The sequence below is a fragment of the Tachyglossus aculeatus genome, chromosome 26 (assembly GCF_015852505.1).
Source record: "Tachyglossus aculeatus isolate mTacAcu1 chromosome 26, mTacAcu1.pri, whole genome shotgun sequence".
NCBI lineage: Eukaryota > Metazoa > Chordata > Mammalia > Monotremata > Tachyglossidae > Tachyglossus > Tachyglossus aculeatus.
The window spans coordinates 11,669,198-11,919,059 of NC_052091.1; the positions used below are offsets into that span (position 1 = coordinate 11,669,198).

The 249,862-nt window shown below is 46.9% G+C and overlaps 2 protein-coding genes and 3 non-coding genes across 6 annotated transcripts; 1 reads left to right on the forward strand and 4 right to left on the reverse strand.

The window, feature by feature from the left end:
* Positions 1–46,499: 46,499 nt before the first annotated feature.
* Positions 46,500–84,070, reverse strand: MORF4L1 (mortality factor 4 like 1). Of its 2 annotated transcripts, XM_038766947.1 has the most exons (14): positions 83,998–84,070; positions 78,819–78,865; positions 75,471–75,538; positions 71,468–71,584; positions 68,747–68,833; positions 67,394–67,474; positions 65,740–65,796; positions 58,221–58,246; positions 56,445–56,533; positions 53,516–53,617; positions 51,280–51,368; positions 49,050–49,222; positions 47,866–47,950; positions 46,500–47,259 (listed from the first exon to the last, which is right to left on the reverse strand). In XM_038766947.1, the coding sequence occupies exons 1-14, from the start codon at positions 84,035–84,037 to the stop codon at positions 47,175–47,177; spliced, it is 1,146 nt and encodes a 381-aa protein (XP_038622875.1). In that variant the 5' UTR covers positions 84,038–84,070; the 3' UTR covers positions 46,500–47,174. The 2 variants fall into 2 exon arrangements, with proteins under 2 accessions (XP_038622875.1, XP_038622876.1); XM_038766948.1 differs by lacking the exon at positions 71,468–71,584.
* A 6,675-nt stretch (positions 84,071–90,745) lies between these two features.
* TRNAK-CUU lies at positions 90,746–90,818 on the reverse strand. Its single transcript has one exon. It is a non-coding gene; the product is annotated as a tRNA-Lys (tRNA).
* Positions 90,819–110,495: 19,677 nt separating this feature from the next.
* Positions 110,496–222,740, forward strand: ADAMTS7 (ADAM metallopeptidase with thrombospondin type 1 motif 7). Its single transcript, XM_038767000.1, has 24 exons — positions 110,496–110,837; positions 124,077–124,272; positions 128,366–128,562; positions 136,211–136,294; positions 137,257–137,381; positions 141,488–141,637; positions 143,826–143,969; positions 152,872–153,016; positions 154,157–154,249; positions 155,913–156,058; positions 170,815–170,984; positions 172,894–173,027; positions 176,606–176,726; positions 178,337–178,581; positions 182,739–182,880; positions 197,424–197,550; positions 200,657–200,870; positions 202,050–202,428; positions 202,549–203,804; positions 205,944–206,096; positions 208,046–208,219; positions 210,267–210,413; positions 210,723–210,882; positions 222,182–222,740. Exons 1-24 carry the CDS (start codon positions 110,496–110,498, stop codon positions 222,343–222,345), a joined length of 5,208 nt encoding a protein of 1,735 aa, XP_038622928.1. The 3' UTR covers positions 222,346–222,740.
* LOC119946305 lies at positions 157,176–157,312 on the reverse strand. The gene has a single exon (XR_005456411.1). It is a non-coding gene; the product is annotated as a small nucleolar RNA SNORA7 (small nucleolar RNA).
* Positions 194,608–194,745, reverse strand: LOC119946278. Its single transcript, XR_005456384.1, has one exon. It is a non-coding gene; the product is annotated as a small nucleolar RNA SNORA7 (small nucleolar RNA).
* Positions 222,741–249,862: the final 27,122 nt, after the last annotated feature.

Here is a 249,862-nt window from a genome sequence, read left to right on the forward strand (position 1 = left end):
ACAACTCCATGGACACATCTCTCCCAGAATTCCCCACCTCCATCTGTAATCGTTCTGATAGTGTGTCCATAGAGCTTTCTGGGTAAAAATACAGAAGTGGTTTACCATTACTTTCTTCCGCACAGCAAACTTGAGTCTTTAATTCTCTCCCCTGCCACTGCTGCACAGGGGAGTTTTGACTTGTAGTAGATTGCCTTCCACTCGCTAGCCACTGCCCAAGCTAGGAATGGAATGGATATGCCTCTGCTTGACTCTTCCTCCCATAGCCGAAACTGGAAACTGTCCAGGTACTATCCTGCGAGGGGAGCTACTATGGCACAAGGATGATAAGAACACTGGAGAAGGAGCATAGCCTAGTGGTTAAAGTACAGGCCTGGGAATCAGAAGGACCTGGCTTCTAATCCTAGTTCCACCACTTGTCTGCTGTGTGACTAGGCAAGTCACTTCACTTCTCTTTGCCTCAGCTCCCTCATCTGTAAAATGGGGATTAAGACTGAGCCCTGTGTGGGGTATACAACAACTGTGTCCAGCCGGATAACCTTATATCTACCCTAGTGCTTAGAAGAGCGCCTGGCTCATAGTAAACTCAAAAATCTCCACTGGCTACCAATCAACCTATGCATCAGGCAAAAACTCCTCACTCTCGGCTTCAAGGCTCTCCATCACCTCGCCCCCTCCTACCTCACCTCCCTTCTTTCCTTCTACAGCCCAGCCCACAGCCTCCGCTCCTCGGCTGCTAACCTCCTCACTGTCCCTCGTTCTCGCCTGTCCCGCCATCGACCCCCCACCCACGTCCTCCCCCTGGCCTGGAATGCCCTCCCCCCGCACATCCGCCAAGAATGCACTCTCTTCCTCCCTTCAAAGCCCTACGGAGAGCTCACCTCCTCCAGGAGGCCTTCCCAGACTGAGCCCTCTCCCTCCTCTCCCCCCTCCCCCTCCCTCTCCCCCCACCTTACCTCCTTCCCCTCCCCTCAGCATCTGTATATATGTTTGTACATATTTATTACTCTATTTTACTTATACATATTTACTATTCTATTTATTTTATTTTGTTAATATGTTTTGTTGTCTGTCTCCCCCTTCTAGACTGTGAGCCCACTGTTGGGTAGGGACCGTCTCTATATGTTGCTAACATGTACTTCCCAAGCACTTAGTACAGTGCTCTGCACACAGTAAGCGCTCAATAAATACGATTGAATGAATGAATGAACTCTTAACAAATATCATTATTAAAATACCATCATTGTTCAGTGTGTCAAAGACTGTGCTACGCAGTCCATTTGATATAAGATTACTTATTATGCACTGACTATGTGTCAAGCCAAGTGCTAAGCACTGGATTAGACACAAGATAATCAGATCAGACATAAGAGCCTGTCCCACTTGGAGTCCATAGTTGAAAAAGAAGGGAAAAGAGGTATTTTAAGCCCCATTTTACAGATGAGAAAACGGAGGCACAGGAAGGTTAAGCAACATGCCCAAGGCCACATGGCAGCCAAGACAACTGGGACTAGAATTCAAGTCTCTTAACTCCCAAATGCTTGCTTTTAAGTAGCAATGAAAGTTTCAGTCTAATCTAAGCATGTTAAATGTTACTAGAGTTCAGTGATCTACAAGGATTTGCAGTGTGGCCTACTGGAAAGAGCAGGGGCCTGGAAGTCAGAGGTCCTGGGTTCCTAGCTCTGCCACTTGTGTGCTGTGTGACCTTGGGCAAGTTACTTCACTTCTCTGTGCCTCAGTTACCTCTCCTGTAAAATGGAAATTAAGACTGTGAGTGCTTTGTGGGTCACAGACTATGTCCAACCGAATTTTCTTATATCTACCCCAGTGCTTAGTACAGTACTTGGCATATTGTAAGTGCTTAACAAATACCATCCCTTCCTTCCTTAACAAATACCATTGACAAAAAGCAACACCCTCTTGAATATGCAACCCTTTTAGAACAGTCAAACCACATTTATAGCTCATGTTTGTTCATAGGAAAATGCAATATGAATTACTGTCATTCTTTTTTTTAATATTATGCTGTCGAATTAAGAGTCGAAGATCATTTTAACATGAAGAGACACTGAGCACTCGCTGTCTGGTTCGGGAGTGGAAATGCTCAGAAAACATGCTGCAAACAAAAATGACACCGTCAGTTGTTGTGTCCACTCTCATCCTTGTCTACGTTCAGTTTCATGTTATGATTCATGTGAGCTGGGGATTAAATCCTGAGATATAAACTAGTTGAAGCTCAAGGCTCATGTTTGCACAAGGCCAGGTGTGCTGTACTTTGGTCATCCTAACTGTCATACAAAAGGCCCTGTTTGTTTGCCAGCATGTCTCAGCTCCGCCAGTTGTCAGCTGTGTGACTTTGGGCAAGTCACGTCACTTCTCTGGGCCTCAGTTCCCTCATCTGGAAAATGGGGATTAAGACTGGGAGCCCCCCGTGGGACAACCTGATCACCTTGTAACCACCCCAGCGCTTAGAATTTTATTTTATTTTATTTTGTTAATATGTTCTGTTTTGTTGTCTGTCTCCCCCTTCTAGACTGTGAGCCTGTTGTTGGGTAGGGACGTCTCTATATGTTGCCAACTTGTGCTTCCCAGGCACTTAGTACAGTGCTCTGCACACAGTAAGCGCTCAATAAATACGATTGAATGAATGAATGAATGAATGGGTTTTTTTAATGGGTATGTACCAGGCACTGTACCAAATGCTGGGGTAGATACAAGCTAATCAAGGTTGGACACAGTCCATGTCCCACATGGGGTTCACAGTCTTAATCCCCATTTTACAGATGAGATAACTGAGGCAGAGAGAAATTAAGTGACTTGCCCAAGGCCACAGAGTAGACATGTGGCAGAGGCAGGATTAGAAACCAGGTCCTTCTGACTCCCAGGCCCTGGGACATCCAAGTGGAACTGTCCTGGAAGCAAGAGGAGATTTGGGATTGGAGGACTTTATGGAAAGGGAATGTGTCTGCTAATTGTCCTCTCCCATGTGCTTAGTACAGTGCTCTGCCCACAGTAAGTGCTCAATCAATACCGTTAATTGGAAGTGAGATGAGAAGACGGATAGTCAATCAATCATATTTATCGAGTACTTACTGGGTGCAGTGCACTCTAAGATAAACAGACACAGTCCCTGCCCACAACAAGTTCACAGTCTAGAGGACAGGGCTAGGAAGGTAGATTTGGGAGTTGTCCACTTAGAGATAGTAGGTGAAGCCATGTTGAGTGAGAAGAGTAGGGGACCCAGGGCAGAGCCCTGGGGGACACCTACAGTTAAGGGTTAAGAGGTGGAAGAGGAGGAAAGAGAACTAAACTGAGAAGGAGCCATCGGAGAGGTAGGAAGAGAATCTGGTTAGTAGTGAGTCAATAAACCCAAGGCCTGACCGTGACTCAAGGAGAAGATCCACGGTGTCAAAGACACTTTTATGTCAAAGCTTCTTGTGAGCAGGGAATGTGTCTCATTTCTTCCGTAATATCCCAGCACTTAGTACATGCTTGGGAAGCAGCGTGGCCTAGCAGAAAGATCACGAGCCTGGGAGGCAGAGGACCTGGATTCTCGTCCTGACTCTGCACTTGTCTGTTTGAGTGACTTTAGATTAGTCACTTCACTTCTCTGTGCCTCAGTTTCTTCATCTGTAAAATGGGAAATTTCAATAGCTGTTCTCCATCCCACTGTAAGACCATGAGCTCCATGTGGAGCGGGGACTGTTTCCAACCTATCTTGTATCCCCCCATCACTTAGTACAGTGCTTGGCAGGGAGGCTGATACAGTAATTAAGGTGAGTTAGGATAAGTGCTTGGATTAACACAGTAGCAGTTAGGATGGAGGGGAAAGAGCGGATTTTAACAATGTCATGAAGGTTGAACTAACAGGATTTACTGACAGATTGAACATGCAGGTTGAATGAGAGAGAGGAATCAAAGATAAAGCCAAATTTACAGGCTTGTGAAACAGGAAGGATGGTGGTGTCATCTACAGTGATGGGAAAGTCACGGGGAGGACAGGGTTTGGGTGGGAAGATAAGTTCTGTTTTGGACATGTAAGTTTGAGGTGTAGGTGGGATGTCCAAGTAGAGATGTCCTGAAAGCAGGAGGAAATGTGAGACTGCAGAGAGGGTTAGAGATCAGGGCTGGAGATGGAGATTTGGGAATTATTCACATAGAGGTGGTAGTTGAAGCCATGGCAGCGAATGAGTTCTCCATGGGAGTGGGTGTAGATGGAGAATAGAAGGGGACCCGGAACTGAGCTCTGAGGGTCTCCCACCTAACTTCTTGGTGCCTAGTTTCTTCCCCTGTAAAATGGGGATAAAATATCAGTTCTGAATATCATTCTCCATCTAAAGCATTGCTTCACACACAATCACAACCAACCTCCACATTTTTATACACAAAGAATTAAGTGCCATAGATTATAACAGAGACTTCAATATCACTTTGTTCATGTAGCTTAGCCTCAGGGCCCTTGTCCACTTGATCTTAATTATCTTTAAAATTCATTTAAGTTTCTTTGTGGGAGGGGGGTCTTTTCAAATTTCAATTAAATGATATGGGGGGGCAGGAGCTGGTTTTTTAATGGCATTTGTTAAGCACTTCCTGGATAAAGCCCAGACCTGGAAGTCAGGAGGTCATGGGTTCTAATCCTGGCTCCTCCACATGTCTGCTGTGTGACCTTGGGCAAGTCACTTCACTTCTCTGTGCCTTAGTTACCTCATTTGTAAAAAAGGGTTTGAAACTGTGAGCTCCACAGGGACAGAAACTGTGTCCAACACGATTTGCTTGTATCCACCCTGGGGCTTGGCACAAACTAAGTGCTTAACAAGTACCACAGTGCTTGACACATAGTAAGTGCTCAATAAATACCATCTTTTTTTTTATGTGCCAGGCACTGTTCTAAGTGCTGGGGTAGGTACAAGATAATCAAGTTGGACACAGTCCACACCTCACTTTAGGCTCACAGTCTTAATCCCTATTTAACAGATGAGGTAATTGAGGCCCAGAGAAGTGAAGTGACTTGCCCAAGGTCACACAACAGACAAGTCGGGGAGCCAGGATTAGAACCCTGGACCCTCTGACTCCCAGGCCTGGCCTCAATCCACTGGGCCATGCTACTTCTCATGTTAAAATGGTGCAGCCAGTGAGGCCTTCTGTAAACTGCAGGAACACTACTAGGTGTTTCCACGGGCTCAAAAATTGAAATGGCGGGTAGTGGTAGTAGTAGAAATAGTAATAAATAAATAAATAATGATGGCATTTGTTAAGCGCTTACTATGTGCAAAGCACTGTTCTAAGCGCTGGGGGGGACACAAGGTGATCAGGTTGTTCCACCTGGGGCTCACAGTCTTAATCCCCATTTTACAGATGAGGGAACTGAGGCTCAGAGAAGTTAAGTGAGTTGCCCAAGATCACACAGCAGACATGTGGGGGAGCCAGGATTAGAACCCATGACCTCTGACTCCCAAGCTTGTGCTCTTTCCACCCTGCTCTAGACAGTAAGCTACTTGTGGGCAGGGATCCTGTCTACAAACTCAATTTTATTGTACTCTCCCAAATACTTAGTACAGTCCTCTGGGCAAAGGAGAGCACTGATTGATTGAAGAGCATTTATTAAGTGCTTACTGTAAGCAAAGCCCTGTACTAAGCACTGGGAAAGCCATCATGGAGGGAATTAAACACTGTTCTTAGCCTTCATTCATTCAATCATATTTATTGAGCATTTACTGTGGGTAAAGCACTGTACTGAGTGCTTGGGAGGATACAACACAACAGTAAACTGGCACATTCCTTGCCCACAGCGAGCTTACAGTCAAGGGGAGGACAATCTAAGAGTACAAGTGGGGAGAGGGAAATGACAGCAGATAGGTAAGTGATGACAAAATAAAATTCTAGAATAGCATGAAAGAAAGTGTGGCCAGTGGTCAATACCAATGGATGAATAGTAGGTTCAAGGTCCCATTGGAAGTGCAATGCAGTGGCTATGAAATGGTTCCTGGGAGCAGTGTTGTCTACTGGATCGAGCACGTGCCTGGTAGTCAGAAATATCTGGGTTCCAATCCCGGCTCTGCCACTTTGTCTGCCATGTGACTCTGAGCAAGTCACTTCACTTCTCTGGGACTCAGTTACCTCATCTGTAAAATGGGATTAAGACTGTGAGCCTAAAATGAGATGTGGACTGTGCCCAACCTGATTACCTTGTACTTACCCCAGTATTTAGAACAGTGCCTGGCACCCAATAAGTGCTTAACAAATGCCATAAAATAAAAGCTCATATATGTGTATTCAGGACCAACCACGCTGAACACATTCATACTTTTGTTGTGTGTGCATAAGTATTGCCAACAGGAAGCTTACATGAGTTCATCCAATGTGGCTTTTTGAGTCACTTACTGGCTATCAGATGCAATGGTAATCTACATTTATTCTTGGAATGGAATTTATCATTATTATGATAAATTATGATAGCACTGACTCTGTGCCAAGTACGGTGTTAAATGCTGGGGAAGATACAAGATAAATAGGCAGGTCAAAGTCCCTGAACCATATGAGGTTCACAGTCTAAGCAGAAAGTAGAGTCATATTTGGTGGACTGATTCTATTTGTGAAACTGTAGTGTAAACAACAGCTTATAACCCATGGGGATAGAAAGAATTTTTAAAGACTGTTTGCTTCCTCCAGTGTGCTTACCAAAAACCTCCACTTGAGATAAGCTATCAAAAATCAAAACCATCACTTCACTGATTATTAGATACCAAGAATGTGGGTGGAATTGGAGAATTTATGGAAGATCTTTTCTGCTGCCACTAACAAAAAACCACAACAAAACATTGGTTTCACTGAGATACCACAAGCCCGTTAGGATGGGAATGTTTCCAAGTGAGCTTCTGCTTCCAGATTAATGGTTTATCAAGTTCAGTAGCTGCAAAGCAGGGGAAGCAGTGTGGCCTAGTGGAAAGGGAAGGCGTTTACTTACAATGTAGACAATACCATATCATTAACATACTGCAAGGCAATACGTATTCTCAGGGAATTTGAATTCTGACCTCCAAACTAACAAACACAAATGGAAATCTGTGCTGACACCTCCCTTGGGTCTGGGCTAGGAAGATCTTTCTTCTGTCTTAAAGCAGGTTCCCATAAGAAAGAGAGGCAAAGCATCAGAGTAAAGCAGGTGGCTGCCACAGTGTAAATAAAGGAGCTAATTTTGCTATGTGTGCTAATGTCTACCCATGTTAGGAACTTGGCTCAGACATCTGCATCCTAAAATTAAAGCAAGTCACAGACATGATATTTATAATATCAGAATGGAAAATATGTCGTGGGTTGCTCTATGTTCATCTCCTCCCTTATCTCAATTCAGCCTTGTAAATACAGCTCCGGTAACTTTTCAACCCTCAGAAAACTCTTACCAGCCCACTTTTCCCATAAGAGATGCAGGGTAGCCCAAGGTAAAGAGATACCATTTTGTTTTTCATTGTCCAATTGTCAATTTTTTAATGGTGTTCATTAAGTGCTTACTATGTGCCAGACACTGTACTGAGAGCTGGGGTAGATACAAGCTAATCAGGTGGGACACAGTCCCAGTCCCACGTGGAACTCACAGTCTCAATCCTCATTTTACAGATGAGGTAACTGAGGCACAGAAAAATAAAGTAACTTGCCCAAGGTCACACAGCAGAAGACTGTCTGAGCCAGGATTAGAACCCTGGTCCTTCTGAATCCCAGGCCCATGCTCTTTCCACTAGGCCAACTACTTCACAATTGCACTATAAAACATAATTACTATATTGCCCTCACCACACAAATAAGTGCTAGGGATAACATCATCAAATTGTTGAGAGTGGTTCAAATTGTTGTAAAGGGGCTTAGAATGTAGCACACCACTTCCAAAGCAATTGATGAGCCTGCTCTACCATGGGCCATTTTGAATGGGTTGGGAAATCTATTCAGTCACTAAGTCAGTATTGCCACTTAGATATAATCAATCAATCAATCATATTTATTGAGCATTTACTGTTTGCAGAGCACTGCACTAAGCACTTGGGATAGTACAATATAACAGAGTTGGTGGCTACGCTCCCCGCCAACAATATCTAGAGGGGGAGAGAGACATTAATATAAATAAATTTCAGATGTGTACATAAGTGTTATGGGGCTGAGGGGGCATGAATAAAGGGTACAAATCCAAGTGCAAGGGCGAAGCAGAAGGGAGTGGGAGAAGAGGAAATGAGGGCTTAGTCAGGGAAGGCCTCTTGGAGGAGATGTGCCTTCAATAAAGCTTTGAAGGTGAGGAGAGTGATCATCTGTCAGATATGAAGAGGGAGGGCATTCCAGGCCAGAGGCAGGATGTGGGAGAGGTTTCAGCAGCAAAATAGATGAGATCAAGATACAGTGAAAAGGTTAGCATTAGATGAGCGAAGTGTGTGGGCTGGTTTATAGTAGGAGAGTAGCATGGTGAGTTTAGGAGGGGGCAGGGTGATTAAATGCTTTAAAGCAGATGGTGTTGAGTTTCTCTTTGATGCAGAGGTGGATGGACAATCACTGGAGGTTCTTGAGGAGTGGGGAAACATGGACTGTACATTTTTGTAGAAAAATGATCCAGGGAGCAGAATGAAGTATGGACTGGAGTGGGGAAGAGACAGGAGGCAGAAGGGTTAGCAAAAAGACTGATGCAGGTATCAAACCAGGATAGGATAAAGTGCTTGGATTAAGACAGAAGACATTTCTCACTTGGGGAGAATGGACTAGTGGCTATTAGCAAGCCTGCTCTATAGCTCTACTGGAGTTTCTGTGTTCAAGATCCCACAGGACAGGGGGAAGGAAATCTGTATGAACGTAGAGTCAGGCTGTGAACAATTCTCCAGGAAACTTTCTAAATTCTGGAAGAGGGTTATGGGAGTTTTCCTATGGGGGCCTCTAAACCTCTATCGATGGCAGTTTCCTCTGCCAAGAGTTTTTAAGACTGTAACCTCATTGCGGGCAAGGAATGGGTCTATCAACTCTGTTATATTGTACTCTCCCAAGCACTTAGTACAGTGCTCTGCACACAGTGAGCACTCAATAAATACCTCTGATTGAGTGCCCGTTTTGTGCACTGTGCTAAGTGCTTCAGGGAGTGATAATAATAATAACTGTGGCATTGGTTAAGTGCTTACTATGTTCTAGGCACTGATCTAAGCACTGGGGTAGATACAAGATAATCAGGTTAGACCCAGTCCCCGGCCCACATGGGGCTCAGAGTCTCAATCTCCATTTTACAAATGAGGGAATTGAAACTCAGAGAAGTGAAGTGACTTTCCCAAGGTCACACAGCAGACAAGTGGCAGAGCTGGGATTAGAACCAAGTCCTTCCGATTTCCAGGCCCATGCTCTATCCACTCAGCCATGTCACTTTACGAGGCCTCAGAACAGTCCATAAACCCAGTGGATGCTCAATAAATACTATCACAATTACTACTAGAGTTAAAAGGCTTGTTCCCTGCCCTTGTGGAGTTTAAAATCTAATCCAACATCTAGAGGATTCTCTGGTGGGATCACTAGGAAGGATCCCATTTAGAAGGGCTCGTGCTGGTGACCTGTCAACAACCATCAAATTTTGTTTGTTTGTTTTTTTAGATAGTAAGGTATTTAGGCCCCTCTCACGATGGCACCTGGAGAGTTTCCAGTACCCTACCAGTCTCGGCTATGGGAGGGAGAGTCGAACAGAGCATAATCCATTACATTCCTAGCTTGGGCGGTGGCTAGCGTGTGGAAGGCAATCTGCTACAAGTCAAAGATCACCTGTGCTGGGCAGCAGAGGCATAGAGGCAAGGGCAGAGACTCAAGTTTACTGTGTGGAAGGAGGCAACGGCAAACCACTTCCGTATTTTTACCAAGAAAACTCTAGAATACACTACCAGAACAATTGCAGGTGGAGAGTGAGGCATTCTGGGAGAGATGTGTCCATGGAGTCACTATGGGTCGGAGACAACTCCACAGCATTAGACAAGAAAAGGTATTTAGGATTGTCATGGATTCAGATAAGCCCAAAATAGGCCTTAGTCAGGGGCCTATAAATTGGGAGTGTCTCCCTTCCCAGAATGTCCAGAAATAGGAGAGCCAGTGACTATATAGAGCAGACAGGCTCTTCCAGCCTTTAAATCCCTCCTCTATCAGGTCAGTTGGATGGACTGGCATTGTGCCCTGGAGCAGGGGAGACACCCAATGAAAAGTAGATGGGAGATAGGAAGCAGGACAGCCTAGTAGATAGAGCACAGGCCTGGGAATCGGAAGGACCTGGGTTCTAATTTGAGCTTCACCACTTGTCTGCTGTGTGACCGTGGGCAAGTCACTTCATTTCTCTGGGCCTCGGTTACCTCCTCTGTTAAAAGGAAACTAAGATTGTGAGCCCCATGTGAGACAGAGACTGTGTCTGTTTCCACTCCCTTCTACAACACCCTGACTTGCTCCTTTTATTCACCCTCCACTCCCAGCCCCACAGCACTTACGTCCTTATCCGTAATTCATTTATTTATATTAATGTCTGTCTCCCCCTCTAGACTGTAAACTCACTGTGGGCAAGGACTGTGTCCGTTATACTGTTATAATGAACTCTCCCAAGCGCTTAGTATAGTGCTTCAATAAATACAGTAAGTGTTCAATAAATACGGCCAACTGATTGACAGGGACTGTGTCCAACCTGAATAGCTTGTACCCCAGCATTTAATACAGTGCCTGCCACATAATAAATGCTTAACAAATACCATAAGAAAAGAAAAATTTCTTAGTCATTCATTCATTCATTCAGTCATATTTATTGAGTGCTTACTGTGTACTGTGTGCAGAGCACTGAACTAAGCACTTGGGAAAGTAGAGAAGCAGTGTAGCTCAGTGGAAAGAGCCTGGGCTTGGGAGCCAGAGGTCATGGGTTCTAATCCTGGTTCCATCACATGTCTGCTGTGTGACTTTGGGCAAGTCACTTAACTTCCCTGGGCCTCAGTTACCTCATCTGTAAAATGGGGATTAAGACTGTGAGCCCCCCATGGGACAACCTGATCACCTTGTAACCTTCCCAGTGCTTAGAATAGTGCTTTGCACATAGTAAGCACTTAACAAATGCCATTATTATTATTATTATTACTAGAGTACAGCAATAGAGATAATCCCTGCCCATAACAAGCTCACAGTCTTGAGGCCAGAGGGTGGGGAGAGAGAGATATCAATACAAACAGACATAAATATAAATAAATAAAATTACAGATATATATAAGTGCTGTGAGGCAGGGAGGGGGGAAAGAGCAAAGGGAGCAAGTCAGGTGAGAAAATTTATTCCCCCGTTATTAGGCCTCTGATGAAGTCACAGTCTCAGAACATGGTCTGAACCATCCTGGAAATGGAAAGGGAATTTTTTAGAGCAGAGAAATCTAACTGGAATTATCTAAGTGTTCCCTGTAAAAATGTCTTTGCTTCATAAGTTTGCTGCAACTGGGCTGGCATTCCTGGTAAATGAGAGAATGTTTTTAAGTGTGAATCGAAAGCCAGAGGCGAGTAACCCATACAGTCCACAGGAAGTTTATGGAAACTGTGGAAGGTTCAAATGAAAAACTGAAATGCCATCCTTGTTCCCCTTCTACTTTCCTCCCTCTATGCTGAATCCCATTTTCCAGACTCCCAAAATCAGGACTGACTTTCTTCACCTGCAAATCTGGGAGACCAGATACTACATCAAGAAGCGCATGGCCTAATGGATAGCACCAGGGCCTGGGAATAAAAAGGATCTGGGTTCTAATCTCAGGTCTACCTACCACTTGTCCGCTGTGTAACTTTGGGCAAGTCAATTAATCTATGCTATTTACTGAGCACTTATTATGTGCAGAGCATTGTAATAATAATAATAATGGTATTAAGCGCTTGGAAGAGTACAACACAGAGTTGGTAGATGCATTTCTTGCCTACAACGAGCTGTCTAGAGGGACACATAAAAAAAAAAAAAAGATTATGTCCCAGAATTAAGCTCCCAAAAGGCAGAGATCATAACCTCCCCAAACATCTGTATTGCACTCTCTCCAGTGCTTAGCACAATGTTCTGCCCACAGTGAGTGCTCTGTCAATTCTTTTAATGGACTGATTGAATTGAATTAGAAATGAACTATAACGCAAACTCCTCATGTTGACCCGAAGGTGAGAAAATCTAAACTGAGATTTGGGTGGTTTAGACATTGAAATCCTCAGAGATCGTGAACTCCACATTTACTAAGCAGATGGCCAGTCTTCAAGGAGATCATTCTCTACTTAGACCAGGGGGACTGGAAATCATTTTTCTCCTCTTTTTAATGTGTTCACTGAGGAAAACAAACAATAGATGCTAATTAAAGTAACTGTCAGATTTGGGCCAGAAAGGCTGAAATAATAATGATGATGGTATTTGTTAAGCACTTACTATGTGTTAAGCACTGTTCTAATTGCTGGGATAGATACAAGTTAATCAGGTTGGACATAGTCCCTGTCCCAGATGCGGCTCACAGTCTCAATTCCCATTTTACAGATAAGGTAACTCTCCCATTAATCGATGCCTTATCGTGGCAGGAGAGTTTGTGTCTGCTGATGGAGCTTAGACCCATGCCATAAAGGGCTACTCATAATGGAAAGGTCTAATCCAAAGCATTAGACAAAATCAATTCACCTGTGCAGGGCAGCAGTGGCATGGGAAAGAGTGAAAGGCAGATGATCAAGTGATCGAAATGTTGATCGAAGACAATGGCAGAGACTTGAGTTTTTACTATGTCAAAAAAGCCAAAGGTAAATCACTTCTGTATCTTTACCAAGAAAACTCCATGGCTATACATACCAGAATGACCTCATGGCAGAAGATGGAACCTTCGGAGGAGGGTGTGTCCATGGAGTTGCTATGGGTCGGAAATGACTAGACAGCATTTGAAGAAGAACCGAGGCACAGAGAAGTGAAATGACTTGCCCACAGTCACACAACAGACAAGTAGCGAAGCCAGGATTACAACCCAGACTCGTGCTTTATTTGCGAAGCCACGCTGCTTCCTGGAACTTGAAAGAAATTGCCACCTCTGCCTTGTTTTTATCACCTTTAACCTTGGACTAAGCCAAGGCAGGTAAAAGGAATTCTGTGTATATTCATCTCCCAGACTAACTTCTGCCATAGTCCTGTTCAGCCTTTGGTAACCACTTACCTCCCTAAGTAGCTCTTCAGCCTTTTGTGGAGTTCAGTGAATGAGTGTTTGCTTTTGGTTTCTGCGGTTTGGATAGAAACTTTGAGGGACATACTATCATTTGGGAAACAACTTTGTAATGCATTTGATAACACGACATCATGGAGGAAGCGGTTGATTCAACAGAGGGACAGGAACTACAAGACTTTGGTTGAAGTTACCCAGGGTGCCACTGGCTACCGCTTTATTGTACTGTGATACACAATAATAACGGCATTTGTTAAGTGTTTACTAGGTACCAGGCACTGTACTAAGCACTGGGGTGTATACAAGTAAATTGGGTTGGACAGAGTCTCTGTCCTATATGGGACTCACATCCCCATTTTACAGATGATGAAACTGAGGCACAGAGAAGTGAAGTGACTTGTCCAAGGTCACCCAGCAGACAAGTGGCAGAGCTGGGATTAGAACCCATGACCTTCTGACTCCCAAACCCACCCTCTATCCTCTCTATCCACTATGCCACGCTGCTGTGATGAACGGCTACACTCCTCAAAGCACCAACAACTCTTGTCACCAACAGGGGAAAGTCAGCAGACATGCAGTGACTGTGATCCACTGTCAGTGCCATAGAGGGTCCTGGGGCTGGAAGCGACCGCATAATAACAATAATAATAATAATAATAATAATAATAATAATAATAATAATAATAATAATTGTGGTATTTAAGTGCTTACTATGTGCCGGGCACTGTTCTAAGCGCTGGGGTGGATACAAGCAAATCAGGTTGGACACAGTCCCTATCCCATGTAGAGCTCAAAGTCTCCATCCCCATTTTACAGATGAGGCCCAGGGAAGTGAAATGACTTGCCCAAGGTCACAGAGCAGACAGATGACAGAGCCAGGGTGAGAACCTAAGTCCTTCTAACTCCCAGGCTCGTGCTGTATCCACTAGGCCATGCTGCTTCTCATATTCTGGGTCAACTAGGCAGCAGCATGGCCTAGTGGATACAGCATGTGCCTAAGAACCAGAAGGACCTGGATTCTAATCCTGGCTCTGCCACTTGTCTGATGTGTGACCTTGGGCAAGTGACTTCACTTCTCTGTGCCTTGGTTATCTGATCTTTTAAATAAGGATTAAAGCTGTGAGCCCCATGTAGGACAGGGACTGTCCTATCTGATTAACTGCTAATTCTGTTGTGTTGTACTTTCCCAAGCACTTACTACAGTGCTCTACACACAGTGTTTGATAAGTACTGCTGATTGATTGATTGACTGATTAACTGGTATCTACCCCTGTGCTTGGGACATAGTAAGGTCTTGACAAATACCGCAGTTACTGTTATTAAAGGGAGATGGAGGGATGTCAGCTGGTGGGGATTTGGGTGATGAAGTGGGGGCATAGAAACTGGTCCCAAAGTCATAATCTGCCACTCATTCTGGGCAATCAGCCTCCTACGGTGTAGAGCAGCAAAGCGCTGATGGGGGAATTGTCCTTGGAAGTTGCCTGTGGAATTGAAAATCAACCCCTTGGAACGACATGGGTGGGCTGCTCTGCCCTTCTGGAACAAAAATGACCTTGGCAGCTTAAAATCTAAAAGTTGTAAAATGCCTCAAATTTGCCTCTTGGACTTTTCATTCTTCCTCTGAATCATTCAAATTGGACTGCTCTCCACTGCTTCACCAGAGCAGTGGAAGGATCAACTCTCTCCGATGTTCCTGAATTGGATACCACCTCCCCATTGCCACTTGAGAGGGAGAAGGGCCTACTAGTCAGATCACGGGCCTGGGAGTCAGGAGGGCATGGGTTCTAATCCTGGCTCTGCCACTTGCCTGCTGTGCGACCTTGGACAAGTCACTTCACTTCCCTGGACCTCAGTTACCTCATCTGAAAAATGGGGATTGAGACTGTGAGCCCCACACAGAACAGGGACTGTGTCCAACTCAATTTGCTTATATCCGCTCCAGCACTTAGTACAGTGCCTGGCACATAGTAAGCGCTTAACAAATACCATCATTATTATCTCTATTATTATTAATTCGCAAGGTAAACAGAGGAACTCTCCTTCAATATATTTCCTGGGAAGTTCCTGGGAAAGAGTTGGGGAAGGGAGAGTTGGTTGAGAAGACTTCACCTACAGTTATTGCAGGAGAATTTAGGCAGGGGTACAAAGGGGAATCAAACACTGGCTTCATCTTTCCCTCAAATTAAAGGAGGGAAATGTTTTATTAATAATGATTGTGGTATTTGGTGAAAAGCTTACTCTGTGCCAAGCACTGGGGTAAACACAAGAAACTGGGATGGACACAGTCCCTGTTTCACGTGGGGCTTACAGCCTAGTTGGAGGGAAAACAGGAATTGAATCCCCACTTTACGGGTGAGGAAACTGAGGCACAGAGAACCTAAGTGATTTACCCAAATTCATCAGGATTAGAAATCAGGTCTCCTGCCTTCCAGCCCTGTGCTGTTTTCACCAGACGGTGCTGCTTCTCAGTCAGATAGTTCCCAGAACTCAGTTCCCCTGCTGTTCCCTCCTCCTTGTGGAATCTGACCCGGAGTCAAAGGAGAGATGTGGTATGAGCATGTTTTTTTTCCCCCTCCCCCAGAGCCTACTTCAGAGGGTAGGAAGTAAAGCCCCCTCAGGGCTCACAGTAGGGTAGGGGCAAGCAAGGGCAAGAATGCTTAAACCCCCTTTCCCACATCCTTCCTTTCAGTATATACCAGACTACCACTCTCAACAGTTTCAAAGCTTTATTAAAATCACATCTCAATCAATCATATTTATTGAGCACTTTATGCAGAACACTGTCCTAAGCGCTTGGGAGAGTACAACACAAAAGTTGGTAGACACGTTCCCTGTCCTCAGTGAGCTTACAGTCTAGAGGGGGGAGACAGACATTAATATAAATAATTTATGGATATGTACATCAGTGCTGTGGGGCTGAGGGAGGGGTGAATAAAGGGTGCAAATCCAAGTTCAGGGGTGACATAGAAGGGAGTGGGAGAAGAGGGAGTGAGGGCTTAGTCGGAGAAGGCCTCTTGGAGGAGACGTGCCTTCAATAAGCCTCTTTTCCCCAATTCCCTCTCCCTTCTGCATCACCGATGCACTTGGGTCTGTACTGTTTGGACACTTGATACTCACCCCACCCTCAGCCCCACAGCAGTTATGTACATATTCATAAATTACTTATTTCTATGGACATCTGTCTCCCTCTTTAGACTGTAAACTCATTGTAGACAGGAAATGTGTCTACCAATTCTGTTATATTGTACTCTCACTAGCACTTAGTACAGTGCTCTCCACCCACAGTAATAATAACAATAACTGTGGTATTTGGTAAGCGCTTACTACATGCTAGGCCCTGTACTAAACACTAGGGTAGATAACAAGATAATAGGGTTGGACACAGTCCCTGTCCCTCATGGGGCTCTCAGTCTTAATCCCCATTTTAAAGATGAGGAAACTGAGGCATAGAGGAGTTAAGTGACTTGCCCAGGGTCACACAGCAGACAAGTGACCAAGCCGGGATTGCATGGCTCAGTGGAAAGAGCCTGGGCTTGGGAGTTAGAAGTCATGGGTATTAATCCTGGCTCTGTCACTTGTCAGCTGTGTGACTTTGGGCAAGTCACTTCACTTCTCTGGGCCTCAGTTCCCTCATCTGTAAAATGGGGATTAAATTGTGAGCCCCTCGTGGGACAACCTGATCACCTTGTATATCCCCCTCAGTGCTTAGAACAGTGCTTTGCACATAGAAAACGCTTAACAAATGCCATTATTATTATTATTATTATTCAAGCATGCAGTAAATAAGATTGACTGATTCATTGATTAATTCTGCGAAGACCCATGAAAGGGCTGTTCCAGGCGCAGCCCAGAGGGACCCAGACAGAACCCCGGAAGACCAGAAGGAGAGTTTGGGAAAGGGGAATCCAGGCCTCCTGGGAAGGGTTCTAATCCCGGTTCCCGAAGGGATCCCGAAGGGAAGGTGGGGGCGGGGGGGGGGGGGGGGTAGGGGTCCCATTTAGATTCTGACACAAGCTTGGGAACTAGTAGGGTCTCCCAATTGCCTCTCTACTGTTTGTTTAACCTTAACCCTAACCTTACTCAAGACTGTTGAATTGTCTACATAGCGACTCCATGGACAAATCTCTCCTAGAACACCCCACCTCCATCTGCAATCATTCTGGTAGAGTATCCAGAGAGTGTTGGTGTAGACACAAGTTACAAAATACAAGTTACAGTCCCTGTCCCACATGGGGCTCACACTCCTAATCCCCACTTCACAGATGAGGTAACTGAGGCCAAGAGAACTTAAATGACTTGCCCAAGGTCACACAGCAGACGTGTGGAGGAACCGGGATTAGAACTCAGGTCCTTCTGACTCCCAGGCCTGTTCTCTATCCACTAAGCCAGGATGCTTCCCTGAATATGGACAGGGAGTGAGAGAACCATTAAGGTCTGAATCTATTCTATTTTGATAAAGAAATCACAACAAAAATCTCCCAGGCTGCCTAATGGAAAAGAGATCAACTCAGAGCTCAGTTGTATAAGCCAAAATCTACAACAAAACAGGTGTGAGGTTTAAAAAAAACTTACTGCTGACAAAAAGCAAATTGAAATTAACGACCAAAGAGAAAAAAACAAACACAGGAATCTGGGGCTGCTGTGATTCCTTCTTGGACTTGGCAAAGCCCCAGGGCCCAGATGCACTGTGGAATGTTGGGTTGCCTATGGGTGGTGTAGAATTAAAAGGATGAGGGTGGAGTTGGTCACTGCGTCCATGTTCAGATCATGACCTGGACCGTGCAGAGGCAGGAGAGGACGAGGTAGAGCCGAGTCTAGGTTGGAGGGCATGGAATGCAAGAGTTAACTGACTGGAGGAAGAGAGAGGTTTAGATAAGGGAGAAAATCCCAAAGACTGATGAAAGGGACATGGGAGGCTGGTGGTTGGGAAAGAGCAGAAAGGAAAATGAGAAACTGGAGGAGAAGAAAACCCAGTGGAGGAGGAAGTTGAATAGGAAGAAATGCGATTCAAAAGCAAGTTGGAAGAAGCGGAGGAGGCTGGATTGTCCTCCTCCTCATCGGTAACAGTGACATGCACTTAGGGCAGACTCTATAGAGCAGAAAGGCAAATAGCCCCCAAATATGTAGGACCTAGTCCCTGGATGCCAGTCCAACTGTTTGTTGGAATGCTCCCCCAATCCCCTACCCCCATGATACTTGGCGATGCTCCTAATTATGGTACTTGTTAAGTGCTTACTATCTGCCAAGCACTGTTTTAAGCACTGGCATAGATACAAGTTAAGCACGTTGGATAAAGACTCTGTCCCACTTGGGGCTCACACTCAATCCCCATTTTACAGATGAAGGAACTGAGGCCCAGAGACATTAAGTGATTTGCCCAAGGACACACAGCAGACATGTGGTGGAGCTGGGATTAGAACCCAAGTCCTTCTGACTCCCAAGCCCTTGCTCTACCCACTAGGATAACCCTAGCAATCAATAGTATTTACTGAGTCAATCATATTTATTGAGCATTTACTGAGTGCAGAGAATATAATACAACAAACAGATACATTCCCTGCCCATAACGAGCTTGCAGTCTAGGGGGGAGACAGACATTAATATAAATAAATAAATGACAGATATGGACACACATGTTGTGGAGCTGGGAGTGGGGATGAATAAAGGGAGCAAGTCAGAGTCTGGCCTGCGAGTCTGAAGAACCTGGGTTCTATTTCTGACTCCACCACTTGTCTGCGGTGTGACCTTGGCAAGTCACTTCACTTCTCTATGCCTCAGTTACCTCCTCTGTAAATATGGGGAGTAATACTGTGAGCCCCATGAGGGACATAGACTGTGTACAACCTGATTGGTTTGCACCTACCCCAGCGCTTAGTACAGTGCTTGGCCCATAGTAGTCATTTAGAAAATACAAAAAAAAAAAAAACCCAAAAAACCCAACAGGCTTCTGATGAGCTGAGATCAGTCTGGGAATAATAATAATAATTGTGGTATTTGTTAAGTGCTTACTTTGTGCTAGGCACTGTAGTAATAATAATAATGATGGCATTTATTAAGCGCTTACTATGTGCAAAGCACTGTTCTAAGCACTGGGGAGGTTACAAGGTGATCAGGTTGTCCCATGGGGGGCTCACAGTCTTAATCCCCATTTTACAGATGAGGGTACTGAGGCACAGAGAAGTTAAGTGACTTGCCCAAAGTCACACAGCTGGCAGTTGGTAGAGCTGGGATTTGAACCCATGACCTCTGACTCCAAAGCCCGTGCTCTTTCCACTGAACCACGCTGCTTCTCAGTGCTGTACTATGCACTGGATTAGCTATAAAATAAGCAGATCCTACATGGGGCTCACAGTCCAAGTAGGAGGGATTGAACCTCATTGATGAGGAAAAAAGAGGCACAGAGAATAATAATAATGGCATTTATTAAGTGCTTACTATGTGCAAAGTACTGTTCTAAGCGCTGGGGAGGTTACAAAATAATGAGGTTACCCCCCGGGGGGCTCACAGTCTTAATCCCCATTGTACAGATGAGGTAACTGAGTCCAAAGTCACACAGCTGACAGTTGGCGGAGTCAGGATTTGAACCCATGACCTCTGACTCCACAGCCTGCGCTTTTGCCATTGAGCTACACTGCTTCTCTATGTCACACAGCAGGCAACTGGCAGAGCCAGGATAAGGATTCAGATGGTTGGATTCCCAAGCCCGGCCCATGCTCTTGCCACTACAGCATTGAGTGTCAGTGTCTCAGAGGGCAGTCAAGCTTGCCCAGGGGAGTTCTCCAAACACCTCCTTCTCTCACTAAACTGGGCAAATGCCAAGAGTTCAGCCTGGGGTCAAGACCGATTCTGATTCTGGGGTCAAGACCGATTCTGGGGTCAAGTCAGATTGTGAAATGTTGGTTTTCCCTCCGCCTCCTGGCTAGCTGCCCGACACAGAAAGAGGTGTGCCAACCAATCATTTGGGACCTGCCCATGTTTTTCAGAAGGGTGCGCATCTCAGTCTCCTTGCCTCCAGAGGTAACCTAGTCCATTCTGCTGCCTCCAGGCAGGACCCTTCCCACCCCAGCCCCAACAAGACCTACTTAGGCAGCTGTTGGGCTAAAGGCATTCCTCCTACAAATGAGCTAATGATGCCCCAGAGGAATAGGACATGGGCGGGCAGCGTTAGAAAACAGAAGACATCATCATCATCAAAGTAATCATCCTACATAATTGCACACATGGCTGCCTTTCATCCCCGGATGTCACCTTCATTGGAAACATGTTGACAGCAGGGGCCTTGGGGAGGAGGGTGGGAATGGGGACAAGGCTTCATCATAACTGAGTAGCCAGGACTGCACTTGGATTTGCTCCCTTTATTCACCTCTCCCTCAGTCCCCTATCATTTTGTGTATGTAGCTGTAATTTACTTAATTATTTATATTATTGTCCATCTCCCCCTCTGGACTGCAAGCTTATTCTGGGCAGGGAATGTGTCTGGTTATTGCTATACTGTACTCTCCCAACCATTTAGCACAGTTCTCTGCACACGGTAAGCACCCAATAAATACCACTGATTCATCGATTGAGTGACAGCATTGCATTGCAGAAACTGAGGGCCAGATTGTGTTGCAATCTGATGAGAAGGTAGTAGGAGTAACTGTAGATATTTACTGAGCATCACTTGGTGCAGTGCACTGTACTAAGTGCTTGGGACAGTACACTAGAACTGTGAGAAACATTCCCTGCCCACAGATAGCTTATGCTCTAGTAGGAGTTCCAGGAGGTTCAGGTGCTTTTTATTTACTTTTTATGGTATTTCTTGAGTGCTTACTTTGTGCCAGGCACTGTACTAAGCACAGGGGTACATAAAAGCTAATCAGGTTGGACACAGTCCAGTCCCACATGGGACTCCTAGTCTTAATCCCCCATCCCTTGCCCCTAATGACCTAGCAACCTACTTTATTGAAAAAATTGAAACCATCAGGCACGCACTCGCTAAAATCTCCCTCGGTCCTCTCTACTCCCTTCCACCTTCTGCCCCTTCTCCAACTCTCCCATTCTTCCCAGCAGAATCTCAAGAGGAGATCTCCTGCCTTTTCTCAAAATCCACTGCCTCTACCTCCATCCACCCCATCCCCTTGGATCTTATCAAAATATTTGCCCCTTCCTTCTTCCCTCTCTGACCACCATCTTCAACTGTTAGTTCTCTAACGGCTTCTTCTCCACTGTTTTCAAACATGCTTACATCTCCCCATCCTAAAAAATTCCTCCCTTGACCTCATGGCAACCTCCAGTTATCACCCCATCTCCCTCCTACAGTTCCTCTCCAAACACCTTAAGCAAGACACCACTTGTCTCCAGTTGCTCTACTCCAATTCTCAGTCAGTCATATTTATTGAGTGCTTGCTGTGTGCAGAGCATTATACTAAGTCCTTGGGAGAGTTCAGTAGAACAATAAACAGACACATTCCTCGCCCACAACAAGCTTACAGTCTAGAGTGGGAGACAGACACTAATATAAACAAATAAATTGCAGAAATGCTCTCCCTGACCCCCTCCAATCTGGCTTCCATCCCCTTCACTCCACAGAAACTGCCCTCTCAAGGGCCGCAAATGATCTCCTTCTTGTCAAATTCAATGGCTTCTCTTCCATCCTAATCCTCCTAGATCTCTCAGCTGCCTTTGACACTGTCGACCACCTCCTTCTGGAAACATTATCCAACCTCAGCTTCACTGAAACTGTCCTCTCCTGTTTCTCCACCTATCTCTCTGGCCACTCATTCTCAGTCTCTTTTATGGGCTCCTCCTCTGCTTCCCATCCCCTAACTGTGGGGGTCCCTTAAGTTTCAGTTTTGGGTCCCCTTCTATTATTCTCCATCTACATCCACTCCCTTGGAGAACTCATTCACTCCCATGACTTCAACTACCATCTTTAAGTGGATGATACCCAAATCTACAGCTCCAGCCCTGATCTTTCTCATTTGCCCCCTTCCTTCTTCCCTCTCTGACCACCGTCTTCAACTGTTAGCTCTCCCAAATTCATTCATTCATTTATTCATTCAATCGTATTTATTGAGTGCTTACTGTGTGCAGAGCACTGTACTAAGCGCTTGGGAAGTACAAATTGGCAACATATAGAGACGGTCCCTACCCAACAACGGGTTCACAGTCTAGAAGGGGGAGACAGGCAACAAAACAAAATATATTAACAAAATAAAATGAATAGAATAGTAAATATGTACAAGTAAAATAAATAGAGTAATAAATCTGTACAAACATATATACAGGTGCTGTGGGGAGGGGAAGGAGGTAGGGCGGAGCAGATGGGGAAGGTAAAAGGAAGGAGGGGGCTCAGTCTGGGAAGGCCTCCCAGAGGAGGTGAGCTCTCAGTAGGTTTTCCTGTCCTCCCCCTGACTTTCCCATCCCTATAAACAATGCCACCACCATCCTTTCTGTCTCACAGGGCGGTAACCTTGGTGTTATCCTTGACTCCTCTCTTTCATTCAACCAACATGTACAATCTAACATTAAATCTTGTCAGTTCAACTTTCACAATATCACTAAAATCCACCCTTTCCTCTCCATCCAAACTGCTACCACTTTAATACAATTGTGTCTCCTATCTTGCCTTGATTACTCTATCAGCCTCCTTGCTGATCTCCCTGCCTCTTGTCTCTCCCTTCTCCAGTCCATACTTCACTCTGTTGCCCAGATCACTTTTCTACAAAAATATTCAGTCCATATTTCCCCACTACTCAAGAACCTCTAGTGGTTGCCCATCCACCTACACATCAAACGGTAACTCCTTACCATCAGCTTTAAAGCACTCAGCCACCTTTCCCCCACCTACCTCACCTCACTACTCTCCTAGTACAACCCAGCCTGCACACTCTGCTCCTCTAATGCCAACCTAATCACTGTACCTTGGTTTTGTCTCTTTCACCGCCAACCTCTAACCTGCGTCCTGCCTCTGTCCTGGAACACCCTCCCTTTTCACAGCCTACTCTCCCCCACTTCAAAGTCTTATTAAAACCATATCTCCAAGAGGCCTTCCCTGATAGGCCCTCTCCTCTTCTTCCTCTCTCTTCTGTGTCACCCTGGCACTTGGATTTGCTCCTTTTATTCACCCTTTCTACATCCCCACAGCATTTCTGTACATATCCATAATTTATCATTTATATTAATGTCTGTCTCCCTATCTAGACTATAAGCTCACTGTGGGCACGGAAAGTGTCCGTTGTATTGTTGTGTTGTGCTTTCCCAAGTGCTTAGTATAGTGCACTGCACACAGTGATTGCTCAATAAATATGATTGACTGGTACAGGTGAGGTAATCAAGGCACAGAGAAGTTAAATGACTTGCCCAAGGTCAGATAGCAGATAAGTAGTAGACTGGTATTAGAACCCAGGTCCTTCTGACTCCAATGCCCCTGCTCTAACCATCAGGCCAGACTGCTTCTTCCTGAGTCCCTTGTTCACCAGTGGAGTTTGTGGAGGGTGCAGGGGTCAAGAGAAGAGGGAAAACATCCATGAGACTGCAGAACTCTTTGTTCACATCCACTGGAAATTCTGACCTGGGGCAGAGTGATCAGGGCTTGCATTTGAACGGGGCTTTTGTGTATTTACGGGAAGACATGGTGGGTGGGGCTCCAGCCCCTTTATGCCCTCAGTGCTGGCAAGGGACACATCCTTTGCCCTGCGGGCGGTCTACCCATTCTTCTTTCTCTTTGTTGTCCTTATTGTCGGCCTCGGCTCAACCGTATTCACAACGCTCTGCCTGGGGGTGAGAGGGGGCGAATCTCCGGAGTGCTCAATCAATCAATCAATCCTATTTATTTAGCATTTACTGTGTGCAGAGCACTACTAAGGGCACGGGAGAAGCAGCGTGGCTCAGTAGAAAGAGCACGGGCTTTGGAGTCAGAGGTCATGGGTTCAAATCCCGCTCCGCCAACTGTCAGATGTGTGACTTTGGGTAAGTCACTTGACTTCTCTGTGCCGCAGTCACCTCATCTGAAAAATGGGGATTAAAAACTGTGAGCCCCTCTTGGGACAACCTGATCACCTTGTAACCTCCCCAGCGCTTAGAACTGTGCTTTGCACATAGTAAGCGCTTAACAAATACCACCATTATTATTATTATTATGGGAGAGTAAAATATAACAGAGTTGGTAGCATCAGTAATGGGTAGCGTACAGGCCTGGGAGTCAGAAGGACCTGGGTTCCAAATCCAGTCCTGCCACTTGTCTGCTATGTGACCTTGGGCAAGTCACTTAACTTCTCTGGGCCTCAGTTCCCTCATCCATAAAATGGGGATTAAGACTACAGATATGATTGATTGAATGAATGAATGAATGAATGAATGAATGAATGTGGGACCGGAAATGAGTGCAATCCTATTAGCTTGTATCTGCCCCAGCGCTTAGTACAGTGCCTAGCACATAGTAAGAGCTTAACAAATACCATAAAAAAGAGTTGGTAGACAACTTTCCTGACCACAAGGAGCTCCTCTCCCTCTCCGAATTTCCAATCATGGGAAGAAAAATGTTTGAGACTCAAGCTCAGGTTTTCTTGCTTGGATGAAGAATGAGGGCATTTAACAAGCTCTTACTATGTGCTAAGTGCTGTGGTAATGCAAGGTTAACAGATAGGATAAAGTCTTTCTCACAGTCTATTTTATCCTCATTGAATAGTTAAAGAAACTGAGGCCCCAAGAGGTGAAGTGACTTGCCAAAGGTCATATAGCAACCTAATGACAGAGCTGAGACTGGAACCTGGGTCTCCTGACTTCCACTTCTGTGCTCTTTCCACAAGGCATACTGCCTTCTGAAAAAAAAAGGGGGGTGGGGGGGGGTGGGGGGGAAATGGACCCAAGATGTGATTCCTGACTGAGGGAAAAGCACAGTGGCTTAGTGAAAAGAGCACAGGCCTGGGTTCTAATCCCGGCTCTGCCACTTGTCTGCTCTGTGATCTTGGGCCAGTCACTTCACTTTTCTGTGCCTCAGTTACTTCATCTGTAAAATGAAGATTAAGACTGAGTCTAAGACTGAGTCCCGTGTGGGACAGGGACTGTGCCCAACACAATTACCTTGTATTTACCCCAGTACTTAGTACAGTCCTTGGCACACAATAAGCACTTAACAAATACCAGTTTAAAAAAAAAAAGGGAGGCAGGAGTTAAATTAGAAGAAACATATCAGAAGATTATGATTACCAAAAAAGGAAGGCAGATTGTGTTGTGGAATGAGATTTAAACAAGGGGAAATGAACCTCACCCATATCCTGCCTCTGGCCTGGAGCACTCTCCCTCCTCACATCTGACAGATAATTGCTCCCCCTCCTTTTCAAAGCTTTATTAAAGGCCCATCTCCTCCAAGAGGCCTTCCCTAATCTCCCCCTTTTCTCTTCTCCCACTCCATTCTGCATTCTACTTTGCCCTGATTTGCTACCTTTGTTCATCCCCCTATCTGTGGGGGCCCCTCAAGTTTCAGTTGTGGATCCACCTCTATTCTCCATCTACACCTACTCCCTTGGAGAGCTCATTCACTTCCATGGCTTCAACTACCACCTCTATGAGGATGATCCCCAAATCAACATCTCCAACCCTGATCTCTCTCCCTCCCTCCCTCCAGTCTTGCATCTCCTCCTACCTTCAAGACATCTCTACTTGCATGTCCTGTTGTCATCTCAAACTAAACATGTGCAAAACAGAACTCCTTAATCTTCCTACCCAAACCCTGTCCTTCCCCTGACTTTCCTATCATTGTAGGCAGCACCAGCATCCTTCTTGTCTCACAACCCATAGCCTTGGTGTTATCCTTGACTCCTCTCTCTCATTCAATTCACATATTCAATCCGTCACCAAATCCTGTTGGTCCGTCCTTCACAACATCACTAAAATCTGGCCTTTCCTCTCTATCCAAACTGCTACCCAGTTAATATAATCACTCATCCTACTCTGCCTGGATTATTGCATCAGTCTTCTTTCAGACTTCCCAGCCTCCTGCCTCTCCCTACTCCAGTTCACACTTCACTCTGCTGCCGGGATCATTTCTCTACAAAAACATTTGGGACATGTCACCCCCCTCCTCAAAAAACTCCAGTGGTTGCCCATCCACCTCTGTATCAAACAAAAACTCCTCACCATTGGCTATAATGCATTCCATCACCTTGCCCCCTCCTACCTCACTTCTTTCCTTCTACAACCCAGACGGCACACTTCTCTCCTCTAGTGCCAACCTTCTCACTGTGTCTCAAGCTCACCTGTCACACTGCTGACCCCTAGCCTACATCCTGCGTCTGGTTTGGAACAGCATCCTTCCTCAAATCCAACAGATGAGTTTACTCTCCCCACCCTTCAAAGCCTTATTGATGACACATCTCCTCCAAGAGGCCTTCCTAGATTAAGCCCCACTTTTCTCATCTCCCACTCCCTTCTGCATTGTCCTGACTTGCTTCCTTTGTTCTTCCCCCCTCCCAGCCCCACAGCACTTATGTACATATCTGTAATTTGATTTATTTGTATTGATGTCTCTCCCCACATCTAGACTGTAAACTAGTTGTGGGCAGGAAAGGTCACTCTTTATTGTTGTATTGTACTTTCCCAAGCACTTAGTACAGGGCTCTGCACACACTAAGTGCTCAATAAATGTGACTGAATGAATGAATAAACTGGGAAGGAAATTATTTCAGCCTTCTGCAGTTTCTCCCAGACTGAGTCCTGCTCTGCATGCAGTAGGAGTTCAATAAATGCCACTGACTAGTTGACTGATTGAGAAAAGCCTATTTAATAGGCTTACTGCTTATGGCTTTTTTCCATACATTCAAGCCCAGAATTCTCAAGCTGTCAGGCAGGGTGGGCAAAGACAGACAGCGTGGCCCAGTGGAAAGAGCAGGGGACCAGGAATCAGGAGATCTGGATTCTAGTGCCACCTCTGCCACTGACCTACTGTGTGGCCTTGGGCAAGTCACTTAACTTAGGGAAGCAGCATGACTTAGTAGAGAAGCAGCATGGCTTAGTGGTTAGAGCACGGGGCTAGGAGTCAGAAGGACCTGGGATCTAAAGCCGGCTCTGCCACTTTGCTGTGTGACCTAGGGCAAGTCACTTAGCTTCTCTGTGCCTCAGTTACTTCATCTGGAAAATGGGGATTAAGACTGTGAGCCCCATGTGGGATGGACTCTGGGTCCAACCTGATTAACTTGTATCTACTCCAGGACTTAGAACAGTGCTTGGCACATAGTAAGCACTTAACAAGTATATTAAGCATTTAACAAGTACCGTAATTATTATTATTATTATTTTCTTTGCCTCAGTTTTCTCATCTATAAAATAGGCATAAGATACCTACTGTCCCTACCTTTTAGTTGGTGGGATTGGAGCCGTATCTGATCTGATTATTTTGTATCCACCTCGGCACTTGGCACGCAGTGAATGCTTAATGAGTACCATGGAGACAGAGGTATCCCCAGACGCAGGAGTTCCAGTTGTGGCTTTTCTCCAGCCGCCCTGGCTCTCTGACTAGGCTGCATTGACTGCTGTTGGGCCACATTGAGGGGGGAAGGGGGCAAGGGAGGAGGAGAGCTGCTGACCCTCCCCCACCACTGGCCTCTCCCCACAGGGTACCAAACATGAAACCAGCACTCATTCTGGCTCCTAGAGAGAGGAACTTCCTGTCCCACCATGGGCAGGCCAGAGTTCAGGGGTCGGAGGCGAGGGAGCAGAGCTAGCTGTCCAGCTGAACAAATGCGAGGCCTGACCCCGAGGATGGGTGGGAAGGAGGTCTGGGGAATCGTGCTCTGAGAGCCCAGGGGGTACTGGGAACCCAGGCAAGCTTCATCTTAAAACAGAAACAAACCCACAAGCTGACTTGAGTGTGGTGGGGCCTGTGAATAGGCAGGGTAGAGAAGCAGTATAGCCTAGTGGATTGAGCTCGGGCCTGAGAGTCAGAAGGACCTGGGTTCTAATCCCCACTCTGCCACTTGTCTGCTGTGTGACCGGGGACAAGTCACTTCAGTTCTTTGTGCCTAAATTCCCTTGTATGTAAAATGGGGGTTATTATTATTATTGGCAAATTGGGTTGGACATAGTCCCTGCCCCACGTGGGACTCTCAGTCTCAATCCTCATTTTACAGATGAGGTAACTGAGGCGTGGAGAAATGAAGTGACTTATCCAAGGCCACACAACAGACAAGTGGTAGAATTGGGATTAGAACCCATGATCTTCTGACTCCCAGGCCTGTGCTCTATCCACTACACCAGGCTGCTTCTCATTAAGACTATGAGCCTCATGTGGGACATGGACTATGTCCAACCTGATTAGCTCATATCTATCCCAGCACTTAGAACAGTGCCAGGCTCATAAGAAGTGTTTAACAAATACCATAAAAAATAGTAATGATAATGGTGGTATCTGTTAGTGCTTACTATGTGCCAAACAGTGTGCCAGGTGCTGGGATAGATCTGAGATAATCAGGCTGGACCCAATCCTTGTTCCACATGGGACTCACAGCTAAGGGGAGGGATAACAGGTACTTGAGCCCCATTTTACAGATAAGACAAAGGCCCAGAGAAGCCAAATGTCTTGCCCAAGATCACAGAGCTGGAAATGGTGGGACCCAGATGAGAACTCAGGTCTTCCAACTCCCAGCCTGCCTTCTTCCCACTAGGCTGTGATGGGTGTGGGTGACCAGGGCAGGAATCGGGATCCTGGGCCAGTGTCATGCAGGGCTGAGCACAGTGGACAGGTCCCGATTTTTGGTGTCCGATGTTCCCCACTCTCCTAGAGAGGGCAGCGCCTTGGTGCCCAGGGGAAACTGAGTCAACGGAAATGTCCAGAGGAAGTTGGAGGTGACTCTGGCTGGGGCTGGGCTTGTGCTGCTGGACACAAGTTACTGTAAGCTATATGGTAAGCTAGTTGTGGGCTGGGAATGTGTCTGCTTATTGTTGTATTGTACTCTCCCAAGCGCTTAGTACAGTACTCAGTAAATATGATTGACTGACTGACTACTGATTACCCACTCCCACCCACAGCAGCAGCACTGCCCAGAGGTGGCTGGGAGGGGGCTCGGACAGAGCAGTGGTGGGAGAAGGGCCCGAGAACATCTGGTGTATGGTCCCCCTGCCTCCTCCCCACCCTGGGGGGACCCTGAAGAGACACCCTGGCAGATGAGGCAAATTAGGAGGGAGGGAAGAAAGGAAGAGAAGCAAAAGAAGAGAGACACAGAGAGCCAGAAAGATTCCAGTGCTTAGTACAGTGCCTGACACATAGAAAGCACTTCACAAATACAATAATAATGATAATACTTAATAATAATATTTATACACTATCCTGGCTCTGCTGGGATAAAAGTGCAAGCATGTAGTAAGTGCTGGCCAAATTCAAGATAATCAGGTCAGGCCCAGTCCCTGTCTCCTGTGAGGCTCACAGTCTAAGTAGGAGAGAGAACAGGGATTGACTTTCCATTTTAAAGATGAGGAAATTGAGGCACTGAGAAGTGAAGTGACTTGCCCAAGGTGACACAAAAGGCAGGGGGTGGCAGAGCCGGCATTAGAATGCAGGGCCTCTGACTCCCAGGCCCGTGCTCTTTCCACAAGGCCACACTGCTTCCATGTACAAACCCCAGAAAGATGTCATGTATCCTTCCACCTCATGCTCCAGCCTGAGGAAACAGTCAGTCCATTGATCAATCGACCAATCAACCAATCAATCAACCAATGGCATTTAGTGAGCGCATACTGTGAACAGCTTCTGAGTCTACGCACTAGATCACAGCACAAGATACACTTTCCTTCCTCTCATGGAGCTAATATAATGCTTCCGCGTAAGCTCACTCACCCCACTCCCTCTCCCCACAAAGCTTATGTAGAGCTCTTTATGCTCCATAATTTTCCCCTACCTGAAATTTATTTTAGTGTCTATCTCCCCAGATGGACTGTCAGCTCTTTGATGGTAGAAATCGTGTCTACTAACTCTAATGTACTCTCTCTAATGCTTATTATAACACCCTGCACTAAGTGCTCAATAAATACCATTGAAAGACAGATTGATTGTCCTTTTTCACTGATACCAGATGCAAATAATTGTGCAAGCAATTCTTGGGAAGCAACATGGTCTAGTGGAGAGAGGAAGAGCCTGGGACTGTGAGCCCATTATTGGGTAGGGGCCGTCTCTATATGTTACCAACCTGCACTTCCCAAGCGCTTAGTACAGTGCTCTGCACACAGTAAGCACTCAAAAAATACGATTGAATGAATGAATGAATGAGTCAGAGGACCTGGGTTCTAATTCCAGCTCCGCTACTTGTCAGCTGTGTGACCTTGGGCAGGCCACTTCACTTCTCTGTGTCTCAATTCCCTCATCTGTAAAATAGGGATTGAAACTGTGATCCCCATGTGGGACACGGATTGTGTCCACCTGGATTAGCTTGTATCTACCCCAGTGCTGAGTTCAGTGCCTGGCATATAGTAAGAGCTTAACAAATATCAAAAAAAAAAGAAAAAAAAAGAAAGAAATGCTCTCAAACTCACACTGATGGAGGCAGCGTCAGGGATGGCAGTGTCCTCTTTAAACCAGTGGCCAGCTCTTTTTTTGCCCAGCCTGGTCTCTGCTGCTCAACAATAGCATCTTGTCTCTGCTTCTGCCAGTAGGAAATGCAATCAATCAATGGTATATAGTGAGTGCTTGAAGCAGTGTGACTTAGTGGCTAGAGCATGAACCTGGGCAACAGAAGGTCATGGGTTCTAATTCCGGCTCCACCTCTTCTCTGTTATGTGAACTTGGGCAAGTCACTTCACTTCCCTGGTCCTCAGTAAACTCATCTGTAAAATGGGGATTGAGTCTGTGAGTCCCCTGTGAGATAGGGACTATGCCCAACCTGATTTGTTTGTTTCCACCCCAGCACTTAGTATAGCCTAGTGGATAGAGCACAGACCTGGAAGTCAGAAGGTCATGGGTTCTAACCCTGGCTCTGCCACTTGTCTGCTGTGTGACCTTGGGCAAGTCACTTCACTTTACTTCACTCAGTTCTCTCATCTGTAAAATGGGGATTGAGACTGTGAGCCCCACGTAGGACAGGGACTATGTCCAACCCTACTATCTTGTATCTACCCCAGTGCTTAGAACAGTGCCTGGCATAGAGTAAACACTTAACAAATACCACAATTATTATTATTATTATTGTTGTGTGCAGAGCACTGTATCAAGCCCTTGGGAAAGTACAGTATAACAGAGTTGGTCTACACATTCTCTGCCCACAAGGAGCTCACAGTCTAGAGGGGGAGACAAACATTAATATAAATAAATAAATAGCAAATATGTCCATAAGTGCTGTGGGGCTGAGGGTGGCAGTGATTAAAGGGTTCACATCCAAGTGCAAGAGTGATGCAGAAGGGTGTGGGAGAAGAGGAAATGAGGGCTTAGTCAAGGCATGCTGGAGCTCTTTAGGAAGGGCACCACTCCTTTGGCTCATTCTCAACTTCTCCTAACAAGCCTGGCCATTTCTCTGTTACCATGGAGTGGGCCAGGTCCCCTGGGCCTGAGGAATGTTCCGCTAACTGATGGCATGTTGGGATTGTGGGAAGAGCCAAATAACCCTGTGTCGTTCATCCTTCTCCATGGAAGAATCCCTGCGGCTTTCCCACGCTGGCCAGCCGCCTCTTCCTGCCCATGTGAACACAAGACCACAACTGACATCAGAATTCACTCGGTGAGACAATCCTCTCTCTTTGGGAGAGCATATTGGCCTTTTCTTCTTCTTCACTCCCAGCTGTGAGTTCAGGGAAACACCAAAAACTTGATGCTGACCCACCGGAGGCTGGACAGCCTGTAGGGATAATGACTCTTTCCTTTGACTTTGATCCTTTTGAAGGGTCACCGATTGGGAAAGCTGCAGAGTTTTTGACGATGAAGATGATGGTGGTATTTGTTGCTCATCTACTATATGCCAAGAACTGTTCTAAGCATTGGGATAGATACATGTTAACCACATCGGACATAGTCCCTGTCCCACATGAGGCTCACAGGCTTAATCCCCATTTTACAGATGAGGCAACCAAGGCACAGAGAAGTGAACTGACTTGACCAAAGTTACACAGCACAAAAGTGGCAGAGGCAGGATTAGAACCCAGATCCTTCTGACTCCCAGGCCAATGCTCTACCCACTAGGCCATGCTGCTTCCTATGACTCCATTTTCTTTTTGTAGTGTGTGCAAGCAGGAAAGTTATTAGTCTTAACAAAGGCTGTTTCCAGGGTTCTGTGGTGAAGTGTAGCAAAACTGTCTTTTTTAAAATGGCATTTTTTTAAGTGCTTACAATGTGCCAGACACTGTACTAAGAGGTGGGATAGACATGAGTTAATCAGATTGAACACAGTCCATATCCCACATGGGGCTCACAGTCTTAATCCCCATTTTACAGATGAGGGAACCGAGGCATAGAGAGGTGAAGTGACTTGCCTAAGGTCACAAAGCAGACAAGTGGCAGAGCTGGGATTAGAACCCAGGTCCTTCCAATTTACAGGCCTGGGCTTTTTTCCATTAAGCCAAGCTGCTTCCCAAAAATGGTCTTTGGGCTATTTTTGCAAACAGCTTTCTTGAGAATCTTTCTCCCTCTAGTCTTGTTAAAAAAACACTGTTGGTAGTTTCTAATGCTCCTCCCAAAGTAACTCAATAAAAGATTCCTTTGCATGGATCCCAAGATCTTCTTTGAAATGAAACAGAGGTAACAATCGGCCTCATCAATCAATCATTTGTTGAGCCCCTGAGTTACAACTCTGTGCTAAGCGCTTGGGAAAACTCAACAGCAGCAAGACACACTTATCTGGCCCCCAGAAGCTCCAATTGGGCAGACAGAAAAATTATTTACAACTAGTGTGAGAAGCAGTAATAATAACAGGAAGTTGTTATTATTATTATTATTATTACTATTACAACAATGGCATTTGATAAGAGCCTACTAAGTACGAAGTACTATATTAAGTGCTGGGAAAATCCAAGATAATCAGGTGGGACACAGTCTAAGTGAAAGGGACTCCCAGACCCATTGCTCTTTCCACTAGGCCACACAGCTTCCCAAGAACTATATCAGGGTGAAATAATGGAATAAATAGTTGAATATATTAGATAAAAGTCAAAAATAAAATATGGAAGTATACCAAATAATAATAATGGCATTTGCTAAGCCCTTACTATGTGAAAAGCACTGTTCTAAGCACTGGGGGGGATACAAGGTAATCAGGTTGTCCCACTTGGGGCTCACAGTCTCAATCCCCATTTTACAGATGAGGTAACTGAGGCACAGAGAAGTTAAGTGACTTGCCTAAAGTCACACAGCTGATAAGTTGCAGAGCCAGGATTAGAACCCATGACCTCTGACTCCCAAGCCCAGGCTCATTCCACTGAGCCACGCTGCTTCTCTAAGTGGAGTGGATCATAACGAAATACATGAGCTATGAGTAACGATTGGGTGGTTGTGAACTGAGGAAGACTTCCTGGAGGAGAAGGGATTTCGAGGGGGCTTTGATGATGGGGAGAGCTGAGGTCTGGCAGATGTGGGGAGGGAGTGACAGGATGGGAGGTCAGCAAATGGGAAGGGATGGAGGCAAGAGAGTCAGGAGGGAGCTACAGTTAGAAGGTTGGCTTGGGAGGAACCAAGAATGCTATCTGAGAATGGCTTAGTGGATAGAGCATGGGCCTGAGAGTCAGAAGGACCTGGGTTCTAATCCTGGCTCCTCTACACGTCTGCTCTGTGACCTTAGGCAAGTCACTTCATTCATTCATTCAGTGTATTTATTGAGAGCTTACTGTGTGCAAAGCACTGTACTAAGCGCTTGGAAAATACAATACAGAAATAAAGAGATAAAACCTGCCCACAATGACCTCACAGTCTCTGGGTCTTAGTTACTTCATCTGTAAAATGGGGATTAAGACTTTGAGCCCCATGTGGGACAGGGACTGTGTCCAACCTGGTTAACTTGTATCTACCCCAGTACTTAGAACAGTGCTTGACACATAGTAAGTACTTAACGAGTACCATAATAATAATGATAATAATCTGGGGAACTGGAAAGTAGAGGGTAAAAAGAACCTATTCAACTCGCAGATATTTTAGGATTACTTGTACCTCCTCAGTTTAGCTCCACATGGATCAAAGGAGAATGCAAGTTGGATCGCTTCTCTGTAAAGGTGGAGATCAGTGCTCAGAACAGTGCTTGGCACAATACCATTATTATTATTTCCCCAACACAACAAGCATAAACCTATGGTGTGGAGCAGGAGTTTACTCCTTCAATGTCAAAGCCCAACCCTTCTGCAATGTACTGATCCAGGAGGACCGTAAAGCACTAGAGAGCTGATCAATTCTCCTGGAGGCCCTTGGACTTGATAGGGGCTGTTTCTTTAAAAAAAAAAATCTGGGATGGAATTTTTTTTTTTGAGTGAATGAGGTCAAAAAAATATCTCCGATGTCCTTGTTTACGAAGAGCACGGATATTATTTCCCACCAGAAAGCCAGGAGACTTTTGTAGCACTACTCCATGTTATGCACTTGTGTCAGGGTCTGTACAAAAGGTTAGAAAGAAAGGGGGAAGCTCCAGCCAGGTGGTAAATGAATGCGGCTGTTGGTACATTAAATGCGGATTGTACCACTCACTCTCTGTGGAAATTCAATCCGGAAAATGAAGAGGGCAAGGGTTCCTTCAGCCCTTAGATTTAGGTGAAATTGTATTGGCAGAGAGACAACGGTGTTACTTTCCAAAGCAAAGGGAACGCTCAAATTGGAAAAACATAAACACTGCAGGAGGCTTAGAAATGCTAATAGGTAGGGGGTATTTAGGCTGCGTGATTTTGAATGAACTGGGCTTAGTGAGGTGCACCCAAGAGTCTGATTAATAGAATCCAATGTCAATCGAATTATTATATTTACTGAGCGATAGTGACAGTTCAGTGCAAAGTTGGGAGACATGATCCCTGCCCTCAAGAAGCTTACGGTCTAAGGGAATTAATCGGTAGCATTTATTGAGCTCTAACTTTGGATAGAACACTGTACTAAGTGCTTGGGAGAGTGCAACAGGGTTAATAGAAGCAGCATGGCTTAATGGAAAGAGCACGGGCTTGGGAGTCAGAGGATGTGGGTTCTAATCCTGGCTCCAGCACTTGTCTGCTGTGTGAACTTGGGTAAGCCATTTCACTTCTCTGTGCCTCAGTTACCTCATCTGTAAAATGGGGATTAAGACTGTGAGCCCCACGTGGGACAACCTGATTACCTAGTATCTACCCCAGAGCTTAGAACAGTGCTTGACACATACTAAGTGCTTAATACCATCATCATCATCATCATCCTTGCCTTCAAGGAACTGACAGTCTAGAGGGAGGACATTTGCAATTCATTATGTGAAGAACTGTGACTAGTGAAGTCCACTTTGTATTCATTGAGTGCTTACTGTGTGCAAAGCACTGTATTAAGCACTTGCATTCCCTGCCCACAATGAGTTTACAGTCTAGAGAAGATGATGCTGCTGGAAAAACTGAGTGGGGAGGAGGGAGAAAAAAGTTTCCCTTTTCCCTTCCATTACAGGACCAACTTCTCTTCCTATTCTCACCTGTAATAATGATAAAAAATAGTGTTTGTTAAGCTCTGTGTGTCAAGAACTGTGCTAAGCACTGGGGTGGATACCGTATAAGCAGATTGGACACTGGCCCAGTACCTCTTAGAGCTCACCTGCACCGAAAGCACCATGGCATAGTGAGTAGCACACTGGCATAGAAGTCGGAAAATCATCGATTCTAAACCCAGCTCTGCCACTTGTCTACTGTATGACCTTGGACAAGTCACTTCAATTCTCTGTGCCTCATCTGTAAAATGGGGATTGAGATTGTGAGCCCCACATAGGAAAGGGACTGTGTCCGAACTCATTTACTTGTATCTAACCCAATGCTCAGGACAGTGCCTGGCACATAGTAAGCATTTAAACACTACAGTTATTACTATTATTAGGGGCTGTCACAGAACTTGGAGGCAGAAACCAAGGCAGAGTGAGGCTGGGGGAGTTGAAGAGAAAAATACCAGACATGTAGGCTTTCTATGCCAAATCCAATAGCAGATGGGGACAGGCCACCTGAAATCCAGGCAGCCAGTGACAGAGAAATTTAAGGAAGTAATGTGGTCTAGTGGACACAGCACGGGCCTGGTAATAATAATAATAATAATAATAATAATGGCATTTACTAAGCACTTACTATGTGCAAAGCACTGTTCTAAGCACTGGGGAGGTTACAAGGTTATCAGGTTGTCCCATGGTGGGGGGGGGGGCTCATAGTCTTAATCCCCATTTTACAGATTACATTTACATTTTACAGATGAGGCAGAGAGAAGTTAAGTGACTTGTCCAAAGTCACACAGCTGACAATTGGCAGAGTCGGGATTTGAACCCATGACCTCTGACTCCAAAGCCCATGCTCTTTCCACTGAGCCACGCTGGTAGTCAGAGGACCTGTCAGTCAGTCAGTCAATTGAATTTATTGAGTGCTTACTGTGTGCAGAGCACTATACTAAGGACTTGGGAGAGTACGGTATAACAAAATAACAGACACATTCCCTGCATGCAGTGAGTTTACAGTCTAGAGGGAGAAACAGACATTAATATCAATAAATAAAACTACAGATATGTACATAAGTTCTGTGGGACTGGGAAGGGGGGATGAATAAAGGAAGCAAGTCAGGTTGATGCAGAAGGGAGTAGGAGAAAGTGAAAGGAGGGCTTAGTCAGGGAAGGCCTCTTGGAGGAGATGTGCCTTCAGTGAGGCTTTTATAAATTGAGGAGAGTCACTGTCTGTCTGATCTGAAGTGGGAGGGCCTTTCAGGCCTAAGGCAGGATGTAGGGGAGAGGTCGGCAGCTAGATAGGTAGACGAGATGGAGGTATAGTGAGTAGGTTGGCACTGGAGGAGTGAGGGAGTAGTAGGAGTACTAGACTGTGAGCCCACTGTTGGGTAGGGACCGTCTCTATATGTTGCCAACTTGTACTTCCCAAGCACTTAGTACAGTGCTCTGCACACAGTAAGCGCTCAATAAATATGATTGAATTGAATTGAATTGAGTATGGTGAAGTGAGATAAGAGGGCTCTCAAGGTGATTGAGTGCTTTTAATCCCAGTTTGCTGTGTGACCCTGGGCAAGTCACTCCACTTCTCTGTGCCTCTGTTTCCTCACCTATAAAATGGGGATTCAATACCTTTTCTTAGTCAATCAATGGTATTTATTGAGTACTTATTTTGTGCAGTATATTTACTAAGTGCCTGGGAACGTACAATGCAACAGTATATAATCCTTACCCACAGTGAGTGTGCAGTCCACAGCAGAAGACAGACATTAAAATAGATCAGGGATAGGGGAAATAATAGAGTTTAAGAAAATTTACCTGGATCCACTACCAAAATGACTGCAGATGGAGGTGAGGCATTCTGGGAGAGTTGTGTTCATGGCGTTGCTATGGGTCGGAGATGACTCGACAGCATAAAACACTTAGACAATTGTGGGGCTGGGGTGAGTATCAAAGTGCTTACAGGCTGGGACAAGGATGGTGTCTGTTTATCACCCCCAGCACTTAGTAGAGTGCTTGGCATATAGTAAGTGCTTAAATTCCATTATAAGTGCTTACAGGCTGGGACAAGGATGGTGTCTGTTCATCACCCCCAGCACTTAGTAGAGTGCTTGGCATATAGTAAGTGCTTAAATTCCATTATAATTATTAGGATTATGATTATTATCATTAGCAGCCAACTTGAGGGCTCAGGATACAGGCAGAGGTGTAGTGGCAGGCAAATGACGGCATAAACATACTTCCAGAGGGAGTTATGGGTTTTCTTGAAGGATTTTCCCCAGGCTTAATAAGAATGGAACCTACACTTAAGCTGATAGTCCTGCAAGGCTCGACTCAGTGCTCTGGAGAAACGGGCTTTAAATGCTTCTCCCATCTCTAATTCTTCAACTTTTATTATTTAACTTCTCTGTGCCTCAGTTCCCTCATCTGTAAAATGGGGATTATTACTGTGAGCCCCCCGTGGGACAACCTGATCACCTTGTCTTCTCCCCAGCGCTTGGAGCAATGCTTTGCACATAGTAAGCGCTTAACAAATGCCATCATTATTTATTAGCGGGCGAAGGCTTTGATCCCTTTACTCTGTTGGCTTCCTGTTCCTCCGCATTACCTAAAATCAAATTCTGTGCGACTTTCCTCATTCTTCAGTATTCAACGCACCTTCGTTTCCCAACTGGCGGGAGATGGTGTGGAGCCCTCTAGTGGCGGAATCAATACCAGTTATTTTTAAACGGCTACCAAAATCAGACCCTATTTTTTAGGTTATATAGACTTTATACTCTCCTATGAATCGATGCCTCATCGTCGCAGGAGAGTTTGCATACGCCAATGAAGCTTAGAGCTATGCCGTGTAGCATGGTGGATAGAGTATGGGCTTAGGGGTCAAGTCATGGGTTCCAATCCTGCCACTACTTGTCTGCTGTGTGACCTTGGACAAGTCACTTTACTTCTCTTTACCACAGTTACCCCATCTGTAAATTGGGGATTGAGACTGTTGAGCCCCCTGTGAGACAGGGACTGTGTTCAACCTGATTTGCTTGTATCCATCCCCAGCACTTAGCATGGCCAAGTAGATACAATGCCTGGAACATAGTAAGCGCTTAACACATGCCACAACTATTACTGTATAGGGCTACCCATAATGAAAGGTCTAAGCCGAAGCATCAAAGTGGATTCATCTGTGCTGGGCAGCAGCAGCATGGGAAAGAGTCAAAGGTGGATGATCAAGAGATCAAAATGTTGACCGAGGATAACGGCAGAGACTCAAATTTTTACTGTGCGGAAGAAGGAAATGGTAAACCACTTTTGGATCTTTAACAAGAAAACTCTAAGGATACACATACCAGAACGACTTTATGACAGAAGATGGGAAGTTCTGGAGAGGGTGTATCCATGGAGTCAGTATGGGTAGGAAACAACTCGATGGTATTTGGAGATTCCACTGTATAGAGCCTAGTTCTTATTACTATTAAAGTATAATTATCAGATTTACTGTACTGTTACAAGACATTTCAAAATACTCATTTGCAGGTAAATGGTGACTTTAGTGAATTTATTTTTTTTGTATATTCATTCAATCGTGTTTATTGAGCGCTTACTGTGTGCAGAACACTGTACTAAGCGCTTGGGAAGTACAAGTTGGCAACATATAGAAATGGTCCCTACCCAACAGCAGGCTCACAGTCTAGAAGAGTGGGCGCACAGTCTAGATGCTCTGATAATTGTGTTATTACAGTAATGAGCTATCTATATATTTATCTATAAACTCAGTACCGTCACCATTTACCTGCAATTTTAGAAGAAATAAAGGATATGCATATGCATATATTATATAAAATCTTCATATCTTGTTATTTCTTCTAAAATTTCAATCTGTGACTACATATCTCAAGGTCATCAATCAATCAATTGTATTTATTGAGCACTCACTGCATGCAGAGCACTGTACTAAGCACTCAGGAGACTGCAATATAAGAGCTGGTAGACATGTTACCTGCCCACAATAAGCTTACAGTCTAGAGGAGACAGACATTAATATAAATAAATTATGGATGTATTCATAAGTTCTACGGGGCTGAGGGAGGTGTGAAAAAGGGTGCAAATCCAAGTTTAAGGGTGAAACAGAAGCAGTGTGGCCTAATGGAGAGAGCACGGGCCTAGGAATCAGAGGAGCTGGGTTCCAATCTCGGCTGTGCCACTCGTCTGCTGTGTGAACTTGGGCAAGTCACTTAATTTCTCTGCGCCTCAGTTTCCTCTGTAAATGGGGATCAAATACCTATTTTCCCTCCTATTTAAGACTGTGAGCTCCCATAAGGGACAGGGACTGTGCCGGACCTACTAAATTTGTACCTACCCCAGCACTTACAACAGCGTTTGACACATGGCAAGCACTTAAGAAAGCACATAGTAAGCACTTATTACAACCCAGCCCACACACTTCGCTCCTCTAATGCCAACCTCAATCTCATCTATCTTGCTGTGGACCTCTCAACCACTTCTTACCACTGGCCTGACGTGCCCTCCCTCCTCATATCCACAATTACTCTCCTCCCCTTCAAAGCCTTATTTAATGGCCCGTCTCGTCCAAGAGGCCTTCCCCAATTAAGCCCTCCTTTCCTCTTTTCCCACTCCCTTCTGCATCCTTCTTACTTACTCCCTTTATTCATCCCCGCTCCCAGCCCCTCAGCACTTGTGTATATATCTGTAATTTATTTACTTATATTAATGTCTATCTCCCCATCTAGAATGTAAACTCGTTGTGGACAGGGAATGTGTCTATCAGCTCTGTTATATTGTACTCTCCCAAGGACTTAGTACAGTGCTCTGCACACAGTAAGCACTCAATAAATACGATTAGTTGAGGTTCTCTGCCTTCCAGAATCTTAGGTTCTAGTGACACACCATTCAACACAGAGACCCTATTATTAGATAATCAAGTCACAGCCAAAGAACAGAACTCTTTTAAAAGGGTCTGGTTAAAAGGATAGCAGGAAAATTGCAGTGGAGGAAAGGAACAGAACTACGGCAGCGGGGTGTGTGGGGAACTGGTTTCATCTACACCTCCCAGAAGCTATTGGCACATTAGGGGAGGGAAATGTGGCTTCCCGGCCAATATTAGGAGAGTTCCATCCCTCCCTGGGTGGGGACGGGTTTCCACTGAGGGAACTTTGGAAAAAAACCCTGTTTGTTTTGGCTCTTGCCTGGAAACTGGCTAGAAGTTGTTCTCTAAATTGTGAGGCATTTCTCTCTGTTTAATCGATTCCTTCATCCTCGACCTGTAATTTAGTTTAGCGTCAGTTTCCCTCACTAGATTGTAAACTTGTTGAAGGCAGGGACCTGTTTACTTATTCTACCCCAAGCACTTAGTTCAGTACTCTGCGCATAGTAAGCACACAAGCATTGATTGATGGGTTGATTCCTGTGGGGATTTAATTTGGAATCTTTCCCCATCAAAGATCATCAGCCATTCATCACCCAGTCCATGGAAAGTGGCTTCTGATAGGTAGATCAAGCTTTATCTTCGCAGTTTTTAACCTCAGTGGCTTAATGCCATTCTATAAACCTCAATCTTTGTACCCTGTTGATAGTCTTTCCAGTTTGTAATGTTGATTAAATCTTGACTTTGTCCATTATCCTGTGGGAAAGCTGGTACCAAGTTGATTAGCAGACAGACCTTTGCCAACACAAACAACTCTCTCCCCCCTCAACCCATCCTCACCCCTTCTTTTTTTCTCTGGATTGCTCTGAGGAGAAGATTACCATTCTTAGGTCTAGTTTGGTGTATGTAGCCAAACCATCCCATTGATTTCTTGAAGCACAAGTTTCTGAGACCACCAGCTGGCCTTCACATTTCAAACCTAATTTCTGGAACCTGGTCAAATTCCCTAAGGGTCATGTTAACTTACCACTAAGAAACTCACACCCAAGAAAGCAATTCCGGAATAGCCCATTTAGAAGGCACCTAACCAAGTGCCTAACATAGGCTACAACATTTGCTGTGTTTTGATACCCCCAAACCAGTCTCCTTGTTTATAATCTAAAAGCTGTTCTCCAGAACACTTCCCGGGATCCCTAGAAACTTCCCAAAATACAATTTGTTTATAATTGCCATTCACGAAGATTCTATGAATGCCTTTAGCCAGCTGCCTAGTATTCCTCAATGGTCTTTAGTGAACACTTGTGTGCAAAGCATTGTACCAAGCGCTTGGGAAAATACAATGCAATGGAATTGGCGGACATAATGCCGGCCCATAAAGAGCTTAAAGTCTAAGATGCTTTGCACATAGTAAGCACTTAATAAATGCTATCATTATTATTATAGGACAGATATTAAAATAATTAAGAATATGGGAAATACAGTGCTATTTTACTAGAATGCCATTTTATATCAATAAATCATATTTATTAAGCGCTTACTGTGTGCAGAGTACTGTACTAAGTGCTTGGGAGAGGACAGTATAACAGAGTTGGTAGACACATTCCCTGCCCATAACAAGCTTAATCAAGAGGGGGCGACAGGAATTAATATAAATCACAGGTATGTACACAAATTCTGTGGGGCTGCAGTAGAGGTGAGTAAAGGGAGCAAATCCAAGTGCAAGGGCAACACAGAAGGGAGTGGGAAAAGAGGAAATGAGGGCTTAGTCAGGGAAGGCCTCTTGGAGGTGATGGGCCTTCAATGAGGCTCTGAAGGTGGGGGGTGTAATCATCAGATATTGTCTGTCAGAGAAGCAGTGTGGCTCAGTGGAAAGAGCATAGGCTTTGGAGTCAGAGGTCATGGGTTTGAATCCCGACTCCGCCACGTGTCTACTGTGTGACTTTGGGCAAGTCACAACTTCTCGGAGCCTCAGTTACCTCATCTGTAAAATGGGGACGATGACTGTGAGCCCCATGTGGGACAACCTGCTCACCTTGTATCCCCCCCAGTGCTTAGAACAGTGCTTTGCGCATAGTAAGCGCTTAACAAATGCCATCATTATTATATGAAGGAGGGCATTCCAGGTTAGAGGCAGGACATTAGACTGAGGTATAGTGAGTAGGCTGGCATTAGAAGAGTGAAGTGTGAGGGCTGGGTTGTACCTCCTCCAGGAGGCCTTCCCAGACTGAGCGCTCTCCTTCCTCTCCCCCTACTCCCCCTCCCCAACCCCCCGCCTTACCTCCTTCCCCTCCCCCCAGTACCTGTATATATGTATATGTTTGTATGTATGTATTACTCTATTACTTGTACATATTTATTCTATTTATTTTATTTGGTTTATATGTTTTGTTTTGCTGTCTGTCTCCCCCTTCTAGACTGTGAGCCCACTGTTGGGAAGGGACCATCTCTATATGTTGCAAACTTGTACTTCCCAAATGCTTAGTACAGTGCTCTGCACACAGTAAGCACTCAATAAATACGATTGAATGAATGAATGAATAGTAGGGGAGCAGAGAGGTAAGGTAGGAGAGGGCGAGTTGATTGAGTGCTTTAAAGCCAACGGTGAGAGGTTTTGGTTTGATGCGAAGGTGGATGGGCAACCACTGGAAGTTCTCGAGGAGTGGGGAAAGTACTGAATGTTTCTGTAGAGAAATGATCCAGGCAGCAGAGTGAAATATGAAGTGGGGAGAGACAGGAGGCTGCTACAGCCTCAATCACTTTGCCCCCTCCTACCTTATCTCCATGTTTTCCTACTCCTACCCAGCCTGCACACTTGTCTCCTCTAATGCCAAGCTACTTACTCCACCTCGAGCTCATCTATCTCACTGCCAACCTCTTGCCCTCGTCCTGCCTCTGGCCTGGGGCACACTCTTTCTTCATATCTGACAGACACTCATTCTCCCCACCTTCTGCTAATTGCTGGACTGTACTCTTCTGAGCACTTAAAACAGTGCTCTACACATAGTAAATGCTTAATCAATATCATTATTGAAGGAACATCTCCAAGAGGCTGTCCTCTTCTAATAATAATAATGGCATTTATTAAGCGCTTACTATGTGCAAAGCATTGTTCTAAGCACTGGGGAGGTTACAAGGTGATCAGGTTGCCCCACAGGGGGCTCACAGTCTTCATCCCCATTTTACAGATGAGGGAACTGAGGCACAGAGAAGTTTAGTGACTTGCCCAAAGTCACACAGCTGACAATTGGCGGAGCTGGGATTTGAACCCATGCCTTCTGACTCCAAAGCCCGTGCTCTTTCCACTGAACCATGCTGCTTCTTCTTCTTCTCCCACTCCCTTACACGTCGCCTTTGCTCCCTTTTATTCATGCCTCCCTCAGCCCCAGAGCACTTATATACACAGCTGTTATTTACTTATAACAGCTCTCTCCCCCCTCTAGACTGTAAGCTCCGTTGGCAGGGAACTTTTCTACTGACTGTTATATTGTACTCTCCTAAGCACCTGGTACAGTGCTCTGCCGGCAATAAGCTCTCAAATACAATTGACTGAGTGTAACAATATTTATGGAAGTATTTTAGGACCAGAGCATCATCATACTTAAGGGGTACACAATCAAGTTCATAGTCGACACATATAGGGGAGGGTGAACTGGGGAAATAAAGGGTTTAAGCAGGAAAGACCCCTTGGAAGAGCTGTGATTTTGGGAGGGTTTTGATGGTGGGCCCAGAACTCCACTCCCTTCACATCTCCAAGGAAGAACACGAGCAAGCATTCTGTGGCAGGATAGACGTGATTAAGGTTCAAAGAATTCAAATAAGTTAACCGAGGAGTCAAGTCAAGAACTCTGTGTGGGTGGATTCTGGATGAACGTGAAGTTCCATGGGGCAGAAAACACATCAGTCTGGGCTCTGTTCCCTTTTACAATCATGAGTAGTCACAGAGCACACAGGCCTGCATTAGGTCCTGGGAACATGCCAATGGAACACAAGTCATGGCCTCTGCCCTTACAGAGTTTTACAATCTAATGGGGGGCCCACACAGGCCCAAACTGAAGTTGCCAACCTACTTATTGTACCTCCATCTCGTCTCACTGCTTCCCTCTCCTGCACGTCCTGCCTTGGGCCTGGAATGCCCTCCCTCCTCCTAGACAACGATTTCTCTCCCAGCCTTCAAAGCCGTATTGAAGGCACATCTCATCTAGGAACTTCCCTGACTAGGCCCTCATCTCCTCTTCCCTCACTCCCTTCTGCACCATGCTTGCACTTGGATTTCCACCCTTTAACCACCCCTCCCCCAGCCCCACAGCTCTTATGTACATAACCATAATTTATTTATATTAATGTCTGTCTCCCTGCTCAAGATTGTAAGCATTGTGGGCAGGGAATGTGTCTGTTATATTGTTGCACTGCACTCTCCTGAGCGCTTCGTACAGTGTTCTGCACACAGTAAGCGCTCCATAAATATGGTTGAGTGCAATTATTGGAAAGGAACCAGTCCTGAGGGAAGGTACAAATAATAAAAATCGAAAAGAGACAAACCCATAATTATGAAGCCTCAGGGTGTCTGAGCTGTGGGTAGGCCCAGTGAGGAGGAGCCTAGTTGAGGGGAGGGAATGCTTCCTGGAGGAGGTGGCTTTGTTGGAGACCCTGAAAGGGGTGGGGAGAGGGCCTTGGTTTGACAGATTCCAGGAGGGACCCCCATGCAAAGGGAACGGTGGGGGGGGGGGGGGGGGCACCCAGTGTCAGAGAAGAGAGGAGAGAGCAGGATACAGTTTCTTCATACCAAACACTAAGAGCACAAGCGAAGGGTGGAACAAAAAGAGAAAACTGATGGATAGGAAGAGAGCCAGTACAATTTTAAAACCAATGGTTTGAGGCTTGTTCGACGTGGATAGGCATGAGCTGCGGCTGAATGTTCCTGAGAAGGTCAGAATTGGAGACAGTGGGCCCAAAGATAATGTATAAAGGGGCCGGATAGAGTGGCTCTTGGGGAGGTCCACATGATGGCTTTTAGCTTCCCAACAAGACTTGGTGAGATCATCAGGGGCTAGAGGGGGAAGAGGAGGAGGAGGGACCAGTGAGGCTTCAGTGTCTAAGTAGAAGGGAGGAAAGGTGTGGAATTCCTAAAATGACAGATGAGGCCCAGAGAAACTAAGAAACTTGCCCAAGGACACAACAGGCAAGTGGCACAGCTGCTTCTTCCAATTCCCAAACTCTTCCCGGCCACTTCTGTGCTTCCACCACCTTGTGCACTTGTGGACGCCCACTGTTGGGTAGGGACTGTCTCTATATGTTGTCAACTTGTACTTCCCAAGCGCTTAGTACAGTGCTCTGCACACAGGAAGCGCTCAATAAACACGATTGATTGACATGTGCAGGTTCAACTGAATATTCATTGGATAATTTATTAACTTGGTTAGTTTGTTCTGGCATTTTTGTTCTACAAATAGCCCTGGTTCTGATATTAGTGCTTACCTTTCCCATTCTTTGTATGTCTTTTGTTTGAGCCAGCCCATTTTTTGATAGGGACCATCTCTATATGTTGGCAACTTGTACTTCCCAAGTGCTTAGTACAGTGCTCTGCACACAATAAGCGCTCAATAAATACAATTGAATTAACGCATGAGTAGGCAGAAACCCTTGTCTTTTGTACTTTCACAAGTGCTTAATACTGTCTTTTTTCCTTAGAAGACGTCATTGCTGCTGCAGCTACTACTTCTGCTACAGTAGTGGCAGACAACCAGAGGCAGCTATATTGTAGTGCCCACTTTGGGCACCAGTGAGTAAGCTTTAAAGGTATTTTCCAAACACCGATCAAAACACTCCCGGGAAACCATATGGAAATAAAGGTACTGAAAGCAATTGACAGACATATAACTTTTTGAAATAAAAAAAAAAAGTTTTATTTTGAAAACCTGTAAAACAGTTCCTGAAGTGACCAAGATTTCCAGAAAACTGAAGCAGTATGCGAATGCACTGCTCCTATGTTAGAACATGCATTAGAAACAAAGACAAAAACTGTAAAATAAAGTCATGATCCTTCAATCCAGTCAAAGGGCAATTGCCAGTGGAACAAAACATAGGAAGGTGTGGGAAATGTGCTCGTAATTTCAGCACCAAGAAAAACACGAGGAATCCACCTTGAAGTTATATACAGGGAGTGAATTAGCTGAACCTTTGGCACTCAGAGGCAGGTTTCTTGACACTAAGCAATAAACGCACGTCCTGCACAGGCTCTGTGTACCTGGAATGGACCCGCCAGGATTCAAGCAGCTTCATTGACTAGACAAACAACATCCTATGGCATGTCACTAAGTTTCCACTACGGCTGACCGCTGGTCGCCATTTCAGAGCCACAGAAAGGGCTCAAACTTCCCCTCCAGCCTTCTGTTTCAGAGAGAACAGAAAATACAAGAACTCAAATCGGTCCCATTGTACACAAACACTTAAAGTACGTTATTTTGTGCAAGAACCACACACACGCACACCCGCACGCACACCTGCACACAAACAGAGGTTTACAGAGGTTCCAGACGTGGCTTCCAACTGTTATACTGCTTTCCGATGGTACTCAGGAGGGGCAACCTCGTAATCACTGGCGCTAAACAGCGCTGAAGAATTCTTTGCTAAATATCTACAAATAATAATAATATTAATAACAATAATAATAAACACACACACCCCTGCCCAAATCACAATATTGCGTCCAGAGGTTACACAAGTCTAACATTTCTTGATCCAGTGACTAACCACACAGGAATCAGCATCGCCCCTATAAGGGCATGTGATTTATAAAGTGGATAAAGCTACCAACTGATTTCAGAGAAGGTTATTAAATCGCTGAAGGGTAGTTATGAAATCTAGCCTCATAACTGGCAAAGGAAAAGCCTCAAAATTCCACCTGTGTGGCTTCTTGTTTAGCTGGATTCCCCTCGCTCCCCCGCAACCACCCAAATCTCTTCACTTATGATATTAAAATCTTAAGTAGTTTAATTCTTTTAAGTCTACAATATTGTAACCACTCCAGAAATCTAAAGCTATTCCCAAGGGGGCTGCTGGGGTAGAAACTACCTCATGGGGATAAAGCCGGGAGGGAGAGTTTTACCAGATGTAGCTTTCTACCAGGAACCCCTATAAAGGGCTGCATGTACTTGATTAAAATGGCTGCAAACAACTTTAGACACAGCAAGAGTTCCAAAAAAAATCTGAAGATCACTCCAATGGCAAATATTATACTTACTTAAGGAAATCATGCAAATAGTTTAACAACAAAGCCAGGCTCTTCTCGTCAAGAGGCGTATAGGCCAGCATTGCTCCAATTCGAACTATTTGAACAAAAGAATCCACATTATGAGCCAAAAATACCAACGATAGTTATCTATTAAGCACTTACCCTGTGCCAAGCACTGTATTAAACACTGGAATAGATACAGTGCAATTAGATAAGACCCAGTCCCTGTCTCAAAGTGCATCCCAATCTAAGGGAAAGGGAGAATGAGTATTGGAACCCCCCCAGTTTAAGGAACTGAGGCACAGAAAAGTCAAGTGACTTTTCCGAGGTCCCACAGCAGGCAAGTGGTGGAACCAGAATCAGAATTCAGGATTCCTGATGCCCAGACTCTTTTCCACTAGACCACGTTGTTTCCCAAAACCTTGAAGATCAGTCCCAACTGTTTTAATCAGCTGAATGATTGCTAGCCCCAAACTCAGGGTGATAGCACAATCCCCCCGCTAAGATCTCAATGACAGCAAGGACATCACTCAATCGTAGCAAAGGAAGCCCTCTGGGAACACCATACTGGTCTCTCCCAAACAGCTGCCTCTTATAGGGAATAAGGTGAGAGTAATGTGTGACTTACCACACCTCATAACCCTACTGGAAAAAATACATGCACACATTTCGCTGCCAACAGGATAAAACAGATAAAAACAATCCGTTGTGTGAATCGGCGGCCCTGGGTATTTCTCAGTTACTGTGAGGAGGCTCTAGAATCACATAATTGAGTCCTTGGGGCCTCTCAGGGAAGGTGTCGGGAAAGGGAAGACTCCACCATTCCCCGGGTCTCCAGAGAACGAGTCCAGTGGGCTGCCTCAGCAGTTCGAAAGCCAACAGAAAAGTCTAGGAACGAAGGCTTTGACCAAAATCGGGAGTCTGAGGGGATCACGTTGAATGCAGCATAAGGCCCCAAAGCTCCCATCTCCACCTGTGCCCTGGAAGAGAGACTCAGTGTGGAATACTCAGCTGGTCATGAATATGTCTTTTCAGGCAGCCGGGGATACTGGAACAGTGCCAGGGCATCCACCTCCAAATATGGAGAGACACAGGCACTCACATAGTCCGTCACGGAACTCACCTCCTGCCTGAGACTACTGGGGCACCAAAATGGAACCCGCTTATTCTGGAGAGCGAGAGGAACGACTTACCAAACAATCTCAGGAGATGGGGGGCCCCGTAGACCTGCGACATGGGTGCTTCTGGGTGGTTGGCCAAGATTTCGGCATACTGGGGGCGCTCAAACTTGTACAGGAGCTGAGTGCCCAGCATCACATTGAAGTACTCTTTTATCCCTGCCACAACTTCATTGACGGCATATTCCCTGCACACAGGTGTGCACAAACATTTGCATTAGTGCCTGTAGATCCATGCACAGATTTGGACAAACCCAGAGAAATACTTGGGAGACAGAGTGAAGTGAGAGGAAGCAAAGGCTGGACAGCCCTACCTTCTTGAATGACAGTCATCCTCACCCCTCACCCCTCAGCTTGACTGAAAACACACTTCTATCTTTGTATGCTCCGAAGCCATCTGAAAACCTCCGGGGCTGAACTGGTCAGCCCTTAGTCTCCTCATCTGCACAGACCTGGTTGGGGGGAAAGGGAACGGTGCAGGGAGAAGGGAACTGCGCTGCCCCAAGTTAATAATGATTATAATTATGGTATTTAAGTACTTACAATGTGCCAGGCATTGTACTAAGCGCTGGGGTAGGGCTCAGAGTCTCAGTCCCCATTTCACAGTGAGGAAACAGGCACAGAACTGAAGTGACTTGCCCAAAGTCACACAGCAGACAAATGGCAGAGCCAGGATTAGAACCCATGACCTTCTGACTCCCAGGCCTGTGTTCTAACCACTATGCCAAGTTCGGGGGACAGGCTGACAGTGCTGGGCCACACTGTTTTCAGTCCACTTGGAGTCTATAATAATAATGGCATTTATTAAGCCCTTACAACGTGCAAAGCACTGTTCTAAGCACTGGGGAGGTTACAAGGTGATCAGGTTGTCCCACAGGGGGCTCCCAGGCTCAATTCCCACTTTACAGATGAGATAACAGGCACAGAGAAGTTGTCATACACACCTATACTGGAGTCAAACAATAAAAATAAATGTGGTACTGGCTAAGTGCTTGCTATTTTCCAAGCACTGGGCTGAATACAAGATCATCAGGGCAGAGACAGTCTCTGTCCCAGGAAGGAGAACAGGTATTGAACCCCCATTTTGCAGATGAGAAAACCGAGGCACTAAGCAGTTAATTTGCTTGCCCAAGATTACACAGCAGTCGAGTGGTCAAGTAAGGATTAAAACCCAAGTCCCCTCTCAGTCCTGTGCTCTTTCAACTGGGTTATCCTGTTTACTGATCATGGTCAGAGTGTACACAATTTTAGTACTTTGTGTCTTCTTCAGTGGTATTTGTTAAGCACTTACTATGTGCCAGGTACTATAGTAAGCACTAGGGTAGATAAGGTAGATACAAGGTTGGACAGAGTCTGTGTCCTACATGGGGCTCACAGTCTTAATTCTCATTTTTTCAGATGAGGTAACCGAAACACAGAGAAGGGAAGAGACTTCCTCAAGGTAACACAGCAGTCAAGTGGCAGAGCTTAGATTAGAACCCAGGTCCAAGGACTCCTCAAGTTGCTTCTCATGCGGTCTTCCTAGACACTGGCTTTCTGGATGACTCAGTTGCGGGCAGAATAAGACTGCAATAAATCCTATGCAACATGTAGAATTTGGGGATGAGGCAGAATCATCCAAGGGATTTCAACAGCCACTTCATGCACACAGAGAATTCTATTCTGCTGTGGCAACTGCAGCCCTGAGATCCAAAGCATTCCAAAAGCTTGTCCATCCCCCACAACTCCTCCCCAACCTCACCCCCCAGGCCCCCACCAGCTTTTGATCTGCTTGGAAATGTGCTGAACTCTGCTAGTGTAAAATGATTTCCCTCTGGTGAACTTGAAATTCCAACTTCATCTGCTGCCTATGCGCTTGGATCCGTACCCTTAAAGCACTTGATATTCACCCTATATCCAGCCCCACAGCAATTAGGTACATAACCATAATTTTTTTTCACGACCACCCTCAGACTGCAAGCTTTTTGTGGGCAGGAAGCATTTCTACCACCTCTGCTGCACCATACGCTCCCAAACTCCCGGTACAGTAAGTGCTCAATAAATACCACTGATTGACCAGTTTCTCCAGCGCAATATTCGTGCTCGTGATAGAGGGGTTAGGAAGAAAGGAGGACACAGTTTATCTAGAGTCAAATATGCTACAATTTTTAGATGAGTATAAATTACCAATGACTGGTATCCTTTGAAACTTGGCAATACAAACTGAATTTGTCTTTTCTATATTGAAAGTGGAAAAAACACTTACTTATTATCTGTGTTTCCTCGGGATTTCTTATAATTTGCGTAATCTTCTAAAATCGAATCCACATTCTTTTTGGCAGGAAGATAAAAGAGCTATGAGGGGGAAAAAAAGCGTTGTTGAGCACCAACTTTCTCATTTCTCCTTGCCCTCACATCTTGGGAGCTTCCACAAGCATCTCAAGTGAATACTAAGCACGGGAGACCTTTTCCAAACATTCAATATCTGCCAACTGAGCCTAGGCACGATGACTAAGATGTTCGGGTAGAGCAAACAATGCCTAGGTGAGCCCAGAGCGTCAGTTGAATGACTGTATCCAGCACAAAAACCAACAATCCTTTCCACTCACTAAATACTCTCAACTGATACCACAGATGTCAACAAGCCTGAAAAGCCCGAGATGCAAGACACTCAAGGTTCAAGAAACTGTTGTCATTCTTTTATAAGTGCAAATTAACTGTAGGGTTCAAACTATTCCCTTATGCCAATTAAAAGCACTTGCCACGAAAGGAAAGGCATTCAAATACAGTGCATTGTGTAATTTACTAGTGTCATTTTAGAGAAATGGTCTGCTTCAGGCATCATAGCCCCCATTAATCCTTCCATTTTAATTGGTGTCTCCAATATTTCAGTACAAGAATAGCAACATCGGTTCAATTTGTAACAACCTGATTTCTAGCACTTGACTGTCGCAGACAAGCACCACGATCAAATAGGACTTGATCAATAGCTTTATCGCTTTATTTCCAAAACTGCAGGAAAGTAAAACTAAACCGGTATACCTACAATTTGCCTAAAAGCAGAGAATGGTAAAAAGTAGGTCTTCAGCTCTGCTCTTGGTGCCATTTCTAAAAAGAATAATTTTCCGGAGAGAAAATCTGAGTTCCTTGTATTGGCACAATCCCAGAACTGCTTTTTTCTCTTGAAAGCTAACACATTGTTGAGGGCCCAAAGCCTCGACACTACTCCTGAGTGATGACACTGGGTTTTTTCAGGACTGGGTGGTGAACAAACAAGGTGACAGACACACGGCTGGAGAGGGACCTTGTCCTCCGAGCCACTGAGGCTTGACAGCAATTGGAGACTGTTCAAGACCTAAAATCCTCCTGACAGTACCTTTAGCTGAGTCCAAATTCATGACCTTCCACTGACTGTGGACAAAGGCCAGCTGGCATGTAAGACTCAAGTCAAGTGAATTTCATGGGTTACTAAGCTACAGCAGGTTACAGTGCTTCCTGTTCCTGGGTTGTTATGCCTTCTTGGAACAGGAGACTAAATGCATCATCAGCTAATGTATCTGCAACAGCAATTTTCCTTCTTAGACAAGACAGAAGAGTCACTATCAGTAACATGGAAAGAAGACCAATCTGAAGCTACCTATAAAAACCAAGTGCATTTGTATGACGGTTGTTTCTTGCAAGAAGTGTCTGAGAGCCTCAGGGTTTTCCTAAAAAACTTTCCAACAAGTGTGCCGGGATGGATTTCCTTTAGGATATTCTGCTCCCACCGTTACTTTTTTCCTCTGGATTTTGCATGAGAGGGGAAGACTTCTGCAAACCTCATAAACCCCTATCGAAGATCATACTCCAAGATGGTTAACAAAACTGGTTGAGAGGTCTGCTGCCCAACTGTGACCCCATTCTGTGTCAGTCCTCCCTACCACCCTCCATATAGTGGGCAGAGTGAGGCCAGGATACAGACTGAGGACAGCTCAGCACGCATGGCCACCACTGAAGGAGGTGATACCTTTCCCCTTCTGGCCCAATGGCGATTCATCAATGCTCATCTCAGACAAAGGGGCCAGAAAAGGTGCCACTACTCCATTTGCCTGGACACTGTGTGCCTAAGATACTTGGTGGGACCCCAACACCCAGAGACAAGCTCAGTAGCAGCAGCTGCAGCAGCACCTGTGAAGCAAAGGCTGCCCAGTTTCCAAGCTATGGAAGAGATGGAGACATTGGGAGGGCAGAAGACACAAAATGGAGCACGCTAAAATTCCACCTTCTCTTTGCCTCCAGTTTGTGATCTTTGCTGGACAACATGGCTACCTAAAATTTTATAACCTGTGGGAGCCATGGTGATTTCTAAATTTTTCCTCTCTGCAGAGGCACAAAACAAGGAAGCAATAAGAGGGTAAAGCAAGCTGCAAATCACTTTCTGGTCCACTCTAGTAAAACATTTATTTTCTGTTAAAATACTAAGAGCCAATAACCCGCAAAATGCCCAAAGCAGAGAAATATACCTGTTTTTGCCTAGTGATCAAATCCCAGTCATCAACCAGCCACGGTTTCAGTTCTTCAGGAATCTTTACTTTAACTTCAACTCTGTTCATAAATGTTTCTTCCTGAACCAAGACAACAAAAATAAAAACTGTTCATTTTCTCCTGGGTGGCCAGTACCCCAAGTCCTTAAAATCATCACGCTCCTGTATCTGCCAAGACACTGATTCCCACAATTGGCGCTACCCCTTCAAGTATCTCAGGTCAAACTACCTTTTCAGAGTTCAGCAGCTAGAAGAGCAGCCCTGCTTTTAATGCAAAGACCCAGAAAACCCCACAGATCTTTCAGTTGGGGGGGATCTGAGCCTCTTACATGCCATCCACTTAGAATTAAAAATCCGAGAATGCCTGTTTGTTGAAACACACTGAATCAGCTAATGGCTGTTTCATACACAGACCTACTTTATTGTTCATGCATCTTCAGTTCCAATTTGGCTTTATTGCCTTCTTTGGTCACCTCTTAAATGAGCTTTTGGCATGAACCCATTGTGCAAACAGTGGCAATTCAACCTACACCAAGGGGTAAAAATTGTTCAGGGCCTCAATTTGCACTTGGTTTTCTGCCTCTGCCCCCACAGCGTTTGGGGAAGAGAAAAGGTAGACAATGACACATGGCCCGGGTATGTAAAACCTTGCCTTATTATGGGCCGGACTGTTAACTCTGCAAACAGCAATGTGATCTAAATATGGATGCAACTGTGCCCTCCACAGTTCAGGCATTCACTCAATTTCTTTTAAACTAGCCAGCAATTTCTCAACTAGACAAATAAGCAATCTATGCCAACAAATGCACTGTGTTCTCATATTTTTGCTTGACTTATAAAAGCTCTAAAAGTTCCAAAGTCAATTTTCCTAATAAAGTATACTACATGGGGCAAAAGGGAAAAAGCTTTGAATTACTAGAAATATTTAACGTGAAATGCTACTCTAACAAAGCATTTTAATAATGACTGTGTTATTTGTTAAGCTTTTACTATGAACCAAACACCATAACCACCACTAGAGTAGATACAAAATAATCAGGTCAGACACTGTCCCTTTCCCACACTGGAGTTCACAATCCAAGTAGGAAGAATAGGTATTGACCCCCCACCTTTTCACAGATGAGGAAACTGAAGCACTGAAAGGTTGAATGACTTGACCAAGGTCACATAGCAGACCAACGGTGGAGCCGGGATTAGCACCCAGGTCCTCAGATTTCCAGGCTGACGCTCTTTTCACTAGGCCAGGCTGCTTCTAACATTGCTCATTTGTAAAGCTTCGCTCAAGAAGCTAAAGGACAAAGATTTTATTAATCTGCTTCACAGATAGTATGTTGTAGGGTTGACTGTGGCTTAAACCGATCAGCTTTACTTGAATAAATTTATTCAGGATTTGAGGAAAAAAAAACCTAAAACTTTAGTTAATGGAAGATTAAGTTACAAAGAAAAGGAACTTTGATATTAAGTGGGATTTAGAGTTAAGGTGGAAGTACAAAATACAATTTTAAATGGTGATTTTTACAGTATTTCCTTTAGTATTTTACTTATAACAAAGCATGACATCAGTTTAAAGAAATGCCTACGTTTGGCATTAATAATGAAGTCAATTGGTTTTGAACGCGCAGTGGTAGAATGGGCTTAAATACCCACTAAATTCAGAATGTTGTTTGGTGAGTATAAGCATACTTGCTAGGTACTGCTAGGCACAGATACCTGAACAGATGAACAATTTAAACTTTAAAGCCAACAAAAATATGAAGCATGTCTCCACCATTATTATAATGTTGAACACAGAGATGGGAGTCCATTTTCCAGTTCAACGAACTTTCCTGTCACGTCAGAATATTTTGAAAAAATTGTGGAACACTCTTTAAATAGTCCTACAGCAATGGTTCTAATCAGATCTGAGGCAGAAAAGATTCTTAAAACCACCCCAATCATTATCATTGCAAAATAAAGCCTCATTCCCAGCTCTTAATTCTAAAACTTTAAAGCCAACAAAAATATGAAGCGTGTCTCCACCATTATTATAATGTTGAACACAGAGATGGGAGTCCATTTTCCAGTTCAACGAACTTTCCTGTCACGTCAGAATATTTTGAAAAAATTGTGGAACACTCTTTAAATAGTCCTACAGCAATGGTTCTAATCAGATCTGAGGCAGAAAAGATTCTTAAAAACAGCCCAATCATTATCATTGCAAAATAAAGCCTCATTCCCAGCTCTTAGTTCTACCTCCCCTCATCCCCAGTGATTTTCCCCACTCTGCTCAAGCTGGTTGTTTCACTACACCATCCTTGGGCAATCATCCCCATAGCCAAAGTGGCCCCCAACCACCACACTGAGTGAAAAGGTGGCTTGCTTAGTGGCCAACAGGTCCAAGTGCAAATAGTGGTTAGACTCGGCCTCCAGTGGCCAAAGGAAGCAGAATAGTCTAGTGGAAAGATCCAAGGCCTGGGAGTCAGAGGACCTGGGTTCTAATCCTGGCTCTACCACTTGCCTGCTGGATGACAGTGGGCAAATCATTACATTTCTCTGGGCCTCAAACTTCCTCATCTATTAAACGGATACCTGTTCTCTCCTCAGACTGTGAAGCCCGGTGGGACTGGGACTGTGTCTGACCAGATTATTTTTTACCTACCTGCTGTTTAGTAGGATGCCTGGTACATAGTAAGTGCTTAAATACCACAATAATCATCATCATTACATTAACAGCCACAGTTCAACACTCTTCACTCATTTACACTCTCCCCCTTTAAAGATAATAAGATAGATTACTTTTCAAGAGCTCATCTTAGCAACTCTACTAAAAATACTCATTCTTTTCCTTGGAAGAGAAACTCTTGCAGTCCAGCTTGGACATCAACAAGAAGGATATTTCTTTGCAGGCACTTTAAGACTGAATACGCACACTTTCAACCGTGGGGTCCACGCGGGCCCTTTTCTTCCGAGGTGGCTGGGGTGTCTCGCTGGTACTGCTGCCCTCTCCGATCCCGGGAGCTAGGAAATGCAGTTACATAAATAATTACCTCTTCCCCACCAAGGCAAGCTTGCTTTTGCAGGCTAATTTCAAGGTCACTCAATATTTACTCATCAGCCAACAGGCGCACAACGCACAACACTGGACTGAGTCTTTGAAGCAGGTGGTGTAGGATGCTAGGGGCTTTTCAAACCTTTTAATATTTCCATTTCTTTACTTCATGATTAGAAGTCCCGAGGGATGGTGATGCTACCTGACGGATCTCATGAACTTAACCAACAGTCAACAGTACTAATCACCGACCACTGTTTCTCTTGCACCATCTGGTATTCTACACCCTTCAATCAGCCTTGCCCAAACTCACTTTCAAGGTTGACAAAGTGTTTAAAAAAACCAAAAACAAAAAAAAATATCCACCTCCCCCAACCCACAAAAAGCCTCCGAAGAGCAGCAGGACCTCAACACTGTTACAAAGACAAAAATTTTAAGAACCATTTTTTATGGGGGCCAACTGGAGAACAAGGAAGGGTGATGAACTCAAAATGGGTGTTCAACTGGGTCACCTCACTAGGCAAGGGAGGAAATCCGAGGGGATGGGGGAGAAGGGGTCAAGATCTCCATTTTGAAAAGGAGTCCTGTTTGAGAGGACTCTATTTTTATAAACCTGTAATATCTTCAGGAGAAGACTGCCCAGTGCCGCACTGAAAATCCCCTCACCTGCCATGTTCTAAGTTATAGGCAAATTCAATCTAGCAAAATGGAAGGGCTGGGAGGGGAGGGCCTCAATGATCTGGCTCCTGCCGAATTCTTGAACCGACTGGACTGGCCTGTGTGGTGGTAGAGGGGCCAGTGAGGTCCTTGGGCCTAGTCCCACTCCCCCTGGGTCCCCCAGCACTGGCTTTCTTCTCCAGCTTGCTGGCAAATCTAGAAAAAGGGAGGCCAACAGCTCCCCCCTTCTTCTCTTCCTAGTTCACCTGCTCCTTGTAGAGCAGGGCTGGGTGTTTGCTAAAAAACGGTGTGGATTCTTTAGATCGCCAGAATCATGGAGAATTGCTGGGACGGGGCTCAGGTTTGGCTTCTGGAGAAATCCGGGCCACGTTTTGAAATACCCAATACAGCTAAGAAATGGCGGAGGAAGGGGAGGGGAAACAGGAGCCTCCATCAAGGAAGCTGGAGTTTGGGGCAGTGAGGCTCTGCCCAGCACCACCCAACTAGATTGGAGGCTAATCTGCCATTTGTCCAAGCAACTGAGGTTTAATAACTTTATAAGTTTTAAGTAGCCTTCTTAACATGCTTGCTCCTTTTCTAAATGGAGAGTTTCCAGTCAAAATAAGTGTGATTGCAACCCCATAAAGTATATTTGAGGTATCCAAGACATGACATGGAACAGAAATTAAATCTTGTAAGGCTTTCTGACATTATGATATGCAATTCACATATTGAGATAGACCCATCTCTCATGGTCATTGGCTCTCAAAGCCAAGTTTGGTATGGCAACATTAAGTTTCAGTTTTTAGTTCCACAGCCACTGTAGACAAGTAGAGAATCTTCCTAAAGTTACCGTCTGCTGGCTAAAATTCTTGCATCTGGCCCATTTGGTTGATTCCATTTCAGGAGCTTAATACCCTCATTCAATTCAAACAATACTTTTAAAAATTTAAGTTTGGCATGCAAACGCAATTTAAAAGAAACAAATCATGTCCTTACTTTTCTGTTTGTTCTTTTTGGTTTTCCTGAAAAAAAAAAAAAGGGTAGGAGGAAAAAATTAATTGCAAGTCAATATTTTCTTCACTTTTCAGCTTCTCTAGCTGTCACTTTGATGAGCAATACTGCCTTATGACATACATGACACTACAGAGTTACTTCCATGTGAGGAACCTAATCAGAGCACAAGAGACAGAAATGCTCCAGACTGCCCTTTGATCCAGTGCTGTTTATCCTCATTCACCAAAATTATTCTGCTACAAATAAAAAAAAAAATCAATGCATTTATTAATGATAAGAATTATGGTACTTGTTAAGTGCTATGTGCCAAGCACTGTGGTAGGTACAGGTTAATCAGGTTGGACACACTCCCTGTCCCACATGGGGCCCACACTTGTATTCCCCATTTTACAGTGAGCACTTACTAAGTGTACGGCACTATACTAAGCCCTTGGGAAAAAAATCCACTCAGTCGCTTCTTCTCAAAACATAGTGGTTATCAATTGTGTTTTAAAAGTAGGAGGTCCTGGGTTTGAGCCCCCATGGAATCAATATTTCCTTGTGAGCAGTGAGACCTAATAGAAAGAACCCAGGACTGGGAGTCACAAGAGCTGGGTTCTAATCCTGGCTCCCCAACTCACCTTCTATTGTATTGTACTCTCCCAAGCATTTAGTACAGTGCTCTGCACACTGTATGCACTCTTACCATTACTTGATTGTTGTGGCCTTGGTCAAGTCACTTGTCTTTTCTAGGCCTCAGTTCCTCATCCATAAAATGGGGATTAAATGCCCATTCTCCCTCCCACTTAGACCGTGAGCTCAATGTAGGTCAGAGACTGTCTAATCTGTCTCTACCTCAGCACTTAGCAAGCACTCTTATTATGATTATTAATTCACCATTCAATTCACATTTTCAGTAATATTGGCGAAAATATTTTACATTTGAAAAATTGGAAAAGTAAAACAATTCCACTACAATGAATTATCATTTTGGCAAAAGGGCCCAACTTCAAATCATCATGAATTAAGCTTGGACTCCTTTGCTTATAGTTTACCAGTGGAAAAACTGAATTTTGAATTTTTGAAGTGAAAGTACAGATTTTGTTTTAGAATATTCTTTCCGTGCTTTCAGTTTCATCTAAATTTGTTCCACTCCCTCCTGATCCAAATGGCTTTTTGTTTCATTTCCTCTTTAGTTCCACAATTCCTCCACTTTAAACACAACAATTCAGAATTCGTTTCTTCACTCAAAACTGGACTGAATTCTTCAGAAGAACACTATTCTTTTTCTAAATCTTCTATATCTATTTTACTCACAAAAAAATGGTTCACTGAATTTTCTCCTGAACATCTGATCCTGGTTGGATCAAACAAGCAAAAAATTTTGAAAATGGGGGCCATCAGCATACTTTAGTAACAATAAAAAGTACAAGTATTTTCAATATAATGGGAGAAATTTTCCAAAGGATTTCACTAATATAGAATGCATACAAGAAAGGAATTAAAATACCCTTTTATGAAAATAAGTCCAGAAAAAAATTGTACTGCAGTTTGTTTTAAGTTCTCTAAAATTCGAATTTTTTTGTGCTAAGTACCTCTCCCATTTCTTTAGGTAATTCTGTTTACTGCTGAATATTTTTTCCCATGCTAAATGCTTTACATTTCCACTTCTGTATTATTTAAAGATAAAATGACTTGAAATGACTTTGGGGATTGGTCTTTTTGTTTGTTTTAATGCAGTTGCAAAATAAGTATCAGTGAACTACACTTGCCATTTTATTTCTATACGATTAATCATTTTGAAGACTTCAATGCCATATATGACAATTCTGGAATTTCCTTAAACCTAAAATTTACAAGGGTGTGATTACCTTCATTTTCACTATATTTTCACCCATCATTAAGTGTTTTCAGGTCCCTAAAAAACAAGATTTGATGTTCCCAGTGAGCCACTACATCTCAAAATGGCCAAACCAGGGCCATCACTATGGGAAATGGGTGGGCTTCGAGTGCAAGACATCTTGGCTCAAACTTTGTACAATAAAAACATGTGCAAAAATCTTGACTGCTGACTAGGCAACAGGGATCTGGCGCTGCCTAATTTTTCAAGAAAGGTCTAGTTTGCTGGCTTCAAAGCCCCAGAGACATATGGCCTACAGTCAATAGGAACGGCTCAGCGCCCTTTGGAAAACATCCTTTACTATTGCATCGAGTGCTGATTCTTGGACTGTACAAAGTGCTCTGTAAAATTCTCCCAAAAATTAATATGAGAACCAAAAAGGGTATTTTCTGGACAATGGTCAACAGAGAGTATTTAAACATAAATGCATTTATTCTTCTTTTAATCAATCAATCCTATTTATTGAGTGCTTACTGTGTGCAGATCGCTGTACTAAGTGCTTGGAAGAATACAATATAACACACAATCCCTGCTCATAATGAGCTTACAGTCCAAAGGACACATTAATGTGATGCCAATTTGTACTTCCCAAGCGCTTAGTACAGTGCTCTGCACATAGTAAGCGCTCAATAAATACGATTGATTGATTGATTGATTGATTAATAATCTAAGAAACCTACAACTTGAGTGAGCCAAGTTTAACCTGGGAATCTGTTCAAATTTGTGGCTATCAGTACAAGACCCCTTACAAAATTAATTTAGGCATATCCGTACGAGATCTTAGTACTATAAATTTATAATTTGAACAATGAATTCTGACTGAATTTGGATCGCCAGTAGCACTATACCTGAATGCTTCCCCTAGATGTAATTTTAAAAATTCTGTCTCCCCAGCTAGATGGCAAATTCCTTGAGAACAGGGATCAGGCCTCCTAACTCTACTGCCCTCTCCCAAGCACTCAGTACAGTGCCCTACACAGAGTAAGCGCTCAATAAATGTGATTGTTACTACTGATGTTAATTAGGTTGGACCGACCCATCTAACGGCCAACAAATCTCAGACCTGTTCCCTTCCACATCAGAAAACCATACTCATTTGAGAGAATGGTGTAAACTTTCAGAAATCCCTTAACTCTGAGGCGATTTAATAAGTCAGAGCATTACTGTACTTCACTCACACAGTGCATTGAGAGAAGTAAGCAACTGCAAAAGGCTACCTGAAATACCTCCTAGGCTACTGGACCTGGACAAGCAATCATTCAGAACCCACTGGGCCTTTTCCCAGCAGCAAAGATCAAGCCTGAATAAAAGCCAGTGGCACTTTGCATGGATTTTCTTTTTTTGAGAGCTGCAGTTTCCCAAAAGTAAACGCCTTAGAGAGCAGCCCACACGTGTGAGAGGGAGTCTTTGCTATAAGCACTTAACAGTTGCTTGACAGGGTCGAGGGAAGCTTAAAAATACAGCCACAGATCAATCGTATTCAAGGGCTTACTGTGTGTAGAGCACACAGATCAGCTGCTTTAAGCCTGGCCCAGCACCAGAGCACAGCTGAACAATGCCTTTGAAGAGCTGACTTCCACATGACATTAATTCATTAGCTCCAGTGCTATTTCACTCCTGAATTTTGATAAATTCATAATCCAGAATTCATTGGGGGCGGGCGAGGGTGCTTAAATGTGAAAATAGAAAAATTTTCAAGTATAATAGATTTTCTCTAAAAGATAGAGCCAAGATCTACAAGCCCCTCAAACCGTAACAGTACCATGTAGATTGCTGAAGTATACATTTCCAGAAATGATATATATTTTTTTTAATTTGAAAGGATTTGGTCACTGCTGACAACTCATGCCCCAGGATGGCTACGGAAGTCCCACACACATAAATAGGAAAGTCCATTAAGACACCTGATATGGGCTAAGGGGCATGAGTGGCTACGGGATCACCTTTGTACCTCAGGCAGTGAATAGCTCAATCATTCACTGGGGTGAGGAACAATTAACTGAGCTCTAAACCACGGATGATATGGTCATATCCTCTAATCCCATTCATGCAGACTTGAGAGAGCAGTAATGGGTTTCACTGTCTGTCTCCCCCTTCTAGACTGTGAGCCCGTTATTGGGTAGGGACCGTCTCTATATGTTGTCGACTTGTACTTCCCAAGCACTTAGTACAGTGCTCCGCACACAGTAAGCACTCAATAAATACGATCGAATGAGTGTATGAATCTACTCATGTCCTCACTCAGAGGTGACCAGCTGACTAACTTTCAACTTCGGGGGGGATGTTTAACCTAAGAGGCCAATGCGCTTGGAGCCCATGTTTCTGATGCACTGAGGACGCACACTGTCCGTGTCCCCTGTGCTGTTTAGTTTGACGCTTCAGCCCTGATGTTGTTTGGGCTTTACTCTTCTCGTCTCCCAATGCTTATATAGCTTCTGCTCAAAGGGAGCTGCTTCTTTCTAGACTGCAACACAAAACCTTGGCTGGGATACAGTAGGAGCTGAGGTTTTCTTTTACTGGAACTCTAAAATGATTCTTCCTCACCAAAAGGGTTGGTCACAGAGAAACCGCTCCTAGTTGTACAACACAGAGTTCAGGGCAAGACAAATGGTAATACGGACACTGAACTCTTTTCATGCATTTAGGATCCTCTCACTCCCTCGGGTGGCTAATTCAAGGATACACCTTTAGAGGTTGTGACTCTTTTCCTATCTCTCACTAGTTTTAAACCCCTCTCCAAAGCTCTAAAACTGCTTTTAGTAATTTCTGTGATCACTGATCACCAAGGAACAATCACTGATTTTATAAGCAGTTGGAATGAAGCCACAAAAGCAGGAAACAGAGTGAATGCTGCTCTAGCCAGGCAGAGGTAAAGAGGAGCAAAGGGTAGAGAAAGGCTGTGAAGACAAAGGGAACTAAAGAGCAAGTCTAGGTGGGAAGAATGAGGAAGCAGAGCAGATGTCAGAGGGAAGAAGTCAACATCCGGAACAGTGGAAAAATATGTGAAGTTAGTTACGAGTTGGTAGCAGCAGTCAAAACAGTAAAAGCTTGATCAACGAAGTAAATCACTGAATAGGAGTTACCAATAAGTCAATTTTATAGGAAATGCTCCTTAAAGGCATAAATGATATTTAATTAAAATATTGGATTGATTTTCCTCCTAATAAAAATATTAATAGTGGTTATTTGTTAAGTACTCACTATGTGCCAAGCACTGTACTATGCACTGGGGTAGATACAAGCTAATTAGGTTGGGCAGTCCCTGTCCTACATGGGGCTCTGAGTCTTAATCCCCATTTTGCAGATGGGGGAAGTGAGGCACAGAGAAGCAAAGTGATTTGTCTGAGATCACACAGCAGACAAATGGCGGAGCTGGGATTAGAACCCGGGTCTACTGATCCCCAGGCCCAGGCCACTAGGCCACGCTGCTTCTCGCCTGCAGTTTCTACTGCTATTTACCTCTCAGTCCTTTTGAAAAATCCCACTTGTCAACTTAATATATAAAATGACAAGTCCCAAATACATTAATAAAAGCATCTTTCCCTATTTACTGAACTGGCTACTGATTTTTAAAATACAGATTTCTTACCTTAATGACAAAGTTGGAATTAAATTCTAAGTAGCTATAATGCCTTTGAGGGATTACTGACTTTCTAAAAATGTACAATTCAGGAGTAAATAACCTCAGCTAAGGATTTCTGCATTAAGTTACAGGAAGGCATATTTTACCACACTAGCTCTTTCAGGTCAAAAAAGGTAAAATAATTTACTGTGCGGATCTGCCTCAGTCAACAGATTGAAAAAAAATTTGTGAATTCAATTTCTTTGGACTAAACTGCTGGCTTCAGGACAGAACAGTAGTAACATCACTTCCTGTAGGGCCGGCATGTTGAGTGTGGCCAAATTTAGAGAAGCAGGGTGGCCTAGTGGATAGAGTACAGGCCTGGAGGTCAAAGGGACTGGAGGCTTTTTTTTTTTAAATGGTATTTATTAACCACTTACTATATGCCAGTCACTCTACTATGTACCAGGACAGACACAAGCTAATCAAGTTGGACAGAGTCCCTTGTCCCACTTGGGGTTCACAGTCTTAATCCCCATTTCACAGATAATGTAACCAGCACAGAGAAGTAAAGTGACTTGCCCATGGTCACACAGCAGACAAGTGGTGGAGCCGGGATTAGAACCCAGGTCCTCTGACTCCTAAGCCCATGCTCGATCCATTAGGTCATGCTGCTTCTCCTCAGCCCATGCTCTAACCACTACACCATGCTTTTCAGCCCAGCTGAATTCTAATCCCGGGTCCACCACTTATTGGTTTGTTGACCTTGGACAAGTCACTTAACTTTTCTGTGCCTCAGTGAAATGGGGGTTAAGACTGAGTCCCATGTGGGGCATGGACTGTGTGCAACTTGATTATCTTTCATCTACCCCAGCTCTTAGTACAGTGCCTGTACTGTACATAATAAGCACTTAAATGCCACCCCCAAAAAAATGCATGCAGGCAAGGGTGTAGTGAAGTCTGGCATAGGGCAACTTCATGGAGAGCTGTGATGCTCAAACCGAATGCATGCTAAATTCCTCTGTCGTTGGACTGCAAGTCTCCAACCATTTCTGATGTCTGGCCAAAGCTAATTCCTGGAAATAGGGCCTGCCTGACTCCGACGATGATCATGGTATTTGTTAAGTGCTTACTATGTGCCAAGCACTGTTCTAAGCACTGGAGTAGACATAAGGTAATCAGCTTGTCCCACATGGGGATCAGTCTTAATCCCCATTTTACAGATGAAGTAACTGAGGCACAGAGAAGTTAAGTGACTTGCCCAAGGTCACACAGCAGACAAGTGGCGGAGGTGGGATTAGAACTCACATCCTCTGACTCCCAAGCGTGTGCTCTTTCCACTAAGCCATGCTGCTTCTCGATCACGGGCTGTGAGTTAGCTGCATAGGTGTTTCTCCTAAGTCTCCTGATTAATATTCCATCTGTTTGCTAAGATGGGTCTGTGATGATTGCTGTGCATTAAGATACTCTCGCAGGGAGTAGGAGGGTCAATTGGATTTGAGCGCTTACTGTATGCAGCTACTGTACTAAACGCTTGGGAGAGTACATCATCACAGAGTTGGCAGCACAACTGCTGCCCATGGCGAGCTTACAGTCAAAAGGGGTAGAAGATACACTACACAAGAGAGGTCAACAGATGTAGAAATAGGGGGTGTTGAGAGGACGTAGCTAATTGTGATACCGAACAGCCACAATTTGTTCTAGGCCAGCATTGGCAAGCATAAAGGCAAAATAGGAACTTAAAATGTACACATGAACAGATTTGGTCCAAAAGCCACTATTTCAAAATCCTGCAGATAAACTAGCCCGAGTGGGGTAAGAGCCAAGTTTTTTTTTCTCATAACCGAGTAAGCAATACGATATTTTCTCACAAAAATCAGTGACTGAAGACTCAAATACTTAATTGTATAAGTGTCTGAAACACCACCCAGATCAGAGACTTCTACAATGCACAATAAAATTGTTTAAACCTTCTAAATAATTGTATGACACCTATAAAAAGCAAGGCAACATGGATTTCAGGATGAAAAATCTGGTATGGCAATCCATCCTTAACTCACCGCATTGATATTGCAGAGGTCTCCAAACAGCGTGTAATCCATCTGTTCTGAAAAAGTCTAGGCACAATGGGTTATGGTAAGGACAGAGTGTCAGACCTGATAGTTAGGCCTAAGAGAAAAGAACCTTACTTTCCAAGCAAACCAAAATTTACTTTTCTTAAGAGGAAGGCACTGCCATTTTACATCCATGGAAGAGCTTATGGGGTGTTTTTTCCATGAAATTTCATTACAAGAATCCCTAGTGTCTTACTTTTAATAGAGAATGCAGCAATTATAAAACCCTAAGAAAAATATAATGAAACCTCAGGGCACACATTCTTTTTAATCTTGAACATTACTTCAGGGATTGAGACTGGAATGCCTTATGAATAACACAAAAACTCTAATATCAAAAGGAAGATAGTACAAAATAAATTCCAAGATTTTAAACATGAATGCTTCAAGCACTGAATATGACTGCCTTTTTGAAAAGACAGTTTGACCCATCTTTAAAACAATGAGGTTAAAAAACTAAATTATTACTCTTTGCCTGATACCTACTGTAATTTCTGCAGGACGAGAAGCTTAGTGCATTTTTAGGTCTCATTTACAACTCATCTTAAAAGGAAGCTACATTAAACTAACTTACCAAAGAACCAGATCACTAAAATGTGTGAATATTATAAAGAAAACTAATTGGATGCCTAGAGAACCTACACTAGTGAAAGATGAACAACAAAATCTTAGTTAAAAAAAAATTTAGTTTCGCTGCACAAATATGCACATTCAAACATAAAACTAGTTATGAACAGCTTATTGCCATCTCACATGCAAGTCACAGACATGATCTTAATTTGATTTCCTGCTTCATTTCTAAAACATCAAATAGAAAGGTCCAGTGAGAGATCAGAGAATAACATGATGAAATGAGAAATTTCACTTGTTTTAAGTGAAGGCAAGATTTATCTTGGAAAAAAAAATCCCTAACATATAAAGTATCCCATTACTTTGCAAATAATGGAGAATTAGTAGGAACATACACACACACCACACACACCAAAAACCCACTTAAATTACTAATTTCTGCAGGATGAAATTTCTGCAGGACACTTCATTTTAAAAATACTTTAGAATCACTAATTGTATTTGTTAAGTACTTCCGTGAGCTTAAGTGTCAAGAATCCTTTCATATTTACCCACCCTCTTTCTGTCCCCTCCCAAAAAAGGACTGGTTTGCACTGGTTTTAATTACCTTGTCCATAGAAGCGCAGAATGAAAAGGCATTAGTTTTGACTACCACACACAGAAGACTCATTTTTTGCTCACACTGAATATTCAAATTTAGTGAGAAAATATATTTCCACATCATTATCTATCATCCACATCACATATATGTGGAGAATTTACACATATGCATATGAATATATGCATACCCAATAAGAGGGAGGAAACTGCCATAGATGAAGAAGTTAGATCATTCTGGCATATGACTGACACTCAGAAGCCAAGTTCTCATTGGTCTTGCTTTGGCTGCAAAAGCATCCAAGCTGCGTAGATGCCATTCTCACTTGTCAAACAATCGAAAGACATTGAACCTTTGAGTAAAATGGAGACAGCATAGCTGATCTTGCTACATTCATCCAAACAACAGCTTAAAAATGACAAGAACTCTTACACTTCAACATTTTTCTGTTGCAAACCAGAGGTCTTCTTTCCTGGAGCAGCTCCTCTCATCTTCCCTTCTGCATACTGCTCCCTACAAAGACGAGTGAAGTGAAAAAGCAAATTAAAAAAGCCACAACTTACCACAAAACTCTACTCTTTTGAACAAGAAGCTATGTTGTCCCTGGGCCCCTTCCATTGGTAGTAATTAAACACCTTCCATTCATTACAGTTGGCAAATCTAAAATATGAGCTAGCTCAACCACTAGCTTCCAAGCTCCTAAATGTGGCCATTTAAAGATTAAAGATTAACCTAAGTCCAATGAGGTCACATAGACCATCCCACCTAACAAACCCACACAGGCAAAAAAAAACCCTGCTGGGACCAGATCCAAATTTCTGATCCCAGGACAAAGGCTTCTGAGCACAACTGTGAAGAGAAAGGTGGTTTTGGGGGGGGGGGGGGGGAGGGGGAGAGGGGTGTTTCTTGGGTGACGGGGTGGTGGTACTGGTATTCGACAGATGCAAGCTAATCAGGTTGGACACAGTCCCTGTCCCACCTGGGGCTCACAGTCTTAATCACCATTTTACAAATGAGGGAACTGAGGCACAGAGAAGTTGAGTGATTTGCCCAAGGTCACATAGCAGACAAGTGGCAAGGCCAAGATTAGAACATAGGTCCTTCTGACTCCTGGGCCCGTGTTCTTTCCACTAGGCCATGCTGCTTCTCAGTGTGAATAACTGAACAAGATTGACATGCTTCAGTCTGTCCACCAAATCCAATGTTGGTCAGCTAACTGCTAGCTGCCTGAATTGGCTGACTATCCGAAATAACCACAGCAGCACTATTCTACGACAGTACAAACCAATTTAAGTTTTTGCTAAAAAGGGGAATTTAAGAGGTATGGCCTCAATCAATCTGCAATCAAGTGCATTTCGCATTTCATTTCCATTTCACTCTTAAAATGTGTGGACAGAGATTGCTCAAGAGGTTGCCCTTCACCTCACCTTCTACCTTCTTACCAGAGAAGAAAATGCCTGGAAACATGCAATACAGTTTGGGGAAGAAAGCAACAACAAGTACAAAAAAAAAAAACCCTAACCACACCCATGAAACCCTGGTCAGCAATGAAAAGTGAATGAGGAGTACCAGAGATATATGCTGAGATCAGACTCCTAGTCAAGAAAAATTGGAGTGTGAGGGGGCACAAAGGAGAATGACGAGCCCACAGACCTTAAATTCTTCCTTAGGGGATCCTTAGTCCCATGGCGCTTTCGCTGCTGGTAGACCAAAACTCATTTCAGTTAAGTAGGAAGAGATCGATTCACCGGGATTCCCTTCACGTAAGCTAAAGAATTTACTCACTGATTGGCTTTTTGAAGTTCTCTCTGTTTCTGCAGATTGGTGTCCACGTATTTGAGTACTCTGCTTTCTGGAACCCATTCATCCCAGCTGGGAAAAAAAAAAGTTAAAAGATCAGAAAAACCCTAAACATTGCTAGCTAGATTCTGTTTCCAATCACTTTTAGAGGCTGAAGCAGACAGAACTTGAGATGATTTTAGAAGTTAATGACTGAATGCCTTGGATCAGAACTTTCATTGGTTTCCCCACAAGAATAATTGCAACCCTTCTGAGGTCTTTCTCAAATACCCTAACCGAAAAGAACACTTCTAAAACACAAGTTCAAAAGCAGAATATAAAAACTAGCAATGTTTAGGAAGCATTTTAGGGGGAGAAAGGCAATACTCTTTAACAAAGCTTTTTGAAAATTCCAGGTTAACATACAACATGAATTAAGATTAAAAAAAAGGATTTCAAATGGCATAATAAAGCACAATACAGTACATTCGGAAAGTGATGGGGGGGTGAATGATTAAACATGAGTCTTTTCTCTGACATTGCTCATCTAGATTTTGTAGACCTACGTAAGCAATTTCAAAGGTTTGATTTCAGTTACTCTTGGGCAAATAATTCTGACCTTAAAAAAATGCCTTAAGATGGTTGGTGATAGTAATCTTAAAAATATTTCAAATGTACTTCAGCTCTTTTGAGAACTGGGCTACACTGATCTGGGACAGTCACAAAAACATCCTCCGTCATTGCTGCCACTGTGACAGCCAGCTGAATAGCACCAAAAGGCAAGGTAATTATTCAACTGTTCATGTCTCCCCTATCCTAAAAAACACCCCCTTGACCCCATGGACTCCCTACCATCAATCACCCCATCTCCCTCCTATCATTCCTCTACAAACTCCTTAGGAAATTTGTCTACACCCACTCCCACTATTTCCTCTCCTCCAATTCTCTCCTTGACCCGCTCCAATCTGGCTTCCATACCTTTCGCTCCAGAGAAACAGACCTCATTAAGCTCACCAATGACCTCTGACAAAGCCAATGGCCTCTATTCCATCAATCCTCCTTGTCTTCCAGCTGCCTTTAACACTATGGACACTGTGCTTCTCTTCTCCTGGAAACATTACACAACCTTTGGCTTCATTGACAATGTCCTTTCTTGGTTCTATCTCTCTGGCTGCTGCTTCTCAGTCACCTTCAAGGGCTCCTCTCTCTGCCTCTGTGGGAGACCCCTCACAGCTCAGTTGAGTCCCCTTCTACTCTATCTAAACCTACTACTCCCTCAGCTGCCATCTCTAGATGGATGATTCCCAAACCTACTGTTCCAGCCCAACCTCTCTCCTCCTTGGTAGTCTCACATTTCAGTACATCGCTATTTGGATGTCCTGTGGACACCTCAAACTTCATGTGTCCAAAAAAGCACTCATCTTCCCACCCAAACTGTCCTTCACTATCCTCCCTGCCTCAAGCCCATAACCTTGGCATTATCCTTGATTCATCTCGCTCATTCAATCCGCATATTCAGTCTGTCACCAAATCCTGTCAGTTCTACCTTCGAAACATCACTAAAATCCATCCTTTTTTCTTCAAACTATTACGCTAATCCAAGCACTTACATGCCACTTTTGATTACTACACAGGGCTCCTCGCTGACCTTTCTGCAGTCTCTCCCTACTCCAAGTCCTTATTTCATTCTGTTGCCTGGATCATTTTCCTACAAAACCATCCAGTCCACATCTCCCCCACTCCTCAAAAGCCTCCAATGGTTGTCCATCCAGCTCTGCAAACAGAAACTCCTCACCATTGGCTTTAAAACACTCAATCAGCTCTTTACCCCACCTATCTCAGCTCGCTGGTTCGTTTGCATGTTTCACTCCTGATGCCAACTGACTCACTGTACCTCAATCTCTTCTATCTGGCTGCCAACTCCTTGCCCATATCCTCCCTCTGGCTTGGAACTCCTTCCCCTTCATATCCAACAGACTAAAACTCTCTCGACCTTCAAAGCCTAATTAAAATCACAATTTTTCCAAGAGGCCTTCCCTGACTAAGCCCTCATTTCTCCATCTCCCTTTCCCTTCTGGGTCAGTTATGCACTTGGTTCCGTACTCTTTATGCATTTGTTAATTACCCCACAGCAATTATGTACGTGTCCTTAATTTATTTTAATGTTTACTTCCTCTCTCTAGACCGTAAGTCTTGGTGGGCACGAAACTTTGTCTACCAACTCTGATGTATTGTACTCTCCCAAGCGCTTAGTCCAGTGCTCTGCACACAATAAACATGGAATAATACCAGGGATTGATTGATTCACCTGCATCCTGGGGGCTTAGGTGCTTCCTAGATCTAGTTTGTCCAAGTTTTCCAAGACCTTCCTAACAACGCTAAGTTTATTAAAAAAAAAAAAAAGCAGCCCTCCCCCAACCAAAAGCCATGCCAAAAAATCAAAATAAAGCCAAAAGCCACTACGGTGAGGGTATGTTGATCTGTCAAGGGCCAAGTTAGTAGACCTTTTCTCCTACTGAGGGAGCTCCTTTAGTAAAACAAATAAATTAGGCCTCAAATCAAAGAGGAAATTTTTTGATTACTTCCCACCTCCTTTGACTTCCTATTTAAAATGGTAAAAAAAGAAAATACCACACACCTACTTAAATTAAAAAAAAAAAAGGAGGGAGGAGACCCCCCCAACCCTCAACATGATTTCCTAAAGAAGACTTTAAAACATGCATTTACCTAGCGGTCAGGAAGGGGTGGTGTACTGAGGGAGCTCCTTCAGGAACAGGAAAAAGGGCTACAATATCCTCACGTGTCTTCAAAGTTTTTTCAGAGCGCCTGGGCCTCACAGCACTTCTGATGTAGACAGCATAGTACAAAGTAATCTCAGTAACCTATGTGCAGAATTTAGCTTACGCTTTATTCAGAGATTTACAAATGGAGTATTTAAATGGTTGTATCAATCATTTATAATCGGTTTTGAAGACTTTAGATTAGAACAAATATCTTAGCATTAAGGATTGGCAGAACTCTACTGAACTACTATACACATTAGTTAATTTTATAAGGAAATTAAGGGGAGGTGTATTTGGCCTTTCTTTTTTTTTTAAATAAACAGAAAACATTCTAGTCTGAAGAAGAGAGTTAGAAGAAAACACTATAGGAATCAAGCCACTTATTCTCCACCATCCCACCAGTACCATCTATTTCCTTCCAGTGGGTCTTCAGATTGTTTAGAAAAAGGACTCCACCTCCCACCCCCCACCCCCAAAAAAAACTTCAAAAGAGCATTAGGGCACTAAAAGCAATTGCTAACAGGATTAAAAGGCTTACTAATTATACCCTTGACAGATCAACACGAGAAAATTAGTAAAAACAAAATTAAAATCAATTCTGAGGGTTTAGTCTGCAGTCTATAGTTTTCAGGTAGCTTCAAACTACAACTACAAACTACAACAAAAACTTGTCCTTCGTTTCAGGGGCCTGGGAGACATTTTGCTTTGACAACTTCATATGACATTTGGGCAATCGAAATTTACAGGATTCTGCAAGTCCAAGTTAGCTTCAGTCTTTCCACCTAGTTTCAATGCAATTTCTTGCCCCTCACTCTGCAGCTATCTGAGGGATGGATTTCCAGGAACAACAACTTAACCGACTCCCTGAGGCTGTCTTGCCAGCTGCTTGCTCTTGGGATAAGGGATGAACAGGTAACAGCAATCGACCTCCCAAAGAGAGCCTGAACTTCATAAATAATGTAATGCGAGTATATACTGATTTATTGGGATGTTGGGGAAACATCAAAAGCCCGGAAGAGCAAAACCTTACACGTAACACTTAAAACAGAGAAGTTAAGGATCGTGAAACAGTAAATGCAACAAGACACCACAGAGTAAACAGGAAACAAATAGATTCTACTGGATACTTGAATTTAGTATATCATTAGAGTTCAGAAATATTCTCAACCCAAAAAAACAAAAAACCCCACAATGGCTATTTTTTCTCAGAAACAGCTAAGCTAAAATCATTTCTTAATGGACTAAACTGCAACTGAAAACTTATTCGGTTATCAACTACACACTCCACACTAAACCAGAGACTCAAAGTATCTGGCCGGTCGGTTTACAAATCTCAATCTGAGTCTGCCGCATGCTGAAGTAACGGAAACATGCAGAACAGGAGGAAGCACAATTGCTGCCAACTACCTGAATCAAAGTGCTATGTTCTATTTTCTCTTCAAAGATGGAAGAATGAAATATCCTCCTAGCCTACTTATTATTATGGTCTTTGTTAAGTGCTTACTATATGTCAAGCACTGTTCTAAACACTGGGGTAGATACAGATTAATCAGGTCTGGACACAGCCACTGTCTCGGATGGAGCTCACAGTCTAAGTATAAGGGAAAACAGACATTGAATTCTCAATTACTAGTTGAGGAAGCTGAGGCCCAGAGAAGTGTTGTGACTTGTCCAAGGTCACACAGTGGGCAACAGGCAGAGTTGGGATTAGAACCCAGATCTTCTGACTCCCAGGCCAGGGCTCTTTCCACTAGGCCACACTGCTCCTCAAAGCAAAGTCTGGGCAGCTTGGCATAACTCGCAGTTTCAACAAAAGATCACTTGAATGCTATGTGCACGTTTTGAAGAAGCACCAAAGGAGCCTGGTAAATTTCTGTAGTTTGCCTGCTTCTTTCAGGTTACCTGGTTAGGGGATACATTTTTTCTGAAGCAGATACTTGGGCTGGAGGAGACAGCCACAAAAAAGGAGGGGAGGGAGGAGGGAAGGACAGAACAAAAGTGTACCCCACATTATGCCTACCTAGTTACTTATTGTTCATGAAAAATTCCTGGCCTAGAAAGCAAGCCTCAGATTCGGAGCAATGACAACCAGATAAGTTAGCCAATTGTTGACGGAGCCTAGCAACTCAGACCTGGCATTAGGAGGTTTAAAAAAAAACCCCAAAAAACCCAAAAAACTACCAGGTGCCAACAAGCCGTCTCCACTGCCCAACAGTGAATCTTAGGTGCTCCACCTAACTTTGCAAGAGGTGAGTAATTAAAACCTACTGGAATGTTTAAGTTAAAAAAAAAAACAAAGAACAAACAAGGGACTCATAGCTCTAGGACAATCTCCTATATTCAAATACATTAAGACCAAGCCTTAAATGGAGAAGAAAAAATTCTAAAAAGGAGAAGATGGGCATTTTAGATAGGTGTTAATGGAGGGAACTCCCTCTTTAACAAGTGGAAACCATCATGCTTGGGTGCTTACAAAAAACAAGAACCGAAAAAAAACAAAAACCCAGCCCATGTTTCTACAGCAATCAAAGCTCAACTGTGGGGAAGGCAAGCACCTAGAGTCCCTGGGGCTTTCTGAGACCCCAGGCTTCACCCCTGCCTCTTCATTTCCTTGGATAAGAGGAAGTGTGTACTCATGCCAGCATCCAATTCTCACCGAAAGGTTCTAAAAGCCAAAGGGGAGGCTTTAGCAAGGCTCAAAATTGCCCATTTGGTCTGGAAACAGGAGTGGATGTGCTCATTCCACAGAGAAAAACCACCACCACGAAAAAACAAAATGAAAACACAACCCACACCAGTCTGGTTAAACTGGAGCTCTGGAGAGGCAAGGGTCAGAGACATGAGGTTGTCCCGTAATTACCAGGAAGTATTTTTTCCTTTTGAAGCCAAGTGTCCACATATCACCACTTCTGTTTAGTTGGGTTTTTTAAAAATAGTGTTATAGCCCATGGATCTTCTCTCTGTGCCAAAATGAGACTGACGGGCAACTCCAAACAGGCAACGAAGTTCCGGATGGTCCGGCCTAGAGATGACAATGACCACGTGCCTTTTTGAGTGGAAATTCCTCAGGGTCCAGCCCAGGCACAGTCAGAGCAGAGAGAGGAATTTCAGGGTGGCCAACAAAGTTTGATAATTTTCATTTCCATCCCTGATAGATATCATGTCTGAAAGGGTTATTATGGGAGTTTTAAATTACAGCTCCTTCAGACTGCGAATTTATAATTCGATCCAATAGCTGACAATGGGCAATGAGAATCATCTCTCAGTAGCTTGGCAAAGCAAGAAGCTTGTCGGTTTTCATTTAAAACTGCAAGACCGGCTCAAGGCTATCAAGAAAACCAGATACAGGAAAACAAGCCAGGCCTTGATTTTAGGGTGATTTCCTTAACAACACAGGAGACACCAGACAGGAATAGAGGTATTCTGCCTCAATACAGTGAATAGGGAGATTCTTATTAGGGGCCCAGATTTAAAACCAATTAATCCTTTTTTTGGTATGGTATCCTACTCCATCTCCACCTGCCTGTGCACAGAAACTCGACGAAGAACAAATAGGAATCAAGAATATTAAGATCCCACCACAAGAGATTGCTTCCCACTGCACACAGACAAGCTATCACACATGCCTAGATAAAGCACTTCGTTGATGTTGGACAGGTGCAAGAACCGAGGTCTGTCAAGCAATCTGGTTAGTTTAGTGGATACCACATGACATACAACTAAAGCGCCAAAGAAAAGCACACAAGATGAAATGGCTTAAGTTCCTTGTTTCTTTTTTGTTAAAAAGTTATTTTGGTATACTTGACCTAGTGGGCCTTTGTTGAACAATACGCTTAGTCTTAATAAAAATGCACCATGTTTTAGATATGCTGTTGATGTGAATCCATAACCAACTACCTTGCTCATTTACTGTGGTAAATACAGTCTCTCTGAGGTCTAATACTCACTTTTTATTCCAACCACTGTAATGTATAAAGTATTTCACTTGTTTGTCCTTTATGGCAACCTTTACACACTGAAATAAAAAAGAAAAAAAATCAACTCAAAATCAGAACTCAACAGTAAACAGCAAAAAACCACCAGGTTTTCTGAAGGATTATTTAAAATATTTTACTCTTAACGATGACTAGAAATTACTTCCCAAACTAGAATTTCTAACTGGAATCAAAACAAAAATGCATGATATTGAACCTCTAAAGAATCTTTGAAACCTTTTAGAATATTCATATAACTGTAAAAAAGGTAACTGTAAAAATGTTTTAAAATTGTTCATTATACATCATAATTCGTATACTTGCTGATTACAGGCTTAAAACAGTAGGTCATAGGATTTTCAATTTAGTTTATGAGTGTCATTTTGTTTCCCTTTATCAAGAGGTGGTAGGGTATTAGAAAACAGATTTTTCCTCCGAGGCTAACAAGTTTGTAGTAAAAGCCCATTAATTCAATAAAAAGTTGATAATGCAGATTCCTGTTGCCATATTCATAACTGGAAATCAGTGTACTGGTTATATTTAGATCAACAGAATACATGCTGTTGGACAGAACAAATCAACAAAATCAAAGAGCAGTAACAAATTATAAAACAATGTCTAGTGATACTGTTTGTGATCTAAAGTGAGTTACCATTAGTGAGACTGACAGAGAAGAAGAATCCAAAGGAGAAGCGTGAATAGGAAGGAGGCTGATACCGCCAAGTTTCCAAGAAAACAATTAAAATAATTACAATATCATCCTGTCACTGAATACAGTAGTTTCAATAATTTCAATAGTGCAAGATTATTCTTTTTAAAAAAAAATTTGAGGAGAGGGAGTTTACTTTGGACCACAAATTAGTAACATTATTACAGATCTTCAGACTGAGTTGAGAGTGACAACTTTGTTGAGTTGGGATGGGGTGGAAGAGATAGAAGGGAAGACCCCCACAGGGGCATAAACTGCTGAAAATTAAAACCAACATCCAATTAGTAAGAACATTACTGACAGGTTACAAAATTAGCTACTTTATCATTCCAGCAAAGTTACTCAAGTAGTTACACTTTCAGTAGGTACAGGATAAGCTGCATCAGTCATTAACAGTTTGGAACAAGAAAAAAAATCCCCCTAAAACTTATTTCCTTTTGAAACTGAAGAGAACAATTTGCAGTCTTGTAAACAGCTACTTCAAAAAGGAAGAGGAAATGAACAAACACGTCTATCAACTCTGTTATACTGCATTCTCCCAGATGCTTAGTACAGTGCTCTGCACACAGTTAGCACTTAATAAATACAATTAACTGACTGAACAACATGCGAGTTGCCAAACAGTATTTTAAATTTAACTTTAAAATTAAGCCACTAATAGCAAATGTAAAAATAAAGATAGAATTTCAGTTTAGTGTGGGAGCTTGGAAAAAATGAATAAATCAGGATTTGTACTTGACAGCGCTCCTTTCACTCTGGCCATCTGTAATGGGACTTGAAGCAGCTAGAAATCAGATCTGGGAGCATACTTAATAGATTCACATCTGCTTCTATACTGGTCATCATTTCTGCTATAAGATCCCATCAGTACTAAAAGAACTTCATATTGTGGAAAAAATTAATGTTTTAATAACCACTGATTCGATGAAAATTAAGGTGTGCCATCCTTGGAGATACCATCGTGAATGATCTTTTTCAATTTCAAATCCCTCTAGTGTTAGATCAACCATTAAGTAAAACGCTTTACACCCTTCATTGAGATCTTCCTAAATTCTGTTTTAGTGTACTCTCCCAAGTGCTTAGTACAGTGCTCTGCACACAGTAAGTGCTCAATAAATATTCCTGACTAATTAAATATAAGTTGCACAAACCCCTCAAAGTACCATACGGTATGGAAAAACAAGGCCGAGACAGAGGCTGTGAAGGTGGCACTGTCACACCTTTAACCCCTCACCCACAAATTTTGTTCCTACACCCGCTCTACTGGTGCTGGCATGGGGATCGGGATACACCCAGCATCGAGAAGCAGCATGGCATAGTGGGCAGAGCACAAGCCTGGGAGTCAGAAGGTCACGGGTTCTAATCCTGGTCTGGCCACTTGTCTGCTGTGTGACCTTGGGCAAGTCACTTCACTGGGCCTCAGTTACCTCATCTGCAAAACGGGGACTGCAACTGTGAGCCCCACATGGGACAGGGACTGTGTCCAACCCGATTTGCTTGTATCAACCCTAGATCTTAGTGCCTGGCACATAGTTAAACACCTAATAAATACCATTATTATTATTATTATTATTATTATTATTACCGATTTTGGGTTGTGGAAATAATGTTCCCTTCGTGTTTCAGCCAGGTCATTTTACTTTTATGGCATTTGTTAAGCACTAGGTGCAGGCACTGTATTAAGCACTGGGGTAGATACAAGATGATCATATTGGACACAGTCCATCTCCCATATGGGGCTCAGAGTCTCAAACCACATTTTACAAATGAAACAACCAAAGCAGAGACATGAAGTGACTTGACCAAGGTCACACAGCAAACGAGTGGCAGGGTGGGGTGATTAGGAGTCCTTCCGACTCCCAAGTCCATGCTCTATTCTCTAGGCCATGCTGCTTCAATAATGAGAACGCTATTGTAGCAGAAACGATATATACTTTCATGTCAAGTCTAAATACGCTCACAAAACTACCTAAAATTCCTGAACGGTATCTCTCAAACTGGGTCAACCCAAGCCCTTTTAGAATAAAAGAGAATTTAGAAAGACGCAAATACAGAAGACAAGTTACAAACACTTCTCAGCAAAACTGCTTTAGACATGCATAACCTAATGGAGGCAACTTAATATAAAGCTCACTACTACTGCTAGGCACCTGCACTTTCCTCTTTTATTCATTCATTCATTCAATCGTATTTATTAAGCGCTTACTGTGTGCAGAGCACTGTACTAAGCGCTTGAGAAGTACAAGTTGGCAACATATAGAGACGGTCCCTACCCAACAGCGGGATCGTATGCTAAAGTCTAAAATTAGACACAAAATATCACTATTGAATGACACCCTTTTAATATTGCCTCCTTAACCAGCACAACAACCTGGAAAAATTGCATGCTCCATTGATATTAGAGACCAAAGGCTCCAGAAAAGGAAGAGGTTGGAGAGAAATGTGTGTGGCATGAGACGGGGAAGAGAGGATAAAGGGAAATAGTGAGAGGGGAGGAGGGATAAAGCCTTCTGTGGCAAGACAGGAAAATAAAATATTTTTTATAAGAAAAATGAAGTCTAACCAGGGGCAGCCCATAGCAAACTTTCAAAGGAAAAAAATCATTAGCATACCTTTGCTTCATATAGGAGAGGCCCATGGAAGCACAGCACACGTTCACCTGTAAAATATTTTCAGATACAGTTACTCGATAATATAATACAATTTTAAAGGAGAAATGAATAGAGCACAATCAAGGCAAGAACTGAAAAATCAAAACACAACATACGACTACCATAATAAAATGCCGAGTAACCAGCTTCTAGACAAAGATAACTTGAGGTGTTTGGACAAGCAGCTTGACTTGGTGGAAAGGGCACGGGCCTGGAAATCACAGGACCTGGGTTCTAATTCCACTGTTACTGCATGCCTGCTGTGTGACCTTGGGCAAGTCACTTCACTTCTCTGCATCTCAGTTCCCTGATCTACAAAGTGGTCACTCAGTACCTGTTATCCCTGTTAGACTGTGAGCCTCATGAGGGACCTAATTACCTTGAATCTACCCCAGAGTTTAGTACAGTGCTTGGCACAAAGTAAGCACTTAAACGCCACAATTATTATCACTGTCTTCAGTATTATCATTGTCTTTAGTATTACCTAGGTTTGAGTAGGCAGTTGGGAACTTCCTCAGGGTCATGAACTGTTAATTTCAGCTGACAAATCATTTTTAAAGAATTTAAGAGCACAGATTCTGCAGTCTTGAAATAGAAGAATGGATAGTCCGATGCCAAAAAGGCTCATCTGCAAGGCCCTTAACACTGAAACAAAGACACTTAATTGTTTCCATGTGAAGATGTTGTTCTGCCAGTGAACACTTCCTTGTATTTGTGAGGCTGAATCAAAGTTATTTACTGAGAGCTTACTGAGGCACAGCACTGTACTAAGGGTTCAGGAAGGTACAGTATGCATAGACAAGTTTCCTGCCTAACAAATGGAGCTCACGATCTAGAGGCTGAAGGTCTATGTATCACCAATAGTCCTGTCCATGCAATCAAACAATCTCTGCTCTCGGAAATGCTTTTGGTTTGCCAAAAGCCTTTTCTCAAAAACAAAAAAAAACAAAAACAAAAGCCCAGCAATGACAACCCCATTAAAGTCGGTAGCATTAAAAATTGGCCCTACTGCCTGGCTGTGGTTTCCCAGAAGCCCATAGCTCAGCACCACGGCCCAGGGTTGTCCTTTCCAGTTATCTTGAAAACACTTATTCTGCCAATTAAATCAAGAGAATTATCATTCATTCAATTGTATTTATTGAGCACTTACTGTGTGCACAGCACTGTACTAAGGGCTTGGAAAGTACAATTCAGCAACATATAGAGAGAGTCCCTACCAACAACGTGCTCACATCATCTGAGAACATCACCCCCGTTCTGGGATATCAAATGTAATCATTCACAGTCACAGAAGTAGCAGCAGGGCCTATCGGAAAGGGCACAATTATGGGTATCAGAATAAATCCAACTGTGTGCAGCCTTGGGCAAGTCACTTCACTGGGCCTCACTTTCCTCATCTGTAAAATGAGGATTAAATACCCGTTCTCCCTTCTACTTATACAGCGAGCCCCATGTGGGACAAGGATGGTATCCAACCTGATTATCTTGATCCAACCCAGCACTTACTATACGCCAAGCACCCTACTAACTGCTCAAAAACACACAATTATTGTAGAATCCAAGCTCCCAGCAAAGATTATGTCTGCCAACTCTATTACTGCACTCTCCCAAATGCGAAGTACACTGCCCTAACACACAGTATGCACTCAAAACACCATAGATATGCAGTACCTTATTCAGCTAAAGAACCAATAAATTTTCAAACCCCTGAGTGTTCCTAATATCAGCTTTTACGGTAATGCATAAATCTTCGTTAAACGTAATCCTATTTACTGCAATGGAGCAAATAGTCAGGGAGCTGGTACCTTTGAGGTCAAAACCCGCATTTATTACTAAAACCCAAATCTACATAGAAATTCCAGAGTACTAAATTTCAGTGGTGGTTCAAAGTGGGGAACAGAAAGAATGGAAATAAGCAGAGATCTGGTTGGGTTTCAATACCACAAACAGACATGAGGAGGCTTTTGTTTTTTTAATGGTATTTGTTAGGTGCTTACCATGAGCGGTATTATTTTAAGTGGTATTTGTTAAGCACTGACTATGAACTGTGTTTTTTTTTAATTGTATTTTTTAAATGTTTACTAAGGGTCAGGCACTGTACTAAGCACTGGGGTAGGTCAATCAGTGGTACTTACTATGTGCAGAACACTTTACTAAGCACTTGGGAGACTATGACAGAAGTAGCATATCCATTCTCTGCCCAAAACTACCTTACGGTCTAGAGGGTAGATACATGGTAATCAGGTTGGCTACAGTCCATGTCCCACTTGGGGCTCACAATCTTGATCCCCATTTTACAGATGAGGGAACTGAGGCCCAGTGAAATTAAGTGACTTGCCCAAGGTCACACCACACAAGTGGCAGAGCTGGGATTAGAACCCAGGTTCTCCAACTCCCAGGCCTGGGCTCGTCCCACTAGGTCACACTGCACTTACCAAGCAAAGGCTTTGAGCAAACTGTGAGAGGCACAGTCAAAAATAGAATCAGGAACAGCTGCTGCAGCAGCTACTAATCGAAGCATTCACACCAGGTTTATAGATGGCAGGGACCCTCTCACGGTGTCAATTAATCAGTGGTATTTACTGAGTACCCAGGAAGAAACCTGTGCCCATACAGCCTCTCTTCCCACCGATACACATTTAGGGTTTGGCTGTTAAGACAAAATGGTTCTCCGGGCCTGCTGAATTTAGCCACGAGCAAACACAGCTGCAGGCTCTTAGAAGCTAAATGGCCTAGTCCCGAAGATAACACATAGTCCTTGGTTTTACTTTTAGCAACATGACCCTTAGAGTCTCATGAAAGGCACATTAAAGTTATCCACGAGAAAACACATTCCACCTCTTCAGGTTACTGCTTTTCTAGGTACTAGAAGATGGAAATGCTGCATTAGATTCCCATGATGGCAATGACAATGATTAGGCAACGGGACCTATGATCATTGAATTACGTTTACTTAACCTAGTGGAAAAAAAAAAAAACTGTTTCAAATCTATGCATGAGAACGGAGCTCTCCAAAGATGTAATTACTAAATCCCAGGTGTTCAGAGCACTGTACTAAGCGCTTGGGAAAGTACAATACAGCAACAGAGACAATCCCTACCCACAATGAGCTCACACTATAGAGGGAACACAGCCTATGCTTAAGTGACACAAATATATATATTTGTATAAAAATGTACATATAAAATGGCAAATGGATTAAAGGGGCTGACCACTCAAAAAGCAGCATTCAAAAACTGAATCATCAGTGTGGTATTTATTGAGCACTTTGTCCTCTTCCAGGTGTTTAGTACAGTGTCCTGCACACAGTAAGCACTCAATTCATTCAATCGTATTTACTGAACGCTTACTGTGTGCAGAGCCTTATACTTCACTGTACAGACAAGCAGCATGGTTTAGTGGAAAGAGCACGGGCTTGGGTTCATAATCCTGGCTCGGCCATTTTTCTGCTGTGTGAAAGTCACTTCACTTCTCTGGGCCTCAGTTCCCTCATCTGTAAAATGGGGATTAAGACTGGGAGCCCTACGTGGGACAACCTGATTACCTTGTATCTACCCCAGCGCTTAGAACAATGTTTGGCCCTAAGTCACTTAACTAACTTCTCTGGGCCTCAGTTCCCACATCACTTCCCACATCTGTAAAACGCTTAGTACAGTGCTCTGCACACAGTAAGCGCTCAATAAATACGATTGATGATGATGATGATTAAGACTGTGAGCCCCATGTGGGACAACATGATTACTTTGTATCTACCCCAGCGTTTAGAACAATGCTTGGCCTATACCTTTTCTAATACCATTATTATTACTACTAGGCGATTGAGGGCATACCACTCCCTTAAACTAGGGGTAATCAAGGTGGGGGTTTTTTTGCGGGGGTGGTTCCCCCGACGCCCACCATCTCCGAACAGTATGGACTGCTTAGTACAGTGCTCTGCACACAGGCGCTCAATAAACAGGCCTGAATGAATGGCTGCTCGTTGTGGGCTGGGCTCGTGTTTACCGTTCATTCAATCGTATTTATTGAGCGCTTACTGTGTGCAGAACACTGTACTAAGCGCTTGGGAAGTGCAAGTCGGTTTACCAACGCCGTCACGCTGTCCTCTCCCAAACGCTCGGCCCAGGGGTCTGCCTATAGTGAGCGATGGACAGATGCCCGTGGGGGGAGGGCGGCCCCCGGCCTGCGGATCCCTTTGCCACGTTCGCGGGGCCTAGGAGCAGCAGCAACAGCAGCAGCAGCCATGTTGCACGGCAGTTTGGCCTCCCTCTTCCTCCTGCTCCTCCTTCTCCCCCCGGATCCTCCCGGGGTCCCCGCGGCCAGCTCAGCCCCCGGCAGACCCCGGCCCAGCCCCTTCATTCAATCGTATTTATTGAGCAATTACTGTGTGCACAGCACTGTACTAAGCGCCTGGGAAGTACAAGCTGGCAACATATAGAGACGGTCCCTACCCAGCAGCAGGGATCACAGTCTAGAAGGGGGAGACAGGCAACAAAACATATAAACCAAATAAATACAGTAAATATGTACAAGTAGAGTAATAAATACGTACAAACATACATACAGGTGCTGAGGGGAGGAGAAGGAGGTAAGGCGGGGGGATGGGGAAGGGGGGGAAGGGGAGAGGAGGGAGGGGGCTCAGTCTGGGAAGGCCTCCTGGAGGAGGTGAGCTTTGAAAGGAGGAAGAGAGCTAGCTTGGCGGATGTGCGGAGGGAGGGCATTTCGGGCCAGGGGTCGCCGGCGGGACAAGCAAGAACGAGGCACAGTGAGAACCGTCCCAACGCCCTCTCTGCAGCGGGGCCAAGTACCAACAGCCCGGGCCTGGGACTCGAGGCCCCGGGCCCTCACCCCGGCTCCGCCACTTCTCCGCCGGGTAAGCGCTCAGTCCAGCGCTCTGCACACAGTAAGCGTTCAATCCATACGCTGGAATGGATTTCACTGCTCCGGGCCTCAGTTCCCTCCCCTGGGAGAGGGGGGGATCCAGACTGGGCCACTCTGCTGACCTTGTCTCTGCCCCTGCGCTTCCAACGGCGCTTGGCACCCGGGAAGCGCTTCACCAGTGCCCTCGTAATCGTTGTGATTATTCCCGGTCAGTTCCCTCGTCCCGTTTTCCCCACCCTCCCCCCCCCGGTCCCGGACTCACCCTCTTGGAATTTGGGCTTCGGGTCCTGCTTCGGCGCCATTTATAAATGTCTCTCCGCCTCCCCCGCCCCCCCTCTCCCGGCTCCCCGTGACCCGCCCCAGCCCCCTCCCCGCCCCGCGTCAGACGGGCCGGTCCCGCCGCCCAGGCCGCCGCCGCCCCCCCCCGCCGCCAACAACAACAACAACAACAACAACGACAACAACGCCAGGCCCGCATCCTGCGGCCCCAGGCCCGATTTGCCAGTCCTCCGCCGCGGGCCACCCGCCGGCCCCAGCGCGCAGGCGCCGCCCACCCCGCCGCGCCGCATGCCGGGAACTGTAGTTCGGATGGCCTCTGCCCTTCCGGCCTGCCCTCCGCCCGCCGCCTGCCAGAGCCTCCGACTGGGGATCAATCAATCAATCAATCAATCAATCGTATTTATTGAGCGCTTACTATGTGCAGAGCACTGTACTAAGCGCTTGGGAAGTACAAATTGGCATCACATAGAGACAGTCCCTACCCAACAGTGGGCTCACAGTCTAAAAGGATCGAACAATCGCTCATTCATTCACTCACTCACTCATTCATTCATTCGCTACAACCCATTACACAAAATGGAAGTGAATTAGTCATTTTCCAGGATCAGGATAAGGCCCTACTGAGAACTCACCTTCCTTCCTCTCCCCCTCGTCCCCCTCTCCATCCCCCCCATCTTACCTCCTTCCCTTCCCCACAGCACCTGTATATATGTTTGTACATATTTATTACTCTATGTATTTATCTTACTTGTACATATCTATTCTATTTATTTTATTTTGTTAGTACGTTTGCTTTTGTTCTCTGTCTCCCCCTTCTAGACTGTGAGCCCGCTGGGTAGGGACTGTCTCTATGTGTTGCCGACTTCCCAAGCGCTTAGTACAGTGCTCTGCACACAGTAAGCGCTCAATAAATACGACTGATGGTGATGATGACTTGTACTTCCCAAGCGCTTAGTACAGTGCTCTGCACACAGTAAGCGCTCAATAAATACGATTGATTGATTGATTGATTTTCCAGGATCAGGTCCCTAGACTGCCCAGGGAAAATTCCATTTAATGAGCTCTCTCTGCTTTTACCTGCCTACGAAAGTGCAGCGGTCTGTGAAAATCAACCATCAGTAATTCCTTGGGGTTCACAAAGATGGACTCAGAATAAAAGGAACAGAAGTGGGGCATGTCTATCTGCACACAGAATCCCTTTCTAGACTGTGAGCCCGCTGTTGGGTAGGGACCGCCTCCATATAATAATGATAATAACGATGGCATTTATTAAGCCAATAATAAATAAATAATATATAAATATTATTTATATTTATTTATGTTAATAAATGCCATTATTATTATTAAGCGCTTACTATGTACAAAGCACTGTTCTAAGAGCTGGGGAGGTTACAAGGTGATCAGATTGTCCCACGGGGGGCTCACAGTCTTAATCCCCATTTTACAGATGAGGAAACTGAGGCACAGAGAAGTGAAGTGACTTGCCCAAAGTCACATAGCTGACAATTGGTGGGGGTGAGATTTGAACCCATGACCTCCGACTCCAAAGCCTGTGCTCTTTTCCATTGAGCCGCACTGCTTCTCTATACGTTGCCAACTTGTACTTCCCAAGCGCTTAGTACAGTGCTCTGCACACAGTAAGCGCTCAATAAATACGATTGAATGAATGAATGAAGTCCGCTTGCTAGTCATTCATTCATTCATTCAATCGTATTTATTGAGCGCTTACTGTGTGCAGAGCACTGTACTAAGCGCTTGGGAAGTACAAGTTGGCAATGTATAGAGACGGTCCCTACCCAACAGCGGGCTCACAGTCTAGAAAGGGGAGACAGACAACAAAACAAAACATATTAACAAAATAAAATAGAGTAAATACATACAAGCAAAATAAATAAATAAATAAATAGAGTAATAAATATGTACGAATATATATATATATATATATATATATACACAGGTGCTATGGGGAGGGGTAGGAGGTAAGGCGGGGGGATGGGGAGGGGGGAGGAGGGGGAGAGGGGGCTCAGTCTGGGAATGCCTCCTGGAAGTGGTGAGCTCTCAGTAGGGCTTTCATTCGTAATTATTGAGCGTTTACTGTGTGCAGAGCCCTATGCTAAGCACTTGCAAAGTACAATTTATTCATTCATTCATTCAATCGTATTTATTGAGCACTTACTGTATGCACTGCCCTATACTAAGCTCTTGCAAAGTACAATTTAGCAAAGCCCGCTGTTGGGTAGGGACCGTCTCTATATGTTGCCAACTTGTACTTCCCAAGCGCTTAGTACAGTGCTCTGCACACAGTAAGCGCTCAATAAATGCGATTGAATGAATGAATGAATAAAATTCATTCATTCGTAATTATTGAGCGCTTACTGTGTCCAGAGCCCTATACTAAGCACTTGCAAAGTACAATTCAGCAATTCATTCATTCATTCAATCGTATTTATTGAGCACTTACTGTAGGCAGTGCGCGATACTAAGCGCTTGCAAAGTACAATTTAGCAATTCATTCATTCCTTCATTCATAATTATTGAGCGCTTACTGTGTGCAGAGCCCCATACTAAGCACTTGCAAAGTAATAATAATAATGATGGCATTTATTAAGCGCTTACCATGTGCAAAGCACTGTTCTAAGTGCTGAAGTACAATTCAGCAATTCATTCATTCAATCGTATTTATTGAGCGCTTACTGTATGCAGTGCCCTATACAAAGCGCTTGCAAAGTACAATTTAGCCACTAATTAATTAATTAATTAATTCATAATTATTGAACGCTTACTGTGTGCAGAGCCCTATGCTATGAACTTGCAAAGTACAATTCATTCATTCATTCAATCATCTTTATTGAGCACTTACTGTATGCAGTGTCCTATACGTAGCACTTGCAAAAGTACAATTTGGCAATTCATTCATTCATTCAGTCATATTTATTGAGCGCTTACTGTGTGCAGAACCCTATAATAAGCACTTGAAAGTACAAGTCATTCATTCAATCGTATTTATTGAGCGCTTACTGAGTGCAGAGTACTGTACTAGGCACTTGGAAAGCACAATTCAGCAAGAGAGAGAGACAATCCCTATCCAACAACGGGCTCACAGTCTAGAAGGGAAAGACAATGAAACAAAACAAGTAGACAGGTATCAATACCATCAAAATAAATAGAATTAAATATGCCCATCATTAATAAAACAGAGTAATAAATATGTACAAATAGACACAAGTGCTGTGGGGAGGGGAAGGGGACAATAAAGAGAGACAATCCCTGTCCACACCAGGTTTACAGTCTTAGAAGAATCAATTTATGGAATTTGATTTAGGGAAGACAGGCACGGTGGCCTGGCAGTCTCTAGGCTGTAAGCTCCTGGTGACCGGAGAAATGGTCCGTTTATTGTTTTGGTGTACTCTCCCAAGCATCTAGTACGGTGCTCCGTACACACAAAGCTTCCCCTACCTTCCTTCTCCCCCCTGTCCCCGCCCTACAGCACTTTTGTATATATGTATAATAATAATTGTGGTATTTGCTAAGCTCTTAACTACGTGCCAGGCTGGGGTGAATACAAGCAAATCGGGTTGGACACAGTCCCTGTCACAGTCTCAATCCCCATTTTACAGATGAGGTAACAGGCCCAGAAAAGTGAAGTGAGTTGCCCAAGGTCACACAGCATACAAGAGGTGGAAGTCACCCACGACCTTCTGACTCCCAGGCAGGTGCTCTATCCACTAGGCCATGCTACATCATATATACACATATAGCGTGGCTCAATGGAAAGAGCATGGGTTTGGGAGTCATGCCTAATCCCGACTCCTCCACTTTTCGGATGGGCGACTTTGGGCAAGTCACTTACCTTCTCTGGGCCTCAGTTCCCTCATCTGTAAAACAGGGATTAAGACTGTGAGCCCCACGTGGGAAACCTGATTATCTTGTATCCCCCCAGCTTTTGGAACAGTGCTTGGCCCGTAGTAAGCGCTAAACAAATACCATCGTTATTATGATTGTGTATATATCTTTAATTCTATTTATGTTGATGTCTGTCTCCCCCCTCTATCAATCAATCAATCGTATTTATTGAGCGCTTACTGTGTGCAGAGCACCGTACTAAGCGCTTGGGAAGTACAAGTTGGCAACCTATAAAGACAGTCCCTACCCAACAGTGGGCTCACAGTCTAAAAAGTGGGCTCACAGTCTAAAACTGTAAGCCCGTTGGGGGCAGGGACTGTCTCTGTTTATTGCTGTATTGTACTTTCCAAGCGCTTAGTACAGTACTCTGCACACAGTGAGCGCTCAATAAAGACGATTGAATGAAAACGCTCAGTAAATACCAGTCGAATGAATGGAGGCATTGTAACGGTAGCCTTGAGCCTCCAGTGCGCAGGCGCCGCCCCCGCCGCGCGGCATGCTGGGACATGTAGTTTGGGGAGCACGGCGGTTTCTTCCCCTCTCCACCCCGCCCCTCCCCTTGCTGCTTTTAAGGGCCTAGGTTTGGGGGTTAATCAATCAATCAATCAATCAATGGTATTTGAGATAAGGATGGGCTCGGAACCCGGCGCCGTGGCCTGGCAACGCCTTCTTACCATAGTCCTATGAAGACTGAGTTATGACTACATTTTGCTCCAGGAAGGGCTCAAAGAACAAAAAAACCTCTTCGATGAGCAGCATCTATTCGGGCTCTTCAGCGAGGGTCAAATTGGCCAGAGAGACAGGAACTGAATGAGTCTCGAAACGAACGGAGGAATAGTAACTGCGGACCCGAGCCTCCAACCCCAAAACAGGCTCTAGTTCAACCCTGTAACGGAAGTTAACGACTGAAACCTAACGTTTATCCCATCTCTTTCAGAGAGAAACCTGGTACCTCAGCTATAAAAATGACATGCCGGGTCCGTGGGTGCTAGAAAGAAAAATACCCACCTTTCTGACAGATGTTGCTCTGATAGAGGGATTGGAGAAGGTGGAGGAGGATTCTTCTTTGTTTTCAGGGCATATGTGCCAGCTTTTCATTATGACCACAGAGCACACTTGGAGCAGGGCTTTAAGGAGGTATGACTTTGAGGGGCAGATGTCTTTTCCTCTAGTCACCTTTCAGGGATGCGAAAAGACTCACGGAGGCCCTGAAGCCTGGTGAAGAAGAGGAAAGACCCTAACGTAGCCTAAGAGGCTAGTTGTAGTAGTAGTAGTAATGGTGAAGTCTCCTCTGGAGAATGATGGGCGAGCCTAGACCTGGAGACAGAACTGAGAAACTGCTTGATGGAACTGATTATTATGCTACACCTGACTGCCCAACCTCTCAGGCCTGTCACGTCCTTGGTGGCATGAAAAGGACAGTGAGCCAGTAGGGAAGCAGGACACCACCAACTGAATGCAGATGATGTTTAAATGCAGGACTCCTTTAGGGCTGAAGTAACAACTGCAGAGTGCTGACACTGGGTCTTAGTCAGTCAATCGTATTTCTTGAGCGCTTCCTGTGGGCAGAGCAATGTACTAAGCTCTTGGGAGAGTACAGTAGAACAATAAACAGACACATTCCCTACCCACGATGTGCCCCAACCCAGAAGGCGAGTGCCTTCATAAGCCGCTGCAATCTCGGCTGCCCACGTTATCAAGAGTGACTTCCGAAGGTGAATCAACCGGCTCGAGGCACAGTAAGGTCTTGGGGTACTGGCGTGCCCCTTCACAGAGATGGGGGCAGGGTTGCCCCCTAACAAAAATGCTAGTTAATAGTAATAATCATAACTGTGTTATTTGTTAAGCACTTACTAAGTGTCAGGCACTGTACTAAGCACTGGGGTGGATACCAGCAAATCGGGTTGAACACAGTCCCTGTCCCTCATGGGGCTCACAGTCTCAATCCCCATTTTAGAGATGAGGTAACTGAGGCCCAGAGAAGTGAAGTGACTTGCCCAAGGTCACAGAGCAGGCAAATGGGTAGTTGTACTGCCCCTCCAGCCCTTAAAAGGATCATGTCCACACGGGTTATTTATTTATTTGTTTGTTTATTTATTTATTTATATTAATGTCTGCCTCCCCCTATGGATTGTGAGCTCATGTCTGTTTGTTGTTCTATTGTCCTCTCCCAAGCGCTCAGTACAGTGCTTTGTACAACGCGCTCAAAAAATACGATTGAACGAATGAATGAGTGAGTCTGTTAATAGGACAATAGAATCAAAGACATTCATTCATTCATTCGATCGTATTTATTGAGAGCTTATTGGGTACAAAGCACTGTACTTAGCGCTTGGGAGAGGACAACAGAGCAACAGACACATTTATTCATTCAATCGTATTTATTGAGCGCTTACTGTGTGCAAAGCACTGTACTAAGCGCTTGGAAGAGGACAATAGAACAACAAACACATTCCTGTCCACACCAGCTCACAACCTAGAGGGGGAGTTCCAAGACCCTCTTCACCCTGCCATGCCCTTGCGGAAAATCACAGTGCTGAGGTTTATAATTCATTTAATTCCCATGTGTTTTTTATCACCCAATTTATGGCATTGCATTACTCCTCAAATACGTTATATGCTGTGAAATGTTTCTCTTCTACGCCACAGTAAACAGTAACACTCTTTAGACATACTGAGTTTGAGACTATGTCTTTTCAGTTTTTAGAATGGATCAATGCTAAATTGTTCTCTTCATTTCCTTTTTTTTTTAAGTATTCAGTGCATTTTAATTGCCAATTACGGCTAAGCGTTAACAATGAATGGGAAGAAAAGGGAAGAAAACTAACCGCCCAACGTGGGGCTCGAACCCACGACCCTGGGATTAAGAGTCCCATGCTCTACCGACTGAGCTAGCCGGGCGCGCTGATCCCAGGTTTTTATTTTCTCTCTCTTATAGGAAAATACAGCGTTTTTGGATTTGGTGTAAATTAAAAATGTTATGAGGTTGGTATCATTCTGTGGAAAACGTCCCCTTGATTGTTTTAAGATGTAAATGGATTTTTTTTGTGTGTTTTGCCGCTGATTTTGAGGTAAGAAGCAACAATTCAACACACGCGCAAACGCCCTCTAGCGGGCGTCTTGGGGATCGTTAAAGACGGAGCGCGAGAACCGGGGAGCGGGAGGGGCTCCCGTCGCGCCAACCCAAGCCCCCGTCCTCAATTCATCATCATCATCATCATCATCAATCGTATTTATTGAGCGCTCACTGTGTGCAGAGCACTGTACTAAGCGCTTGGGAAGTACAAATTGGCAACATATAGAGACAGTCCCTACCCAACAGTGGGCTCACAGTCTAAAAGGGGGAGACAGAGAACAAAACCAAACATACTAACAAAATAAAATAAATAGAATAGATATGTACAAGTAAAATAAATAGAGTAATAAATATGTACAAACATATAAACATATATGGATTCATTCACTCATTCAATCTTATTGAATGAGCGCTTACTGTGTGCAGAGCACTGTGCTGAGCGCTTGAGAGAATACAGTATAATAATAATGATGATGGTATTTAAGCGCTTACTATGTGCCAAGCACTGTCCAAAACGCTTGGGGGGATACAAGGTAATCAGGTTGTCCCACGAGAGGCTCACAGTCTTAATCCCCATTTTACAGATGAGCTAACTGGGGCACAGAGAAGTGACTTGGCCAAAGTCAAACAGCTGTTAAATGGCAGAGGCAGGATTAGAACCCACGACCTCTGACTCCCAAGCCCGTGCTCTACTAAAACAAGCTCCATCTCACATCATCATCATCAATCGTATTTATTGAGCACTTACTGTGTGCAGAGCACTGTACTAAGCGCTTGGGAAGTACAAATTGGCAACATATAGAGACAGTCCCTACCCAACAGTGGGCTCACAGTCTAAAAGGGGGAGAGAAAACCAAATATACTACAAAATAAAATAGAATAAATATGTACAAGTAAAATAAATAGAGTAATAAATATGTACAAACATATATACACATATACAGGTGCTGTGGGGAAGGGAAGGAGGTAAGATGGGGGGATGGAGAGGGGGACGAGGGGGAGAGGAAGGAAGGGGCTCAGTCTGGGAAGGCCTCCTGGAGGAGGTGAGCTCTCACATAACATATACTTCTCAGTATAATAATGTAACAGACACATTTCCTGCCAAATGCCTTAATGTTCTCCGACGGAGTATGAGCCTGTTCGTCCCAACCCTTTTTTTCTGAAAAACGATTAATCAGTCTGGTAATGAAGATGACATAACCAGCCCTGGACCAAGCCAGAGGTGGTTTATTTGGGTACCGGGTGAGTGATGTGATTAGGGGTAATCTCTGATATCCCCTTGGATTATTTTGGTTACAATCTATTACATAAAATGGAAGTGATTTAGTTCATTCATTCATTCAATCGTACTTATTGAGCGCTTACTGTGCGCAAAGCACTGTACTAAGTGCTTGGGAAGTACAAGTTGGCAACATATAGAGACGGTCCCTACCCAACAGCGGGCTAGCTTCTTTCCAGGATCAAGTCCCTAGACTGCGCAAGGAAAATTCCATTTAATGAGCTCCCTCTGCTTTTACCTGCCCATGAAAGTGCAGAGATCTGTGAAAATCAATCATCAGTACTTCCTTGGGGTTCACAAAAATGGACTCAGAATAAAAGGAACAGAAGGGTGGCACGTCTGCTTCTTTATCTGCTCACAGAAATCCGCTCACCAATCGCAAGATCTTTGAATTTGGAGTAGAGGGGGGGTGGGGTATGCACTGTAGCACTGAAAAAAAATTGCTTGTAGGGAGTACCGGTACCCAAATCCATCTCATAGATCAAAATGTGAGGGATGGGATGGTGTACCCAGTTGCCCTAGACTAAATGCAATTGGTTGTTGGGAAGATGGGATGCCTCCCCAGGACCACTTTCAGGTTGAGATAACTTTTGAGAAAGGCTTTGAAGGGGAGGAGGAAAATATCTGGGGATCTAAGGGTGGAGACAGAGCTGGGATTCCAGGCAGGGGGAACTTACTCTAGTAGATTTTATTTTTTTTCAAGTCCATAATTTAAAGAATGCTAGAGAAGTAGCGTGGCTTAGTGGAAAGAGTCCAGGCTTGGGAGTCAGAGATCGTGGGTTTGAATCCCGGCTCTGTCGCTTGTCAGCTGTGTGACTTTGGGCAAGTCACTTAACTTCTCTGGGCCTCAGTTACCTCATTTGTAAAATGGGGACGAAGACTGAGCCCCAAGTGGGACAACCAGATTACCTTGTATCTACCCCAATGCTTAGAACAGTGCTTGGCATATAGCAAGCGCTTATTATTATTAGGAGAAGCAGCGTGGCTTAGTGGAAGGAGCATGGGCTTGGGAGTCAGAGGTCATGGGTTCAAATCCCCACTCCGCCACTTCTCAGCTGTGTGACTTTGGGCAAGTCACTTAACTTCTCTGTGCCTCAGTTCCCTCATCTGTAAAATAGCGAGTAAGACTACGAGCCCCACGTGGGACAACTTGATCACCTTGTCTCCTCCCCAGCGCTTAGAACAGTGCTTTGCACATAGTAAGCGCTTAACAAATGCCATCATTATTATTATTAATTTCGGGATATTGTGTTGAAGATGGATCCTGTATAGGGCTGTTAGTTGTGGTTTTACTATTCTCCACCAGATGTCACCTTGATTCCGGCCCTCGGTCCTTTATTTGGCAGTGTCCAGAAGACCTGCTTTTCCCATAAATTATCTAGACCAAGCAGGCCCACATTCCAAGTGTTCTTAGAAACAAAGGGAAATCTTAAGCTAAATCCGAGATGGCATGTTTTCGGTGGGTCGGCCTTCCCAGAGCACATGTAGGTGGAGAGTCGGTTGGGCCACAAGCAGACGACATCATTTAAAGCTGATTGGACAAAAGGGGGAAAAAAAAGAAGGCACCATTTGCTAACCGGAATGAAATCTTAGTCAGATGGAACCGACCTGATTAATTCTTCATGGTTCTACCATCAAAATAGGACCTCGGAACCTTGATTAGCTCAGAGCCGTTTGTTGTCCATTAAAGTTGTGAAGGTTGCTACACCACAGAAGAATGAAAACATACTTAGAACACCAAGCTATGTCACAGGGTTCTTACAGGGTAGCAACCAAGGATTACAAGCACAACATTAGCTTTGTATGGAATGTCCTCTAGAATGTAAGCTCATTGTGGGCAGGGACTGTCTGTTTATTGTTGTATTGTACTCTCCCAAGCACTTAATACAGTGCTCTGCACATGGCAAGCGCTCAATAAATACAATTAAATGAATGAATGAATTCCCTGCCCATAAAGAGCTTACAGTCTAGAAGGGGAGACAGGCTTTAATATGAATAAATACACTGGGGTCAATACTCAGTCCCTGTCCTACAGGGGGCTCATAGTCTAAGGGGGAGAGAGACCAGGTATTAAATCCCCATTTTACAGAGGGGGAAAAAGAAGCTCAAAGTAGTGATTTGGGCAGGGTCACAGAGCAGGCAAATGGCAATGTGAGGATTAGAACCTAGGACTTCTAACTCCCAGGGCCACGCTCTTTCAACTGCTGAACTGACCAAGTGACTCCACTCTCCCCCTAACAGGAAGCACCCAACTCCTGTTCTCTGATTTCCGAGTAAGTCCCTCCTCACTCAGCCTTAGAGTTTGTTTCATACCAACCAGGACCTCCCTGGACCAGGGGAGCCTCAGTGACACATAGTAGAAATCAAACCACACCTCTGATCACCAAGGTTACTGTGGATAGCTTTTTTACTTAGTTTTACCAGTGCGCAAGGGAGTGAGTCACTGCCTCATTCCACCACTCAAGGGGCCAATACCAGTCTGTGGTCAAAGGAGCCCACACTGCCAATGCTTCTTCTTTCTGTTTATGAGTGCTGCTCTCCCGTTGCTTGCTTCTCTCTGCATCTCAGCGTGCCCCTGTGCTGCTTCTCTGCATAACTCTGTCTGCGTGCCCACTCACAATTCAAAGTAACCGCCTTTTATCTGCCTTAGGCTTCGCAGCTGGGGCTCTACTTAGCAGTCATGGATTGATCTAGCCCCGGTACAACAGAGAGAGAAAGTCCCGGCTCCCTCCATGCTCCACCCTCATAGGCCCGCAATCAGCTGCCTCAGAGAGAGCACCTCAGTGCCTTGCCAGTCTCTTCCTTGTTGTTGTCGTTCATGGGATCACAAACAATCTCTAACAAGGCAGCTGGTTATGGGCTCACCACACAGAGCATTGTTCTAAGCACTTGGGAAAGTACAGTCCAACAATAAACAGTGGCATTCCCTGCCCACAATGAGTTTATAGTCTAGAGCCGGCAAGACAGACATCAATATAAATAAATGCCCTCCTACTTGGACTGTGAGCCCCACGTGGGACAGGAACTGTGTCCAACCTGATTAACTTATCTACCCCAGCACTTAGAAAAGTGCTTGGCATATAGGAAATACTACATTTACTTAACAAATGTAATAATACTACTACTATTAATAATAAAGATAACAACAGTGGAATCAGGGCAGAGTCCCTTTGTCTGTCTTCTCTGTGGGAAATCTGGCAACAGATCGTATCCATTTGATCTTGTTTGCAGAGGAGATAAAATGTTCAGTGGGCCACCTTTCAGCCTCCCAAGAAAAATATGGTTCGTATTATAATTCAGTAGTTTCCAAGGCTAAATTGTATGTGCTCAGAAATTCAAATAGCCCTGGAATGAGGATGACAGTCCTAATTCTACCCCAGGCTCCTATGCAGCTAAAGAACCAATGAACCAAATCACCGTGAAGTGCTGTGAAGGAGCTCAGTGTTACTAGCCCTGTTAAAAATGCCATTAGGATCACATAATAATAATAATAATAATGATGGCATTTATTAAGCGCTTACTATGTGCAAAGCACTGTTCAAAGCACTGGGGAGGTTACAAGGTGATCAGGTTGTCCCATGGGGGGCTCACAGTTTTCATCCCCATTTTACGGATGAGGTAACTGAGGCACAGAGAAGTTAAGTGGCTTGCCCAACATCACACAGCTGACAATGTGCAGAGCTGGGATTTGAACCCATGACCTCTGACTCCAAAGCCCGGGCTCTTTCCACTGAGATACGCTGCTTCTCTATATGATAATGATAATGGTATTTGTTAAGCATTTATTATGTGCCAAGCCCTCTAAAAAGCACTGGATCGATACAAGATATTCAGGTCAGACACAGTCTCTGCCCCACAAGGGAATCCCAGGCTAAGTAGGAGGGAGAACAGGTACTTAATCCTCATATTACAGAGGAGGTACTGAGGCCCAGAGAAGTGAAGTGACTTGCCCAAAGTCACAAAGCAGGCAAGTGGTAGAGTTGGGGTTAGAACCCAGGTCCCCTAACTCCCAGGCCCGGGCTCTTTCCATTAGGTTGTGTTGTTCTGTGGGCTAAGCTATGAGTTCTAATCCTACCTCCCCCTCAGACTTGCTAGAGGATTTGGGGTTAGTCCCCCTGTTCCTTGGACTCCAGGTTTCCCTTCTGTAAAATGGGGGTGACAGTGCTAATTCTACCCCAGGCCCCTGGGCAGCTAAAGAACCATTGAACCAAATCACCATGAAGTGCCGTGAAGGAGCTCAGTGCGACTAAGTACCCTCTGGGGCACTAAACTATGAGATCCTGCTAATTAGTAATTATGGAATTTATCAAGTCCTTATTAGGTGCTGATGCCCTGCTATTGGTTCAGTGGAAAGAACACTGCTCTAGGCATCAGGAAGCCTAGGTTCTAATCTTGGTTCTGCTGAATACTGGCTAACAAGGGCAAAAACCATGCAAGTACTTGGCAAAGTGTTGCTCCCCTGCCCTTCCACTTTCTAAGTCAATCAATCAATCGTATTGAGCACTTTCTGTGTGCAGAGTACTGGACTAAGCACTTGTGACAGTGCAATATAACAGAGATGATAGACATGTTCACTGCCCACAAGGAGCTTACAGTCTAGATGGGGAGACATACAACCTCTGACAATAAATACGATTGAATGAATGAATGAATGAATGAATGAATGTGGGACAGGGACTGTGTCCAACCTGATTACCTTATATCTACCCCAGTCTTTAGAACAGTGCTTGGCACATAGTAAGAGTCTAACAAATACCATATTATTACCACTGCAGTAAATCCCTTCATGCAGATTCTTGGTTCTGAATTCTCAGGCCTGAATCCCCTCCATTGTTCCTGATGGAAGATGCCATCATTAGGTGCTGAAGCACTTCACTAAGCACTGGAGTGGATTGAGAATAATCAATCAATCAATAGTATTTATGGTGTGCTTATTATGTGCAGAGCACTGTATCCAAGCAGGAGAGTTCAGTACGACAGAATTAGCAGTCACATTCCTTCCCCTAATGAGCTTACAGTCTAAAGGGGGAGACAGAAATTAATTTGAATAAGTAAGTAGTTTACAATACATACTTTAAAGATATGTATGTAAATCTTGTGAGGCTAGGGGTGGGGTGAGGATCAAATCCAAAAGTCATAGACTGAAGTGCCTAGATGCTGCAGAAGGGAGAGTGAGCTGGGAAAAAGAGGGCTTAATCGGAGAAGGCCTTTTGTGACCTTAATAATAATCAGATAGGACACAGCCCATGCCCACAAGGGCTTCACAATCATATATGGGAGGAGAACAGGTATCTATTATCTCTGATTTACAAAGAAACCAAGGCTCAGGCTTAAGTCACTTTTCCGAGGTCACAGAGGAGGTCATGGGCAGGGCTGGGACCAGAACCCAGGTCTCCTAACTCCCAGGAGTCTTCTTGTTAGATAATTTTTATAATGACAGCTTGGCACTGCTGGCATTTTGCAGGAATTACCATTAGGTAGGATTTGAAGTCTGAGTCCTTCGTGATAGGTTGAGGATGGATTATTATCTTTACATTCACCTGAAAGACCGAACATTTGCTGTGTCCTCAACCTGCTTTCCTTAAACTTCCAGCTGCTGGGACTCTCCCTCTGGACTATCTTTTATCCGGTTCCTCAACACAATTAAGTTCTCCAGCAGTCCTAAAAGATTGGCACTAATCACAATGCCTGCAAATTCTAGATGGAGACTTGTTCCGCTGAAACTCTTGTCTTATATTTGGTTTCTCGATTAATGCAGATATGGGGAAAGAGGAAAGTAAGCAATGAAGTAAGAGAGAGTGAGACAGATGGGGAGAGACGGAAGAGGAGATGGAAGGGGAGAGAAGAAAAAGAGAGAGATCGGGAGAGAATAAGAGAAAGAGATGGGGAGAGAGGGCGAGAGATGAAGGAAGAGAGAGGGGAGAGAGTGAGATGGGGAGATGAAGAAAGAGGAGAGGGAGATGAGAGAGGTAAAGAGAGAGACGGAAGAGAGAGGGATGGAGAAAGAGGGAGAGACAGATGAGAACCCAATCTGAGTAGAAGAAAGTTCATTAAATGGGGTAGAGGGTTGTCACAGGTTTGTTTACTTTTGTTTGCAATTAAGGTAACAGTCCTCCCTGCTCCCATTTAAGGTAGCACAATATGACCAGATTTACTGAGCAGCTTGGATTTTCATGAAACATTCAGAAATATTATAATGTTCAGAACACAGAACTTATACTGTGAGCCCTGTGTGGGACCACTTGGGTCCAACTGGATCAATCAATTAAACAGTTGTATTTATTGAGCACTTACTGTGTGCACAGCACCTCTACTAAGCGCTTGGGAGAGTACAGTGCAACAGAATTGGCAGATACAACCCACAATCAGCTCACAGCATAGAGGGGGAGATAGATATTAATATAAACATAAATTATGGATATGTACATAAGTGCTGTGGGTCTGGGGGGCAGTGAATAAAGGGAGCAAATTAGGGTGACTCAGAGGGGGTGGGAAAAGAGAAAATGAGGGCTTAGGGAAGACCTCTTAGAAGAGATGTGCCTTCAATAAGGCTTTGAAGGTGGGGAGAGTAAATACTTGTTGGAAATGAAGAGGAAGAGCATTTCAGGCCTGAGGCAGGGAGTGAGTGAGAAGTCAGCGAGGAGATAGACGAGGTGGAAGTACAGTGAGCAGGTTAGCATTAGTGGAGCCAAGTGTGCAGGTGGGGTTGTAGTAGGAGAGTAGCAAGGTGAGGTGGAAGGGGGCAAGGTGATTGAGTGCTTTAATGCCAATGGTGAGGAGTTTTTGTTTGATGCGGAGGTGGATGGGCAAACACTGGAGGTTGTTGAGGAGCCGGGAAACATGGACTGATTGTGCTTATAGAAAAATAATCCAGGCAGCAGAATGAAGTGTGGACCGGGGTAGGGAGAGAGAGAGGAGGTATAGCCATGAGCAAGAAGGCTGATACAGTAATCAAGGTGGGATAGGATTCATTCATTCATCCATTCATTCAATCGTACTTGTGGAGTGCTTACTGTGTACAGAGCACTGTACTAAGCACTTGGAAGAGTACAAAACAACAATAAACAGACACATTCCCTGTCCACAATGAGCTTACAGTCTAGAGAGAGGAAGACAGACATTAATACAAAGAAATAAATTACAGATATGTATTAAGTGCTGTGGGCCTGGAAGGGGTGAAGAGCAAAGGGAGCAAGTCAGAGTGAAGCAGAGGGAGTGAGAGATGAGGAAAAGGGGAGGCTTAGTCAGGGAAGGCCTCTTGGAGGAGATGTGCCATCAATAAGGCTTTGAAGCAGGGGAGAGTAATTGTCTGTGGGATTTGCCAACTTGTACTTCCCAAGCGCTTAGTACAGTGCTCTGCACACAGTAAGCGCTCAATAAATATGATTGAATGAATTGAATGAATTTGAGGAAGGAGGGCGTTCCAGGCCAGAGGCAGGAGGTGGGCTGGGGTCAGCGGAGAGACGGCGAGATCGAAGCACAGTGAGAAGGTTAGCACCAGAGGAGCGGAGTGTCGGAGGAATGTGTACTCATGTCCATGTGCATGCTTAGGCCCTTTCCTCCCTCACCTCTCCTCTCCAGGTGCCAATGTGCCTGGGAGTAAGAGGTGCCCTGTTGATCCCACCCTGCTCATAGCACTCACCCATTCCGTGAAAAACTCCAGTCACAATCCACTCCCGAAGAGTTCTTGGCTCTGGATTCCTTTTCTGCCTCTCTGTGGTACAGGTATGAGGTAGATGGGGAAAAGAGGGGAGATGGGCTGGGAGGAGAGGGGAGATGGACCAGGAAGAGAGGGAAGATGGTTTGAGAGGAGAGGAGAGGGAGACTGAGAGGAGAAGGGAGATGGACCGAGAGGAGAGGGGAGATTCATTCATTCACTCATTCAATCGTATTTACTGAGCACTTACTGGGCGCGAAGCACTGTATTAAGCACTTGGGAGAGTAAAATATAACAACATATAGAGACATTCCCTGCCCACCGTGAGACAGACTGAGAGGAGGGGGGAGCTGTCTTTGGTGCTGTGTGGGCATTGAACCTAAACATTTATTCTTTTTCCTTAAATTTTAGACTGTAAGTGCCTCCTCTAAACTGTAAGCTCCTTGAGGGCAGAGAACGTGTCTGCCAACTCTGTTGTATTGTGCTCTGCAAGCAGTAGGCCTTCAATAAATACCACTAATTGATCGATTAGGTTATTCTCTGTTGCTGCTCCCAAATTCTCTTGCTCTAGATCCCAATCCACCCTGTCAACTAAGAATGTAAACATAACTTTAAATTTGAATAATCTATATATTCACTCTTGTTCGGGTACCGTGCAAAGTGGTTCACCCCATGGTGGGGGCAGTACACTGGAAATCTCTGTGTATGATGAAGTCAGAGGTAGCTAATCTGGCATTTTCCTTTCTCTGCTTCATTATAGGTCATCCAAATGAGAGAAAGATGCGGCCACTTCCCAAACCTGCATCTTTTGGAGTGCCAGGCCTCCCTAAGCTTGTCTTGTCTTATGCCGCCCAGTCGTCTCCGACCCACAGCGACACCATGGACACATCTCTCCGAGAATGCCCCACTCTCCATCTGCCATCATTCTGGTAGTGGATCCATTAGATTTTCTTGGTAAAAATCTGGAAGTGGTTTGCAGCACTTGGCACATAGTAAGCACTTAATAAATACCATAATCATAATCACAATTATTACCATTGCCTTTTTCCGTGTAGTAAACTTGAGCCTCCGCCCTCGACTCTCTCCCATGCCCCTGCTGCCCAGCACAGGCGGGTCTTGACCTGTAGCAAATTGCCTTCCACTCGCTATTCATTCATTCATTCAATCATATTTATTGAGCGCTTACTGTGTGCAGAGCACTGTACTAAGCACTTGGGAAGTACAAGTTGGCAACATATAGAGACGGTCCCTACCCAACAGCGGGCTCACAGTCTAGAAGGGGGAGACAGACAACAAAACAAAGCATATTAACAAAAAATAGAATAAATATGTACAAATAAAATAAATAGAGTAATATATACAGGTCGCTAGCCAAGGGGCAAACTAGGAATGGAATGGGTAGGCCACTGCTTGGCTCTCCCTCCCGTAGTCAAGACTGGTAGAGGGTTGGAAACTCTGGAGGGTCACCCTAAGCTAGAGAATGTCAGTTTCGTGCGCTTCCGAGGTAGGGTGTGAAGTCAGCGAGGTGGGGTTTGATCGGCGGAATGGGCCGGACCACTGGCTCTCGTGGCTCTCACCACCAGGAGGCGCCCTCGCACCGACAACGCCTAGCAAAACCGCGCAATAACCAAGAAAAGCCGCGCAAAACCAAGCACAGTCGCGCAAAACCAAGCAAAGCCGCGCAAAGCCGCGCTGGGGGCCGCTAACGTGCTGGTCCAGGCCCACCCGCTGGCAACGAGGGAAGGGAAGGAGGGCGAGCGCTGCATCAGGACGATTTCCTGGCGCAAAGAGGATGGTGGGGGGGGGGCGGACGGGGGGGAGAACCGCGACCCTGAGCATCCCAGCGCTTAGAACAGTGCTTGGCGCACAGCGAGCGCTTAACGAATACCATCATTATTGTATTGCGGCGGTCGAGGAAGGAGGGGAGGGCCGGGGAGGAGGAAGGAGAGGAGGCGGAGAGGGAGGGGGGAAGATGCCGAAGGGGAGCCGGCCTGGCCTCTATGCAAATAAAGCTGGGAAGGGGAGCCGGGCCGGGGGGGCGGGGGATCGGCCCAAGGCGGGTCGGTGGGAGGGATGTTGTGACTGTGTGTGTGTGTGTGTGTGTGTGTGTGTGTGTGTGAGTGTGGTTTTGTGGGTTTTTTTTTTTTTTATCCGACAAAAGGGGGCCGGCCCTCCAGCTTTTGTGCGAGGGAGACTGGGCGGCCCGGGAGTCTGGGGGTCCGGGGCCGGTCCTCCGGGGCTAGAGAGGAGGAGAGGAGAATGCCCTAAAGAGGGACCGAGAGAAAGAGAGAGAGAGAGAGCGGAGGGCCGGGGGGCAGCGCGGGGTCCTCCGCCCGGACCGGCCCGCCGCCATGGCCGCGACCCCAACCCCCGGGGGGCCCGGGGGACCCCGGCGTCCTCGGAGCCCGGGCGGGGCGGCCCCGGGGCTGAGGATGCTCCTGCCGCTGCTCCTGCTGAGGCCGCTCCTCCTGCTGCTCCCGCTGCAGCGCGGCGCGGGGGCGCAAGCCGGGACATCGCCAGGTGGGTACCGCGCCGCCCCCTCCGCGCCGCCCTCCGCGCCGCCCCCGCCCCTCCCCGGACTCGGCCGGACCCCGGGCTCCCGGGCCTCCCTCACCGCTCGCCTGGAGGGGCGGACGCAGCCGAACCCTGGCCTCCGCAAGGTCCTGGGTTCTAATAATAATAATGTGGGTTCTAATAATGTGGGTTCAAGGCCCTGCTGAGAGCTCACCTCCTCCAGGAGGCCTTCCCAGACTGAGCCCCTTCCTTCCTCTCCCCCTCGTCCCCCTCTCCATCCCCCCATCTTACCTCCTTCCCTTCCCCACAGCACCTGTATATATGTATATGTTTGTACATATTTATTACTCTATTTATTTATTTTACTTGTACATATCGATTCTATTTATTTTATTTTGTTAGTATGTTTGGTTTTGTCCTCTGTCTCCCCCTTTTAGACTGTGAGTCCAATGTTGCATAGGGACTGTCTCTATATGTTGCCAATTGGTACTTCCCAAGCGCTTAGTACAGTGCTCTGCACATAGTAAGCGCTCAATAAATATGATTGATTGATTGATTAATACTAATAATAAAATAATGGCATTTATTAAGCGCTTACTATGTGCAAAGCATTGTTCTAAGCGCTGGGGAGGTTACAAGGTGCTCAGATTGCCCCACGGGGGGCTCACGGTCTTAATCCCCAATACAGACGAGGTAACTGAGGCCCAGAGAAGTGACTTGCCCCAAGTCACACAGCTGACAAGTGGCGGAGCCGGGATTTGAACCCACGACCTCTGACCCCAAAGCCCGGGCTCTTTCCACTGAGCCACTATGCTTCTCAATCATCTAATCCCGCCGCTGCTCGGAATTCCATTTGTTAGAATAATAATGATGGTATCCGTTAAGCGCTTACTATGTGCAAAGCCCTGCTCTAAGCGCTGAGGAGGTTACAAGGTGATCACGTTGTCCCACGGCCGGGGCTCACAGTCTTCATGCCCATTCTACAGATGAGGTCACTGAGGCCCGGGGAAGTGAAGTGACTTGCCCAAAGTCACACAGCCGACAGTTGGCGGAGCCGGAATTTGAACCCATGACCTCTGACTCCAAAGCCCGGGTTCTTTCCACTGAACCACGCTGCTATCGTTTAATTTGTTATAGCTATAATTCTATTTGTTCTGACGATGCTGACACCTGTCTACATGTTTTGTTTTGTGGTCTGTCTCCCCCCTTCTAGACTGGGAGCGCGTTGTTCGGTAGGGACCGTCTCCATATGTTGTCGACTTGTACTTCCCAAGCGCTTTGTCCAGTGCTCTGCACACAGTAAGCGCTCAATAAATACGATTGAATGAATGAATGAATGACCCTGGGCAAGCCGCGTCACTTTTCCGGGCCTCAGTGAGCTCATCTGGAAAATGGGGATCGAGACTGCGAGCCCCACGGGGGGCAGGGACGGGGTCCAAACCGACTTGCTTGTATCCACCCCGGCGCTTATACAGTGCCCGGCACATAGTGAGCGCTTAACAAAGACTATCATTATTGACGGCTCCAAAAGCCGGGAAGGAGGGGGGCGCACCTCACCCTGCAATCCGTTGTCGGCAGGGATTGTCTCTATTTGTTCCTGAACTGTACTTTCCAAGCGCTTAGTACAGGGCCCTGCATACAGTAAGCGCTCAATAAATACGATTGAATGAAAGAATGAATTTATTGTGCTCTTACTGTGTGTGTGTAGAGCACTGTACCGAGTACTTGGTAGAGACGGTAAGATCGTTGTCGTTAGGGAATGTGTCTGTTTATTGTTATATTTACTCTCCCACGTGCTTAGTACAGTGCATTGCTCACAGAAAGTGCCCAGTAAATACGACTGAATACAGTAGAACAGAGTTAGGTAGACAGTTGTTGCAGAATTGTACTTTCCAAGTGCTTAGTACAGTGCTCTGCACACAGGAAGTGCTCAGTAAATACGATTTTATGAATGAATGTTCCCTACTCACAATGAACTTACGGTCTAGAGGGGGAGACCATTAATATAAATTACGGATAAGTGCTGTGGGGCTTGGTGTGGGGGAATGTGAATTGGGGGAGAGATGAATAAAGGGAGCAAATCAAGGTGACACAGAAGGGAGTGGGAGAAGAGGAAAGGAGAGCTTGGTCGGGAGCCCTGGAGCTGGGCCTTCAGTAAGGCTTTGATTAATTGTGTTTTTTGTTAAATGCTTACTATGTGCCAGGCACCATACTAAGTGCTGGGGTGAATACAAGCAAATCGGGATAGACACAGTCCCTGTCCCACAGGGGATCACAGCCTCAGTCCCCGTTTTACAGATGAGGTAACTGAGGCACAGAGAAGTGATACGACTTATCCAAGGTCACACAGCAGACAAGTAGCAGAGAGAGTAAATGTCTGTCGGATATGAAGGGCATTCCAGGCTGGAGATGGGACGTGGGCGTGATAGAAGAGATGGAGGTTCAGTGTGGGAAGAGTAACAAGGTCTCGGGGTCGGGGTGGGGCTCCCGGGCCCACATCTGCCACCTCCAGCACGGGAGCTGCCCGGCTGACTTGAGCCTGGCTCCAGCAGGTGATGGACATGACCACCTAGAGAGGCAGGGGCTGGACTCAAGCTGCTTTGGGACAGTGGGGAGGGGCTCTTTACTTGTTGCCCGGGTGAATCAATCAACCAATGCTATTTTTTTGAGCACTTAGCCCTCTATTCCCTCTCCTCCCACTCTCTTATGCGCTGCTCTTGCACTTGGATTTGTTCCCTTTATCCACCCCAACCTTGGCCCCCGGCATTTGTGGACATCTCCTTCATGTACATCTCCTTCTCCTTGAGTCTGTCTCCCACTCTAGACTGTAAGCTCCTTGAGGACAGGGAGCGTGTCTGCCAACTCAGTTATTATTGTACTCTCCCAAGTGCTTAGTACAGTGTTCTGCACAGAGTAAGCACTTAATAAATACTGTTGATTGTCACTGTATTCAAGACCAGTTGGCTTCTGCTCTGTGTGTGAGGGCTACTGAGAATGTATTCTTCCTTATAGGCCGAGACCATCTGGTCATTTTGATACTCAAAATCCTACTCGACTGCTACTAGATTCTTCTCCTAAATACTAGAAATGGCAGCCAGAAATCAGTGTATATTTATTGAATGCCAAATCCTTATTAAACTCCATAAGGTAGAGTGCACTGCACTAGCGAGCATTAAAGAGTAGACACTATCCCGGCCTTCAAGGTGCTTACAGTCTAATAGGGCAGACTCCAAGTCAGACAAGCAACAATGAAGAAAAATAAGTTGGAATTGGAGGAATCTTAGATTGGGTTGGCAGACTGGAGAATAGGCAGGACAATCAGGAAACCAGGAGAGGCTAGGTTTCTTTACTCTCTGAATCTCTCTCTCTCCGAAAACAAGCTCCCCACTTGCCTCCCCCCCACACACCACCTCTCCACAGATCTATGCTATTTCCCCATAGAGACCCAATCTTTCGACCTCATCCAATTTTCTCAAGTCATCGTGCCCCATTTAGCCTCTATACCCAAACTATCTTCCCTTGATGACCAAATCGGGGCCCTCCACACCACCCCCTCTACTGAACTCAACACACTCACTCCCCAATCCCTTCATCGATCTCGTAACATTACCCCCACCCCCAGCCCTGGATCACCTGCAGAGTCCGCTGCCTTTGCTCCAGTGAATGAGCTGCAGAGGGCCCCTGTCGGAAATCTAGATATCTGCCCACCTCATCCGCCTCAAGTTCATCCCCGCATGCTTTAACTCAGCCCTCTCCTCTGCCCAGCAAGATGATTTCAGCATCCTTATTGACACCCATGCCTATTGCCCACGCCAGTTGTTCCAGACTTTTAACTTCCTCTTCAAACCTCCTATCCTCCTGCCTCCCCCATCCCTTGCCCCTGATGACCTGGCTACTTTATTGAAAAAATTGCAACTCTCAGGCGTGATCTCCCTGAAATCTCCCCTGCTCTTCTCCAGTTCCTCCCTCCTCCTGACCCTTCTTCAACTCTCACATCCTTCCCAGGAGTATCTCGAGAGGTGATCTCCTGCCTTTTTTCAAACTCCACCCCCTCCACCCACACATCCAACCTCATCCCTTCACACCTTATCGAAACACCTGGGGGAAGTAGCATGGTTTAGTGGATAGAGCATGAGCCTGGTAGTCAGAAGGACCTGAGGTCTTACCTCAGCCTCTCCACTTGTCTGCTGTGTGACCCTGGGCAAGTCACTTCACTTCTCTGTGCCTCAGTTACCTCATCTGTAAAATGGGGGATTAAGGATGGGAGCCCCATGTGGGACATGGAACTGTGTCCAACCTGATTACCATGTAATCGGTGGTTAGTACAGTGCCTAGCACATAGGAAGCACATAACAAATACCATTAAAACAAAATTAATCTAAGAAAAACTTACCCCCTCTCATCTTCCCTCCCTGACCACCACCTTCAACTGTTCGCTCTCCAGTGGCTTCTTCCCCAATGCTTTCAAACATGCTCATGTGTCCCCTTTCCCTTGACCCCACGGCTCCCTCCAGTTATCATCCCATTTCCCTCCTACCGTTCCTCCAAATCCCTAGAGCCAGTTGTCTATGCTCGCTGTCTCAAATTCCTCTCCTCTAATCCTCTCCTTGACCCCCTCCACAGGAACAGACCTCTCAAAGGTCACAAATAATCTCCTTTTTGCCAAATCCAAATCTACTCCATCCTAATCCTCCTCTACTCTCAGCTGCCTTTGACACTGTTGACCACCCCCTTCTTCTGAAAACATTATCCAACTTAAGCTTCACTGACACTGTCCTCTCCTGGTTCTCCTCCTTTCTCTCTGGCCATGTATTCTCAGCCTCTCTGGCCACATATATTCAGCCTCTCTGGAAGGCTGTCTTCTGCCTCCCACCCACTAGCTGAGAGTCCCTCAAGTTTCACTTCTGAGTCTGCTTTTATTCTCCATCTACATCCACTCCCTTGGAGAACTCACTGGCTGCATGGCTTCAACTATCACCTCTATGCTAATGATTCCCAAATCTACCTCTCCATCCCTGATCCCTCTCCCTTTCTGCAGTCTCACATTTCCTCCTGCCTTCAAGGCATTGCTACTTGGATGTACTCCCCACCCATAAAGCATAACATGTGCAAAACAGAGCTCCTTTTCTTCCCACCCAAATCCTGTCCTTCCCCTGACTTTCCCACCACTATAGACAGCAGCACCATCCTTCCTGTGTCACAAGCCTGTAAACTTGGCTTTATCCTTTCCTCTCTCTCATTCAACCCATATATTCAATCCATCACTAAATTATGTCAGTTCAACCCTCACAGCATCACTAAAATCCCTTCTTTCCTCTCCATCCAAATGGCAACCACTTTAATCCAAGCACTTATCCTATGCCGCCTCCTTGCTGATCTCTCTGCCTCCTCTCTCTCCCAACTCCAGTCCGCACTTCACTCTGCTGCCTGGATCATTTTTCTCCAAAAACATTCAGTCTATGTTTCCCTACTCCTCAAAAACTTCCAGTGGCTGCCCATATACCTTCACACTAATTAGAAACAACTTACCATCGGCTTTAAAGCACTCCACCACCTTGCCCCATCCTATCTAACCTCGCTACTCTCCTGCTACAACCCAGTCCACACACTTTGCTCCTCTAATTCCAACCTACTTTCTGGTCTTCTATCTAGTCTATCTTGTCACTGATCTCTTGCTCCCATCCTGTTTCTGGCCTGGAATGCCCTTTCTGTTCATATCCGACAATTACTCACCCCAACTTCAAAGCCTTATTGAAGGCACATCTCCTCCAAGAGGTCTTCCCTGATTAAGCCCTCATTTCCTCTTTTCCCATTCCCTTCTACATTGCCCTGACTTGCTCTCTTTATTTCATCCCCCCATCCGGCCCCACAGCACTTATATCCATAGTTTATTTATGCATATTAATGCCTATCTCCTCCTCTAGACTGTAAGTTTGTTGTAGGCAGGGAATGTGTCAATTGTATCATTGTGTTATATTCTCCCAAGCACTTAGTGCAGTGCCCTGCACACAGTAAGTGCTCAATAAATACAATTGATTGATTGCTTTACCTGATTTAGTGTCGGCATAGCTGTGTGTGTGTGTGTGTGTGTGTGTGTGTGTGTGTGTGGCTTGTTCAAAAAAAAGACCAATGGTGGTGATATTCACCTATGACTGTGTGGGTGACATCTTGGGCACCCAGAAAGATTGTGCCTTGTTGTGTCATCCTATTTTAATGTTTGCAGTGCCTTATACCTTTTTCCCTTTTACCTTCCTGTCTCGCTCCTTACGAAGGTTTTGCTTAAAAAGAGCCCCTCTTTTCTTACTAGCAGGGTTCTATGCTGGTCTAGTTCTTACTGTTGATTCCCAGTTTTTAGCATTTTTTGTGGCCCCGTTTCACCTTGCCCTTTAATCATTTTGCCTGCCCGCCTGGCTTTCGGCACGTTGAGTTGACATTACTGATTTATATTAATGTCCATCTTCCTGCTCTAGACCATAAGCTCGTTCTGGGCAGGGATCGTGTCTACTCCCTCATGTTGTATTTTACTCTCCCAAGTGATTAGTACAGCGTTCAATAGATAAGGCAATCAATCGATGAGCTGGGGGGGAAGTAACAAAAGTGGAAATCTTGTAGCACAGCTGATCCCCTAGGAGAGGATTCATCCTCCCACACCTGCAATCCAAGCGACAGTGTGGGAGGACCAAACAGGCTTTGACTTTGGCTTCTTTATGTCTTGCGAGAAGACATAGAATAAATATTAGTGAGTCTAGTATTCAGTATGCAGGAATGATTGTCTGAGTGCGGTTGAGTAAAGCAAACAGAAGCCAGGCTGGATTTCTGCAGTTTGCCTGGTATTTATGCTCTGGATGTGTGCTGCTCAAGCCTGGAGCACTCCCCCACCACAGCTTTAGTCATAACTTATTCTGGAAAGCGGGACCACAAAGTATACAAGTTAATCATATGTTCAGCCAGAAAAATCTTCTCTGGTAATGGGGGAGACAGGGCTCCTTAGCCAGAGCACAAACCACATCTCTGCTTAGTCTGGAATCATTTTTGTTCCCCTTGTGACCATCTGACTGTGGAGAAGTGGTTGTGTAGAGAGAGAGAGAGAGAGAGAGAGAGCGCAAAGGCTTGAGGGTCAAGATACCAGGGTTCTCTCACCCAGGCTCTGCCACATCCCTGCTGTGTGACCTTAGGCAGCTCACTTAATTCCTCAGGGCCTCAGTTTCCTCATCTGTAAAATGGGCCCAAAGTACCCTTTCCCCCTCCCTCTTAGACTGGGAGACCCAATCAATCAATGGAGCTTGTTGAGCACTTACTGGAAGCAGAGCACTGTACTAAATGCTTGGGTGAGTACAATACAACAGAGTTGATGGACCCATTCCCTGCCCACAATGAGCTTAGAGTCTAGAGGACGAGCTTACAGTCTAGAGGGACTGTGGGAAAGGGCTGGGAGCCGGTGTGATTGCACTGTGTCTACCCCAGTGTGAGGTACAGAGTAAGTAGTATGGGAAGCAGCATGGCCTCATGGATAGAGCACAGGCCTGGAAGTCAAAAGGACCTGGGTTCTAACCCCAGCTCCACCATTTGTCGGCTGCATGATCTTGGGCAAGTCACTTCACTTTTCTCTGCCTCAGTTATGTCATCTGTAAAATGGGGATTAATGCTGTGAGCCCCATGTGGGACATGGACTGTGTCCAACTTGATTATTTTGTATCTACCCCAGTGCCTAGAACAGTGCTTGGCACACAGTAAGTGCTTAATAAATACCATCGCTATTATTCTAGTCTTGGCTTTGCCACTTATCTGCTAGGTGACCTTTGGTGAGTCACTTCACTTCTCTGGATCTTAATTCCCTCATGTGTAAAATGGGAATTAAGACTGTGAGCCCTATGTGGGACAGGGACTGTGTCCAACCTGATTATCTTATATCTATTCTAGTGCTTAGAACAGTCCTTGACATATAGCAAGTGCTTAACAAATACCATTATTATTATTATTATTAAGTGCTTAATGAATACCACAATTATTTTGATTATCACCTCCTCCTCCTTCCCAGAGCTCCTCCGGCACATGCCTCCAGGATTCGACATCGTGCACCCCATCCAAGTAGACGCCGGCGGCTCGTTTGTGTCCTACGACTTGTCTCCTCGCGTGTTGCACAAAAGGGACCTCTCGTCAAGGACCAGCTCCTCATCCTATTACGAGCTGCATTACAGAGGGCAGGACCTGCGGTTCAACCTGAGCGTCAACCAAGGGCTCCTAGCCCCAGGCTTCGTCAGGGAGCGGCGGCACGGTGGCCTCGCCCAGACCAGGATCCAGGCCTCCCTCCACGGCACCTGCCATCTCCTCGGAGAAGTGCGGACCCAGCAGTGGCGAGGTGGCTTAGCCGCCATCAGCACCTGCAGCGGCTTGGTGAGTTGTTCCCCTGAGCACCGGGGGCCAAGCTGTAGCCGGCTGATATCGAGCCCGGCATCGGCACATTCTAGGCTGCGGTTGGTACCCGGTCTTCCTCCCCATTAGACCTAGAAGCAGTGTGGCTTCTAGGACCTGGGAGTCAGATGGACCTGGGTTCTAATCCTGGCTCTGCCACTTGTCTGCTGGGTGGCTTTGGACAAGTCACTTCACTTCTCTGTGCTTCAGGTCCCTCATCTGTAAAATGAGGATTAGGACTGTGAGCCCCACGTGGAACAAGGACTGTGTCCAACCCTATTTGCTTGTATCTTCCCCCAGCGTTTAGGACAGTGCCTGACACATAGTAAATGCTTAGCAGATACTATAAAAAAAAAACAATAAAAAATGTGAGCCCCATGTGGGAAAGGGCCTGTGTCTGATCTGATCTGATCTGATCTGTGTCTGGTCTGGGTATCTGCCCCAGTGCTCAGCATAGGCTCTAGCACATAGTAAGCACCTACAAATACCACTATCATCATTATTATTATTGCTATTTCAGAATTTATAGTTTAACTTATTTACATTTGTATTAATATCTGTCACCCCTTCTAGACTGTAAGCTCATTGTGGGTAAAGAATGTGTCTGTTGTATTCTCCCAAACTCAGTACAGTGCTATACAAACAGTGCTCAATAAACACAGTTGACTGACTAGAAGGAGGTTCTTGGGAGAGTGGTTTGACACTAAGGGGTCATCAAAGAAGATTGTGGAATTTCCTTCTCGGGAGCTAAACTCTGACTAAGAATTTCTCAACTGTAGTAGTATTTACTGAGTGCCCATTTAGTATGATGCAGTGTACTTGGAGCTTGGGGCATACAGAATAAAAAATGACATGTTTCTTACATCCTAACAGAGTAGATTAGTGTAAAATATTGATAACTCAAGTGATCAAAATAAATAAGTAGTAGTAGTAGTAGTAGTAATATTACACACTCTCTGTTTGTAGAGCACTGTACTAGGCACCAGGAAAGAATACCCAGGTGGGAATTAGATTGGTCCCTTTCTCTTGAGAGGAGTACTGGTGAATAAATACTGAAACAGGTTTCTAAGGGAGGTTTTGTATTCTCCAACCTTGGAACTCTCTAAGGAAGGAATAGACAATTCCTCCTTTGTGCTGAATTGTGAGACTCATTTGCAGGGAGGCAGGAGGCTGGATCAGATGACCTCTCAAAGTCCTTTCCAGCTCTAGGACTCTGTTTAGGTAAAGATTTACTTGGTGGCAGGGGACTAGATTAGGTGTACTTATCATTCAACTAGTAATGTCATTTATTAAGGGCTTACTTGGCATGAAGCACTGCAACAAACCCAGGGAAAAACCCACAGGCATGATTTCAGACAACATTCCTGACCTACAGCGTGAGCTAGTGGTTTGAGAGTCAGGAAAACTGGGCTTTAATCTCAGCTCTGCCACTTGTTTGCTGTGTGTGATTTTGGCCAATTCACTCAACGTCCATTTCCTCATCTATAAAATGAGATGAAATACCTGTTTTCCCTCCCCAGTAGATGGTGAGCCCCATGTGGGGCAGGATGTATAAGCCTGATTATCCTGTAACTACCATAGTGCTTAGCACAGTGCTTGACATATAGTAATTGCTTAACAAAAACCAGTTATTACTATTATTGTTTCTATTAGGGAACTCCAAATCAAAGGAGGAGGCAGACAGACCCACAGGGAAAAGAATGATAGGACAAATCCAACTATCGAGAAACAGCATTAAAAATAACCTGTGCATTTCTTAGCTCCACAGCCTTCTTGGCATTTCTGCCTGGGTTGCCCTCTCCAGACGGTCACATTCTTTTTGCCTTTATGATCGATCAATCAATCAATCAATCAATCAGTAGTACTCAGTGAGTGCTTTCTGTGTGCAGACCTCTGTACCAAGCGCTTGGGAGAGTACAGTACAACAGGATTAATAATAACAACAATAATAATTGTGGTATTAAATGCTTACTATGTGTCAGGCACTGTACTAAGTGCAGAGGTAGATACAAGTCAACGGTTATAGTTGGCTTCCCTTTCTGTAAAGTACAGAGTGATTCCCAGACCCACCTGGTAGGGAAAATTCCTTTTCCCTGTTCACAGCAGTCAAAGTGAACTCATCTATACCCCAGACTAATGAACTGGGGATCTCAAATCAGCATTTTGCTTGTGGATGAGGGTGCGCGAGTTGGCAGAGGTTTGAGAGAGATAATACTATTTTACTTTCTTCTAGTATTACAAAAATCATCCAGTAGAATCAGTTCCTAAAAACAATATTGGCTTACATATCTTTTAAAATATACTTCCCTTATTTTAGATGGCTTTTCTAACATTCCCTGTCACATTTCCCCTGCCTCAATCTCTGTTCTCTTATAAACAGGAGGAGGTGAAAGCACAAAAATTTGAGTCTCAGCAGCTTTGGGAGAAAAGTCAATCAAAATGATGAAAAATCATGGGCAACTCCTTTATCATGAAGTGTTGAACTGAGCAGTATTGACCTTCCAATTACTTACATATCTCTGGGAGCCAGATGTTGTCGCTACTCAGGAGTTGGGTTGAGGGCTGAGGCTGGAGCTGGCTGAGGTGTTGCTTCTCTTCTTTAGAATGAGTGACTCACTGTGCAGACAAGACCTAGACAGATGGAGTCATTGCTTGAGGTGAATCTGTGTGGCCTAGAGAAAAAAAAAGGCATGGGGATGGGAGTCAAGAGACCTGGGTTCTAGTCCCGGATCTGCCACTTTCCAGCTGCATGACCTTGGGCAAGTCCCTTTACCACTCTGGGCATCCTCTTACTTCTCTGTAAAACAGGGATCACTCTCATGGGGTATGGAGACTAAGCCTGATTACCTAATGTCTGTTTCCCCCTCTAGACCATAAGCCCATTGTGAGCAGGGAATGTGGCTGTTCTATTGTTCTATTGTACTCTCTCAAGCACCTAGTATAGAGCTCTGCATATAGTGAGTGCTCAATAAATACAATTGACAGCCTTACTGATTTGTATCTCCCCACCAGTGTTCAGCCCAGTGCTTGGCACAGAGTAAATGCTTCTCTGATGCCTTTTGGAAACTCTAGGATGAGTCAGGTGGGTTTTAACTTTCAGAGCCTACCCGCGAGCCCAGCATTTTTTCACCATGAGGATCTTTTCAGTGGCACTCCTCAGGACTACTTACCTCCACCTCAGCCGAGATGAAGGATAATAACAGCGAGCCTATAGACTGGGCTTGATAATAATAATAATTATACCATTCACTAGGTAATAATAATAATTTGCAGACCAGGCTGCCATTTAGGAAGTTGGGCCATGTCATTTGAAAGCACAGTTGGGATAATAATAATAATAATAATAATGTTGGTATTTGTTAAGAGCTTACTATGTGCCAAACACTGTTTTAAGTGCTGGGGTAGATACAAGGTAATCAGGTTGTCCCACGTGGGGCTCACAGTCTCAATCCCTATTTTACAGATGAGGTTACTGAGGCCCAGAGAAGTGAAGTGACATGCCCAAAGTCACACAGCAGACAAGTGGCAGAGGCGGCATTAGAACCCACAACCTCTGACTCCCAAGCCCACGCTCTTTCCACTAAGCCACACTGCTTCTCTGGGATGTAACCATCTTGTCTGACATTGGAGACTTGGTGTAATATTGGGTTGATTCTATGTTGTTGAGAAGGTTTGCCCTGGCTGTTTGGGTTTTTCCTTTTTGCAGCTTCATTTGAACTGAGTGCTTTAAAGAAAACCACTTCCTCTAGATCACCTAGCACGAGTTTGGTTCCTTTCCCCTTCTCAGGCCTGGCCTGGACCTTGTGGCCCCCTGGCAAGCTGGTGACTGGGTGGCTTTGCTGGGCCCTCTCCCTGCATCGAAGGTGCTACCACGAAGCCTTGGTTTGGGCCGGAGCTGAGCCCAGCTAAAATAGGGAGCTTTGGGGTGCCTCTAGGCTTTCGGCGGAGATGCTTTCAGTTAGACTACCTCATCAATCAATCAATCAATCAATGGTATTTATTGAGCCCTTACTATGTGCAGATCGCTGCTCTAAGCACTTGGGAGAGTACAACACAACAGAATTAGCAGGCAGGTTCTCTGCCCAGGATGAACTTGCTTCATGTCAGTCAATCAGTAGTAAAAATAATAATAATAGTGGTATTCTAAGTGCTTACTATGTATCAGGCACTGTGCTAAGCACTGGGGTGGATACAGGCAAATTGGATTGGATACAGTCCCTGTCCCAAAGGGAGTTCACAGTCTTAATCCCCATTTTAGAGATGAGGTAACAGGCAAAGAGAAGTTAAGATCCTACAGCAGACAAGTGGCGGAGCCGGGATTAGAACCCAGGTCCTTCTGACTCCCAGGCCTGTGCTCTATCCACAAGGCCATGCTGCTTCTAGTAGTGAGTGTTTACTCTGGCATAGCACCTGGGGGAGAATGATAGAGTTAGTAGACCCAATCCCTGTCCTCAAGGAGTTTACAGACCAGTGGGGGAAACAGTCACTAAAATCCTTCATAAGACTGAGCCGTAGTAGAGGGAATCAAGTTTGGTTGGAATCTATCAGTGGTACCTACTGAGCGCTTACTGTGTGCAGAACACTTTTCAAAGCACTTGGGAGAGTACAATATAGTAGAGTTGGTGGACACAATCCCTGTCCTCAAGGAATCCTGTCCGATTCAGTTTCCTCAGCTATAACATGGGGATCAAATCCTACTCCCTTCTACTTAGACTGGGAGCCCTATGCGGGACAGGGACTATATACAATCTAATTCACCTTTATCTACCCCAGTGCTTAGAACAGTTTTTGACACATAGTGAGCAATTAACAGATATCATTTTTTTTAAACAATGGTAGGCATCCTCAGAGCAGAGTTCAGGGGTGATTATCCCTGGGAAATGTTTGCTGTGGCTGCTGTGGTAATCCTACTCGCTGCTCCTCATGGTTCATCTTTCTTTGCAGCTTCAAGTGGGATGCTAATGAGAAGAAGAGAGGAAGGGAAGGAATCAATCAGTGATATTTATTGAATACTTATGGGGTGCAGAGCTCTCTACACTAAGTGGTTGGGAGAATATGATATAGGAGAGTTGGGAGATATGTTTCCTACCGAAAGTGAGTTTACAGTCTAGAGGGGGAGATAGGTATTAATATCAATAAATAATTTACGGATATGTACATAACTGCTGTGGAGCTGAGGGTAGGGTGAATTTCAAGTGCTCAAAGGGTACAGATCCAAGTGCAGAGATGATGAAGAAGGGAAAGGGAGTTGAAGAAAAGAGGGCTTGTTCGGGGAAAGAAGGGAAGGGAGAGGAAGAGAAGAGAAGAAGAGAGGGAAGGGAGGAGAAGACGGGGGAGGGAGGGAGGGGATTCATTCAGTCAGTCATATTTATTGAGCACTTACCATGTGCAGATCATTGTACTAAGTGCTTGGGAGAGTATAATATAACAGCAAACAGACACATTCTTTGCCCCTGATGAGCTTATGAGAAGGGAGGAAAGAAAGGGAGAGGAAGAGAGGGGAAAGGAGGAGGATGGGGAAAGGAAGGTAGGAGAAGAGGGGAAGGAGGGAAAGGGAGAGGGGAAGGAATGGAGGAAGAGATGGGGAGGAAGAGAGGGGAGGGAGGGAGAGGGATAAAAGGAGAGGAAAGGAAGAGGAGAAGGGGAGGAAGAGAGGGGAGGGGAGGAGGAGAGAGGGAGGAAGGAAGGGAGGAAAAAAGGAAGAGGAAGGGAGGAGAAGAGGTGGGAGGAAGGAAGGGAGAGGATGAGAGGGGAAGGAAGAGAGAAGGAGAAGAAGAGAGTCCACAGAAATCTCAAAAGGCAACCAGCACCAGCAAGAGTGAATGAGGAAGTAAAGATTCTGGGCAGAGTTCTCAAGAAGGGAATGAGTGCTGAAAGGGAATCCCAGCTTCAGAGTCCTGGGGTGGGCAAGAGTGGGGCAGGGAGTGAGAAAGGGAAGGTCACTCAGCTTATTTGAGGGGAACTAGGAGCTAGTTGTTTGAGAGAAATCCTGCTGGTGGTGAGAGGAGGGCAGGGGAGAGAGGAGGTGAGGGGAAGAGAAAGGAAATATTTTTTCTGAGTTGTGGAGTGACTGGTTCTGCTCCCATGGTTCAGGTCACTCTGCTTCCTCTTCTACCTCAGCTAATAGCCTTGGGAGAGCCTCTCTAACTCTGGGGAAAGCCAGCCACATTCACAGAAGCACAAAGACACCACAGGCTTCTAGGAGACCAGGGGGGTACAAGTGTGGGTGAGCAGACTTGAGAGCTTGTAATAGTGCCACCCTGGGTGGATGATCTGGGGCTCCTGCCAGCTCACTACCCCGGGTTTCTGGCCTGGACAGACCAGAAAGTGGGTAGGGCAGAATGGAGTTGCCCGCGGCATCACTGTGGTCCATTGGCCTTGCTGTCGGGCAGCCATGCCCAGAGGAGAGGTATGACTGGAGGTGAATATAGCCATTCCATTATGGCAGTGGCTGCTCAGGTTCTTCTTTCTGTCTCAACTGGACATGGGTGGAGGGGAGAAAATCTGCATGGGTGATGTTTTGGCTCTTTTGGGATCAGGGGCCCTTGGCTAAGGCAGGCTTTCTGGGAAGAATATAATAATCCTGGGTAGGGGGAAGAAGTTTGTGGGCTGCCATATCCGGGGGTGCCCATTGGGGTTCCAACTCCTGCTCCAGGGGAGAAATTCCAGAGACAAGGTCAGTACTGCTGTGGACAAGAGAGAATCAGGGCCGGAAGTGAAACAGAAAATTTAACTGGAACTCTGTTGCTACCACTCTTCCTCACCCCCACCACTCTGGAGAACAGTGACCATAATAATAATAATTGTGGTATTTGTTAAGCGCTTCCAGTGTGTCAGGCACTGTACTAAGCACTGGGGTGGATACAAGCAAATTGTATTGGACACAGTCCTTGTCCCACATGGGGCTCACAGTCCCATTCCCCATTTGGCAGATGAGGTAACCGAGGCCAAGAGAAGTGAAGTGATTTGCCCAAGGTCACTCAACAGACAAGTGGCAGAGCCAGGATTAGAACCCATGACCCCTTCTAACTCCCAGGCCCAGGCTGTATCTACTATGCCATCCTGCTTCTCTTATGATGGGGGTATATGGGCTTGGCTCCTCCACCTGGTGCCATCCTGGAATGGCTGTTCCAGATCTTTTTCTTACTCTGGACTGAGTCCCAGCAGGTTCCAGCTTGCTGCCAAACCGAGGGGTCAATCTAAGTGGACTTCATTCAGGAAGTTGGCATCTTCCTCAATCTCAGTTCTCTTTCTCTTGGAAAGGGAACGATCCTCCCTCCCAGTGTGGGCTCAGAGCACCAGGAATTTTGGGACCTCTTCAGGGGCTTGAGGGGGCTGGATCCACTCCGGATGGGAGGCTAGCAGTGCAATCATCAGGGGGCTGGTGACAGATGGATGTTCAAAAGTGCCCGCCCTTCAGCCCTCCTGGGGAAGAGGGGCCTGTGTGAACAGGGACCTAGGAGAGGAACGATTTCATTCTCGCCAGTGAAATACTCACTTTGGCCCTGGAGCAACTAGTTTAATAAATAACTCTAAGGATGGCTAAGTAAGTTATTATCCTTAGAATGGCCTCAAGCTCAGAGTCTCTCCACAGCTGGATTCCTCCCTCACTTGGTGGGACTGGAAAGGCAGCTTCTATGAGGAATAATAACTATTAATAACCACCCAGCTCTTCTCAGGGGAGTGGAAATAATAAACAAACTAATGCTGGGAAAATCCCTTTCAATCACTTAGCAAGAAAATGCAAGAAATCATCTAATGGGAGCAGAGAGAAATGGAAACATGAAAGACAGTGCAGTTTTTTGTTTGATCCTAAGAAAAGGATGATTTTTCCTGCTGCTTAAGAAATTAATCCTTTTTACCATGATTTTCTTTATCTAATTCCATATTCAAACTCAGTTGCTTCTACAGTCCGACCAAAGAGAGTTAAATACAGTGAATCGCAAATCAAAATTTAAGACAAGCTAGAAGATTTTCCTGTCCTGCTCCTGTTCTGTTTCTTGAACTATTGATAGTGAAGAGGTGGAAAGAGTTGCAGTCTGGAAAAGTAGGCAGATTCCATGGACTGGCCCTCACTTTTCACTACTCAGATCTCTGAAGTAACCAGTAGGTCTGACAGAGGAAAAATCCTTGTCCCCTTTGCCAATATCATGGCATAGTGGAGCAGCATGGCCTGTACTGGAGACAGCACAGGGCTGGGAGTCAGAGGGTTATTCCAGCGCTTAGGAGAGTGCTTGGCACATAGTAAGTGCTTAACAAATACCATTACTATTATTATTAATAATAATTATGATCATACAGCTATATATTTCACGCTCAGTGGTGTCTTTTTCAAACATTTAAGGAGATATATTTTATACATAATACATTATACTGCATATTAATAATTATATGTAATACATAAATTTATATAATACATTATATTATATATTAATAATTATATAACATACATTTATATAATACATTTTATATAAATTAAAATTATATGTCCTTAATATTATGTCTATATCTATATATGTATATAGATACAGATATATGGTCCAGAACGGCCATTCCAGGGTGGCACCGGGGTGATTCCAAGCCCACATTCCCTTGCATGGTCCCCCCCACTCCCTGACTCCAGAGTGGTGGGGCTAGGGGTGGGGTGGTAGGAACCACTGGAGTTCCAGTTATATTTTCTTTATTCACTTCCATCTCTGATGCCCTCCTTGTCCAGAGCCTCCCTGATGTCATCTCTAGAATTCCTGCTGCTGGAGCAGAAGTTCGGTCCCCCGTGACACCCCAGGATATGACAGGCTACAAAGGACAGATATGTCCTTCGTATTCAAAAAAGACAGCATTGACGGTGAAATTCACCCATGAGGGCATATGTGGCTGAAAAGACCAATGAAGGGCCCTCCGTCCCAGCCCCCTTGTGCACCCAAAAAGGTTGTTCCATGTTATGTTGGCCTGCTTAATGTTTGCAGTGCCTGGCACTGTTTTCTCTTTTGCCTCCTTTTCTTATTTTTTTTTAACAGTATTTGTCAAGCACTTACTGTTAAGCACTGTTCTAAGCCCTGGGGGAGAGACAACTTAATCAGGTTGGACACTATCTCTGTTCTACATGGAGCTCACAGTCTAAGTACGAAAGTAGGTATTGAATCCCCATTTTGCAGATGAGGAAACTGAGGCATAAAGAAGTTAAGTAACTTGCCCAAGGTCACAGAACAGGAACGTAGCAAAGCCGGGATTAGAACCAGTTCCCCCAACTCCCAGTCCTGGGCTCATTACAATAGGTCTCACTGCTCCTTTTATAGTATTAGTTAAGTGCTTACTATGTGCCAGACATTGTACAAAGCGCTATACTAAGCTCTAGGGTAGATACAAGCACATTGGGCTGGACATATTCATTCATTCATTCAGTTGTATTTATTGAGTGCTTACTGTATGCACAGCTTTGTACTGAGCACTTGGGAAAGTATAATATAAAAATAAACAGACATAGTCCATGTCCCATATGGGACTCACAGTCCCAATCCCCATTTCCCACCTTTAAGAAGCTTTTGCTAGAAAGAAACACTGCTTTCTTGGGGGCAGTGTGCCATGCTGATCTGTCTTCACCATTGATGGCCTGACACCAGGACGCAGAAGCAGCATTAGAACCCAGGCCTCCCAGTTCCCAGAGCCGGGTTCTTTCCCCTGAACAACAACAGGGTTGGAAAGTAAAACCTTTGAGGAATCGGGTTATTTAAAGTGGGGAATAGAGGGCAGAGAAACTATTTGCCAACCAGCCTAGAAAAAGGCTCTGAAACAGAAAATGCTGACCAGCTCAGCCTCTGCTGATGACAGAATAAGAGCATAGTGGTTTGAACTGCAGCAAGAGGGATTGAGGTTTTATCTAAGGAAGGCTGGGGGAGTGGGATTCCCCGTACCATCTCTGTAGGTCTCTAAAAACAGGAGAACTGCTCATCTGGTTGGCATAGTTTGGGTGAGGTCCTTCGTCAATCAATGAGTCATATTTCTTGAGCGCTTACTGTGTGCAGTACTCTGTACTAAGCACTTGGGAGAGTACAGTAGAACAGAGTTGGTAGACACATTCCCTGTCTACTTCAAATTTATCGTCTAAAAAAGTATGTGAGAGCTTGACTCTCAAAAAATTATATCCTCTACTAATTCTGTTGTATTGTACTATCCCAAGTGCTTAATACAGTGCTCTGCACATAGAAAGTACTTAATAAAAATACCAATGATTGAAAATATTCCTTCAGCGAAGGGGTCATATGTCTGCGCCCATGGTTTTCATGTGGACACCCATTCCAGAAACTCCCCTGAAAGGCCCTCATTGGCCTATACAAGTTAGTTCTTTGTTAGAAAGTGGGGAAGCCCCCCACTGGAAACAGGGCCTGCTTCAGAGAAAAAATGGGTGAAGTAGGAGAGGGGCACCGTTGGAGAAGTGGCTGGCGGGAGGGCAGCATGAAAAATGAGAAAGCCCCCAGACTCTGCCCGAACCCTGTGTGAACAGGGAGCCAGGAGGGAAACAGCCCTAGAGCAAGGTTGCGGAAATCAGGGGTCTGCCCTTCCCTGACAACCCCCCCCCCCCCCCCCGCCACCTCCCCCGGCCCCCCAGGAGAATCCCGGTAGGTTTGGCGATTTGAGTGGTCTTCTGGATGACATCATTATGTTATGCTGTTTGATGCATCGTAAAGATATGATGTCATATGGAATGCGGGCACGGGGTGTGTGGGGGGGGGATTTTTCTTGGCCTCAGGGTAGCCAGATGTCTGAAGCCGCCCCAATGCAAGATTATGTTAAGCCACGTTGGATGATTTGGGGTATGAATGTGGTTAACTCATTTTGAAGAGGCAGTGTAGACTTGGCCTTTATGTTGCTGAAGGGAATTATTTGTGCGGGAGGGGTGGGGGAAGAGGCGTGGGACTGAGCTGGGAAAGAGAAGCAGAGCTAAGAGGGGAGCCCAGAGAACCTGCTGACCATTTGAAAACGCAGTAAAGGATGTCAGGCTTTCCCCCCACCCCTCACCCCGCTATCCCAGAGAACCAGATCCAGCATCCAGCTGGACTGCGAGTCCCAAGGACCCTCCGGGGCAGAGAGGAAACCCCAAAATGCTCAGGAGTGAGTGGCTTGTGAAGCAGGAAGGAGGGGGGAATTCTGCTTCTGAAACTATGCCCTGAGAAGAAAAGGAGATTCTAGTCACCGGGCTGGTTGGGGGCCAGTGTTAATCTCCACCCATCGGCAAGCGGGAATGTCAAAGGAGGAAAATTATAAGCCCAAAGCATAATTAGTAGAGCCAAGAACGAGGGAGTTTCATGGAGCCGGGCGCCAAGACAATCCGCTCTTCTTCTTCTCCTGGATCAGATTTCAGGGGACTCCATTAGGATCTCACAGAGCCTGCCTGAGGGCGGCACTGGGAAAGGGGGTGTGAGGAAGGGGGAGGGGGAGTCCAGCTCTGTAACAAAGGGACCAGCCCTGCCCTTTGACTGGTGGCCTCTGCCCACTCTCAGTCCATCTGAAAACCCCTTCTTTCCATCCAGCCCTGGGCACTGAGTCAGATATTTTGAATGTGGCATTCTGGACCAAGGGTATGTAGGCAGAGCCCAGCTGGAAGATTTGCAGTTATCTAGGGAGTTCGGGCAAACACAAGTTTGATGTATTTTTTTTTCCACTAAGGAGCCTCTTTGAGAAAGGAAAGCAATTCTCACTCCGCAACACCGGTTTGGCCAAAGTTTTCCAAGCACTTCCCCAAACAGTGGCCTGAGATATCCAGATGATCAAGGCCACATTATATCCAAAGCCTTATTGAAGGCACACCCCCTCCAAGAGGCCTTCCCTGACTAAGCCCCCTTTTCTTTTTCTCCCACCCCCTTCTGCATCTTCCTGACTTTTTCCCTTTATTAATCCCCCTCCCAACCCCACAGCACTTATGTACATATCTGTAAGTCATTTATTTATATTGATGGCTGTCTCCTCCTATAGAGTGTAAGCTTACTGTGGGCAGGGAATGTGTCTGTTTATTGTTATATCTTACTCGCCCAAGCACTTAATACAGTACTGTACACACAGTAAGCGCTCAGTATATATGATTGATTGAATGAATATATAGTTGGGGGCTTGAATAATCAATCCATCAATGATATTTATTGAACATTTTCCTTGTGCAGAACACGGAACTAAGCATTGGGGACACCTTAATAGAGAAAGTAAACACAGTCCTTTCCCTCAAGGAGCTTATAGTCTTGCCATCTTTAGCTTTCTAATTACTATCTTTCATCTCAAGGAGCTTACAATCTAGGGGGTAGATGCCTGGATAATTTATTAAAAATCCCCCATTTCCCACATTCCATATGGCATCATCTCTTTCCGATGCACCCAAACAGCACAATATAATGATGTCATTCAGAAGACCGCTCAAATCTCTGAACCTACAGTGTTTCTTCTGGAGTAGGGAAGACCCTTGCACTTACTGATTGCAACAACAGGCATTGAGTAGCCTTGGCTCAACTCCTCACAGGAAGATGACACAGTCTTTGCTGCTGGTTGCCGACTGCTAGGGCCTCCTGCCTACCCCGAAATCTGGACTGGGGTCCCAGCCTCCTCACTGTGCTTCGACAATCAAGCAGTGGCAGGGAGAATGATGGGAGTACCCAGGGCTTTTTTTAAAATGGTATTTGTTAAGCACTTACTATATGCCAGGCACTGTACTAAGCGCTGGGGTAGATTCAAGGTCATCAGATTGGACGCAGTCCCTGTCCCGCATAGGGCTCACAGTCTAAGTGGGAGGGAGAAGAGGTATTGAATCTCGATTTTACCTGTCGAGGAAACTGAGGCACAGATAAACTAAATTACTTGCCCAAGATCATGCAGCAGGCAAGTGGCAGAGCTGGGATTATAACCTAGATCTTCTGACTCCCAGGCCATATTACTTCTCCCTTTTGATCAGTCCCTTGATGGACACCTTGAAACCAGAAATGTGGTGGGGATAGAGGTGGTGGGGGCTTAGGAGGGGAGGAGAGGACAGGGAAAAAAGGTAAAATGTGTTCTCAGAAACTGAACGTGAGCGGCAAAAAATTTCAGGACTGTCCCACTTCAAAAAGGACAACAGACCACTTTACTTTCAATATAGGGAAATAGTCACCACCCTGCTTTTTTTCTGAAAAGCCATGAACTCCTTTTCTATTTTGACACTGAGGCCTCAATATGTAATCCCTACTCTCTCTTCACCCCTAGAAAGGTGTGTTTCGACTGTCGCAGGAAGACTATTTCATCGAGCCTTTGGATGTGAGGGAACCCGAAGCTGGGACGGCCCTCCCTCACGTGATCTATAAGCGACAGGCACCCGAACACCGGGAGGACTTGAGAGCACATTCCAGTGTAGGGAGAGAAAACAAGCCTCCCGATGTCCTGAGAACTTGTGGAGTCGAAGGTAATTTTCTTTTCATTTCTTTTTGAAGCAGCGAGGTCTAGCGAGCCTGGGAGTCATGGGACCTAATCCCAGCTCTGCCACTTGCTTGCTGCGTGACCTCGGACAAGTCACAACTTCTCTGAGCCACAGTAACCTCGTCTGTAAAATGGGGATTCAGAGTGTGAGCCCCATGTGGGACAAGGACTGTGTCCAACATGGTTACTTTGTATCTACCCTAGTGCTTAGAACATAGTAAGCGCTTAACGAATACTTAACAAAAAAATTGTCACTCTTCTTTATGCCTTAATTTCCTCATCTGTAAAATGGAGATTAAATCGCTGCTCTCCCTCCTTCTTTGTCTGAGAGCTATATGTAGGACAAGGCCCCTGCTGGATCTGGTTACCTTGTGACTGCTCGAGCACTTAGTACACTGCTTGGCACATGCCAAACACTTCACAAATACCACAACTATCATTTTCTGTGGTGCCATGGGGGAGGTGTGTTTTCTGAACGTTTTGTCTGGGAGCTGTTCACAATGAGCCAAATCCTACCCCATTTTCCATTCATTCAATAATATTTATTGAGCGTTCACTGTGTGCAAAGCACCTTACTAAGCGCTTGGGAGAGTACAATAGAACAATGAACTGACACACTCCCTGCCCACAAGGAGCCACTTTTGTTTTTTACTTCTGAAATTCCCAGCTCTTATAATCCTGGCCCTCACTTCCACTCAGCCTTTTTCATTTGGCTCCAAAGAGGCCAGGAAAACCGCAAAAAAATAGACCATCTGATAGTGTCCTAGTGGATGCCAAGCTTCCAGGCTAAGCCAGTTACCTCTGCGAGTTGGATCTAGTTTGTGAATCCTTCAGTCGACCTCCAGGCTCTTTTCCTCTACTGTCTGTTTTGTCTGTCTGTCCGTCTTCCCACCTGCTTTTGATTCTGACAGCCGCCCCTTCCAATTACCGTTGCTAGGAACCTGAAGATGTTAGACTAGTTCAATAGACGTTCCTGGAACCAATGCCGGCAAAGCCACAGTCTCTCCTGGAATCACCCTTTGTCTGAACTGGAAAAGCTCCAGTTTTTTTGGCCCCAGCTGTGCTGTGAGGAACAGGAGCAGTCTCGATCATTCTGGCTTCCCTTTCCTCTCCCCGTCTCCCCCCCACCCGACTCAATTATGGTATTTATTAAAAGCTTATTAAGTGTGAAGCACTGTGTTAAGCGCTGGGGTTAAGAAAAGATAATCAGACACAGTCCCTATCCCACATAGGGTTCACCATCTAAAAGGAAAGGAGAACATATAAGGAAGCTGAGGCACAGAAAGGTTAGTGACTTACCCAAGGTCACACAACAGGTCAGGGGCAGAGAAGGATTAGAACCCAGGTCTTGGGACTCCCAGACCCACACTTTTTCCACTTAGACCTCGCTGCCTCTAGTGAACATTGTGAGCAGTGAATGTAACTGTTTATTGTTGTATTATACTCTCCCAAGTGCTTAGTACAGTGCTCTGCACACAGTAAGTGCTCAATAAATACGATTGAATGAATGAATGAATTAACGTGACACATAGTAGTAATAGTATTTATTACCAGACTAAGCCCTGGGAGAGCATAACCAGGTAGGAATTAGACATGTTCCCTGTCCCCTGCGGGGGCTTGCAAGCTAAGAGTTTAAGTGGGGAGGAGGAATTGGAGATAGACATCTCAGGAATGATGAAACATCAAAACACAAACAAATAGACAAAATAGGCTGAAAATGTCGACGGCCATGGAGGAGTCTGGAAGCACAATTGTCTAACTAATTACATGTGTCCCCTTCCCCCGAGCAGCCTTATTGAAGGTACATCTCCTCCAAGAGGCCTTCCCTGACTAACCCCTCATTTCCTCTTCTCCCAACCCCTTCTACATCCCCCTTGCATTTGGATTTGTGCCCTTTATTCTCTCCTCCCTCAGCCCCGTAGCACTGATAAATTCGTAATACATTTCTTCATGTTAATGTCCGTCCCCCCACTCCAAACTGTCAGTTCTTTGTGGGCAGGGAAACTGTCTACCACTCTGTTCTACTGTACTCTCCCAAGTCCTCTGAGCATAGTAAAGGCTCAGTAAATATGATTGATTTCTTGAGCTTGCGGGACTAGTTTTTGTCCCGGCTCACCGCGTGTGGAACATGCTGGGAGTGGAGACCCTCAGAGGCAGGAAGGCAGGGGCAAGTTACACAGTGCTTATCCGCTTGGCTCAACTGCTATTTATCTTCCAGGCAGAGGCTTCCCAGATGGTATCAGGAGCTTTAGTTTATTTTACAACAAAAGGGTAAAAGTTTCAGATTGCTCAAGAGTAGCTCAGTCTCTGTACACAAGTCAGTGTGGGTTATCAGTAACACGATGCATTTAGCTCCTCTAATTCCACAAAGGCCCTGCCTTTAGGCCAGATAGTAGCCTATCTGGCAGCTTCCTGAAAGAAGCCAGTAAATGCCTGAGGCTCATGGCTAAATCCCAAATGACCAGATGGGAACAAATGATTCAGTTTATTAAAGGCCCTCCTTTAGTTTCTTCTTTCATTCATTCATTGATTCGTTCACATTTATTGAGTGCTTACTTTGTGTCGAGCTTGTACTAAGCACTTGGGAGAGTACAATACAATAGTAAAAAACATCCTCAAATCCAACTGACAATTACCCTCCCCCCTTCAAGGCCTTACTGAAGGCACATCTCCACCATGAGGCCTTTCCAGACTAAGCCCCTCCTTTCCTCTTCTCTCACTCCAACCTGATTACCTTGTATCTATCCTAGAGCTTAGAGCGGTGCCTGGTACTTAGAGTATAACAAATACCACTAAAAAAAATAACATTCTAGAGAACAATTTCCAGAAGTCTGCTGATCCTAGGCTGCATTACTGGGGGGACCCCTGATCATCTCCACCACTTTGGAGTTGTGATGTTCCCTGTGGACACAGGAGCCACTTTCAAATCACAGCATTCGGTGGCAGGAGCTGGGGTGCCGGAAGCTGGGAGTCAAAACTAAAAACTCCACATGTAAAGGCGCCTTGTTGACACATCCATCCCGTACAGGGGAAGACCAGCTGAAAATCTGAGTGGCCTAGGACCGGACAAATGGCCACTATTCCAACTGCATGCAGCATCAGTCAAGGTGGGCTGCTTCCACACTTCCCAGCATCCTCTGCATCTCCCTTACTGTATGGTACTATCCGTCCTTTGTGCTTCTCTGTATTTTTGCAACTTTAAAACCCTTAACGCAATGAAGGTGTGAAGCTTTCTGCCAGAGATGGATTCTATATTATAGGAATTTGCCTTGAAAAATCAGCCATGGTAGTGTCTTTGACCCATCTCTCCATTGCCCCGCTGAGCCCCCATTCATTCCCATTGAGTCCACAGTTACTAATACCAACTGCCATTTTCCCACAGTTTGAAGTTCTTCAATACCCAACCCCTGGGTTAGATGAGAAATGGAGAAGCAGTGTGCCTAGTGGATAAAGCACCTGGCTTTTAATCCTGGTTCTGCCACTAGTAATAATTAATAATTATTAATTAATAATAAATAATAATAATAATTATGGTATTTGTTAGTGCTCACTATGTGCCAGGCACTGTACAAGCGCTGGGGTGGATATGAGCGCTGGGGTGGATATGGTGGATATGGGTTGGATGCGGTCCCTGTCGTACCTGGGGCTCACCATCTTAATCCCCATTTTTCACATGAACTAATTGAGGCACAGCAAAATTAAGTGACTTACCCAAGGTCACGCAGCAGACAAATGGCAGAGCCATTGTTAGGACCCAGGTCAACAACTCTATGCACTGTCTGCTGTGGACCTTGAGCAAGTCATTTCACTTCTCTGTCCTTCAGTTACCTCTTCTGTTAAGTGGGGATTAAGAGCATGAACCTGTGTGGGACATGGACTTTGTCCAACCTGATTAATTTGGAGCTACCCTAGCATATAGAACAATGCCTAGCACGTGTAAATGCTTAACAAATACCACAAGAAAAAAAAGTGACTGTTCTCTGAAACCTGGGCAGGAAGAGATACCTTCTTCCCACTCCCCATTGCCAAAAGGCTCCCGTCCTGGTGAAACCAAACCTTTTCCCTTCTGAATTCCACAGAATCTCAAGAAAACCTGGAGAAATCGGAAAAGCGGAGGGAGCGGTGGGAACAGAAGCAGCAGAGGAAGCGACGCATTAGGCAGCGCTCTATCAGCAAAGAAAAGTGGGTGGAAACCTTGGTGGTGGCAGACCAGAAGATGGTCGAGTACCATGGCCCCGAGCACATAGAGAACTATGTGCTGACCGTCATGAACATGGTAAGTGCCGGGCACCCGTGGGTGGGGCCTTTGCTCTGTGACCCCTGGAGGCTGCTGGGAAGGTCATTCATTCCCAGGCTTATCTGTCCTCTCCCCAGCAACTGTCTCCGAGCTGGATCAAAGTGACATCCTTCCCTCTGCAGAGCTGCCTTCTCTAGGCTTGCAAGGCAGGCCTCCCCAGGGTGCCCTCTGCCCTCCTACCTTCTGTTAGAGTCTTTTGGTAGCATCACCCAGAATGGGTGTTGGAATTCCCATCTCTCTCTCTCTTTCTCACATCCACACTCACCCACACACACTGGACTCTTTTCACACTCAACTCTTTCCTCAAACACACACACACACACACACACACACACACTTGACTCTCACATACAGTCAACTCTCCTTAAACATATGTACACAGCTCTTTCCTCAAACACACGACCCACTCAATTCTTTGCTCACACACACTCAACTCTGTCTCCAAACATACACATTCACATACAACTCTTTCCTCAAACACATACACTCGACTCTTTCCTCAAGCACATAAGCACAACTCTTTCTCAAACACAAGGCACACCCAATTCTTTCCTCATACACACTCAACTCTTTCCTCAAAAAACTCTTAACTCTTTCATCAGACACACGCTTAACTCTTTCTACAAGCAGACACATGCTCAACCCTTTCCTCAAACACACACACACACACACACTCACTGTCACACTATCTAGCCCCATACTGGCAAATCACTTTGTCCCTCTCCCTGTCCCTCTTTCTCTCACTTCGGCAATCATGAGATTTACCCTTCATCTGTGTCAGGGAGGTCTTCTGTGAAGAGGAGCCCAGTGAATTACTGTGTGGAGAGAACTGTGGAATTTCTGGAGGAAAGGTACTTTCAGGCCAATATGTCCAATGAGCTTTTGGATCTACCTGCTCTGCGTCATTTGACAGTGACAACAGTAGAGCGAGCTTTCATCCTCCAACATGAAGGGTACAAGTCAGCCTGCCTCGGCCTAGCTCCAGCCAGCATGCCAGGAAAATTCCCAGGAAGTCAAGGCCACTGGGTAGGGCTTCTGGGATGTGGGTCTCTGGGGATTGGCAATAGCATAAAGAGGGGAAACAAGGAGCCAGATGGAAGTGCCGTCACTGCTTTCTCCCCTCTTCCCTGGAAGAATTTCAAAAGTACAACTGGCCATCTGGCAAATGCCCAAATGCCTCCTGGGGTAGCCCAGTCCCAATGGAGGAAAGGACCAAAAGTTGCTATTTGAGGAAAAGAGGAAAACCTGTTTGAATCTTTGTAAAAGGACCAAAAAGGGCCTCAACCAGGCCTCTGGATTGAATGGGTCCTCTCCCATTCCAATCATGGTGGAGGCCTGCCAAAAGGAGCATGGTCTAATGGATAAAGCACACGCCTGGGGGTCAGAAGGACCTGGGTTCTAATCCCAGCTCCACCACTTGTCTGCTGTGTAACCTTGGGCACGTTACTTATCTTCTCTGTGTCTCAGTTCCCTGTCCATAAGATGGGGATGAAGACTGTGAACCCTATGTGGGACAGGAACTGTGTCTAACCTGATTACCTTGTATCTACCCCAGCAATTAGAACAGTGCCTGGTACATGGTAAGTGCTTAACAGTGCTTAATACAATGTTCTGCACACAATAAGCACTCAATAAATAAGATTGAATGAAAGTACCACAGTTGTTGTTATTATTGTTAGGAGCAGGTGGCTCTGTCCTCGTCAGCCCACCCTCTGCTGTCAATCTGATTGACAACTCACATGCTCCTGCTCCTCACGGCTAGTGTGCCTCTGTTGAGGCCTCCTGCTGTTGCTTCTGCTCCTCATGGCTAGTGATCCCCTCAGATCTCTCTATTCCAAATGGAGCTGTTTGGGCCAAGTGGAACTGCCAAAGTCAGGACCCTCCTACTGGTTTTCTGATTCTTCGAGACTTTCCGGCTGGAAGTTCCCCCGCAGCGAGCTTAGGCCCTTTGATCTCGAGGAACAGGGTCACTCTGCCAAAGCTTGGGGAAAAAGATCCGTCTCGGGGAGGATGTTGGAGCCTGAGGTTTGGCCTGATTCCCATTCCTCATATGCCGTTTGGGCTGACTCTGCTTTTTTTTAATGGTATTTGTTAAGTGCTTCCTCTATGCCAGGCACTGTACTAAGCCCTGGGGTAGAAGATACAAAGCTAATCAGGTTGGACACAGTCCGTGTTCTACATGGGGCTCATAATTTTCATCCCCATTTTCCAGATGAGGGAACTGAGGCTCAGAGAAGTGAAATGACTTGCCCAAGGCCACAAAGCGGATGAAGGGCAGGGTCAGGATTAGAACCCAGGTCCTTTTGACTCGCAGGCCTGTGCTCTAGCCATTGGGCCACACTGCTTCGCTGCTTCTCCCTCCTGTGACCCTCTCTGCCCGCTATCAGGCTATGGATCTGTTTGTCTTCCTGCTGCTGCCGCCTTTCTCACCTGGGGGTCTGGGTCTCCCAGGGGGCCCAGAGGGCTCAGTTCTTCTGCTCTCTCTCTCCCCGCTTCAGTGTCCCGTGGACAGAATAGACCCTGGGTGGTTTTGGTGTGTTTGGAGTCTGCAGTCTGAGCCAGATGCAAGGAAGCAGCATCGGGCTTGGAATGACCTGGCCAGTAGAGGCTGACAACACTTTTAAGTTTCTCCTTTCTTCTCTCCCATCTCGCACTCACCTCCTTTCTTCCCCATTCCCCCTTGCTTTTCCCTATGACCCACAAATCTCTCAAACACCCCCCCCCACCCACACACACACACACTCACCCCAGGGGGCCTTTTCAGATCTTTCATTAGCCCTTCCTCTCCCTCACTGCCCCTTTCCCCCGACTTTTTATGGTTCTTGTTAAGCACTAACTAAATGCCAGTTACTGTTCTAAGCACTGCAGTAAATAAAAGCTAATCAGGATGGATTTAGTCCATGTCCTATGCGTGCTCAAAGTCTTAATCCCCATTTTACAGATGAGGTAATTTAGGCACAGAAAAGTTAAATGATTTGCCCAAGGTAACAGAACATCAAGCGGCAGGGCCGGGATTAGATCCCAAATCCTTTTAACTCTCAGACCTTATTCATTGTGGGCAGAAAACATGTTTACCAATTCTGTCATATTGTTCTCTCCCAGGCACTTAGTACAGTGCTCTGCACATAGTAAGCACTCAGTAAATACTACTGATAATAATAATGAAGAGAAATTCTGAGTTCCCTCAGGAGTCAGTCAGTTGTATTTGTTGAGCACTCACTGTGGGCGAGCACTGTATTAAGTGCTTGGGAGAGTACAGTATAACAATAACAGACACATATCCTGCTCACAACTACCTTACAGTCTACAGGGTCTTTGTCATCCTTCTTTGCAAAACTAATATTTATTATTTAAGTGTGTTCTGTGTGCAAAGCACGGGGAATAATAATGCTATCTGTGGTACTTAAGTGCCTACTATGTGCCAAGCACTGTACATGGTACTAGAATAGATACAAAATAATCAGGTCAGACACTGTCCCTGTCCGACATGGGGCTCACAGTCTAAGAGGGAGAACAGATATTTTGTCTCCATTTTACAGATGAGGGAACTGAGGCCCAGAGAAGTGAAATGACTTGCCCTAAGGTGGCTAGTAGGGAGAACAGGAGCAGTCTTTGGCCATAGAACAGGCTCTCTCTGAGACACCCTGGACTATCATCCATTTGGTAAGGCGATGTTGAGGAAAACTCAGAATGGCTTATTATTATAATAATCATCGTCATCATGGCATAGTGGATAGAGCACAAGCCTGAGAATCAGAAGGTCATGAATTCTAATCTTGGCACTACTACTTTTTTTTATAGTACTTGTTAAGTGCTTACTATGTGCCAAGCACTGTTCTAAGCGCTGAGCACTGTTCTAAATGCTGTCTGCTATGTGACCTTGGGGAAATCACTTCACTTTTCTGGGCCTCAGTTACCTCATCTGTAAAATGGGGATTGAGACTGTGAGCTTCACATGGGATAGGGACTGTGTCCAACTCAATTTGCTTGTATCCAACCCAGCACTTAGTACGGTGCCTGGAACATAGTAAGCATTGCCGAATTTCACAAAACAAAACTGCTTTGGGGCTTGGATGGCAGTCTCTGTCCCACAGCCCCTTGAGGGGTAATTCACATGCTGGTTTGGCACGTGGAGATTTCGTAGCAGAAGACCCGACTCCACTCAGAGCCCGGGGTGGGGGGTGGGGAAGCTCACTCCCGGTGCACGGTGGGTGAGGACTAGTCAGCGGTACATCAGACATGTGTCGGAGTGGTTTTCCTGGAGTGGGGATGGTTGGCACTGAGACCCCTCGTTGCTCTCTCATCCACTCCCCAGGTAGCCAACAGGGACCACCGCAAGACAGATGGATAGGGGTTATCCCCCCTCCTCAAAGCCGGAAGAGGATTCTAGCTTGGCATTTTGATTGTGCCTAAGACAGTGCTTGACACATAGTGGGTGCTTAACAAATACCAAAGTTATAGTAATGATGATGATGATTGTGTCTCATTCAGAAGCCTGCCGTCTGAGAAGCCAGTTGATTTAATGTAGCAAGACAGCTTCGTTTTCCTGCTCCTGTATTTCTGTCACCTCTCTGTCCAGTGACAGCTGTGTTTCTGTTTAGTTCTCACCACAAAATCCAAATGAGAAAATGTAGCAGCCCCTCTGAATGTGGACGGTCCTGCAGAGAACTGTCATGATAACGATGATGTTCATTAAGCTCTTACTATGAGCCAAACACCGCCCTAAAGATTGCAGTAGATACAAGATAATCAAGATACAAGATTTGGTGCCTGTCCTGCATGGGGCTCACAGTCTGAGAGGGAGGGGAGAACAGGGATTGTACCCCCATTTTACAGGTGAGAAAACTGAGGCCCAGGTGAGCGAAGTAACTTGCCTAAGGTCAGACAGCAGGCAAGCCCTGGAGTCGGACTAGAACTGGTGCCTCCTGACTTCCAGGCCCTTGTTCTTCCGCTGACGATAGAGAGATTTTCACATCTCTAGAGAAGCAGCAGGGCCTAGTGGATAGAGCACGGGCCTGGGAGTCAGAAGGACCTGGGTTCTAATCCCAGCTCCACCACTTACTTGTTGTGTGACCTTGGGGAAGTCACTTCACTTCTGTGGGCCTCAGTTCCCTTGTGTGTGAAATGGGGATTAAGACTATGAGCCCCATGTGGAACCTGGACTATGTATCCAACCTTATTAGTTTGTATCTACTCCAGTGCTTTGTACAGTACCTGACACATAGTAAGCGCTGAACAAATACCATTTAAAAAAATCTCTAACAGACATATCTGAGGAATAGTGGATGCCAACTAAACTCCATCCTTTGAGGATCAGGACTTGGGAGTTCTCTACAATCTGTAACCTCCATGTTGCCATGTCCAGGGAAGGTACTGAATGTTTGATGCCAAATATGACAATGCCAGAGTGCCTTCCAATTTGAGATATCCAGTTCTCCCCTGCCCTCATTTTGTATTGATTATATTTTATTATTATTTTGTATTATATTATTATTTATTTTATTTTTTTTGTTAGTTTATTTTATTTATTTTTGTTTTTTTTTTATTTTGTTAGTATGTTTGGTTTTGTTCTCTGTCTCCCCCTTTTAGACTGTGAGCCCACTGTTGGGTAGGGACTGTCTCTATATGTTGCCAATTTGTACTTCCCAAGCGCTTAGTACAGTGCTCTGCACATAGTAAGCGCTCAATAAATACGATTGATGATGATGATGATGATTATAGAAATGCTTCTCCAGGGCCTCTAGCCTTGAAATCCCCTTCTACTCTCCTGGGCTTTATACGATCAATCAATCAATGGTATTTATTGATCGCTTACCATGGGCAGAACACTGTACTAAACACACACATGTCCTATGTACTGAAGGATAGTCGTCCCCACAGTGCACCCGGAGGTGAGCTTCACCTTTCAGTGATTTCATCTTTGTTACGGGCAACTGTATTTCCAGTTAACACCATAATCAGTCCATCAATTATATTTATTGAACGCTTATCATGTGCAGAACACTGTACCAAGTGCTTGGGAGAGTACAATATCACCAAGTTGGTAGACATGTTCCCAGCCCACAAGGAGCTTACTGCCTAGAGGTATATATATGTATATATACCTTCTGGACTGTCAGTTCCCTCTAGACATTTCCTCTATAAATTTATTTCTATAAATATATATAAACCTGACATTTATCTCTACCTCTATATAAATCTATCTATGATATTTATGGTGTTTGTTACATGCTTACTATGTGCCAGGCACTGTACTAAGCTCTTGGGGTGGAAACAGGCTAATCAGGTTGGACCCGGTCCCTGTCCCACATAGGGCTCACAGTCTTAATGCCCATTTTCTAGATGAGGTAACTGTAACACAGAGAAGTGAAGAGACATGCCCAAAGTCACACAGCAGAAAAGTTGCAGAGCTGGGATTGGAACCTGGTCTGAGTCCCAGACACATGCTCTATCCACTAGGCCATGCTGCTCTCACAAATATATATGTCTGTAGCTAAATATATGTATATATCTAGATATCCACATAGAAATGGAGGTGGCAGGTGGAGTGCTATTTCTCAGAGAGAGAGAGATTAAGGAATGCAAAATAGAAGAGGGGTGCTTATTCTCAGGAAATTCCTTTTTACTGCCAAGTTCAAGAGAGAATATTTAGGAATATTTAGTGGGACCCAAAGTTCTGGGCAGGGATAGCTGGACTGACTCACCACATTCCTTCCTGCTTTGGCTCATTTTAGGGGATTTCTGTGGTTCAGTAAGCCAGCGGGCATATTCCCTATTCAAAATGGGCTTGTTGTACATATGGTGAAAAAGGAAATCCTCCTTCCTGCCCTGAACTCTTTCCCACTTCACGTCAGGCAGACCTCTGCTCTTCCCATCTTCTAAATTCTTCTGAAATCTCAGTTCCCCCAGGAAGCCTTCCCTGATTCATCTATTATCTTCCTACCAATTTTCCTGCCGGCTGCTACTTCATCACTTCTGTGTCACCTAAGCACTTGGGTACTTGCCCCCACCCTTATAACACTTACGTTTCAATTTATATTCTCTACAGCTTCCTCCTATCATTCATTTTAATATCTGCCTCCCACACTAGATTGCAAGCTCCTTGAGGGCAGGGATCATGTCTAATATCATGATTTAACTCTCCCAAGTGCTGCGAACAGTGCTCTGCACAGAGACAGCAGTCAATAAACATTATGGATTAATTTACGGAAGCGAGAGTCCTGCTGCCTGACAAATGGGAATCATTTCAGATTTGAAGTTAGACAGTCTAGTCAGGAAACTCAATAATGACCCTCAGGCTCAGGGCCTCAGAAAGTCATGGAAACGTAGAGGAAATGAGGTCATGGAATTGGTCAGAGGGGTCTATTGGATAGGCTTTGGCCCACCTGTTGTCTCCATTTCAGTGGGACTTTTGTACCTGGGGGTAAGCTGCTGGAAGAGACCCAGTAAGATAGGAAACAGAGGAAAGAGAGGATGGTGGGGAAGGGGGAACCAGGGAAAATCTGGGCAGAGCCAGAGGGCATCTTGACCGCCATATCCACTTGGATTTGTCCTTCCGCCCAAAGAGCACTGTGGGTAAGAGTGTCTTCCCGCCTGACCGCTGTTTTTTTCTCCTTCCTCTGAACAGGTGGCTGGACTATTCCAAGACTCTAGCATCGGGAACCCCATCAACATTGCCCTCGTGCGCCTGGTCTTGTTAGAAGACGATGAGGTGAGCGAGAAGTGGAAAGCCTCCCCAATAATGCTGATGCCCTTGCCCTTGGGGACCACTCCGGTTCTGCTTCCCTCCTCTCCAGAGCTCCCATTCCAACTCACACTTCCCTTCCTGGCTCAGGGATCGAAGAGTGGGAAGAGAAGTGGCATGGCTTAGTGGATAGACCACAGGCCTGGGAGTCAGAAGGACCTGGGTTCTAATCTAAGCTCCACCACATGTCTGCTGTGTGACCTTGGACAAGTCACTTCATTTCTCTGGGCCTCAGTTACTTCGTCTGTAATGGAAATGATGAGTATGGGCCCCTTGTGGGACAGGTATTGTGTCTAACTTGATTAACTTATATCTACCCCAGTTCTAAGAAAAGTGCTTGGCACATAGTAAGTACTATTGTTATTATTATGATTATTATTAATAATAATAATAATGATAAAGAGCTGGCTGCCTGAAGCAAATGTATGATGGGTGACTGGGCCGGGATTACAGGCTGCTGAATAATAATAATAACTGTGGTATTTGTTAATCAGGTTGGACACAGTTCCTGTCCCTCATGAAGCTCACAGTCTTAATCCCTATTTTACAGATGAGGTAATTGAAGCAATGAGAAGTTAAGTGACTGGCCCAAGGTCACAAAGCAGACAAGTGGTGGAACCAGGATTAGCACCCAGATCCATCTAGTTACCGGGCCTGGGCACTCTCCACTAGGTCACTTGGCTTCAATCTGGCCATGAAAATAAACATGCACCCCCCAGGCCAAGGGCTGGGAAGAAGTCGGGCTGCAGGCCAGGAAGAACCAGAAGAAAATGGAGTGCTTGCACCGCAGCCCCAATTTCACCCTCCTTCGCCTGCTCCTTAGGTCAGCCAGCTCATTTACCTTGGAGAGCTGCCGAAGGCTTTGCAACTGGGAAACCTTCCTGAACATGCCTGCAAGGTTGTAAAAATGGGCTTCTTTTTTCCCCCAGGTGGACTTGAAGATCAGCCACCATGCCGACAACACCTTGAAAAGCTTTTGCAAATGGCAGAAAAACATCAACATGAAGAGTGATTCTCACCCTCAGCATCACGATGTGGCCGTCCTGCTCACGAGGTAATGCCGGCTGGCTGGAGATGGGTCAGGATCTCAATTCTTTTTCTCCTCCACCTCTGCCATTTCCTCCTCCTGCTCCTTTTCCTTCTCCTCTCCTTTCCCTCCCCTTCTTTCCTCCCTTCCTTCTATCTTCCCCCTCTCCTCTTTCTTCTTCCTCCCTACATCTCCTTCTCCCTCTTCCTTTCTCCATCCCCCTCTCCCTTTCCGTCCCACCCGGCTCCACCACTTGTCAGCTGTATGACTTTGGGCAAGTCACTTCACTTCTCTGGGCCTCAGTCAACTCATCTGTAAAATGGGGATGAAGACTGTGAGCCCCCAGTGGGACAACCTGATCACCTTGTAACTTCCCTAGCGCTTAGAACAGTGCTTTGCACATAGTAAGTGCTTAATAAATGCTATCATTATTATTAATAAGATTTTGAAGGTGGGAAGAGTAATTGTCGGATATCAAGAGGGAAGGACTTCCAGGACAGAGGGAGGATGTAAATGAGGGGTTGGTGGTGAGTCTTCTAGACTGTGAGCCCGCTGTTGGGTAGGCACCATCTCTATATGTTGCCAACTTGTACTTCCCAAGTGTTTAGTACAGTGCTCTGCACACAGTAAGTGCTCAATAAATACGATTGAATGAATGAGACAGACATGATCCAAGTACAATGAGTAGGTTGGCATCAGAGGAGCGAATTGTGCGGGCTTGGTTGAAGTAGGAAATCAGAGAGGTAAGGTAGGAGGGGGCAAGGAGATTGAGTGCTTTAAAGCCAGTGGTAAGGAGTTTCTGTTTGATGCAGAGGTCGATGGACAACTACTGGAGGTACTTGAAGTTCATGCATATTCACAGCCTCAAGTGGCAGATAAATGCCCAGGAGCAGAATCAAGGATGCCTTAGCTACATAAGGTGCAAACCCTCCTGCTCTTCAGGAGCTGATGGGCATATAGGAGGGTTAAAAAAAGTTCCTAGTCCCACTGAGGCAATGATGTCCCAGCTGAAGCCCTCCTCAAAAAGGAAAAGCTTTCTGGCCCATTCCCAAACCAATCAGTCAGTTGTATTCATTGGTCACTCACTCTAACCAGAGCACTGTAATAAGCACTTGGGAGAGTACAACACAACAGAGTTGGTAGAACATTCCTTGCCCACAAAGAGCGTACAGTCTAGAGAAGGAGACAGACAGTAATATAAATAAATAAATTATGGACATGTACATCAGTGCTGTGGGGCTGATGGAGGGGTGAAAAAGGGAGCAAATCCAAGAACAAGGATGACACAGGAAGGAGTGGGAAAAGAGGAAATGAGAGCTTAGTTAAGGAAGGTCTCCCGAATGCATGGAATCAGGGGCAGAATGCCTCTGACTGCACAATTGGCCTAGGTTTTCATGCTCCACACCCAGGTTTCCTCCTTTGAATCAGTTTGGACACAGTCCACATCCCACTTGGGGCTCACAGTCTTATTCCCCACGGTCCTTCTGAGTCCCACGCCTGTGCTCTGTCCTCTAGGCTATGCTGCTTCTCTAGCTTAGTCTCTAGTTCTCTGCCTTCTTACACGCCTCTGTAGCAAATGGCTCTTCTCCGGTTAATTACCTTTAGTTACTGTTCATCTGGTCTTTTTTTTTAGTAATATTCATTAATAATAATGATGGTATTTGCTAAGTGCTTAGTATGTGCCAAGCACTGTGCTAAGCACTGGGGAAGATACAAGGTAATCAGGTTGTCCCTTGTGGGGCTCACAGTCTTAATCCCCATTTTACAGACGAGGCAACTGAGGCACAGAGAAGTTAAGTGACTTGGTCAAAGTCACACAGCTGACAAGTGGCCGAGCTGGGATTAAAACCCATGACCTCTGACTCCCAAGCCTGTGCTCTTTCCACTGAGCCACGCTGCTTAGTAGTAAGTTAAGCACTTACTACACTCCAGGCACTGTACCAAGCACTGGAGTAATCAGGTTGGATACAGTCCATGTCCCTTGTTGGGCTCACAGTCTTACTCCCCATTTTACAGATGAGGTAACTGAGGTGCAGAGAAGTTAAGTGACTCACCCAAGATAACACAGCAGACAAGTGGAGGAGCTGGGGTTAGAACCCAAGTCCTCTGACCTTTTGCTCCTTGCTCATTCCGGTCTTCTGTGGATCCCCACTTGGGTCAGTTCTGAGACTTCTTTATGCATTATGCCAGGAGCTTTGCCTATTCTTGGCCTCCCCCTGACACCTCTCACCTCCTACCATCCCAGCTCCTGTCCAGTCTGAAGCCTGAAGTTCCCCACCCTATCCTCCCACCACACAGGCCTGCCATTTCTTCTCCAAACTCAGCATATTAGGAGGATGTTGCCCAGGCTGTGGGCTCCACCACAGGTTGCTTTCTGACCTCCTCCTCCTCCTTCCTCACTCCAGTTTTCCAAAATAAATGTCTTTTCCAGGGCGAATGAGACAACGCAGACTGGGCGGATATTTGGAGATTGCTGAGTTCCTGGGCTGGTTAAAGTGATTAAGCAACCTGGCCCCATGCCTTTCAATGATACTAGTTAGAATAGCATGTATACCTCAAACACATGGCCAAGTTTCCGATTGGAGAAGAAACCCAATTAGGCTCTTTTGTTGTTGTCCTTACTGGGCTTCTTAGACAGCTGTGTTACTGAATTTTTGAGGAGCAGCTGGGGGAAAAGAAAACTACAAACACCTGCATAGAGGCCAGGGCCTTTCAGGAGTACCATATTTACTGGTTAAGGCGCTCTATTTTCCCCATTCTTTCCTCTGGTTGAAAGTGGATGCCCCACAAATAATAATAATAATGATGGCATTTGTTAAGCGCTTACTATGTGCAAAGCACTGTTCTAACAGCTGTGGAGGATACAAGGTAATCAGGTTGCCCCACATGGGGTTCACAGTCTTAATCCCCATTTTACAGATGAGGGAACTGGGGCTCAGAGAAGTTAAGTGACTTGCCCAAGGTCACACAGCAGACATATGGCAGAGCCAGGATTAGAACCCATGACCTCTGACTCCCAAGCCCGGGCTCTTTCCACTGAGCCATGCTGCTTCTCACAAATCCATGAGGTCAAACACAATGGCCATTTTATGACTCACCATGTCTAAACAGGCATTCATTTACTACCGATCCTCAGTACTTCTGTTAATATGTCAATTCAATTCTATATTCTTTTATTCATTCTGCTTCCATTATTTGCAAATTTGTTTAGGTCTGTCTCCCTCAGAGGAGTGAAAGCTCCCTGAGGGCAGGGATTGGGTCTTTTGCTTCTGGTGTTCATTCTCAAGCGCTAACCCAAAGCACCCAGTACACCCAGTGAATACCATTATTATTATTATTATTATTATTATTTGGTATTTGTTAAGTGCTTACTATGTGCCACACATTGTATTGAGCTCTGGGGTAGATTCATTCAATCATATTTACTGAGCACTTACTGTGTGCAAAGCACTGTTCTAAGTGCTTGGAAAGTACAATTCAGCAACATATAGACTGTCCCTACCCAACAACAGGTTCACATCATCTGAGAACATCAGCCCTGTTCTGGGATATTGAATGTAATGATTCACAGTCACAGAAGTAGCAGGGCCTAACGGAAAGGGCACAGTTCTGGGTATCAGAGGACCTGGATTCAAAACCCAACTGTGTGTAGCCTTGTGCAAGTCACTTCACTGGGCCTCACTTTCAGGTTAAATCAGATTGGACACAGTCCCTGTCCCACATAGGGCTCACAGTCTTAATCCCCATTTTCCAGATGAGGTAACTGAGGCACAGAGAAATTGACTTGCCCAGTATTATGAATATTATTTTTATTCATAACTATAGAGGAGAGAGATAAAATCTCTAAAGTGTTAAGGGTGACCATTGGATTTATGCAACTTGGATGTGCTGATGGAAACAGCATTTTTCTCTTCCCAGATGTCCTCGGGAGGAAGCCCCAAGGGCATCAGAAATTATTCCTGCTGACCTTCCTGTCCACCACAACATAGGCTTTACCTAGTCCCCTGACCCAAATCAAGCACCTGGCTGAATCTGTCCCAGCACCCCCAGGCAGCAGCCACATGTAGAGCTAGCGAGGAAAAGGGCATATTTGTCCAAGCTACTGACTGGCCACATTTCTCCCAATGTCACAGGAAAGACATCTGCGCCGCGATGAACAAGCCGTGCGAGACACTGGGCCTGTCTCATGTCTCGGGGATGTGCCAGCCCCACAGAAGCTGCAATATCAATGAGGACACGGGTCTCCCACTGGCCTTCACCGTGGCCCACGAACTAGGCCACAGGTACTGAGTCTCCTCAACTTCTCCCCAAGCCCCATGCTGCTCCTGCTGGGGGGTGAGAGGGAGCTGTGAAGCCGGAAGAGGGCTGAGGAATCAGGCGGCGAGCCCGACCAGGGGAGCGGAATGGTTTTCCCGCAGACCCGGGTGGCCTCAGGGGGTGAGGTTTACTTGTGCTGGCTGGTTCCATATCGCCAATCTCTTCAGCCAACCCAGGCTCTGATCTGACACGAATGTTTGCCATTAAAAGAGATCTGGTCTTTGGCCTGGCTTTTGAGTAACTAGCAGACTCAGGCTCTTATCTGCCAACGTTCTCCCTGTTTTCTCTTTTAGTCCTTAAGACAATGTCTCACACCCAGGCTGGAGCCAACATTTCCTACTTCCATTTCACGTTTTGGCCGCCAAATGCTTTTCATCAATTGCGAGCAACATCCCCTTGGGAAGTCCTGGGAGAGACTTGGCCCTGGCAACTAGAGCTTAACGCGGTGCTTGGTGCTCAGTCAGCGCTTAATAAATACCGTAATTAATTAATTAGCTTCCAGGAGGAAAGCAGGAGGACTTCCCCAAAACTTTTTTCTCTAGACATGAAAATGGTTTGACTGGCAAAACAACAAAAAAAAGCATCAAATGGCTGAATAGATCCAGTGAAAGGAAACTGGAAGATGCGGTTGTGAATTTGGGGTTATTTTCTTGTGAATTTGGGACTACTTGAGACATACTTAGTCTACACTAGCAATTATCTGGACAATTTGGGTCCACATATTAACCTGAAATAACCATATACTTCAGAGATATGTTTCTTCTTTTTATATATTTTTTGATGATTCAGGTCTAGGTGCATTTTTGGCCTAAAGTACCTAATTTGTTAGCATTATACCAGCCACTGACAACCCAGATAGATCAGGCGAGAAAATTCCAGCTCCCCTGAAAAGTCCAGTTGTTGTCTTCAGTGATAAAAATTTTAAATCGTGGCATTCATTGAGCACTTATTATGTGCCAGGTACTGTACTAAATACTGGGATAGGCTCAAAATTGATCAAAAACAGTCCCTGTCTTACAGGTATTGAGTCCCCATTTTACAGGTGAGGAAACTGAAACCTAGGGAAGTTAAATGACTTGCTCAAGGTTACACGGCAGGCAAGTGGCAGAGCTGGAATCAGAACCTCCAAATCAGTTCACTTCTCTGTACCTCAGTTTCCTCATCTCTGAAATGGGGCAGAGCTGGAATTAGAACCCAAGCACTTAGGACAGTGCTCTGCACACAGTAAGCGCTCAGTAAATATGATTGAATGAAATCACTTCACTTCTATGTACCTCAGTTTCCTCATCTCTGAAATGGGGATTAAATATCTGTTCTCCCTCTTATTTAAACTGTGATCCCCATGCAGGGCAGGGACTGTATCTGACCTAATCAACTTGTACCTAAACAGCACTAAGAACAGCATTTGACACATATTAAGTACGTAACAAATACCATTAAAAAAAACTTGCAAGAGGCTTGAGGCTAGATCCTCCCAGATTATATCTCTGAATTGTGAACTTCTGAGGCTAGAGGGGCCCTGACAAGTTCTGCGCCCCCTTTTCCCCTCGACCCCACCACCTCTGGCCGGGAGCACATCAGATCACCCTGGCCAGAAAGGCACCCATTTTCCATTGGACCACCCTCCCTGCCGGAAAGCGTTTCCTTCCATCTAACGGAAATCCCCCCCACTGCAGTGTCGCCCTCCTCCTCGGTTCTCCTTAGCTTTGGCCTCCTAAACACCGCTCTGGTTTAGTCCCTGAGAGCCGCGAAATCTGGGAACGAGGCTCAGCACCCATGGGAAGCACCACTGTACTAAACACCTCTGGCCACAGTCAGAGCCAAAGTGGAGAAATCTCTGCATCAACAAAAGGCCGTCACTCCCATTTCAGCCATTTTAGGGGGTGGACTAGCTCCGGGGAATCAGGGGGGTCTCTGAGGGGGGGACGACAGCCCCTCCAGCCCTCTGCCTGGGGAGGTCACATGAGAAGCGCCCCAGTCTTCGACGCTGGCATCCTGGGAACTTGCCCAGCTTGCTCGGCGGGGCTCACCAGATCCTTGGGGAGCCAACAACTATCGCTGATAAGTGTTCATGTGAAAATGCTAAGAAATGAAGGGCCAGCCTGCCTGCCCCCCAGCTCACCTCTCCCTTCGTGGGCCTGTGCTCTTACACAGTTTTGGCATTCAGCATGACGGAAGCGGCAATGACTGTGAACCAGTTGGGAAAAGACCTTTCATCATGTCTCCACAGCTCCTGTATGACACCTCTCCACTCACCTGGTCCCGCTGCAGCCGCGAGTACGTCACACGGTTCCTCGAGTAAGTCCACCCCTCCCGCTTCTCTCTAAGATGGCCCCTCCTCCTCCCTGTCTCATGAGGGAAGCAGCATGTCCCAGTGGGAAGAACATGGGCCTGGGAGTCGGAGGTCCTGGGTTCTAATCCCTGCTCTGCCACTTGTCTGTTGGGTATACTGGGGCAGGTCACTTTTCTTCTCCATGCCTCAGTTTCTTCATCTGTAAAATGGGGATTCAAGGCTCATCTCCCTCCTACTTAGACTATGAGCCTCAGGTGAGACAGGGACCGTGTCCAACCCGATTCTTATATCTTCCCCAGCACTCAGTACAGTGGGTGGCACATAGTAAGCACTTAACAAATATCACACTTATTATGGTTATTATTATCATTGTCATAAGAGCCAGCAAGGAACAGGGTAGGGGCAGGGAGAACTCCACCAGCCAGGAAGGCTTCCTTTTTCTCTTTCTAGGCTGTCCTTCTTTCTGTCCCCTGGAAGATACTAGCTTCAGCTTGTTCCCACTGGGCTCCCCATGTGCTGGGCTGATAGTGTACACTGCCCTGGGCTTTGTCCTCGGTCTCTCCACGGTCTTGGACACTGCTCTGAGCTCTGTGCTCCACCCTTCTGTACCCCCAGCCTGTCTGCAGTTTCACCAATGGAGGAGGGAATTGGTGCCCCTCAAAATTCCCGTGACATGTTTGGGGGTCCCAGGAACCAGCTCCACGGAGGGCAATGGGAGGCAGCGGACTTCTCTCCCACAGCTGAGTTGGATTCCCAGATTCTCTCATTCCAGGTCTCTCACGCAGCCTGAAAATCTTCAGTCAGCGCAGAAAAAGCCCAAAATGGCAGCCTCTTAGCTCTGAAGCCCATCCCCTTCTCCCTCCCATCCCCGCTACAATCCCCTCCTCAATTTCACCCCTGACTTGCAAAATGAAAATTTTTTATCCCTGATGGGGGTCTGAATTCCACCTGCAAGGACATGGAATCAATTAATCATGTTTTTTGAGTGCTTGGAGAATAATACAGTGTAACAAAGTTGGTAGACATATTCCCTGCCCACATAAATGAATTATGGATATGTACATAAGTACTCTGGGGCTGGAGGGGAGTTGAATAAAGGGTACAAATCTAAATGCAAGGGCAACAGAGAAAGGAATGAGGAGGAAAAGAGGGCTTAGTTGGGGAAGCCCTGTTGAAGAGATGTGCTTTTAATAAAGCCTTAAAGGTGGGGAGAGTGATCGTCTGTCAGATATGAAGAGGGAGGGACTTCCAGGCCAGAGACAGGCTATAAGTGAGAGATCAGCAGAGAGATAGATGAAATCGAGGTACAGTGAGTAGGTTGGTATTAGAGTGAAGTGTTCGGGGGGGGTCATAGTAGGAAATCAGAGAGGTGAGGTAGGAGGGGGCGAGGTGATTGTATGCTTTAAAGCCAATGGTACGGAGTTTCCACTTGTTGCGGAGGTGAATGGGCAACCACTGGAGTTTCTTGAGGAGTGGGAAAACATGAACTAAACAGTTTTGTAGAGCTCAGGGGCCGCATAGCAAGTGGGAAGGGCTGAAAGATTCCCTGCCACTGCTTTAGACCCTAGCTTTCCGCTTTAGCAAGCTCGGGACTGTTTTGGCAGCCTTCTGTTTTGGCAGCCCCAGGCTCACAACGTCTCTCCTCACACCCTGGGCCCCAGATCAGGGAACGTCTTGATTCAGATGTCGGAAGGGTAGGGCGGGTCCTCAGGAACACAACCAGGCTGGGCTAACCAGAGGCAGATGTGTCTGGATAGTTGACGTGCTTCTCTCTCTGCCCCTCAGCCAAGGCAACAGTCCCTAAGTAAGCACTTCCTCACGTACAAGCCATTGGCACCTAGGCCCCTTGTTCTTATCGTACTCTCCCAAGTGTTTAGTACACTGTTGTGCACACAGTAAGTGCTCAATAAATATGATTGATTGACTGATTGAGTCTGTCCACCACTATTTCTGTATCTCAGAATGTGCAGCAATCAGGAAATTCTTTCTTGGGCTTAACCTAAATACTGCAACTGAACCTGGAAGCAGCATGAAATAGTGGATAGAGCATGGGCCTGGGTGTCAGAAGGTCATGCGTTTTAATCCCAGCTCTGCTACTTTAACTGCTGTGAGGCCTTGGGCAAATCACTTCACTTCTCTGGACCTCAGTTACCTCATCTCTAAAATGGGGATGGAGACTGTGAGCCCCAAGTGGGTAGGTACTATGTCCAACTTGATTTGTTAGTGTATCCGCACCAGTGCTTAGTACAGTGCCTGGCACATAATAAGTGCTTAACAAATACCCTGGCACATAGGGCTTAAAATACCATAATAAATGCCACAATTATTATTATTAAGAGCAGCATGGCTGGGCTAAAATTAAAGCCAGAAGTTAGGGCACGGAAAGAAACAACCAGCTTCAAGCCATCAGATGGCTGGCTCCAGACCTCCAGCCCGCAGGGAAGATTTGCCCAAACGTTCCCGGTGGGGTGACCAAGGTACACAACAGCACCACTTTGCCAAAATCGACCTTCCATTTATTCCTGATGGACTTTTGGGAAGGATGCCCTTGGTTCATTTGCAAATGGCTGCCTTGGCTTTGATGGAGGTAAACCAAAGAAAACCTCCTTCTTCTGCCAGTCTGGTTTTCTTCCTGGTTTATGGTTGTTGCTGAGGGTGGTGGTTTTGTTTGAGAAAAGATCAAACCCTGTGATCTTGGGAAAAATCAAACTGCCTAACAGAAGCTGCTAACTGGGTAGATTATTCAAGTGATTGAGGCTAAAATTACACCATGGCCTCCTTTATTTGGGTATTTCGGGCCAAAAAACTCCACTTCCTTCCTCTCTTAGGAAATGGTTGCATAAATAAAGTCAAGTGCATTTTGGGGGAGACTCAATTATCAGAATCATTTGCAAAAAAGAGAGCGGGTCAATGTAAGAGTGAAACTAAAGTGAGGCAATTGATGGCGGTTCTTTACAAAGCAGAACACAGGGAAACAACCAAAGACTGATATGTTCCTAATGTCTGGGTAAGTCTGAACAAGAATGTAAATCTGGGGTTTGGGGGTTCTGACTCCCCCCCACCCCCCTACACACACACACACACACACACACACACACACACACGCTCACACACATACACACTTTGCCTCACTAGTGTGAGACAGGCTGTCCAAAGCTAAGGCAAGCCATAATGTGGATCATTTTGGTGCAAGTGAAGAGCGGCTTGTTTGCTAATTCTGTTGTACCTTGCTCTCCCAAATGCTTAGCACAGGGCTTTGCAACATAGTAAGTGCTCAATAAATACACTGATTGATTGACTGATTAATCAGCTGATTTGGCCAGAATGATTCGAGCTGAGACGGGGGCCTCAGAAGGCCACGAGGCAATGGAGAGTCAATCAGTCACTCAACAGTACTTACTGAGCACTTACCATGTGCAGAGAACTTTACTAAAGCACCTGGGAGAGTACAGTGTTACAGAGTTGATTGGCACATTCCCAGCCCACAGTGAGCTTACAGTTTAGAGAGGGAAATGACAGACATGAGTATAAATGAATGAATTATGAATAAGTGCATAAGTGCTGTGGGACTGAGTGAGGGTGCAAATCCAAGTGCAAGGGGGATGCAGAAGGGAGTGGGAGAAAAGGAGATGAGGGCTTAGTCAGGGAAGGCCTCTTGGAGGAGATGTGCCTTGAAGAAGGCTTTGAAGGTGGGGAGAGTGATGAGTCATGATGAGAGTAGTGAGTTGGAGTTTCGGCCCCCTGGCTCAGAACCACTTGGCTTGTGGGGCCTAGGATGACTTATGACCACTGGTCGGGTCTGCCTTTGGGCCCAGAGGCAGATGGAACAAAAAAAGCCCCCCTGGATGGTATTATTAATAATAGTAATAATAATAATGATGGTATTTGTAAAGCTCTTACTGTATGCCAGGCACTGTTCTAAGCACTGGGGTAGATACAAGATAATTGGGTTGGACACAGTCCTGTCCCACATAGGCCTCACAGTCTTAATTCCCATTTTATAGATTAGGGAACTGATGCCCAGAGAAGTTAAGTGACTTGCCCAAGGTCACACAGCAAGCATTTGGCAGAACTGGGATTAGAACCCAGGTCCTCTGACTCCCAGGCCCATGCTCCTTCCACTAGGCCACTCTGCTTCTAATGTCTACTAACTCTGCTGTACTTTCCCAAGTACTTGGTACTGTGATCTTCACACAATAGATTATAAGATCCTTGAGGGCAGAGTTCATGATTACTAACTCTACTGTACTCTTCCAAGCACTTAATACAGTGCTTATCATACGGCAGGCACTCAGTTCTGCTACTTGTCCGCTGAGTGACTTCGGGCCAATCACTTCATATCTCTGTGCCTCAGTTACCTCATCTGTAAAATGGGGTTTAAGACTGTGAGCCCTATACGGGACAGGGACTGTGTCAACCTGATTAGCTTGTATTTAGCTTGTACCTACCCCAGCACTTAGTACAGTGCTTAGCACATGGTAAGCACTCAATAAATACCACAAAAAAATACTATTGCTTGATTCTAGGCTAGTCTTCTTGGCCCCCTAATCCCTGAGATGGGATCTTATGGCTTTTAGAAATGAGACTTTTGATTCCTGAAGAAGAGCCTAGTCAAAGAGAAAAGGAATGCTGAAGTTCTGTCAGAAGGGAGCTCTTTCTTGAGATTTTTGCCTTGTTTGATCAAGGTTCCAAAGAGTCTGCACAAGAAAGGAACCAAGGCAATGTTGTGGCTTTCTGAGGAAACCTCTGTAGGACAGAGGTTATTTTTGTAGTTTGCCCGGGTCTGGGGTCAAGAGATTTCATCGCCAGTGATCTGGGCTGGAGTCCAGCCACGTTCCCCTCCCCTCAGAGCGCTGTCCCAAGACGTCCCCAGAAGGCTGGAATCATTATTCTCACCCTCAGCCCACACTTGTTTCCGGTTTTGTGTACTTTCTTGGCTGGCGTCTCCATCCATCCGACTGGTGACCTGAAACAAGCCTGAGGAGTGGTCCTTTGGGACGCAACAGGGAAAACATGGAAGCATGGAAGAAATTGAAGGAAACATTAGTTCCACTAAGGCAGGACAGGAGCCCTGGCAAAGGAGATGGGCATCCAGTCCCACCCCTCTCTGGCGGCTAGCAGGGGAGAAGGAGAGGGCACAGTATAACCCAGGGAAACCCACGTGCAGGACTGTCTGATAATAATAATAACTGGTATTTGTTAAGCACTTACTGTGTGCCAAGCGCTATTCTAAGACCTGGGGTAGATACAAGGTAATCAGGTTGGACACAGTCCCTGTCCAACATGGGGATCACAGTCTTAATCCTCATTTTACTGATAAGGGAACTGAGGCCCAGAAAAGTGAAGTTACTTGCCCAAGGTCAAACAGCAGATATGTGGCAGAGCTGGCATTAGAACCCATATCCTCTGACTCCCAAGCCTTTGCTCCTTCCACTAGGCCACACTGCTTCTGCTACGGCATGAGTTTTCACTCTGTGATTCGGATATAGCATGATGGAAGTAGTAGGAAATGTTCTCCCCACAGCACAAGTCAATTCCAGTGTACAGCCGGATCCACAAGTTGCTGCAAGAGAATTTGGTGTAGGAAGAAATAATAATAATAATGGTGTTCGTTAAGCATTTACTACATGCCAAGCATTATTCTAAGTGCTGGGGTAGATACCGTGTAATCAGGTTGTCTCATGTGGGGCTCACAGTCTTAATCCTCATTTTACAGGTGAAGTAACTGAGGCACAGAGAAGTTAAGTGATTTACCCAAAGTCACACAGCTAAGTGGCAGAGCCGGGATTAGAACCCACGACCTCTGACTCCCAAGCCACGTGACTCTTTCCACTAAGCCATGCAGCTTCTCTGATTCAAATGATTGGGTTGCATGTGTGCAGTCTGGTGCCACTACACTCCCCAGCCTCTACCTTGGCCTTACCAGACCAAACGGTACTATATTTAGTGTTTCTGTGTGTTTTTGGCAACTTCACATGGCTTTAATTCAGTAAAATACCAGTGAGTGGCCAGGGTGGAAAGTATTCTGCGATGGGAGGAGATACCAATAATATAGGGATTTGTATCCCAAAATGTCAGTCACTGTGGTATTTTTGAACCACTACACCCAAACCCATTCATTTCCCTCAGATCAAAGGTTACCATACCAATTCTCCCACAACACCGGGTCCTCTGAGAACAAAGCTACCGTTTTTGAGCTGAAATGACTCCTCGAGCGAGTGAGAGTTAAGCGATGAGGGCTACTGATTGGAAACCCCAAGTGCATCAAGAAGTGTGTGGGGTGGGAGGCTGTGTCCCCTAGTGGAAAGAGCTTGGGACTGGGAGTCAGGAGACCTGAGTTCTAGTCCTTGTTCAGCCACTTGACTGCTATGTGACCTTGGGCAAATCATTTAACCTCTCTGGGCATCCTCATCCTCATCTGTAAATTGGGGATAAATTAGCCTGATGTGGGACAGGGACTGTGTCCTGGGGCAAAACTTTATATCTGCCTCAGGGCCTAAGCACATGGTAAGTGCTTAATATTGACATAATTTTTATTAGCTCACTATTTTGAAAGCACGCTGGATCATCATCATCGTATTGTGATATTTATTGAGTGCAAACTGTGTGCCAAGCATTGAGCTAAGGCCTGGGGTGGGTACAGGATAATCACGTTGGATACAGTCCCTGTCCCAAAAGGGACTCCCAGCCTAAGGGTGTGGGATTTGCCCTGCTTCCCATTTCCACTTAAATAGCCACTGCGCTATAAGCATTCCTCACGCATCAAGAACTCCATTGGTTGCCCATTCACCTCTCCATAAAACAGAAATTCCTTATCATCTGTTTTAAAGCACTCAATCGGGTCATAGGTTCTAATCCCGGCTCTGTCACTTGTCTGCTGTGTGACTTTGGGCAAGTCACTTCACTTCTCTGGACCTCAGTTACCTCAACTGTAAAATGGGGATTAAGACTGTGAGCCCCACATGGAACAGGGACTGTGTCCAACCCAATTTGCTCGTTTCCACCCCAGTGCTTAGTACAGTACCTGACACATAGTAAGCACTTATCAAATACCATTATTATTATTATTATTATTATCATACCTTCCTACTACAGCCTAGTCCTCACACTTTGTTCCTCTAACACCAACTTAATCACCATATCTCGATCTCATCTGTCTCACCACCGACCCCTTGCCCACTTCCTCCCTCTGGCCTGGAACCCCCTCTTCCTTCATATATGACAGACCACCACTCTCCCCACCTTCCAAGCCTCACATCTGTTCCGAGAGGCCTTGCCCAATTAAGCCCTCTTTTCCTGTACCCTCTCTCCCTTTTGCATTGCCTATGCACTTGGGGTTGTACCCTTCAATAACTTGATGTTCACCCCACCATCAGCACTTATGAACATTCCCAAAATTAGTTGATTTTGATACCTGTCTCCTCACCTAGACTGTAAATGCTTTAGGGGTCAAGGAACTTGTCTACCAACTCTATAATATTGTACAGTGATGGTAATAACAATAATGATAATGATGGAATTTATTAAGCACTTACTATGTGTCAGGAGCTGTTCTAATAAGTACTGGGGAAGATACAAGATAATCAGGTCAGACAGTACTTGTCCCACACAGAGCTCACAATCGAAGTGCTCTCCCAAGTGCTTAGTACTGTGTCTAAGTAGGCACTCAATAAATATTATTGATTGATTGATCCTTGAAGATATCTTTTGGAGATGTATCAACGTTAGCTTAAAGCATTACTTTTCTCTGGTCTCTCCTGCCATGCTTTTCTAAAACCCTTAAATCAAACCTCTGCCAGTTGTTCTAGTTTCACAAAAGCTACATTGCCTCAGCAGCTCTGATGGGCTTCATCCCAAACATCAGTTCTACCCCATCAGGAGCACAGTTTGGGCTCAATTGATTAAATCTCCATTTCATCCCCATCCCTAACTCATGCAGCCAGAAACGCTCACAATACAGCTGTCTGCATCCCATCTGCCACCTATTAAAAAAGGTCCAAGTCACCAAACTCATCAAGAGTGGGAGGAGAGGAGGAAGAGAACATGAGGGAGAAAGGGAGAGTGAAAAGGAGAGCTCTAGAGAATTAAAGATTAAGGTTTTGACTGGCTAATGTTGGGTGGAAAGTGAAGCTGGGTTTCTTTGGTAGGGTCCCTGCTAGGCAGGATGACACTGAGAGCCCTGAAAAGTTCCAGAACCCTCCAAGCTGCTCCACATGGCTGTCATTCTACAAGGTAGGGTTCTGTACCTGCCCACCCAGCTCCTGGATCAGAGAGGGAGAAGCTCAGCTTCAGGAAGAGAAAGATCCTTGTGTGATGGACCCTAGCCCTGAGAGGAGACTAAAGGTTTCCCTGCCCCAGAATGTATTGGCCCAAATCGGCCATCCTATTCCTTCTCTCCTTCCTCCTCCTTCTCTTCCTTCTTTCCTCCTCCTCTTCCCCCTTCACCATCTTCTCCTCCTCCTTCTTCCTTCACCATCTCCTCTTCCTCCTTCTCTTCCCCTTCCCTTTTTTCTCCTCCATCTCCTCTTCCACCTCTCCTCTTTCTCCTCCTCCCCCTCCCTTCTTCCTCCTCCACCATCTCCTCTTCCACCTCTCCTCTTTCTCCTCCTCCCCCTCCCTTCTTCCTCCTCCACCATCTCCTCTTCCTCTTCAGCATCATCCTCCTTCCTTCTCCCCCCCTTCTTCACCCTCTTCCTCCTCTTCCATACTCTCTCCTCCTCCTTCTTTTCTCTCCTCCTCCTTCTTTCTCCTCCTCCTCCTTCTCATCTCCTCTCCTCCTTCCTCTTCCTACTCCTCTCTCCACCTCTTCTTTCCTCCTTTCTCCTCCTCCTTTCTTCCCCCCCACCCCCCCCAAGACGTGTCTCCTCCCTTCTTGCCCAACACTGACCATCTTCTTTGCCCCCACAGCCGAGGCTGGGGCCTGTGCCTAGATGACCCCCCTGCCAAAAATGTGATTGACTTCCCTTCGGTCCCTCCCGGAGTCCTGTATGACGTCAGCCATCAGTGCCGACTCCAGTACGGGGCATACTCCACCTTCTGCGACGACATGGATGTAAGCTCTCCCGACCCCTGGGGCCACTGGATAAAGGAAGGAATTGGTTTGGCCATTCCAGGTGTGGGACTGCACCATTGCTCTGGGACAGTCTGGGAAGGCAGGAGCACCCCGAGATGCTTTCTATGTCCTCTCCACTCTAGCTTTCTCCCTCTCTATCTCTGTCTCACTCTCTATCTCCGTCTCCCCCTTTTCCTCTTTAGCCCTCTTCCTTTACCTCTCAATCTCTCTCCATCTCTCATTCTTTCTCTCCATCTCTCTCCCTCTCTCTGTCTTCCTCAAGTTATTCTCTATAGCTCACCTTGCTTTATCTCACTTCCTCTCCCTCTATATCTTCTCCATCTCATTTTCTATAGCTATCCTTTCTTTCTCTCTCCCTCTCCATCTCTCTCTATCTCCCTCCCTCTCTATCTTCTCTATTTCATTACCTATTGCTCTCCTTGCTCTCTATTCTCTCCCTCCGCTTCTCTCTCCTTCCTCTCTAATGCTCTTTAACTCTCTCTCATTCTTCTTCTTTCCTCTGTCTCTCTTCCCAACTCCCTCTCCCTCCCCCTCTATCTCTCCCTTTCTTTCTCAATCAATCAATGTTATTTAATGAGTGCTTACTGTGTGCAGGGCACTGTGCTAACCACTTGGAAGTGTATGATGTAACTCCACTATCACTCTCCATCTTTCATTCTTTGTCTCTCCATCTCCCTCTCTGTTTTCTCCATCTCGTTGTCCACAGCTGTAGAAACAGAGTGGTCTAGTGGGACTCACGGTCTCAATCCCCATTTTACAGATGAGGTAACTGAGGCCCAGAGAAGTGAAGTAACCTGCCTAGGGTCACACAGCAGATGTGTGGCAGAGCCAGAATTAGGACCCAAGTCCTTTTGACTCTCAGGCCCATGCTCTATCCACTAAGCTATGGTCCACTCCATCAGCAACGTGGAGGGACCACCCATCTCTCTGGCCCCTTGAGACACTCTGGCTTCCCCGCCCTCCCCCGCATCTCCCCAATGCCTGAGTGGGCCCCGAATGGAAAGGAGGCAATGGGAGAGCGAGCGGGACAGGAAGAAGGAGAGATTCTGAATGGAAGAGCCCTGAGATCCCTTGGGAATCTGAAATGCCTAGAGCCTTGACATCTCTCGTTTCTTGTAGAATGTCTGTAACACCCTTTGGTGCTCCGTGGGCACTACCTGTCATTCCAAGCTGGATGCTGCTGTGGATGGCACCACCTGTGGCGAGAACAGGGTAAGTGCTGGGAACTGCCCCAGGGTGGATGGCACGGGGGAGGGCTTCACTGTCCCTCTGAGAGGCTATTTAGGCATCTGGCAAGAGCAGAGTGCTGTAAGTGTGTGAGCGAAAGCTGCTTGCCTGTAGAGGAAGGGTCATTCCAACAAAGCCACAATGATCATTATTATTTAATAATAAATAATTATTTTAGACTTCTAGACTGTGAGCCCGCTTCTAGACTATGAACCCATTATTGGGTAGGGACCGTCTCTATATGTTGCCAACTTGTACTTCTCAAGTGTTTAGTACAGTGCTCTGCACACAGTAAGTGCTTAATAAATACGATTGAATGAATGAATGAATGAATTTAATTGCACCTCTCTGAATATAATAATAATAATAGTACTTATTAAACACTTACTAAAGGCCAAGTATTGTACTGAACCCTGGGGTAGATACAAGATTATCAGATTGGACACAGTCCCCATCCCACACAGTGCTCACAGTCTAAGGGGTGGGTTCTCAAAAGGTCCTGGATTCCAGGCTCTTAAATCGGCCTCAGCGGAGATGCTGCCTAAATTCCCCCTGGTTGAAATGCCCACCTGAGCTATGGATCGAGTCTCGGTCATCATAAATCTGGTACCTTCAGCAGCTTCGCAGGCAGGAGGATCCTGGTAGGAAAATCATTTATGATTTGGCTGGTGAAAGTGGTCACCTGGCTTGAGAGAAGAGGCGAGTTAAAAGTGTCTTTCCTTCCGCTGCAGGGTTGTGCTCTGTTCGGGGCTGGCTTCAGACACCTGGCCTCTAAGAAATAGGAAAAAGTTTGATAAAGCATGGTTGTCCAGTGGACACGCCACAGGACATAGTGACTTCATAAGGCATGTTATGCGGAAGTTCCCCTGAACCAATGTCAAAAAGAGAAGCAGTGTGGCTCAGTGGAAAGAGCCCGGGTGTTGGAGTCAGAGGTCATGGGTTCAAATCCCGGTTCCGCCGATTGTCAGCTGTGTGACTTTGGGCAAGTCACTTCACTTCTCTGTGCCTCAGTTACCTCATCTGTAAAATGGGGATTAAAACTGTGAGCCCCCCGTGGGACAACCTGATCACCTTGTAACCTCCCCAGAGCTTAGAACAGTGCTTTGCTCATAGTAAGTGCTTAATAAATGCCATTATTATTATTAACAGTCCAAACAAATGAAGAAGTATGGCCTAGAGGAAAGAGCACGAGCCTGGTAGTCACAGAATCTGGCTTCTAATCCCAGCTCTACCAATTACTTGCGGTTGACTTTGGGCAAGTCACTTAACTTCTTTATGCCTCAGTTTTCTGAACCGTAAAATAGGAATTCAAATCGTGTTCTCCCTCCTACTTAGACTGTGAGCCCCATGTGGGACAGGGATTGTATCTGACCTGATTAACTTTTATTTATCCCAGCACTTAGAACACAGTAAGGCTTGACATACAGTAAGGATTTAACAAATACTATTAAAAAAAAAGCTGTGTACTTCCCACTTACCTCTTTAGCAGACCTCAAAATTATGGAACTTCCAAAGTTCAGAGTAGAAAATCCCCTCAGAGTTGCAGGGGCACCCCGAAGCGTCCCACTGTCTTACCAACTGTCAGGAGCCGGCCACGGCGCTGCGGTTCATCCCCGACTCACACCTGGCTGCCTGTGCTGCTCCACAGTGGTGCTTCAACGGAGACTGCGTGCACAAGGGCTTCCGGCCAGAAGCCATCCATGGCAGCTGGGGGGCCTGGAGCTCATGGTCGGTCTGTTCGCGGTCCTGTGGAGCAGGCGTGCAGAATGCAGAGCGGCAGTGCAACAACCCCACGTAAGTCTCTGCGCCCAGGAGGCGGGACCCAAGGGGAGCCCCATGAGGCACGTGGACCCTGACCAACCTGATTAACTTAGTTCTATCCCAGCACTTGGTACAGGGCCCAGCACATAGTAAGCACCTAACAAATACCATAAAAAACAAAAACAAAAGCCCCACAGTGGCCCAAGCAAACTGAAACAATGGCAAATTCACTAGGCCCCGGCCTTGCCCACTGCTCCATTCGGCCCTTCAGCCCTGCCACAGGATGCTTTTCTAGCCCCGACGTCTTCTGACCCTGTGGCCCTGTTGTAGACCCCTTACTCTCCCCGCCTTTAAAGCTTCATTGAAGGCACATCTCCTCCAAGAGGTCTTCCCTGACTAAGCCCTCCTTTCCTCTTCTCCCACTCCCTTCTGTGTCACCCTGACTTTCTCCCTTTATTCATCTCCCCCCTTCCAGCCCCACAGAACTTATGTACATATCTGTACTTAATTTACTTATATTAAAGTCTGTCTCCCCCTCCAGACTGTAAGCTCGTTGTGGGCAGGGAGTGTGTCTGTTTATTGTTATATTGTATTCTCCCAAGCACTTAGTACAGTGCACTGCACACAGTAAGTGCTCAATAAATATGACTGACTGACTGAGTTGAGCAATGCAGGAGGTTGAGGCCTGTGATATTTCTATATTGCCTTACTGCAGAATTCCTCCCACATGGCCCTGGCAAGTCATCTGAGGAGGAGGGGGTAATCTCTGTCCAGGGCTATCTTGCAATCTGTCTTGGGGAAGATTACACCCTGGAGACTCCTCTGTGTGAGCTGCTTGCAGGTCACTGCTGATTAGCCAGAAAGTGCCAGAGATATGATTCAGAGGAAAACTCCAGAACTCAGCCATTGTAAATTTCACACAAATGTCTGTCTTACGCTGTCGAGTCATCTCCGGCCCATAGTGACGCTATGGACCCATCTCTGCCAGAATGCCCCCACTCCATCTGCAATCGTTGTGGTAGTGGATCCACCGAGTTTTCTTGGTAAAAATACGGAAGTGGTTTACCATTGCCGCCTTCCTTGCAGTAAACTTGAGTATCCACCCTTGACGCTCTCCCATGCTGCTGCTGTCCTACACAGGTGGGTTTTGACTTGTAGCAGATTGCCTTCCACTCGCTAGCCACTGCCCAAGCTAGGAATGGAATGGGTAGGCCTCGGCTTGACTCTCCCTCCCATAGTCAAGACTGTAGAGTACTGGAAACTCTCCAGGTACGACCCTGAGAGGGGTTCACACAAATGATCTTCCATTTATTTTTTTCCTTGTTACGATCAATCAAATCGATGGCATTTATTGAGTACTTACTGTGCGCCGAGCGCTGAGCGCTTGAGAGAGCACCATACAGCAGATTTGGGAGACCGTCTACAAGAGGGGAAGACAAACATTAAAATAAATTACAGAGAGATACATAAGTGCTGTGGGGATGAGGGTAGGGTAAACATCAAGTGTTTAAAAAATACAGATCCAAGTGCACAGGCGATGCAGAAAGGAGACGGAGTTAGGGGAATGAGGGCTTATTCGGGGAAGGCCTCTTAGAGGAGATGTGATTTTAGTAAGACTTTGAAAGTGGTAAGGATGGTGGTCTGACATATGTGAAAGGAGAGGGAGTGCCAGGCCAGATGAAGGACGTGGGCAAAGGGTAGGCAGTGGGTTAGAAGAGGTCAAGGTACAGTGAGTAGGTTGGCACTAGAGGAGTGAAGTCTCCAAGCTGGGTTGTAATGGGAAATCAATGAGATAAGGTAGGAGAGGGACAGCTGACAGTGCTTTAGAGCCAGTGGTAATGAGCTTCTGTTTGATGTGGAGGTAGATGGGCAGCCCCTGGAGGTTCTTGAGGAGTGGGGAGACATGGACTGAATTTTATTTTCAGAAAAGTGATTCGGGCAGCAAAATGAAGTAAGATCAGTCAGCAAGGAGCCTGATGACTGGATAAGATCAAGTGCTTGGATTAGCATAATAGCAGTTGGGATGGAGAGGAAAGGGCAGATTTTAGATATGTTGTGATGGTAGAGCTGACAAAATTTGGCGACAAACCAAATATGTGGGTGGCATGAGAGAGATAAGTCGAGGATAATGCCAATGTGAGATAGGGAGAATACCGGAGTTACCTACAGTGATGGGAAAGAGAGGGAGGACAGAGCTCTCTCATGGACATGTTAAGTTTGAGGTGTTGGTGGCACATCCAGGTAGAGATGTTCTGAAGGCAGGAGGAAATTGGGGACTGCAGAGAAAGAGAGATCAGGGCTAGAGAGGTCGATTTGGGAATCATCATCAATCGTATTTATTGAGTGCTTACTATGTGCTAAGCACTGTTCTAGGCGCTAAGGTAGGTACAAGGTCATCAGGTTGTCCCACATGGAGCTCACAGTCTTAATACCCATTTTACAGATGAGGTAACAGGCACAGAAAAGTTAAGTGGCTTGCCCAAGTTCACACAGCAGACAACTGGCAAAGACAGGATTAGAACCCACATCCTGACTCCCAAGCCCATGCTCTTTCCATTAAGCCCATGTGTGTGAGTTTGTGTACACGTTTGTCACACACACACACACAAAACAAAAAAAAACACCAGGTAGTGGTGAAGTCTGTCACTGGGAATAATGAATAAGCCTCGGTTCTGTAGGACTGATAAGCTACAGTAAGGAATTGAGGATCATGCTAGTTGCTTGGCACCCTCTCTGGTCTCTATCATTCATTCATTCAATCATATTTATTGAGCGTTTACTGTGTGCAAGGCACTGTACTTAGCGCTTGGGAGAATACAGTATAACAATAAACAGACACGTTCCCTGCCCACAGTGAGTTTACAGTTGGTCACGTTCCTGCTGGGGTACGGAATGCCGCAAGCCAACAGGTGGGCTGGGGGTGCTGCACATTGCCAAGTGCCCATGTAGATCTCTGCACACAAGACCTGTTGTCAGCAGAAGTGACCTCAGCCCGGAGCCGATGCCGGCCTGTAGCAACCTGACCAGACATGCGGTCGCCATGGCAGCCGCCGCCACCCTCACCACCCAACGTTAAGCGTCTCTTTTTCAAGATTCCCGCTGGGCCTGGCGGAACTCCCTGGGTGGCTCTTCAACCGGAAGGCTTCAAACAGCACCTGGCCAGAGAAAACCTAATGCAAAGTGGCCATTGACACTGAGGATTCAGGCGGGCAGCTGTGACTCCGGCTGCTTGCCAGGAGGTCACTGGACTTGCAAAACCACCGTATATGGGGCTTCTCTGGTCCCTAATGAAGCCCGTGGCTTCGAGGTGGCCTGGAACACGCTTGCTGTCTGAGCTATTTTGGGATCATCATCGTATCTGAAATGGATACCGGATTCCCTTGGAAGCCCCTGAGCCGGGGACGTGACCTCAGAGTGACACTTCTCTAGGGTTCTTTCCGCAAACACTACCGGTTGTTCATTTATGGAAATGGTAACTAGATGGAATGGGGAGTTGGAGCCTGGGCTTCCACCCCTCCCCATCCTCTCTCTTCCCCCTGACCTTGCAGCTTTCAGGAGCCCGCAGAATATCCAATCGGCCGGCATCATGCTGCGAGGTTGGTTTTTAGCCTGTTTCAAGGGTCCGCCGCCCTTTCTGGGTTAACGAGGTCTGGCAATGAGAAGCGTCCCCAAGGAGGCCACGAATGACCCTTGGCCAGCTTCCTTGAGGAGCGGGGCCGTTTCGGGTATGAAGGGCAGGACCCTGTGATAAGACAAAAATACCACACCATTTCTGAGTCAAGAGCAGAGTGTCGCTTTGACATGAGCCGGGCAGCTGGGAGTTTATGGAGCATTTTTGTGTGTAGCCGGAGGCATGCGGGAAAACAAACTGAGAGAAGCTGGCAACCCTTTCTCCGGGGAATCGTTGGTTTTGGCAGGCGTCCTGATGTACCTTGGTTCAGTGCCATTCTAGCCAGGCAGACGGGTGGAGGATCAGTTTTCTCCTTGAGGTACTGAATCGATGAGGCTATTTTTAGAATCCTCCAGGGCGACTCTATAGGGGAAGGGTCAAAGAGTGTTTCCTCTTCTCCCCGTTGTCTCCTGCGGGCCTTCCCAAGGTCCGGGCTTTGGGAAGGTAGCAGGAAGCCGGGCCAGGTTTGGGCCCGGTCAGGGGTTCTCCTCCCTCCCACCCCTCTCCTGGCTTAGTGGGTAGAGCACAGGCCTGGGAGTCAGAAATTCATGGGTTCAAATGCTGGCTCCACCACTTGTCTGCTGTGTAGCCTTTGGCAAGTCACTTCATGTCTCTATGCCTCAGGTACATCATCTGTAAAATAAGGGTTGAAACCGTGAGCCCCATGTGAAACAAGGGATTGTGTCCAACCCGATTTGCTGGCATCCAGCCCAGTGCTTAGTACAGTGCATGGCACATAGTAAGTGCTTAATAAATACCATAATTATTATTCATTCATTCAATCGTATTTATTGAGCGCTTACTGTGTGCAGAGCAGTGTACTAAGTGCTTGGGAAGTACAAATTGGGAACATATATATGTATATATATATATATATATATATATATATATATATATATATATATATATATATATATATATATAAAATTCTCTCCCTTCCACCCCCCCGAGATGCCAGGCTCAGAAGAAAGGGTGGTCCTTGGCAAATTTAGCTGCTGTTGTGTTGCTTTGCAGTTGTTCACATGTGTTAATTCACTCATGTCTGACAATGCAAGCATCTGAGTCTACACTACCATCTCTCCCCGACCAGAAGTCAGGCCGGGCCAAACTGAGCTCAGCCACTAGAAGAAGCAGTGGCAGGCCTGTCTTGATTTTGTGGTTGGCTGGGGCCTAGCTTGGGTGGGAGAATAACCAGCAGCCAGACACACCTATTTCCTGCCCTCAGGGAGCAAGTGGCAGACCTGGGAAGCTGTGTGACCTAGTGGAAAGAGCTCAGGCCCGGGAGTCAGAGGACCTGGGTTCTCATCTTGGCTCCACATCTTGCCTGCAGTGTGACCTGGGGAAAGTCCCTTCACTTCTCCGGGCCTCGGTTTCCTCGCCTGTAAAATGGGGATTCAATTCCTGTTCTTCCTCCTACCTAGACTGAGACAGGGACCATGTCTGACCCGATTTTCTTGGATCTACTTTAGAACTTAATCCAGCCCTTGGCACAAAGTAAGCACTTAAGAAATACCATAATTATAATTAGCACGGATGAAAACCCTGGTCCTCTGACTCCCAGGCCCTTACTCCTCCCACTAGGCTTGTCCAATTGTACCTATTGCTTCTCTCACTGATATTTCTCTTGTCCTCACCTGCTGAGCCGGGTTTGAGGGACAACAAGTGCTCTGACCAGCTTATGCAAAGCTTCGCTTCTCTCGCCCTGCTGAGATGTCCAAGAGTGCCTCATACAGGAGCTCCTTGCAGTTCATTTGCATTTAGCATGGACAAAGGCTACAGAAAAAACCCTGTGCTGCAAAAAGCCACAGCACAGCAGAGCATGTTTCAAATGACAAAACAAAAGGGATTTCAAAAGAAACTCCCAGCAAACCCTTGAGCTTGAGCTGTTGCCAATCAGCCCGGTCAGGGGTCGGGGTGAGGGGAGAACAGCGGAGGGATGGTGGGGAGGTTGGGGGGAGCGAGGATGAGGAAGAGAGGGGGTTTGACTCCAAGACAGGGAGCGGAAATGTCCTTGGTCTCCAGCTGGAGCTGTTGATGCTGGGAGACTCAAACAGCTGTAGCCACTTGGGCAAAGGGCAAGGTGAAGGAGGGGGAAACAGTGCAGTCTGAGCTCCAGGAAGTGAGGTGGAGGCAGCTCGTTGGCTGTCAGAGAGTGGCTGAGGGGAGAGAGGTCAAAGGAAAGATTTCAGGGACCAAAGAGCCCCCCCAAAACTTTTCTAGAACACTCTTGTTCATTCATTCAATTGTATTTGTTGAGCACTTACTGTGTGCAGAGCACTGTACTAAGCGCTTGGGAAGTACAAGTTGGCAACATATAGAGACGGTCCCTACCCAACAGTGGGCTCACAGTCTAGAATGAGGAGACAGAGAACAAAACAAAACATATTAACAAAATAAAATAAATAGAATAAATATGTACAAATAAAATAAATAGAGTAATAAACACGCAGAAACATATATACATATATTCAGGTGCTGTGGGGAGGGGAAGGAGGTAAGGCCAGGAGGGAAGGGGAGGAGGGGGAGAGGAAGGAGGGGGCTCAGTCTGGGAAGGCCTCCTGGAGGAGGTGAGCTCTCTTGTTGCCTTACAGTGCCCATATGTAGTTCCAAGTTGTTGTGCCTGGGGATTTTCTCTCTCAGATTGAACAGCTCCCACAGAGACTGAAAATCAGAAACAAATAGAGCCATGTCTTGGTACCTAGAGGCAGTTAGTCAGCAGGGGCAATTTCATCATCATCAGTGGTATTTACTGAGCACTTACCGTGTGCAGAGCACTGTACTAACTGCTTGGGAAAATATAATACGACAGAGTTGGTAGATACTTTCCCTGCTCAAAATGATCTTACAGTATAGATGGGAGAATAAAAGTTTCAGGGGAGGGAAATGCATTTTTTAAAATGGTATTTGTTAAGCACTTAACGTGTACCAGGCACTGTACTAAGCACTTGCAGGGCTAGAACCTTAGATTAGGGGTGTCATAAATCCAGCAGTCTGGCTCCTAATCCCAGCTCTGCCTCAGATCTGGTGTGTGATCTTGGGCAAGTCACTCACCCTCTCAGGGCCTCAGTTTCCTCATCTGTGAAATGGGGATATATCCATCATTTATTTATACTACTGTCTGTCTCGCCCTCTAGACTGTAAGCCTGTTGTGGGCAAGGAACATGTCTACCAACTCTGTAGGTGCTTAGTACAGTGCTCTGCACAAAGTAAGTACTCAGTAAATACGATTGATTGGGGATAATAATCTCTGCCTCTCCCTATTTCACAGGGATGTTCTGAGGATAAAAAAAATAAGATTATCAAAGTGAAAGCACGCTGGGAAAAATAAGAGCACTACAAAAAAGACAGGCTTGGGGCAGAGACTCTGCCTGATCTGATTGTATTACACCTGCACTAATGCTTAACACAGTGCTTGGCACATAGTAAAGCAATTACCAAATACCACAATTTTTTTTAATTCTTCATTTAGGTGCTATTATTCTTTAAATTGAGTTTGGCGCAGAGAGTTCAAGAAGCACCTCTGGGAAAATCCAGCAGGAAGAAAGCCAGGGTCAGCTTCGTGGAGAAAAGCCCCCTCCTCCTATCCAGCTCACAGGGGGAGAGAAAAAGGCCATTTGGCTCTTGCAGCTATTGAACACTGTACAGTTTTCTAGGTAGGCTTGTGGCCTATTAGAGGAGGGAAGTCAGTCAAATCAGTCAGTCAATCATATGTATTGCGAGCTTACTGTGGATAGAGCATGGCGCTAAGTGCTTAGGAGAGTATAATAGAACAGACACATTCCCTGCCCACAGCGAGCTTGTGATCTAAAGGAAGGAGGGGTGGGGGTTGGGGGAATGATGCAGGTCCCCGGGGTCCTAGCACAGGGTCCTGAGCCCCAAGTTGGCACTCTGCGAGGAGAGCTGGAGCATAGACAGATGGCTATTCCAAGTACGAGGCATGCAGCCAGTTTTGTCCCCCACAGAGCAGTTCCAAGTCTGTCCAGCTGCTCAGGGGCCCTCTGGCACTCCAACTGAGTTGAACCTTGAAGGGTCTCTTAATGACTTGCAAATCACTGCAGGAGCCCACAGAATTGGGTTTTGTGGGTTTTCGTTGTTTTTTTGCCTAGTATTTGTTAAGTGTTTACTGTGCGCCAGGCACTGTTCTGAGCCTGGGATAGATACCACCCAATTACTTTGTATCTACCCCAGCAATTAGTGCCTGGAGCATAGAAAGCACTTAACAAATACCACAGTTATTATTATTATTACAAGCTAATCAGGTTGGATGCAGCCCATGTCCCAAATGGGGCTCAGTCTTAATCCCCCTGAGGGAACTGAAGAATGGAGAAGTGAAGTGACTTACCCAAGGTTATACAGCAGACAAGGGGCAGATCCAGAGTTAGAACCCAGGTCCTTCAGATTCCCAGGCCCGTGCTCTGTCCACTGGGCCATGCTGCTTCTCAGAAAGGTTGCTTGGCAAACAGGCACTTGGGTCAAACTCTTCTACCCAAGGAGCTGTCTGTCCATCCATCAGTCTGTTCCAGGTGCTAGATGAAGGATACAAGGACACTCCTCCATCCCGCCCCCTGCATGGGGTTTGTCATCAATGCTGACCTAGCTCCTAGTAGGAAATATCAATCAATCTATCGGGGGTAATTAATTGTCCACTTTCTATGTGCAGAGCTCTGTATTTTAAGCTCATGGGGGAGTACAATACAATGCAATTGGTAGACATGATCCTTGCCATCTAGGAGCTTACAATCTAGTGGAGGAGACAGGTATTAAAATACATTACAGGTAGGGCAAAAGGCAGAGTATGAGTGGGCTGGGGACGGGGAATATCAAAAGGCTCAAAAGGTATAGACTGAGTACATAGGGGACACAGAAGAGAGTGGGAAATGAGAGGTTCCTTAGGGAAGACTTCCCAAGGAGACAGAATTTTAGTAGGGTTTTAAAAATGGGGCGAGCAAGACAGAGCAAACATCAAAGTCCTAGAAGCAGGTCAGGCTCCTAACATCGGAACTCTGCTAACCACAACACAGGCTCACCAGATGGGAAATGTGAGGAGGATGGGTGACAGCAAGATACCCCAACAGCCACGATGAGGGACAACAGGATGCCCAAATGACTGCTCTTGGGTGATCCTGAAATTGGGAAACCGAAAGCAGGGAGGATAGAGGAAACAATTTAAAAAACAGAAAAATAAAGCTTTGGGTGATGCTGGGATTTCTTTTATGGTATTAGTTAAGCTCTTCCTATGAGTCACACAGTGTTCTAAGCACTTGGGTAGGTACAAGTTAATTAGGTTGGATGTAGTCCCCGTCCCACATGGGGCTCAGAGTAGGAGGGAGAACAGGTATCTAATCCCCACTTTATAGTTGACAGGACTGGGGCACAGAGAAGTGTAATGACTTTTTCCAAGGTCACACAGCAGGTACATGGCAGAGCTGGGATTAGAACCCAGGTCCTCTGACTCCCAGGCCCGTAGTCTTTCCACTAGGTCATGCTGCTTCTCAGATAGACCAGCAAGGTGCACTGTTATCAAGAAAGGAATGGCTCTTTTGGGGCAGAAATTTCATAAGGATGATGAGCCATGGAGGCAAAAGTGAAAACAGTGCCAGGCATGGCAAACCAAAAACAACACAGCAAAATGGGAGGTCTTTGTCTGTACACAGTGCAGGAGAACTCTTGGTGATTTATCAATCACTCCTGCACTCAGGATGAACTTCTCCTCACTAATGTCTTCTTCAACTCTGAAGGGTAACGCTTTCTGCCTTCCTAGATCTGGCTCCTCAGGACTGAGTGCTAGGAACAAATCAAACGGAGGGGGGCTGGCCTCTCTGCCATCTCCTCAAGCTCCTTGCAGGCAGTGCTGCACACACTGAGCACTCACTAAATACCATGGATTGATGGGTCACTGGGTTTAGCCCAGAGCAATCTCCTCACAGTCACTGGTCCCGACCTGGGCTGCACACCTGCCTGAGTCCCCAGCCTTGGCCTTTATTTAAAGCTGGCTGAGCTCCACTGTGGGGACAGGCTGCCTCTGAATAGGCCCTCTGTTCCAGCAGGGTGAGCCTGCCACACTAAATGGAAGCTTCATTATTCCTTAATTGGTGTCAGGCTCATGACCAACCGACCGACCGACTGACTGTTTGAAGGGCCCCAGGGTTCCATGGACCAGTTGGGTCGGTCGGTGTCATCCGGCTGGGCCTCCGTCTGCGGGATCAAAGCCTTTCTGGGGGGCCAGCCCACAGCTCTCCCCACTCCCCTCATTACCCTCTCTTGGTGGCAGTGAGGTCACCGCCTGAAGACAGAGTGGGGCCTATGTGTGAGGAGCCCAGCTCCGGAACAAGGAGACAACCGGAAGGTCGGGCTTTCTTCCGGGGGCCCTCAGACATGGGCCGGCATCTCGGCTTCAGCTCAGTTTCAACTCCAGTATCGGTGATGGCTGCTGAGACTCCCGCCTACCCTGGGGCACCACTTGGCTGTCTTCCAGTGGGGTCAGAGCAGGTGGCTTAAGAGGGAAAAAAACGTATGCTTGTTCCCTTACTCTGGGACTCTGAAGACTCTTAAGACCCAGATTGTAATAACACCAAAGTTTTGATGGGCAGGACCCATTTCTAGCCCAAGGGGCAGTGGCACGGTGCCCATTCTGAGTCCCAGAGCTACAGCCCAACAGGAGGAGGCCCAACAGAGAGCCCGGCCGGCCAAGATGGCCAAGGAGTGGTGCTTTGCAAGCCACCGCCTCTGTAATCAGTTCCCTCGTGCGGGTCCCAGCTGGGGAAGCAGCATGGCCTAGTGGATAGATCCCAGGCCTGGGAGTCAGGAGAACTTGGGTTCTAATCCTGGTTCTGCCACTTATCTGCTGTGTAACTTTGGGCAAATCACTTCACTTCTCTGTGCTTCAGTTACCTCTTCTGTAAAATGGGGATTAAGACTGTGAGCCCAATGATGTGGGAAAGGGCCAATTACCTTTTATGTACCCCAACACTTCATAGAGTGCCTGGCTCCTAGTAAGTGCTTAGCAAATACCACAATTATCATTATTATTATTATTATTATTATTACCAGGATCTAGGCTGTTGAGGGGCCAGGTCCCATGTTCAGGAAGTAGCCCAACAGTAGAGTCTGAGGACAGTGATGATGTCAGGCCACAGAGTGGGCTTTCCCCTGGACAGTTAAAGGGCCCAGTGTGAGGTGAGGGTGGGGGAGAAGGATTTTACAGTTTGGCAGAGCCCTGGCCCGCCAGCTGTAAAATGGACTTTTTTCCTTTTTCGTAGTATTTGTTAAGCACTTACTATGTGTCAAATACTGTTCTAAGCACTGGGGTAGGTACAAGTTAATTAGGTTGGTCACAGTCCCTGTCTCACAGTCTAGTTAGGAAGGAGAACAGGGATTTAATCCCTATTTTACAGATGAGAGAACTAAGGCACAGAGAAGTGAAGTGACCTGCCAGGAGTCACACAGCAAGAAATCGGCAGAGCCGGGGTTAGAACCCAGGACTCCCAGGCCTGTGCTCTTTCCACTAAGCCACGCTGCTTGACACTGCCAGTCAGGCCACAGGCCCTCACCTGAGCACTGTGGTTCCTGTGGACTGGTACTTAACTTATCTGGGCCTCAGTTACCTTACCTGTAAAATGGGGATTAAGACTGTGAGCCCCATGTGGGTCAGGGACTGTGTCCAACCTGATTACCTTGTGTCTACCCCATGCTTAGAACAGTGCTTTGGCACATAGTAAGTGCTTAACAAATTATTATTATCATCGTTATTATTATTATTGTTACTACTGTGGGACTGGTCCCCAGGCCTTGCCCAGGGAGGGGAAATGAGGGGCAGAGGAAATCAGGACTCATCCACTTTGGGGAGGATTTACTGAGTGCTTCCTGTGTGCAGAGCACTGTACTAAGTGCTTTGGAGAGTACAGTACAATAGAGGCAGTAGTCATGATCCCTGCCCACAAGGAGCTTACAGTCTGGAAGGGGAGACCTCCAATTCTAGTATCCTTCATATTAATATTATTTCATTTCATTTCATTTAATCACATTTATTAAGCACTTACTGTGTGCAGTACTAAGTGCTTGGGAAGTACAAGTCAGCAACATATAGAGATGGTCCCTACCCAACAACGGGCTCACAGTCTAGAAGGGGGAGACAGACAACAAAACAAAACACAGAGACAGGTGTCAAAACCATTAGAATAAACAGAATTATAGCTATATGTGCATCATTAATAAAATAGAGTAGTAAATATGTACAAGTAAAATAAATAGAGTAATAAATCTGTACAAATATATACAAGTGCTGTGGGGAGGGGAAGGAGGGTAGGACTGGGGTGGATGGTGAGGAGGAGAGGAAAAAGGGGGCTCAGTCTGGGAAGGCCTGCTGGAGGAGGTGAGCTCTCAGTGGGGCTTTGAAGAGAGGAAGAGTATTCCTTAGTATTTATTAACTGCTTACTGTGAGCAAAGCATTGTATTTAGCCAAGGAAATAAATTAACTTTAAATTAATTACAGCTAGGAGAAATGGGAGAGTATAAGAATATGTAATAGAGAAGCAGCATGGCTCAGCGGAAAAATCACGGGCTTTGGAGTCAGAGGTCATAGGTTCAAATCCCAGCTCCGCCAATTGACAGCTGTGTGACTTTGGGCAAGTCACTTAACTTCTCTGTGCCTCAGTTACCTCATCTGTAAAATGGGGATTAAGACTGTGAGCCCCCCGTGGGTCAACCTGATCACCTTGTAATAATAATAATGATGATGGCATTTATTTAGTGCTTACTATGTGCAAAGCACTGTTCTAAGCACTGGGGAGGTTACAAGGTGATCACGTTGTCCCAAAGGGGGCTCACAGTCTTAATCCCCATTTTACAGATGAGGCAACTGAGGCACAGAGAAGTGAAGTGACTTGCCCAAAGTCACACAGCTGACAACTGGCAGAGCTGGGATTTGAACCCATGACCTCTGACTCCAAAGCCCAGGCTCTTTCCACTGAGCCACGCTGCTTCTCTTGTAACCTCCCCAGCACTTAGAACAGTGCTTTTGCACATAGTAAGTGCTTAATAAATGCCATTATTATTATGTACATAGGTTCTCTGGTGGCAGGGGGATATATTAAGTGAGTGTTAAGGTGTACAGATCTGAGTGAATAGGTGATACAGAAGGGAGAGTCTAAAGACTAGAAGCCCCATGTGGAATATGGACTAGATCCAGCCTGAGTAGCTTGTATCTACCCCAGCACTTAGTACAGTGCCTGGTGCATAATAAATGATTAACAAAGACCACACAAAAAAAGAGAGGGAGTAGGGGAGGAGATGTGATTTTAGGAGGGTTTTGAAGGTGGGAAGAGTGGTGGCCTGTCAGATATGAAGGGGGAGGGAGTTCCAAGCCAGAGAGAGGGCAAGAGGTCAGCAAAGACAAGGTCAAAGTAGAGTGAGTAGGCTGGTGTTAGAGGAGCAAAGTATGTGAGCTGTGTTACAGTAGTAGATCAGCCAGGTAGGAGGTAGGAGAGGGAGAGTTGATTGATTACCTTAAAGCTGATGATAGGGAGTTTCTGTTTGATGAGAAGGTGGTTGGGCAACCACTGGAGGTTTTTGAGAAGTGGGGAGTTATGGACTCTTTTTCTAACGGGAGAGAGAGAGAAGCAATGTAGCCTAGCAGAAAAAAACACAGGCCTGCGCGTTAGAGGACCTGGATTTTAAATCCAGCTCTGCCAATTGCTTACTGTCTGACCTTAGGCAAGTCACTTAATTTCTTTGTGCCTCAGTTTCCTCAGCTGTAAAATGGGGATTCAATACCTGTTCTACCTCTTACTTAGACTGTGAGGCCTATGTGGGACAGGGACTGTGTCCAATTTGACTAATTTGGGTCTGCCCCAGCACTTAGATCAGAGACATAGTAAGTGCCTAACAAATGCTATAATAATGGTAATCTCCCTGGAATCAACCCCCAAGCTCATTTCCTTTTCTTTTCCGCTAATTTTTTTTCCAGAGCTCACATCCAGACCAGTTGTGATTTAACAAGGCTCTCAGCCTCCCAAGCTTCTTGAGCTCAGCAGAAGTATCAGCCCAGGGGAATTTCATACAGAATCACAACATCCAAAGTGCCGGAAAACCACATGAGAGTTGAAACTCATTAGACTTATAAAAAAAAAAAACTTATGGGAAACAGGAAGTAGATTTGCATCAGGATGGAGCAAAGTTGAAACCCAGAGGGGCTGAACTTCACTGAGATGCTCAGCTTCTTAGAATGGGGTCCCCCCCTTGAGATGATCCTGTCAATCCATAAATCGATAGTGCCGCTTAGCAGAAGGAACCCGGGACTGGGAATCCGGTGACATCCAATTCTAGTATCCTTCGTATTAGTATTCCTTAGTATTTATTAACTGCTCACTGTGAACAAAGCACTGTATTTAGGCCAGGGAAAGAAATACACGGAGAAGATATTGATGCAGTTCCACTTGCCTGCTCTGAGGCCTTGGGCAAGTCACTTCACTGCACCTCAGTTTCCTCATCAGTAAAATAGGGATAAAATACTGGTCCTCCCTCCCACTTATATTGTGAGGCTTTTATTGGACAGGGACTGTGTCTGACCTGACTTTATTGCACAGTGCTTAGTATATAGTAAACACTTAAAAAAATTAGGAATTATAAATGATTGATTTATATGAATGTCCATCTCCCCCTCCAGACTGTAAGCTTGTTGTGGGCAGGGAATGTGTCTACAAACTCTATTGTATTGTTGTCTCCCAAGTGCTTAGTAGTGTTCTATGCACCCAGTAAGCGTTCAATAGATATCATTGATGATGATAAATGATTCACCTTCCCTAGTTGTTTCTTGCAGGGGTTTTGATTTCCCTTTCCTCTCCACTAGACTGCAAGTTTGTTGTGGGCAGGGAACAATTTCCCAGCTCTGTTATATTGTTCTCCCCCAAGGTCTTCGTACAGTGCTCTGCACATGATAAGCGTTCAATAAATATGATTGATTGATCAATTGATCACCCCTGCACCACCCCCATCCCTCCTACAGCCGTTCTACCCCGGATGTGGCTATGCCCAGAGTCAAGTAAAAATGAGTCTCCCTATGTGTCCCCTGACGGATACTTGAGCCTCTCTTGATCTCTTGTTCGTCTCCCTCTGACTGCAGGCCAAAGTACAGAGGCAAGTACTGCGTTGGGGAGCGGAAACGGTTCCGCGTGTGTAACATCAAGGCCTGCCCCTCAGACAGACTATCCTTCCGCCACACCCAGTGCAGTCAGTTCAATGCCATGCTCTACAAAGGGAAGCTCTACAAATGGGTCCCGGTGCCCAACAATGGTACGTATGCCCCAAGGAGAAGCTGGTTGGGCTGGGAGTGTGGACAGGGGATGTCCCTCTCACCCAATCAATCCATCAAGCAAGCTGTGGTATTTAGCGAGCCCTTCCAGGGTGCGGAGCACTGGACTACACTTGGGCAAGCAATAACTGTGGTATTTGTTAAGCGCTAAGTGCCAAGCACTAGGATAGGCACAAGATCATCACGTCTCTCCTGGGGCTCACAGACTAAATAGGAGGGAGCACATGTATTGACTTCCCATTTGGCAGATGAGGGAACTGAGGCACAGAGAAGGTAAGTGACCTGCCCCAGGTCACACTGCAGGTAAGTGGCGGAGGCAGAATCAGGACCAGGTCCTCTGACTCCCTGGCCGTGTTCTTTTCACCAGGCCACTCTCCTTCACTAAGAGTTGGTAGGCATGATTCCCCCCAACAAGTGCTTACAGTCTGTTACACAGCCACTCTCCCATGTGCATGCAGTCCAGCAAGAAAGGGTGCTCCACTCATTCACAGGCAGCCCAAGACCTGGTCCTCAGCATCCCCCCAAAATGGCAGCTGGCCTTCCTCATTCCAGGAGGTGGACAGGGCAGAGAGAGAGGGACATTCAGACGATCCTTGGACCACCAGCTCTGAGAACCATTTGGTCTCTGTTACCACATCAGCCTCCTTGGTGCCACTAGGTTCCGGGCCGAACAAGGGTGATGGGGAGGGGGCAGAAATGACAATCATAGGGCAACGGGGAGACAATTGTAAAAGTCCCAGTGGGGATGGGGGAGGCGGGGAAAGTTTATAAGTCTCCAAGTGGAAGAACCAGGAAGGGTTGGTACATCAATTTTACTGTGAGGCAGCATGGCCTAGTAGATAGAGCCCGGGCCTGGGCATCAGAAGGATTTGGGTTCTAATCCCAGCTCTGCCACTTGTCTGCTGTGTGACCTTGGGTCGGTCACTTTACCTCTCTGTATCTCAGCTACCTCATCTGTCAAATGGGGATTGACACTCTGAGCCCCATGTGGGACAGGGACTGTGTCCAACCTGATTTGCTTGTATCCACCCCAGTGCTTAGTACAGTGCCTGGCACATAGTAAACACTTAACAAATACCACAATTATTATGATGAAGTCAGCTACCTAATGGGGAATCTCTCTGACTCAACAATGATCATCGTAATTGGGGTGTTAGCTGTGTACTCACTGGGTGCCAAGCACTGTGCTAAGCTCCAGTACTCACCCATAATTGATCTAGTGCGGCCTTCTCAGCAAGGCTAGTTATTTTATTGTTATTTTTTATGATATTAAACGCTTACTGTGCCAGGCACTGTTCTAAGCAGTAGCATAGATCCAAACTCATTAGGTTGGATAAAGTCCCTGGCCCACATGGGACAGTCCAAGAAGGAGGGAGTGGGATTTAATTCCTGTTACAGATGAGGAAACTGAAGCTCAGAGAAGTGAAATGAGTTGCCTAAGGTCACACAGCAGACAAGTAGCGGAGATGGGATTTGGAACCCAGATCCTTCTGACTCCCAGGCCCGTGCTCTGTCAACTAGGCCATGCTGCATCTCCTGACCTGGGTTCGGGGACCAGTGCCCTTTTTCTAACAGCATTCCTATGAAGAAACCGGATCCGATTTATGATGCTTTGACTCAAGGCCCAGTTTTTCAAGAACTGATTGTATCATCAGGCTCAAGATGGCCCGTATGTCTCTCCCCGTCTTCCTTCTGCCTTGAGAAGGGGAGACAGGGCACGTGTTTGGTTTGGGGGTGAGGGAAGTCTATACCTAGCTTGCATTTCTTGGCAAAATGGTGGGAGGGTTTCAGATCTCCTGTGGCTCCCTGGTGGTCTAGGTTTCCTGCTCCACTGAGCCCCCTGAGCCCTCTGACGTTCCCCCCACCCCCACCCCGTCTGCCCCCCCGCAGTTAACCCCTGTGAGCTGCACTGCCGCCCGGAGGGAGAGTACTTTGCTGAGAAGCTGCGGGACGCGGTGGTCGATGGCACCCCCTGCTACGAAGGGAACACCAGCCGGGATGTCTGCATCAATGGGATCTGCAAGGTGCCCGCCCCTGCCCAAGCCCTGCCCAAGCACCCAAAATTCTGCACCAGTGATGATAATAGTGATCATATGAATAATGATGGTGGTATTCGTTAAGGACTTACTACATAAGCACTGGTGGGGGAGACAAGATAATTCTTTTTCATCATGTTTGTTAAGTGCTTACTGTGTGCCAGGTACTGGACTTAAGCGCTGGGGCAAGTACAAGCTAATCAGGATGTATACAATCCATGTCCCACATGGGGCTCACAAGTCTTAATCCTCATTTTACAAGTGAATGAACTGAGGCACTGAAAAGTGAAGTGATTTGCCCGAAATCCTGCAATGGACAAGAGGAGGAGCTAGGATTAGAATCCAAGCCCTTCTGACTCCCTTCCCTGCATCTGTAGACTCTGCTCCAATAATAATAATAATAATTTAACTAATAATGGTGGTATTTGTTAAGGACTTACTCTGTGTCAAGCACTGAAGTAGAGACAGGATAATTTTTTTTAATGGTATTTGTTAAGCACTTATTATGTGTCAGACACTGTACTAACCTCTGAGGCAGATAAAAGTTAATCAGGTTGGACACAATCCATGTCCCACATGGGGTTTACAGTCTTAATCCCCATTTTACAGATGAGGGAACTGAGGCAAAGAAAAGTGAAGTGACTCGCCCAAGGTCATACTGGGATTAGAAATCAGGTCCTTCTGACTTCCAGGCCTATGTCTATCCATTAGGCCATGCTCCCTGACCCACATGGGGCTCACAGTCTAAGTAGGAGGAAAGATAGGTATTTCATCCCTATTTTACAGATAAGGAAAGTGAGGCACAGAGAAGTTCAGTGGCTTGCCAAGGTCACACAGCAGCCAAGTGATGGAGCTGGGACTAGAACCCAGGTCCTCTGACTTCCAGGCCTTTGGTCTTTCCACTCAAGTGCTTACTATGTGCCCAGCTCTGGGGTAGGTACAATACAATCAGATCAGTCTCAGCTCCTGTCTCACATGGGGTTCACAGTCTAATACAGAGGAAGAATAAGTGTTTAATCTCTATTTTACAGTTGAGGAAACAGGCCCATAGAAGTCAAGGGACTTGCTCAAGGTCATTCCCATCAGGTAATCAGCGAAGCCAGGACTCAAATTCAAGTCTCCCGACTCCCAATCCTGTGTTCCTTCCACTAGGCCTCGCTGCCTCCCAGTTTTCCAGCCAACCAGGCCAGAGCAATGCAGCCCGCAGCTGGCAGGCAGAGCAATGCAGGCGCAGAGCTTCTAAACCCACTGCATGTTTTTCCCACCAAGAGAGGTGGCTGGAGGGCAACAGTTTGAGGAGGAAAATGGAAATGCTTAGTCAGGGGGGTGGTGGGTGGGTTGGGGAAGGAAGAAGGGAAGGAAAAGCTATTAAGCCACCTCCTTACTGAGAGGGTCTGTGCTGTGCAAGGCTGGATGTTGTAGTGGAGCAGCTGAGGGGCGGGACCAGGGTAGTGTTTTGCACACAGTAAGCACTCAATAAATATGACTGACTGACTGAATGAATGAATGGGGACAAATGGGTCCTTCAGCTGCCGGGGGGATTGCAGTCCATATGGAGGCCCAGCTGGCAGAGCTCTCGAGACGCCCATGGTCATACAGAGACAGAGAGGGAGAGGGAGAAAACAACCCTTTTCAGGGTCTTTTCAGGACATCTGTCTCTGTTCATTCCGTTTTACCATCAAAATGCAGTGGGTGGGCTGTCCCGGCTTTGGATATTTCATTTCAGCCTCCTGGGCAGAGTAGCAGGGCTTCCTGTGCAGGCTGGCCCTGCTTAGAGCTACTCGGAGAAGGAGCCTGGCTCCAGGGGGCCCTCCCCCAGCTTGATACTCTGCCCATTTCCCAGGAAAGGGCAGGGCACCGTCCTCAGCCAGCAGGGTAGTGAGGGCAAGGCTCGCTCATGTTTCGAGGAGATGGGCCTGCCTGCTTCTGGGCTCCTTCCCCACCTCCCCACCTCCCCAGCCAGGCTGGGCTTGGCCTTGGAGGAAGGCGGAAGTACTCACCTACTGGGTAGACAGCGTTCTCGCCTGTTGGAATCTATTATAGAGTCAGGCTGCAGACCTGCTGGAGAGAGACCAGTCAGTCAGTCAATCAATCAGCCAATCAGTGGTATTCATAATAATTGTGGTATTTGTTAAGCGTTTACTATGTAATAATAATACTGATGATGATGGTATTTGTTAAGCACTTACTATGTGCCAAGCACTGTTCTAACACTGGGGTAGATACAGGGTAATCAGGTCATCCCACATGGGGCTCACAGTCTTAATCCCCATTTTACAGATGAGGTAACTGAGCCATAGAGAAGTAGCTTGCCCAAGGTCACACAGCAGACAAGTGGCAGAGCTGGGATTAGAACTCACATCCTCTGACTCCATGTTGTGCTGTTCTAAGCGCTGGAGAATGTACGGGATCATCAGGTCAGACACAGTCCCTGTCTCACACAGGGCTTACAGTCTAAGTGGGATGGAGGACAGGTAGTGAATCCCCAGTTGACAGATGAAGTAACTGAGGCCCAGAGATGTAAAGTGACTTGCCCAAGGTCACACAGAAGGCACATGGCAGAGCCGGGATTAGAATGCAGGTGCAATAACTCCCAGGCCTGTGCTGTTTCCTCTAGTCCCTGCTGCTTCTCATATATTGTGTACAGAACACCATATTAAGTACTTGGGAGAGGACATGAAAGTTAGTAGGCATGACCCCCGCCCTCATGTAGCTTTCAATCTAGTGGAGGAGATAGACACTCAAGTTATAGATAGGAGGAAACAACAGGGTATGAAGATAGGTACTGAAATGCGATGGGAGGATGGAGGGGAGTGCTTGGGGGAGACATCATAGAGCTGAAGGGCAGTTGGGGAGAAATAGGGTGGGGAGGTGAGAGATTGATCAGGGAAGACTTCATGGAGGAGATGGGCTTTCCTCTTTTTGATGGAGAGAAGGCTGGTCTGCTGGATATGAAAAGGAAGGGTGTTCCAGATGGAAGGAAGGGCATGAACAAGAGGTCAAGGACAAGAGAAATGAGAATGAGGTAGTGAGTAGTTTGGATTGAGGGGATTGAAGCGTGTGAGCTGGAATGATCTGGGAAAGGAGTGGGGATAAATAGAACAGAGAAAGCTGATGGGCTGCCTTAAAGCCAATGGTCACAAGTTTCTGCTTGATGTGGCGAGAGATAGGCAGCCATTGGAGGGTTTCAAGGAGTGGGAGACGTGCCCAGAACCATCCTGATTGCCATAGGGTCCTTTGGGGTGGGACTGGGGCATTTCTCTTTCCGGTCCTGTCATTCATGCTGACCACCCCGAGGGATCATGGGACAAAGTTAAGGAACACTAGGCCATCCTGGCCTTGTTCCAAAGTGGCAGTGAGGACGATGGCCAGCAGCCAGCTGACGGTGCTGAGCATCCTGGGATGGGAGAGGCTCCAAGGTCAGGTTGTGGGGGATTACCGGCTGCCCTTGGCCTTCCTCCCAGCAGGGGATGGGGCCCTTCACTTCCCACTGCATTGAATTCAGAGTCCAGGTGGCGGGGGTATGGCCCAATGGGAGCTGAGCCTCATGGCCTGTCGTGTTTCAGAATGTGGGCTGTGACTACGAGATCGACTCCAACGCCGTCGAGGACCGGTGCGGGGTGTGCCATGGGGATGGCTCCACCTGCCAGACAGTGAAGAAGACGTTCGAGGAAAGCGAAGGCCTGGGTAGGTCAACTACGGAGGGTGGAGGCAGGAGCAGGGAGTGGGCACAGGTGGGACTGAGGAGCCCATCCAAGAAAACTCCTTCCATACCCCTCGTGGCTTGGGCAGCTGCTGGTCTGGGGTTAGACTGGACAGTCCATTTGCAGTTGACTCATCCCCTGCCCAGGACAGATAGAGAACCCAGCTGTATGTCCTGCATTTTTATTTTCCTCCCCAGCCTTCCCCCACCTCAACTCCGATTGTTAATAATAATAATAATGATGGCATTTATTAAGTGCTTACTATGTGCAAAGCACTGTTCTAAGCACTGGGGAGGTTACAAGGTGATCAGGTTGTCCCATGGGGGGCTCACAGTCTTAATCCCCATTTTACATATGAGGTAACTGAGGCACAGAGAAGTGAAGTGACTTGTCCAAAGTCACACCGCTGACAATTGGCGGAGCCGGGATTTGAACCCCTGACCTCTGACTCCAAAGCCTGTGCTCTTTCCACTGAGCCATACTGCTTCTTGCCCCATGTTCACAGGGCCCCAGGAGGGGACCACAAAGACTCTGGTGTCAGGGGTGCATGGTGGGACAGGGGTCCTACCACGGGATGCAATCTGGATTCTGCAGATTTTCCGCAAATTTCCTGTGCAAAGTCATTCCATTCCGTGGCTTACCGTTACTCCCGGGTTGGTGAAAGAGTGGCCGACGAAGGCCATCCATGGTCACCTGACTGGTGACTTAGTTTCCTCGGGGCCAGACATTTCTCCCAGAACCAGCGGGCATCCTGGGGAAGGCATGAGACCAGAGAGAGAGTCCCCAACTGGGTGAATGCAAAAGGGGAGGTGCCCTGGTCAGGGGTCAGTCAATCATACTAATTGAGTGCTTACCATGTGCAGAGCACTGTACTATGCGCTTGGAAGAGTACAATATAAGAATACAACAAACACATCCCCCGCCCGCAAAGAGCTTACATTCTAGATGGGGAGACAGACATTAGTATATTGACCAGTGGCTGAGGAGAGAGCCGGGCATGATTTGCAGAAAGGGCCCTCTGGGGCGACAGAATTGGGGTGGATTCCAGGGCAGATGAAAGAGTCATGGAGAAGGAGGGGGAAGGAGCATAGCCTCTGGCAATTACCATGTACTAGACAGTCCTGTTGGTTTAGAGGCCCTCTGGGGACCCCAGCAGGGATTGGGAATGATTTCTAATACTAAGAATTGTGGTATGTGTTTAGTAATTATTATTGTGTTAAGTTCTGGGCCTAGCACTGGGGCAGGTACAAGATAATAGGTCGAACACAGTCCCGTCTCACGTGGGGCTCACAGTCTAAGGCGGAACAATTGTTCAATCCCTATTTTACAGATGAGGAAAATGATATCCAGCCAGTCACCCAGCAGACAAGTGGCAGAGCTGGGAATTAGGACCCCCAGACCCTTGACAACAAAGCCTGTGCTCTTTCTGCTAGGCCCCACCACTAGCAAACAGCCATCTCCTGTTTCCCATGGCCTCGGCCCAGCCAGACCCTTCCACTCCCCACTATTTATGCCCCGGGGAGCCCCCAGCCCCACGCTCCCAATCCCCAGATTCAATATACGGGAGAAGCCGACACTCTGTGCCCCCTGCAGGATACGTAGACGTCGGCCTGATCCCGGCCGGCGCAAGGGAGATCCGGATCGAGGAAGTGGCGGAAGCCGGGAACTTCCTGGCACTCCGGAGCGAAGACCCGGAGAAGTATTTCCTGAACGGCGGCTGGACCATCCAGTGGAATGGGGACTACAAAGTGGCCGGGACCACCTTCACATACGAGAGGACCGGCAACTGGGAAAACCTCACCTCACCGGGACCCACCCGAGAGCCCGTGTGGATTCAGGTACCAGGAGGGGCCTTCTGTCCAGGGATACGCGGGTTTTCGTGGCTGCCTGGGCTCTTGCACAAGAATGAGCTAGAGGAGGGAAGCCATCTTCCGGGTGCCCACTGTGGCATAGGCTCTGACTCTCAGCAGGGTTTTTTTGGTGGAGAAATTGAGCCACGGAGCAGTGGAAAACTGGGTCTTCAGTGGCTCATCTCAAGGGCAGGAATGAGAAGTAAAATCGGCCTTCCCTTCAAATGCCATTGAAGCGTCTCTGGGGAGAATCCGCCTGGACCAGGCAAAATCCTGGTTGGGAGTCAGAATGTCTAGGAAAAACAGCTGCCCCTCCGATGGAGTCTCCCATGGCCAGCAGTGGGCCAGCCTCAGTCCTGAGCCTGCAGAGTGATGCAGGCCTGGCCATGGATCATCGGCACCCCAGCCCCGGCCTGGTTCCCTGTCCCCGGTGCAGTTGTCAATCACTCCCTCAGTCAATCTGTGGTATTTCTTGAGCCCATACTGTGTGCATAGCACTGGACTAAAGAGCTTGGGAGAGGACAATACAGTAGAGTTGGTAGACACAGTCCCTGCCTAAAAGGAGCTTACAGTCTAGTTGGAGGAAAGACAATAAAGGAAATTAGAGGTAGAAGAAGCAACAGAATGTCAGGATATGTACATAAGGCCAGTGGATGTGGGATAGAAGTGAGTATCAAAGGGGCTAGGGGATATGGAATTAAGTGCCTAGGTGATGCAGAAGGACTTCCTATTCCTTAAATTTATTTTAATGTCTTTCTCCCCCACATGATTGCAAGCTTCTCAAGGGCAAAGATTGTGTCTACTAACTCTATTATACTCTCCCAAGTGCTTAGTACAGTGCTCTGTGCACAGTAAGTGCTCAGTAAATACCATGGATTGATTGACTGAATAGGGTGAGGAGAGGAGATGTTAGAGAAGGCTTCCTGGAAGAGATATGATTTAAATAGGGCTTTAAAGATGGGGAAAATGGTGGTCTGTGAGAGAAGAAGGGGGAGAGAATTCCTGGCCAGAAGTAGGATATAAGCAAGAGGTTGGTGGCGAGACAAGTGGGATTGTGGTACAGAGAGTAGGTTGGCATTAGAGGAGCGAAGTGTGTGGGCTGAGTTGTAGGAGATCAGTGAGGTAAGGTAGAAGGGGAGAGCTGATTGAGTGCCTTAAAGCCTATGGTAAGAAGTTTCTTGTTGTGTAGGTGGACGGGCAACCACTGGAGGTCCTTGAGGAGTGGGGAATGTAGAAAAACAATCCCTGCAGCAGAACAAAGGCCTGGAGTGGGGAGACACTGGAGGCAGGATAATCAGTGAGGAGGCTGATGCAGTAGGTCAAGGTGGAATATGATAAGGGCTCAGACCAGCATGGTAGCAGTTTGGATGGAGAGGTGGGGGTGGATTCTTGAGATGCTGTGAAGGTAGAACTGACAGGATTTAGTGACAGAGTAGTAGTAGTAGTATTTATTAGGCACTTATTGTGCACAGAACAGTGTACTAAGCTCTGGGAAAGAAAACACAGATGGCAATTAGACACAGTCCCCTGTCCCTCAAGGGGCATATGATTTCGAAATAAAAATAAGGAGATGGACTGGCAACAGACACATGAGAGCTGAGACAAAACACTGAGGCACTATAAAGACAAAACCAAAGCTCAGAAAGGCACTATGGCTAGAGTTCTAAGTGATCAGTGAGGTAAGGTAGAAGGGGAGCAGCGTGGCTCAGTGGAAAGAGCAGGGACTTTGGAGTCAGAGGTCATGGGTTCCAATCCCAGTTCTGCCAACTGTCAGCTGTGTGACTTTGGGCAAGTCACTTAACTTCTCTGGGCCTCAGTTACCTCATCTGTAAAATGGGGATTAAGACTGTGAGCTGCCTGTGGGACAACCTGATCACCTTGTAACCTCCCCAGCACTTAGAACAGTGCTTTGCACATAGTAAGTGCTTAATAAATGCCATTTTTAAAAAAAGGGGGGGAGAGCTGATTGAGTGCCTTAAAGAGAAATTCAGTCCAGTCACCAACATAGTCCCAGCAAGCGCTCCAGCAGCAGTAGCTGCCCAGTCTTCCCAAGAGGCAGCACCAGGCTGAGGCCGCTCTTCTCTGCCCTCCGTACTGGTCGAGGGCAGGTTGGGTTGGAGGCATCTCGGGGATGTGGATAAGAGTTGGTGTGGGATCCCAGGGAGGTAACATAGTGGTCTGGTAGAGGAGGATGCCGAAGACCCTGAAAGCCACAGCGAGGGGCATTAGGTACTCAGAGGAGTCACCCATCTGCCTGATGGAGAGAGAAAGCAGTGGGCCTAATGGTTAGAGCATGGGCCTGGGAGTCAGAAGGACCTGGGTTCTAATCCTGCTCTACCACTTGTCTGATATGTGGCCTTGGGTAAGTCACTTCACTTCTCTGGACCTCAGTTACGTCATCTGTAAAATGGGGATTAATACTCTGAGCCCTATAATAATTGTGCCATTTGTTAAACTCATACTATGTGTCAGGCACTGTACTAGATATAGAATAATCTGGTTGGATGCAGTCCCTATCCCACATTGGGTTCCCAGTCTTAATCCCCATTTTACAGATGAGGAAACTAGGCATAATAATGATGGTATTTGTAGGCGCTTACTATGTGCCAGGCACTGTGCTAAGTGCTGAGGTAGATACAAGCTAACCAGGCTGGACACAGTCCTGTCCCACTAGGGTTCACAGTCTTTAATCCAAATTTTACAGGTGAGGTAACTGAGGCCCAGAGAAGTGAAGTGACTTGCCAGGGGTCACATGGCAGATGAGCAGCAGAACCTGGATTAGAATCAAAGCCTTCTGATTCCCAGACTCATACTCATTCCACTAGGCCATTCTGCTTCTCTGTGGGATATGGACTGTGTCCATCCTGATTTCTTTATCTCTGCCCTAGCATTTAGTATAGAGCCTAGCACATAGAAAGCACTTAACAAATGCCAACTGTTTCTAAGAGGTAGAAGTGCTGGAGAGGTCCCCTTCACAACCTGGTGCTCCAAGATTAATAAAGCGTGGCAACAATGGGGCTAAGAAAACAAGGATAAGCTCACCAGCTTTGGCCATGCCAATGAGAATCCGATGCCATTTAGAGCCAAATGAGTTGAAAAGAGGCAGGATTAGTGCCACAGGCCAGAAGACATGAGTTTTCGCCTTGCCTCAACCACCGACTCTCCATGGGGCTGTGGTGGGGTGCCTGGGCCTTGGTTCCCCACACTGGGAAACAGGGTTCCTCCCCCCTGACACCCTCCACCTCCTCTGCTTCCTCCCAAGGATGTTATTAGAACTTGTGTTTGAACCTCTGGAAAGCCTTGGAAGGAAAGCCGAAAGGACATCAAATCCCTGAAATAACAGAATATCCATTCGCAAAGAAAACACCCCCTCTCCACCCCCACCTGTGAAATGGCCCAGGCAAGCTTCCCTGCAGGAGGAGATGAAATGGCCTACTCTGGGAAACATCTTCTATGCATTTATAGTCTCAACTAAAACTGTCCATCCCCATGTCCTCAACTTGAGAAGGAGGCTCCTGTCCTAGGGAGCTGGGGGTGGGGAGGGAGGGCTCTCCAGGACTGGCCCAGTGCTGAGGAGATGTCCGGGCCTCTCCAGACTAAGGTATTTGGTGCCTGGGGGCTGGGGTAGGGGTAGGGAAGAGTGAGATATGGAGATCTCAGCTTGAATGGAGTTTGTCCCTGTCCCCTTCCCAGAATGCTTAGGGTTCTTTGCTGGCGATGCTGAGGCCCATTCCCGGACAGTGTCATGGCTCTTTCCAGTGGAGACATCAGTCCCTCAGAGGAGCTCAGATTCCTGTGCCACTTGGAGCCCATGAACCCAAGGGCAGGGGCCCCAGAATCCTTAGCTCCCTCAAAGTTCCCGCTCTCCATGGCCTGACTCAGCAGGCTGCTGCCAAGCCTGGGTCTTGCCCTCTGACCCGCTAATGAGGTGGCAGCCTTCCTGGGGGGATGTAAACACAGCTGGCTCAGGATCTCCAGGCCAAGGTGGGGCGGGAGGCCAAAGTTGGGGGAGGGGAGAGAAGCGGAGGAAGCTCCTGTCGGGTGACCTCCTTCCAGCTGGCAGGGACTCCCATGGGCCCGGCTTAATGGAGCCCTGACCCCGGGCTAAGGCTGGTGTGTGTCCCCTCCCCCTCATCCATCCACAGCTCCTGTTCCAGGAAAGTAACCCCGGTGTCCGCTACGAGTACACCATCCGCAGGGAGGCGGACAGCGAGAATGAGATTCAGCCCCCGGAGTTTTCCTGGCACTACGGCTCCTGGACCAAGTGCACGGCTACCTGCGGCACGGGTGAGGGGCCTGGGGCAGTGGGTGGGTGGAAGGTGCTGGAGGGTGGCTCGCCAGCTGGGGTCTCAGGGGCTCCAGAAAGAGCTCAATGTGGAGCTCGAGATGAGAAGCAGGGTGGTCTAATGGATAGAGCACAGGCCTGGGAGTCAGAGGACCTGGGTTCTAATCTCTGCTCCGACGCTTGTCTGTTGAGTGGGCTTGGGCGAGTCACTTCACTTCTCTGTACTTCAGTTGCCTCATATGTGAAATGGGGATTTAAGACTGTGAGCCCCATGAAGGATAATGGGCTGTGTCCAACCTGATTAGCTTGTATCTACACAGGGCTTAGAACAGTGCCTGGCACATAGTAAGCACTTAACAAGTAACGTAAAAAAAAATACACCAACCCTTGTCTTAAAAAAGGAAACAGTTTCTCTCACACCCCTTGTCACCTTGTTAATCAATCAGTCAGTCATCAGTGACATTTACTGAGAGCTTACTGTGTGCAGAGTACTGTACTAAGCACTTGGAAGAGTACAGTAAAACAGAGTTGGTAGACATATTCCCTGCCCACAAGGCGCTTTGGGTTTAGTACATTGCTTGCCACCACTTAGTAAGCACTTAATTTATTATTATTAGTGGTAGTAGTAGTATCTTTACAACAGAAGGAAGCCATACATTCCCTGTCCTCAAAGAGCTAACATTCTAACATCCCAAGGGAATCATCTGTTTCTGTTTCTCTCTGACAGTCCCTTTGTCAGCTGTGGCTCGGTGTTGAAATGTGGGCAGAGTCAGGGGCTTCTCTCTCTCCTGTGGAAGGCCAATCCACCCAAGCTCAACTCTGCCATAGACTCGAGGGGCTGGGAAGGCTCGGACCTTCAGAGAGTAACGGAGAAGGCCTGAAAGATGAAATGGGTTTCAACTTCAGGAGAAGCAGCATGATGCAGTAGAAAGAGTCAGGAAAGAATGGGAGTCGGGGAATCTGGGTTCAATCCCAACTTCACCACTTGCTTGCTTGTAACTTTGGGCAAGTCACTTCACTTCTCTGGGCCTCTGTTTCCTCATCTGTAAGCTAGGGATAAAATTCCCATTCTCTCACTCTCTTAGACTGTGGGACAGGCACTGGCTATAACCTGATGACCTTGCATTTACCCCAGCACGTAGCATAGTGCACGGCACACAGTAAGCGCTTCACAAACCCAACTATTTTTATCTTTAGTCAGTCAGGCCTCATCTGTAAAATAGTGATTAAGACTGTGAGCCCTGTGTGGGAAGTGGGCTGTGTCTAACCTCATTAGTTTATATCTGTACCAGTGCTTAGAATGGTTCCTGGCCAGTAGAAATCGCTTAACAAATACCATTTAAAAAAGTGCTTGGGCCTACGGTTGTTATGGCTCCTCCTAGGTCAGCCTCCTTGAAGCCACTGGTTTCAGGGGAGGATAGGTGGGGGTGTTAATCCTCTGCCCCCTCATCTCTCCCTGGAGATCTGGGGGTTCTCTCCCCTTCCTGACTTACTGAAGCTGAGCCAGTTACCACATCTGTAAAATGAGAAGCGAGACTGTGAGCTCCACATGGGGTAGGGATAGTGTCCAACTCAATTTGCTTGTATCCATCCCAGTGCTTAGTACAATACCTGGCACATAGTAAATGCTTAACAAATACCATAATTGTTATTATTATTAGAGGATTCTGAGCCAGCTAAGCCAGGACTGCCTCCTATCTCTTGGAGGAATGTTGGGGGAAATGTGCTCCATCCATTAAAGCCTTAGGGTAAATTTTGGTGTGGGCTGGAACAGGGGTCTCCGTAATGGGGTGCTCTTAGGGTGGAGGAGAGCTGCAGCCCCGAGATCCCCGAGGACCCATACTTGCAGGCGGCAAGGCTGACTGCAGGCCAGGCCGTCACTGAGGAGCCTAGGAACTTGGCTTCCTTCTCCTCCCCACTCCCCGACACTATAGTCTGTTTCCATCCAGGCAGTGGCTCAGCTGAGGCAGTGTCAGCTGAGCCACATAGAGAGCTGCCTCTCCCCAGGGAAGGCTTGAGAAGACAAGAGATTCCTAGGGAAGCTTCCTAAACAGTGCCCAGCCCTCAGGGGCTCTCACCTTCCTGCTTCCCTTCACCTTGGGGAGGGGGCTTACCCCTTGGTCTTCATTTGCAGAGAAATTGGGTCAGGGTCCCCGTCTCTGGAGAGGGAACTTGGGGCAGCTGGGCTTGTGGGGAATGGGTCAGTTGGCCTCCTGAAGACAAGAACAATGCAAGAGTGTCAGGCATCCTGGAAATCTTTCAAAAAATCACTGGGCCTCAAATATTCTGTTCAGATAGCAAGATCTGGTTTGGCCCCTGCCATCTGTTTTCCAAAGCTGACTATCCCAAGCCTAGCTCACCCCACCTCCTCTTCTGACACGCTCTGCCACCCCCGACAGCCCCCTCCAAACCAGGTCCCACAAACTCCCATCTATCAGCCTCACAGCCATTCAGGAGTTCCTCACAAGACACCAAGCTCCCGTGCAATTTAGGGGGAAGCAATCAATCAGTAAATCAATCAGTAGCATTTATCGGATAGGGCACTGGCCCGGGAGTCAAAAGGACCTGGGTTCTAATGCTGGCTCTGCCACTTGTCTGCTGCATAACCTTGGGCAAGTCACCTCACTTCTAGGCTGTGAGCTTCTAGACTTCTAGTCTTCTAGACTGTGAGCCCGTTGTTGGGTAGGGACCGTCTCTATATGTTGCCAACTTGTACTTCCCAAGCACTTAGTACAGTGCTCTGCACACAGTAAGCACTCAATAAATACAATTGAATGAATGAACCTCACTTCTCTGTGCCTCGGTTACCTCATCTGTAAAATGGGGACTAAGACTGTGAGCCCCATGTGGGACAGAGATGGTGTCCAACCTGATTAGCTTGTATCTAGCCCAGAGATTAGAACAGTGCTTGACACATAGTAAGTGCTTTACAAATAACATCATCATCACTGAGCGCTTACTGTGCGCAGAGCCTGTTCAATCTTTCTGAGACCTGATTTCCATGCCCAATTTATTTTGGACCCGAGGCCCATAAGTTCAGCCTTATTTTCCTAGCTGCTGTGCCTGACTCCAGTCCACTTACCTTTTAAATAACTTCTTTGCATCTGAACACTATAAACGGAAACAGGGAGGAAGTCAGTTCAGGAAAGACTGAGGAAGAACTCTTTGAAAGGGCTTGGGGAAAGGGGGGTTTTTGAATGAAGCTTGGAGAAAGGATGTCAAACCGAAGCATCTCCCAGATCTGCAGCTGAAATCAATGACCAGCCTGGAAATGTTTTCACTGGGCTGACCCGCTCTCTCATTCCCCCCGTCCATTGCCAACGATCCCGGCTGCCTGGTGTTTTCCGGGTGCAGCCGTTTTCTGCTTTGTCAGAGCTACAGATTCTCAGCGTCCCTCAGTTTATTCTTTTTTTAAATGGCATTTGTTGAGCGCTTACTATGTTCCAGGCACTGTAGTAAGCACCAGGGTAGATACAAACTAATCAGGTTGGACATAGTTCCTGTCCCATATGGGGCTCAAAGTCTTAATCCCCATTTGAAGAGGCACAGAGAAATGGAAGTGAGTTGCCCAAGATCACCCAGGAGACACAAGCAGCAGAGCCTGGATTAGAAACTAGGCCATCCTGCTTCTCGTCAGTCAATCAGTGGTATTTATTGAGCCCTTACTATGGGCAGAGTATCGTAAGCGATTGGGAGAATACAATACAGGAGAATTAGCAGACCTGGTCCCTGCCCATAAGGGGCAGACAATCTAGAGGGGGAGATGGACATTAATATGAATAAATATGAATGTGAATAAATGTAAATATAATATGAATAAAGGTGTGCAGAGCACTGTAGTTAGCACTTGGGAGAGTACAATACAATCGAATTAGCAGATGCATTCCCTGCCCATAAGGAGCCTGCCTGCTGCTTCCCCTCCCCCGCTGGCAGCAGCCCACAGGGGCCCATATTGCTGACATGGTTCATGTTGCTGACACATTAGGAATTTCTGCTTCCTCAATCTGGAACGGGGCAGAGTTGAAGGGCAGCGCCAGGGGCGCAGGCCCTTCCAAACAAATGCTTTCTCTGACAAGGGAGCTGGGCAGAGCCGGAAGCTCCTGACTGGTCCCTGCGCATGAAGTTGAACTCTCCAGGAAGCGTGAGGGCAGGTGGCTCTGTGGGTGGCCTTGGCCAGGACCCAAATTCTGTGGCCTCCTTCCCAGAACAGAGCCTCTGGGAAGAGATTTCAGTGTTCCTGGTGTGGATTATGCTGCGGACCCCTGCCTCCAGCCCCATCTCTTGGGGTGGGCCCAAGGCAGGGAGCCTTGTGGTTGCACATGAAGGTGAGGAGGAGAGGAAGGGGGGCAGGGAAATGTGGGGAGCGAGAGGGGCGGAGAGGCTGCAAGAGAAACAGCATGGCCTAGTGGCAAAAGCACCGACCTGGGGGTCAGAGGACCTGGGTTCTAATCCCGGCTCTGCCACTTGTCTGCTGTGTGACCCCAAGCAAGTCACTTCGTTTCTTTGGGCCTCAGTTACCTCACCTGTAAAATGGCAATTAAAGACTGTGAGCCCTAAGTGGGACAGGGACTGTGTCCAACCTGATTAGCTTGGCTGTAACCCAGCACTTGGTACAGTGCCTGGCACATAGTAAGCACTTAAAAAATATCATCCCTTCCATCTCTCCCATTCCCCCATATTTCCATCCCCCCCTACTCCCGCCATCCGTCCCATCTGTCCCCTCTAGACTGTAAACTTGCTGTGGGCAGGGAATGTGGCTGCTGTCTTGTTCTGTACTCTCCCAAGAGCTTAGTACAGTGCTCTTCACATAGTAAGCACTCAATAAATAATATAGAGAAATTCAAGGCTGAGAACACCCAAGGAGGAATGGCTTCTAGTGTTAGTTGCCGGCCCAGCATGTCTTCCCTCCAGGGCACTGAGTGCCATGAGAGAGTAGGCAGGACACCCAAAGGGACCACTGCAGAGGGAGTGGAAATGGATTGGCATGGAGCTTGCTTCACAGAGCCCAGAAAGGGAAACTGTTTCTGTCGCCTGATCTGATGGCTCCCTGCTGTTGGAAGTGATGGTGTGTTTTGGTCCACAGTGGGCAATTACAAAGGGCAGTAGGGTCGTGTGTGAGTCAACTAATAGTGTCTCCTTGACCACTGAGGCAGGCCATCCCGTCCACTGGAACTGCTGGAACAGCTGGGCACGGCCTGTCAATGCCTCCGCTGACCTCCGGCTTGGAGAATCAGCCACCCGCAGGGGGTCATTCGAGGTTGCACAACTGTTAAGCAGGGGCTGGAGGTCCCCAGTAAATCCTACAATCCCGGGAGCTTTCCGAAACATTCCCCCTTCCTCGTCCCCCTCTCCCCCACCCCTGGCTTGTGCCCCTGCAGCTGGACCGAGTCCAAGAAAAACCTGTCTCTGAAAGCTGCTCATGGCAGTGCTGCCAGATCAAAGTGCTGGGACTCTATCCAAGCCTGGAAGAGCAGGCTTCACCGTGGGGGAATGGGCACTGTTGAAACTGCAGGCTCCAGTGCTGGTGGCCAATTTAACAGTAATGATAATAACTGCGGTATTTGTTAAGCACCTACTTAACAAACTAGGGAACTGATGCAAAGAGAACTGAAATGACTTGCCCAGGGTCACACAGCAAAGTGGCCAAGCCGGGATTAGAACTCTGGTCCTTCTGACTCCCGGGCCCGCGCTCTATCTGCTAATGCTCCCTGACATTTTGCCAAACCACAGCTGATTGGTGTCCTGTGGTTGTCTACTCTCCTCTCACACCCGACTCCCTGCAGTCGTGCTATGGCAGACTTTGTCTGTGAGCCCCATATTGGACAGGGACTGTGTCCAACCTGATTAACTGGAATCTACCCCAGCACTTTAGTACAGTGCTTTGCACAAAGTAAGCACCTAACTAATACCACAATTATTATCATTAGAGTTTCCAAGCCATAGGAGGTTGGTTTTATACTAGGAGTTGGTTGTTTGGGATCTTGTGCAACAGAAGCAAACCCACATATTCCCTGCCCATAAGAGGTATTGTACTCTCCCAAGCGCTTAGTACAGTAAGCACTCAACAAATACGATTGAATGAATGAATGAAACTTGCCCACCATCTCCTGTTTCCTCCATCTTTCCTTCACAAGGAGAGACCCATACAGACTCGCTCAAACTCATTCTCTCAAACTCTTTGACCCGATTCTTAACCATGTTGACATTAGCCTCTCTTGGACACCTGGAAAAAAGGGCTACAGCCTCTCCCAGCAACCACCTTCAAAGCCGGAGGAAATGAGTATGGTTATATAGTTCTCCCCTCCCTCTCTGGCCAAGGATGCTGATCCATTTCAGCTGCTGGGGAACTTTTTCATGCCTTTTGCAAATGCCTGAGAGATTCTAAATTCAGCCCATAACCCAGCTTTAAAGAAGAGGGTTTTTTTTTTTTCCCCTCCAGAAGGACACTTTGGAGTTCTGGTTGTCTGCCCAGTGCCTTGTCTCATAAGTGCAGGTGATTAGAATTTTGTAATTGCTTTTAGGTAGAGCTAGAACTATAGAAAAACCTCACACTGGTCTTGGAAAGTTGCCACTTGTCTGCTGGGTGACCTCCAGCAAGTCACAACTTGTCTGGGCCTCAGTTACCTCATCTGTAAAATGGGGATTAAGGCTGGGAGTTCCAGTGGGACAGGAACTGCGTCCAATGCCAATGCTTAGTACAGTGCCCCGCCCATAGTAAGCGCCTAACACCATTTTTTTAAAAGTTAGATTCCCATTCAAGTCACCCACTGAAGTAACCCAGTAAGAATCCCCATTTGTCCACATCAGAATCATTCCAAGGTGGCAGGCTCTACAGGAAAGTGGGTGAGGGGCCAGTCCAGCTTCCAAAGTCCGGGCAGAACTGTGTATCAGTTGCCAATGTCTGTCTGTCTGTTTGTCTGTCTTTCTGTCTGTCTCTCCATGCCAGCTCAGGGCTGCCCTAGCTGCTGTTAATGCTCAGATTCACTGGGAACTTGAAAAGAAAATTCTCCCTTCACCCTACCTTGACACAGGGCAGGATTTCAGCAGGGGGGTATTAGGCCATCAATGAGTGCAAAAATAGTCCCTGAAATTCTTTCTGTTTACAGAGAATAATCTCTCCCACCAGCAGCAGCAGAGTGAGCAAGGATAATGGCTTTTTCCCTCAGGCCACTAGCTGTATTCTTTCCCCCTGAGGGTTTCCTTTGTGTTTCCTTCCCGAGTCTCTACGGTGATGTTTGAAGTTTGGTTTTGTCAGAGAACAAAAAAGTTATCAAAGCAGATTATAGAGAGTGAGGTCATCCTGTAAAGTGAAACTTCCCCCCAGGAGTATAGGGAAGACTGAGCAGACCATCTCTCCCTCCACCAACTGGACAGGGAGTCAAGCTTGCTAACAAAGCCAGGGTTTTTGCCAGCCAAGCACTTCCAAGGACACTGGTGGTGACGGTGGCCGCAGGCTGTCAGCCTCTCGGCTCAGTGGGCTGAACCCTGGGCATACTGGGCTTGGGTACCACTTCACAGGATGACATCAAGAGAAGCAGCATGGCCTAATGGATAGAGCAGGGGCCTGGGAGTTGGAAGGACTTGGGTTCTAATCCCGGCTCTATCACTTGTCTGCTCTGTGACTTTGAGGAAGTCACTTGACTTCTCTGGGCCTCAGTTCTCTCATCTGTAAAATGGGGATTGAGACTGTAAGCCCCATGAGGGACAGGGACTGAGTCCAACTTGATTTGCTTGTATCCACCCCTGCATTTAGTACAGTGCCTGGCATATTGTAAGTGCTTAACAAATACCACCATTGTTATTCTAATCCTGGCTCTGCTAGTTGTCTGCTCTGTGAGCTTGGGCAAGTCACTTTGCTTCTTGGCCTCAGTTCCATCATCTGTAAAATGGGGATTGAGACTGTGAGCCCCATGTGGGACAGGGACTACTTCTAACCCGATTTGCTTGTATCTACCCCAGTGGCTAGTAAAGTGCCTGGGACATAGTGAGCCCTTAACAAATACCACTATAAGTATTGCTGTCTGGCCTAATGGGCAGTGGTGATGACCTCTTCAAGAACGGCCTCCCCCAGGCACCCCAGGAAGCATTTCTGTTGGCGTTCCCATGGGGGTGGTCAACTAGGCGGCCTGGAGCTAAAGGTCAGGGGCAAAGGGTAATGTTTCCCCTGTGAACAGGCCTCCAGGCAGCTAAGAGGGCTAAGAGGGCCGTTTGAGCAAACAAGGTCATGCCCGTGGGATGATCCCATTATGTTTGGTCATTGGGCTCTGCGGGGCAGAGGTCAGCCTGGCAAGGAAATGAGCTAGCATTCCCCTGGGAGATTTGTTTACTGGCCAGGGGCGAGCTCAGAGAGAATGGAACTGGGGCTTGTGTTTTGATCTGTTGTGGGCAGAGGATTGCAGCTCTGGGTTATTGGGGGTGGGGGCGGGAGGGTCTGTCAGGCTCTGGGTAGTCCCAGGAGCTTTTGTGTAAGGCCTGGGACTGCCAACACTTGGTGGAACCAGTAATCTAGGCACCCAAGGGGTGTGCACACCCGGGCTCTGCCCACCCCTGGCCTGAGGGGCATGGTCAGCCCTACGCCTCTGGTTTCTTCCAGAGAAAGCCAGCAAGAGTGGATTTCCAGACCATGGATTTGGGGCAGCAGAAAGGAAACCTCCCCCCTCCACCTTCTGTCTTGAATGATGTAGGGCCAGTCCTTCCCAGGCAGGGGGATGATAATAATAATAATAATTAAAACTGCGAGCCCCACGTGGCACAACCTGATTACCATGTATCAACCCCAGAACTTAGAACAGTGCTTGGCACATAGTAAGCACTTAACAATATTGTTATTATTATCATTATGTGCCAGGCACTGTACTAAGCGCTGGGGTGGGTACAAGCAAATCAGGTTGGACACAGTCCCTGTCCCATGTGGGGTTCACAGTCTCAATCCCCCTTTTACAGATGTGGTAACTGAGGCCCAGGGAAGTGAAGTGACCTGCCCAAGGTCACACAGCAGACAAGTGGTGGAGCTGGGATTAGAACCCAGGACCTTCTGACTCCCAGGCCCATGATCTATCCACTAGGCCATGCTGCTTCTCTCCCCAAGGAGGATGGGATCATTGTAGTAGTATTTGTTATGCACCTACTACGTATCCAGCACTGAGATAAATTCTGGGGGATACTCAAGAAAAGCAGTCCCTGACCCACCAGGGGCTCTGAACAGCTGGGGAGGAGAGTGCCAAAGTTCAACACATTGGAAGCTTCAGTTGCTGTATGTGTTACAGAAATGGTTCTCTTTGGGATTTCAGTTACGGGGGTCAGGAAAAAATATTTAAATAACCCAACTCTGTCGTTGCTTCTAATGAATTAATTATAAAACTCCTTGAAATTTCTGAGCCAGGGAGGTTGGGGGTTGGGGGGGAGAGGAAGGCTCCGCTTGGGGGGAGGGTATTTTTTTCAGGTTTCAGCTGTTTATAGGGAAAAGGAAATGAAGTTTGTCAGACATGGTGTTGTCATAGGTAATAAAGGACAACAGGCCCATTATAGAAACAGTCAGCAGGGGGGCTTTTAAATCCTTTGAGCAGATGCTTCCTATGCAACTAGTCAAGGTTATGAATAAGCTAATAGAGTATTAAGTACAAACAATTGGGTTGAAATAACCTGAAGTGGTTTTGTGTTCAGGTCAGAAAAGCATAAAATATGGGGACTTACGGTGAGGCCCTCCTCCAGGCCCACAGGAAGGGCCCTGAAGGGGCCGGGGTCAGTGGCCCTGGGGTGGGGTAACTGGATCTGGTGTACTGGAGAGAGAGAGAGATTCCAGGACTGGGGGTCTCTGGGCCAAAAGGAAAGGGGTCCCCTAGCCTCTGAATACCCAGCACTAAGTGAAGCAGAGGAAGTTAGCCCCTTGACCACGTGGACTGGAAGCTCATTGTGGGCAGGGAATGAATTGGTTAATTGTTGTATTGTACTCTCCCAAGCACTTAGTACAATACTCTGCACACCGTATGTGCTCAATAAATACGATTGAATGAATAAATTAATGAACGAAAGGTAGGCTGTCAAACTAGCCATTTCAGGTTCCCAGAATGGCTCTGCTGCTGACAGTGATCACATTAAACTGGGTAGGGTCAAAAAATGATGGTATTTTTAAGCACTTACTATATGCCAGGCACTGTACTAAGTGCTGGGTCAACTCTCTAGGGCATTTGGTGCTCTGAAGACACTGCTTCAGGGCCAGCAGCAAATCAGCTGAGGCAGGATCAGGGCTGGATGGCTTTATTTCTTTTTTTTATGGTATCTGTTAAGCACTTACTATGTTCCGGGTACTATACTAAGCACTGGAGTAGACACAAACTAATCAGATTGGACACAGTCCCTGTCCCAGATGGGGCTCCCAGTCTTACCCCACTCTACAGATGGTATAACTGAGGCCCAGTCCAGGTTTCCCTACTCCTCAAGAACCTCTGGTGGTTGCCCATCCAAGTTGGCATCAAACAGAAACTCCTTACCCGTCAGCTTGAAAGCACTCAATCACCTTGCCCCCTCTTACCTCACCACACTACTCTCCTACTGCAGACCAGCCTGCACATTTCGCTCCTCTAATGCCAACCTACTTAACTGTACTTCGATCTCATCTATCTCGCCACCGACCTCTCAGCAACGTCCTGCCTCTGGCCTTGAATGCCCTCCCTCTTCATATCCGACAGACAGTTACTCTCCCCTCCTTCAAAGCATTATTAAAGGCACATCTCCTCCAAGAGGCCTTCCCCAGCTAAGCCCTCATTTCCAGTTCTCCCACGCTCTCTGCATCACCCTGACTTGCTTCCTTTATTCACCCGACCCTCCAGCAGCTCCACAGCACTCATGGACATAGCCATTATTTGTTTATTGATATTAATGTCTGCTTCCCCATTATAAACTCACTGTGGGCGGAGAATGTGTCTGGTATATTGTTATGTTCACCTCTCCCAAGTGTTTAGTACAGTGCTCTCCACACAGTAAGCGCTCAGTAAATACGATTGAATGATTGATTTGTAGTCTTGCGCAGGCCTTGCCCACATTTCCCAGTCTCCTCTTTTCCTCCCTCCCTCTTCACCTCTTCTCTCCCTGCTTCTTGTCCTCCTCCCTCCCTTCCTCCTTTTCTCATCACCTCCTCCTCTCACAAGGCTCCAAGAAATAAAGACATCACTTTCCTGTAAGGATTAATTGTTCCCCCTCCCATCCACATCCCCAACCAGGATTCTCCAGAAAAACACACAAATGGAAATGGGCATGGAAAGGCAGGTGAGAATATTCCATGGATTTGGGAGCTTGCTGATTTAACCTCTAGACTGAAAGCTCATCCTCTAGACTGTAAGCTCTATTAAGGCAGGGAAGGTGTCTGTTTATTGTTATATTATACTCTCCCAAGCGCTTAGTACAGTGCTCTGCACCCAGTAAGTGCTCAATAAATATGATTGAATGATGAGTGAATGAATGAATGAATGAATGAATGAGCCCGGCCTGATTTCTTGTTGGTTTTGGGCCCATCTTGTCTTATGCCATTGAGTCGTTTCCGACCCATAGTGACACCATGGACACATCTCTCCCAGAATGCCCCACCTCCAGTTACTCTGGTGGTGGATCCATAGAGTTTTCTTGGTAAAAATAAGGAAGTGGTTCACTATTGCCTCCTTCTGCTCAGTAAACTTGAGTCTCTGCCCTCAACTCTTTCCTATGCCGCTGCTGCCCAGCACAGGCGAGTTTTGACTTTTAGCAGATGGCCTTCCACTCACTAGCCACTGCCCAAGCTAGGAATGGAATGGGTAGGCCTCTGCTTGACTCTCCCTCTGGTAGCCAAGACTGGTAGAGTACTGGAAACTCTCCAGGTGTGATCCTGAGAGGTGTTTTGGGCCCATAGGTTGGGATTTTCCCTGGCTGGGAGGTTGGGGGGTGGGGAGCTGGGGGTGGGGGTGGGGTGTGTATATGTGTGTGTGTGGGGGGGGGGGTGTCAGAGCCAATCACTTACTCTCCAAGGCAGAATTCATTTTCTGCAGCTTGAGGCCTTCCCAGAGGACCAGGGCCAACAGTTTCTCTCACCTCCTGTTGAGCTCGCTGGGTCATATTTCTCATCCCTCCCCTCTGGTCTCCGCTGACCAGGGTAATCGTGGTACCCAAGGGCTTCTCTTGGCACAGGGGAAGCCCTGTAAATCTGATAGCTCAAGGAGGGCCGGGATCGTGTCATGGACTCTCCTTTTCTTGGCGGGGACAAACCTGGCATTGTTGCCCCAACAATCTGGGCTATTGTCAGTCCAGAAAAGGCAAAAATAATAAACTAACTGCCGGTCTTCAGTTTCTGGGTTTGGTTAGCTGAGCTGAGGCAGACTGGAGGTGAAGCCAGGAATTTGTGTAATGAAGAATGAATGTCTGGGCATATATTAACCTGCCTTCAATTTCCCTGCCCCTCTCCAGCCTCATTTCAGAGTCCTCTGACAACAAATACAATAACAAAATAATAATAATAATGATACTAACAATAGAAACTGTGGTACTCCTTAAGCTCCTATCCTCCAGTTGATCCTCTGATCAATCAATCATATTTATTGAGCACCTACTGGGTACAGAGCACTGTACTAAGCACTCAGAAGAGTACAATATAACAGTATACAATATAACGTGGTGGACACGTTCCCTGCCTGCAATGAGCTAACAGTCCATTAAGGGCCGAGTACTGTACTACCCACTGGGGTAGATACAATATAAGCTGACCAGACATAGGCTGTTACCCACATGGAGCTCACAATTGAAGTAAGAGGGAGAACAGGTATTGAATCCTCATTTTGCAGATGAAACTGAGGCAGAAGTTAAGTGACTTGCCCAAGTACACACAGCAGGCAAATGGCAGAGCCAGGATTAGAATCTAGATCTCCTTAATTTTACCACTTCGTTTCTTCTTTTCTTCTACTCCACCTCTGACCTCTTCCTTTTAGATTATAAGCCCTTAGACTCAGGGGACAGGGACCATGTCTAATTCCCACCTGTCTTTCCCAGCACTTAGTACGGTACTCTCCACACTTTGAAAGTACTTAACCAACACTATTACTACTCCTCTTCCTCTCTCTCCTCCCCATTCTCTTCCCCTTTCTTCCTTCTCCTGATCCTGTACTTCCTCCCCCTCCTATTTTTTAATTGTATTTTGAAAATGTGTACTATGTGCCAGGCAGTGTACTAAGCACTGGGGTAGATCCAAGCTAATCAGGTTGGACAAAGTCCATGTCCCACATGGGGCTCACAGTCTTAATCCCCAATTTACAGATGAGGCAACTGAGGCCCAGAGAAATGAAGTGACTTGCCCAACGTCACATAGCAGGCAAATGCCGGAGCTAGAACTAGAACCCATGTCCTTCTATTTCCCAGGCCCATGCTCTATCCACTAGGCCAAGCTGCTTCTCATTCTAGAAGCATGAATTGGGGAAGCTCATTGGGGAAGCAGCGTGGCTCAGTGAAAAGAGCACGGGCTTTGGAGTCAGAGGTCATGGGTTCAAATCCTGGCTCCGCCACTTGTCTGCTTTGTGACCTTGGGCAAGTCACTTAACTTCTCTGGGCCTCAGTTCCCTCATCTGTAAAATGGGGATGAAGACTGTGAGCCCCACGTGGGACAATCTGATTACCTTGTATCTTCCCCAGCGCTTAGAACAGTGCTTGGCACGTAGTAAGCACTTAAATACCAACATTATTATTATTATTCTAGGCCACGCTGTTCTTCTTTCTCCTCCTTTTCCTCATAATAATAATAATGATGGTATTTGTTAAGCACTTACTATGGATCAATCACAGTTTTGAGTGCTGGGGTAGATACAAGCTAATCAGGTTGGACACGGTCCCTGACCCTTGTGGGGCACACAGTCTTAATCCCCATTTTGCAAATGAAGGAACTGAGGCCCAGAGAAGTGAAGTGACTTTTCCAAGGTCCCACAGCAGGCAAATGGCGAAGAACCCAGGTCCTTCTGAATCCCAGACTCTATCCACTAAGCCACTCTGTTTCTCTTTCTCCTACCCATCCTTGGCCCACGTGTTTACTTGACACGCTTAGTCCTGAACATTTGGCACATTTAGACACTCGCTGGATCCTCCTGCCATCTCTATGGGAGAACAAAAGGCAAGGATTACTGTCCCAGTTTTTAGATGGGAAAACTGAGGCCCAGACAGATTGTGCCCTGCTTAGGGCCCAGAGGAAATCCCAGATTTCCTGCCTCCTAGCCCAGTACGCTACCCTTTAGGCTATCCAGTGTCTCTCATTCCTCCCTCGCTCCCACACAACACACACACTCCCCAACCCTCCAAAGGGCACTAGTCACTGCAGCCTCTAGTCGATGCTCAGTGAAGGACAAGGGGCTTGGGGGGGGTGAAGACCTCCTCTGCACTCCCTGCTAGACTGTAAGCTCATTGCGGGCAGGTACTGTTTCTGATATATTGTTCTATTGTACTCTCCCAAGTGCTTAGTACGGTGCTCTGCACACAGTGAGTGCTCAATAAATACGATGAACTAACTGACGGCAGCACCCTCCTGGTCTCTGCCCTGCAGGTGTTCAGAGGCAGAGCGTGCACTGCGTGGAGAAGCTGGCGGGGCTGGTGGAGGAACAGTACTGTGACGCGCTGAGCCGACCCGACGACAGACAGAAGAAATGCAGCGAGGAGCCCTGTCCCGCCAGGTCAGTTCCCCCACCCTCTCCCACCACTTCCGACGCGATTTCCCAATTGTGTCACTCTCACCCCATGGCAGCCAGTGTTATCCTTCAGGGGCAGGGGGTGGCACTCCGTGTTGGCTCATTGTCCGGTTTTCAGCTTGTCCATCCCCCATCTGGTGTGGATACAGCACTGGACACCTTTTTTCTACTTCAAACACCGAGCCTCCCGATGCCTCTCCTCCAGCTGCCGTGTTCTGTGGCTCAGAAGCGGTGCCCGTGTTCCAAAGGGTACGGGAGGAGAGCCAGGGGTTCTGGGGAATGCAGGAGGATCAGGATTCCCCCAGAGAAATGCTGTAGGTTCAGACAGCCCCGGTCATTCTTCTGCAAATAATAAAACTGTAGTACTCGTTAAGCGCTTACTGTGTGCCAGGCACTGTACTAAATGCTGGGATGGATACAAGCAAATTGGGTTGGACACAGTCTCTGTCCCAGGTGGAGCTCACAGTTACAATCCCTATTTCACAGATGAGGTAACTGAGGCACAGAGAAAAATAATTATGGTATTTGTTAAGCACTTACTACGTGCCAGGCATTATACTTATTGCTGGGATGGATCCAAGCAAATCGGGTTGGACACAACACAGTCCCTGTTTCACGTGGGGCTCACAGTCTCAGTCCCCAATTTACAGATGAGGTAACTGAGGCACAGAGAAGTGAAGCAACTTGCCCAAGGTCACACAGCAGACAAGCAGCGGAACTAGAATTAGAGCCCATGACCTTCTGGCTCCCAGGCCCAAGCTGTCTCCACTACACCATGCTCTATGATGCCATTGCATTACACCGCATGTCCAGCACAAAGCGTGTGATATCACATGTGCCTCCTTGTCCCAAATCCACAAGGGCTGTCAGTGGTCGCCCATGCCCACATTCAGCTGCACATTTTCACATCTCCCAGCTATTTGTCAATCTTTCCCGGCACGCCAAGCGTGGCCCAGGGCACAGGGGCCCTCCAGAGATTTCATTAGTCTATGGATTTTCCCAAGTGAGCATTTGGACATTAGATCTTCCCATGGGCTCTGCTCTGCAGAGAACAGAATCCTGGCTTCCCAGCAGCTGATACAGTAATTGAGAATCCATGGACGAGGACTTACATGTCAGATATTATACCTAAGCACCTTCAGGGTGGTAGGAATCAATTCATCATTGAGTACTTACTGTGTGCAGAGCATTGTACTAAGCACTTGGAAGAATACAATACAACAAAGTTGGTAGACATGATCCATTCCCACAAGGAGTTTACTGTCCATGGTGGGGAGAGAAGGGTTGGGAAGAGGGAGCACAATCATTAAAATAAATTAAGGCTAGGGGAAATATTCATTCATTCAATCCTATTTATTAAGCACTTACTGTGAGCAAAGCACTGTACTTAGCATTTGGGAGAGTACAATATAAAAATAGACACATTCCCTGACCACAATGAGCTTGCAGTCTAGAGGTGGAGACAGACATTGCTATAAATAAATAAATAAATAAATGTAAATTGCAGATAATAGTAAATAGCAGAGTATTAGGACATTTTAAAAGTGATTAAGGGGTACTCTCCAAATGCATGGTCGACATAGAGGGGAGGGCAGAAAGGAGAATTAGTCTGGGATTTTTATGTCCACCAGGTACTTGGCTAAGGCTGGATTGAGATCATGGGTTATTTATTTATTTATCAGAAATCCAAATTACAGCCCCTCTCTCCTCTCAACATCCCTGTGAGACAGCAGGGAATTGGTTGCTCTTGGGATCAACAACCCTCAGCTTAAAAAAGAAAACAGTTTCTCTTGTACAACCAATCATCTTGGTCAGTTTTTTGTTAATGGCATTTTTAGGCACTTATTATGTGCCAAACATTGTTCTAAGCGCTATTTGTCAACACATTAATTAGGTTGGACATAGTCCCTGTCCCAGAAGGGGCTCCCGGTCTAAGTAGGAGAGAGAAGAGGTCCATTTTGTAGTTGAGGAAACTGAGGCACAGGGAAGTTAACTGATTTGCCTGAGGTCACACAGCAAGCAATTGGCAGAGCTGGGATTAGAACCCAGCTCCTCTGACTCCCAGACCCAAGCTCTTTCCATTAGGCCATGCTGCTTCTCAATCATTCAGTTAACCATTCAATCATACTTACTGAGTGCTTATTGTATTAAGCATTTGAGAGGGTACAGTATAACAGAGCTCTTAGTCACATTCCCTTCCCACAATGAGTTTACAATCCAGAGGTGGGGTGGTCAGGGTTAGTATTTAGTGCTTAATGTGGTGCCACACATGATAAGTGCTAACAAACACCATAAAAAAAATTCACCCTCGAAAATGCCCATTTACCCGATAGGCAAACTGTGATGGGAACAGGTATCACAGAGTGATGTCCAGTGTGGCCACTGGTAGTGGCAATGGGCCCAGAGCCCAGGGCTCATGAGTTTGGATGCAAAAGCCCAGCAGGGCAGGGAGAAACTAAGCCCTCAGTGGGGATACAGCTTGGAGAAGCAGCATGGCTTAGTGGATAAAGTATAGGCCTAGAATTCAGAAGGTCAGGCGTTCTAATCCTGGCTCTGCCACATGTCTGCTGTATGTCCTGGGGCAAGTCACTTCATTGGGCCTCAGTTCCCTCATCTGTAAACTGGAGATTACATGTGAGCCCCATGTGGGACAGGGACTGTGTCCAACCTGATTCACTTTACCCTAGTGCTTAGAACAGTGCTTGGCACATAATAATAATGATGGTGTTTGTTAAGTGCTTACTATGTGCCAAGCAGTGTTCTAAGCGTTGGGGGGTTACAAGATGATCAGGTTGTCCCACATGGGGCTCACAGCCTTAATCCCCATTTTACAAATGAGTGAACTGAGGCACAGAGAAGTTAAGTGACTTGCCCAAAGTCACACAGCTGACAGTTGGCGGAACCGGGATTTGAACCCCTGACCTCTGACTCCAAAGCCCGGGCTCTTTCCACTGAGCCACGCTGCTTCTCTAGTAAGCACTTCACATAGTATGCACTTAAGAAGTACCATAATTATTCTTTTTATTATTATGCCTGGCTTCTTTCTCTCCCTCTCCCCACCTACCCCCATGCCCCACGCCCCCTCCCCTAGGTGGTGGGTGGCTGAGTGGCAGAAGTGCTCAGTCACCTGCGGCGATGCCGGCCTGCGCAAGAGGACAGTGCTGTGCATCCAGAGCGTGGGTCTGGACGAGCAGAGAGCCCTGCCCCCCGGAGACTGCCACCACCTCCCCAAGCCGGACGCCCAGGAGCCCTGCCCGCGGAATCCCCCCTGCCCAGCCCGTTGGGCCACAGGCAACTGGTCCGAGGTGAGGAGGCCGAAGGCCAGAGGGGCCAGGGGCAGCTAGGGGCTGGAGCTAGGGACGGGCTGGATCCAGGCAGGACTGGGCTCAAGAGTTTGGCTGGATCTCAGGGCTCAGGACAGGGACTGTGTCCAACCTAATTAACTTGTACCCACCCCAACAGTTAAGAACAGTGCTTGACACATAGTAAGCACTTAACAAATACTATCATCATTATTATCATTATTATTAATACCCCTGATTCACAGGCCCCAGTTCACAGGCTTCATCATCATCAATCGTATTTACTGAGCGCTTACTGTGTGCAGAGCACTGTACTAAGCGCTTGGGAAGTACAAGTTGGTAACATATAGAGACAGTCCCTACCCAGCAGTGGGCTCACAGTCTAAAAGACTATCACAGTAGTCCCTGCAACAGGTAGCCAGGCCTCCCAAGGGCTTGATATTTACTGACTGCCAACCGAGTTTAACAACTGCATTAAACACTGGGGAAAATAAAGAAGAAGCAAAGAACACATTCCCGGCCCTCGAGGAGCATTTTCCTTTTAATGGTATTTGTTAATCGCCTGCTAAGTGCCAGGCACTGTACTAAGCACTGGGACAGATACAAGCTAATCAGGTTGACAATAGTCCACATCTCACATGGGGCTCGTAGCCTTAATCCCCAATTTACAGATGAGGGAACTGAGGCCCAGAGAAATGAAGTGACTCGCCCAAGGTCACACAGCGGACAAATGGCAGAGCTGGGATTAGAACCCAGGTTCTCTGACTCCCAGGCCCGTGCTCTTCCCATTGTCACCCTTGGAGAGGCAGGCAGGAGAGCCCAAGGGAGGGGCCCCAGACAGTGCCAACATCTGGGAAAGAAAGGGTGTTGGAAGCAGATCTTCTGCCCTCCTTCAGGAACCGGTGGGAGAACCAGATTCCATCTAGACTGTAAGCTCCTTGTGGGCTGGAAACATGTCTACCATCTCGTATTGTATTGCCTAGAACAGTGCTCTGAACACAGTAAGGACTCAATAAATACCATTGATGGATGGATTGATAAATCATCTCACTGTGGAGGTCAGTGGGGGCTGAATGTTAGAGTGGAAGTCTTGCCTGGACACCCGGCAGGCCCTAAGGCCAGGAAGCCTCTGAGCAGCGACCGTCCAATTTGATTCCTCGGTTCTTCTCTCTTCTTTTGTAGTGCTCGGTGACTTGTGGGAACGGGATGCAGCGACGGCCGGTTTATTGCAGCAACGACACGGGGGCTCCCTGCAGCACTGCCCAGAGGCCTGAGTCAGAAACAGCCTGCTCCCTCCCGCAGTGCCTCCACTCCGACTGGTCGGGGAGCGGCTCCTCAAGCAAGGAACTCTTCAATGAGATCCACTACATCCCTGGAAACCACTTTCCCAAGTTTCCCCCGCTGGGGGCCGGAGGAGCCCCCAGGGCCAACGACCTGAACCTCATCGGCGAGGACGACTTTGCCTCTCCCGGCGGCAAGAAGGGCAACGTGTTCGTCGATGACTTCTACTATGATTACAACTTCATCAACTTCCATGAAGACCTGTCCTATGCCCCGCTGGGCGAGAGAGATGAGGGCAGCGAGGGGAGGGAGGAGGACGGCGGGAGGGAGAGGCCGGGGGCCGGGGAGGAAACCCCCACGACGACTCTCGAGGTGCCGCCCCTGACGGCGACGGAGGGAGGGGTGGAAACGGGCCAAGCCGGGGTCTCTCCCCCAGCTCCCAGTGCCAGGAACGGAAGTGGCTCCGAGGTGACCGGGCGGCCGACTTCCGGGCCCCTCGAGACAACCCAGGAGGCTGACGAGGAAGGGGCTGAGGTGTTTTCTGAAGTTTTCCCATCCCCTCAGCCGGGCCCGGCTCACGGCTCAGCAGACAGCCCCACTCACTTCCCTACCACTAACCCCCTAACCGCCCTGCCTCCCCGAAGGCCGACCACATCCCCGCCCACTGAACCCAGGGATCCCAACTCCTCAGACATCCCAAACCAAGCCGGGAGAGGGGAGCCTCATCCCGTGGGAAGCGAAGGTGAGCCCAAGGGTGAGAAGAATGGGCCTCCGAGGGCCACAGATCAAGGGGAAGGGGATGCCAGTGGCCTCCACCACTCCATCGGAGGCTCTCAGGAGGAAGAGGAGGAGGAGGCAGACACACAGCCGCGGCTGGGGGAGACGGCTGATGCTCCTGGCGACAAGGACCCCATGGGCCCAGGGCCTGAGGGCCAGAAGCCCCCTGCGGGCCCAAGAGGTCACGGTTCAGCTACTCTCTTGCCCCCGCGACTCCAGGGGGCCCTGCCCGAGGATCTGGCTCCTCTCCTTCCCACCCCTGGTCTAGAGAAGCCAAGCCCAGAAGGCATCACTCAAGTCCCCGGGGACGCTGTACACTTCCTGTATCCTAGTCACCAGGCCCCAACAGGCAGCAGCGCTTCCCCAGGAGGGACCCAGGTGCCTGGCCACTCCAGCCCTGCCACCACCGAGACTGTTCCAGGGGCAGATGGCCAAATGTTCCTGCCCCATCCCTCCATCCCTCCCTTGGGGCCCGCGGCCCCCAGACCAAGCAAGCCCCTCCTCTCTCCAGGCCCAACTCCCAGAGGGGGCTGGACACCAACCACGACCTCACTCTGGGACAGTCCAGCCAGCCCAGCAGACGTCCCCATCAGAAGCTCTGCCCCTGACCATGAGCTGACCCCCAGACCAGGGAAGGAGTTGGATTCCAGGGAGCCAGAGGTGGGCTTCCACCCCAACTCCTCCAGGGTTCCAGAGACAACCAGCCCCGGGACCTTAGCCCAGAGAACTGGATACTTCCCGACCACACTGCAGCCTTCCACCCTCCCACATCACCCAGGGAGCCGGCGACCTCCCTCGGGGACCATTCTGCCTGGGACCACTCCACTCCATGCAGTGGTCCCTGCAGCAGCCAGCTGGGAAGTTGGAAACTGGAGTGAGGTAAGTACAGTGGAGCCCCTACCTCATCCCCTGACCCCCCCGCTGGAGGCAGGGGGGTGCTCCTCCAACAGGACTCCCATTCGCCAGGGTTCACACGAGGGCAGAGCCACGGGTATAAAGTGCAGGGCTTTCTGGACCCTGCCTGGAAAACAGAATAGTTGATTTTCCTCGATGTTGAACTTGAACACCCTTCCAAGGATGTGGGCAGGCGTGAAAGTGAAGTGGAATTATAATCTGACATCCTCAAGGTTCAGCGGCAAAGCAGAGGGAGTCAGTTATCTTCCTCCCTCACCTCCCCACCTAAGCCCAGCCATTGTGGCCCAGGAGATTTCCCTCCTGTGCTAGATAGAGCTCTGTTGTTTGGCAGAGGGTCCCACTAATGGGACGTAATGGGGTGTCCCATTACAAGGAAGCCTATTTTCTAGGTTGAAAGTCACACCCTGCAATCTCTTGTCGATTTGACAGGAAGAACGCTGGCTACATTCCTAGATTCCATCAGTGGCTGGAGAATAAGAGCCAGCCTACAGGTGGCCCTCGGGCCTCACGGGGGATCGGCTAGAGGGGAAGCAGCAAAAGTTTATCTGACAATTCCAGCCACGTGGGCTTTCTTGGTCATCTGGGTTGCTGGCCACTGAAGAGGCGGGAAGCGCAGCTGCCGGCCACCAAAGAGACAGCGGGCAGCGGGGGCCGTGGGTCAGCCCTTGTGGTGAAGAAGACTTCCTGGTTGTAATTTTTAGTGGAGCCCAGAAGCTAATCACATATCAGGACACAATCCCTCCCGTGTTGGCCTCCCGCTTCTGCCTTAGCCACTCAGAGAACAGGGGAGATGGGGAGGAAAGGGAATGAGGGTGCTGAAGTCCCTCTGCATGATAGGGCATCCTCACCTCAGGTCCCAGAAACCCATGGGGTTCAAACAGCCTGTACTGAGCATGCTCCAGCTGATGTTTCAAGTGAGCAAAAGCAAATTGGGGGTGATGCTAGGTCGACTGCCAGCTTAGCAAGTGGAGACAGTCCCAGTTCTGAGAGCACACTACTAAGCATTTGAGAAAGCACAAGAGAATTAGTAGACAGGAGACACAGCGTGGCCTGGAAGGGAGAGCCCGGAATTGGGAGTAAGAGGACCTGGGTTCTAATCCTGACTCCGTCACTTACCTCCTGTGTGACTCTGGGCAAGTGATTTAATTTCTGCATATCACAGTTCCCTTATTGCAAAATGGAGATTCAATTCCTGTTCTCCCTCCTAATTAGGTAGTGAACCTCCTGTAGGACCTGTTGATCTTTTATCTACCCCAGCACTTAGTACAGGGCTTGGTACAGGGTAAGTGCTTAAAAAAGTGCATTATTATGATTACACGATCCTGGCTCTTAAGGAGCTTGCAATTTAGCAGGAAGAAGATGAAACAAGGTAGTAGTAGCAGGAATAGCATCTGCAGTAGTAGTAGTAGTGGTGAAGCAGCATAGCCTAATGAAAGAGCACAGGCCTGGGAGTGAGAGAACTTGGGTTCTAATTTCTGCTCCACCATATACCTGCTATGTGACCCTGGGGAACTGCATGAGCCAAGGGATGGAGGTGGGAGATCTGGGAGTGAGGTACAGTACCCACCTCAGGAAGAACAGAAAAGAGACTTATCCCAGGGGAAGCTGAGCTGGTGTTTATCTTTGGAAAACCCTGGGGTTGGATCTGGAGCTGGAACTGGAGAAGAATGGTCCCAAACAAAATCATATGGGATCCGCCAATAGGGGAGCTTTGCATCTGTTCATTCCACCAAAAACAGAAACTCAGAAGGGAACGGATGGCCTGCTTCGGATGGGGGTAACTAGACAAAGCGGTTGGTGCCGAAGAGACCACGGGAGGTTTTTGGGTCCTTGCAAATTGGCATGGGCTAGGAAGGAAATGAACCTGAGCAGGAATTTAAATTTAAACGGGGTGGGGATGGTGGCGGGGGGGGGGCTCTGGTACTACTCTGGACCTCCTGGGGGCCAGAGCTCAGGTAACATGGTAGTTTTTAGCAGCTGGGGGTGACCAGAGTGCACAGCTGTGACCGGAAGTGAGGCAGGGGATTTGGGTGGTTCCCACCTAGCTGTCTTTTGGGGTCTGCAGGTCCCAAACTCCTCCTGACGTCTGCTTCTGGGTTACAGTGCTCCACCACTTGCGGCCTGGGGGGCATCTGGAGGACTGTCCGCTGCAGCTCGGGCCGAGAGGAAGACTGTGTCCTCGCCAACAAGCCGGTGCCCGCACGCAGGTGCTACCTGAGGCCGTGCGCCTCGTGGAGTGTGGGCAACTGGAGCAAGGTAAGAAGCCTGGGGCCTCACAATGCCACCGTCCTGAGGCCCGGCATGGTTCCCTCACTTCCCTCCTCGTCTGTTTCATTTCACCGCCTGGAGTCCTGAGGAGGGGCTGTCACCAGAGGTGTGTCTGGGAGAGTCTCTTAGGATCCCAGAGGAGGGAACATACGGGGTCAAAGGCCCTCTCATTCAGGTCTCATCTCAAGTGGTTCCAGGAATAGCTTTACTAGAGCTTTACCAGAGGCAGCTTTATCAATGTCTTGGGGCTCCCAGACACAGAGATAAGCTGGAAGGAGGATGGAGAAGCAGCGTGGCCCAGTGGATAGAGCACGAGCCTGGGAGTCAGAGGACCTGCGTTCTAATCACAGCTCTGCCACATGCCTCCTTTGTGACCTTGGGCAAGTCACTTCATGTCTCTCTGCTTCATTGACTTCATCTGTACAATGGGGATTAGGACTGTGAGCCCCTCATAGGACATGGACTGTGTCCAACTTGACTGTATGTCCCCCAGTGCTTAGTACAGTGCTTGACAGAGATTAAGAGCCAAATAAATGCCATTAAAAAAAAGAGAAACAAATGGAGAAGTTGATATAGATCAGGAGTTTTGGGATGGGTAATGATAATAATGATGATGATGAAATTTGTTAAGTGGTTACTATGTGCCAGGCATGGTACTAAGTGCTGGGATAGATTCAAGCAAATCAAGTTGGACACAGTCCCTGTCCCACAAGGGGCTCACAGATCTCCAATTTAAAGATGAGGTAACTGAGGCCCAGAGAAGAGAACTGACTTGCCCAAGGACACAAAGCAGACAAATGGCGGAGCCAAGATCAGAACCCAGGTCCTTCTTATTTCACCTCCGCATCAAGCAAAAACTCCTTACCATTGGCTTTAAAGCACTCAATCACCTTCCTCCCTCTTACCTCACCTCGCTACTCACCTACTACAACCCAGCCCACACTCTTGGCTCCTCTGCTGCTAACCTTCTTGCTGTACCTCAATCTCATCTGTCTCACCACCAACCCCTTCCCCACATCCCCCCTCTGGCCTGGAATGCCCTCCCTCCTCAAATCTAAAAATTCTTCTTCCCCACTTCAAAGTCTTATTGAAGGCACATCTCCTCCAAGAGGCCTTCCCTAAGTCGCCCTTTCCTCTTCTCCCACTCCCTTCTGCGTTACCCTGACTTGCTCCCTTTACTCACCATCCCCCAGCCCCAAAGCATTTATGTACCTATCTGTAATTTATTTATTCATATTAATGTCTGTCTCCCCCTCTAGACTATAAGCTTATTGTGGGCAGGGAATGTGTCTGTTTATTGTTGTATTGCACTCTCCCAGCACTTAGTATAGTGTTCTGCAAACAGTAAGCACTCAATAAATACAATTGAATGAATGAAAGACTACTCCCAGGCCCATGCTCCATCCACTAGGCCAAGCTGCTTCTTAGAGCCTTGCTCTGTGATAACTACAGAGCAAAGGAATGAGGGTGGGTGTGGTATGGGTGTGATGGTTCTCAGTAGGGTGGAAAGACTGGGTTGCACAGCTTGGCCAAGAAAGTTATGTGGAGCTGAAAACGAGAGATGGATCTCTCCACTAGTGTAACCAGGGAGGCTTCCCAGGGGAAGGGTCTGGGCTAAATCCCCTGCATTCATCCCTTTCTCTGACAGCCAAGGAGCTTGTTTCCACGAAAATTGCCAGTAAGCTTCTTTGGGGGCTTCTAGGCCTCCTCACCAGGCCCTCCATGGCCCAGCCTGGGCTTCCCCTATAGTCAGACACAGAGTAGAGCTGAGGCCCAAAAAGGGCCCCAGCAGGACACGGCAGGGTGCTTGTCCCTGAGGAAGATGGTGCTGAGTGGGGGGCTCACAGGGGGCCCTCTTAGGCTGGGTTGACGCCCCCTCCCATCCCCCACTGGCTGGCCTCACTGGGGGTCTCCCCCCTGTCTTCCCTCACCTCCAGTGCTCCAAGAACTGCGGGGGCGGTTCCAAGGTGCGAGATGTCCACTGTGCGGACCTGCGCGATCAGCGGCTTCTCCGGCCTTTCCACTGCCAGCCCCTCCTCGGCAAACCCCCGGCCCAGCTGCCTTGCCACGTTGACCCATGCCTGGACTGGTACATGTCGTCCTGGAGGGAGGTGAGGAGCCTGGAGGGATGGGAAATAGGGATGGGGCATGGCTGATAAGCTGCCGGGCCCTGGTTAGGTGGCGGATTGGGGAGTCTGGGCTTGAAGAGTGTAAGGGAAAACCTTCCAGGAGCCTATTAGGTTCCTAGGGTTCCTGAGCCCCCCGCCATTCCATTTCCACCTTCCAGCCCAGATCTGCATCCATCCCTATCTGGTCCACGCTACCCAACTCTGAACAGAGAAGTAGTGTGACCTAGTGGAAAGAGCACAGGCCTGAGAGTCAGCGGCACCTGGCTTCTAATTCTGGCTCCACCACTCTGCGGAATGCCCTTAGGCAAATCACTTCACTTCTCTGTGCCTCAGTTCCCTCATCCGTAAAATGGGGATTAAGACCATGAGCCCCCTATGGGACGTGAACTGTGTCGAACCTGAAAGGCTTATATCTACTCTGCCGCTTAGTAAAATGTCTGGCACATAATAAACGCTCAACAAATACCATTTAAAGAAATAAATAATGGGCTACTATTGCTAAATACCCTGGATATTGATGAGACTGAGGCTGGGGAAATTGATTTGAAATGCTTTTCAATCGGGCTGGTTCACATGTGTGTCCCCCATTTCAAAGCTCCCTGCCCCCTACCCTCTTGTCAGAACTTAGGGCTTCCTGAGCAGCCAGTCATATGGTGATATCACCTGTGGTTCCCCCTGGGTTTCCGGGGAGAGTAGCCCAGAGTTTCTTCCAAACCAAGACCTGTTGGACCACTGACTGTGCTTTTAGGAGTTCGGTGTAATGAAAATCAGAATGGCATAGTGGATAGAGCATGGGCCTAGGAGTCAGAAGGTCATGGGTTCTAATCCCAGGTCCACCACTTGTCTGCTGTATGACCTTGGGCAAGTCACTTCACTTCTCTGTGCCTCAGTTCCCTCTTTGGTAAAGTGGGGATTTTGGTAAAGTAGTCCTTATGGGACTATGAGCCCCATGTGGGACAGGGACTGTGTCCAACCCGATTTGCTTGTACCCACCCCAGCGCTTAGCACAGTGCTCAATTCATAGTAAGCATTTAACAAATACCACAATTATTATGAGTAGTAGTAGTATTTATGGAGTGCCATACATTGTACTGAGAGCTCATAAAAGTACCACAGAAGCCCAAGATACATTCCCCGCCCACAAAGAGCTTGCACTCTATCAGAGGAGAAAGACATAAAAATATTGACCAGATCAGTCACAATAAATTGAGTGCTTATTGAATAGGCTTCTATTCACATAGAGAACAGGTATACATAAGTTACTGAAGTCTCAGAGGTTGTGGTCAGATTTATTCTATTCTCCCTCAGCCCCAACTTCATTCATTCATTCAATTGTATTCATTGAGCACTTACCGTGTGCATAGCACTGTACCTAGTGCTTGGGAGAGATCAATACAACAACAAACAGACACATTCCCTGCCCATAATGAGCTTCAACTAGGGCACTTTACTGGCTTTCAAATTCCACTAGAGGTTAAATACCATCTCAATATTGTAAACTCCTTTTCTTCTAAACCTGATGTATTCTCTTAAGTGCTTAGTAAAGTGCTCTGCATAAAATAGTAGCATGGCCTAGTAGATAAAGCACTGACCTGGGAGTCAGAAGGGCCTGGGTTCTAATCCCAGCTCTACCACTTTTCTGCCGTGCTATTACTATTAATGGACTGATTCCGAAGCATTTAGTTCAGTGCTGGCTACAGAGTAAATGCACAATGAACACTGTTTCCTGATTAAACCCAGAGCCCAGGCAGACATTCGGACAGGAGCCAGTCCCTCGAGACTGTAAGCTCATAGTGGGCAGAGAATGTGTCTGTTTATTGTCATACCATACTCTCCCAAGTACTTAGTACAGTACTCTGCACACAGTAAGCGCTCAGTAAATATGATGGAATGACTGACTGACTTATGGCGGGCGCAGCCATTCCCAGCCTGGGCACACTCCCTGTCTCCCCTCTTTGCCCCCAGGGGCTGGGCATGAGGGTTGGCTGTGCATTCCTAATGGGGAGCGGGTGTCTTTGGCCCCTCTTAGTGTTCCGAGGCCTGCGGGGGTGGGGAGCAGCAGAGGCTGGTGACCTGTCCACAGTTTGGCAAGTGCGATGAGCTGCTGAGGCCCAACACCACCAGACCCTGCAACACCCACCCATGCACCAAGTGGGTGGTTGGATCGTGGGGACCGGTGAGTTGGCGGGATTGGGGTGGTGGCTGGGGGGTGGAAGGGGGGGACAAACCTAGGCGAGGCCCTCCAAGAGACTGCCATACATTGCTGGGGCTGTGGTGGGCTTTATCCTCTCCCCTCCCATCCCTCATATCCCACAGAATCCTCCCGGACAATGGGTCCATCCTCGGGGGGCTCTGACCTGCCCCCCCCCCCCCACCCACCCAGGGTGCATGTCGGACCACCAGCCCAGGAGGGCATGTGAGGCAAGGGTTTCCACAGGAGGTCTGAATGTCCACCTCCCTCCTTCCTGTCCTCACCTCCCTCCAGTGCACGGCCCCCTGCGGGGGTGGGATCCAGCGGCGTCTGGTCAAGTGCGTGAACACCAAGACCGGGCATCCCGAGGAGGACAGCAGCCTGTGCGACCACGAGGCCTGGCCCGAGAACTCCCAGAAGTGCAACCCCCAGGACTGCGACCTCGGCGAATCCGGTGAGGTCCCCGGCAGGGTGCGCGGAGCCAGAACGGGGAGTGGCCTGATGCTGGGGGTGACCCCTTTGGGAGCCAGTGGACCTCCGGGGCTGGTAGGCCCCATTCGGATCAGGTCCTGCACCACAGGGGGTCAGACTTGGAAAGCAGCATGACCTAGTGGATGGAGCACGGGCTTGGTAGAGGACCTAGGTTCTAGTCCTGGCTCTGCCATTGTGTGACCTTTGGCAAGGCAATTAGTCATTTCTCTGGGCCTCAGTTACCTCATCTTTAAAATGGGGGTTAAGACTGTGAGCCCCGTGATGGATGTAGACTGTGTCCAACCTGATTAGCTTGTGTCTCTCCCAGCACTTAGAACACTGCTTGACACATAGTAAGCACTTAACAAATACCATGAAAAAAAATGATGGCGGGAGGGAGAATCCACGGAGCTGAGATTCTGTGGCTACTCCAGCTAGGATGATGGTCTGAGGGAAATGAAGCCATCTTTGGTTCAATCAATCAGTAAATGGTATTTATTGAGCTTTTACTGTGTGGAGAGCACTGCACTAAGTGATGGGGATTGATTGATTGATTGATTGGGAGAATACAGTATAACAGAATTGGTAGACACCTTCTCTGCCTAAAATGCTTTGGGTTGCAGCTTTTCAGAAAGAACACCTTCTCCACACCATATGACCACCTATTCTAAAGAGAACAGCAATTCCATCTTTAGCTTAAGTCTAGAAACTTGGGCTCTCTCTAACGTGTGTTAGGTACCTGGAATTTTTTTAAAATTCTATTTGTTAAGCACTTACTGTATGTCAAACACTATTCAAGCACTGGGGTAGGTACAAGTGAATTAGGTTGGGCACAGTCCCTGTTGCACATAGAGCTCACAGCCTAAGCAGGAGGGAGAACAGATATCCCCATTTTTCTCTGTACGGGAGGGGAACTGAGAAAAGAAAAGACTCAGAAAATGAACAAGCTGCCCAGGAATTATGATGGTTCCTGCAGGAGGGAATTCCTCCTTCATTTGGTCAGATGAAGCTCCTTGTTGTTACTGCTCTGGCCTCTCCTGATCCCCGAGATGAAATGCCAGTGTCCCTATGTCTGCTGGGGACTTGTTTGCGTCTCTTAGACAAAGCCGCTCCCTTTGATCCTGGTGCCTACAGTCCCGAGCATGATCAGCCTTATTCGTGAGGCTTCCCAGTGGCCGAAGGAGTGAGGCACACGTGAACCTCATCGGCCATGAGACTCTGCCCCCTTCAGCAGAGCCAACCCTAGGGACCACTGATCCGTTGTGAGAGCCGGAAAGGAAACGGGGCTGTAATAGTCGTGGGAATTGAGCTGGGGCAGGCAAAAGAGAGCCAACAAGCTGGGAAAACTCCCCCAGTTTAGATGAGCTCGTTGTGGGTAGGGCCAGTGTCTACCGACTGTTGTTACTGTATTCTACCAAGCGCGTAGTGCAGTGATCTGCATACAGTAAGCACTCGATGAATACCATCGATTGCTTTGGGCCCTGATTGGACACACATAGATCCTGTCAGAGCCCTGGGATGTGGTAGGCTGGGAATTATTCCCATTACTCCCAATACCCCCAAAGATCCAACCCCCTTGAAGGAGAAGTAGCCCCTTAATGTTGACAAGCCGTGCACTCAGCTCTGTTGAATTAGTGGAAAAAGTGGAAAATTAGTGGAAAATTAGTGTTGGCTTAGTGGAAAAAGCCTGGGAGTCAGGAGACCTGGATTCTTAGTCCTGGCTCCACCGTTTGCTTGCCTGTTGCGAAGCCTTGGGCAAGTCACTTAGCTCTTCTGTATCTCAGTTTCCTACCTCAGCTTGCTACTTTCTACCTCACCTCACTACACTCCTACTACAAACCATCTGCATACTTCAATCCTCTAATGCCAACCTTCTCACTGTACCTCAGTTTCATCTACCTCACTGCCACTTCTCGCTCATGTCCTGACTCTTCCCCTGGAACTCCCTCCCACCTCATATCTGACAAACAATGGCTGCACCACCCCCCCACCCCCACCCTTTCAAAGCCTGATTGAAGGCATATCCCCTCCAAGAGGCATTCTCTAAGCCCTCCTTTCCTCTTCTCCCATTCCGTTCTACATCGCCCTGACATGCTCCCTTTATTTATTCCCCCACTCAGACCCACAGTGCTTATGTACATGTCTGCAATTTATTTATTGATTGATATTAGTGTCTGCCTCCCCCTTTGGACTGTAAGCTTGTTGTGGGCAGGGAACATGTCTGATTATTGTTATATTGTACTCTTGCAAACACTTAATACAGTACTCTGCACATAGTAAGCGCTCAGTAAATACGATCGACTGACTCTGGAAATTAGGAGTGAAATACCAGTTCTCCCCCCATCTTGGACCATGAGTCTCACTTAAGACAAGGGTAGTGTTTGAGCTGATTAAATTGTATCTACCCCAAAGCATAGCACAGTGCTTGGTACATAGTAAGGGTTAAATCAATAGCCCCATTATTGAGACTGTTGTGATCTCTTCTGCTCAGCCACTTAGCTAATTAGTTTCCAGAATGCCTCTATTGGGTTTGGGTTTCTTTAGGGAGAGAATCTGTTGGAGATCTGCCTGCGGTCTCTAGGCCTGCTGACTTGGCTCCACTTACACAGTTAGCACATTCTTTTCCCCTGCAGACCCTCCTAGTAGTAGCAGTAGTAGCATTTTTTGAACGCCCACTTGGTGCAGTGCCTGGTAGTAAGTGCTCGGGAAGTAAAGAATAAAGAAGCGACACCTTCCCTGCTCCCAAGGAACTGACACTCAGTGGGAGAGACAAACATTTATATGCATTGCTAGAGCAGCTCAATAAATAAATAAAACAGACCTGTGTACCTGAGTGCTAAGGAGAGTGTAAACAGTGACTGAAGGAACGATATGGCTTTGATTTCTGGGAAATAAATTGGTGAAGACTTGTTGAAAGTGGAGGGATTTGAATATGGGGCAGAACTGTGCGATGTGGGGAGAGTGGGAATTCCAAACCTGAGGAAGAGCGTGAGCGGCAGGGTTAAGAGTGTGGTACAGCTAGAAGGTTCCTTGGGGAGGATCAATCCATTGCATTTATTGAGCACTTACTCTAGGCAGAGTACTGTACTAAGTGCTTGGGAGAATTGGTAGATATGTTCCCTGTCCACAAAGAGCTGACAGTCTAGAGGGTTGGAGCTCCCTCAGGGGGCTCTTACAGAAGGGGGTTGCTGACATGGAGGAATGGGGGCATCAGGGAGGTGAAGAGCGGCTCACTCCAGAAACTGGAAACTTGGAAACTGGCCATATCCTATTCTCTTGGTCCTTGAAATCATAGAAGCAGTGTGGCCTAGTGAAAAAAGCTCAGGTCTGGCAGTCCAGGGACCTAGGTTCTATTCCCAGCTTCCCCACCTGCCTGCTGAGCATATTTGAGCATCTCTGTAACTTTTGAGTTTCTCTGTACCTCAATTGCCTCTTCTGTAAAATGTGGATTCAATACCTGTTTGCCCTCCCATTTAGACTGTGAGCACATGTGGTACAGGGACTTTGTCTGATTTGGCTTTATCTACCCCACTTACTAACACCTACAAAGTGCTTAAATATTAGTGCTATTCATGTCATCATTATCATCCTCATCATCATCATCCTGACTGCCTTTCCATAGCATCTTGGAAAAGGGGAGTCTGGGAAGAATTTGAGGAATTTTAATGAATGGTTTGTCTTAATAATAATAATAATTATTATTAATAATAATAGTGCTTGTTTTGTACTTACTACTTCCCAAGCACTGTTCTAAGCACCAGGGTAGATACAAGTTAATCAGGTTGAACACAGTCCCTGTCCCACATGGGGCTCCCTGTCCTAATCCCCCTTTTACAGATGAGGGAACTGAGACCCAGAGAAGAGAAGGGACTTGCCCAAGGTCACATAGCAGACATGTGGCAGAGCCAGGATTAGAACCCAGGTCCTTCTGACTCCCGGCCCCATGCCCTATCCACTAAACCACGCTGAACAGAAGGAAGCTGGGAGGACCAGAGGAATTGATCCACAACGGACCATGCCCTAGCAGCTGAGCCGGGTGGAATGAGGGCATGCGAGGCCTGAGGAGAGGCAGCTGGCAGGGCCCCTACTTCCTCCCTCCAATGACAGCTCATTCCCCCATCAATCAAAACATTGGCCGTGGCGTCATTTCAGACACCAAATCCATCCATCAGTGGTATTTACCGAGTGCTTACTGTGTGCCAAGCATGGATTAAGCACATAGAAAATTGCAGTACAATAGAGTCGGGAAACCCGGACCCTGCTGAATGACGCTGATGGGAGAGATGGGCTCAAACAGCAGAGTGGGCCCACCCCAGTCCTCGAACACAACCGCATGCTGGCTTCGGGCTTGGGCTCCAGGGCCATCACTGCTGTGAAAACAACCTAAAGGTCGACCCTTCGCCCTCCCCCGAGCTCTGTTTGCGGAGGAGCAGTCAGTCAGTTCACAGATTTCGCCTGCCACAGCTCCAGCCTTTGTGTTTACATTTTCTGTCACTGCAGATTTGAAACCTGGACAGGGGCCTGGGTTCCAGCCTTCTGCATCCTCCTCTCTGGCCCCAGGGCAGGGAGGCTTTCAGTAGCCTCTCCTCCACCCCCACTCCATAAACTTGTTTGGGCGCAATTTAATTCTGGCTCCCTGCTCATGGCCCTGGCCTATATTTAGCAGTGCGGAGCACTGAGGAATTAGCCCTCCAGTAAACACTAAATCAGGCATCATGCTGCCCCGAAGGGTCGGCCCAGCTTGTCCATCTGTCTCCCTGCCATCTGGGATCGCTGTCTGGTGGCTTCCCCAGGAGAGCGGCTGGCTGAAGGTGAGGAGGGGGGCACTACATGGCTTGTGGTTCTTGGGGACTCCCAGAGCCGGGCCAGGAATAGGTCAGGAGCAATGCCACGTGGGCGGCCAAGGCCGGGGCTGAGAGAGGAAGGGGCTGCTGGGACTGGTGAGCTTCAGCTCATCCCTGGGTTCTGGAGGTGTCCCCCTTCCTGGTCTCTTCTGGGAAGAGAGTCCCCAGGGCTGGGTCTTGCTGAGGTCAGTTCTCAACCTTCGTCTGGAGCAGTGTGTTCTCGGGCGTTGGGGCCGGTGCCTGAGACCGGCCGGCCCCTCCAGGGGAAGCAGTGTGGTCTAGTGGAAAGAATATGGGCCTGGGAATCAGGGGACCTGGGTTTTTAATCCCGACTCTGCCACTTGTTTGCTTTGTGTCCTTGACCAAGTTACCTCACTTTCTGGGCCTCAGTTACCCCATTTGTAAAATGGGGATTAACTCCTACTCCCTCCTACTTAGACTATGAGCCTCATGGGGGACAGGGATTGTGTTCAACCTGATTAACTCGTATCTACCACAACACTTAGAACAGTGCTTGGCACAAAGTAACTGCTTAATAAGTACCCTTAAAAAAAACCTCTCATCAGTACTCCAGTGTCATCCCCTCTGGGAAAATCTCGGGTTCTGGCTGACCCTATGTAAATGGGAATAGAGGGCTTCCTTTTCTTAAATAGCCCTGAGCCCCAGAAGCCAGAATCGGGCCAGGAGAGATACTGGTTTGGCCCTGTGAGCAGTGCCCCGACTGCCTTCCATAACTAAATTCCCCAAAGAGATCAGGGCCTGGGCAGACCAAGTCAGATCAAAGTTAAACCTGGGAGAGAGGCAGCAGCTTCTCATTCCATCCTCCTCTTCTCCCCCTTGAACTGAGTAGAGCCTCCCTTAGAGCCTGAGGGGCAAAATGCAGCCCAGAAGCTTAGAACTTTAGAAGTTTCCTTCCAGCTTCCTTCCCTGAGGGTGGCTGAGGGAGCTGAGAAGATGGTGATCACCTGAGCCCCTTGGGGAGAAAACATCATGGGGAGAGGAAGAGCCTTCCTTTGAGGTGCAGAGCCCAGAGGAGGGGAGGAGCAGCCTCTGGGGCCGCCAAGCCAAACCTGACTTTCAATCAATCACATTTATTGAGTGCTTAATGTGTGCAGAGCACTGTACTAAGCACTTGGGAGAGTACAGTATGAAAGAGTGGGTAGACATGTTCTCTGCCCACAAAGAGCTTACAGTCCAGATGGGGAGACAGACATTAATTTAAATAAATAAATATAGCTGTGTGCCCAAGTGCTAAGGTGCTGAGGGAAGGGTGAATAGAGGGTGAAAATCTAGGTGCAAGGGTGATGCAGAGAGGAGTGGGAGAAGAGGAAGTGAGGTCTTAGGCGGGGAAGGCCTCTTGGAGGAGATGTGCCTTCAGTGAGGCTATGAAGGTGGGGAGAGTGATCGTCTGTCGAATGAAAAGGGACATGAAGGCTTTGCAGGGTCTTTAGAGTGTAGATGCCCAACTTTAGGATATAAGACGAAATATGGGCAGGGATCTCAGGGGGATGAGGACTGGGAGGGGACAGCTTCCGAACTCCAACAGGCCAGAGAGCTGCCATTTTGGGTCTCTTTATCCTTGATTGGAAAGTGGCAGGTCCTTCCAGAGAGCTGGGATGGATGAAGCTGGGAGTCCAGAAAGAAGCCCCCTGACCCTTTAGGGGAGAGCTCTGGGTGTCCCCACCCTTAAATGTCATCACCCCCAACTCCCCAGGCCAGAAAGCAGCAGGTACTGCAACTTAGGCTCTGGCCAGCTAAAGACTAGGTTGCAATTGATCACTCAGTGTGGAACTTGTTGAACACTCACCATGTACAGAGCACTTTACTAATCAATTGGGAGAGTACAATCCAACAGAATTAGCAGATACGTTCCTTGTCCAAAACGATCTCATAGTCCAGTGCTTACAGTAACAGAGGGAACTGCAGTGACCCTCCAGCCTCAGGATGCCCCTCTGCCCATTTTAAAAAGCTAAATGGACTTGTACCAAAGATCGGAAATTTGGTCCCCTTCCGACAGCGGCTCTCTTGGCCCCCTGATTGGAAGACACCCCAAATGAGAGGAAGAAGGCAGGGGACAGGAGGTGCTTTGCCCAGAACAGATACGAGATTGATTTTTCCCTCTGGAACCACTGTCCCAGGGGAATGTGTCTGGAATCTGTCAAGAACAGATTCCTGGAGGCCAACTGTCGTGGGGAGTGGGAAGAGATTGAAAGAAACCAGTCCCAGCAGAAATCAGGCTGTGGAGAAGACGAGGCCCCCTTGGGAGAAGGCGGCAGGATAAAGCAGTGTTGTTAGGGGGAAATCAGGTTTCAGGATGGTGTCTCCCCCAACCCCAACCCCCGCTCACACTGTTCCCCCACCTTAGAACTACCTCCCCCATCAGACAGACCTCCTCTCCTCATATTCAAATCCCCCCTAAAATCCTACCTCCTCCTCCAACTAATTAACCTGAGCCTTAATCAGCCTTTCAGTCAACTCTGGCACTTGAGAGCTTATTTCCACCCTCCTGAATACTCACGTTTTTATGTTTGTTTAATTTATTTTGACCTCCCCTGGTAGGGTGGGAGTCCCTTGCGGACAGGGAACCCGTCCATTCGTCCTGTGTTATTCTGTAATTCCCAACAGCCTGGTACAGTGCAGCACCCCAAGGGGGTGCTCACTAACTGCTACTCCTACGACGACTAAGGAGACTCCGCTAGCTGCAAAGGCCGGTCCTGTCCTTGTCCAGTGGCTGTGTGTGGAACAAGGAAAGGTGGCGTGTGTGGAGGCCATTCCTCCCACATTCCCATTGTGCCTTTTTGACAATGGGCATTTATCATGTTGCCTTTTTAGCGGATTCAGTCGATTTCCCATCTGCCAGGAATTCTGCTGGCTGGACACGGTGACTGTCTAAATCAGCACTGGAGCATCAGCTGCTTTTTCCTGCCCCGTCACCCTCTCCAGCGGGGAGGGCGGGGGGACGGGACGGGGGGGACAGAGGGAGCACGGAAAGATTGAGCCTGCCCTTGTTTTTCCCACGATGATGGGGAAAAAAAACAAAAAACGCTATTTGCTTGTGCTGGTGCCTCTGTGCCTGAGTGGGAACCAGCTGGGGTTTGTGTCGCCTCTTCTGAAAACTCTGATAATCCCCTTCAGCCCCCGTGGTGGCCCCAGGCTCCCATCTCTGCCAGGCTGATGCCCGACCGGTCTGGGAGATCCACGGGGTGAGCCGTGGACTTGGTCCCTGCTCCACGGGCTTCGGGCATGCCGAGCTGCGGCTCTGTTCTCTCTGGGATCCCTGGGTGTGACTTTTTCCTCTCCCTCTACTTGGCTATTTTTATAAGCCTTCGCAATGGAAAGGAAGTCTCCAGAGGCCAGAGGACACACTTCCCCACATCATCATCACCACCACCAGTGTTTTTTGAGCAAGTGTTTACTGCATGCATAGAACTTGTACTAGATGCTTAGGGAAAATCCAGGAGAATTAAGAGACACGGTCCCGGTTCTGGTGAAGCTTTCTGCCATAGGGGAGAGGCATGCACAGCAGTGTGGCCTAGTGGATATAGCTCAGGCCTGGGTTCTAATCCCCACTCCATCACTTGTCTGCTCTGTGACCTTGGGCAAGTCACTTCACTTCTCTGGGCCTCAGTTATCTCATCTGTAAAATGCAAATTGAGACTGTGAGCCTCACATGGGACAGAGACTGGGTCCAGTCCAAATTGCTTGTATCCACCCCAACACTTAATACAGTATCTGGCACATAGTAAGTGCCTAACAAATACCAGAATTATTATTATTATTATTATTATTATTATGAGTCTGGTACAGCTAGAAGCTGGACTTGGGGGGAACATAGACAACAAGTTGTGGTATAGCAGATGAGAGCAGATAGTCAATTTTATTTATTGAGCACTTACTGTGTGCAGAGCGCTGTAGTAGGTGCTTGGGAGAACAATATAACAATATAACATAAATAAGATAGGTGAGGTGGGGGCCAGGAGAACCCTGAAGCCAGATGAGCAGAGTTTTTGTCTGATGTGGGGAGGCATAGGGAGCTGTGGGGAGGTTTTGAGAGGAGGAGAGATGTGCCCCAAGTGCTGCTTCGGGAAGATGATCTGTGCAGTAATGTTTAGTGGGATTGGGTGGGGAGAGGCTGGAGGCTGGAAGACCAGAGAGAAGACTAATGCACCAGTCTGGCAGGAGCGAGACCAGAGATCGCACCAGGTGGAAGCAGTTTGGGTGGAGAGGTAGGGGCTGGTCTGGGAGATCCTTTATATATACATTTATTTATTTTTACAGTTTGTATGTGCTTACTATGTGCCAAACAGTTCTAAGCACTGGGGTAGAGTCAAGCTAGTCAGGTTGGACCCATTCCCTGTCCCACACGGAGCTCACATGGCTTAATCCCCACTTTACAGATGGGGTAACAGACACAAGGAAGTGAATGTGGCTTAGTGAATAGATCACAAACTTTGGGAGTCAGAGGACATGGGTTCTAATCTCAGCTCTGCCCCTTGTCTGCCGTGTGACCTGGAGCAAACCACTTCACTTCTCTGTGCCTCATTTACCTCAGCTGTAAAACGGGGATCAAGACTATGAGCCTCAGGTGGGACAACATGATTACCCTGCATCTACCCCAGTGCTTTGAACAGTGCTTGGCACATAGCAAGTGCTTACCAATACCATAATTACTATTATTACTAAGTGAAGTGACTCGCCCAAGGTTACACAGAACACAAGTGATGGAGACTGGATTAGAACCCAGGTCCTTCCGACTCCCCAGCACGTGCTCTATTTACTAGGCCACACTGCTTCTTTTGTTGGAAGAACCAGCAGGATTTGGTAAGAATCCGAATGAGAGAATTGAGTGATAGCAAAGCGTGGAGGATGATTCACACTTTTAATCCCCATTTTACGGATGAGGTAATTGAGTCACAGGGAGGTGAAGTGACTTGCCCAAGGTCACACAGCAGACAAGTTAGAACCCACGTCTATTGTACTTTCTCAAGTGTCTCAAACAGCGCTTTGCGCTCAATAAGTGATGGAGTCGCCCATCGAGAACCCCTGCCAGACCTCAGTCCTGAGACTTCGGGGCCAAGAACCTATGCTTCTAGTGGCTCATGGCTTCTAGTGCTCATGGCTGTTGCAGTGCCACCCACACCCTCTCTCCTCCCCCCTAGGGCACCAAGCACCATGAGTGAGGAGGAGGGTGGGATGGAGCTCATTGCAAAGGACATCTGTGTTTTTGGCTCCCATTAGCCAGCTGCAGGCAGAACCAGTGCTAGCCCTGATCTCCCACTGCTCAGAGCCAGGCTCCACACCCTCAGGACCAGTACTCCTGAAGGAAACAATAATAATAATAGTCATGGGGATATCTGTTAAGCGCTTACTATGTGTCAAGAGCTGGGGTAGATACAAGTTAATCAGGTTGGAGAACGGGTATTTAATCCCCATTTCACAGTCGAGAAAAGAAATGAATTGACTTCCCTATGGCCACACAGCAGGCAAGTGGCAGAGCTGGGATTAGAACCCAGGTTCTCTAATGCCCAGGCCCATGCTCTTTCCAATAGGCCATGCTGCTCTTCAATCAATATTATCATTCATTGATTAATGGATTGATTGTCCCTGGACATGCAGGGCTGGTTAGCCAAAGATTTCTGCCCCGCTCCCAGCCAGCTCCCAAAATGGAGCTTCCTGCTGGCCCAAAGTTCAACTTCTCGCCCCTAGGCCTAAGATTCCCTGAACACTGTCATCCTGGGGCTAAATTCCACATGTAAACTAAGAATCCCCTCCTCCCTTGCTCTGTTTGGTTTTCCTGGAGTGGTGTCTGTCCGTCTGTCCGTCCGCCTGTCTGGATCCATCTGGATCTGTCTGGATCCAGAAGCGCATTGTCGCTCACCATGGCCCGGTGCCATCGCCACCCCCACTGATAGAGTCAGAAATCCAAGTCCAGAATGGAAAACCAATTCGGATGGAGAGAGGAGGGCGGCTTGGTTAAGTAGCAGCAAGAAGTAAGGAACCATTTCTCAAAGCCGGGCACCCTTCCGGCCGCAGCCCAAGTTTGCCCTCCTGTCTTCCCCGTCTTTCCACATGGGTGGTCTTGGGGATGCAGCCCGAGATGCTATCCTGCCTCCCCTTTCTCCTCCTGGAGCAGCCCAAGTGAAATGTCAGCACCCCTATGGAGATCTGAAAAATGGCCATCGGGGCCCACAAGGCTGCATCTTCCAATTCTCATCGCCCCAGGCACTGGGCTAGGCACCCCGCAGGCCCACAGGGACCTGACAGTAAGGATGACAGGCAGGGGCTAGTGAAAACAAAATGTGGTTTTTTTGGAAGCGGAAAGTTCCCTGAGAAACAAGAGTCAGAAAGACAAACTCACGGTTCAGCGCTTGCCAGTTCGACGCATTTCCTCCTTGCCCGACCAGGCTCACATCCTAGCCGTTCTGTCTCCCCATGCAGGCTCCATCTGCGACCGAGACCGCCTGACGTTCAGCTTCTGCGAGACGCTCCGGCTTCTGGGCAGGTGCCTCCTTCCAACTGTCAGGGTGCAGTGCTGCAGAACATGCCGCCTCCATGGCTCCGGCCCCCGGGAGCGGGGAGATGAGCGGGCGTCGCGGAGGTGAGGGAGCCCGGCCCGCCCTGGGCCCTGCTGCCCCTCGTCTGACTTTTCTTCTGGGGACCACGTTGGTGCTCTTTTTTTTTTTTTTTTTTTAACAACCCAGGGAAAATGTACTTTTTAGCCAAAAGCTCCTGTCCACGGTGCTTCACCGGTGGTGCCGAGACCGAGCTGAGAGAACAGACGGGTTTCTCACTTTGCCAGTCATACCTCATATCCCGCCACCACCCGGAGGAAGAGGAGGAGGAGGAAGAGGCGGCACTAGGCAGGGACAGGCAGGACCCAGCCACTGCCACCGGTGCTGCTACCCGGGGCTGATCACACCCTTGCCCGCTGGCTGCCGGGAGGGCCAATGTCCACCTCCTCCCTCTTTCTGGGGGGTGGGGGTACCTCGCCACCCCAAGGGGGATTTTTTTTATACTATTGAATTTTTAAACTATCCTTTTTTATATTTTAAATAAAGGAGCATCTATCCTTCCATAAACAGCGTAGTTTATCTTTGTTTTGGGGTGTGTTTTTTTTTTTTTAAATGGAGAAAGTTTCAGTTGGCTTTTCCCCCCACCTCTTCGGTTTTACTTAGAAATATTTACAGTAAAGTGGAGTTCAGTGACACTAGTCAGCCTAGCCTCAGACTGACTTGTGCCTAGGGCTGCTGTTCCTTTTTACTTAGAGTGTGACTTAGGGCAAGTCACTTAACTTCTCTGTGCCTCAGTTCCCTCATCTGTAAAATGGGGATGAAGACTGTGAGCCCCACGTGGGACAACCTGATCACCTTGTAACCTCCCCAGCGCTTAGAACAGTGCTTTGCACATAGTAAGCGTTTAATAAATGCCATCATTATTATTATTAGAGCAGCATGGCAGCTCACTGCAGCTAGTCACTCCTCTCTGCGAATGCTGATTGGGTCAAATCAGGACCCAAGATGGATGGATGGACGCATGGCCCTTTACCTCCTCCCCAAGGCCCGAGGAAAGAAAATGTGCAAAGCAGGAGAACAGTTCCACATGTGGGCAATGCTGCAGGAGAGCAGGTCACTCAGTTGGAGTTGGCTTACTCACTTTGGCTGTCTGTCTAATTCCCTGCAGGGGCAGAGGGAGGTGGTCTGCTCAGGTTAGGCCACCCCACTGTATACTCTTTTCATCCAATTCAACTGGACTCCTTGTTGCACAACTGGATTTCTGAACAGCAACATCCCATCCCGTTCCTTGTCCCGTCACACTGCAATTAGGATGGAGAGTATTATTTTTGGGTTCCTGTCAGCTTAAAAGCTTCTTCCTCGGGCTACGGATTCACCTCTGTGTGCGGGGAGGGGTGGGGGTCAGGTGGTGGAGATTGGGAGCAGTAAAAATGAGAAGGTTGAAGTGGGGCTAACATGAGGCTGGGGGCCACCTGCTAGCACCTCCAGCCAACCACAGGTAAACAGCCTCAACAGTTCTGGCCTTTAGCATAAAAGGCAACTGAACTGGGCATGAGCCAGCTGGAGGCTGGCAGTGACCAGAAGGGTCCAGTGGCATCTGTGCTGGTCCAGTTGCCCCCTCAACTCACTGTGCTGTAAACTAGCTCCCAGTGTGGTGAGTGGCAGGTGTCTGTATGTGTGCGTGTATGTGTGCGTGCCAAGGAGTCTCCCATCCTGATGTGTTCCCTTTCCGCTCTCCCTGCTTTTCTTTTCTGTAAAATAATTAAATCATTCCCGAGTGTTTATTTTATTGGCTGTAGCTCACGACTGTTTTGAATTAAACCATTCCCAAGGAAACTTGAGATTTGTCTTCATCGTCTGTTCCCCGGCCCACAGGCACTAAGCTACAGTTCCTCCCTGGGGCAGAGGTGGGAGGGCTGCTGGGTAGCAAGAACCAGCTCTGTCCACATCCCCTGGCGCTGCCCTTCCTGCCCCCTCAGCACTCAGAGCTCTTGGAAAGAGTAATTCCTATGTAAAATGAGAAGATTTTTCTCTGCTCTAGAGTGGGACTCCTGGCGCTAGGGTAGCCTTTTGTCTAGTATTATACCGCAAGAAAGGTCCATTGTTTTTATTTTAAAGGCCTGGCCTTCTGCCGCTGAGTCCATGGCTCAAGAGTGGCGCCCAGGACCACAGGGATCCAGGAGAGGAGTGCTATGGCTCTGGAACAAATGTGGTTGTGTTGGGGGTCAGTCATGGGACTCCCCCCCCCCCCCCAACCAATTTGTGGGGACACTCTAGGTTCATGGACTTCATTTGATCCACTGTGTCCAGAAAAGGAGTCTGGAAATCTGGAAAATAGCAGTGGATCTGGGAGCCAGCGCTCTGCCCAGCCACTCAATCTCCACCCTGAGCCAAGCCATGGTTGCCCTGTGGCATACAGTAAGTGCTCAATAAATACGAATGAATGAATGAATGGGGGGGTGGAGGTGAAGGGGAGAAGTCCACTCCCTTGTGGATATAACAGCTCATTAGTCATTCTTCCAACAGCAAACAGGCCTCCAACACGTCACATTCCCCAACCTTTCTGGCTCTTAGCATTCACGGTTGCTTGCCTGGAATGAGGTGAGCTTGAGAAAGTTTCAAGGCCCTCAATTCCCAGGATCATTTTCTTCATCATCCAAGATCAAGGCCAGAAGGGTCTTCCAGAGGTCACCTAGTCCAGCCTCCTGCCTTCAGGCAATTCGGTGCCTAAAGCTTGGTCAGACAGAGGGGCCCATGCTGGGCGTTAAGGTCGGTGATGATTCAGTCACCGCCCACCCCTCCCCACTTGACTTGGCCAGGGCGTTCTGACCTTCAAGGGGCAGATGCCGATCATGCTATGATAGACATTATGGCCCTCTCTGCTTGGGCAGCCACAGGCAGCCAATAACAGGAAATCATTTCTAACCAAAACCTTCAGCTGCTGCCCATCCCTGGCACCTTCCTGCCCACCGAAGCAGTGGGCAAACAGCCTCTTGCAAGGGCCCAGGTCTGCCACGGGGGCCTCTGGACACCTTTCACCTCTCCCATGCTGCCAGCTTTGAAGACGAGTGCTCTACCACCAGGCCCACCCATGGGCACCTGTTCCTATTCTCACTCAAGCACTGGGGTAGATACCAGTTAATCAGTTTGGACACAGTCCCAGTCCCAACATGGGGCTCACACTCACCCCCATTTTTACAGATGAGGTAACTGATGCATAGAGAAGTGAAGTGGCATGCCCAAGGTCACAGAGCAGACATGTGGCAGAGCCGGCATTAGAGCTCTCTGACTCTCAGGCCTATTCTCTATCCACTGAGCCATGTTGCTTCTGAATGAAATGAATGAAATGGACCTGCGAAGGGAAGGTGGTGAGCATTAGAAGAAAAGGCTGGTTTGCTGCATTTCTTCTGTTTGTCCCAGCCTCCCCAACCCCCTCCTCCCCTAGAAAGTACACTTCCTGTGGCCAAGGTCTGCGTTCACTTTATAAGGTCTCTGTAATATTCAGTGCCCGGTCCGGTGCTATGTGTGATGGAAGTACCCAACAGATATTAGCAATAAATAAAAAAGAAATGTCAGGACTTGGGTTAATGGTGAAGGCCCAGGCCTCACAGTGCTCAGGAAAAATAATTCTGTCTTGAGTTTGGAACAAGATTCTCTTCAGCATTTGACAGCTGCATTGTCCAGTACAGTAGGCTGAGGGTAGGGTGTGTGTGTAGGGCGCGTGCGTGTCTCTGTGTGTGTGTGTGTGTGTGTGTGTGTGTGTGTGTGTGTGTGTGTAGGTTGATTTTAAATGTCATTTCAAGTAGTCAAAAATTCCTCTGGTAAACATTAAGTATCTGCCATAATGAAGTCGGGGAGGATGGGGGGCATCTGTTTAAAGAGAATAAAAATACATTCAAATGGAAACAGTTTCGTGTTATCAGCCTTCATTGTTTCCTCTTGGAGCAAAGCCAGCCAGATCTCAAGGAAAGCAGCCATGGACTGATTAACTGGCTTTCCAGAGTTAAATGTTAAATCATTATAGTCTAATTTTCCTCTATCTCCTGGCAACTTCATAGTGGCCTGGGCTCTCTGACTCTGTTCCTACCTGGGGCAGGGACTCTTGGACAGGCAGGCGGGGTAGCAGGAGAAAAAACACGGGCCAAGTTGGCATCTTTCAGGAGGAGGCTGCCATGGGGAGCTAAAAGCTTTGAAACAGCCTGTGGGGATGCATCAAAGGGATCCTATGTTCGCCCTGGGGAAGCCAGTTTAGTCCTATTTTTTCTCAAAGCTAGAAAAGCCTGATTTGAACTCAAAAGAATGTGCATATTTGAGAGACCTTGGGTCTTCTGATACGAGAACAGCCTGGCAAATAGGAACACAATGTTTATCAGCCCACAATATTTTCTTTTCCTTATCAGCCTGCCCATGCCTCCCCAGAGAGCAGGAAGAATGAGGGGAAGATTCTTTACTATTTTGCATTAGACTAGAGTGAGTGTCCTCTAGCCAGCCTCCCCAACACTTCTCCAAATCTTCAGGATGACAGAGCCCTTTGGAGGGCACTTCAGCCATCCTCCTAGAAGAAATGGTTTTTATTGAACATCCCTTGTGGGCAATGCACTGATCTGAGTGCTTAGGCAAGTATGACAGACGTCCAAAGGTAATGTTCCCTGCCTACGAGTTCATGCTCTAATGTGGGAGATGGGCATAAAAATATGTGCAAAGCGTATAATCAGAATATATCATTGAGCCCCACAACACACACACACACACACACTGCACCTCTGATCCCCCTCTTCACACCCACTGTGCATCCACTCTTCCCTCATGTTTCATTCCTCTCAAATCATCCTCTTCCCCATATCTCATTCTTGTCTCTCCCCACTTCAATCTATACTTCACGCTGCTGCCTGGATCATCTTTGTACAAAAACGCTGTGGGCATGTTACTCCCCTCCTCAAAAATCTCCAGTGGCTACCAATCAACCTACACATCAGGCAAAAACTCCTCACTCTCGGGTTCAAGGTTCTCCATCATCTCACCCCCTCCTACCTCACCTCCCTTCTTTCCTTCTAAGACCCAGCCCGCACCCCCCACTCCTCTGCCGCTAACCTCCTCACTGTGCCTCGTTCTCGACTGTCCCGCCGTCGACCCCGGCCCATGTCCTCCCCCTGGCCCGGAATGCCCTCCCTCCACACATCCGCCAAGCTAGCTCTCTTCCTCCCTTCAAAACCCTACTGAGAGCTCACCTCCTCCAGGAGGCCTTCCCAGACTGAGCCCCCTCCTTCCTCTCCCCCTCCCCCTCTCCCCATCCCTCCTGCCTTACCTCTTTCCCCTCCCCACAGCACCTGTATATATGTATATATGTTTGTACATATTTCTTACTCTATTTTACCTGTACATATTTATTCTGTTTATTTTATTTTGTTAAGATGTTTTGTTTTGTTGTCTGTCTCCCCCTTCTAGACTGTGAGCCCGCTGTTGGGTAGGGACCGTCTCCATATGTTGCCAACTTGTATTTCCCAAGCACTTAGTACAGTGTTCTGCACACAGTAAGTGCTCAATAAATACGATTGAATGATGAATGAATGAATCTCTCACCATTCTCCCTTCTCCTTCTTGTCCGACAGACCTCCGCTCTTCCCATCTTCAAAGCCCTTCTATATTCACACCTCCCCCAGGAGACCTTCCCTGAGTAATTTCTCATCCCGCCCAGCACCCCAACTATGTTCTGACCAATGTCCACTTGATTCAGCACTGCCAACTCACCTAAGCACTTGGCTACTCGCCCCTCCTAGTATATCCTCCTACCTATAATTTACTTAGAGTCGATCCACTTTGCTAGATTGTAAGCTCCTTGAAGGCAGGGTTCTTGCTTACTATTCTACTGTGCTGTCCTAAGCACTTGGCCTATTTGCTCTGCCTAGAGGAGGTGCTCAAGAAATACTATTGAATGACTGATGCTTGCTCAGGGTATATGGAAGTAAGCAAAATGCTAGAGGGGGTTGTTTGGCTCACAAATAGGAGTTGAAGAGAGTTCATTGGGGAAGTCTTGGTGAAAGAGGTGGGATTTTAGAAGGGCTTTAGAACCTGGAAAGAGCTGTAATCAGTCAGATTTGGGGTGGTGGGGTTCCAGTTTGGGGGAACAGGGTGATCAAAGGGATGGGGTAGGATGAGTTGAGAGGGAGGTACAGTCAGTCAGCAGGTGAGGAAAGGAAAGAGAGAGAACCAAAGAGAGTAATCAAAATTTATCATTGAGCCGGTAGGTGAAATGGGGAGAGTTGGTGGCGAGGCTTGACAGATGCCTCCGGAGAGATAAGCATGGCTTCCTCAGTCTAGATGATTCTAGATTCTCCACAGGTGATTCAAGATGATTGTCCACAACCCCCTCAGCAACCCGCCACACTGTTAACTCTGCTTACAGACAAAGGAATAAGAGTTGAACTTTAGCTAGTCTCCACCGGGCCCCAGAACCCAGCCCCCTTTCTCCTGGGGTAGGTCAAGGTTGTTGGACACTTCAGAGTCTTGCCAGTCTGAGTCACCACCGCTTCCTGGCTGGCTCACACGGCAGGGTTGGTGGGGGGGGGGGGGCATAGCTTGCTGGGGGGGAGAGCAGGGGAAAGGCAGGGAGTGAGAAAGACTGAAGCGTTTCCAGAGCAGCTGGGATGGGAATGAAAACAAGGGACGGAAAAGCCCTGCCTTTGTTTGGTGTGTGCCAGGTGGAATGGCAAGGATGAAACTTGTTCCTGAGGACCTGGGGCCCAAACCCAGCCTCTGTGTTCATCTCTGGCCTGGTCTCCAGTCCCCACCAGCCCCACTCCCCACCCCAGGTAGCAGAACTTCTGCCTCATGCTTGCAAAACATCAACTAGATGCAAGCACCATCCCCAGTGCCAGCCTGGCACTGAATTAACGACACAATTTATGCAACAGCAGGAGACATCCACAACTTGTCATTATTGGGCAGTATCAGCAGTAGCAATCATACTGAGCATTTACCGAAAGCCCAGCCCCTGCCCTCAAGAAGCTGACAAACTGTGCAGTTGACTCACCGTGATCCAGGAGTCTGTGAGAGTGGGCAGGCCTATCTGTCACCTGCTGGAATTCACCTGCTTTACTTTGGGTCTGTAAGGACCTAAAATGTTTGCCCACTGGCTGGCTGTTCTCAGGGAGGTGGTGGTGGCGGGGGGGGCGGGGTGTGTGTGGTGTGTGTGTGTGCGTGCGTGCGCACGCTTGTTCCAAGGGGGTGGGGGGGTGTTACGCTCCTGTCCACACACAGTGAGGGTCTTTTTCTCTGCTAACCCCATGGACTGTTGGGTTGAGGGATGGCCAACTCCTGCTGGATCTGAAAAGAGATACTGCAGGGTAAAGCCCCTGCCAATAGCAGTATGGGGTTCTGAGAAATAGAGCCAAACTCCTTTCGATGAGCTAGTCAAGAGTGAAACGTGACTTAGAAGCGAGGGAAAAGCAGAAGAGAAGAAAGGATTTAAAGGCCCCTTCCAAAGCCTCTCAGGAACCAGTGGAATGTCTATGAAGCAGAAACCTCCCAACCGCTTACCTTTCACCCCCAGCTCTAAGTGGAAGGTTCACTGGATAAGTCAAGCAAAACTCAGATAAATAATTTAACCCCCAGTGAGGCTCTTTGGATTGGGAAACACTGAGGCATGGAGGACTCAGCCCTGTGAAAAAGAGATAATTGGTACAACTCCCCTCGCCAATCCAAGTATTTCTCAGCCTTCTATTGGAATTCCCTTCACCCACCTGAACCCAAAGCCAATGCTAGCAAAATCTTACTGAGAAGACAACTGACACTGAGAAAAAACTCTACGTGTGTGATTCTCCTAAATCAGTGTGCTCTGGAGATTGGCCTTGAGTTGGCATCTGAACCTAAGCCAAAAAATCCAAGGGTGGGTGGGTAATTCAGAATGCATGCCAGCATGAAGGAGATCTTATAGAAAATTGGAGAAAGCAGGGGAAACAGGGTAGAGGGAGGAGAGAGAGAGAGAAAGAAAGAAGGAATGGGGGAGATAGAGTGAGAGAGTAAGAGTGAGAGGAAAAAAAAGAAATGAATTACATCTCCAGCAAACTAGTGGTGGGAAGCAGGGATAAACATACAGAACACCAAAAGCTCTTTCAAATCACCATATTCCCACCAAGGCACGTGAAGACTGAAGTGTCCTAGAATAGGAATGGGAAGGGGGGGGGCGCCTGCTGGCTGAGAGGGTTGAAATCCTTTGAAGCTAGAGGAACTTTATTCCTATATTAAAGTGCAAACATGTCTGGGTTTTCAGAGGAAGAGAGCAGGGATTAAAAGAGCTACTCAAATGACCAGGGGATAGAACTAATCCCTTTATATACCTGCTTCCTTTCCAGCTTAACCACTGATAAGGTTTGGGGTTTTTTTTGTTGTTGTTGTTGTTTTACCAGAGACACATGAACAAAAGGATTTTTCACATTCTGGTTATCTCACAGAAACCAATTGGCTGGGTAAACAGAGTTAACCTGGAGATTTATCTGGAAGGGACAGAAATTTAGGATGGAATCCCCTTCCCTCTCCCTGCTCCTCTAAACCCTCCTAACTCTCTACTTCCTGGCTCAAAGCCACCAGCAGTAACTTCTAATTCATTCATTCAATCGCATTTATTGAGCACTTACTGTGTGCAGAGCACTGTACTAAGCACTTGGGAAGTACAAGTTGCTGGGAGGCAGACCTAGTGGGGAAAGCCCGGGGCTGGGAGCCAGGAGACCCAGGTTCTTGCTGTGGCTTCTCAGCTTGCCTGCTGTGTGACCTTGGGCAAGTCACTTAATGTCTCTGGCAGTACAGGGACTGGGTCTGGGTCTGATCTGATAATAATATACTGTATCTACCCCAACACTTAGCATATAGTAAACACTTAATAAATACTATCATTATTAATTTCATTACTACATGCCAAATGCTGTGCTAAGCATTGGAGTAGATTAAAAAAAATCAGATCAGGCAGATTAGATAGTCCCCATCCCACTCGGGACTCATCGTTTGAGCGGGAGGGAGAACAGATCAGTGAGAAGCAGCATGGCCCAGTGGAAAGAGCATGAGCCTCACAGTCAATCTGGGTTCTAATTCTCGCTCTGCCACCTGCCTGCTGTGCTACCTGGGGCAAGTCACTTCACTTTCCAGTTGCCTCATCTGTAAGCACTTAATACAATTGATTGACTGATCTGTAAAATAGAAATGAGATACCTGTTCTTCCTCCTACTTAGATCGTGAGCTCCATGTAGATAAGGGACTAGGTCTGACCTGAATATCTTCTAAGTACCCCTATAGTTGGCACATAAGTACTTAACGATACCACGGTTGTTATTAATAAATACCGCCATTATTATTACTATTATCATTGCTCAGTAGGGTGGTTTCCCTTCTCCTTTTCAGACTATTCTGGCATTTGTAGTCATCTACTGCACATCCAGATGACTCACAAAATTGCAAAATGCCAGGGGAGCCCCAACTATCTGCTTTGGTATCTTGGAGGCTTAACTTTATCCCAAGACAGCCTCTCTCCCTTCTACTCTTCCCAAACACAAATCCTCCTTTTGTGCAGAGAGAAATGACATTTGGCCTTAGCCTTAGCCCAAGACAGCCGCTCTCCCCACCATCCCCACAAACACAAATCCTCCTCATTTGCAGAAAGAAATAACATTTGCCCATCTCACGAGAAGGCATTTACCAGCCACGATCAGAGTTAAACGTACCCAAACCTCAACTTCAGTTGTCGGAATCCATGGTGTCTGAGCACTCGTTTCTTCCTTTCACGTTTCTAATTGATCAATCAATCAATGGCATTTTCTGAGTTTTTACTGTGTGCAGAGCACTGTAATAAGCACTTAGTACAGAACACAAACCTCTGTGCACCTTTGCCCCAACCCTGGTTAACACCTTCCCATTGGCTCACTCGGGGTGAAACTGTCTCTGAAACTGTCTCCCTGATGGCTCAAAATCAACTGCATTTACTGAGCACTTACTACATGCAGAGCACTGTACTAAGTGCTTGGAATAGTACAATATAACAGAGTTGGTAGATATGTTCCCTGCCCACAACCAGCTTACACTCTAGAGGGAATAATAATGGTATTTGTTAAGTGCTTACTATATGCCTAGCACTGTTCTAAGCACTAGGGAAGATACAAGATAATCAGTTCGGTCACAATCTCTGTCCCACACAGCACTCACAATCAAAATAGGAGAGGGAAGGGGTAGAGAATCCCCATTTTACAGATGAGGTAACTGAGAAGTGAAGTGACTTGCCCAAGGTCACCCTCCAGGCAATTGGTAAAGTCAGGATTAGAATCCAAGTCCTCTGACTCCCAGGCTCCAGGGTTCTTGCCTCTAGGAGGCCTCCCCTTCTCCCATTCTCCCCATCACCCAGGAAAAGTGGAGAGGTCGACCTACTCCTTGTCCGCAATGCCACTTCTGCACCATCCCACCCTCTCCTTCCCCAGACCTCTTTCTAAGTCCCATCACTCACCTCTTCCACCCACACTACAACTACTAGCTGCCGTCATCTACCGAGACCTGGCTCCCCCTCGGCTTTTCAGGGTGATTTTGATGCCCTTCTCCCCTCCTCTGCTCCTACACTGATGCTCAAGGTTTCACATTCAGCATCTGCTTCCGGTCAATACCCAACTCCACAGTCCTCCCATTCCACAACTGCTCAACTGCTCACCAGCCCATTTGCTTGGATACATCCTGGATCTCATCATCAAAAGTTATTGTTCCACTTCTAATGTCCCCAAGACCGGAAATACCATGCTCTAACCACTTTGCCCTCATATTCTCTTGTCTTGTCTTATGCTGTGAGTCATTTCTGACCCAAAGTGACACCACAGACACATCTCTCCCAGAACGCCCTGCTCTCCATCTGCAAATGTACTTAGTGTCTCCATAGAGTTTTTTTGGTAAAAATATGGAAGTGGTTTAACCATTGCCGCTTTCCGCGCAGTAAACTCAAGTCCCTGCCCTCGACTCTCTCTCATGCTGCTGCTGCCCAGCATGGGTGAATTTTGACTTGTAGCAAACTGCCTTCCACTTGCTAGCCACTGCCCAAGCTAGAAATGGAATGGGTAGGCCCCTACTTGATTCTCCAACCAACAGCCGAGACTGGTAGAATACTGGAAACTCTCTAGGTGTGACTCTGAGAGGGGCTTCATATTCTCACCCCATAAAATTTGTTCTCTCCTGCTACAGCGACCTCTGACTTTGAGACCTCCTTCTCTTACACCAAGCCATTATGCCCCCCCTGGATTTCCTGCCAACCCTTCCCTTCACTGGTGCCCAATTCCATGCCTTCAACACTGCTTCCCCATCAAACTCAACTCCCTCACCACCCTCGAGACGCCCTCCCCATCTTTACCTCACAACACTGAAGGAGCGTGGCCTAGTCGTTAGAGAGCGGGCCTGGGTGTCAGAAGGACCTGCATTTTAATCCCAGTTCCACCGCTTGTCTACTGTGTGACCCTGGGCAAGTCGCTTCTCTTCTCTTGGCCTCTGTAACCTCATCTGTAAAATGGGGATGAAGACAGTGAGTCCCATGTGGGAGAGGGACTGTGTCCAACCTGATTAGCTTGTATCTGCCCCAGCACTTAGTACAGTGCCTGGCACATAGTAAGCACTTCACAAATGCCATTAAAAAGAAAAGAAAACCCTTGATTCCTGTGGCTTCGATCACCTCTCTGCAGAGAGCAATTGGTGGAAATCTAGACACCAGGCCCGCTACGACTCAGCTCTTTTTCCCCCCTCAGCAACAACACTTCTTCTCCCTTGGCCCGCTGCCCCTACCAATTATTTGAAACCTTAAACTCCCTCTTAAAGCACTCACTGACCCCTCTTGCCCTTGAGGACTACCTCTACTACTTTGTTGATAAAACTGTAACCACCACATGGGTATGCTCCAAAATCTCCCTTACCTTTCCAATTTAATCCTTCCCTTGCCATCTCTCAAGAGATATCCTTCACACTCAAAGAATAAAGAAGTTCCACAACACCACTCCAGTTTCCCTGGTGTGATTTGATTTTACCAGCTCTGATGACAACACACAGGGTCAACTTGGTTGTCCTTCAAACTCCACCAACATTTTCCATCTATTAAAAAGCCAGAGTTCAGAGTCTGCCTTTATATTGTACTTCAATCGCTGCCTAAAAGGAACGGTGGGGTGGGGGTGGGGAAGGACAAGAGTATGGAAAAAAGGAGGGAGAAGAGGCTTGTTGTGATCAACAGAAATTTGTCTTCAAGAAAGTCCATGGGAACATTTCTTCAAATAGCTGCAATGATTATTGGGGAAGAGTTGTTAGGTAAGGAGTCAGGGGACCTGGGTCCTACTCCTGGCTCCGCCACTGGTCTGCTGTGTGAGCTTAAGCAAGTCACTTAACTTCCCTGAGCTTCAGTTTTCTCATCTGTAAAATGGGGATTAAGACCGTGAGCTCCATGTGGGACAAGAACTGTGTCCAAAATGATTATCTTGTATCCACCCCAGAGCTTAAAACAGTGTTTGGCATATAATAAATGCCTAACAAGAACTATAATTATAATTGATAATAATAATAATAATAATAATCAGGGGTTTTGCATTTGCAAACTGTCTTGCATCCAAAGCTCACAATGAGTTCCAGTCACCATCATCATCATCATGATTTGATATTCAAATTATCGGGACCAGGATCCTCATTTTGGTTGTTTTCCTTAGGTTTGGGAATAACCAAAGCTCATATTTGCCACATAAATGGTTATTATTATCAATACTAACAATAGCAATAGTATTTGCTAAGCACCTACTTTGTGCCAAGCACTCTACGAAATGCTGGGGTAGTACAAGATAATCAGGGTAGGCACAGTCCATGTCCCGCACGGGGCTCGCATTCTAAGTAGGAGGGGAGAACAGTTATTGAACCCCACGTTTTCCAGCTGAGGAGACTGAGGCACAGAGAAGCTAAGTGACTTGCCCCAGGTCACACAGAAGGTAAGTGGCTGAGCCGGGATTAGAAACCAGGTCCTCTGACTCCCAGGCAGGCTCCTTCCTCTAGCCCATGCTGCTTCCCCTATTGCCATAAATGGGACGATCCATTGGTTGGAGGAGATTAATCATCCCCTAAAGTTAGCCCTCCCACTGGGGAACAGGACATTGAATAATTGAGGGCTTCAAGATCAGGCATGAGCCAAATCAATGCCCCGCGACCCTCATAATAAAAATAATAATGATGGCATTTGTTAAGCGTTTACTATGTGCAAAGCACTGTTCTGCCAGAACCTTAGTCGAGTGCCGTGGGTGTCAGTTTACAGGGAGGCTAACGGCTCCAGGCCAGAGCTGGATGTCAGTGTGACTGCTGATGGCTGAGGGCTCGCTGTTCAGTCAACTGGGCCCAGATGTCTGTCTGTCTGGGCCCAGGAGGATTGGCCAGCACAGTTGGGCCTCCGTGGGCTGCTTCTGGGCCCTGGGTCACCACCAGGGAATTCCTTGGGGATCACAACTGTTCTGTCCTGTGGCTGGCAGAGAGAAAGGGGTGACCCCCACAGCCAGGCTTGGAGAAAAGACAGTTTCTAAAAACAGCTCTGCAGCAGGGCAGCACGTGCCAGGCGACTCGGGGAAGGCAGCCGACCACTGTACGGAAGGAAAGATGCTGAGCAACGGGCCCTTGGGGAGCTAGGCGTCAAACTTTCCTGGCATGCTGACTGGCCCAGCCTTGGGTCACACAATCCACAGAGAGGGCACAGGAGTGGGAACAAAGCTGACAGGGGTGAGGCTGGGAGGACATGGAGGGGGTGACACCACAGGGCCAAGGAGATGGAGCCTAAGCTTTGGGGGCCCAATCGAAGCAACCCCTCCCGCCCCTGGTGATGTGATCTGAGCCGTTCCAGGCTGAGGCTGTTTACAGGCTGAAGTTCAGGCCCTTGTCTCCATCGAGTTGGGGGTAGTCTGCCTGGGAGGAGTGGAAATGGTGGAGATGGGTCTCACCTCTCTGGTTTGGGGGTTCTTCCTTAGTTGACACAGGGAGCCCTGATTAATCCAGTCCCTGTTGAAAACTGTCTGGCATTTAACATGGTCTTGGCAAGATCGGTCACCCTGGGGGTTGAGGGAAAGAACCCAACACCACTCTTCCAAAAACTGCTCTCTTACCCCTGGCCTGGGCAGTGGCAACCCAAGAGCAAGTGGACTGGGAACCCCTGATGCCTTCACATACTGAACTTAAGGCACCTTCTATGGGCCAGGTCTTTCTCTCCCCAAGCCCCCCGTTCTAAGCTCCTACTGCTCACCTACTGGCTGTTGGGTGGCACTTTGTGAATTGTTTGTTAGCCAAGGGCCAAGGTGGGACTCTGAATCACCCATTGGTCACCTGGAGGCTTCCCCCATCTGCCTCTTCCCTCCACTGTGCAAACAATGATGGAGTGTCCGGTAGGTAGTGGCAGATGAGCTCCAGGCATGAGAATTCTGGACCGAGAACCTACTCAAAGGAACTGATTAGAGAATGGGTGGTTTGCACAGTGTCACTCACCCACCCTCTCTGGTTCCCACCCGTGGAATTCCCCCTGGGGCCGGGGGTGCCACAAACGGACTGATGGACAGGCCTGTAGTATATTGCCAAGTGCACTGCAGGTTTTTCCCTGACCCCAATTTAAGACCCATTTATGGCTGAAGCAACTGCAGCATATGGCCCGGTAGCCACTTGCCTTGGTGGCCATGGAGGTCTTAGCCGCTCCACCTTTAGCCCAATCCCTGCTGCGCCTGACCACCTCACAGTACAGCAAACCAGAAGTGGGTTTTTAGATAGACACCTGCACCATTTATCATAAAGCTCTGGCAGGCAGAAATCTTACAGTATGGCAGTACGGTACACTTTTTTTTAATGGTATTTGTTAAGCTCTTTCTATGTGCCAGGCACCGTGCTAAATGCTGGGGTAGATATAAGCTAATCAGGTTGGGCACAGTCCATGTCCCATGTAGAACTCAGAATTTTAATCCCCATTTTACAGATGAAGTAACTGAGGCACAGAGAAGTTAAGCAACTTTCCCAGTCCCATAGCAGACAACTGGCAGAGCTGGGATTAGAACCCAGGTCCTTTTGAATCCCAGGCCAGGGCTCCATCTACTTGCTCCAGGAGAGTTTTCCGGGCTGCCCATCAGGTCTGCCACTGGGCCTCATCTGCCAGGGTCCAGCGGGTGGATGTGTTTCTATCCAGATCTGAGTTCAACCCAGGGGGGCTCAGTGGCAGGGGCCAGTGGGTTTCCCATCCCTCGCCCACCCCCTCATCTCCTAACGACAGCCATAGCCATGGAGGGTCATCATCTTTGGGCACATGACAGTGAGCTGGAAAACCCCCTTAGTGAGAGGCTGCCTTCTTGCAAGTAGTCACTCAGATGAGTAACCCTGCCTCCCCTGTCCCCCGGCAGGCAGCTGGGCCCAACTACACTCCGATGAAATGTCCCTCGGAAGACCGGATCCCGCTCGAGGCGGCAGGAAGCCGGCTCTCGGTGGGACAAGGTTAAGAGAAATGCAACAACTCCCCACATATAAACAATGACCCAATGTTTTCCTTCCTTGTGGAATTTGGGAAGCGCTTCGCTGGGCTCCTGGCCAGGGGAAGGAACTGAACTGAGACCGATTTGTCAAATGAATCATTCAGACGCTAGAAAATACCTTATGGGAAAAGGAGGAATGACCAGCCACGTGCAGAATCCTGCCCACCGCCTGGTTCATAAACACACACACTCGCCAACACACTCTCCCCTTCCCCCAGTGGGTACCACATCCATCTAAGGCTATACCAACAAGTTCTAATTTTAGGGCTGCAGGGGGCTGGGACTAAGTCCTGATGACTTCTGTTCCATGTCTCAACAGCTATGGGAGTGTGGCTCCCGGGTCTTGGCTGCAATGTTCCCTCTCGAGTGTGGGATTATGATGTTTGTGTGGAAAAAAAAAAAGCATAGGCTGAAATTGTATCACCGGAACAAGATGGGAACAAGGAGATTCAGAGGGGAAACCGGCTCTAAGACTCACCAGCCTGGTTTCCTGATCTGGGGATTTTTTTTTCTTTTGCATCTCCTGCCTGGGGCCTACGATGAACCGAAACCAATGACAAAAGACCCCTCTTCCTTCATCCTCAGACTCCCAGGATCATGTTGCTGCTGCTGCTGCAACCTCTTTTTTTCGTATTTGTTAAGCGCTTACTATGTGCAAAGCACTGTTCTAAGTGCTGGGGAGGATAAAAAGTGATCAGGTTGTCCCATGTGGGGTTCACAATCTTAATCCCCATTGTACTGATGAGGTAACTGGGGCACAAAGAAGTTAAGTGACTTGCTCAAAGTCACACAGCTGACAGTTGGCGGAGCCAGGATTTGAACCCATGACCTCTGACTCCCAAGCCCACGCTCTTTCCACTGAGCCACGCTGCTTCTCAGACCATCTTGCCTCAGCCATGTTAATGTTGGACCCCAAGGAGTGCTGCAGTCAAGCAATCAATCAATGATATTTACTTGGCGCTTATTGTGTGCAGAGCACTAGACTAACCAAGGAACTGTCAGCTCCAGAGACACAGAGTGAGAATATCATTCAGTGACCCTATCATAAATTTGCCAGCTAAAAATGGGTATTTTCTATTTTCCTCCTACTAGCCAGTACCCTGTTGGAGTCCTAGCAACACGAATTGGGTAATCATTGTTTGCACTGGCTAACAAGAATCTGACAGCCAACCCAGTTTCTTCAGGTGCCTTCCTCGGAGGAAGGAGAGACCAACATACCAATCATTCGAAATGGAGAGCAAACACACTGTTCTCTTCCTGCCCTCAATATGCCATGGGTTTTCAGTCCTCTTTCAGCATACCCTCACTTTTATTCCACATGATGTTACCTATGTCCTTACAGGCTGTAGATGAAGAGAACTTCCAGTTCCGAAAAAGAGAAGCTTCCATGGGCTTTTCTCTATTTTTCAAAAAAGAATCAGGCTAAAAAGATCCCCAAAACAGCCAATCTGCAAAACTTTCAGCATTGTATCACATAACACTGGGCTCATCATTGTGCTAAAAGAACCGAGGAGTTCTGTGATCAGGGGGAAGGACCAGAGGCAAAGTTTCTCTTGGGGCCCTGACTGTCAAGTCCCAAACTTCTGAGCCCACCCCGCTGGGGCTGAGGGAGGGGAAAGAGGAGAGAAACTTGTAAGCTTCTTAAAGCCAGGGATCGTGTCTACTGGAGTCTAATGGAGTGCTTAGTAGAGTGCTCTGTACACAGGAAATCCTCACTAAATAGCACCAATTGACTAATAAGCAGGATTATAATGGCCATGTGTCCAAGTGCTTAGTACAGTGCTCTGCACACAGTAAGCACTCAATAAATACGGTTGAATGAATGAATGGTTTTAAATCAGGGAGCCCAGTTTTTAACTGCTCTGCCCTCCGCCTGGTACAGAGATGGCCTGGTTCGGACTTTATGTCCATTGTTTTTGTTCAATTGTATTTATTGAGCACTTACTGTGTACAACACACTGTACTAAGTGCTTGGGAGAGTACAAGAAAACAACAGACATATTCCTGCCCACAATGAGCTCATAGTCTCGAGGGAGAGACAGATGTTAGTATGAATAAATAGAAAAATAAATAAATATCAGATATATACAGATATATACATATCTTTTCATTTTCATCACCCAGCCTCACTCCCTATCAGCTCTTGCTGCTATGGTCCAGGTTGGTGACAAAAGGATCCTGGAACGGGACCTCAGTGTCTTGGGAACAATGCGGGTCCAAGGAGAATGCCACCTATCTTTAAATTAAATGTTATAAATTACTTCCTTGTTCATACTAATGTCTGTGTAAACTGTAAGCTCATTATGGGCAGGGGACATTTCTGCTAATTCTGTTGTATTATACACCCCTAAGCACTTAGGCACTGTACTCTGTGCACAGTAAGCACTCAATAAAATACCACTGATTGATTGTCTGATAGACTGTAAACTCCTTGAGTGGAGGCAACAAGTGTCTTGCTTTTGTGGTACTCTCCCAAGCACTTAGTACAGTGTTTTTCACTCAATAAGCGCTTAGCAAATACCACTGATTGACCAACTGGGAAGGTATACCCTGGGTGAAAGATATTGAATCCAGGCATGCCTTTCTAATCCTTCTATGGGTCCTTTACCTCTCTGGGAAGCAAACGTAAACTAGCGGTAAGAGCTCAGGCCTGGGAATCAAAAGGTCATGGGTTCTAATAACGACCCTGCCACTTGTCTGCTCTATGACCTTGGGCAAGCCACTTTACTTCTCGGTGCTTCAGTTTCCTCAACTGTAAAATGGGGATTCAAAACCTGTTCTCCCTCCTACTTAGACCGTGAGCCCTAGGTGGGACAAGGACTGTGTCCACCATGATTAACTTGTATCTACCCCAGTTCTTAGCACAGTGCTTGATGCACTGTAAATGCTTAATAAACACCCTCCAAAACTATATATATATATATATATATATATATATATATATATATATATATATATATATATATTGTCTTAATGCAGCTCAGTTTGTGTCTAGTTTGTTTTTCTCAGCTTGAAAGCCCAGAGGGTGGACACTTTCTCAGATCAAATGGATTATTCAGGCATCCCTCTCCCAAGAGAGCATTCAATGGGAAGACTTTTAGAAAGCAAACAGGGCCAATTAGTTCAATGACAAATGTAGAATTGAAAAGCCTTAATTATACCAGAAACAGCCAGGCCAGTCATGTTTCCACGGAGAACTTGTCAGCAGTCCTCACTCCAGTCAATCCACCAATCAATCAAATTTATCAAGCACTTATTGTACTGTGCAACATGCTTGGGAGAGTACAATATAACAATAAACAGCCACATACCCTGCCCATGAGGAACTTACAGTCTGAAGGGGGGCTTACAGTCTGGGGAGGCAGTTTGATTAAATCAATTCAGGTGATAGTGAAACATTGCGGGGTATTATCTGCTGAAAGAAGAGGATGGAGCCCAAAGCTTCAATAACAACACCTGCTGCTCAGGAGGAGAAATGAGAAAACCAGCAACCTCCAAGTGAGGTTTGCAAGTCACTTAATGGGGACTGGAAAGATTCCCTGAGACGGGAATTTGGGAGTTGTTATTTCTTCTGAGAAGGCGGAAACAGAGCCAAAGGATTGGAGGTCACTTTCCTTAACCTCCATGAGGTTGGAAAGTTATTGAAATTCACTGCAGGGAGAGATCACCTCAAGGGCAGAGATGGAAAGTTACTTCCAGGCAAGGGATTCTTTAACCCAGTGGAACAGCGTTCTTTTTAAAGGAAACTTTGGGCACCAGATCCTGTTCCTCCAGGCTGTAAGCTCTCTTCTAAACAATTGATCAATCAATCGGTTTTTATTGAGTGCTTATTTTGTGCAGAACACCGTACTAAGTACCTTTACTGCCCATGCACGCTCTTCAACAAAGCTGGCCTCTGGTGGGCCCACAGCCCTGGGATAGGACCCACCTGCCTCGCTACCCATCAGCTGTGGCCAGGGTCAAGGTTCAACTTTCTTTGAAGAATAGTTTGGCCCTCAAAGATCTATCAGCTTTTCTTCCCCTGGGCTGTAAGCTCCCTGTGGGCAGGGAACAGATTTACCAACTCTGTTGTACTATCCTCCCTCAAGGGCTTAGTACAGTGCTCTGCCCACAGTAAGTACTCAATGTACATCACTGATTGAAGGCTGTTTCCCACTTCTGACCCACCGATGACTCTTTGGATCAAACATTTACCCACTCACCATGGTTATCGTCCCACACGGGTCTCCTGCAACAAGTCTGGACCGTGAGACTCCGGGCTGGAGTGGGGAAGTGTGTTACTGTGAATCGCTAAAAGGCCAGCCACACAGACCGCCTTTGGCCCAGTATCTAAGCTGCCTGTTTAATCATTAAAAGTTTTGTTTGGGATCATTACTTGCAGTGGGGAGTCCCTCTTTCTTTTGTTTCTACTTGAGTTTTATTGTTTCATGAAATCACGTCCAAGTTCTAAAATAACTTCCATAGCCCAAGAAACTTAGTTGGCCAAAAAAATACATGAAATAGTAGCAAAAGATTTCCTTTCCAAGCCTCCACCCCATTCAGAAAGCAAGGTCAAGTACCTGAGGGAAATCCCCTGAGAATCATCAATGCCATGTTCACAATGGGAGTCCTCTACCCAAATTGGCTATTCATTTAAAATACTACTACTTACTACTACTACTACTACTACTAATAATAATAATAATAAAAAGTGGCATTTGTTAAACACTTGCTATGTGCCAAGCACTTTATTAAGGACTAGGGTAGACACAAGCCAATCAGGTCAGACACATTCCCTGTCCCACACGGGGCTTCTGGTGAAAGGAGGGAGAACAGGCATTTCTCTGTTAATATCGTTCCTTTTCAACCTCATTCCTCAAGTTCTTTTCAACTTCTCATTCCTGAACCACGGAGTACCATAACCAGGAAGTACCATAACATTCTACTCTGGGTCCCCTACTTTTCTCACTCTGCATTCACTCAGCCAGCTAGTTCATTCCCTCTCTCTGTGGTTGACTCCCAAGCCTGCCTCTCTAGCCCAGATCTCTCACAAGTTCTTTCCTCCAAAACATCATGAGTGCCTACTGTGTGCAGAACACTGTGCTAAGCACTTAAGAAGAGTTCCCACATGGGACTGAGGCTGTCTCTAGTCTGATGATGATCAAGTACCTACCCCAGGGCTTAAAACAGTGCTTGGCACAGAGTAAGCGCTTCATAAATAACCACAATTATGATTACAATCAAGGTGGAAGATAGGATCCCTGCCCATAAGGAGCTTACAGTCTAAAGAAGAAAAGCAAGAAAAGCAACAAAATTGGGCCATCAATAAAGATCACCATAGACCTCACATGCAAGATCCCATTAAAGCCTGCAGATGAGCAATGAAGCACGAAGCCAAGAATTACAACAAACAGCTGGGGAAATAAGGCATTCTAGCATCAGAGTCACCATGGTGATAACATGCTTGAATGACTGCTCCTTACCCAACTTGGATGTCCTGCTAGCACTTCAAACTCAACATGTCTCAAACCAAACTTTTCCTCTTCCCTCATATACACACACCTCCTGCTGACTTCATCTCTCCAAACACCTAGTACAGTGCTCTGCACACAGTAAGCACTCAATAAATACCACTGATGGATGGATTAGTACTCCTGCTTCCACTACTGGAAATATCTTTTTTTTTTTTGGTATTTGTTAAGTGCTTACTAGATGCACCGTACTAAGTGCTGCGGGGCATACAATGTAATCAGGTCAGGCACAGTCCATGTCCCACACAGGGTGGGGCTCATTGTCTTAATCCCCATTTTGCAGACAAGGTAACTGAGGCACAAAGCAGTGAAGTGACTTGTCCGTGGTCACACAGCAGACAAGTGGCGGAGCTAGGATTAGAATATAGGTCCTTCTGACCCCAGTGCTCGTGCTCTAGCCACCAGGCCTCGCTGTTTCTCTTAGGTCTGTGTCTCTTCCCCTGTTGGACTGTAAGCTTCTAGAGGGCAAGAAATGTCAGTTTTGCTTCTGTTGTACTTTCCCAGGCTCTTGGTGCAGTGCTTTTAGTGCAGTGCTCAATAAATATCACTGACTGATTGTCAGATCAGCTACGTGGGATGTAGTTGGATGGCTTCAGCCCGTGTAATTATTATATAGGTACATCCTTTCACTAAGTGATTGTTTTTCAGTCTGTCTCCCCCTCGCCCTGCCCCGCCACCCCCACCAGCCCCCGGCTCCCAACCCTCTATTTGGCTGTAAGCTATTTTTTTAATGGTATTTGTTAAGAGCTTACTGTTTGCCAGGCACTGTTCTAAGCGCTGGGGTTGATACAAAGTAATCAGGTTGGACATGGTCCATGTCCAACACAGGGCTCAGTCTTAATCCCCATTTTCCAGATGAGGTAGCTGAGACACAGAGAAGTGAAGTGATCTGCCCAAGGTCACGCAGCTAACAAATGGCAGAGCTGGGATTAGAGTTCTTCTGACTCCAGGCCTATGCTCCATCCACTAGGTCATGCTGCTTCACTTGAGGGCGGGTGTCGTGTCTCTTCCCTCACGTGCCTCTCCCCAGCCCTTTGTATAATAATAATAATAATAATAATAATAATAATAATAATAATGGTATTTTTAAGTGCTTATTATGTGCCAAGCACTGTTCTAAGCACTGGGGTAGATACAAGTCTGTCAGGTTGTTCCACGTGGGGCTCACAATCAATCCCATTTTACAGATGAGGTAACCGAGGAGGTAACCGAGGCACAGAGAAGTTAAGGGACTTGCCCAAAGTCACACCAAGTGGCGTGTCTGACAAGTGGCAGAGCTGGGATTAGAACCCATGACCTCTGACGCCCAAGTCCATGCTCTTTCCACTACACCATGCTGCTTCCCTTAGTATGGTGCTTTGACCCCGTGGGATCAGTAAAAATGTGTTGTGATTTTGGAGGTGGCTGATGAAGAATTAGGGGCTGCCCTCATGTCCCTGGTTGAGGGATGGAAGCAGGAAAGGTTGGGGGGTGGGGCGCTGGAGGCGGGGAAACAGATGGGAGGCCCCGGCCAGGTAGAAAATCCTCTGCAGCTCCAGGCGCCTGGCGGCAGCAGCCAACCATGACTCAAGTGGGTAGAAAATACACTGGAGGTGACTCAGGTCCCGCGGGGCTATTAATGTCTCCGTAAGATAAACAAGCTTTGGCCTAGAATAACAGCTCTGGAAAAAAGAAACAGCACAGAGACTTGGAAAGATTAGCTTCGATGCGGTTGTTGGGAAAGAGCCCCAGCTCCTTTATCCCCAGCTCAGTCTGGTTAAAGTCAGGTCGCGTCTCCTGACAGGCCACAGTGGGCTGTGGAGGCTCCGCTGGCCGTTTGGGCCTGGAGACCCCCGATCTCACAGCCTCGGGGATCTCCATTCCGGCCTCGGCCTCATTACAGCCCTGCTAAGGACAGTCCCACATCACCATACGTTAGGTTTGCCAAAACAACCCATCTATCCAAGGCATAGTGGGAACAGCACAAACCCGGGACCCAGACAGACCTGGGTTCCAGTACCGGCTCCGCCTCTTGTCCACTGTGTGACCTTGGGCAAGTCGCTTCACTTCTCAGTTACCTCAGCTGTAAAATGGGGATTGAAACTGTAGGCCCTAAGTGGGACAGGGACCGTGAACAACTCTATTTGCTTGTATTCACCCCTGTGCCTAGCACAGTGCCTGTCACATAGTAAGCACTTAAATACCATTATCATCATCAATATTATTGTTCCCCATCTGCACCCCTGGTCCCTGGCTTAGAGGTCCCACGGTCTAAAAGATGACCCATAACCGTTAACCCCAGGGAGCCTTCCCAGCCTACGATGCCTCACCCACTGACTGGGGGCTAATTATGAGGTAAGAAACAGAAGGCCTTCTCCCACCCAGGCCTCAGAAAGGGGGAAAACACATTGAAATGAAGCTTGACTGCCCCCTTTGCTAACTTCTCTGAATCTGGTCCTGTACAGAGCAATCGGCACTCAATCTATCAGTCACTGGTATTTAGTGAGGGCTTACTAGGTGCAAACCACTGTACTAAGCACTTGGGAGAAGACAATAGAGTTGTTATCTCCATCACATCACCCTGGTTAGTTTGCATTTAGATTTTACCGTTTTAGCTTCAGGGAAAGTTTGAAGTCCCTGTGGGATTAGAAGAGTCAGGAACCTAAGGGAAGAGAGTACAAGTGATGGCTTCCTACCCTGCCCTTTGACCTTTCTGACCCTATTTATTCATCAGTCCTTTACAAAATCATTCTGGGGCCTACTAACTCTTCCCTCTTATAAGTGGCATCTCCCTGAAATCCAAAACCAAAAATTAGTTTCTTGGCCAGTGGTATTGAAAATGACCTGATTCTCACTGACCCTTCCAGGAGAAGGGCACACCAAGCTTGGAGAGTGCTCTGAGGGGAAGAGAAAGAGGAAAAAGGTGGGGGTGGAGAAAAAGGGAGAGAGATATCTAGTCAGAGCAAGCTCGCAATGAGGTCAATCTGGGTTTCCTCACTGGTCTCACAGGAAGCTCTTGACTGCAAGTTCAGGTCCTAGGTGGGAACTTCCTGCTGCATCTCCAGCTGAAACCCGAGCCAGGTTTCCCTGGAGCCCATTGGAAGATGTATTCCTTGAGGAAAAAGCCAATGGGAGTGGGAGGATGTGCATGTGAATATGAAAGGGAAAGGCATCACAGAAAAGCAGGAATGAAAATAATGTCAAAGATCAATAATCATAATAATTATAATAGTATTTGCTCCTGTATTTCCCGTTCTTAAAAAATCTCCTCCACACCCCATGACTCCCTCCAGTTATTACCCCTTCTCCCTCCTACCATTCCTCTCCAAAATCCTCAAGCAAGTTGTCTACACCTGCTGCCTTTGAGGCTGAGGACCACCCCTTTCTCCTTGAAACATTAGCCAACCCTGACTTCACTGACACTGTCCTCTCCTGGTTTTCCTTTCTGACCACTGCTACTCAGTCTCTTTGGCAGACTCCTCCTCTTCCTCTTGTCCACTAAAAGTGGGAGTCTGTGGCTCAGTTCTGAATCCTGTTTTATTCTCCATCTCACCTACTCCCTTGGATAACTCATTTGCTCCCATGGTTTCAACTACCACCTCTATGTGGATGATTACCAAATCTACCTCTCCAGGTCTGATCACTCTCTTCCTCTCCAAGCTTCCATATCCTCCTGCCTTCAGGACATCTCTACCTGAATGTCCCAATGACACCACAAATTATACATGTCGAAAACATTACTCTTCATCTTCTTATCCAAACTCTGTCCTCCGCATGTCTTTCCCAACACTGTAGACAACACTATTCTCCTCACTGTCTCACGAGCCCATAACCTTGGCATTATCCTGGACTCTTCTCTCTTATTCAACCCATATATTCAATGTCACCCAATCCTTTCAGTTCTATCTTCACATCTTTGCTAAAATCCGTCATTTTCTCTCCTCTCCATCCAAACTGCTACTATACCGATCCCAACACTTTTCCTATCCCACCTTGACTAATGCATCAGCCTCCTCACTGACTTCCCTGCCTCTTGTCTCTCCCCACTCCAGACCACACTTCTCTCTGCTGGACAGATAAATTTTTTTTTTTTAACAAAAAGTTCACCTATCCCCCACTCCTGGAGAGCTTTGTGCTTGCCCATCCACCTCCACATCAAACAGAAACTCCTTACAGTTGGTTTTAAAGCACTCAGTCACCTCATCCTCTCCTACGTTCCCTTCCCTCGCTGACCTCCTACTACAGCCCAGCCTACTCACTTTGCTCCTCTAGTGCCTAGATCTTGTCTATCTCGCCACGAACCCCTTTCCCACATCCACCACCTGGCCTGAAACTCCTTCCCCCTTCTTAACCAACAGACCAATATGCTTCCCTCCTTCAAACCCTTAATTAAACCACATCTCCTCCAAGAAGCCTTCTGCACTTAAACCTTCATTTCCTTTACCCCATTTCCCTTCTCCGATGATCTTGCGCCTGGACCTAGACACTTTAAACATTTGATAGTCACCCCACCCTCAGACCCACAGTACGTAGCAGTAATTTATTTCTATTCACATCTGTCTCCCCTCTAGATGATAAGCTTTTGTGGGCAGAGATTATGTCTACCAACTCTGCTGTACTGCACTCTCCCAAGTACTTAGCACAGTGCTCTGCATACAGTAAGTGTTCAATAAATACAACTTATTGATTGGACAGGGGATATATCTACCAACTCCATTGTATTGTAGTCTCCCAACAGTGCTCTGCAAATGATAATAATAATAATAATTATGGCATTTATTAAGCGCTTACTATGTGCAAAGCACTGTTCTAAGCGCTGGGGAGGTTACAAGGTGATCAGGTTGTCCCACAGGGGGCTTACAGTCTTAATGCCCATTTTACAGATGAGGTAACTGAGGCACAGAGAAGTTAAGTGACTCGCCCAAAGTCACACAGCTGACAATTGGTGGAGTCATGATTTGAACCCATGACCTCTGACTTCAAAGCCCGTGCTCTTTCCACTGAGCCATTCTGCTTCTCTGGTAGAGAAGCAGAAATGGTAGAGAAATGGTAGAGGCTTACTACGTATCAAGCACTATTCTAAGTGTTGGGTCAGATAGGACACAGTCCCTGTTCCCAGGGGGCTCACAGTCTAATGAGGATGCAGAATGGTAACTGATCCTTTGGTCAGATGTGGCAGGAAAAGTTAGGTATTGTCCACTTGTGCCATTTTCCCATCTGACTCCCTGGCTATCCTGGGAAGTAGGCACGTAAGGTGGCCTTCAGAAAAAAGGAAGCCAGTGAAAGCCAACCAGAGTCAATCAGTGGCAACTACTGAGAGTTCTTCTGTGTGCAGAGCACTGGACTAAGTGCTTAAGAAATACAACCCGAGTTGATAGACGTGATCCCTGCCCACAAGGATCTTACAGTCTACAGCAGAGATTATGAAGCCCAGTGGCCCAAGCTAAATATCTTCCTGGACTCTCCTGCTTCCATTCCTTCATTCTGCCATATCTTTCATAAGCAACCTGACCATTTTTCCCTAGAAGCCATGCTGTCTCTCGCCAAATCAAAATCATTATCATCATCCTTGTTTCCAAGAAGCAAGTATGACTTATTTCCTCCTATTCCATCCAGGCTGGCTTCTCTCCAAAGGTGTGTTATTTGAACAATGCACAATGCCTCCAGATGCTCAGATTGGAAATGGCTGACCAGTTACACTGGTATCCTCTCACACATTCTATTCCCTGGCTTGGAAGTCACTTCCTCCCTCCCCAAAGCCTTCCCCATAATTAAAGCCCTCCTCAAACTCCATCTTCTCAAAAAGTCTATGCCCATTTATTTCCCAGCAACCCAAGTCATAGAAACCCATCAGTCACCTCTAGCACTTATGCCTGTACATTTTTTTCAATTGTACATTATTCATTTTGACTACTCCGCTGGTAAATAATCTTATGCCTGTCTCCCCTTTGAAGTTTATACTCCTCATGGACAGGGAACACATCACTCCTTGGTTTTGAACTTTCCAGGCACCTAGTACAGTTAATTTACCTCAGTAGGTAGTCAATAAATGCTCTTACTACTATTTACTGAGAAGCACTGGCTTCTGGGGAAGACATAATTAGCCTCAAGACTAGTGAAGGAAACTGACACCTCATTCTTTTGGACTGAGCAAACCACAGATAATCTGGACTAGTAACTGTGAGTTCATTCCGAGTGAGGCGGTCGGCAAAATCTTTCCTATAGAAGGGATGGGCTGCACTGTTAGCATCCGTGAAATGTGATGTGTCCAGACTGGCTGTAGAAGGAAGACTATTGGGCGTTTCCGTGGCGGGGGCCCCAGAACTTCAGTCAGTCTGGAGTTGGAATGAGAAGTCCTGCAAGAGCTGCTGCCACTCTGACCCTCCCCGGAAAGTTGGGCTTTTACCCTTTAAAAGCCTGCAACCCAGCATTCCCCATGGAAGCTCGGGATCCTGGGAGAGGCCGGCCACCTGGTCCTCACCACACCCGGGTATGCCCTGAATCAGCTCCCACTGAGAATATCAACGAGGGGTAGAAGTCCAAGGGTCAGCAAGGTGTGGTCTTCTGGTCAAGGTGATCCCACAGCTCAGG

Bases quoted from the DNA above. Each gene is read 5' to 3' on its own strand.
- MORF4L1 (XM_038766947.1), bottom strand. From the start codon at position 84,037: ATGGCGCCGAAGCAGGACCCGAAGCCCAAATTCCAAGAGG. The intron at 78,866-83,997 runs GTGAGTCCGGGA...AATATTTTACAG, and splicing joins GAAGCCCAAATTCCAAGAGG to GTGAACGTGTGCTGTGCTTC. The intron at 51,369-53,515 runs GTATATTTCTCT...TCCCCCTCATAG, and splicing joins TGATCACTAGGCAAAAACAG to CTCTTTTATCTTCCTGCCAA.
- ADAMTS7 (XM_038767000.1), top strand. From the start codon at position 110,496: ATGCCTCCAGGATTCGACATCGTGCACCCCATCCAAGTAGACGCCGGC. The intron at 173,028-176,605 runs GTGCCCGCCCCT...GTCGTGTTTCAG, and splicing joins GCATCAATGGGATCTGCAAG to AATGTGGGCTGTGACTACGA. The intron at 202,429-202,548 runs GCGAGAGAGATG...CGACGGAGGGAG, and splicing joins CCTGTCCTATGCCCCGCTGG to GGGTGGAAACGGGCCAAGCC.